This window comes from Neocloeon triangulifer, unplaced genomic scaffold, assembly GCF_031216515.1.
Source record: "Neocloeon triangulifer isolate White Clay Creek 2 clone unplaced genomic scaffold, ASM3121651v1 ptg000009l, whole genome shotgun sequence".
Classification (NCBI taxonomy): Eukaryota; Metazoa; Arthropoda; class Insecta; order Ephemeroptera; family Baetidae; genus Neocloeon; species Neocloeon triangulifer.
In genome coordinates, this window is record NW_026775551.1 from 4,213,846 (window position 1) to 4,457,157 (window position 243,312).

Consider the following 243,312-nt stretch of genomic DNA (forward strand, 5'->3'; position numbering starts at 1 on the left):
ACAGCTCGCGCCCGAGCGAGAAATCCTCTTAAACAAATTTCTATAGAGACACCTCGGCAGGGCTATTCATTCACGTGTGATTGATTAGTCTCGGTGTCACGCCGCGCCGCTAATAATAAATCATACGCAGCCTCCATTTGTCACAGCACGCGCAAGGAACAACACACGTACGCAGGACGTCGCGCTGCTCTGAATATGGCGGCGCCAATGGAATTTTTTTTATTTTATTATTTGATTAATTTGAGCCGTTTCAGATCCGACCGTTTTTCTCCTCTCGCGCTCGCAACAATAGCCATTTTCTGCTGATGAGATCCTTTTTCTCTCTCTTTCTTGCGAACGAAAAAAAGAGCTACGCGTCCACACACGTGCTCGTCGTCGTCGGCATTGTGCTCACGTAGAGGAGAACGAACGAGAGACGCCGTGATTAATTGCCCTGGTGTGCTGCGCCCGTTGCATTATCATAATCATGCAGTGTTGCGCGCCACTCTCGCTACGTTCTCCACTCGCGAAATTAATTGTACTCTTGTTTTGCTTCGTTCGCCACCTGATGATTTATTGCGCGGTTGAGGGATCCGAACACACCGACTTGTCTGATAAATAGATGTTTTGCGTCCAGATTTTCAAAATGATTCAATACCCATTAACGGAGAAGTGATTAAAATTTCATTTTTTTTTTATCACTGGTGCAATTTCAATATATTTGCGTTTAAATTTCAATTTAGTGTTTCATTTTTGTATGCTGAAATTTTTTTAATGAGTTATATTTAATATAGTTTTCTGCATTATAAGTGCGGAAATAAATTATTTATTTATTTTTATTGTTGTTCATATTTCCTATTGTTACAATCACATTGTTCACAGTCAGTTACTAAGAAACAACTTGTTAAGAGGAAGCCTAATTCAAATCAATGCATTGTTTTATTGTTTCCGATTGTCGTACTCTGGAGTCAAATGTGGTCTTTTACATGATTTAAATGGACCAAAAAACGTCCTACATGCCCCTCATTTCTCTTCGCCATATTTTTCCCCGCATTTTGTTAATGCAGAATGTCAAATTCTGAGCAAAATTGATCGGGCCATTATTTAGCAGTCGAACCTCCTTAAAAGAAAAGGAATGGTTTGACAAAACAGTACCATTTAAAAAAAAAACTCTTGCTTAAATAAAATCCCATTTTCCCCAGTAAGCCTAGATTTTACTGACATTTTAATCTTTGTAAAAATTCGCATTTAAAAAAATGTGTATAGAACTGGATTGCTCGGCTTTGAAGTTTTGCTTTCCAGTCACATAAGCACCGGCCGATAACTCCGTTTGGATTTGGCTGGACTTGTAACTTCTTTCAAATAAATATACTTTCATTTAAAAAAAAATTATACCTTGATTAAATTTCTCATTATTTAGTTGCAACTTGTGTTTATTGATTTGTTTATTAGTACTAAATTTATATATTTTTGCATCCTTTTTTTTCAAATTTATAAATTTTATAGTGAGCAAGTAATAAAAAAACTATTTAAGAAAAAACACTTACTCTTAATTATATAATAAAAAATAATAATAAATAAATTAAAATAATATTTTCCCTTTTTACTCATTTATGTTTACTTCTAATAAGATAATTAAATGAATTTATGATAAACAATCTTTTATTTTATATGCAAATTAAATTTAAAAAGTGGGAAACTGAGAATAATAAACTTCTCAAATAATTGTTTCTTCTATGCAGAAACACTCTCTTCTATAATAAAGAGACACTAAACTGAAGAGACGTATCAATTAAGTCGGCCGCTCGCATAATCCTGCAGCCTTTCTAATTTACTTTCACGGCGTCGACTTGAATTAAATTTGCTACTCCGTCCAGCAGGCGCTGATTGGCTGTGAAGGGCAGAAATGGTACTTCTCGTCCGTCCTTGATTTTAATTAAAAAGCTCTGGCCGGCTTTAAAGTGAGTGGCCGACGCTACCAGTTTGTGTGTGTGACTTGCGATGGCGAGCTGCATAAGAGGATCAGCTGTGTGCAGCTGCGGAAGGGTGACAGCAGGGGCTTTCGAGGGTGCTTCTCTGCACATTCCAGCGCGCCAGTAATGTTGTCTGCACGTCGCTGATAGTGGAAAAATGTCCCTTCATGAGTCTCGAGTGGTGCGAAAAAATGAACCAAAGCCGCCTTTGGCAAAATCTGGCCAAAATGTGCCATTTTTCGTCCGGAACTCTGCTCGGAAGAGGCCAATCGATAGTTCAATTTTCGCGGAAAAAGCGGCCGAGAGGCGAAAGGGTCCAGCGGCGCGCGATTTATTAGGTGCGCCACTGACCATGAACGGCATGAAGACCCACTGGACGTTGATCGAGTCGAGGAGCTGTGAAATCGCTTTTTAGTCAAATGGACAGGAAAAATTTTCATAGCGCGCAGCAATACATTGCTTATTGTTGCGAGAGTGCCGGACGCGGAGAGAGCAGGCGAGGGTGAAAGGCCGTTTTGTTGCCGTGGGTCGGACGTAGGCGGGAAAAAGCTCATAAATTCGCTCACCTTTGTGCTCTTTCCGTCCTTTTGTTCCGTTCACCACCTGTGTAATATTTAGAATTTAAATTAAATTTTTGCTATATTTTGTTGATCTATATTAAAATTTAAGAGCTAAATAAATACACAGCTTTAGGATTTATTTCAATGTATTAAACAATATTTTAAAAAAGTAATTTCAAAAAAAGAAGGAAATATATAAGTCGTAAACTTATTCAATAGTTTTTTTTACGCAATGTATGTTTAAAAACTTAATTAAACTAGTTTACAGCTGTTAATAATAATATGTTTATATTTATTTGCTTAGATAATTTAAAATATAATCTTTGAACTCAATTTAATTTATTTGTTTATTTTAAATTTATTTTATTTTGTTAAACAAATTTAAGAATTTATTTGAAAAAAAAAACAAGTATAGATGTGCGACGTTACTTATAATTTAGAATATTTATTTTATATTTCAATTCTTATATTTAAATTTTTCATTTTCTATACCAATTAATAATGGTAATCGAATATACTACTCAAGTCCATTTACTCAGCGTTGAAATTTGATTTGAATGATTTTATGTAAATTTAGGTCAATCATGACAATTATTAAATAGATGATCTGGAAGGATTATTATAGATCATGAAATGCTACTAGTTTACGTGTCTCTTGAATGATTCTGTAAACCAAATACAGATTAAAGATATTTTTTCCCTCTTGGAAAATTTGCAAAAATGTGAAGTTTTTGAATCTATGTTAATGAGGGTTTCATTATTGGACGAAATACAGAGAAAACCCTATGAATCCATGGAACTTGCTGCAACTCTAAAATTAAAAGAGATTTTAGAGATTTATAAAAGGAATAAAAATACAAATGTTTAAAAAAAGTCCTTTAAAATGAAATCCATCATATGAAAATTAGTTTTCCATTGAATGGCTCCATTCACTGGTCACCGTTGGCGAGATCAATTTTCAATCATGAATAAGGAAATAGCAAGCCAGAATAATAATGTCTCTCCCACTCGCATATATTTCCCGGCAGTGCCCATTTCACCAGGTTTCCCTCTTCCACACACAAATGGGCACACAAATGTTGGCGACAGAGAAGCACTGCCGGTGTGTGTGCATTTCGGGAAAAGTGTGTGTAGTGAGCTGGCGGCCGTGATATTTGACAAGGTGTTGACACGGCCCCGCTCTGTGTTATACAAGCAGGCTCTCGTGTTTCTCATCTGGAGAGCCATTGTATCAGATCGATTGTCCCACTGGCTATGCCTGTCTCTCTCTCTCGTTCTTTCTTCTTCTGATGCTGATTGCTCTTCTGCCAGTGTCACCACCCTTTCTCTCTCTCCCTCTCTCGTGCCTTTCTTTTTCTTCGACCCCGTCGCTTACAAAAACACGCTTCAACAATCACAGGCAGGCACAGCAAGACGAGGAAAAGAGAACGAGAGCAAAATAAAAAAAAAAATCTATTCTTTCTCCACCCTGGCCGCAGAACCATTAAATTCGAGCGTTTAAAAGAGCATTTTGCCTTGCCTCGTTTTCTGTGCTTGCTTTTTTTCTTTCGTTCGTTCCTTCTTTATTTCTGCCGCTACTGTTTCTGTGCCGACCAATGTTAAATGGAAATAAAAACAGCGGTTCAAGTATCCAGCAGGGCGAATGAATGGGACTCGGTGCCAACAATTTAACCTCCTCGGCTGCCCGCCTGATTGTGTTCTAGAATGCGCGCCTCGACTTTCACCACCCCTGATCAATATGCAACCCGGCCGGCTTGAATTGCCGAATACATTACAAGACACCGTCGTGATAAGGCAACGTTAAATACTTTTGAGATAAGTTTCGGCATTCCCGACCAAAAATTCCCCTTTTAAATTTCAAATTACGACCTCGGCGTACCAGCATGCATTAGGGTGGTAAAAAAATCCTGCTCTGAAAAGAAGTCGTGCATTTTTTCCTAAGGGTTGTCGCTCGAGCGATTTTATTCATTAAATTCACGGTGATCGTAACTCATAACGGACTTCTATTGAGAGGAAATAATATCGCAGTGGCATTTCCATATTTTATGCCATGTGTTTGTGAGAATATCACTCTTATCCGATCCATTGTTGCGATAGTCCGTCTCATCATTAATTCTTTAGAAGCTGCTTTATTAAAGAGTCTGCGATATTGCCAATAACTGGCGTGCAACTGCACGGAAAGGACGGATATGCCTTTATCACTATATTCGCTGAGAGGAAAATCATTATCTGCGTCTCACTGCATGACTTCAAGGGCTAATGAAGTTCTATTGAATCATATTTGATTTTAATGCTTCAATTCCTATAGTTAGTTCATATAAATTAATCTTTTTTTTTCGAGAAATTTTATGATAAAAAAAAATATGAAATTAAAAAATAAAAACGTTTGGCAGAGAAGAAGTAGCAAATACTTTTTGGTAAAAATAGATGCTGGCATTGAAATTCCATCCAGAAACATAGACAATTGATTGCAATCTATTTGATTTAGGGGAAAATTCTAAACAGAGCCCTCTTTATATCGATAGTAAATTTATTATTTACGAGAAAACTAATAAATTTCCAATATTCATGTGTGGAGAAAAAAAAGAAATGTTTTTACCATTTCTCTCTTTCGTTCTGCTGCGTTTTTCCTCAGATTTCTCTGAAACTGCGTCATGTCTTCATTTTTTTCTTTACCTAGCGAACCCTCTGCTCGCTATTTTCCATCGATACACACGCATTTCATTCCGCAACTTGATCTTGCATCTCCTGCTCAAGGGTGACTGAACTCACCTTTGTATGCATGAGCGTCGTTCAAACAAACAAAATACACTCGCCCGAGTCAATTTTGGGTGCAATATTGTTCTGGACTCGCACAGGGGGTCGGCGGTCAGTCTTGTCTGCCGGGCATAAATATATCCCCAAACTCCCAAATCCATAGATCTTTGTCTTAAGGCTGATGCATAGTTTGCGTCACAAACTCCGAATTCGGCCCCTTAAACATAATAGATGGTAGACCCTGCTGCTCGCTCGCTACACAAACACAAAACAAAACGCACACAAACATCCACCAACAAACAAACAACTGGCTTCGCTGCTGGCTTAAAAAGAAAGTTAACAATTTGTTAAGTTTGTAAAAACAATTATTATTAATTAAATTATCAAATAAAAAGTTTAAAATACAAGAATTATTGAAAAAAATATTTTATGAATTTTTAAGTTAAAATTAAGTCCGATAATGATTGATTTTTTTTTTCATATCTTTTATTCTTATGTTTATGTATTATATTATTTGTTTCCTTTTTTTTTATAAAATATTTACCGTGGGAACCAAATTGAAAATTGAAAATTTTTAGTTTTAAAAAAATGTTATTTTGAATTTTGATAATAAAACAGATTACAATATTATCAAAAAATTTTATATGCAACTTTATAATTAAAAAAAGACAAATAAACGGGATTAAATTATCAGCCAATACGCTCAAACTGTTGGAATTTTTTACAAATTTGTATAAGTTCTCTTGCACAGTGTTTGTATTTTTGTGTTTTATAAAAAAAAATAGATGAAATAGAACATTGGATACCAACATAGTTTACGGACAAGAGTTGAAGCGAGCCCATGGCATGAAAAAAAAAACGCCGCCGCATCGCCTTGTCGGAGCGAGAACAAAGGACCAAAAGCTTTGATGCTGTGCACTTGATCATTATTGCTGCTGACAAATAGAGGGCCTCCGATGCGCTGTAATTTTCTCGCTTCTTTTCCTTTCTTTCTCTTCCACCAGCGAACATCCAGCTGGACCAGTCCTTTTTGACAGTCTCCACTAAACCCTTTTTAATTCCATTCTGCTCTATGGGACGGGCAACCACAGGAATTATAAGAAGAGCCTTTAATTCTGTTCCAACCAACACTCTCCTTTTTTTCCCAATTTTTATTCGCTCTGTTTGTTCCATTCATCAGTTAAGTACACGTAAAAATTTAAGTATTGTAACTTTAATCTTGCCAAAAGACCGTCTTTTCTTCTCATTTTCATTACATTAGATTTAACGAGATCATTTTATTTGTACATCATTTTATAGATCGTTATTTGTATTGCAAGAGGGAGAGAAAATAGACTTTCATTGCGGATAATCCCGTCGTAAATCCAACTAACCGCGATAAGGAAAATTGTTTCTGTTTTAGTGTCGGATTGAATTGGGAGCACAAACGGAAAAGGACGGGCTGCGCGCAAATCTGCTGGCGGGCGGCGTAAGCTCGTTTTGAGACAACAATGCCACGCGAGAGCCGCTTTCGAATGGAGTGCCAGTGCTGGACTAAATTTGCTAAATTCCGAGTCTCTCTGCTCTCAGCTCTAATCCCTCATCGTGGTGCAGAATGCGGTAAAGCTAAAAGCGGCGCCGATCGATTCGCCATCGGCACACGCAGCTGACACGTTTTATCAAATTTCGGCCGGATCCGAATCCCGCACCTCTCGGTCCGTCGCATTTAAATCAGACAGCGGACACGAGAGTCTAGTCAAACGTGGAAATGAACGCGAGACTGGTAGACAGCGAGTAGGAAACTCAAACATGATGGCTGTGACAGTTGTGTGGCAGCAGCTCCACTGCAGCCATTTATTTGCCTCGCGAGCGCTAGACGTGCTGGCAAAAATTATTATTTCGACACTTCAATCTCTGGCAAGCGCACGGCCGCGGAGGATGAGCGACATTGTGCCTCTCTCACTTTTTCAATTGTGCAGCGCCTCAACCCTGGACGATAGGGAAAAAATTGGAAAATAACAAATATCAGGAATTTTCCGCAATTAATTTTATTAATATAATCATAAACATTATTTAATAAGCACCGAGCAAACGTCGCAGGAAGAGATTTGTTTAAACAAATAATTTTTTTTCATCAGTAAATTATTATTAATTCATAGTTCAATTATATTACATTTAATTTAACGTCAATATGCAAGTTAAAACAATAAAAAACCATTAAAAATAAATTAAAAAAAAAAATTCTATAAAAATAATAATAATAAAAAATAATGACAATATTTTTTTTTAAACAATAACTATGGAAAAATTAAACTAATAATCATTGTCGTATATGATTAACAACTTTTAGAAAAAAAAGCTTAACTAAAAGCTTTAAATTTTCTTATTTATTATTTTAACGCACTTTTATCTGGTCAGCAGCTCTGCACTCCATTATAATGAAGCGTTGCCGAAGGCAAAGCGCGTGACCACTCGCAGTGCCCCTCACTCAAGTCAATCTGGTCTTTTTGTTCAAAAACCATCTGGGTAAATGAAGTGGCAGTAAGTGTGTGCAGTTTATTCTTACATTCATGAAATGACCATCGCAAACAATTAAATAAATGCAGAAAAAAGGACCTTTGCCACTGCCAGTAAATTTTTAATATATAACACTAAAAACGGTAGTAAATATGAATATGTTTTGAAATTAAATTCTATTAAAATTATTTTCCTAGCGATTAAAATGCTATGAAAAAAAAATATATATAATTTTCGCAAATTTAAATGCTATTTTAAGACCGTTTAGTAATAATACGCCCAATATTACCAACAATATTAATTTAATTCCAACTTGAAAATTAGGTCATGCACATTAGCTTATACAGACTTTTTGACGCCTATAATCAATTAAACTAAAAAAATCATGCTTCGGCAATGATATATAAGATTAGTATATATAATTTTTGCAAATTTAAGCTATTTAGAAGACCGTTTAGTAATAATACGCCCAATATTACCAACAATATTAATTTAATTCGAACATGAAAATTAGGTCATGCACATTAGCTTATACAGACTTTTTGACGCCTATAATCAATTAAACTAAAAAAATCATGCTTCGGCAATGATATATAAGATTAGTATATATAATTTTTGCAAATTTAAGCTATTTAGAAGACCGTTTAGTAATAATACGCCCAATATTACCAACAATATTAATTTAATTCGAACTTGAAAATTAGGTCATGCACATTAGCTTATACAGCCTTGTTGACGCCTATAATCAATTAAACTAAAAAAATCATGCTTCGGCAATGATATATAAGAAAAGTATATATAATTTTTGCAAATTTAAGCTATTTAGAAGACCGTTTAGTAATAATACGCCCAATATTACCAACAATATTAATTTAATTCGAACATGAAAATTAGGTCATGCACATTAGCTTCAATAGCCTTCTTGAGGCCTTTATTCAAAAAAATTAAATAAATCATGCTTCGGCAATGATATATAAGAATAGTATATATAATTTTTGCAAATTTAAGCTATTTAGAAGACCGTTTAGTAATAATACGCCCAATAATACCAACAATATTAATTTTATTCCAACTTGAAAATTAGGTCATGCACATTAGCTTATACAGCCTTGTTGACGCCTATAATCAATTAAACTAAAAAAATCATGCTTCGGCAATGATATATAAGATTAGTATATATAATTTTTGCAAATTTAAGCTATTTAGAAGACCGTTTAGTAATAATACGCCCAATATTACCAACAATATTAATTTTATTCCAACTTGAAAATTAGGTCATGCACATTAGCTTCAATAGCCTTCTTGAGGCCTTTATTCAAAAAAATTAAATAAATCATGCTTCGGCAATGATATATAAGAATAATATATATAATTATCGCAAATTTATGCTATTTTGAAGACCGTTTAGTAATAATACGCCCAATATTACCAACAATATTAATTTAATTCGAACTTGAAAATTAGGTCATGCACATTAGCTTATACAGCCTTGTTGACGCCTATAATCAATTAAACTAAAAAAAATCATGCTTCGGCAATGATATATAAGATTAGTATATATAATTTTTGCAAATTTAAGCTATTTAGAAGACCGTTTAGTAATAATACGCCCAATATTACCAACAATATTAATTTAATTCGAACATGAAAATTAGGTCATGCACATTAGCTTCAATAGCCTTCTTGAGGCCTTTATTCAAAAAAATTAAATAAATCATGCTTCGGCAATGATATATAAGAATAGTATATATAATTTTTGCAAATTTAAGCTATTTAGAAGACCGTTTAGTAATAATACGCCCAATATTACCAACAATATTAATTTTATTCCAACTTGAAAATTAGGTCATGCACATTAGCTTCAATAGCCTTCTTGAGGCCTTTATTCAAAAAAATTAAATAAATCATGCTTCGGCAATGATATATAAGAATAATATATATAATTATCGCAAATTTATGCTATTTTGAAGACCGTTTAGTAATAATACGCCCAATATTACCAACAATATTAATTTAATTCGAACTTGAAAATTAGGTCATGCACATTAGCTTATACAGCCTTGTTGACGCCTATAATCAATTAAACAAAAAAAATCATGCTTCGGCAATGATATATAAGATTAGTATATATAATTTTTGCAAATTTAAGCTATTTAGAAGACCGTTTAGTAATAATACGCCCAATATTACCAACAATATTAATTTAATTCGAACTTGAAAATTAGGTCATGCACATTAGCTTATACAGCCTTGTTGACGCCTATAATCAATTAAACTAAAAAAATCATGCTTCGGCAATGATATATAAGATTAGTATATATAATTTTTGCAAATTTAAGCTATTTAGAAGACCGTTTAGTAATAATACGCCCAATATTACCAACAATAATAATTTTATTCCAACTTGAAAATTAGGTCATGCACATTAGCTTCAATAGCCTTCTTGAGGCCTTTATTCAAAAAAATTAAATAAATCATGCTTCGGCAATGATATATAAGAATAGTATATATAATTTTTGCAAATTTAAGCTATTTAGAAGACCGTTTAGTAATAATACGCCCAATATTACCAACAATATTAATTTAATTCGAACATGAAAATTAGGTCATGCACATTAGCTTCAATAGCCTTCTTGAGGCCTTTATTCAAAAAAATTAAATAAATCATGCTTCGGCAATGATATATAAGAATAGTATATATAATTTTTGCAAATTTAAGCTATTTAGAAGACCGTTTAGTAATAATACGCCCAATAATACCAACAATATTAATTTTATTCCAACTTGAAAATTAGGTCATGCACATTAGCTTATACAGCCTTGTTGACGCCTATAATCAATTAAACTAAAAAAATCATGCTTCGGCAATGATATATAAGATTAGTATATATAATTTTTGCAAATTTAAGCTATTTAGAAGACCGTTTAGTAATAATACGCCCAATATTACCAACAATATTAATTTTATTCCAACTTGAAAATTAGGTCATGCACATTAGCTTCAATAGCCTTCTTGAGGCCTTTATTCAAAAAAATTAAATAAATCATGCTTCGGCAATGATATAGAAGAATGGTATATATAATTTTTGCAAATTTAAGCTATTTAGAAGACCGTTTAGTAATAATACGCCCAATATTACCAACAATATTAATTTTATTCCAACTTGAAAATTAGGTCATGCACATTAGCTTCAATAGCCTTCTTGAGGCCTTTATTCAAAAAAATTAAATAAATCATGCTTCGGCAATGATATATAAGAATAATATATATAATTATCGCAAATTTCTGCTATTTTGAAGACCGTTTAGTAATAATACGCCCAATATTACCAACAATATTAATTTAATTCGAACTTGAAAATTAGGTCATGCACATTAGCTTATACAGCCTTGTTGACGCCTATAATCAATTAAACTAAAAAAATCATGCTTCGGCAATGATATATAAGAAAAGTATATATAATTTTTGCAAATTTAAGCTATTTAGAAGACCGTTTAGTAATAATACGCCCAATATTACCAACAATATTAATTTAATTCGAACATGAAAATTAGGTCATGCACATTAGCTTCAATAGCCTTCTTGAGGCCTTTATTCAAAAAAATTAAATAAATCATGCTTCGGCAATGATATATAAGAATAGTATATATAATTTTTGCAAATTTAAGCTATTTAGAAGACCGTTTAGTAATAATACGCCCAATAATACCAACAATATTAATTTAATTCGAACTTGAAAATTAGGTCATGCACATTAGCTTATACAGCCTTGTTGACGCCTATAATCAATTAAACTAAAAAAAATCATGCTTCGGCAATGATGTATAGGAAAAGTATATATAATTTTTGCAAATTTAAGCTATTTAGAAGACCGTTTAGTAAAAATACGCCCAATATTACCAACTATATTAATTTAATTCAAATTTGAAAATTAGGTCATGCACATTAGCTTCAATAGCCTTCTTGAGGCCTATATTCAAGTGAATTAAAAAAATCATGCTTCGGCAATGATATATAAGAATAGTATATATAATTTTTGCAAATTTAAGCTATTTAGAAGACCGTTTAGTAATAATACGCCCAATATTACCAACAATAATAATTTTATTCCAACTTGAAAATTAGGTCATGCACATTAGCTTCAATAGCCTTCTTGAGGCCTTTATTCAAAAAAATTAAATAAATCATGCTTCGGCAATGATATAGAAGAATGGTATATATAATTTTTGCAAATTTAAGCTATTTAGAAGACCGTTTAGTAATAATACGCCCAATATTACCAACAATATTAATTTTATTCCAACTTGAAAATTAGGTCATGCACATTAGCTTCAATAGCCTTCTTGAGGCCTTTATTCAAAAAAATTAAATAAATCATGCTTCGGCAATGATATATAAGAATAATATATATAATTATCGCAAATTTATGCTATTTTGAAGACCGTTTAGTAATAATACGCCCAATATTACCAACAATATTAATTTAATTCGAACTTGAAAATTAGGTCATGCACATTAGCTTATACAGCCTTGTTGACGCCTATAATCAATTAAACTAAAAAAATCATGCTTCGGCAATGATATATAAGAAAAGTATATATAATTTTTGCAAATTTAAGCTATTTAGAAGACCGTTTAGTAATAATACGCCCAATATTACCAACAATATTAATTTAATTCGAACATGAAAATTAGGTCATGCACATTAGCTTCAATAGCCTTCTTGAGGCCTTTATTCAAAAAAATTAAATAAATCATGCTTCGGCAATGATATATAAGAATAGTATATATAATTTTTGCAAATTTAAGCTATTTAGAAGACCGTTTAGTAATAATACGCCCAATATTACCAACAATATTAATTTTATTCCAACTTGAAAATTAGGTCATGCACATTAGCTTCAATAGCCTTCTTGAGGCCTTTATTCAAAAAAATTAAATAAATCATGCTTCGGCAATGATATATAAGAATAGTATATATAATTTTTGCAAATTTAAGCTATTTAGAAGACCGTTTAGTAATAATACGCCCAATATTACCAACAATATTAATTTTATTCCAACTTGAAAATTAGGTCATGCACATTAGCTTCAATAGCCTTCTTGAGGCCTTTATTCAAAAAAATTAAATAAATCATGCTTCGGCAATGATATATAAGAATAGTATATATAATTTTTGCAAATTTAAGCTATTTAGAAGACCGTTTAGTAATAATACGCCCAATAATACCAACAATATTAATTTTATTCCAACTTGAAAATTAGGTCATGCACATTAGCTTATACAGCCTTGTTGACGCCTATCATCAATTAAACTAAAAAAATCATGCTTCGGCAATGATATATAAGATTAGTATATATAATTTTTGCAAATTTAAGCTATTTAAAAGACCGTTTAGTAATAATACGCCCAATATTACCAACAATATTAATTTTATTCCAACTTGAAAATTAGGTTATGCACATTAGCTTCAATAGCCTTCTTGAGGCCTTTATTCAAAAAAATTAAATAAATCATGCTTCGGCAATGATATATAAGAATAATATATATAATTATCGCAAATTTATGCTATTTTGAAGACCGTTTAGTAATAATACGCCCAATATTACCAACAATATTAATTTAATTCGAACTTGAAAATTAGGTCATGCACATTAGCTTATACAGCCTTGTTGACGCCTATAATCAATTAAACTAAAAAAAATCATGCTTCGGCAATGATGTATAGGAAAAGTATATATAATTTTTGCAAATTTAAGCTATTTAGAAGACCGTTTAGTAAAAATACGCCCAATATTACCAACTATATTAATTTAATTCCAATTTGAAAATTAGGTCATGCACATTAGCTTCAATAGCCATCTTGAGGCCTATATTCAAGTGAATTAAAAAAATCATGCTTCGGCAATGATATATAAGATTAGTATATATAATTTTTGCAAATTTAAGCTATTTTGAAGACCGTTTAGTAATAATACGCCCAATATTACCAACAATATTAATTTAATTCGAACTTGAAAATTAGGTCATGCACATTAGCTTATACAGACTTTTTGACGCCTATAATCAATTAAACTAAAAAAATCATGCTTCGGCAATGATATATAAGATTAGTATATAAAATTTTTTCAAATTTAAGCTTTTTTGAAGACCGTTTAGTAATAATACGCCCAATATTACCAACAATATTAATTTTATTCCAACTTGAAAATTAGGTCATGCACATTAGCTTCAATAGCCTTCTTGAGGCGTATATTCAAGTGAATTAAAAAAATCATGCTTCGGCAATGATATATAAGATTAGTATATATAATTTTTGCAAATTTAAGCTATTTTGAAGACCGTTTAGTAATAATACGCCCAATATTACCAACAATATTAATTTTATTCCAACTTGAAAATTAGGTCATGCACATTAGCTTCAATAGCCTTCTTGAGGCCTATATTCAAGTGAATTAAAAAAATCATGCTTCGGCAATGATATATAAGATTAGTATATATAATTTTTGCAAAATTAAGCTATTTTGAAGACCGTTTAGTAATAATACGCCCAATATTACCAACAATATTAATTTTATTCCAACTTGAAAATTAGGTCATGCACATTAGCTTCAATAGCCTTCTTGAGGCCTTTATTCAAGTGAATTAAAAAAATCAAGCTTCGGCAATGATATATAAGATAAGTATATATAATTTTTGCAAATTTAAGCTATTTTGAAGACCGTTTAGTAATAATACGCCCAATATTACCAACAACATTAATTTTATTCCAACTTGAAAATTAGGTCATGCACATTAGCTTCAATAGCCTTCTTGAGGCCTTTATTCAAAAAAATTAAATAAATCATGCTTCGGCAATGATATATAAGAATAGTATATATAATTTTTGCAAATTTAAGCTATTTAGAAGACCGTTTAGTAATAATACGCCCAATATTACCAACAATATTAATTTTATTCCAACTTGAAAATTAGGTCATGCACATTAGCTTCAATAGCCTTCTTGAGGCCTTTATTCAAAAAAATTAAATAAATCATGCTTCGGCAATGATATATAAGAATAGTATATATAATTTTTGCAAATTTAAGCTATTTAGAAGACCGTTTAGTAATAATACGCCCAATAATACCAACAATATTAATTTTATTCCAACTTGAAAATTAGGTCATGCACATTAGCTTATACAGCCTTGTTGACGCCTATCATCAATTAAACTAAAAAAATCATGCTTCGGCAATGATATATAAGATTAGTATATATAATTTTTGCAAATTTAAGCTATTTAGAAGACCGTTTAGTAATAATACGCCCAATATTACCAACAATATTAATTTTATTCCAACTTGAAAATTAGGTTATGCACATTAGCTTCAATAGCCTTCTTGAGGCCTTTATTCAAAAAAATTAAATAAATCATGCTTCGGCAATGATATATAAGAATAATATATATAATTATCGCAAATTTATGCTATTTTGAAGACCGTTTAGTAATAATACGCCCAATATTACCAACAATATTAATTTAATTCGAACTTGAAAATTAGGTCATGCACATTAGCTTATACAGCCTTGTTGACGCCTATAATCAATTAAACTAAAAAAAATCATGCTTCGGCAATGATGTATAGGAAAAGTATATATAATTTTTGCAAATTTAAGCTATTTAGAAGACCGTTTAGTAAAAATACGCCCAATATTACCAACTATATTAATTTAATTCAAATTTGAAAATTAGGTCATGCACATTAGCTTCAATAGCCTTCTTGAGGCCTATATTCAAGTGAATTAAAAAAATCATGCTTCGGCAATGATATATAAGAATAGTATATATAATTTTTGCAAATTTAAGCTATTTAGAAGACCGTTTAGTAATAATACGCCCAATATTACCAACAATAATAATTTTATTCCAACTTGAAAATTAGGTCATGCACATTAGCTTCAATAGCCTTCTTGAGGCCTTTATTCAAAAAAATTAAATAAATCATGCTTCGGCAATGATATAGAAGAATGGTATATATAATTTTTGCAAATTTAAGCTATTTAGAAGACCGTTTAGTAATAATACGCCCAATATTACCAACAATATTAATTTTATTCCAACTTGAAAATTAGGTCATGCACATTAGCTTCAATAGCCTTCTTGAGGCCTTTATTCAAAAAAATTAAATAAATCATGCTTCGGCAATGATATATAAGAATAATATATATAATTATCGCAAATTTATGCTATTTTGAAGACCGTTTAGTAATAATACGCCCAATATTACCAACAATATTAATTTAATTCGAACTTGAAAATTAGGTCATGCACATTAGCTTATACAGCCTTGTTGACGCCTATAATCAATTAAACTAAAAAAATCATGCTTCGGCAATGATATATAAGAAAAGTATATATAATTTTTGCAAATTTAAGCTATTTAGAAGACCGTTTAGTAATAATACGCCCAATATTACCAACAATATTAATTTAATTCGAACATGAAAATTAGGTCATGCACATTAGCTTCAATAGCCTTCTTGAGGCCTTTATTCAAAAAAATTAAATAAATCATGCTTCGGCAATGATATATAAGAATAGTATATATAATTTTTGCAAATTTAAGCTATTTAGAAGACCGTTTAGTAATAATACGCCCAATATTACCAACAATATTAATTTTATTCCAACTTGAAAATTAGGTCATGCACATTAGCTTCAATAGCCTTCTTGAGGCCTTTATTCAAAAAAATTAAATAAATCATGCTTCGGCAATGATATATAAGAATAGTATATATAATTTTTGCAAATTTAAGCTATTTAGAAGACCGTTTAGTAATAATACGCCCAATATTACCAACAATATTAATTTTATTCCAACTTGAAAATTAGGTCATGCACATTAGCTTCAATAGCCTTCTTGAGGCCTTTATTCAAAAAAATTAAATAAATCATGCTTCGGCAATGATATATAAGAATAGTATATATAATTTTTGCAAATTTAAGCTATTTAGAAGACCGTTTAGTAATAATACGCCCAATAATACCAACAATATTAATTTTATTCCAACTTGAAAATTAGGTCATGCACATTAGCTTATACAGCCTTGTTGACGCCTATCATCAATTAAACTAAAAAAATCATGCTTCGGCAATGATATATAAGATTAGTATATATAATTTTTGCAAATTTAAGCTATTTAAAAGACCGTTTAGTAATAATACGCCCAATATTACCAACAATATTAATTTTATTCCAACTTGAAAATTAGGTTATGCACATTAGCTTCAATAGCCTTCTTGAGGCCTTTATTCAAAAAAATTAAATAAATCATGCTTCGGCAATGATATATAAGAATAATATATATAATTATCGCAAATTTATGCTATTTTGAAGACCGTTTAGTAATAATACGCCCAATATTACCAACAATATTAATTTAATTCGAACTTGAAAATTTGTTCATGCACATTAGCTTATACAGCCTTGTTGACGCCTATAATCAATTAAACTAAAAAAAATCATGCTTCGGCAATGATGTATAGGAAAAGTATATATAATTTTTGCAAATTTAAGCTATTTAGAAGACCGTTTAGTAAAAATACGCCCAATATTACCAACTATATTAATTTAATTCCAATTTGAAAATTAGGTCATGCACATTAGCTTCAATAGCCATCTTGAGGCCTATATTCAAGTGAATTAAAAAAATCATGCTTCGGCAATGATATATAAGATTAGTATATATAATTTTTGCAAATTTAAGCTATTTTGAAGACCGTTTAGTAATAATACGCCCAATATTACCAACAATATTAATTTAATTCGAACTTGAAAATTAGGTCATGCACATTAGCTTATACAGACTTTTTGACGCCTATAATCAATTAAACTAAAAAAATCATGCTTCGGCAATGATATATAAGATTAGTATATAAAATTTTTTCAAATTTAAGCTTTTTTGAAGACCGTTTAGTAATAATACGCCCAATATTACCAACAATATTAATTTTATTCCAACTTGAAAATTAGGTCATGCACATTAGCTTCAATAGCCTTCTTGAGGCGTATATTCAAGTGAATTAAAAAAATCATGCTTCGGCAATGATATATAAGATTAGTATATATAATTTTTGCAAATTTAAGCTATTTTGAAGACCGTTTAGTAATAATACGCCCAATATTACCAACAATATTAATTTTATTCCAACTTGAAAATTAGGTCATGCACATTAGCTTCAATAGCCTTCTTGAGGCCTATATTCAAGTGAATTAAAAAAATCATGCTTCGGCAATGATATATAAGATTAGTATATATAATTTTTGCAAAATTAAGCTATTTTGAAGACCGTTTAGTAATAATACGCCCAATATTACCAACAATATTAATTTTATTCCAACTTGAAAATTAGGTCATGCACATTAGCTTCAATAGCCTTCTTGAGGCCTTTATTCAAGTGAATTAAAAAAATCAAGCTTCGGCAATGATATATAAGATAAGTATATATAATTTTTGCAAATTTAAGCTATTTTGAAGACCGTTTAGTAATAATACGCCCAATATTACCAACAACATTAATTTTATTCCAACTTGAAAAAATAGGTCATGCACATTAGCTTCAATAGCTTTCTTGAGGCCTATATTCAAGTGAATTAAAAAAATCATGCTTCGGCAATGATATATAAGATTAGGATATATAATTTTTGCAAATTTAAGCTATTTTGAAGACCGTTTAGTAATAATGCGCCCAATATTACCAACAATATTAATTTTATTCCAACTTGAAAATTAGGTCATGCACATTAGCTTCAATAGCCTTCTTGAGGCCTATATTCAAGTGAATTAAAAAAATCATGCATCGGCAATGATATATAAGATTAGGATATATAATTTTTGCAAATTTAAGCTATTTTGAAGACCGTTTAGTAATAATACGCCCAATATTACCAACAACATTAATTTTATTCCAACTTGAAAAAATAGGTCATGCACATTAGCTTCAATAGCCTTCTTGAGGCCTATATTCAAGTGAATTAAAAAAATCATGCTTCGGCAATGATATATAAGATTAGGATATATAATTTTTGCAAATTTAAGCTATTTTGAAGACCGTTTAGTAATAATGCGCCCAATATTACCAACAATATTAATTTTATTCCAACTTGAAAATTAGGTCATGCACATTAGCTTATACAGCCTTGTTGATGCCTATAATCACTTAAACTAAAAAAATCATGCTTCGGCAATGATATATAAGATTAGTATATATAATTTTTGCAAATTTAAGCTATTTAGAAGACCGTTTAGTAATAATACGCCCAATATTACCAACAATATTAACTTTATTCCAACTTGAAAATTAGGTCATGCACATTAGCTTCAATAGCCTTCTTGAGGCCTTTATTCAAGTGAATTAAAAAAATCAAGCTTCGGCAATGATATATAAGATAAGTATATATAATTTTTGCAAATTTAAGCTATTTTGAAGACCGTTTAGTAATAATACGCCCAATATTACCAACAATATTAAATTTATTCCAACTTGAAAATTAGGTCATGCACATTAGCTTATACAGACTTTTTGACGCCTATAATCAATTAAACTAAAAAAATCATGCTTCGGAAATGATATATAAGATTAGTATATATAATTTTTGCAAATTTAAGCTATTTAGAAGACCGTTTAGTAATAATACGCCCAATATTACCAACAATATTAATTTAATTCCAACTTGAAAATTAGGTCATGCACATTAGCTTCAATAGCCTTCTTGAGGCCTTTATTCAAGTGAATTAAAAAAATCATGCTTCGGCAATGATATATAAGATTAGTATATATAATTTTTGCAAATTTAAGCTATTTAGAAGACCGTTTAGTAATAATACGCCCAATATTACCAACAATATTAATTTAATTCCAACATGAAAATTAGGTCATGCACATTAGCTTCAATAGCCTTCTTGAGGCCTTTATTCAAGTAAATTAAATAAATCATGCTTCGGCAATGATATATAAGAATAATATATGTAATTTTCGCAAATTTATGCTTTTTTGAAGACCGTTTAGTAATAATACGCCCAATATTACCAACAATATTAATTTAATTCCAACTTGAAAATTAGGTCATGCACATTAGCTTCAATAGCCTTCTTGAGGCCTTTATTCAAGTAAATTAAATAAATCATGCTTCGGCAATGATATATAAGAATAATATATATAATTTTTGCAAATTTAAGCTATTTAGAAGACCGTTTAGTAATAATACGCCCAATATTACCAACAATATTAATTTAATTCCAACTTGAAAATTAGGTCATGCACATTAGCTTCAATAGCCTTCTTGAGGCCTTTATTCAAGTGAATTAAAAAAATCATGCTTCGGCAATGATATATAAGATTAGTATATATAATTTTTGCAAATTTAAGCTATTTAGAAGACCGTTTAGTAAAAATACGCCCAATATTACCAACTATATTAATTTAATTCCAATTTGAAAATTAGGTCATGCACATTAGCTTCAATAGCCTTCTTGAGGCCTTTATTCAAGTAAATTAAAAAAATCATGCTTCGGCAATGATATATAAGAATAGTATATATAATTTTTGCAAATTTAAGCTATTTGGAAGACCGTTTAGTAAAAATACGCCCTATATTTCCAACAATATTAGTTTAATTCCAACTTAAAAAATAGGTCATGCACTTTAGCTTATACAGCCTTCTAGACGCCTATAATAAATTAAATATAAAAAATCATGCTTCGGCAATGATATATAAGAATAGTATATATAATTTTCGCAAATTTAAGCTATTTAGAATACCGTTTAGTAATAATACGCCCAATATTACCAATGATATTAATTTAATTCCAACTTGAAAATTAGGTCATGCACATTAGCTTATACAGCCTTGTTGACGCCTATAATCAATTAAACTAAAAAAATCATGCTTCGGCAATGATATATAAGATTAGTATATATAATTTTTGCAAATTTAAGCTTTTTAGAAGACCGTTTAGTAAAAATACGCCCAATATTACCAACTATATTAATTTAATTCCAATTTGAAAATTAGGTCATGCACATTAGCTTCAATAGCCTTCTTGAGGCCTTTATTCAAGTAAATTAAAAAAATCATGCTTCGGCAATGATATATAAGAATAGTATATATAATTTTCGCAAATTTAAGCTATTTAGAATACCGTTTAGTAATAATACGCCCAATATTACCAACAATATTAATTTTATTCCAACTTGAAAATTAGGTCATGCACATTAGCTTATACAGCCTTGTTGACGCCTATAATCAATTAAACTAAAAAAATCATGCTTCGGCAATGATATATAAGATTAGTATATATAATTTTTGCAAATTTAAGCTATTTAGAAGACCGTTTAGTAAAAATACGCCCAATATTACCAACTATATTAATTTAATTCCAATTTGAAAATTAGGTCATGCACATTAGCTTCAATAGCCTTCTTGAGGCCTTTATTCAAGTAAATTAAAAAAATCATGCTTCGGCAATGATATATAAGAATAGTATATATAATTTTCGCAAATTTAAGCTATTTAGAATACCGTTTAGTAATAATACGCCCAATATTACCAACAATATTAATTTTATTCCAACTTGAAAATTAGGTCATGCACATTAGCTTATACAGCCTTGTTGACGCCTATAATCAATTAAACTAAAAAAATCATGCTTCGGCAATGATATATAAGAATAGTATATATAATTTTTGCAAATTTAAGCTATTTAGAAGACCGTTTAGTAAAAATACGCCCTATATTTCCAACAATATTAGTTTAATTCCAACTTAAAAAATAGGTCATGCACATTAGCTTATACAGCCTTCTAGACGCCTATAATAAATTAAATATAAAAAATCATGCTTCGGCAATGATATATAAGAATAGTATATATAATTTTCGCAAATTTAAGCTATTTAGAATACCGTTTAGTAATAATACGCCCAATATTACCAATGATATTAATTTAATTCCAACTTGAAAATTAGGTCATGCACATTATTATATTTATATAGCCATTGAGAGTCATTTGTTTAAATATTTCAAAATGATAAAATGATATATAAGGTATAAATGCTATGATGATATTGTTATTTTATTCTTAAAAAAATTAGACACATTAATCTCTTCTTGATTTGGTGCATGAAATGTCAAGTTTTATTCGAAAATTATATTTTGCATAAAAAAAAAAATTTGAAATTACTAGAATTGTTTTTTTGCCGCTAAACTCTAGAAGCTCCTGTCTATCTGACTTTGTCGGTGCTGGTTGCAGATGCGGTTAAGTGCAGCTTTACCACTGGCAGTTTTCCTCGGCCCGTCAATACACATGCACAAATGTATAATGCGAATTTCACCCCCGTGCAAAGTGGTTGCTGCTGCGCTCGGCACAAGTGCTGTAAGCTCTCTCGCAAACCTTTTGTTGGCAGCAAATACGCCATTCCGTGCTTGCATAATGCGGAATAAGCTCTTAAAACTGCTCCCGTGGCACATATATTTCCATTTTATAAGGCCGCTTATTGAGAGTGAGCGCGCAACTTCTTCGATAAATAATATGCGCAAAGTATAAGCATAGTGTGGCCGTGAAATACTGCTGAATCGGATCCGCGGATCAGACAACAAGCACTATAACAGCTCCACAATAACTTACAGCTATAGTTTTGAGTGGCTATACTTTTTTCTTTTACTTTTTCCAACTATTATAATTGAAATATTTGGTGATGCATTTTTATATATCAGTGGAAAATTTATTAAAAATAATTTTGTTTTTATTAAATTTTCTTTACAGGAAAAAGATGGAGATTAATGGGATTTTTTTTCGTTATAAATCAAAGGGCAAAATATTCAAAATTATAATTAATTTTGTGACTACAATTTAGTACTTTACCTCTTTTTTTTAAAACAAAATTGTGTGTCTAAATCCAAATTATGAATAAAATATGTGAAAAAAAATTTGATTGCATATTGCATGCAATTTACATTTGAAACACCTAAAATGTTGAGTTTTAAAGATATGATTTTTAAATAAATATTAATTCTTTCAAGTTTTTTAATATTATTATTATTTATTCTTCTCGGTCAATAATTTCTTTTTCATAATACTTTTCTGTCTTTTTAATAATATGCGCTTTATGAGTTAAAATAAATATAATGGGAAAATATAAAAATGCGTTGTAAAAATTAGAACCAACTTGGCAAAATACTGTACTATGATGATAGTGCATTATTTGAATTGAGGGAGGTAAGCGGATAGCAATTAGAAGGCCGCTAACAATGGGTTCATGAGCTAAAATTTTCTTCCGTCGCACGCAGGTTGAAGCAATTAGTCACAAGAGTGTGTGCATGAAAGTGCGCTTTGCTTTGCAACTCAAACGTGCAGCATCCGCGAGCGAGCGAGCGAGCGCCGCTTGAATTCGCTCTTCCTGCGCGCGCGCTTAATTGCGTGCGTGCATCCGCTGTCGCAGGCCGGCCGTGCAAAGACAAAAGCGCCGACGGCCCCTCTCGATGGCGCACTTCGGCCCCGAAAGAGAAAAGAGAGGAGCACGTACATTCATGTAGAACACACGCGACACTTTTGCCTCTGTCAAGTGGCCTCTCCACGGATCATCCCTTGCTGTGTGTTTGAGGGAGCGGCACGTGAAAGGGAAAAGAACCACTCCAGCCGCGGGCTCAAATAATTATGATAGTAAAATTTTTAAAAATGATCTCGCTAATGAATTTTTTGATTAATTAAATCTTGATTTAAGTCTGAAAAATATAATATATGGTTTTATTGCAATATTGTGTCATAATATTTTTTGTTTTAACCAATTTCCATACCTCATCTTTACTTTACCTTTTTAGATCAGCCGGGCAGGCTGTGGGCTAGCTGGGCAGGCCGGGCTAGTCGGGCAGGCCAGGCAGGTCGGGCAGGTCGGGCTAGCCGGGCAGGCCGGGCTAGCCGGGCAGGTCGGGCTAGCCGGGCAGGTCGGGCTAGCCGGGCAGGCCGGGCTAGCCGGGCAGGTCGGGCTAGCCGGGCAGGTCGGGCTAGCCGGGCAAGCCGGGCAGGCCGGGCTAGTCGGGCAGGCTGGGCTAGCCGGGCAGGCCGGGCTAGTCGGGCTGGCCGGGCTAGCCGGGCAGGTCGGGCAGGCTGGGCTAGCCGGGCTAGTCGGGCAGGCCGGGCAGGTCGGGCTAGTCGGGCAGGCCGGGCTAGTCGGGCAGGCCGGGCTAGTCGGTCAGGCCGGGCATGTCGGGCAGGCCGGGAAGGTCGGGCAGGCCGGGCTAGTCGGGCAGGTCGGGCAGGCTGGGCTAGCCGGGCAGGTCGGGCAGGCCGGGCTAGTCGGGCAGGCCGGGCTAGTCAGGCAGGCCGGGCTAGTCGGGCAGGCCGGGCTAGTCGGTCAGGCCGGGCAGGCCGGGCAGGCCGGGCTAGTCGGGCTAGCCGGGCAGGCTGGGCTAGTCGGGCAGGTCGGGCTAGTCGGGCAGGCTGGGCTAGCCGGGCAGGTCGGGCAGGCCGGGCTAGCCGGGCAGGCCGGGCAGGCCAGGCAGGTCGGGCTAGCCTGGCAGGTTGGGCAGGCTGGGCTAGCCGGGCAGGTCGGTCAGGCCAGGCTCGCTGGGCAGGCCGGGCTAGTCGGGCTAGCCGGGCAGGCTGGGCAAGTCGGGAAGGCCGGGCAGGTTGGGCAGGCCGGGCTAGCTGGGCAGGTAAGGCTAGTCGGGCAGGCTGGGCTAGCCGGGCAGGTCGGGCAGGCCGGGCTAGCCGGGCAGGTCGGGCAGGCTGGGCTAGCCGGGCTAGTCGGGCAGGCCGGGCAGGTCGGGCTAGCCGGGCAGGTCGGGTAGGCCGGGCTAGCTGGGCAGGCCGGGCTAGTCGGGCTAGCTGGGCAGGCTGGGCTAGTCGGGCAGGCCGGGCAAGTTGGGCAGGCTGGGCTAGCTGGGCAGGCTGGGCTAGCCGGGCAGGCTGGGCTAGTCGGGCAGGTTGGGCAGTCCGGGCTAGCCGGGCAGGCCGGGCTAGCTAAGCATGCCGGGCTAGCCGGGCATGCCGGGCTAGCCGGGCAGGCTGGGCTAGCCGGGCAGGTCGGGCAGGCCGGGCTAGCTGGGCAGGCCGGGCTAGCTGGGCAGGCCGGGCTAGCCGAGCATGCCGGGCTAGCCGGGCATGCCGGGCACGCCGGGCTAGCCGGGCAGGCTGGGCAGACTGGGCTAGCCGGGCAGGACGGGCAGGCCGGGCTAGCCGGGCAGGTCGGGCAGGCCGGGCAGGTCGGGCAGGCTGGGCTAGCCGGGCAGGTCGGGCTAGCCGGGCAGGCCGGGCTAGTCGGGCTAGCTGGGCTAGCCGGGCAGGCCGGGCTAGTCGGGCTAGCTGGGCTAGTCGGGCAGGCCGGGCAGGTTGGGCAGGCCGGGCTAGCCGGGCAGGTCGGGCTAGTCGGGCAGGCTGGGCTAGCCTGGCAGGCTGGGCAAGCCGGGCAGGCTGGGCTAGCCGGGCAGGCTGGGCTAGCCGGGCAGGCTGGGCAGGCCGGGCTAGACGGGCAGGCTGGGCAGGCCGGGCAGGCCGGGCTAGCCGGGCAGGCCGGGCTAGCCGGGCAGGCCGGGCTAGCCGGGCAGGCCGGGCTAGCCGGGCAGGCCGGGCTAGCCGGGCAGGCCGGGCAGGCCGGGCCGGCCGGGCAGGTCGGGCAGGCCGGGCTAGCTGGGCAGGCCGGGCTAGTCAGGCTAGCCGGGCAGGCCGGGCTAGTCGGGCAGTCCGGGCTAGCCGGGCAGGCCGGGCTAGTCAGGCTAGCCGGGCAGGCTGGGCTAGTCGGGCAGGCCGGGCAGGTTGGGCAGGCCGGGCTAGCTGGGCAGGCTTGGCTAGTCGGGCAGGCTTGGCTAGTCGGGCAGGCTGGGCTAGCTGGGCAGGCCGGGCTAGTCGGGCAGGCCGGGCTAGCCGGGCAGGCTGGGCTAGTCGGGCAGGCCGGGCTAGCCGGGCAGGTCGGGCAGGCCTTCCCGGCTAGCCCAGCCTGCCCGGCTAACCTGCCAAATCAGGTTTACCCCGCTGATAAAAAAATAACAACTACAAATTGACGTTAATTTCACTAAACGCGCCTTAGTCGGGGTGAAAACTTTAAGAGTTTACCCTCTTCACATTTTTAAATATATCTGATCTAAGAATACCTAATTAGCCTTAATTGGATGATATTTTACAGAGCTAGACCATAGAAGAGGAAAGTTTGGCCCATAGAAGAGTACCAGAAGAAAAGACACCAGCAGCGTCCAATAATTTAAGCAGCCCGAATGCCTGTAAGTTTAAAAAAGACGAGTTTTTATAATCCATGCAGGCCGGGCAGGACGGGCAGGCCGGGCTAGCCGGGCAGGTCGGGCAGGCCGGGCAGGCTGGGCTAGCCGGGCAGGTCGGGCAGGCTGGGCTAGCCAGGCAGGTCGGGCAGGCCGGGCTAGCTGGGCAGGCCGGGCTAGCTGGGCAGGCCGGGCTAGTCGGGCTAGCCGGGCAGGCTGGGCTAGTCGGGCAGGCTGGGCAGGTTGGGCAGGCCGGGCTAGCTAGGCAGGCCGGGCTAGTCGGGCAGGCTGGGCTTGCCGGGCAGGCTGGGCTAGCCGGGCAGGTCGGGCTAGCCGGGCAGGTCGGGCAGGCTGGGCTAGCCGGGCAGGCTGGGCTAGCCGGGCAGGCCGGGCTAGTCGGGCAGGCCGGGCTAGCCGGGCAGGCCGGGCTAGTCGGGCAGGCCGGGCAAGCCGGGCAGGCCGGGCTAGCTGGGCAGGCCGGGCTAGTCAGGCTAGCCGGGCGGGCTGGGCTAGTCGGGCAGGCCGGGCTAGCCGGGCAGGCCGGGCTAGTTAGGCTAGCCGGGCAGGCTGGGCTAGTCGGGCAGGCCGGGCAGGTTGGGCAGGCCGGGCTAGCTGGGCAGGCTTGGCTAGTCGGGCAGGCTGGGCTAGCCGGGCTAGTCGGGCAGGCCGGGCTAGCCGGGCAGGTCGGGCAGGCCTTCCCGGCTAGCCCAGCCTGCCCGGCTAACCTGCCAAATCAGGTTTACCCCGCTGATAAAAAATAACAACTACAAATTGACATTAATTTCACTAAACGCGCCTTAGTCGGGGTGAAAACTTTAAGAGTTTACCCTCTTCACATTTTTAAATATCTGATCTAAGAATACCTAATTAGCCTTAATTGGATGATATTTTACAGAGCTAGACCATAGAAGAGGAAAGTTTGGCCCATAGAAGAGTACCAGAAGAAAAGACACCAGCAGCGTCCAATAATTTAAGCAGCCCGAATGCCTGTAAGTTTAACAAAGACGAATTTTTATAATTCATATCTTTTGGTAAATAGATTTTCTAAATCGGATTACAAAAATTACGCTTCAATCGTTGAATAAAATATGATAAATGATAATAAATGTTCCTAAAAATAACCTCTTTATTTTTTACTAACGCAAACCAATCTGCCTCTGCTTTTTAACTTTATATTATACCATAAAATGCAATAAAATATGAGTTAAATAATAATTTCATGGAATGTATGCGGAACTTCTCACTGTTCAATTCTGTTGAAAATCTTGGGTAAAGATTCGATTGCCGCGAAAGCTGTTGTGCCAATTGTTGCACCACCCCTCGACCAGAGTGCGAACTTTGACTACGGGGGTAGCCAAGGGTGGGTTTCAATCGAGGACGCCCTGCCCTCTCTCAGGCAACTCCAGAACTCGCCACCCTTGAGGTAGCTAGGAGGGAAAAATTCTAAACTCATATAAGCGTATCATTTTTTTTATTTCCTCTTCTTTTTTTTAAATAAAAAATGATTTCCCTTGCAAAATTATGACAACACTGACAACTATTTATAAATATTTTTTCAATGATAGTTTTATTTAAAATTTATTTAATTTTAATCAAAATATTAGAAAAATATGAAGCATTGGATAGCTGGTTGAACTTATATTAATGGCTTTTAGTTTTTACCAATTTATTAAAAATAACACACGGAATGAAAACTTTTCATTGTTTGCTTTATCTTTTTATTTTTATTTTTGTTAAAAAATCCTCTTTCCTCCAATTTATACAAACACAACGACTTGCATCTTTCAGCGTCGACAGCAATCATAATATAATACAAATATACTCTCAAGTCAATAATAATTAACATTCTTTAACCAACGTGTGCGTACATTTTTCTTTGTTTCATGTCCACTTTGTTTAACCAACTGACATTTTATTTGCGAAAATGTTTGGATGTAAACAAAAACCAAATTTTCCGTCAAAATTTATTTTCTATAATAAAATTTGTTTAAAAAGCCTGCGCAAGGCTCCTCTTTCCTCGGTGAAAATTCTCTGTTCTTGAGTTTTTTTGGGGTTGTTGATTTGCGTCGATGGTTGCGTATGTATCAGTTTTGTTTTGGCGCGGCTAAAATTTTTGAACACTATCTCACTTTCTCAGCACTAATTCACACTGCGCGCTCTGTCACTGGGTGCGAATTCAGCAAAATTCCTCTGCTCATTTTGGAGACGCCAAGAGTCAAAGTTCATGTTTCTGGAAATCGGCAATAGGTTTTTCCGTACAGGTCGTGCGCTGGAACTAGGTCTTCTGAAGGCTGGACGCCCGAGTCTCGCATCTCATTTCTCACCTGTAAAAAAAAATAGAATCAGTTATTACGAATCATACAAAACTCTATTTATTTCTGTTATTGATATATTGTAAAACAAAAAATGTTATGTTCGACATTTATTTCTATTAAAATTAAGGATGCAAGGATAAATTTAAAAAATTTGCTATTCAAATTGACCAACATTCGTACATTTTCAGAAAATCATCTTGAAAAATTTTGCATTTAAAAAATATAGGGGGACCAAAATTATTATTATTATTATTTTTTATCTGCTTATGGCACCTGTGAGCTTATAAGGCCAAAATTATAACAAAATTTTTTTCGTGGTTTGTCTTTTATTCAACAAAAATGGCAATGATCAACAAAATAGGCACCCATAGTCCATATTTTAGAAATACATAAACCACCTCTAATTTTAAGCATAATTTAATATACAAAACAATGCAATTGTCTTATGAATTAAAAATTTTCTATTTATTTATATTTCTATAATTTTATTAATTTCTACCTGCTCAACTTCTTTCATCACTCTGAGCAGGTTGAGCCCTGCTAATTTCTTAAGGTCATATTCAGTCCATCGCCTCGTGGCCAGCAGCTCAGCGAAAAGCCTAGGATACCCTGACACGTCCTCCAGACCTTGAGGAGTCCTAAAAGTTGAAAATTCAATTAATTTTTTTCAATATTCATTTTTAATAATCTGAAATTGTTGGAAGTAGCTTAATATAATGTTTAACTTTTCCAATGATCAAAAATATTATTATTTTTTTTTTGCAGGTCTTTGAAACAAGTAACGAATATGCTCAGTGGTGCGAAATCTTTTAGTTTCTCGCTGACGGACAGGAAAGCACGCTCAAAGTGGCGCTAAAGTTTGTGCAAACTCACAAGTTGATGCCATCATAGCCGGCGCCTATGCCCACATGGTCGGCTCCAGCCACGTCTCGAATATGATTGATGTGCGCTGCAAGAATAATTTCGCTTCAGTTTCACATGGCAGGAACAAGTTGTAAAAGTCAGACGTTTGCAGCAACAACAAAACAACGTCATTATTTTTCTATGGAGTTGGAGTGCAATAGTGTATGTAAAAAAAGAGAAAAACTCTTTGGAACAACAGAGCTAGGAGAATGCAAACGCACAAAACCATTTGTCTTTTACCCTCTCTATCAATTCATGCAATATTAACAATATTTTTGCCTTAATTCAGAACATTTTTTATTTCTTTACAAAAAAATTGTAGAACAGGTTTTTGATGATGATAATTATTATTATTTTTTTATTAATGGCATTGATTTTGCTCTTAAAGAGTCATGTTGAATTTTCGAGATTTCTCAACAAACTGCAAAAACAGCGCTTTAGATTTTAGGAGCACTAAGGCCGTTTAAAGAGGCGAACGTGAAATTTATGCCCGCCTCAAGTGCAACGCTTTGTCTCTCACGTGCATGCCATTAAGCGTATGCCCAGTAGGGAGATGAGACGCGAGCGAGATCATGCTCAAGGTGCGCGCCAAGAGAGTGAGGGGAGCACTTTCGCTCGCGTTTTGCTTTAGAGAGAATTTTTGCGACACTCGCGTCTTGAGATGTGAAAGGTGAACTTGTTTATAGACATTAAACCCTCTCAAAGCGGAAGAGAGCCTTTTACAACTATTAAAATTATTAATTTATTTATACATAATTATAAAATGTTTGTAATCGTCATTAAAACAAGCGCACAGCTCTTTCTGAGATTGTATTACCGAAGTATGAAAAATATTTGACAAATAAGCCTATAAAATTTAATGATTTAATTTATAGATGAAGTAAGAGTGTGTTTGTTTTTTTATAGTGCAAAACGATCAAAAAGATTAAAAGTGCTCTATTTTTAATTTCTTTTTTTGAGGTTTTTGCAAGTTGAATAAATCTGCAAGTACAAAAAAAATCGTTCTTTGACAATTTAATGCAAGAAAATATATATCTTCTAAAATTAAAATAAGTTTGTTTTAATTTTAAGCAATATTTATTATTCAATTAATTATAGCCATTTTTTTAAATTATTTTACTTAGCGTAAGCATTTTTATTATTTTTTTTAGGTGTGTGCATTTCCAGTGGCGGCTGAGTTTCTCTTGATGTTTGGGCTAAAACGCATACACATCTGCGAGCTATAATTACTTTCTTCTCTTTTTTTAAGTTTTTTAAATTATTATAACAATGGGGAAGTATAAGTTTGAAATAAATAATCTAATTCTTTCATGAATAACTTCTTGATAATAAAGATACCAGGTCTAAGTAAATTAAATGTGATGGCTGTAGGAAAAAGCTTTTGCCTACCAATTTCACGTAAATTATATAATTTTTATTTGCATAGGACCAGTCGACCAGTCCAGGTATTTGATTTGCAACATCAAACTGTCAAAATGTTCATTGATTCAAGTGTAGTAACTCATTCTTCTTATTCGTAGCATTAGTGCATCAGTCAATTCAGATCTGGCAATTCATCAGTCAGGAGAGATGAGCGCGCAAACCGCCAGAAAATTAACCGAGGGCTGCGAGGCCGTCAGTCAGTGCACTCGTTTCGCATGTCGTTCACTCACACACGACCGCATGTTTTCAATTCCGCAGCGAGTGAACGGATGAACGAAGCACAAACAAAGCCCATTGCAACCCCCAACCGTTTCACCCCTTTTTAATCGCCGTGCGGTCGGTTACGCAGCGTAAACCGCGTTTAATGAACGATTCGCTCTGTCTGAGTTATTGATAGCTTTAAACCAACAACCGTCAACTGGATAGCTTTTGGGTTTACTAGAAATATAATGAAGCTTACACAAACAAAATACACTTTAAGAAAAATAAACTTTATCGAATGTTCTCAATTTCTTAAAATATGAAAGTACCGCACATTTCTATATTTTTTACACATATTTTAATGGGAATGAAGAAAAGCGCTCATCAAATAGGTTGGTATTGAATTTGCTAGTTTTAAGATTCTAAGTTTTATGTTAAAATGTTTGGTGTGGTGTTTTTTCAATTTGCTGATTTTTTGTTTTTTTCTTTCTCGTGAAATAGGTGAAATAGACCATGACCGTCACTGCTTTGATTTTGAATAAAACAAATTTTTTACAACGAGGACAAGCCCGATTTCCTTCATTCCCATGATCATCTCCTCGAGTGTCAACTTCTTCAAACATATATTTTGTATATTTTTAATGATATCAAAAATTAGATGAATTTTTCATCCGCTGGTAACGTATTATCAATTTAAATATTTTTAAATTGATAATTCTCAACTGTTATACATTTGGAACAATTCATGAAATTTATTTTCGGTTTCTCTATGATTATTTCAAAGAAAAATAATTTGATGATTCATCAAAGAGTTCTCTTTTTAATAGCATAAGCAAATGTTTGTTTAAATGACCAATGGTGGGATCGGGGAAATTGGCGGTTTCCGTTGTTGATATTCAGAGCGCTTGACTAAATTGCGGTTTATTTTCTATTCTAGGAGGGGAAGAGACAAAGGTAGGTCTGTGCGTTTGCAAGGGCAATTTTGATAAAATTGCGGAGAAACCCCAACTTAAATTCCGAGGGACATTCACTGGGGAGCAGATTCAATTAGCGGCGAGCAGCACTCATTCACTTACCTACTACATCTCTAATTGTGGCAGTATCGTTACAGCTTACAAAGTAGGTATAAAAGGCCACCATTACTATCCCTCTATTTTGAGCCTGAAACAAAGAGACCAAAATTTGTACATGACACAGCTTCAAAGGAAAACCTGGAGGACGGAGCCCGAAATTTGCGGGCGCTTGTGATGTTAAAACATTATGCGGGAACGATATGAACAGATTTTGATGAAAGCAGGGGAAAGAGTGTATCGCTGTGAATAGCACGAAAATCGGCCCATGCAAATACTCAAAAGAGTTATTTTGAAATACATAATCTGCTCATTAACTTCATCGACTTTCAATTCAGGAACAATTAAGGCCGTTATCAAAGCTATTCAGACATTTAAAATATTCGCACAAAAAGCAGGGCAAGAAAAAAAAGCAATTTTTATTTTTATTCAAATTATCAGTTACTTTTAAACATTTTTTGTGTGTGTGGTTATTACAATTTTAAATTACATTAGAATAATATAACATGTCTACATATATTGGCAATAGATCTGAAATAACAAATGTTATATGGAATTTAAATTAATTTAATTTGGGCCTTATTTCAGCATTAAAATTTTCTTTATTCCCTGCGGAATAAATTGTTAGAACGCAATCTGCGTTACAAATTTAATTAATGAAGCTCAGAGTTAATTAGATTTTTGAGTAAATCTTTGCTCTGCAGGGTCCATTGACAAATACGGCACTGGAGCCTTGCAGTAAAATGGCAATAATGAACACTAAGCGACGAGCAAGCATCATTATCTTAAGTAGTCGCAATTAGGGGTGGTTGTAATAATGAAACGTCGCTATTAAGTTGGCGACGGCTTGTCTCTCTACCATATACGAATTTAGCCGTGTCACAACTTTTATGATGATAGATAATTTCACCGCGCCTTGTTCATCAAGGGACGGCTTATTATGCGAATGGATGTGTCTTTTAAGTTGCCACAAGAATTATTCTCAAATATTTTTTTTTTTTATCTTTATATCGCATTGCGCATTGTCAATTTGCAGCTCGAGTCTTTTCATTCTATGCTGCAAACTTTGCTGATTCGCATTCAGATTCAATTTTCCGCCACCAGAAGTGTATTTCTTTTGTTCGCCCATGCCACCTTGACACTAATATTGATTCAAAAAGTTTTATCTGGGACCATTTCAACTTTCTGCTTGCGGAATAATTTGATCGCGCCTCGGCACAACGGTTGCAATTTTGAGAGTTGGTGGGCACAAGTTTGATTATGTTTGGCCACATTTCGGAAAGTATTATAATAGAAACTTGGGTGTTATGCTGCGCTTTTATATGTAAAGAAACGCAATCTTTGTGTGGCAACATTAATTCCAAGGGCGCTGTTAGGTTTTATTTGAACGACCAGCTTATGAAAAGAGAATTTTGTAAACTTTGCAAAAGTTCGGAATTGCAAGTCGACTTAAATCAAAATAATTGCTTGACATTAAAAAATAAGCCAATAATTTTTTTTATACATAATGGTTTCTTTAAATCTATTTTTTTTTCAATTGATTCATTTTTAACTTACGACAAGTCGAAGGACGTGGTCAGGCACATTTCTCGAGCTGTTGCAAAGTGCGTGGGCCGCCGAGTGCGAGAAGATGACCGGCGCCTTAGTCACCTGCAGCACGTCCAGCATTGTGAGAATGGAAACGTGGGACAGATCGACCATCATGCCAAGACGGTTCATTTCCAGCACCACGGCCTGCGGGCAAAAAGAAACATGATAACAAAATCAACAATGATTAAAAGAAAATCAGCACAAATAAGAATTCGGCCAATAAAAAGGATCGTACATTTAAAAGCAACATTAAATCAAACTTCTAATGGCCAGCTGCTTTTACAGATAAAAACAGCGTCGGGCAAAAAAAATGCGATGTTTTTCAGGATCAAGCAGTTGAGTCGAGTCTAATTTGAGTTTGAGTGGCAAAAAGACAGAAAGAGAGAGTTTGTTTACTAGCAAAGGGTGCGTGGCTCAGGCGGGTGCTCACTTACGCTGGTTGCGAAGAACAAAAGTGCAAGTGAAAAAGGAGTCTGTTTTTGTCTAGACCGAGAGAAGAGGAATCTTTTCCAAAGATTTTTTTCCCCTTTTTGCGAGTAACGAACAACCAGCATTCTTTGATAGGGTTAAATGGCCCGTTTTTAGCTGTTGCTTCAGACCAACTTTTACGTTTAGGCATTCATAAATTTTACCTCTTCTTGAAAGGGCAGATATAAATTTTATGATAGGGCATAAAGTTGCATGCGTCTCTCTCTCTGTTTCTATTCAGAAAGGCAGACGTGATAAAAAGGAAAATTGCTCAATTGGGATTGATCATGCATGCCAGCAGCTTTTGTTTCTAGAAGGTTTTTTTGATCAATTTGGAACACTGTGGAAAATAGCATTCGTTCTTTGCAAAAGAAATACCCAAAAAAAAATTAATATATGAAAAAAAAGGTAATTTTATACATACCTTGCCAAAATCAGTAAGGCCGCCGTGGTCTGGAATCTGTCCCGGTGCATCGACATTGGAGCAGTCTGCCCTAACAGGGAGGAAGAAAGAGTTAGCTTTATTGTTCACAGGGTCGTAAAGCCGTCGTAAAGATGATAATCGCGGATGAACTCTCTGCTTATTATCAAGCCAACCAGTGGCACATCTGAGACGCATTACTTTCATTACCTGACTACAAGTGACACTACTTTGTCGCCTCGTAAGGAAAAAAAAGAGCTTATATTTCTAAGAAGCAGAGAGGTGTTTTAATTTTAAGCGGCTCTTATGTCGTGTTCTCACCAAGGAGTGCTACAGGTATGCGTGAGTGTGAGATATCGCGCCCCTAGCCGGTAGAGGACCCGCAGCACCGCAAGACTCGTGCCGATGGCGTGGCCACCTTCCACCCCGATGAGGCTGGCCACTTTGCGGGCACGGTGGGCCTCCACAACCTCTGCAAAATTAGCCAAGATAAGCATCATCAAACGCCAAAGTTAATAATGGACACGCATTCTTAACCCTAAAGGAGTTGGGGTTTTCAGTTTATCTAACCCTTCACTGATAATACTCAATTTAATTTATTAAAAATTAAAACAGATTTTGCATCACGTAAAAATATTCTCATATTGTTGACATGTTTAACGCCGAAAGAGACTTATTTAAGTATTTAAAATTCTTTTATATAGAAATTTATTAAACACAAAATGTGTACAACTTTTCAACGTACAATTAATTATTTATAATTCATTCTCGCAGCTTCAGACGAGCTTAAATTATTTTTACGGCATTCACTAAAATGATACAAGTTAATTTTACTCCCACATTTTTCACATTCGCAATCATTATTTACATTTGAATGGTAATTTTTATAATTTATATATTTAAAATTCTAGATGTTATTTTTCAAATTGAATTTAAAATGTATATAATGTGAATTCAAAATAGCGTCAAAAACGCTTTTGTTATTGTACTTCCCAAAGTTTATTTTCATTTTTAAAATAAAAATGTGCATATATTAAAAAAAAATCAAGGAAATGAAGAACTCGGGCATTTCCTCGTTATAAAAAATGTTTTTATTCACAAAAAAGACGGCTCTACCAGTTTCTCGGTTACAGTCTGCGACCCAATTTCATGAGCAATAAAAAATAAAACAAATAAGAGCAAATTGAAAGATTAAGATTTTTTTATTAAAATTCAATTTGCTCGGATTTTTTTTAATATTTTTCGTGATCATGAAATAGGGTCTTGTTTTTGATTAAAAACAATTTTTGCTTGGAGGAAAAATCCCCGATCTCTTCATTTCCATGATCATCTCTTCAAGTGTCAATTTCTTTAAAAAAAAAAAAAAAAAAAAAAACAGAATTCCAATTGTATATAGTAATTTGTCGATTATCATGCACCCTTCATCATCACACCCGCCCCAACCCAAACAATGTCCCTCGTGGGAGGAACAGAGGGCTCTGGAATGGGGAGTTACCGTCGGCCGTGGTGACAAACTGCATGTGCTGAGGGTATTGTGCTATCAGTCTCCTGATCACATCAATTTGCTCCAGGGTCAGCTGAACGGAATCCAGGTACTGCGAGCTGCACGGCGCGTAAGCTGACCAGAACTGAAACACAAAACCCCCTCGAGTAAACTTTTGCCGCAGGCCTTAATACAAAGAGGGTCGTCATAAATTTTTTAACCCTTTAATTTTGCACGAGTCAAGTTGCTCCGTTGTTGTTTAAAATAATTTCGGCGGCCACGCTGCGGTGATGATAATAATAATGTCACCGGCGCTCTCTCCACCTTGTGTTTCCCGCCGAAATTAATTTCTCTCCGGTAAACTTTTGCACCGAAAGTTCAAACACAAAACGCCGCAGGTACCGGAGATGTTGCGACAAAACTTGGCCGCGCACGTGCAATTAAAACATTCAGCAGCCCCGTGTATTAATAAAAAGCGCGCAAATTTCGCAAGGAGGAGTGTGTCGCAAATTTAATCGATGGCTGCCCAAGTTTGCCTCCTGCTTTGGAGGGAAAGTTTGCTCGCGATTGAATCGCAAGTTTGGCGGCGAGCAATTAAAAGGCGGACTTTGCGTGACAGCGGTGGCGGCGGTGATTAAATTTGGACACGGCTCGCCCGCAGATCAATGATATTACACTTTAAAAGGAAGAAGAAAATTATGTAAAGGAAGATGAAGCTGCTGAATTGAAGGCATCAAATTTTTACAAGAAATAATGTGATTTGCAAATGAAGCCGGAAAAGCTGATTGCCAAATTAAAATTTGAGCTGAAAACGCGAAAAGAAAGGAGGAAAATTTACTTTATTGAGCCGCTTACAAATTAAATGTCACGTGCAAAATTTTTTAATAAATTAGACAGTTTGTTAAATGGAAAATAATTATTAATTTTTTACATTTTATCTAAATATTATTTATAATATTGTAATTTTGCTGATTTTAATTACCTGAGCTCCGACCATGCCCTGTCGTAATCTAAAGAGGTCCGTGTGTGACCAGACACTCCTGGACCACGGCTCAGTCTGTCGTAAATCTTCCGAGAATTGGAAATCTTGGAGCTGGTTTCGAAGGTACTTGCGAATATTCCAGGGAAGGTCATTGTGCCTGGAAACAAAGTGAAATCTCAGTCGGGCAGAAATAAAACATTCTTTGGAAAAGGCATTCGCGATGTTTTCCTGCCCGGCAAATGTTGTGTTCGAGTATGCAGAGCAAATACCGTGCGGTGTGTTTTTCTTCAAGGAATTTATTTTTCAGGGGCGCGTCTATAAACAACGTTTTTTGAGAGGTGCGTGCGTTGGCTTGGGGATGGAAATAAGTGCGAGCGCGGGTAAGTTTGTACGCGCGCCCGAAATCAACATCCACCTAATGTGCGGGCGGCCTCGGAGAAAAAAATTGAAATATGGAGCCGGAGCTTTTTTGCTCGCCGAATAATTTATGGCTCTGAAAGTCGAATAATATATTTTTTTATATATTAAAGCCAGCCGGGAAAGATTAAAAACGCATGATAGGAAAACACACACTCACAGAAATGCGGCAAAGGTACAGCCATAAATATATTGATTGAATGCGAATGGCGTGCTCGGCAGCACTATGGCGAAATTAATTCGCGACATCGTAACTTTTATGGCTCGAGGAGGAGAGATAGGAACATAAATTGCCTTTATGGATCGGTGGCTGTTTGTGTCACTGGCAGATTGACATCTTTTTTTCGCGGAATTAGGTGCTCGCACGACTGGAAACATTTTGGACGGAGAAATGGCCGTTTTTTTTTAAGCTTCAATATGAAAATATCTAGAGATGATTTCTCTTTAATTTAATAAAAAATTTGGCATTTCTAAAAAATTATTTGACTGAAAATTGAAGCAAGTAAAAAATTTGGTTGGTTCCTGTCATTTATTGTATCCAGATCTAATGATTATAAATTTAAAGTTCTAAAAAAGTTTGATTCTATTTATTTTATTGTATGTCTCAAAAACCCATCCAAGAAAAAAGCCCAATTTAAATTAAAAGAGTAAAGTGTTTATTGAAATAGTGATTTGAATTTAAAATCGGCTTTTGCTCGATGGGTTTTGTGAGTTTTTATTGTTTAAGAAAAAGAAAAAAATCCTGCTCTTAAATTAAATTTTTCATGAAAGGGTGTATTTCCAATTATCATGTTTTATTTGTTTATTTAGCTATGATGTTGAACGGCAAATTTAGGCCAATTTAAATCATTTGCCACAACAAAGGAAAGGATCGATAAGGCATTTCTCTGTGTTTTAGCCAAATTAATTTTCAGTAATTAAATTCAACCGCACACGCTCCAGCGCAACATCAAAAACAGGCTTTTAAAACTTCAAGCGAAAATGTACGTCAGCTCAATGCGAAAATCAATTCAGCAATCGTAAATAATGCGAATCCAATAGCAGCTCGAGCTGCTGTCGCTGGAATTTGTATTAATAGAAAGGGCTGCGTTTGTCAGATTGGCTTGAATAATGTTTTCGGCGCATACTTGATGTAGAACCGCAGTGGAAAGAGAGAGAGAGAGAAAGACTCTCTCGCTCCAAATGTATGCAGAATTTTGATCTGCCGCATATTGATTTCATATTAAATTTTGTCCTCTTGCACGCCAAGGATAACAGAGAGATGAACAAAAAATAAAAAAAGGAAAAAAAGGAAAGAGATTGAATTGTCACCGCGACTACTCTGCAACTGATTTCTCTCCTCGTGCCTTTTTTTCTATTTGCTCTCATTTTTGCCAATTGAAAATGGCGCATGACGTAAGAGACTGACTTGTCACAGATTACGCAGTTGAGAGTTCGAGTTTCCAAGCGAAAACTTTCTTTAGAGAATTGATTTTCTTGTCCCTTTTTCAACAGAAGGTGAATATTTTTGAAATGTTTTCTTTCTTGACGCTTTGATAAAAAAAAGATGTTTTCAATCCATCTTATTTGCTGTAATTTTGAAACTCTGAATAAGAAAACTTTTCTGAAAATAAATTTCAAATAACGTAAAGAAAATATTCCTTGCCGCAAATCAGCAATCGAGGAATATAAATTAATTTATTAGCAGGAGGTACAAAATTAAGACAGTAAATAATTTAACCGTGAAGGTCTTATTACATTAAACTACTACACCCGAGTCAAGTTACTCCCTTCGCTGGCAAGCAGATTGTTTCGAGCCAGGTTTTATTTCTCGGGCAGATTTTGTTGCTCCGGGAAACAATTTGGATTAATTGAAATTGGATCCCATTCGCAACAGGAGGCTTTCCGCACGCCCTCGTCTCTATTTCTTGACTGATCTGGCCAAGGATAATTGAATGAAGATCCATTCGAACGGGAATCTCTCTTTGCGAGCAGCGAAAGCAGTTTGAAGGCGACGCATTAATTTATCAGGACGCACACTCACCCATCAATTAAGGGCACCTCCTCGAGCAGTCTTCGCACAACAGCCAGTCTGTCATGCGCCCTGTCGTCGCCTGCTCGGGTCACCACCCAGCTGCACAGGACCAGCACCACTGTTAAGGGCCCGAAACGGCCCTTCATACTGGTCTAGCCACCTGAAACAGAAATTTAGCAAAAATTCATTGAGTGTCTCTCGTAAGATAAAATTGGTGCAACAAAGCAATAGTTACGTTTTTGAAAATGTCAGGATAACGGAAAAAAAAGCTTTGCAAAATAATTTATCTATATTTTTACCCGCTCAAATGTTTGTAGTTTTGATTGCTCATAATTTTTGAATATTTGAATGATCTCTTTGTGGGCGGAGATTGCCTTGATGTGAACAAAGACACTTAAATTGCAACTAATTTTTTACCCAGCTTTTTTTAGAAAAAAAATTTAGCGAATCATCAAATTTATTGCAATAAAAAAAGGCACATTTAATCAGACCCAGCCACGCATGAGCAGGAGACGTGGTGGGGGAGAGCGAGTTTTGCTGGCGCTGCTGTTGCTTTCCCAGTGACGTAACTGGGGAAGGAAAAACCATGCCGCTCCCAGCTGCTCCCATCTAAATGCATTGTTTTGCACTCTTTGCCGCGTTTTTCGGTCAAATATTGTCGATTCAAGGCGGTTTTGAACATAATCTGCAGGTGTCAGACTAGTTCGGAACCTAGGGAAGCTTTGGCAACGAAGAAAAAGCATCTCAAATCAGCTGGAAGCACGAAAAGCCACGAAAATACGGCCAATATCTCCGTGGCGGCGAAGTTGCGGCTCAAAAAAGCAGCGGATAACTCGGATTTTTTACGTTTTGTGAGTCGATATGTGCTTCAGTGCCGGGATGTCAACAAATTAAGTCGTTTCTGATCATATTTGTGCATGTCCGATTGTTTTTTGTGAGAGAAAAGCGGAGACGAGTTTAGCAACCGGACAAGTTGTCCCACGGAATTAACCAATATCTCGCTCTGATTCAATGTTTTAGAATTTTGGCGATTGAAAAGTTTATATTTTTAGAATAATTAAAGCATGAGGAAAATCGCTGTGTTATTTATTTTTTAATCCGAGCAGCCGTTGTCTCGCTATGAGCATAATTACGCGGCGGCCACTGCTTTGTTGCTTCGCTCGGCTCTCTCTCGCTCGAGTCGCCCGACTGCTGCACTCGCGGGTGGAGAGCGGCGCGCTCGATTAATTAGACGTTTGCGCGAATTTTTTATTTTATTAGTAAGCGTTGAGATAAATCGTTCAAATTTTCAGCATTGGTAGCAAACTAACTGAATTAATTTTTTATTTTTTATTCTTAAAAAAATATTTATCTGGAGCAAAGTTATTAATGTTTCCGCGAGAATTTTGTTCTTTTAATTTTTAAATTAGACAAAAAATTTTAAAAGTACAAACCCTAACAGAAAATTGTAGCTAATTAAATTCTCTACAATTTACTTTGCATTCGTTTTGTTGTCAAAATTTTTTTAATTTACCAACGGGATGACCAAAGTCAAAACATTACTTTTTCTCATTGAAATAAATTTTTTAGATTTTTTCTGAGATAGCCAATCGATTGGAAATTTAATTTTGATTTAAGAACTAAAATTTCATCACAATATGTTGAGCCGTTTAGAAATCACAAAGTACTAACTGATGCCCCCTAAAACTGCCGTCGAGGCTGATTAGCAGGTTTTAGTTCAGACGCTCTTATTTCTAAACGGCTCAACATATTGTGATGAAATTTTAGTTCTTAAATCAAAATTAAATTTCCAATCGATTGGCTATCTCAGAAAAAATCTAAAAAATTTATTTCAATGAGAAAAAGTAATGTTTTGACTTTGGTCATCCCGTTGGTAAATTAAAAAAATTTTGACAACAAAACGAATGCAAAGTAAATTGTAGAGAATTTAATTAGCTACAATTTTCTGTTAGGGTTTGTACTTTTAAAATTTTTTGTCTAATTTAAAAATTAAAAGAACAAAATTCTCGCGGAAACATTAATAACTTTGCTCCAGATAAATATTTTTTTAAGAATAAAAAATAAAAAATTAATTCAGTTAGTTTGCTACCAATGCTGAAAATTTGAACGATTTATCTCAACGCTTACTAATAAAATAAAAAATTCGCGCAAACGTCTAATTAATCGAGCGCGCCGCTCTCCACCCGCGAGTGCAGCAGTCGGGCGACTCGAGCGAGAGAGAGCCGAGCGAAGCAACAAAGCAGTGGCCGCCGCGTAATTATGCTCATAGCGAGACAACGGCTGCTCGGATTAAAAAATAAATAACACAGCGATTTTCCTCATGCTTTAATTATTCTAAAAATATAAACTTTTCAATCGCCAAAATTCTAAAACATTGAATCAGAGCGAGATATTGGTTAATTCCGTGGGACAACTTGTCCGGTTGCTAAACTCGTCTCCGCTTTTCTCTCACAAAAAACAATCGGACATGCACAAATATGATCAGAAACGACTTAATTTGTTGACATCCCGGCACTGAAGCACATATCGACTCACAAAACGTAAAAAATCCGAGTTATCCGCTGCTTTTTTGAGCCGCAACTTCGCCGCCACGGAGATATTGGCCGTATTTTCGTGGCTTTTCGTGCTTCCAGCTGATTTGAGATGCTTTTTCTTCGTTGCCAAAGCTTCCCTAGGTTCCGAACTAGTCTGACACCTGCAGATTATGTTCAAAACCGCCTTGAATCGACAATATTTGACCGAAAAACGCGGCAAAGAGTGCAAAACAATGCATTTAGATGGGAGCAGCTGGGAGCGGCATGGTTTTTCCTTCCCCAGTTACGTCACTCGTGAAGCTTCGCGGCAGTGCCGCGCAAAGTCGCTCTGCGCGCCTACCACGAGGCCTTTGTGGCTGGGGCTGCATTTAATTAAAAATGTTATACTTTATTTAAAAATTATTTTATATCTTACTTTCATTTACAATTTAGCTTTTTTTAATTTAATTTTGATGAAAATACAATATTTAAAAATTACAAATATTTATTCTCTGTAAGCTTTTAATTACAACAGAACTAAAATTTCAGTGAAAACTAATGAAATTCCTCAGGACAGTAAGACTCAACCATTTAAGTAAAATTTATAAAACCATGAAACTTATTTTTGTTAATTACACTGATTGTGAGTTATTCTTGCTCCCCTTTCATAGCCTATTAAATACTTTTTTTTTGTCAAAATTTTACTTTATACATATACAAAGCCAATTCGTTAATTGCTGTTTGTGGGTTCCAAATTAATAACTCACGTCCTACTGAATTTTCCGGTCGAACACCTCCGTTCAAATAAAAACCGGAAAAACGCACGCCAGAGTCAACTGCTGTCAATTAAAAGTACACCAAGGGGGCACTTGTGCGGTGTTTTGTGAGTGGAACACGCCGGTTGCTGGCGGCTCACTTTGCGTGCAACTTTTTGGAAGTCGCATTTCACATAATCCACTGGAGGGTGTTTATTACACCAAGTCCGCAATTAAAGTGCTTTTGACATTGCCCCACGTGCCTTTCCGGAGACCAAAAAGCAGTCGGCGAAATGGTTGCCCGGCTGCGTGCAGTCAGTCAGCCACAGTCGTTCTAATTAAAAAAAAAAACAACAACAAGTGCGCAAACAATGCGCGGCAAGAGAAAGCCGGCGAGGAGAAATTAAAAAAAAAAAAATGCTGGTTTCAACTGCTCTTGCCCTCATCCAAATGCTTCCTGCTTCCTGAGACTGATGCAAGCATTATTTCGTTTTCCATTGGTGAAAAAATCTTAATTTCAGGGGTTTCTTCTACTGTAATCCTACAGTCATTACGTAGAGATCATTTAATCTAGTTGTAGCGAATCTCAAATCTTCCTTGCCCAAGAACGCAATTGTGAAGTAATTTAGGAATGGGAAAAATGGTTGATCATCTTTAACCTATTTGCTAAGAATTTTCAAAAATGCATTAATTGTAAGAATGACCAAAATACACATTTTTTAATTTAAAAAGGTATAATACATAATCAATATATTCGATGGAAAATTCACTGTTGCTCACTTTATTAGATTACATAAGGGTTTATTTTAACCTAAATAATAATCTATATATTTTTTTTAAAAGAATTTATTTCTAGTCAAATATTCAGCAACCCAGTTTATTATGTATAAAATAATAATTAAAAAAAAAATATTTTAATATTCAATAATTTTTTTTTCATATTTTCATTTTTAATGTTTATTTTAGAATTTAATTTATTTTAACATCAATTATTTTTAATACTTGAATATTTTTGGTAAATTTTCTTGTTAAAACACTGACCTGATCTATTTATTCTTTATAATTACTCTGAAGGTATTCGGTGTTTTATATTTATTTATTTTATCACTTATATTCCATTTTTAGTGTATATTTCAGCTGAAAATAATTCATATAAATTGCACAAACAAACAAACAAACGAACAAAATCAGTGAATTTTCCAATTAAACTTTTATATATTCTGGTTTTTATTTAATGTAGGTTTTGTTAGAAAGTTATATCGGGTCAATTTAATAGCTTTTTGCCGTCTCTTTTCATTCCATGATTTTATTGTTTAGCATTATCTGCGTGATCTAATAAAACAACGCTTTCGGCACAAGCAAAGGAAATTCCATTTTCTTGGGAAAACACGTGGAAAACGCTGCGTGTGCGTTATTGCGCACGTAACCTCGGCGGATGGAGCGCAGATAAGAGCGGTCGTGCTGTGTGTCTCGTCATAAAACAGCCAGTTGAGAGAAAACGATGGAAGCTGAGACGACACACATGCGAAAAAGCAACAACTGCTCGTCGTTGCCAACAAACGATGGTGAACAACAAACAGCGGCGCTGCACGGATGACGAAATTCAATTTGGCTCGCGAGAGAGAGAGTGAACCACCCGCCCGCGCCATACATTTTATTATTTTCTTTTCCAGCCGAGAGCGCTAGGCACATTGTGTCCCGGGAGGTAAATGCAAATAAAGAGGCGCTGCTCTAAAATTTATGGTTTTAAAAGCAGGGTGCGCCGCTCTTTCTCTCTCTCGCCGAATACAAAGCGTCTACGTGTGGAGAGAACTTTGCCTCGCGCCCTCACGTACTTTTCACCTGAGCGTTTCATTTTTGCCGAGGTTTGATCAAATTTTCATTCGCTCCTCTGCCGCTTATTTGAATTGCAGTGGTCGCGGGGCCTCTCTTTCCAGCAGCCAGACCGACACGCCGACCGCACTCTTCTCGCCGCTGCTTTTTCGCAAGCACGTCCTCTCAAGGGAGGAATTTCTAACGTGTTGCCCTTTTCAAACAAACGCTCTCTCGCCCTCGACAGACAGACAAATGAATTTTAATGCGGAATCACGACTTCCTAAATTGCTGTAGGTGACCTTTTGCAAATCTGTGAGATTTTCGAACACATTTACATTTAATGCGATATTTATTTAATAAACTTAATTTTCAGATTATTCATAGGCTCCTGCATTTTAGTCGGTTTTTAGGGGTCAAAAAGTCGGCTATTTTTAGTTGATTTAACATAAATTTAGTCGCCTTTTTAGCTGGTTTTTGCCAAAATAGTCGGTTTTAGTTGATTTTTTAAATCGGATTATTTGAGCCATAAAATACATGAAAATATTATTTTAATCGATTTTTTCGGGTTGCATTAAAAAATCTCCATTTTTGGAAGCATAAATAATATTTTATCACCCATTTTTAAATTTCTCAGCTATATAGCAATAATTATGCAGAACTTGAAACCGTTGAATTTTTGCAATATTGTGTTGAAATATATATTTTGAAGATATTTGCACAGGGTAATTTAATTATATGCATGTTTTGTTTGATATTTTGTGTACAAAATTTATATTTTGTTGTAAAATTATGATTTCTAAAAATGCTCCATTGTTGAAAATTATGAATTTTTCATCCATCCCATGTTTTATTTCTTTTTTGTGAAAAAGATTAAATAGCTACTTTCTGTCGCTTGATATAAAATCTGTATGATAAAATATTATCAAATAAATATATTTTTAGCTTTTCAAAATATTTTTCGGCAAAATGTTTTGGAAAATTTGTTTCAAAGTCTGGAAAAACCTAGTTTTTGCTTAAAAAGTTGAAAAAGTCTGTCATTATAGTCTGTTTTAGTCGCTTTAGTCGGAAATTGAAGAAAAAGTCGGTTTTAGTCGATTTTAAATAGGTGCCAATCGTAATAAAATTGATCACTTGATTCATATGCAGAATATGCATTTCCGTAACGTTCCGAGCGACGTGGAAAAAAAGTTTATCGACTAAAAAACACGAGCCTAATTCATTTAAAGTTTAATTATTTCTTTCCTCATAAGCCATCATTGGTTGGTTATGATTTTTGTTTTGCTAACATTTAAATTAATTAATTGTCGTATGGCTTTGAGAGGAAGCTGGTATTAAATGCAGGCTTTGACATCATTGATGCTTTAATTATATGGAATTTATGACATTTTTTGTGTCCATTAAATAATTAAATTATAATATAATGGGGGATATTCACAAACTAACAATAAGTAAGCACCAGCAAATCCCATTAAGCAAGTTAGCATGTGAATATCCCCCAAAAATTATTGAAAAACTTGATTTGCTTATTTTTTTCAACTTACTTTTTACTAAAGAATGATGCAAAATGTTTTCTATCTAAATTATTCCAAATAAAAATTATCTTTAAAGTTGTTTTATGGCATTTTTTATCATTGACAAATTGGCAATTAAATGTTCCTCAACAGATGCAAGAAAAAACTTAAATCACTATATAAGGAAGAAAATCTGGTTGGAAGAGTTCCTCGCAGAGAACATTTCGGAACAACTTCTTCTTTACTCTCAAAGTCTCTACACATTTAATATCCTTAATTGGCTCAGTAGAGTTCGAAAGAGAGACACACGGCTGGATCAGCGTAAAAGTAAACTTGAAAAGTGGCCAAATGTTAATAAAAGTAAAAGCTTTTCTTTCTAATGCGTTTTCGGCTTTCAAGTGTGTGCAGGGGATGAAGGAGCGACGTCCTCGGCCGTTTTATATGGGCGCCACGTGTGCTCAGGTGAGAGAGGATCATAAAGATGAGGAACACTGCGGAATAAGAGTCGGCGCAAGTAATGCCCGGGAAGAAGAAACATTAACTTCAAACCTGACTTGCGTCTCAGATATGTATGGAAACGCGGCGCACACCATTCTGAAAGGGTGATGTGTGACTTGCGAAAAATTTATACACCACATCACGCAGATGTTGCCGCGGGCAGTGAAACAATTTCTGCGCAGCGGAGCACAGAGAGTCTCAACTCCTTGCTTTTATTGTATAAATTATTTTCCTCGCTCGTTGTTATATTCAGAATTTTGCCGACGGCGCTGCGGAATTAAACAGCTGGAGCGATGGGAAATTGAATGTAATAAAAAAAATTCGGATTTCAGATTAATTGGACAGTTAACTACATTGGAGTGAACTAATAATTATTTGTATAAATGTATAAAATATAAATCTAAAGTTTATGATTCCTGTGTGTATCTATACATTTTTTTTTTTTAATGGTATTGATAATTTTTCAATAATTTTCTTTTAACCCATTAACATAAAACCAAAGTTATCTGTCTAATAGTATCTAAAAATAAAATAAAATAAATATATTTGATCCAAACAATAAATATGTAATAAATTTTTAAATTACATTTAAAAACAAAATGAAATGTTTTAAAAAATTGTATTATAATATTAATAAGTATTTCAGACTATTAAATTTGTTATAAAACTGTTACAAAAATTCTTAATTTTTTTTAGTTTTCTTATGTATTGTATGGCTTTTGAATGGATAATTACAAAATTGAATTAATTTTCCTACACTGGATGAAAAAAAATTGAAATATGTGTTTTCTGGCACGAATTTCCCACTGAAAATGTGTCACTTCCCTTGGTGAGAGTGAAATGAACTAGGGCACAACAGTTCATGCTCAGCTCGCTGGTTTCGTTTTCGTTCTATTTTGCTCACCGTGGAAACGTCACCGAGCAAGATTTATTTTGGGAAATAAAAATGTAGCCGACGTAAATGCTAAAATATTTCTCCCTAATGTATTTAAAACGCGGAGACGCACCGTGGCCGCCGCCGGCTCCTCGTAATTGTGTTTTGTGGTGTCTGGAGATGCGACGAGGCCTCGCGCCGAACACCGCAGCCAAATTCGATTTATGCAAATGTCCCGGTATAAATCCATCGCGGCTTTGTCGCCAACTTTTCGTGATATACCCCAAGTTATGAGGTCTACTTCTCGCCGGCAACGCCGAGATTGCATTTGTCTGCAGCACGTTCGTCTGACTTTGTGTGAGACCTGGATTTGCGAGTGGATTGGGAAATATCGCGAACCTGCACGAACCGTGTCTCCTGCCCTTTCTTCTGCGTAGGCAGTCCCTACGAAATGTAACAGAAGCAGGTTGCCCATAAGTTAGAAATAAACAGATTTAAATCATCAGCGACAAAATCAAATGATTTTCAAGGAAATCATTTAAAGGGAGAAAAATTATCTAGACTTTAGATTTTTTTGTTTGAAGAAGTTGACACTCGAGGAGATGACCATGGAAATGAAGCGATCGGGCTTTTCCTCGTTGCAGAAAATTGCTTTTATTCAAAAACAAATTTATTTAAATAGGGTCGCAGACCGTGACCGAAACTGGTAGAGCCATTTGTTTTTGAATAAAAACAATTTTCTGCAACGAGGAAAAGCCCGATCGCTTCATTTCCACTTTAGATTTTGTTTCGAAACTCGTAAAATACTCTAATACATAAAATTTTGAGCTTAATTCTCATGAAAAGCAATTAAAAGTTTTAAATTTCATCAACAATGATTTTTTAATATCATTTTTTCTTTTTTTTATAAAAATTCAGTTAAATCAAAATTAACCAAATCAAAAAAATACCAGTTTAAAGGTGGGAAATATTATGAAGAAGTGCAATTAAATAAATTTTCTGGTCTGGTGTCAAGTTTGCATTTAAAGTTTTGTTGAGATTTTATTATTATAATTTTTTTTAAAGCAAAGTAATAAATTTTTCAGTAAAAAATTTTCCTTGTCCTCAACATCTAATTTGTTTTAAAAACCAAACTAGCTGACGCCATGCGGGTATCACTTGGGTTGCAATTATTCAAATATGCACTTCATTAACGTTTCTAGGCCACAGCAGAATGCAGCCAGCATTACCGTGATGAAAAAGCTGTGCCGATCCGTGTTATCGTTCTGTGCTTTAAAAGATCCTGTGCTGAAATAAAGAGGTGCGCCCCCGGGGCAAAGAAAAGTCATCAGTATTCCGGAGCACCGAGGGCAAACGCGCTCTCTCTTTTGCCTCTCCCACGAGTCAAAGGGTTTTTTGACCTGCAAACCACCTCAGGCATTTTCGTTTCGGGAAAAAAGTAAACCGGCGAGTGCCACACCTAAGTGACACGAGAGACAGGGAAGAGGCCCGTGCATGCAAAATGAGACGTGTCAGTTGGCATGCGAAAATTAATAATTCACACTGATGCATTCGGAACTATAATAGTAGAGCCGCCGGACACGGACCAATTTGATAATCACGAAACGTAATTACATTAGCTCCGACGGGCATTTGTATTTTTCGCTCTGCTAGTTATAGGAACGAATTTGCATACGGTAATGACGCTTATTAGGGCTGTCGATGAACCAACACTGGCGGGTAATTATTTCAGAGTATAAAAAAAGCAAATTCTAGTTGGACCTGTTTTATAGCTGGCAATTAGGTGCGGAAAAATAGACGGACGTGCAGTCAGTTTCCCTCCGGTTCTCATTAGGCTGATTGCAATTAGCGCGCCGACTAGCGCAAAACATCCACCCCTAATGACCTGATGGATATTGTTTCCCTAGAGTTGTCTTCCAACGTTTGCCTTCCGACGCTCTCTGCGATCAAGACTTGCTCTGTCTCTCCGTGCCGAGAATAAATGCACACTCGCGGAATTAAAGACAAGAGAGTGTGTGTGAGTAGAATCATCACGAGCAATGCCTCGTTGTGCGGCGCAATTAAGCTTCACTTACAATTGTTTTACGTCTGGAGAATGGAAATCATGAAAAGTCGTTATTAATTGCAGTAGAAATTGTTTCCCTTTTCAATTAACCTATTGAAAACCTTCTTTGATAACATTGTGATCTAATTAATAATTTTTTTTAGTTATTTGCAATATTTTTCATATATTATGTATTATAATTAAGAGATAAGTAAAGAGACAATGATATATTTAAAATAATCGTTTCATTCACATTTACATTAAGTTTCATGTGATTTTTCGTAAAAAATTAAAACAATTAAATACGTTTGTATCATTTTTAAAGTTTTAACTTTGAAGTGATTTATATTAAAATATTGATTTTATTTAATATAAGTTTTTGATTTTAATTGTTTTCTTTTATGTTTTATATTTTTTTATTTTAGTTAAAGAAAATCCTAAAAAGTTACGTGGAAAGAAATTTTGCGCTCTTTTAAATAAATTATTTGAAAAATTCCATATATCCAATGTGTTATTACAATAGGGAAATTAACTTTAGTAATTTAAATTTGATCTTTATGGTTATAGTTTTAGAGAGACATGCGGTTTGTGGTTTTACAATATATTTTAATTAAATCTGTGTGTGATTAATGTGATCGTAAATGAAAAATTAATTAATGGACCGCTATTTAACAAAAACTAAATAATTTATTGCAACTGTTATAGTTGATTATGATTTAGACCTTCTTGGATTGCTCCTCATCTTTATAATCACACATTCTAAGATTTACTGTCAAATTTAAAGATGAAGTAATGGCCAATTCAATTTGAAGCTCAGCGAAATTCATCCTTGGCTTAATAAAATAAAGGATATTAAACGAATATTTACGGAGATCAAAAAGTTAAGCTGGCAGCGGCTCAAATATACGATCCCCCCTGAATGCCTCAGAGTTTTGGAAGGTGCATGGCATGGGAAATGTAAATCTCTCGTCGACGCAACTTGCCAAGCACGCATTCGCAGCAAATTAACGAACGCCCGAGGCATTAAATTAGGCAGAGCTGCGCGCATCTGATGTGTGCAATTACTAGATCAAAGCGAGCTGCGGCAACGCGCAACGAAGTCGCCTCAAAACTTACTCAATTTGTTGGTGAGGACAAGCGCGCGAGTGAAATATTCTGCGGCAGGGCAACGCTTATTTCAACTGATTAAAATTTAACGCACGCGCCCCAATCATTCCGGCTGTGAATAATTGAGGGCCGTGTCAAAGTAAGCAGCAAATTAGGCGCGCCGACCTCAATTAAGGTGCGACCCTCTGACTCTCTCGCCCATATTTTATTCAACCACTCAAACTGCCAGCAATCTTTCCGACAAAACCGACTTAAGATCTTGATGGGGGTTAAGAAAGGGTCCGGTGATCTGAATAGGCTGGAGACCTTTTTCATTCTTATTATTGATATTAAATTTTTTACGAATTTTACGTTCTAAAATATAAAACGTAGGTCAATAGTTCGTGTGTTTGTGAGAATTAAAATAGGGCGCTTTTGATTCCAATTTCCAGAATGGTGCCGCCGATTTTCCAGCGTCGTGATTCACAGAGGGTCTCTGCGGTGCGCCTAATCTAGATGCGAAAGCCTTGTTGCTCTCAGTTTGGCCACTTAATGCCGCGTGTTTTGGCCAAATTTGCCTCATGGTCTGACGTTCGCTTGAATTTGTAGATTCTCTGATGACGCCAACCGCACGGTCTCGCCAGACTGACGTTGATAAGAGAACTAACGAATTTGGTTGACTTATTGACGAGTAATATAAAATGGAGATAAATGTTCAAATTTCGATATTTTGTCTCGGTGAAGGTTGAAAGTTGAATTGCACTTAATTTTAATGATGTGTAATTTTTTTATGCCGACAAAAATCATATACTAATGGATTCAGTATTGACCGAGAAGAATAAATAATCAAAGCAAGATCGTCCATAAGACGCAAGTTTACATTTGCACATCGTGATTGCATTTACTTGATTTAGTAGGTTCCAAATGATGACAATTAGAAAAAAACAACTACTCTGGTCAATTTTTGAATTTCATGAAAATTAAAAAATGTTTTTCAAAGAAAATTGCAACAGAAAATTTAAGTAATTTTATGTATGGTATAAGGATCGAGGCATTATTTCAAAAGAATAATTATGCAACACTTTACAATTGGAATTTTATATTTTCGCAATAATACCAGGTACTGTATATTAATTCTCCATCAAAAACATTTTATTTTTCATCAATTAATCTACATTTTACACTTGAATAATTTTGATAAAACATTTAATTATTGGTTGCAGCTTCCGCGTTCGATTTTATAAACCTCAACTCTTTTTTATGGAAGTACTTATAATTTCGCATTATATTCAGTGTTTGGCTGGGAAAAAGCCGAATTTTTGGTTAAAAAAGCGGCACTCATTTTGCTGGCTCAGCATATTTGAATTCAGAGAGAGAGCGGCGTATAAAACTTTCCTACCATCCGTGACACCAAAACTAACGCACGCCGCCGTTGGGTATCAAAAGCGCGACGGCCAAAAAAGTGGCAATTTACGAAGAATAAAGTGCTGTGAAATTATTTTGCGCGTGACAAAAAGCGCCCAGCATTTCTGGCTCTTGCATGTATTTATTACAACGCGTCCGAGCGCACGCCTTTGTGCGGGAGCGGCAAATTGTAGAGCCCCCATATTAAATTACGGCAGCCAGAGCGAGTTTCATCACTTTTCGGCCGCCACTTCCACCGCAATTTTCAATTTATCTCGGCGCGTTTCATACGGCGCGCAAGGCACACGTGCAAAATCATCGGTTATGCGCCGCGCCAGCGTGTGATTAAAGCCAAACCGCGAATTTCGCTAGTGAAATTAGTTTGGATTTTTGTGTGCACCAGTGTGTGCCTAACGAGCCTCTTTTTAAAGCCGCTCGTAATTATTTAGCAGCACATATGGTGCGTGCGCGGGGATAAATCTCGTGGCCGTTCATTAGTTTGTGATTTGCTTTGATCTGCCGCCCAAAAACGATATCCGACGCCCACCGCACAGCTCCTGCTGATAAAACCTTTTCCCAACTGATACCCTCTATACTCGTCTTGTTTGTTTTTCCTTTTGTCCTTTTTGTTTTGAGACCGACTGAGAAACCCTTTGTGCACCGACTCGGAGCAGGAAATTAAAACGCTCGTCGCCCACATGTGCGTCTGTTTGGATTTGCAAAAGTTCAACAGTTTACGTTAGAAAATGAATCTAAATCATGCAAAAATTTCCAAATATATTTATTACATTTTTATATTTCTTTCACTATTTAGATTATCATACATGTTTTTATAATTAAATGAGATTTTAATTGAAAATAACATTTTCATCAATTTAATATGGCAAAATTTTCAAGAAAAAAGTCCCTAGAAATTTTGTAGATAATTTGGAAATAATATTAATCAAATAAATTTATCACAGGCTATTTCCATATTTATAATTCGCTTGTATCAGTGAAAAAAATGTATAATTAAATCATTAATAATTATAAATTTGTAAATAAATTTTAACATTTAATTTTTCTGTACTATTTATTTTCATTTAAATTGGACAAGAAAAATATTTTATTATTATTTTTATTATTATTATTAAATCTGTTTTATTGCCTGGTGTGATGCTACAGATTTAATTCCACTGGCGCAACTCATATATTTGCAACTGCGTCATAAAAATAAAATATATAATTCAAGTAATCATGTCAACAAATTAATTACAAAATCTAAAAATTTATAGTTGTACAGTGTCCCATCGTTAATGCTTTGTACAAAGAAGTCATTCAATTCAACGGGTTAAGCCTTCAATTAGCCGTTGGGCATCGTCTTCACCGATACCCAAAGATCGCTCCCGAATCTTTTTTTTTAACCATGCATATCCCTCCTCTTTAATATTGGGAAACTTGTGATCAAATTTATAAGAATCAAGGAAATAAATAGAAAACAGTGGCAACAAATCAAAACTGTTGAATAGTTGCCGCGCCCAGCAAACTGGGACCAATAACTCTCACTCATCGCACAAAAAAAAAGGAAAATTAAAAACAAAATATAAATAAAAAATTTTATAACATATTAATTTAGCTTAAAATATAAAATAATTATTAAATTATGCTTTTTCTGCATATTCCGTGTTATTTATATGACTACAGATATTATAATCACTAATTCAGTTGATTGATTTCATGTTAATTATGCCATGACATTTCACATTGAGCCCGTTGTTTACTTAGTTCGCACGATCACAACAGGCTCATGTATCAAATTTCCAATTACACGCAGAGACATTCAAGTTCGTGCATAATTCAAAATCATCTGCGAAATGAATTCAAACGCCGACATGCGAGGACGCGTGGCAAATTATTCGCGATTACATTTGGCTCTCTCTGCTCGTTGTAATGAAGTTAATATCGACAATGGCTCTTCAGCCGACGACCACCAACGCAACCGGTTCAGCTTTGGTGGTCGTGTTTTGGACGTCAAGAGCGCAGAAAAAAAAACAAGTCCGTCACATTTCAGCGGTGCCCGCTCAGCAACATTTGCCAATGCTTTATTCATGTATGTACACAACGTGTGTCCACACGCATTGACGAATCGTCCGAGCGGTGAACTTTTTGGCGTTAACGAATGTGTGTTGTTTAAAATTCAAGCAGCGCGGATTATCAAATGACGAATGTTGAATCAAACGACTGCTTTGAAGTGGCAGTTTTCAATTACAAAGTAGAGTTGAACAACATTATTATTTGTAGACCGAATTTACATAATTCAGTTTGTTTTGGCATCAAAGTTGCACAATAAATCTATAAAATTAAAAATGTATTTACAATAATATCAAAACTACCGTTAATACTATCTTTATTTCTCAATTTTCCCAATTTAATTCAAATTTAAATGTCAGATTAGATTGATATAATTTTGTTTTTTCTTTCAAGAAACACAAAAAAGAATTTATTTCATTGGCTTAAGAAATTTTATGAGCTAAAATTTTTATAAATTGACCATAATAATTAAAATCAATAGCAATTATCAACAAATTCAGCTTTATCGCACCTACAGGAAGGATAATTGATTTTCAATCTTGGGCCAAAATATCCAAGTTTTACTGTGGCTCAAAGTAAATTCAATTGAACAAATTTTCAATTTTCATTTCACAAAAGTAATCTGAAACACGAGTTTTACGTCCATGTCAGGGTCATAAAATTCAAATCAAATTTGCATATCTCTGCGCAGAAAATTGATAGCAGACCCGGTTTGCTTTTGTGTGAGGGAAGAAAATCCGATTTTTTGGGTCAAACACACACGCGGGCGCGTATATTTCACAAAACGATTTGGAAAAGGGGAGATTTGAGGGAAAAAAATAATGCCGTATCGCAGAATGGCAGGCTGGCCGTGCACGTGAATATGCAGGCCGATCACGCAAAGGCCAAATACTCACGATAGAAAGAGAGAGTAAATTTCACAGCTGCTTTTAATGATAGTGCGTGCTGGAACATTAGGCCCGGCGATAAATCGTGCGGGCAGCGCCGCTTTTTGCCGCATCTCGTGCATGTAAGAAAGGAAAGAAAAATCATTAGAGTGAGCAGTGATTGAGCGAGCAGCAGTTTAACTGCTGCTCGTGTGTCCCATTCACCCCTGCCGGGACGAAATTTTATCTGCGGGGGTGCGTGGGAACGAGTCGCCGCTTTGGCAGATGAAAATATTAAATCCATTAGTCTCATTGCGTCTGACGTTTGCACATTCATTTTCGACTTGGTCGCTTTTTCAGCACAAATCCCCGAGTTATATATTCTTTGCATAATACGGCGGCACCAAAACATCCGAGCGAAAACGTCAGCCGGCGTCTCTTGCTCGCCCGAGATAATTTGTCATGATGGCCAGATAGAAATGTTGCCAGTTAATAAATTGTTTTGCCCTCGCGATATTTACTCCTCCTTTTGCGCCGCACGAGTTAAAAGCTGGTATTTATCTCTTTCCACTAGCTTTCTCTTTTTTTTATCGCTCGAGTCATTTATTTTGCTGTGATGCGGAAAGTCAAGTTTTTATTATGAACTGCTTTTCCAAGTAAACAATACAACAAGCGCGTGTGGAGGAGTTAGTCAGACTGTGTAAACTAATTTTGCTTGGTAACGTGGGACGTGCGTTGATGTTTTGTAGCGCTGTAAAAAAAATTTAAATGTCACATGTGGGAAAAATTTAAATAATTCAGATAAAGTCAAAAATGAAGAGAAAAGCTTATTTGTGGCTTGTTATTTTCCTAACATGGTAATTTTTATGATTTAGTTCCATGTTTATTTTTCATTGTGCTTTTTCTTCATTAAAAATGCACACTAAAATTTTGATTCTTTGTAAAAAGAGGACTTAATTAATTAGACAGCAAATCTATTTCTCGCCAATCATTTTTCATAAGTACAGTCCAATTTTCAAACTTCAGATCAATTTAAAAAAAAAAAACCATCAAGCCGAATCTAAATTAAAACAACATTAACCAATCCTGGATTGTAACATTCACCTTTAATTATATTTTTAATTTAAACCTTGAATAAAGGAATATAGGAATGAACTAAATTTGTCCTTGTTGACCTCTCTAATGTTCCAGAGTCAGAAACAAAAATGCTTTTTGACGCTCGCAAATATTATGGAAATGAACAACCTGCGGACGCAACTTTTCATATCCATCACATGTGACATGTCATACTACATTTAGGAGATATTTATAAATTACGGTGACACTGATATCTGAAATCCTGCCAGACAATGACAATAATAATGAAATGAAAGCTTCTGCCTGCTGTTTGTATTTTTTTTTTTAATCCCCATATCAATCTGCAAATTTGCACCGCAACATGTTCCAATAAATAAAGTGGATGAACGAGAGCAAAAATTAAAGTGCTCTGTATGAATTGCTCAGTATCGGAAATTCGATTTGAGCATGGTCGACGTGCAAATTTTCATTATTCACCAGAACGTGGAGCGTGTGTGTGCGTTTGTGCCTAAATACGCTGGCGGGATGGAACGGTTTAGCCGATGCACAATGGGCTGCTTTGTAACAGTCACTCGGACCATTGATGAATGTTTGCTGGTGTGTTGCTCGAATTCTGTCCACTATTGCACCAACACAAACACCTGATTTCATGTAAATTTCGCACTCTATTGTTGTGAGCGTGACGGTTATTTTCGCGTTATCCGGCTTATCAAACAGTCCATTAATTCTGCATGCAGCTCGCTGATCCATTTCCAGATAAAATAGTAGCCAATTATCTATCTGCCGCTTTACTGATGGGATCGATGCAAAATTTATGCATATTTCATCAAAAGCCCTGTGTATTTTTTTGTGTGCTAACTTGACGATAACAGCTGCTTTTTCACGCCACTTTTACTGATTTGAATATGAGTGCATTCGCAAATTTATTATTACTTTGATTTTCGTTGATAACGACCAATTCAACTTTAAGGAAATAATGCTTCCCGCATATCATATGTGTCACGCAGGTTGCCTAACAGATTTAATAATTCTTTAATTCTACAAAAATAATTCATGATAATTTAACGGAAAGTTAGCCTGACCAAATTTATTACAAATAAGTGAAACAAGCAAAACAAATTACATACAAAATGTAATAAATTACGATTTTTGCCTTTTAAAATGCAAACTCGGAAAGTAGTGCATTGTTTTTAAAACAATTTATCAAATTAATTCTTTAATGTCTATTCCTCTTAGGAATAATAGAAATAGTTCCAGTGGAAATTGACATTTAAACCTCAGGATAATCCCCTTAATGCCGTTTATATAAATTTGAATATTAAAATAATAATTTTAATTTATTAAATAATAAAAATATAATGATCTATGTACCCTACTAAAATCTTTTTGGTTTTGATAGAGATTTCCAACTTCAAGAAAAATAAAATAAAAATAAAAAAGTTAAAAAAGAAATGTATTTAACTAGTATTATGGAATTATAAATAATTTATTCACAATATAATTAATTTAATTTGATAAAGGTTGCTATGAATTGTTAGCAATCTCTATATCACCGTTTAGTTAACTCCAGGGGCAGTTTTGCTGGGACTAACACGACAAAGAGTGGAACGACACGCGGCATTCCGCCTTATTAAATTTCGAAAGCCCCTTTGAGCTGGCAGAGAGAGTAAGAAATTAGAGCGGCGGCACAAAGCGACGAGATACCTCTAATGCATTCTGGCGCCGGCGTCCGCCCTGACAAAGAAAATCACGCGCGCGCGGCACCAGGCGCACCTCGCTGCACAACACCGTGATATTCGCCGGAGCAGCAGACTTCATAATTAAAATATTAAAATTCAGCCATCGTGCCTTTGAATGCATAAGAAGCACAAAAAAAGTAGCAAAAGGGGCTTTGAACCTTTATTATAACTAAAACACATATACGTACACACACAGGTGAAAGAGGAGGGACTCTTACACGAGAACGAACACAACTCCAGCTAGCTCTTTTGCTATTCTCTTTCATACTTGCAAATATAAATCTTAAAGGGAGATGCGCAGACACAAACAAAATCCTTATGAAAAGGAGCTTAAAATCTTAAATTCACTTGATATATTTATATAGATTCTAATTATTCAAGAAAACATATTTCAATCAACTTGTGATTTTAATTTCTTTAAATTTTAAATTCTCAAACCTTGGAATTATGAGAGTCTCAAACTAATTCTGGGAGAAAATTAATCTACTGAGGAATTTAAATTCCTCGGTAAAATCTGGTGTTATAATTGCAATTTTAATATTTTAAATCTCAGTGATTTTTCTGTCATGAGAGCTTTTCTCCCTTCAACGTTTCTGCCTATGCATGCACATACAGTTCCGTCATAAAAATATGAACGGCACGAAAGATGCGCCTGAGCCGCTCACGATTTTTCCCTTTTTACTTTTTTGTGTGCCATTGTTGGCACCCAGGGGGACACGGTGGAAGAAAAAGAAAGACGTGCACTGCACACGAGACAAATTACGCTCGCTTTTGAGCTTTTTTCTTCCATATCTGGGCGTTGGTATCTCCGTCGGCACGAGTCACTGCACATTTTTATTCATTCATTCTGGTCCCTTTCTTTACTCTTTTTCTCTCTCGCTCGCTGCCAAAGACATGCACCTAAGCAAGCTACTTGATGAATCTCTCTGGCCCGTGTTCATGCATGTCAGACAAGTGCATCTCTCTTATCACACTGTGCCATTATGTGACCTTTTATTCGCGCGACCGAGCGGATTTTTCAACGCTACGTTGGCTTAATCACAGGCGACGTTCGTCTTTGTGTGTTTCTCCGACGTACGTTTAATGAGAGAGTGCAGCTCTCCAGTTAATGGTCAGGTGATTATGAAGAATCGCTTTATGCCCAGCACCTCCATAGACAAAGAGAAGTCAGAGGAAGGAGTACAGAAGAGGCTACTCTTTTCATCTACTAATTAATAAGTCATAGCATTTCGCGTAATTAAAACGCAATAAACAACACAAACAATTCAAGAATACAATAAAAAATTTATTAAAAAAATAATTATCAACTTTATTTAATATTAATTAGAGTATAAAAAAGTAATTGAAATGGCAAAAAGTTTTTTAATATATAAAATTATTTAAACAAACATTGCATTGAATTTATTTTATAAAAAAATATTAATAATAATTGCGGGATATAGTTTGAATTTTCATATCTTTCCAGTTTTTAATTAAATAAATGACTTTCTTAAATAAAAACTACCTAATATGTTGTATTTTTTGTTTAGTATGCCTTCAAAAAAGTAAAAAAGGAATTAAATTTTACAGACTCTCTTGCATTCTCAGGCGCCAAAAGTTAGTGCTTTTAATAGTGTGAAAGGTTAACCAGTTAGGTCCGTGTTTAGAACTGCACGAATAACACTACTTTCGGAATGAGGTCCCACCCTCTGCAAGTTCCGAAACTTGAAAACTTATGTTCTTCCGAGTGGGTGCTCGGGCGATTTTTTTTTCGCCCCGTCGCCAGGCCCATGGACCGTGCATGCCAAATGAGGGCGACGATATCAGAGAGTGCCGATTTCATTTAAATATCTCGGGTGCGCACACGTTCCGCGAACATTGAAAAATGGCGCCCGACGAGCATGGACCCTATTTGCATTGCAAAGCCGCTGATTATTCAAATTTTTTAATTAAGCGACTTCCCGGCGTTAAAAAATTATTACACGCAGAGGCAATGAATTCAAATTCCGGCGCTACTTTTTTATATATTTTATCGCCACGAGCAGATTATTGAATTTTACGCACCATTCCACCAGATTTGGGTATGCGCCGGGATGGAAAAAAATTGGCTTGCTCATTAGTGACTTGTCAGCATTTTAAAAACCCCACTGTGAATTTCGACCTAAAAAAACACGGAAAAAGAGTCGTACTTTGGTACTTTATTTTTATATTTTTTAATTAGCCAGCTGCACATATGTGGACGTACGTGCGCGCAGTTTGCGATGCATGAAACGGTCCGGCGACTGAAAATTTCATGCAAAGTAGGGCACTCACTCAGTGGACGCTTGGTACGTTTTTATATATTTAATTCAGACGACGAGCGGCGGCAATTGGGAGCAGCTCCATAATTTATGCACCGCGCGAATTCGAATGCGGCGCCGTTTAATTATTTGCGCTGTAGATTTATAAATGGCGCATGCAGCGAATTAGTTCGGCCTGCACATTCAGCTATATATGCGAGAATTGTTTTATTGTCTTGTTCCGGCTTAAAACGATAATAAACAGCCCGGTGCTGCATTGACGAATTAATTAAATCTACATTATTTACTAGGTGTCGCGTTTGTTTGACCTGTGCTGGTGCAACTCGGTTAATAGAATGGCCTGTTTGTATGTGACGCCCATTGTGCTGGCTGATCATTAGCGTGTGCACGTTTGAACGGCTAATTTGTACGTATAATGAATGGAGTTGTGGAGAGCGTTACGCCACCATGGGGAAAATATTGCACCAATTTTAATTGGTTTTTGAAAGAGACGAGACAGGCGGAAAAAGCGGATCTGCTAAATGACTTTCTAATTGTTTTCTGATGTGAGTAATAAAACAATAGACTTTGAAGCTGAATGTACCCAATCTTTAGAAATGTTTGATTAATAAATCGTTTGCAATTATTTTTGTTAAAGGTTCTGATATCCAAAAAATAAATTTCCCATTATGTATAACTCATACAAAAGCATGAGTCAAATATAAATTATGTACTTTTTAATTTATTAAATATTAAATTATAATAATTTTATCATTGTTATTTTGTTTAATCTTTGTATTTTATTCTTTTTTTCCTTAATTTATTTTTGAATTAGTTTAATTAAATAAGAGTCGTAATTTGTATTTGTTGAATGCAATTTATATAATAATTCAATTAATCATTATTTTATACAGCAAATATTTATATAATTTTGTTCTACTTCTCTAACATTAGCTAAGCAAAATGCATAATGCACTTCATTGTTTTGGAGGTCCATTTGAAAAAATCATTATTTATCAATTAATGTATATTGATAACTTATCTATTAACTCTACATTTTTCACTCTTCACGTGTCATCACAATTTCATTTAATTGACAAACGGTTTTTGAAAGCTGTTTATAGAATACCCACTGAGGGACTGCCCATTTTTCAAAGTAATTAAACGTGAAAAAAACCCTTGTAAATTATACTCTACATTGATTATAAATTTACGATTTCAAGCTTGAGACCAAATAAGTTAACAAATTAAAAATCATTGTTATTCGTCAAAATAAACACTTCAATTAAATTTTTCTGAAATAAATAAATAAATAAAATAAATAAATACGGAAATAAGAATTCACAAAACTAGAATATGTTCGTATTAAGTTAAGCATTAATTTATCTATAGCATATTTTCATTTAAATATTTAAAAGGGCAGCCTACACTCAAGTTTATCATGATACGATGTCCGGAGTTGATTCTCTGCGGACCACGAATTATATGTTTAAACTACTACAGGGAGTTCTCAGTCAGATTATGATACTTGTGCGGCGCAACGGCCGAGATTCAAGAAGTGCCAACTTAATTATTCAAACAAAAAACCCCGAGCGCGATGAGAAAGTTTTTGCACAACGGCACTTCTTTGTGTCGCGCGCCGGCACTTCTTTTTTCCACTTTTTTGCTTACTTTGAAATTTTTATGCCCGCGCGGCTTCTCGGAAATGGCGCATTTCTTCACGAGACAAAAATCCACTGCAGTCCGCTCTCGCTGCACAAAGAATGAAATCCGAGGGCCGTAAAATAAGATTGCGTCCGACGTGTGGAGGGGGGAAAGAAATCTCGAGCCGGAATCCGCAAAACCGCGTAAAAAAGTTAATCTCGACTCATCACTTATTCAGCGCGGCATAAAATATTTACGAGAGAGATGCGCCCCAAGAGCTGCTTTACCCGCAACGTCTCTGCCCGATTCAAAATTTAACACGGTGCGTGTTTTCATTATAAATTCTCATCACCGGGTAAAGAGCGGACCGGGTCTATTTTCCGACTCCTTTTGGGAGCGAATTTTTCACGCGCGCACGTTACGGTGGGCGCGGGAGTGAGAAACTAGGCAATGTTAGGTACACGCGGCTTGCACCCTTGTCAGCTGCTGGGCCGGCGTTCGAAATAATGGCCTGTTGGAGAATGCATTAGGGCCCACATATCTCGCACCCCTGATTTATAACTAACGCGTTAGAGCCGGAAAAAATAGTTGAACATTATTAACGCAGGCTGGGAGAAAAATTGGTTATGTGCGCAGCCTGCTGTCTTCCTTCCCGGTTTGACAATTAATTCTAAAATTCGCAGTGTGAAAGAAAAATATTACTGCTTCATAAATTTTGAGGACCTAGAGGACCTAGAGCTAGTTAAATAGAAAAAAAATGATTGAAATTTGAATAATTTTTTGGAAAGAACTTAATTGAATCTACTTATTTTGTAGTTTTTATTATTTAATGCGTTAATAAATTGCAAAAAGAGAGAACATAATTAATGTTGTGGAGAAACAAAATTTCATCAAGCATTTAATCAATATTTAACCATTTTGCTATCATAATTATTTTGATCAAAGTCGTGTTCTAAAAAGTTCTTTCATCCAGATCCCTTACATTTTACCATAATTATCTTTTTCTTAAGGCCAGAAGCACAATCTTGATCAATCATTCGAAATTTTAAGGGTGTTATGGCTGAACAATGATTATTGTAAAAATGAAAAATCAAGTTCTGATAATCGTCAGGGGTTACGTCGCGAAAAATTGTGTTCACTGCGCGCGATGACGTCACGGCCTCCGAGCGCCGAAGTCAAGCAACCCTAGATTTTACAATTGTTCTTATTTTTCAATGCTATTTATCAGTCAAATAATAATGATATACACATCAATCGACGCGGAATTTAGCAAGGATTCAAAATATGTCCATTGTAAAAAGTTTTAAAACAAATATCTCTTATTTAAACTGAAAAAACTGATCTACCCCACTGTTTTTTCGGTTTTGAAGCGTAATATCTTCGCGGAAGAATTGTAAACACGTCACTTTTATCCAATCAAATCGCAGGTAGATAAATTCACAAAAGATCTGTCGAGAGAAAAATGTTGCCACCAGTATTCTGACCAAGCAGTGAAGGCTCAAACTTGAAAATCTAGTTTCATAAGTTGGCAGCCCTGCTTGACTCTTGAATCAGCAGATCAGCTGCGCCTCTTGCCGTCTGAATTGTGTTTATTCAATGAAAATCGTTTTTTTAACCTTTTTCTGGCGTGTTTTTCACAATTTTTTTAATTACTAGGGATGCCTAAGTGTAGATGTCAAAGGTTTATTAAAGATTTAAGTACGTAAACCCTAGCCACCCTTTCAACCCCTGCTTTAAAGGTCGCCTATTGCTAGTGAATCGTGTCGGAAGTCGGAGGAAATGGTATAAGACGCACGTTATTGTTGGTTTATTTTTATAAGTCACCCTTTTTATTGTGGTTTGATTTGTTAAATAGTTTTTAACATATCATATTTTCAGGTATGAAGCCCTCCTGGGGTCCCTAAACCCTGCAATTTTTTAGTCCGATCTCGGATTTTATCCACCCCTTTGTTCGGAAGAAACAACCTTTTTTAATTTTGAAAAATATTAATGGCCGGTGCAGCGATAACACAAGGATGATGATGATGTTTCTTCTCACACTAACTACCCCTTTGATGGCACAGTGTGTATTTACGTGAGTCTTTTCGACTGACTGCGTAGAGTCGAGAAGCTCGAGAATTGATAATATTTTTTTTCGAAAAGAGGTAATAATTCAAAATATATTTTGTGATTTTGATACTTATGTTGTCATAGCAATACACTTAAAAATGCACTACTTTAAGGGTTGAAGAATTTTGTTTAAAGATTTTAGTGAGTTAGGAGGCCAATCGATACAAGCAGCGTCGCTCGATTCATATTCTTATTGTGTTTTTTTTTTTTTTTTTAACTAACTCTCCTGCTTTAAAAGTTGCAAATTGTATCTGAGATTTATAAAATTATATAGGAAACATATATTTCAAGCACCCACCCTTCTTAATGGCTATCAATATAAAATCTTAAGCTTGCCTGCTGTAAAGTGCAAATTTAGATTTTGGATCTCAGATTTTTTATTTGTCGAATTTTTCCATCGATGGTTGAAAATTTATATATTTTATAGGTATGAGACAATCTCACTTGCGTTTTGACACAATCAAGTTAAAGGCCTATCAAAAAGGGAAAACGGACCAAAAAGTGTGAATCAGCTAAGCTAAAAAGATGCCTTTATCAATTTTCTTTTTTAAATTTCTTTAACAATTTTTTTTTTTTAATTTTAATATTTTGAGATCATGAATTTTGTTGACGTTTTGATGCAATTTGCCCTCTAAAAAGTATCATGAATATCTGTAAAATTTAATTAGCAAAATATTTGATAAATTTTCAAGGATCCAGCAGTTTCATGGAGTCCGCAAACTAAATAAGCTTTATCTTTTGAAAGCCGTATCGAAGGGTGATTGCATTTGTGGTTGATATATTTTTACACATTCTCATATCCATTCTGCAACTTTTAAAGCAAGAAAGTTTATTATAAAAGGGCAATAAGAATAAATAAAGTTATGCGGCTGTGGCTTGTGTTGATTTTAGCCTTCTAGTTGCAAATGAGATTCTTCTAACTCGATCACTAAAACATTCAATTTATTTGTCTTTGTTTTGTGGACTTTTAAGTGTATGTTAGATCCTAGTTGTAATGGAAATCTTAGCTGAAAAATTATAAAATACCTCTTTTTAACGGAAATTTTTGTCCAGTCCGGGGTCTCTCACTCGCAATCACTTGAGAGCATACACACTGATATCAGAGGGTAGTTAATGTGGAAGAATGTGGTAATAATATCATTTCAATCCTTGCTTAATTAACTGTATCATTCATGAGTCAAATTTTTTGAGATAAATTTCTTTTCTATGAAAAAGTGTATTGTGTGTAAAAACTGGAAAAGCCGAGAGCCGAGAAGAATATTGCAGGGTTTGGGAGCCCTGAGGAATGCTTCGTGCGTTGGTTCTTAAAATTAAAAAGAAGATGATCAACAAATTTAATCCCATAAAAAAATGTAAAAAAACAAAAAAATCGTTTCTGAGAAAAAGAACGGTAAAATCCGTCGAGTGATGACATTTTTTTTTCGTCTTCAAATAATTTCACTTGCAAAAGGTGACTTTTACGAGGGAGCTGAAGGGATGGCAAGATTCAGCATAGTAAAATCTATGCGAAAACCTTTTACCTTGACCCTGGGGCGCCCTGGGGTATCTTTTTTGATTCAAAATTTAGCAAGAATAAGTAACACTTCAATGATTTAGCTGAAAAAGCGGCCAAAAAAGATGCCTTGAATTCTAACTAATAATCACGATTTATGAAATAAATTTGGCTCAAATTATGGTTAAAAGATGATCCTAATCTTAACCTAATGGCCGGAATTTGTTTACAATAGTTTATTTGTGCTTAAAATTACCGAAAATTCCCAAATTGCAAGTGCTAAACAAGGAGAATCTTTTGTTATTGTCAAGCAGCTTCGCGCGCATGTTTAAAAAACGACGCGACGGTGCTGCCGCCTAGCGGAGAAACCACGTGCCATAACCACCTTAAAGAGAGACACTGGCAAGTTCTTTTATTTATAAATGTACGTGAATGAAGAAAAAAAGGATCGAATTTCATGATTCTCGAAATCATGGTCTAAAAATTTACACCTTAGAGCATTTTAACCTGAAGTTTCAAGTTTGTGATTGATTTTTCAATCAGAACTTAAATTTTCTTGACCATTATATGAATTTAATTTAAGGTGATTTGAATTTAAAATTCGGCTTTTCCTCTTTTGTTAAAATGTTTTCACAGCTCGTGAATTATGGCGCAAGAAACGTGTATTTGTTTTTTCTTAAGCAATAAAAATTCACAAAACTCATCGAACAACAGCCGACGAATTTTAAATTCAAATCACTATGAATAAACCCTCGATCGTGAACTTCTACTACAGAATTTAATTGAATTTCACCACAAAGGAGTGCTTGAGGGAAGCTTTGTAATTATTTCTGAATTCTTTATGTGGCACATAAACGGATGGGTACAAATATTTTTATCGTTATTTTGACGTTGTACATAAAATTTTTCTACATTACGGAAAAAAAATTTACCAGTTTCCATATTTAAATTAATTCAGCATTCAAATTGAAATAAAAATTGAGTATTTATCGTAATTCTTAACTGCAAACCCATGATATGGTTCAATTGAATTAAACAAAAGCCAATTTCACCTCCCGCTGAAAGCAATTTCCGGCTGCGAAATGTGAGCGGTGTTGTTTAATCATCAAAACTAAGAGCTGCGCATAACCCATCTTAAGCGCCAATATATTTCAGAATCAACCAAAGCCGCGCTGCTGACTAATCAAAACGGGGGCAATTTTCGAAACGATAAATTATTAGTCAGCGCCGCACGTTTTGTTGTTTCCTGCCGCAGGGGCTTCAGCCAATCCAATCATGATTTACTGCTAATTTAAACGCGCACAAAAGACACTCGAAATTAATGGCGAGGGCGCAAGATAAGGCCCCAACAGTCATAACTTGTAAATCAGCACGTCGCGATATATGTATGTGCTCTGCTGTAAATGAAACAAAGTGCTGACAGGTGTGGAATTAGTGGGGCGCTGCCTGCATAATGGCAGTGATTGGCATCGCCGGCGACACCGGACTGCCCATTGTGCAAACAATCGAGATATCCGTCGACTCATATTTGCACAGAACAATGGCCCAATTAATCTTGCGCACATTCCCACTCAGGCACTCTCCTCTCGGTGTGTCTCTTTGTAAATTACACACACACACACACGAACTGTATATTCTGCTCTCTCAGTGCGTAAATATGTTTCAGCTATGCATGCAGCAGGAGAACAATAATTATGCATCCGTCCGTTGCTTTGGTACGCACCGCAATTATTGTCGTCCAAGAGACAAAGAACTAATTTGAAAATAATTACAAAGCTCTCCTCGAGCACTTCAGAAATAAATTCAATTAACGCTTTTTGTTTCCATACTTCTTCTAAATCAACAAAATTCCAATCAATAAGAGACAATTTGCCCGTGGATGCAAAATGATATTGATGTTGTGTGTGGTGTTATTATTGCGTCGCTCTTCTCAAAATTCAGTTCATTAATTTAATTACTGTGCTATTAATTTATAGTGGCTAAATGATTATGTAAAAATGAAGAGCTCTCATCATAGTTTAAACTTGAGAGTTTATAGAGGCATGAAAAATTAATTTGCATTTTAAATTATCTTGATGTAATTTTAAGATGCTCTAAATATATATTTGTTTGATAAAAAATAAATTAATGAATAAAAGAGAAAATATAATATATGCAAATATATGAATAATGAAATAAATTAAGAAAAAATAAATCAAAATAAATAATATAAATAACTTTTTTTAATATTTAAATAAAATATTAAGTTTTAAAACACGTATTTATATTTGAGCTTTAGCATTAATACTTTTTTTAAGAACTTTTACAAGAGAACTACTTAAAAAATTGATAAACCCCATTGACGCCAACAGAGATTCTTACCAAACTATTTATATAGATTGAGATGCTTGTAAAAAAACACAGAATGTTCAGATAAAAAATAATAATTAAAAAAAAAATTATAAATAATAAAAAAACGGGAAGAATTTTATTGGAAATGAAGATTCGGGCTTTTCCTCGTTGCAAAAAAATTTTTTTTTTTTCAAAAACAAACGGCTCTACCAGTATTGTATTAGTCAGCGAGCAGCGCGTTTGCTCATGAAATAGGTTGATTTTTATGTTAAAATGTGGTTTTTTCAATTTTGCTGATTTTTTGTATTTTTCTTGCTCATGAAATAGGGTCGCAGACCGTGACCGAAACTGGTAGAGCCGTTTGTTTTTGAATAAAAACAAAATTTTTTGCAACGAGGAAAAGCCCGAATCTTCATTTCCATGTTCATCTCCTCGAGTGTCAACTTCTTCAAAGAATTTTATTCTTCTTTATTTTTCTCATGCAGCCTGTCCCTGAGAAATTATTTCCCGGAAGTGAAAAATCTCGGCGGACAAAGCCTGCTTTTCGTATATTTTTTGCCCGCTTACATTCTGCACAGCCCTTATACAAATGTGCACATGCAAATCGCATGGCGAATAAGAAGAAACTGCAGGGAGCAAGAAGTGCCTCCGGAGAGAGAGCGGCGGCGGTCTCTGGTGACAAACTACTTTTGCAGGAAGTCGTTTTTAATACTCTGCGACATAAATTCCGTTGGCTGAAAAGTCTCACTTTCCTGCCCGCTAAATTGCACCGGCACCAGCGCAGTATGACTGCGCATCACACGCACACATGAAGGTGTGAAATTTCAGCCTGAAATTTTCCTCTCGCACCGCTTGTTTTGCGCACCATTACATACTTCACGTGCATGGCTTACGGCAAAACTACTACCATTTCTTCTTTTTTGTTCGGAGGCACTTTAAAAGGCATTAGGCTTCTTCATGCACACAGAGAGATCCAGACCGCAGATAAAAACACCTAGAGAAAGAAGAAGCGAAGTAATGCGAGGCAAATTTATGCGGTGGATTATCATAAGCGCGAGTGTGTTGTTCCAGTGTAATGACAAAATACCTACGAGATTGTGTAAAATGGTTCTCGCGAGCGTCCCTAATCTGATTGGAGCAGTAATTAATTTAACACGCTGCCGCTTTTGCTGAGCACTCTTGCGGGCCATTTTAATGGAAACAATTCTGCTCTTGTTCGGCGGCAAATGGAGGCCTTTTCATGTAATAATTGTAATTACTATTCCATACGCCAAAGTTTTGCTGTTATGAATAATTGGTGTAATATAATGGCAGCGAGGAGATCATATCAAAAATGTTTCCGGGAAATTTTAGCGAGTACGTGTTGGAATTTGTTCTCGTTATTTTTCCAATTACGGCGGAGTAAATATTATTTTTCATGAACCCACTTAAAAAAAACGGAACATTGAATAAAATAATATCAAAATTCTCGCTCAGCTTAAATTAATTTTGAAAAATTAAAAAAAAGAACACTGGAATCTGAAATACACTATTTAACGCAAACACGACGCAACTCTACACTAAAAATCACAAAAAAACACTCACACTAACAAATTAACAATAACAAAGTTGTTGCAGGTTTATCGTGAATAAAGTTTTGTTATTGTTTATCTTTTATTTCGGTAAAAATGTACTAAAATTTTGAATTTGAATTAATACTTTATAAAACTCTATTATCAGAGCCATTCACTCACAGGTTGGACTTAAGAATTTTGTAAAACTTATCACGTAAGAGCACGAGATTTAAAAATAAAAATAATAAAAAATTGAAATTGAATTAAGCAAATTTCTGTCAAACACGACATGGAGTAATTTTCTCATTCATATAATTTCCAATTTTCCACTGACTGACATCTAGAGAAATGAATAGAAAATATTTTTTTAGCGATGGAGGCTTGAAAGAAATTTAATAAAAATTTGTAGACATTTATAAAATTGATTTATTACTAGAAATGCTGGGTAAACATTTTTTTCAATGGAAAAATCAAAAATATTATTTCTTGCCGTTCAGCATTCAAAATTAAAATATTTTCAACCCTGTATTCATTTTGATGTTGTCAATTTTAGGTGAAAAAGGGTATCTGTTGGTATAAAACTGGTGAAGCAGGAAAAAAGGCTTGCACAATCAAACACCAAAACACACTCCATTCGTAGCCTGTGTTTTTGGCCATCTTCTCGCGCGCGCGTGCTCTATTGATCTCCGTTTCTCTCGGCGGTGCCGCCGCGCGGTCTTGCCTACGCCGATTTTGTTCTACATTATGTATAACATTCACACAGAGCATTACGGCTGTATGTTCTCGGTCGGTCGGTGCACGAATTCGGGCCAATTCCGTGGGCGAATGCCATTAAGGCGCGCGTGCGGGATTTGAGCCGTCGGAGCGAGCGAGGGTTGTAATCGCCTTTGCAGCCTCCCAAATCGATCGCCGAAATTAATTGCTCCTTCATTGCTAAGTGATAAAAAATTCTCGCCGCCTGCCAGAACAGTCAAATGATTAAGACTGGCTGGAGCGCCAAAGTCAGAGCGCCCAGAGGCCTAATTTATTGGATTACGCTAAGCACAAGTTAATGCCCAACGGATTTGGGCGATGTAATCAAGGTGTTCTGATGGCGAGACCGGCGCTTGCTGATTGGCTGCGTTGATTAGCTGGTCCATCATCGATAAAAAAAAGGCTTGAATTTGACTCTAGATGTAGATGAAATAAAGAATTAAAATGTTCACATAATCAGAAATTTTGCTCACAATACAATAAATAGTGGCTTGAAACCTCTGAAAAGTCTTGGAGTCGAGGAAAACGAAGATAAGTCATTTATTCAATTTGGAGTAAAGTTTAATTTAAAATTATTATCTCTTACCATTATTCTTTGTATATATTCATAATTCAAGCATGTCAATCAGTTAACACCAAATGCAAGATTGTCTCAGAATTAGCAATAATTATATTGAATATTGTTGCACTATTGTCAATTTATAACAAAATATTATCACCATAGGCATTCTCTACGCGCAAATTAATCATCAACATACACAATATTACAAACTTTTACTGTTTTTGTATTTATTTTAAATAAATTTTAAATATTTAAAATGGGAATTATCAAAAATAGTCTTATAATAACTTAAATTTAAAATCTTTATTTTATTTATAATTATTGTTAAAAGTATGATTAACATGTAACGTTGGTGGTTAATGCTCACAATTTTTGGACGCTTTCACCACATTTGCCGCAGCTAAATTGCTTAGTCTTGCTCGTGATAAAATTTACAAAGGGACAGAAAGCGGTGTGTAATTATCCACGTTATAAGAACTTAATCTTTTATTTTGCTGGCGTATTGCGTGTAAAAGTGATTTCTCGAGCGCAGTCCTCTTTCCTCGTCGACCCCTTCGCCGCGTGCGCACCGCAAATATCGCATAAATGAATATAATTAGTTTGTAGTTAGCCGCTTGAATTATGTTGGGCGCGCACCGCCCCCTTCGCAAGAGACGAACCGAATTCATTTGAATTGGAAATTTAAACTGGCCGTCCGTCGCGTACGTCTCTTTATTACGGGGGAAATGTGGAACTTTTCGGCGGCCGTGTGCGCAATTTCGTCGATATTGAATAGATAATGCACGCGCACCGCCCTAACATCGCGTGCCGCCGACTCCAGGTACAGAGAACGTTATCTGATGCAAGGTCGAAATCCGCCGGCAGAAATTAATTTACTGCTACAGCAGAAATTTCCGCTTTCGCTGGAAACACTTTATTTTCCCTCTGGCCGAATAGCGGATTTGCCTCCAAGCATATAGATTACCAGATTAAGACTAACTGAGTGAGCTAATATTGATTTTTTTTCCCAGTAGGAAATATATTAACATCATTTTGTGGGTTCAAATATTAAATTTAATTATTAAAAGTACTTTTTGTAGGAACTGCACTTTTGATCAAATATTATAGAAAAATAAATAATCATAATTAATTAATCAAAATAATTTATTTTTAATGCAGAGTACGAAGATAAATTGTTGTATTCATCCATTAATATTTGAAGGAGTTCTTTGTGAGTAAAATACTTATAATTAGAAATCATTAATATGCACAAAAGATAAAATAATTAGACCTGCGAACTTCAATTGTGGACCGATTCCTTTTCAATTATTTAGGAAGAGCTCTTGAGAGTTTTCCTCTCATCATCCAGGCAAAACGAAAGGGAAATTATTCGGGTCTGAAGCATTAGAACAATCATTTGAATATCGCCGGCCATGAGAGAAGAGAAGAGCAGTTCGCCCTCTTTCTCTTTTTATTCCGCCCGGATTGAATCGGGGCTGCTCTAAATCAGAGGCGGCCTTATTGTGCTTTCGAGTGGTTCGTTCGCTTTGGCTCGATTGGGAAACTTGGTTTCTTTCATGTCGACGCACCACAAAGAAACGGAAAAATTAGGCCTGCTATCAATGAAAGATTTGGAGCAAAGCACACCAAGGGCAGATTAAAACTTACCTGCCGTTGCAAGATCTTATTTTATATATAATACCGAATCGAACAGGATTCTTGCAACTAACAAACATTGTTAAAAAAAAAACTTCAATAAAATGTGATCAAATTGTAAAAATAGATATAAATTTTGGTGAAATTTATTTGAGAATCAGCATATTATTTTTTGATTTTATTTAAATTAATTTGGTGAAAAAATAATATTAAAAATTTATATTTTTTTTCCTGATTGTGGCCTCTTTCAATTGAAGTTTAGACCCAACAACTTGGTCTAGAAATATTACAGACCGCCCGGAGAGAAATCAGAGGTAAAAGTTTCATCAGAGTTTGTATTTAACGAATATGAAATGGTTGCATAAACTTGCCTCTCTTTCGCCTTTGATTAAAATTTCAGCTGCCTTTCGCTTTCCACCTTTGAAAAAAACCGGCAAAGGTGGGTCTTGCCCGCTCGCTGCGGCGCTAATTACGGCGCACTCGCATTCATTCGCAGCCTCCAGACCGCACACGTCTTGCGGCGTCTCTTCCTCTCTCGTGCGCGCCTCGCCGGTTGCCAACTCGACTGGGGTGTTTTTTGCGCCCCGCCGCGCCATGAAAAACATCAGGACGACTTTACGACTTTGCTGCTGATTCGAGCGTCAATCATCGCAGCCGTCTTTGTTGAAGTAGCGCCTTCATTCCGAGGAAGAAATTTGCATCAGAATCGCTGCGTGACACACTGGCCTGAATTGTGAGCTTGATGAAATTTCTGAATTCAAACTTGGCGCAGGAGGACATTTTCTCACAATGGGAGAAAATTCATTAAATTTGCTCCAATAATCTTTCACAAATTTCTAATTTTATTTTTTTTTCTCAGTGTCAAAGTGCAATTTTGTGGAGGAAATCAAGTGAAAATATAATGCATGCCACATTTTTCTAAATAATTTTTTAATTGGTAAATTAATTTTTGATAAATAGCAAAATAAATGCGTAATTCCTTTAACTTTTCTTTAATTTTATAAGTAAAAAATAGTGTTATTTTTAATTTTCCATCAGAAATAGCATAAATGATTGGAAAACCAAAGTTTTTTCCTCCTAAATTTCAATTTGACTCCTCTGAGCTTTATCGAGATTTCCCTCCTGGTTATTATGAGAACCGAAAAACGCGTGCGCAAGAATTGTTTTCCGATATTGTTTTTGGCATACGTCCCAAATTGTAATCGTTATGACAATGAAGTCCCCAGCTATATTTTCAGAAGACATAAACATTCACGATTCATTTAAGATATTGGTGAAGACCAAAAATTACTAAAAAGACTTCACTCAATTATCGGAGATAAACGATCATGTATTTGCAACAATATTAATTTATTTTTTATTTTATCGTTGTTTATTTGTCTAGATTGAATTCTATTGTTGAAAATTATTTATTTAAAAATGGAATTGTTGGACAAAACGGCACCACCACTAGCAAGAATTTCGCTAAAACTTCAAAGATCAAATCCGCCGCAAATAATTTGTACTTCATAATTAAAACACTCTCATTATTACTTGCAATAATCAATTGAAGTAAAAAATTACATATTAAAATCGATGGAAGAAGGATCTAAATGTATAATTTATTGCCGCTTGTTGCTGGTACATTTGATTACTGCGGTACAGCATGCAGCAATATTGTAATGCAAAATGGGAGCGGTGGAACAACAGCATGCTCGCCATTACACCTTTACAAACGCGTTCTCGATAATATATTTCTAGCATAATGGAGCGAGGAAAATATTGTTTTTATCTCCGGGAACAAAGGCAAAAGTGTATTCATTTTTCCAGTGGAGAAAGTGGAAAAGTTGCAACAACAGAGGCAAAATCTAGTCGGCTTTTGTAGAAGAGTAAGGCTCTTATTATATTGTGGTGCCACTCTCGGCCTCGCTTTAACATCGCGCACGGAGCAATCTGATTATGAGGAAAATGCCCTGAGAAGTGTGTAGGCCCGAAAGCCATTTCGCCCCGCCAATTCCCAGGGCACGCCGGAGCAAATTTTCCATTCTTGCTTTCGTTTATCAAGCGCGCATCATCGTGCCGAGCCGCTCGGAATAATTTAAAACTTTCTTGACAGCTTTCAAAGAAAACCGCAATAGTTGGTTTCAGTCAGTTTTCTTCTCTGGCAAAGGACATTTCGAATGCGTGATTGTGACGCTTACATAATAAGATTCACCCCTTCAGCAATATTGAAATTTCAGACCAAGCACCTGACACGGATCTCGGGCCGGCCAACTAATTCGCGGCTCAAGTTGTAATGCACGTGTTCACAAGCGGAAGCCGACTGCAAAGTCCTAATTTGCATTTCTCGCTACTTCACGGGACGCCTTCCTTAATTTTGTATGCCGTGGAGGACGGCCTGCTGCTTTTCCACCCCATTTCGCTGATTTTCAACACAAGGGATGACACTTGTAAAAATATGCGCAGTTGCTTGTGCTGGATGCTCACAGTTCACCGGCTTGTTTATGGACACTTTTATGAAAGGAGCAAAAATTTTGAGAGATCCAAAGAAATTTTCTTCGGTGAATAATTGCAATTATTGTGTGCTACATAATTTACTAATTAAATATAAAATTACTCATCAAGGAATAAAATAATTAAGATTTTGTAATTAGCTACAAATGTGCAATTAAAAATACAGAAATTTGATTTGTAGTTTTTATATGATAAACAGAAGTCAAATCAGATTTTTTTATAATATGGCTGTACTGAAACGTTTTTTGTGCTTGAATTTAAATCTTATCGACAAAATTCCGTATTTTTTTTTTTTTTTTTCATATTCAACGATTCAACGTTCTTTTAGAAATGATGCCTTGATGGCGAAAGACCAAACCATGACATTGTAACTCTATAATTGACTTATTGTACTACAAATACCTTTTACCCAAGGTCCAGTGAAGGCAATTTGAAATCCCAGCGACAGAGAACTTTAATCTCTCTTTACTGACCTGAAACAAACAATGAATACGTGATTAAAATACAAGAAAATGTTGCCAGAATATATTAATAACTAAAACGTAATAGATTTTGAAATTTAAATTTTATAAATAAGCGGTTTTATATATTTATAAAAAAGAAGCATTTTATTTTAGGCATAAATAATTTTCTTCTCGACGCTCAGTTATTTATCATAACAATGTGTCAAAACTTTTGAAACTCTGCTCTAATAAAGCTAATTACAATTTGCCCGTGTCTAACCCTTTGTTCAGATTCTGCTTAGCGCTTTGACTTTTTAATGACTGCCCGCCGAGAAGACAAATTATGATGTCGCAATCGTGGCGGACGCCGTCGCAGCCCCATTTGCCAAATTAACCAACAACCCCTGCCGACCCGACGCAGCTGGAACGGACCCTTATTCTTTGCAAAGTGGCAACGCAAAAGAGGCCATTAATTTATTATGAATTCCGTAATGGCCCGCCGCGCGCTTTTCTTTCTGCGGTGTGCTGCGGATAAATTCTCTGCGTCCGTTCAGAAAGTTCGCCCGGGTAGGCCACGCACTTGGCTCGCGGCGTTGCGAGTGCGTGTGAGATGGGGATGAATAAAAAAAGGTGGCGCAGTGTACTCGTCACAACGGTCATTGTTTGCCTTTCACGCCGCGACAAGAAATGGAAAATAGAAAAATAAGAATCTTGATTCATGAGAAAGTTTATCAATCGTCAAAAATTTAATGATAAATATTCCTAGTTAAATTTACATTGCATTAAAAATATCGTTTTTTTTTCTATTTTAGATCTATATATTTTTTAATTTAAAATAATGTTTATTTTTAATTTATAAACAATTTCTTAGAACATTTAGAGCCAGAAGTAGTTTGACTATAGCTCTATAACTATATTTCATTACTGCATTAGGCAAGTGTAATTAATAATTATAGCAATAGCAATATATTAAATTAATTTGTCACACCTGATATGTAATCAAAATTAAAGAGCGTTAAAACCTTAATTTTCTTTTGTGTCACAAGTTTGATCATTTCTTGTTAGTTATTGGAATTATGGGATTTAATTTAAAAATATGTCATCAAATCTACAAAAATTATTTCAAATCGGAAAAAAATATTTATATTTTAGTTCTCTATAATTTGCAGAGCAAAAGATTAAAATTTCGTGAGAAGAAAAAGAGTTATTTATGGAAATATCATTTTCATCCAGGGTTCCCAGAATTAACCACCCGCAAAAAACCAGTGCCGGTTTTTTTGCGGTTTTTTGCACCCACAAAAACCAGCATTTTTGCACTTTTCTGGGTTTTTTTTTCTTATTTTTTGGTTGAAAATAGGCACCATAGCTTGATATACCTTCATGACTTTGAAAGTTACTTATGTTAAGTTGTTGTTTTATTGCGATTTATGTGAAAATAATGGACATTTTTAGTGCCTGCAAAAAACCGCAAATAAACGAAAAAAATCAGAAAAGTGCAGTGCACCGCATTTTTCTACAAAAACCCGGGTTTCTCCGAACCCTATCATCTCTTGCATGGTATAAATTTTATGGTTTTTGATGTACGAATAATGTGTTTCCACAGTAGAAATGCCTAACCTGACGAAATTATAACGTTGCAAAATTACTTTGCAACTTTATTCCTTTAATGAACAATGTTGTTTTTCCCTAGTTTAGATTTCTTTCTAATTTATTTGTTACTTATCCTCACCAACGTTGATACGTGGAGGATCAAGTTATTAATATTTGGTATACTCCAGAACACAAAACATAAAGATAAAGAATAATTCTAATGAATCTCTATAAATTACAAAAGCATCCTCCTGATGGGATCCATATATGATAGTTTCAATGGAAAAAAGCTAATTTTTATTATTTATCGTAGAAAATGGTCTCAATCCCTGTAAAAGGCTCATTACCTAACATGGCAATAAATCAACTGATCGCCTCATTAGACGGCCCACTTGCAATTTCCTTGCCGACCTCTACGTGTAAACATCGGAAACGGCGGGCGTGGCGGCTCAAAACACACACTCAGACGATTTTCTCATCAAAGTGCCAATAAAATCGATTAAGAATTAAGTGCGAGGCGACGACACGTATTGATGGGATCGCGCGCGTCTGTTTTCGCTACAATTCCTTCCATGCACGGGCGCGGATAAGATTTATCGAGCCAAAGGGCGCGGCGAGCAGGGTGGTTTGGCGCGGTTGCGGTTTTGCACCCCCTTCGCCGCGCCGCGCGTGCATCGGTCTCAAGACGCACGCGTTCCGGCGGTTTTCGCTGCGGTCCCTTAATTTTAAACCAATTCCAGCGCTGTGCGTTCTGTTATTAATGAAGTCAGCCAGACCTATTCATGCTTTGGCGAACGGCGACGGGTGCTGCATGAGCATTGTTCTTGTCGGCGGCGCCGTGCCTCGCCAATTTACACGGCAAATTGAATCCGTGTAAGAGCGATTAAGCAATTAATTATTTCGACAAAGAGTTTTAATTGAGCTCGGGGCACAATCGGGCCTTGCGGCTGGAAATTTGCACGAAACGATGAAAGCAGCAAAGTAATTTATTTGTATTAGCAAATTTTAACTCGAAAACAACGTCACAAAATGAAGCTTTAATGGTCGTTGGCACATTGTGAAGAATGGTTCGCATAAAATAATAGTCCTGTGATAATCACCCTGATATGTTAAGTAATATTATATTTTGATAAAAATTTAAACTCGACGAATCTCACATCTCACTGCAAAGAAAATGATGAAAAATTAATTGAAACCACCCAGTTAAGATATTTTATTTTTACATAAATTTTGATCAGTTCGTTATAGTTTGGAGACGCCAAAACCTTAGGTTTCTAAATTACCAATACCAAGTGTCTGCAGGTCACCTTTTTGGTTCAGATGTCCTTTTTTTTAATTTTCTTTGCGACCAGGTTTCAATTTTTTTTTATGAAATGCACGTGGAGTGTTAGCATCCAAGTTATTATTTTTAATTTAAATATATTCCATTTGCTAAAAGAAAAGAAAATTGAATTGGGTAGATAGTTTTATATTAATTTACTTGCAACCACCAATGCAAATTATGTTATCAAGTTCATGATTTTCTTAAATATAAAAAAGATGCTCGTTTTTTCCATTCCATTTATATATCGAGTGCTCTCCCTGAAAATAATAGAAATGATATTATTATATTAATAGTAATAATTTATTTTAAATTGTTACTTTATTATTATTAAATATTTTGGAATATATATGATATATACATACACATAATTTTAAATTATTATGTTTTTTTAAATAAATAAATATTTTGTTTTAATATTGAGAATGTGGTAGAAGCATATATTTAAACTCTATTTGTACATCAAGGCATGTAAGCGGTAATGCATATTAAAAAAGTATGTTTTATATATCTATAAGATGCACATCCATATAATATCACTAAATTCACTTTAAGAAAGACATTAGTTTTTCAGCTTAGCAGCCTAATTATTATTATTATTATTATTATTGATGATTATTGACTTTCGAAGCTTCACCTATTGCTACGCGCCTCATTTGCAATAAAGTACAAAACAAGTAAAAAACAACAAAAATATTACAATTCATCAATAAGTTAGTTAGTTTTTTATTTTTCCTTTTTTGCTCGTATATTTTTGTTGAAAATAAAATAAGCATGATGCATCTTTCAAGGAATTTTTTTATAAACATTAAATGCATAACATCATTTTGCCGTTGTTAAATTATGAGGATGGGATTATGAAACTCCTCATCATGCATGTTATATCAGGTTGGCGTTTTGTATTATGAAGTAAGGAATGTGCACTTTCAAAGATATTTCTTTCTATAAAAACAAATAGATTAACTTTCACATACATACAAGTTGCACAGTTCGCAGTTGGAATCCTTCTATTCATCGCAAACCACGGCGGAAGTAAAATTCTGCGGCGCTAAAAGAAAATCTAGTTACAAATTCCGTCAAAGCAAAACTTTAAAGCTGCAGATCCTTCTTCTTGGCATTTCCGCAGCAGCATCGGAATCACTGAGGGCGAAAGAAGGGCCGCCTTTTTTATTCCATACCGAGAGATAGAATTATGTGATGCACTTTTCCGTCCTTTCATTCAGTCCCCCGAGTTTTTATTGCTATATAAATATCTAGGTCTGCTTCTGCTAAGCGGTGTCTGATGGATGATAGAGAGAGATTCTCCTTGGCCCACATTTTCGTCGTGTGTTTCGCACCAAAAATATTTCTATACATTTTGGTGGGAAAATATTTTGGTGTGTTTTATGTCGAGATGGATGCGCAGTGCCGTCAGCATGTGTGTTTCTGGGGGACATCACGGGGGAGTTTGCTCGCCTGGCAAAACAATCTCATAAAACTGAGGAGAAAAACCCCCAGACCTGCCAGGAGTGGCAATTTTTCCGCTCCGAGAGGCGGTGATAAAATTTATACGGCGCAGATGTCGAGAAGCAGCGGATTCCGTTTTTATTTTATGCAAAAGCGACTAAACGCGCCGCTTTACGGTGTCTATCAGGGATTTATGAATATTCAAAAGCGTGCTGCTGCTGCTAGCTTTTTGTATGCGAGGTTTTAAAAGCGACAGGGTTTAAAGCTGTGCGGCTTGATTTATGCCCTCCGCCGCCGTAAAATTCGCCTCTGACATGCATTGTTTCAATTAAGTGCGAGACACTTTTGTGCAATCTGTGAAAAAAGATCAGTTTTAATTTGTTATGCATATTTTCTAGATCAGCTTATGGTACTTATTTTGAAGAGCTAATTATTGAAATTTTTAATACACATTTTGTCAGTTATACTTTGTTTTTTACTTAAAAATCTTAAAATTATTGTAAAGAAAAAATTGATACAAATATTACAACTAAAAACATGAATAATTAAATAAAGGTAAAAATTTTGAACATTCAATGGAAGGATAGCATTTAAATTATTATTAAATTGTAATAATTAAAGGTTAAATCGAACAACTTTGGTTAATTTGCAAGAAGCATAAAAATTACTATTGAAAGACAATTCTTCCTAAAACTATAAATCAAATAACCAAATTCCAAACAATACAAATATTCTATGTCCTGGAACAAAATGCTCTTTGCGATTTCCAAGGGCAGTATTTTTTTTTTTTTAACTAGATTGAAATGTAAATTTAACAACTATTTCAACTTGATATTTATATTTAGTCGGCGTTTCACAAGCATTAAGCATTTTTGATGACTTTTTTAGTCCTGCTCGGTTGTAATTACGCACAAAAACGTTGCTGGCAGTTATCCATGGCAATCAACTGACAGACGAGTCGTGACTCGTTTTCAACACGCCATGCCAACGCAAATGATCAATCACAGTGCGTCAATAAATAAATAAGCAAGTGCAAACAGCTGGCGCTGGAAGTGTATTTCGATTTTGCACGATCGTGTGTGTTTGGGAAACACACAGGACGGGAACACTTATTGCCTGCGCTGCAGGTTGCATGTCGCGCAAAGGGGAAAACATAGTAAACTCTCTTTACATGCATGTTGCCCGCGGCTAAACAGCTGGCGTAATTATTTTCTAAAACAAACTGTACTATATACGTGAGGTGGAGTAAAACTTGCATGCACCCGTCGTGTTCTGCTTTTAATAAAACTTAAAAATACACCAAGTGTCGGAATTTGTTTGCTGACTTGCGGTTTTTCAAGATTTTCTGCTAATAAATAAATGAATAATTAAATTTTCGTACAAAAATTTCAGTTTTTTTTTACTTATGTATTAAAATTAATCAAGCATAAATCTTCAATCTTTTCTTAACAAATTTTTTATACATTAAAATGAATAACTTTTTCAAAACGTTTTATAATAAATTAATTTCCCCCTTCATCTTACAATTAGAAACCGCTTATGAGACATCCTTTGATGCTCCCCGTTTTGTCGGATGAAAGAAATTGATAATAGAATATGAAAGTTTTACAATATTTTATAGCCGAAGCGTTGCAAAGTTCACGACCCAATTCTCCGCAGAATAAATTGGGGTTTGATTGAGCGAAAGGTGATCAGCGACGGCAACTTGCCCTTTAGCCTGTTCAAAGAAACGGCTGCGCCGCGCAATCATTTATCAAAGCGGCGGGCGGCAATCTTATTTTACCTGCATGGCATTTCGTTGTTCCGTGACTGCTGGGAAAAAACTAATAGTTCTTGTAAAATTCAGGCAATACGGCAGTTTGTTTCCCTGTAGCCATAAATCATTCAGCAATTTTCAAAGGCTATAGTATTGATTTTGCTGCCCCTTTGGCTTGCTAAGGGTTGTGTAGTTATGCGGCGAGTCGGATTTATGAGCACTTTCTCTCGTGGCAACTTTCGGCTTTGTGCGCAGCCGGGCTTGTAGTTTCTCCGACTTGCGCCCAAACTGCCTTTGTGCCGAGGTGAATAAATAAATATATCATCGTTACACGTGTAATCTGCGATTACAACGATTGTGATGAGAGAGGGTTGGGCGTGCGAACGGCACACTTCCAACTTTCTGAGAGCACCTCCAACTGGGGGGCGGCAATGATTGATTCGCCGCCAAAGTGAGAAGTTTCTCCAGCACCACGCGCACTGCATTATTCAGCATGACCTCGTGCCACTTGAAAAGCGGGACTTACTTTTCCTGCAGAGCCGTCATTTATTGTCAGCTGCAAAGTTCAATGGGCAATTTAAAGAAGAAAAAATGGAATTAATTGCAACAAAGTGAAAAAAAAATGTTTAGTTAAAATAGTGCTGCAATTTTTGTTTCTATTTAAGGCTCCAAAATGAGGAAAAAGTTACTAATTGGAAGAAAACCAATTTAACTATATGTATTTAAAAAAAAAGAACAATCATGTTAAATCTTACTACCAACTAATCACTTTTTTTAAACAAAAATTTATAATATATTAATATAAAAGTTTAAATATTTTTTTATTAATTTCTTAATTATTTTATTATTATATACGTTTTCTACTATTTTTTTTCTTATTGTTTTTATATTATATTGTTCTGTTCATATATTTACTTGCAAATTTTCTTTATTAATCTATTTATATGTATTCTATTATCTTTTTATATATCTTGTGTACAATTCTATTAGCTGCTGTGGTGTGCGTTTCAAGGAACATTCTTGAGTAATTTCAAAACTTTCAAAATGTTTTTCAAATTAATAATTATACCTTTACATAGATATTATTTCATTTGTATTTCAATGCAAGACATATTGTGTCGCTTCTCGCTTGGATCATAAATAAGATAACAATCAAGGAAGCGTTAATTTGAAGCGAGATTATCTTTTGCAATTCTATGAAACGTATCCATTTGCATCCATTTTTTTCTCAACCTTTCTACGCACGAGGGCTCAAGGAATTCCATCGGAGACAATCAAAAGACACTTAATTTGGGTTACTGCTCTTCACGGCTATCGATTCTTCGTGTGTACGTACGTAAGAGCGGCACTTGCTAGGACTCCATTTCCATTAAATATCGTTTGCGAGGCACCGAGCGAGCGAGATATACGGGAATTAATTCCGAGCTCTGGATTAGCAGACGCCACATTAGGGACGAGATAAAGGGGTTGGTTGTGAGCGAGTCTCCCAGACGATGAAAGTACATGACAGCGTGGTGCTTGCTATCTTTGCTGCTTACTCATGCATTAAGTTAAATTTACAATGATTGCCCTCTCTCCGCGCGCGCAGATAGGCGTTTGATGCGCCTAATTTTTATCCCCGCTGTCGTATCTCGACCCTCAAACACTACTTCATTTCGATGGCGAGCCACGATAAAAGATACGTAGGCGCCGCTCGCCCGTCGGTTATCGTTTTTGGCCACGCTTTTCTGCACAAAGGACTTCCCTTCCACCCACGCGTTTCCCCACGCAAATGGATTAAGTACGTTTCCTGCTCGGAGCGACACATTTGAAGGAGCAATTATTTCAAATCCTGTCTGCACAAAATTTAATTGCGGCAAAGACAACTGGATTTCTTAATTGCCATTTTACGGTTGAAACGCAGACAGGCACGATGAGATGGTTTATAGAGAAAGGAAGACATCAAAGTCACAACGGCAAATCGCATTTTCTCTCTTGCTTTTGACATTCTGGTTTGTATCAAATGTTGCGAGAAACGTCTGCTTTTCCTTGCACAGTAATTGGAGGACGAAATGCTGAGATGGAGAAATCTGTATACAAAACTAAGTCGTCTCATCTCTTTTGTTCAAGGGATATTAATTCTTGTTGTATGTTGACAAAATATGTATCAAGTATCATTGTTGTTTTTGGTGCGAGCTAATAATTGAAACTTATACCAGTCATGCTTGTTGGCAAAGCTTACGAAAGTGAAAAAAAATTGACTGACAGTTGATATTTAGTTAATCTTGAGAGTTGAAGAAAATCAATAGAAAAAAATGTTTAAAATTATCATCAAACTTCTGTTTTGCCCTCTAATTTAATAAAAATTCCTCAGGAAATTCCAGCTTTCAAAGTAATATAATTTTTCAAATTAATTTTTTCAACCGAAACGTTTTTCACAATAAGCACAATTCCTCGCCAGGCCATTTCCGACATGCAATCTCTCCCGCAGCGAGTTTTGCAGGAGCTCTGATTAGTCATGAAAACGCCGAGCGCATTTTCCTCAAACTATTTGGATGTAAATCTCAGCCATAAACATAATTTATCCTATAAATAAAATGAAATAAAAACTGGAAACGCAAACACGCCGCAACATTCGCGCAGCTCGTAAAGAGTAATAAAAGGGTTAGGACCTAAACACTTGAAAAATAAATTTCTACCTCTGGATTGTTTTCCTGCGTATCAGTCGTTGTAAATCAACTTTGCCGTATTATAATTCATTTACACGTGTGGTTGTAACAATTTATCATTTAACCCCGGCGGTGGCACTCGAAATGCCATTTACGACCGGAATGTTAAACAGAGAAAGCACGCGGAGTTTTATTTTTAATCGCAAAAGAAATAAAACGGGAAAATGAAATAAAAAAATCGGCGAACCGCAAAAACATGCAGAGGAGTTATTTCCCCAGCAATAAAACTTTAACTAACTGGCTTCTGGTGAAGAATGAAATACAGTTTGCCCGCAGATTTTTATTTTTTGCTGGAAAAAAGCGTTATTTTCAGAACTAGCATGGCGTGATGGAATACGAAGAGCAGAGCGGTGGTATTTTATCTTGCCGTTGTAAAATTATTTTAAAAACGAGCACACACATGTTATTATATGAAATTTGTTTCAGTCACGTACCCTCTTTTAGTCAGCTAATGAAACACGCCGGGCAAAAAAGAAACAAAAGCTATGCCGTTCCGACCGAGCGAGCAGAAGAGAAAAAAAAATCGAGACCGCATAGAGTACGGAGAGACCATTGTGTCTTTATTAAAATTGCTTTGGTTCGGTTCAAGAGAGAAGTGAAGAAAAAATTAAATTTAGTTGAGTGAAAAGCAAGCAGTAAAAACAATATAGAGAAACAAAGGTACTGCTCAGATTCAGCTAGGTTCGTTCTTTGGCCTTTTATTTATTTATTTAGCAGAGTATCATCAGGAAGTGTATTATCTTTTTTATCGGCAGGAATCTTTCTTTCCATCTCATTTGGCCTCTCTTTCTCTCTTTGTTTGGCTGAAAAAGCAGGGGAGAAGAAGGTGGGCTCATGCAATGATTGAACACTCCAAAATGGCTCCATTGTTGGTCGAACGAAAGCTCCATCGGCACTTATTCCTCTCGACCGAAATTGTTTGACTCCTTAGCTGCGAAAGAGCGTCGCGCATTAGCAGGAACGCCGCTCACGAACTCGCTTTATCGCGACCCTATTAGTTGAAGACGCCCCTCATTTTTTATTTTGCTACAGCAGGAAAACTTCCTGGGAAAGAACGCCCTTTTGATTATATCGCTGATCTGCTTTTGAGACGAGGGCGTCAAAGAAGTTATTTTGATAATAAATTGAAGAAATTTAATATTAATCTAACAATAAGTGATTATTAACTATATATTATAGTTAATAATGTTTAACTTAAATAGTTGTGTTTATTATCTTATTTTATTGTTTAATATTAATAAATTTACTCAATCCATTTCCTACCGGATACATAGAAATAACACATTTCCTAATTATATTAAAAGTTTAAAATACTGGATTCATTTTAATTGGTTAATTATTAATGCACGGATAATATTGTGCTTTTAGATTAATATTCAAAATGATACTAATAATGCTCTCAAATTATATTAATTATCTCTTATTATTATAATCTACAATAATAACAAAAATATCAACTTTAATAATAATTTTCAAAATTGAAATAGTAATTTTTTCATCCACATAATTAACTGTAAGATCTAGCAAAGCAGCCTTTTTATGAATCTATCCAATTTGTTCAGAATCATTTAAATCAAAGTTATGCAACGCGCACAGCAGTCGTGTCGAGCAAGCTGCGTGTCATGGCTTGGACCATTGACATTCGGTGCCCCTCTTCACTTGCCACGAAAAAAACAACAGCAACTTCTCATCCACGCACGATTTCGCCGGAGCGAACAGGGCTCGCGTCGACAGTTTAATCCGGGGCGGCGCGCAAGCAAAAAGAATTTGCAGTTGGAAAGTAAGGGGTATATAAGTTTTACTTGCTTTAGCAAAAGTCGGAGGGAGCAAGAGTCTCGGAGCGACGAGCAAACACTTGGAAACTGTGGCTGGTCAAGTGCCCGGAATACATATGTGCTGCTGGCCGGCGGCGCGGCCAGCAAAATAAATAAGCACGCATAAAAACGGCTCCATTGTGGGCCTCCGCTTTCGCTCTCTCCAGCAGAAATTTTCGGGAAAACATCTTTCGCAACTCCATCTCTCTTGTTTATTTTCTTTGAAAGGAAGGGTCGGTCGGGCCCAAGTTTGCTGCTGGAATTACGCCTTGACCGCAGAGCCAGTTGGTCTCCACGGGCCGTGGCAAAAAATTAATCTCCACCATAAGGTTTTCTCATGAAGATGCTGCGAGCGAGGAAGCTTATTTTATTAAATGGCCGCGAGGTTCTCGGCCATAATTATGTTCATGCCGGCGAATCATGCTTAAGGGAAACGCTCCCTCGCCGCCGCGGGTGCTTCCGACCGACAACGCGAGATGAGCTAAACAAGTCTGTTGTCACAAAACGACACATGGACGTGACGTGCAATTAAAACTTTGTCGTGGATTTCCGCTCAAGGATTTACACTTAATTTTCACAATTTCAATGTTAAGTAGTTATTTACTTAATTTAAATCTGTTAAAAATATTACAAGTAATCATGATTTGGTAACATGTATGAAAATATGAAGGGAAATAATTAATTTCCTTCTGATTACTATTTTTATATTAAACACGCGAATAACTCACAATGATGAGTAAATTAAATTAATCTATCAATCAGCTGATCTCCAAATCTGAGACTCCAATTTTTGTGGACTTGAATTGAGAAAAAATTGAAAAAGCTTTCAATATGACTGAGTAAAGATTTAAGTACTAAATGATTGAGCACTCTTCCTATTAAATTCTATTTTATGATTTCAGTTTATAATAAATTTGGAACTAGAATGAATTGAAGGACAATTTTAACTTATTCTTTAAGCAAAATATTATATTTTTCATTTTTTTCACTGTAGTTCAATTTATGTTCATTAATATATATCCGTATATTATCTACACGCACACATCAGCGACAGATATAATTATTTCAAATATCCGACCTGTCTGACTGCACTTACAATAATAAAAATATTTATTTTTTAACTTAATACTGCACACTTGAGCATTATTAGAACATAGATAAATATATAGTTATTTAAATTATTTTTTAAATTCACTTTCAAAATACAAATTAAAAATTTTACTTAGAAAATACAGTAAATAGTTAAATTATTGTAATTTAAATCAAATAATAATATTTAATAATACAAAAAAAAAATTTACATATAATATAGATGTATATAAAAAAATGATTTACTGTTCTTTAGAAATGAAGATTTATTTAAGTTTTATTTTATTTGCTTGAAATTGGTTTGCTGAAGATAAAGGGGAGAACAGAGCGTCCCTAAATGAGCAGCGCCGAGGAATTATTTTAGCATTGTTCGCGCGTCGATGGCTTTTTCATGCGTCTCTCGCCCTAATTCGGCTCCTTTGACAGATTTTTCGCAAAATAGCTGTGCGCGCTAATTTCCTCCTCTTTTCCTGCGCGTGCAAATTCTCTCAGCGAGCACTGCTGAGAATCGAAAGCAGCCGCGCGTGACACAAGGAGGCCTTTCTTCTCTCAATGCGATTGTTTCCGAGCTGCTCGCGTCGTCGGGTTAATTAGAGAGGCAAACTTGGGCCCCTTGGAAATATCTTTGGACTTAATAACTAACAACGTGCGCGCACCTACCGGATTCCGCCATAAATAATCGAGTTGCTTTTGCCGAGGGAAAGATTTCTGGCGGGCAGGAAGAAAGGCCGGCTCGGCTATCTCTTTGCAACTAATTGCCTCTGAATATTAATGCCGTGCGTTGTTGCGCGATGATACAAACTCGCCGTATTTATTCTGGCCCGAGGAAATGACTTTGGACTAAGAGGACGGACGGACGGACTGTCGCAAATTGAAACGTGCGCTAAGTTTCGAGGAGTGCAACCCCCAGAGGAAACGCACTTCTTGTTTGCTTTCGAGATTAGATTTGCCATTTTTAATGCTCTCCGCCTCACGGGAGCTGTAAATCTGACAAGCCGGAAATTTGAATTAATACTTCACGGCGCTCTCAGGGCTCACTCAAAGCTCGATCGGCTGGAAATCCGTAGATTGTTGCTTGAGAGCGCTGACAGAATGCAGAATAAATCGCTTGTTGGGAAAATCGTTTTTGAAGGGTGATGATATTGTAAGCTATAATTTATCCCAGACCGATAGTGAAAAATTTGTTAAGAGAAGTTATGTTCAATAATTTTCGCATGATAAAACCGAATAAAATTAAGGACTTAATAAATTTAAATGCAAGGTTTAATTAGGGAAAGAATGCACAATGACAAAAGTTATAATTCGTTTGATACAGCATAAGAAAATAATATCTTAATCATTCATCATCCAAAGAGAAAAATATTAAGTTTTTAAATTTCATTGATCATAAAAATTTTTCACGAAAAAAATATAAGTGACGATATTTTAGTTTTCATTTAACTTGTTTTAGCTTAAAATTTAAGTTTTTTATTAACAAAACAATTATAAAATATAAATAAAATAAAATATTTAATACGAAAAAACTTTAATATAAATAATAATAAAATTCATAAATTTTAAAACTGTAAAAACAATAACTAAACTAGCTAATTGCGGTGGGTGAGGTTTTCTTAATTCAGAAGTTTTAGCAAAATTCTTGCTGGTGGTGGTGCCGTTTTTTCCAACAATTCCTTCTTTTCAAATGAATTGTTTTCCATAATTCAACGTAAACAATGGGTCGTAATAATTTTGACAAATAAACAACATCAATAATGTTAATAATATTAATAATTAAATTACAAAATTGAGTTATTCAGTCAAATATTTTTTTGTCACCTCTTGGCAGAAAATTATTTAATATTTCAGTGGATTGATCTTGGGAGAGGGTGGTGCGAATTGTGGTTCAAACGATCGGTAAAAGTATTAAGTTTTCATATAACAATTTACTTGTTCAGTTGAAAACACATATGGATATTATTTTTTAAATATTTTTTATCCCATACTTTTTATTGTAAAGAAAATCGGCTGAGTAAAAAAAAAAATTGGTTTAACACGGTTCAATAAACAAACAAAAATGTAACCAACTTTTGATAATCCAAACCAGAAACCTGCTTAAGCCTCACGGAAAAAGCGACCAAATTTATTTGATTAATTTAGATACCATTGTGCTCGGTTGATGCAAAAAAACGAAGAAGCAGATTTATTTTTATTGTTAGAGAGCGTAAACAGCAGTTTAGAAGCTGCTGCTCAATATTAGCTCACAATATTGATTTTAAAAAGACAAAGAAAATTGCTCAAAATCAAATCGCATTTTCTTTGATAAATATCTTATATCTATTTCAATGTTGGCGTAGTCAAATAGGGCCCTGTAGGAAAATTGTGTTTTAGTTTTATTATTATTTTTTTTTTTAATTGACATAGTTGAAATGTATTTATTATTGGTGTTTGTTAAAATAATGTATACATAATTTTTGAAATTATTTCGATATTAAAAAAGTTTTAATTATGGGCATGTCCCCCTAACAATTTATTATGTACTTTTTTCATCACTTCCATCTTCTATCAAACGCTTTACAACGTACAAATAATAAACTAGGGCACAGTGTGAAAAAGTGTCACAATTCCCATGCAGCGAGATAATAAAAACCCACCTGCTAACGAGTATTTTTTTTTATTCCTCTGTATGCGGACAAATATTAATGAACATGCATGTGAGAACGGGAGCAGCAGACTCACTCATTACCGCAGACAACAAGGCCGCTTGGCAAATGACATGAGAGATGAGCATTTTTTTTCTGCCGTGGACAATAAGAGAGCCGAGCAAGGGCCAATTGAATGATAACAAACCGAGTTGCAAGAGCGGAGCAAAACAACAAGGCTCTCTTTGTTTTATTGCCTCGCTCGCTGCTGGAGACCTATCTGGCGCAGAGACCAACCCTTCTCTCGCACCCCCTCACACACACCATACATAGCTGCCCTTAGCATATCCTTATTAGCTCCTTCGTATGCCGCCTGCTTTATTGCGAAATGCGAGCCGAGCGCACAATGGAGGATATTCACTTTAATTAACACAATTACCAGGATGTGTGTCTGTATGTGACGACATGTGTTCTGCTCTACCTGCTGCTGTTTTAATGACCCCGTGTTTCTCCGAACTTTGAACCTGCGGTGCGAGAGAGATTGGTTGTTATGGCTGCGACACTCCATTCTAAAGCGATTTCGACTCTATTAGGGGTGCTCAAATACACGCAGTCTTTAATTAAGTTAATTAGGTTTCATCTCATATTATTATAGGGCTCTTTCTAAGCTCTCGATTTCAACAATACATATTTTTGAGCGTTATAAATTTATTTTTTTTTTTTTTTTTTTATATAAAATGTGCTCTCGTTTTGATATATAGGAAAGCAAAAAAAATCGATTTAATTTAATTAATCGATGCTGATTACTTCAATATAATTAACAGAGTTTAAATTTTTAAAAAAGTAGTTTGCTAAATCAAGAACATTTGTTAGTTCTCTTATGAAAATATATATAAATTAATTAACGACGACAAATGGAACGGATTTATTAACAATAAATCATAATTGAAATGGGCAAACTTTGCTGAACATTGGTGAACATTGACTTTGCACATAAGAATACGTTTAAATAATCATAAATAATTAATAATAAAATAAAAATTAAATAATTTAATAATTTAATAAATTTTATTTAAATTCGTTTTCAAAATATATAAAATAATATATATATATATATATATATATATATATATATATATGTATATATCATCATACATTATTGTGTAAACTTCGCTTACACCTTTACTAAACTTGGTAATTTATCTTTTAAATTTTAATACAATTGTCAACTATGCAGTAGAAAGGATTTTGGTGTCTCCTCTTAACCAAAGTGCATGTTTTACTTTGAATTATTCATCGATTTATCTCGATTTGCAACTAAAAATTTGTGATAGAGCGTCCGAACAAGCATTAAATTTCAATTTTATTAAATTATTATTTTTTTTGCCTCGGCTAAAGCGTGCATTAAAAGAGAGCAGCTTTGAGTATTATCCAGTTGGAAGTGGATAAAGTAATACCACGCGCCTAATTCACTCCGGGGCTCCACTTGCAAAATAATTTGGACTCAAGCTAGCATTTTGCAAGTGATGTGAGAGTAAATAGCCGTACTTAAGGACCACGCGCGCGCGAGCCTTCTTTTGCATGGGCCCGTTCGGCTCTTTAAAGAGGCCGCCGGTGCAATTTGGTGGAAATGACTCGGCAGTTAGCGACGGCGAAATTGCGCGTTGATGGTGTTTTCGCGGCTTAATCGACAGATTTATGAGTGCCTTCCGCCGGCGCTGCCCCTCGCTAAGATGGTACTTTGTATCAATTTTGGAGATTTTTGTGCTTAAGTGTCAGAGCCGGCGCAGCATTTGAGGCATGGGAACGCGTTCCATCTTTAAATTTTTATTCCATTAAGCAGGGAGTAAATTTATATTAAAAAAAGGCTTTTTTCTACTTCATTTAAGGAAGGAATGTTTTATTTTTATATTTGAACTCTGACAAGAAAACTATAAGGATAATAACAAAAATTATAGTTGCTGAAAATATTTTCCAAATAAAACAAATCATCAAAGGATTTCAAATATTTTCATTTAATATTGTTTGGATTACTGAAGCAATTAAAGTTCCATTTCACACCTCACCATAGTTTACGATGTTCATAACCAACAACCCCTCTACGAGCTGCGAAACTAATTTTCACTCAGAATGGTACTCAGAACGCGGCACCCCTATTCATGCGTTCCGGACGCTGAACCCTTCCGCTGGCAAGATGAGAAATAATCCGCTCTTGACCCCGTCCATAGGAGGTCCCGGCCAGGGTCGACGTTGAAAAAGTTGCAAGGGTGTGTGCGTGAAAGCTTTAGCCTGTTCGGCGAGCGAGCGTGTGTGGTCGGCGGGCGATATATTTAAAATAGGTATATCATGCCTAGGTCGCTTATTTGAATAATGTAAGGTGATTACAAGGGTAAAATTGGTCGCCCCAGCAGCCGCTTTTTCCCGGCAAAGAGATTGGATATCGCGCGCGCATGTCACGGTTGGACGCCGAAATATGCCAGTTATCGGACGGACTGAGGGAATGTTATTAATATGCAGCATCTGTGGCCGAGTACCAGAATTAAATTACCGATGAGCTACTTCTGAATTCCGCCGTAAATCACAAAACTCGCTCTGTGTATTTTAATTTTGTCCACATGCACACGTACATTCTGATTTTTATTCCAGTCTGTGCAGCGCGCCGCCGTTTTTCACGTTTTGACGGCAGCTGCTCTTATACAAATGTATTTATTCTGGTCGTGCATTTTTATTACCGCTGGTTGGCGTGCATTTATGAATTATAGACGCAGGTAAGGCAAATGTAATCAGCGATGTTTGCGAAATACATTAGCTGTTTGTTTTCCCGCCGTCTGCCGGCCACCCCGCTATCCATTATGCATTTTTTCTGCTCGGTGCCCGTTTGTTTTCATTTGGGCCAATCGGAGCTGCGAGGCACGGAGAAGGGAAAAAACGATGGTGACGCTTTTTTCGGAACTGTATATTTACGCAGGCTCGGCCGTGCACTGAAAGGAAACTTTTGCCGTTCTGTAAATTTTTATTTTGGTAGCTGGTGTACCAAAAAAAAGGAGACAAAATATTCGCCACACGCAACCCATGTTCGCACCACTAATAAAATGTTGATAATTCGAATAATGCACTTCTATATTATGGTAAATTATGTACTGAAATGATTTTTAGTGTAATGATTGAAAAATTTTAAATGATTTTTTGTTTTTAGTTTGCTGATGCTAGAAACACTAGAATGAAGTTATTGAATATTTTTTACACTTTTTGAAATTGCGTATTCATTGAATTTTGATGAGTTTTAAAATAGAAAATAGCAAAAACGGTAAAATTTTGTACATTAAATTATCATTATGTGTTGTATAGCGTAGCAGGTGCAAATCTCTTAATATTATACAATTATTTTAGATCAAAAGTTATCAATTTATATCGATTTATTTAATAATTGTTAATAATTGACTTATTATATTACTATTAATTAAAAAAATGCTACAAGGTAAAAAATAGACAACTTGTGTTCTGTTAATTAAATGCTAGGAGTATTTGCACTATTTGCAGTGGAGACGTTTCAACGGTTTCTCCATTTATGTCATCAAAATTAAGCAAGGGTGCCGTTACATAGAAGTTGAGCAGTGACAATTTCCTCAAAGGGAAATAATTTCACATTAGGTATAAGTAGGGAACAAAGCTCTACTGCCACATAGCGTAACAATTCACTAATAGGCTGCTTTATGATACTAACTACACAATAAATAGGGCGTGAAAGGAGAAAGTGCGAATAGAATGGAACGGCAAGCAATCATTTCAAGCTGATTCTGTGTGATAGGTAATTAATTTCTGTCATCGAGTAAAACATTTTCACCCCCTCAATCCCCCAAATAAGAGATAATAAATTTTCTTTTATCAAATTAAAAAATTTAGGATTCACGCATTTAGTTGTCTTTGAACTGTCTATTTGATTAACTGCGTGGGGGAAAAACTTTTTTCATTGCAATTCATTTTTTTACCTTGATCGAACAGGAAAAATGAATTTCTACTAATTATCATTATATGGAAGAATGTAATAATTGTTACATTCAATCAATTTATCTTATGCATTAATTATTAATTTGTAAATCAATATAAAATATTTGATGTTTTTGCAGAATATGATAGAGTTTTGAAATTCAAGCAGGAACATTAATTATTACACACTGGGAAACTCAAATTTAATCTCAAAACTAAAATTAATAGATTATTATTGTTGTTTACCCGCCACGTATACACGAGGTTCGCAGTCCACGGATTTCACCACTTCATTTGTAAAGACAAAACCTTCCATACGGCCCGAGAAGGATGCGTGTGCAAATTATGCGACAAAATCTGCGACCAATACCACCTCGAGAAATGTGAAAACCGAGTGCTTTCCATCAACGACTACGCCCGTATGGGAAAAGACAAAACATGACCTTATAATATGTTATTTAATTATAAATTGTTAAAAAAATATTAATTAAAAATAATTTTAATTTTTTAATTAATTAAAATTTTAATTTTTATCAAATTTCGCTTGTATAAATTTAAATATTGAAGAATTGTACTCTGATGAGGTATTTTCAATAAACTATATTATTGTTGTTTATTTGTCCAAATTGTTACATCTCTTTGTTTGCATTCAACAGTTAAATCAATTTATTTGAAAGGAATCATCTCAGTCTACATCACATTTTCAACACATATTTAAAGTCTCAGCTGGACCAAAAAACAGGAAATTTGTTTCCATAAAAATTGACTGAGAATTTCGCAGATATGTCATAATTTTATTTGCCCGCTGTCAAAAGCGTCATGGATCGGATGCCACCTCTTTTCGTTGAATGTGCACCTCCGAAATTAAATTTTGTCAACGTGCCTCCCTGACAAAGAACACCATTCGCCCTCAGCGCGGATTGATTTCCAATTCCAATAAATTCGCCAATTTGTTTGGCCATCGTGCGTGTGTGGGTTCGAGTGGCAGCATTTCCAAATAACGGTGCGTGAGTTTTATTTGACGGCGGCCGCCAACATAAAAGAGAGAGAGACGCTGACGGGCTGACTATTCAATGCGAACAGGATGTCTTACTCTCCAGCTTGTGTATTTAGCCCTGTCAAAAAATGCAAGGCAGGCATCGAGTAAGGAGGCCTGCGAAATGCGGATCACGTTTTGCTCCAAATTTTATTTTGTAAATATTTTGCTATTCCGATCTTGTGCCGGCACAAAGGCTTGTTATGGCTGCTGCTGGCTGCCAATCATTTATTTCAAAAGCCAGTCAGTCGCTCAACCCTTCTACTTTCAGAGCCGAATTTTATCAATAAGGCGTGCGGCTTCGAGGGCCCCTTTGATCTTCGCCAGCTTTTTTGTTCTGCAAGTTGGTAGAAAATGGCACCCGTCCGCCCCCGGCCTGTCTGTGATCGAATTTCTCGCTTTTTTCTGCTTGATCCAGTCGGAACGAGAAAATTGGACCTTCTCTGTTTTGTGTGAAATAAATTGGAATCTCCCGCCTCTGCCTGCCTAATATAAATATATAATTCGTTATAATGCGGTTCGCGCGCGATTTCCTTGGGGAAAAGGTCGCGCTTTTGTCGGCAGCTTTTTCGCATTAGCGCGCGGGCGAGGCCCGAATTTGTTTTTTCAAAACGCTCGCTTCAAATTTCAGGTCTGGAAACACTGGCGGGATTAAAAGAGTTTAAAATAAAGGAAAATCGATAAACGTGTTTGTTGTTTACACAGATTCCTCTAATTAGATTAAATGGTGTATTTTTCCACCTCGCTTTTCGCAGAATTTGTTTAAATATAGTTAAAAATTTGAAAAACGTTTGTAGACTCTCTTAAAAATAATGATTTGAAATTTTGAAGTCTTAATTGCTTGAAAATAACAATGATAAAAAAAACATAATCATTAAGAAACGTAAACAGCAAAAAAAAAAATACTTCACTTAATTTAGATTCCACAGTATAATTAACAAAATTCCCACCATGCAATTGATTTTTTCTTGAAACTTGATCATTTTAAAGGTGTTCAAACGCTTTTATGGAATGGTATGAGATATATTTTCCATTTTTATTAGTAATTTGTTTGGTTTTGTATGTTAATTTCATGTTCAAAATGATTTGAATCACTTTTGGCGGAGAGTTCTTATTGTCCTCGCAAAAAAGACATAATTTGTTTTACACATAAAATTTTATCAGACAAAAATGGCTACAAAAATTTTAAAATTGGTTATTAATTTATTTAACTGCTAATTTGCAAAAAAATTCTTATATAAATTACTCTAATAAATGGTGTAAGAAATGAATAATTAATACAAAATAATATTATTCTCAAAGCATTCAAGCGCTGCCGTTTTAATTTGTCGCAGGACGCTGGAGGTATCGATTATTTTGTATTTTTTTGGTTATTCCCAATCGATTCAGCCGTCGCTTTTGACGGCCTAAAAAAATGCTCCCCTGACACCCGTGTTTTTTAATTGCCAGGCATTTACGACGATTACTTGAAAAAAGTAACAAACGACGGCATAGCACACCTATCCGGCATAAAACACACAATAAAATGTGACGACCTTGGCGTGGACGTGTTAAAATTCATAAATTCCAGCGCGAGAGAGAGATCGAGTCAGCTGCTCCGAAAATAAAAGGACTGACCGCAACTCAACCAGCCGCGTGTGATATATAAAACACCACTACAAATGCATGTCGGTGCAGATAAATCGTAGTGAAATCCATTCATTATGAATTTTACATGTGGACCGGTCGCATGTGTCGAAACTATTAAAATGTTTCCACCACCGCAGCAGTCGAATAAATATAAACAAGTTTTCCGTGTCGCGGCCGAATAACACGTACGTTATTCCACCTGACCCGTCACATTTTTTTTCCACCGTGCATATATTTTGTACACCGATATTTTTCATTCAACCTGCCGCACGTGAAATATAATGTAGCAAACTGGCGAGAGCAAGTGCGGCTTTCGCTTCCAGTCATGCGGCACAACTCTCTGCCCCTTGCTTGCTGCAACCAACACTCGTAAAAACGCGCCGGTCAGAGTGTTCGCTCGTTTCGCCTGCTTCTTTCCTTCTTGTTTGTATATAAAAATTCCTCCAAACTAGGCGAATTATTACTCTTTCGGGCCGGTCGGTCCTTGTATAAACAGACGGGGCCAAAGTTTACACTTCTTTACTTTTTCCACAGAGGTGCTGTGCGGGCTTTTATCTTTGAATGTGTTGGGCACTGACTTTAATTTCCTGATTTAATGTTCTTTTTAAATTAAAAAAACCTACACTTACTTGTTATTCTCAATCACATCTCGAAAAATAAAATGAAATTTACATTAAAGACAATTTTATTATTAGATTTAGTTAACTTAAGTTTAAATGATTATATAATATTTTTAATTAAATAAAGTTATTGTAAAAATCACCACTAGCAGAAGTTTGCTAAAGCGCCAATATTAAAAAATTAAGTAATTTAAAATCTAAAATATAAATAAAAAAATAAATATATATATAAAATTCAATTAAGTCCAATTTATTCTTAGAATAAGTTTTTTTTTTAACTTTTTAAACCAATTATCTAAAATTAAAGAATTAAAAAATTTCTCATTTTGCAATTATTAATTTATCAGAAAAGACCAATTTGAGTCTTTATCTTTATACCGATATTTTAAAGTCAATAGAATGTTTAAACTCGGGAGCTATTTTTCTGGAGAATTTTGCTTCCCTTAATTTCTCTTTTAATTCTGAAAGAGCTGGTTCACATTATCTATTTTATTCAATTTTGTGAATTATATGGGGTTATATTTAATTTGATTTTCTTTAATTTTTATTTTGTAGTTTTAAATTACTTAATGTATTATGTATCAATGTATTTCACGCATATGAAGAGAGAGAGAGTTTAGCAGTAGCATAGCATTTTATGCGCCGAGAGAAAAAAAGCTGCGCGCGGGCTCTCCGTTCGAGCCGCGCCGTGTCCTTTGTTATATGTTGTTTTTTTGTTGTCGCGCGGGCGACGCGGGACAAATTTCTTTATGTTAAAAAATATAAGGATATTTTTAAGGCGCTCATTGGTCTATTTAGTTAGATAAGGAGGAGTTTATTTTCTCGTCAAACCGATCTGAGCCAAAAAGTAAAACGAAAGGTCAGACTTCACCTTCCGCAGGTCGAGAGTGCAGGACCATTTGACTCAAATTAGCTGAATCAAAAGTTGTGGCTGATCTTTTGACGAGAAAATACTCCAACCCGAAAGGCACTCATCCACGCCGCGCTCTGAGCCAGGAGCTAAGGTTAGAGTTATTTTACGCTAATTTGTGCCCATTTACTGTTGTACCGACGGCTTGTTTTTATTCGATTTTAATTTGGAAAGAAAAAGTTCATTCTCTTAGAGTTTAAGTTTCAGTTAAAGTTAATTGAAAAGACTGTCGCTCCAAAGCAGTCCGCAAGCCTTTACGATTTTAAGTTACGTTTTAAGGACAAAAATCTCTCTCTCGGTTGTATTACGATTTTAAGGAACCTTGGTTTAGTTCTGTTTCATTAAATACAGAATTGATTATTTTTAATTTACGAAAATTATAAAACTCAGTGGAACAAAATTATAATATTTAAATTTTGGTGTATCGTTTAATTTTTGATTACATAAAATAAAAATAATTATACTTTACTTCGTTCTCAAAAACTTAAAATATTTTGTTTAAATGAAAACAAATCTAACCTAGACATAATTTTAATAAATAATAGTAGACTATTCAAATAGAAGAAAATAGACTTTAATTAATAAATCAATCCAATAAGAGAATTAAGATTAATATAAATAAAAAGGTAAATATAAATAAATAAATAAATTCGCTCATTATGGCCAGGCCTGAAAGTGTGTTTCTATGAAGTACTTATTGGAGTAGGTGCGCATTCTGTACTAGGGTACCTTTATTGATACAAAGCGCCGAAATATTTATTTATAAATATTCTATCATATAATAGAGGCACCTGCCAGGGTGCGTACTCTCGGGAGTCGTAAAGATATACAGGCGCATTTTACTCCCCTCGCTCTTTCGGACGGGCACCGAATGAATGAAAAAGGTTGTCCATTCACTTTCCCTTTTACCTGCTCAGCTGAGATATACAGAAAATAGAAGTCCGTGAAAATAAATAATCGCTCCTATAAGTCTTTATAGATTCGCGCGCAAAGCGGTTTGGTTTTCGGGGTTTGCTTAAATTGAGAATTCCTATCCTGACATATTTTTAAATTCACATTTACGCTCTATCAAACCCAGAATAAAATAACAACTCAAACAACCCCATTCAAAATAATTAATATAATAATCAGTATTAAAGTATAAACCCCGTCCGCTTTCACATGGTGTCATTCGTTTTTCTCACGCGCCAAAATAATTTATATTAATAATTGCAGCTCATTAAATTAAAAATTTGTATCTTTTTTCTTTTTATTGGATTATTTTTCCACTCTTTTTGTTTTTATTAAATTTTTCTTTTTCTTTAATATTTTCCATAATAGGAAAAATATTCAAATAATTAAAAGTATTTTTCTTCATTTAAAATTATCAATTTTTTTTCCTCTTTTATCTATTTATTTACATAATTAAAAAGAAAATTATAAACATACAAAAAGTTCCACACATATTAAGAAAAGAATAAACCAAGTTTTAGGGATCTAAGATTTTCGGCATAATTTTAGTTTAAATTAAAGCCTCACAGAACTGTATTTTTCCAAAATGGCGAAAGCTAAATCAGTTGGAGCGGAATTAATCCATCTAATTCCTAGTTTTTCTGGAGAGAAAAATGCCACGCCGCTAATAACAGAATACGTTTCTATAATTGAGAGAACTGGAGATACGCTAGGTTGGGACGATGATTTAAAAATTCATGTGGCTATGACAAAACTAACAGGACGCGCACGTACTGTTGCGACTAGAGCTGGTTTAATAGAAAAGAAAAAATGGAGTGAATTCGCAAAGAATATAATTGCACTTTTTTTACCTTATGAAAGCCCCGCCGAAAAAATGGCAAAATTCTCCTTAGCACAGCAAAAAGAAGATGAACCAATTATTGATTTCGCTACTCGTATCCGATCAATTTATATGAATGCTAATCCGCCAGTGGCAGATGCTGATGGATCTCTCACTCTAAATATGAAAATTTTAGATTCAGCTTTGTTGTCTCAATTTATTCAAGGTTTGAGGGATGATGATATACGTCGCAGAGTAATCGAAAGACACTGTGACACTTTTGAAGATGTTTATAACGCAGCAATCGAAATTTCTAGCGACGACAGACACAATAAAATGTGTTCTAAAAATAGCGTTGTAATTAACGCTTTGCATTATATTAAGGAAGCACACAAATCAATTGATAATAAATTTCCTACTAAAGGGCCGAAATTGGATTTTTCTAAATTATCGCTGGAAAATAATTTGCCGGATTTTGATAAAAAATTAGAAACTCAGCAGTTGCCTAACGGGAATTTTTCTCAGGGCCAACCAAACATGGAATCTTTTTATAACGCGCAACAAAACAGATTTTCTGGGGCAAACGCACAAAACAATTCCTTTTTGCCTTCGCAGCAACAAACTTTTTATCCGAACATGCACGCACAAAATTCCTTCGTGCCTATTCATGAGCAGCAAAATTCTGCCGTTTTTTATCGGCAAGCTCAGAACCCTCCCGCCTTTCAACAACAAAATTTCCAACAAGCCGCTTTCCCTTCGGGACCATATAATGCGCAGGGTCAAATGCTTGCACATAATGCACCCAATTTTTTTCCTCAACAGCCAAATATGTACGGCCAAACAAATTTTTCACACAATTATCGCGGGCAAGGTTTCCCTCGGAGAGGAAAAAATAACAGAGGTCGCGGACGCGTTAACAATACACGGCAACAATTCACGCCTCATTCCTTATACCCACCAAACAATACTGGGCCTTTTCCAGGTCAAATACCTTCTACACAATCAAATTCAGGCAACGCGCAACAACAAACGGCTCCACAAAACGCGTGCTTTTATTGTGGAGGTCAGGATCATATTATGCGTCATTGTAAAATCTTTCAGCAAGACGCTTTGAATAAAGCACAGATGTCAAAAAATTAATGGCTTCTGTCAGTTGGCCCGATTCGACAGAAGCAGAACAAATTCAATTTTTTGAAGAGCAGGGCGAAATTTTTGATGACAATTTTTTTATTCCCGATGATACTCCTTGTTTAAATAAAGAGCAACAAGATTTAATAATTGATAAATTCATTAAAGCTTCGGCTAGAGATTTAATTGACATGTTTGCAAAATTAAACAGACCTTTTAAAATAAGTATTTCTCATTTAAATTCACTTTTTGATAATGGCAAAATTATTTCAGATTTGTATATTTTAAAGGTGCATATGCCATTAGCAAAAAATAAATTTATAAAAATGTTATTAGATTGTGGAGCAAGTGCTTCTTTAATTGTTAAAAAATCATTATGTATGTCTAAAATTGTACCAAAACAGTTTGATTTAAAATTAATTGGTGTTACGGGTAATCAATTAAAATCAGAAGGAGTAGCAAATTTAGAGTTCAGTTGTGAAGGAGTTGAATTTCAAAAAGATTTTATTTTAGTAACAGATGAATTAGCCACAGGTGTAGACGCAATTTTAGGAGTTGATTTTTTCAAATTAACGGGGGCTATTCCAGTTTTTACTGAAAATTATTTATTAGTTAAAAATAAAAAAGTCCCAATTTATCCGTTAAAATCCAGCTCAATTATAAACGGGGTGCATGTAAATATTGTAAATTCAAGGGCCCAAGATTTTGTACATTCTTCTGCCCCACCGTATTTCTGTGCGCGGTCTTCTTTACATGAAGATAAAGATAATACAGTTCTATTGCAAGGGGAAAATGTCCAAGCTGTCCCACAGAAATTTAGTAATAAGGAAATAATAAGGGAATCGTTGGACTTTTCTAACAAGGTAGTCTCGGACGCTCAGTCAAGGTCGACCACCGAAGAGGTCCAGCAGGAGGCTGTTCTGCGTGACCAACAGTCTAGCTGCTTAAATACTGATAAAAAGGACGGGATTTGTCAGAGTACGGGCCTAATTGCTGCACTATTTATACCGGATGAAATTAAGACCTCTTCGCTAGCGAATGAAAATGATACTGATATCACGCTAGAAAACAGTGAATTTGAAAAAAAATCTGACGTCACGTATAGTTATGTAGATGATGATTTAAAGATTAAAAATACTGATTCTAAAGACGTTTTCTTTAGTAAATTTAAATTTGATCATCTGGATGCTGATACACGAAAAGAATTAATGACTTTATTATGGATAAAACGCGACGCCTTTATTGATGAAACAAAACGAATATCTTACGTGCCACATTTTCGGGCAGATATCGATGTCGGAGACGTTCAACCCGTTTGTTCTAATTTTTATCCAGTTAGTATTAAATTGCGCGAGGTGTTAAAACAAAAGATTGATTTATTATTAAAACAAAATGTTATTTCTCAAGGCTCAAGTGAATGGAGCTCTCCAATTATTTTAGTTCCAAAAAAGAAAATTAGTAATCAACCTCAAGATTATCGTTGCGTTTTTGATTATAGAAAATTAAACCAATTTGTTAAAAATGATTTTTGGCCAATTTATCCAACTCAAAAAATGTTAAATGCACTTTCAAACAATAATTTTTATTCCAAACTCGATTTAAGTGACGCGTATCATTCAATTAAACTTTCAGAAAGAAGCCGCCGAATCTGTGCAATCGCAACTGAAATAGGACATTTTTTAATTAACAGATTGCCAATGGGAGTAAAAATTTCAGCCTTCATTTTTCAACGAGTAATTGACAGTATTTTTAATGACAAAAAATTTCTTAAACTTTTAATATATCTTGATGATTTACTTTGTTTCAACCCCACAAAAAAGCAACACTTTAAAAATTTAGCAGAGTGTTTAGACAGAATAATAGCAAATAATTTAAAAATTTCCCCAGAAAAATGTGAATTTTTTTGCACTAATATTGAATATTTAGGTTTTTTAATTACCCCATCAGGAATTAAACCTAATCCGGAAAAAATTAAGTTAGTTAAAAATCTCCCTTATCCAAAAAACATAAGCCAAATCAGACAGTGCTTAGCCTTATTTAATTATTACCGCTCTTCTATTCCGAATTTTTCACTATTTGCTAAAATCCTAACAGATTTGACAAAGAAAAATACTAAATTTGTTTTCACTCCTGAACATGAAAAGCATTTTGATATTTTAAGAGAAAGTTTAATTTCAGCCCCGACATTAGCTTTTCCGAACCATAAAAAACCATATTTATTATTTTGCGATGCAAGTAATTATCAAGTAGCAGGAATATTAAGTCAAGTAGGTGAAGATAATATGGAACACCCTATAGCTTTTTTCTCAAAAATGTTAAACAAACACCAAATTAATTACAGTAGCACGGAAAAAGAAACTCTCGCTGTTATTCTCGCAACCCGACATTTTCGTCAATACCTGCATTTAACTAAATTTTATTGTATTACGGACGCAATTGCATTAAAATATGTCCTTAGTATTAAAAATCCAGTGTCACGTTTGGCTCGATGGTCGTGTGAATTAAGAAATTTATTTATGGAAGTAATTTATAGAAATACATCAGCACATTCAAACGTTGACAGCATTTCCCGACTTGTCTCTATTAATCAACTTTCGGTTAATGAACCAACTATTATCTGGAGTAAAGACTTAATTTTTCACGAACAACGCAGAGATCCAACAATTAAAAAAATTATTCATGATTTAGAAAAAAAAACAGAAGGTTTATATTTTTCAGAATTCTTTTTAGACAATGCAAAAATATTATACCGTTCGCCTCAAAATTTACGCGGCCATGCAACAATAGTAGCACCTCCATCTATGATAAATGAAATTTTACATAAATTACATGATTCCCCTTTTGCAGGTCATTTATCCGCTGAAAAAACCCTTTTCAAAGTAAAATCTCAATTTTATTGGAATTCTATGGCAAAAGACGTAGAAAATTATTGTAAAAGTTGTGTAATTTGTAATAAAGTTAAATTAAATAAAAGATTGCAACACACGCCTTTAGTTGGTTATAAGAGAAATTATGGCGTTTTTGATACTCTTCATTTTGACATATTCGGAAAAATTAACCCCCCTAGTGAAGATTTTTCTTACATTCTTATTGTAATTGATTATTTTACAAAATATTTAGAATTAATTCCAATGAAAGATCAACAAGCATTTACAATAGCCGATGCTTTAGTGAAAAATGTATTTATGCGGCACGGAGTTTGTTCAAACTTAATTAGCGACCAAGGCGCAAATCTTATCGGAGAAGTTATTACGGAACTATGTAAAATGTTAGGAGTAAATAGAGGGATTTGCGCCGCATATCATCAAAGCGCGAATGGTTTGGTTGAAAGAGCAGGTCAATCCATTAAACAAATTCTAGCCACTCTATGTTTGGATAAACCAAAAGAGTGGGTCTCTTTCCTTCCCTTTGTTGCGTTCAGTTATTGTACGGCACAACACAGCAGTACCGGCGAAACTCCTTTTTTCGCTCTTTTTCACCGAGATCCAATTTTTCCATTTGATATCTTAACAGATCCAGCCAACTCAAGAGTTTTTTATAATTATGACACAAATTACAGAAATTTAATGGTTAAACAAGCACAATATTCTTTTAATTTAATAAAAAATCATTTAATTAAAAGCCAAAAATCACAGGAAAACCAATATAATAAACGAACAGCGCCTCGTCAATTACAAATAGGAGATATAGTTTATTTACGTAATTTAGTTCAAAAGCAAGGAACTTCAAAATCCCTTACCGAAAAATATAAAGGACCTTATAGAATTATAGAAAATAATTATCCAAATTTTACAATAAAAGAAATTTATGGAAAGGATAAACAAACAGTACATATTGATAGATTAAAAAAAGCTCCAGAAAGAATCAGTATTTTTGAATCTGAAGAGAATGAACTAAAAAATAGGTACTTACTAAATGGGCAAGAGCTAGTATCAAAACAAAAAGAACAGAGAGAGAGTAATCGGTCGAAAGAGGACTCGACTGATTTTGAAACAGGATATCCACTCAATTTACATCAAATTTTAAGAGATAATAATTTATATCAAAGAGTTTACCCTCATAATATGCAAAACCATAATGATGTAATAAATAATGATCAAGACAATTCTTTAATTGAAGATTTTATTCAAAATAATGATCAAGAAAATGGATTAAATCAAGTATATGGCGATGATTTAATTGATTTTAATGATCAAATTATGAAAAAAGTGGATAATCAAATTATTGATCAAAAAATTGATCAAAATCAAAATGACGGAAAAAATGAAAATATTCAAAAACAAAACAGAAAATTACAAACTGTTTCACCAGATTTTAAACCGCATAAAATTCAACAAATTTTTTCAAGCGACAGCGATGAGGACGATGTATTACCAAACGATCAACAACCTCAATTAGTTAATGATAATCAAATAGATGAAATTGTCAGGAATTTAGATCAAGTATTTAAACCAGAAAGGGGAGAAAATCAAAATTCAAATGCCCCGAGTAGTATTAATAAAAATCCAGAACATAAAGTTATGGATTGGCATAAAAGTCCGATTTTACATCAAAACGCACCCGCCGAAGTAGCACAAAAAAATATTCCCCCTCTTGCAAATGCAGCCCCGCGAGGCAGCGTACCAAATCAGCCGCCGACCCATACAGCACAAAGCAAAGCAGGTATAAGTAAATCTACAAAAAAATCATCAAAGGCAGGTACATCAGCCTCTACCTCAGGTAGTAATCAACAAGGTCAACAACCTAATGATGCAAGATATCCCATTAGAAGTCGTGGGCATCATATTAAAAAATTTAATTTATTCCAGGGCAGAATATAATTAATTTTCAAAAAAAATTTTTATAATAATAATTCATCTCACTTTTATTTTATCTTTTCACTTTTTAAATAAATTTAAATTAATTTGAAATAATTTTTCTTAAACATTTCTCCCTTTTGTGGAACAAATTAGCGTTTTTGGATATTATTAAATTTAATTACAAACTAATTAAAAAAGTTTAAATTTCAGCAGAAAAATGATTTTCATTTTTCTTCTCTTCATCTTTGGAGGCACATTAGCTGTTCAGCAGAATGAGCTACAGAAAGGTATTTATTTCTCTGAAAAAGGAGAAATTATGCTCTCCTCGGACATCTGGTACGTACATATAGATGTTAACTTGAATCACTATGCGGACACAATTTCAACATTTAATAGTTCAATCTCTAAATTTTTCTCCAGCATTAAAAAACCGTCACCACAATACTTACAAAATTGGCTTTTAAATGAAGAACAACATCTCTTACGTGGAATAACTTCTCTTACAAATTTGCTTGATGAAATTGCAATTTCTATTAATAACTTTTCCACCGGTCGAACGAAACGTTATCTTTTTGACGGAGTCGGTGAAGCTTTACGATTTCTTTTTGGCACTGCAACTACTAAAAATTTAAATAATTTGCATTTAAAAGTACAAGATTTGAAAAATAACGAAAAAAAAATTGGGCATTTGTTTAAAGACCAATTATCTGTTTATAATTTCACGATGTCTCAAATGAAAAAGGAAGATATTCAAATCAAGGAAATGCTGAGAGAAATTAATCATTTAGGAACAATGATTTCTTACTTAGAGGGCAAAATTGAAAGAACGGAAATAATGGTTTATGATCTTACAAAAGAATTTCTAAATTTCGCATACCTAAAGCAATTTCATAATTTTTATGATAACTTAAAAGAATACATTTTAAAACTCAAGCAAGCTTTTCTTTTTGCGTCAATTAATATTCTAGACCCTTACTTTTTACCACAGGAACAGCTCATTCAAATAATTCACGAAGTTCAAAATAAAATGACAAGTAGCAACAAAATTTTGTCATTCGCCCATCATGACAACTTGAATAAATTATATAATTTGGCAAAAATTAATGCATTCGAAATTAATGGCAAATTAATTTTATTCGTTCAGTTTCCCATTTTTGACAAAAATAAGATTTTTACTGTTTATCAGCCAAATTCTTTGCCGACAAAATTAAATAATTCTGACATTTTTTATCAAATCAAACCCTTTTCAGAATTAATTGCAATTTCTAAAGACTTTAATCATTATTTTACCATGTCACACATTGAGTATAATGAGTGCGATCAACACACAATAAAAATTTGTTTGCCTATCCAAACAGTTCGGAAAGGAACTGAGCCGAATTGCCTCTTTCAACTTCTCACTGGCAAAATAGAAAATATCCAATCTGTCTGCCCCATTATTGCAATGAAACATTTCAAGCCAGTTTTTTATCGCCCAACACCAGATTCAATTTATATTTTTTCAGTCGAAAAAACAATATTTTTGAATAAACTGTGTGACGACATGTCAGAAAAAACTTTAATTCCAGATTCAATTAGCGGTGTTGGTATTTTGCACGTTCCTCAGTCTTGCACGGTGCACAGCAACAACTTTGTTCTTTACGGTAGCGCTTCCATAGATGTAGGTAATTTTACTTTCCAATCTAAAATTGAATTCCCAAAAATAATTGATTTTCCAGTTGTCAGTCAAATTAATTCTAAATTGACAAATTTTTCCACAAGCAACATGAAAAAATTAAATGATTTATTTCCTAATGACTCAGGATTAAATTCTTACTACTCTTTCCGTATAGAAAATTTATTGCATGAAATAAATAAAATTCATAATTCAGAAAATGACTCTTGGTATGCTGATTATGTATCTCCCACTCAAACTATAGTTTGGATTGTTTTTCTTTTAATAACAACTGTCATTTCAATCATTCTAATCAAATCAAAGAAATTCAGACAAATCCTTTTTAATTCACGAGGACAAACTTTACAAAGATGTGTACTTTCTCCGGAAGCACCCGTTCTATTTAATAATTCTCACTCGACAGTCGAGATGGTGGCGGAGTTAAACCATTCTAGCGAAGCTTACGTTCCTCTTTGTCAAAACGTACACACTTTGTCCTCTTTTGATCCTTCACGAAAATCTTCGGCTAAGCGCAAGCGAAGTAATGAGCTTCGGCTTCTTTAAAATAAAAAATAATAATAATACCTTGTCAATTTTTTCAGTTTTTTTTTAGAAGAGATAATTAATATCCATAAAATAATTAAATATTTAATTAATTTTTAAACGCGCCGATGAAATTATTATTTTTATGAATATATTAACACAAACAATTTGTTTTTCCTAATCATTTTTATGGGATTAAATTTTATTTTGTTTTAATCAGTTTTTTTTCTCGCAAATTAAATATTTCATTATTTTTTAAAAAAAGACAAGGTTCATTTATAGTAAATTTAAATATAAAGAGAGTCCAATTATTTTTCCAAATTTTTTTTCTCTCTTATGGCACTATTTAATTGCGTATAAATTAAAATTTTCACTTTAATGAGTACAAAATTTTCCAATTTTATTTTTTATTTTTTGAGAAATAAAAGTTAAAAAACAAAAAAATTAATCCATCTGCTTTTTACTAATATTTCTATCTTTCAGGTATGAACTTCAATTTTTTTTTCTTGGGCACAATATTTTAATTTTTCGTTATTAGCGAATCAAGAATATTTTTAATCATAGACCAATGAGCATTAAACTTAATTTATATTTTATATTTGTTTGTAACTTTTTGCTTTTGTTAAAACTACAAAAATGTAAAAGAACAAAAAAAACACTTATTATCATTTCAACATTAAGTTTTTATTCTCTAAGGAGCCATGAGTACAGTGTGTTTTCCCACCCTCAGCTTCACTTAGTGCAACCCTTTTGTGTACCCACCCCAGCAGCCTTGCCGCAAGAACAAGAACAACCTTGTGTATTGACACCCAAACCCCCCATATACATTGGTATCATCGGAGCGGTATACATATACGGAGCCCACATTGGCCCATACGCGCCCCATGGAGGTGTCGGGAATCCGAAACCAGCAGGATGACCCTGGGCGCCCTGAAGTCCGCCAACGTCCTGTGGTGAGCAGTCAGCCTCTTCGCTGTCTTCGGACGTTTGCGAAGCGCAGTCCACCTTTTCCACCGAGCCGGACTGAGCGGCGTCTCGTTGTTCCACCTCAGGGACATCGGGAAATTTGAGTGTCAGCGTTTCTGCAACAAAACCAATAGGATATGTTAACTTCAAGTTTCCGTGAAAGTGGAAAATGGGAGCTCACCTTCGCCAATCGTGAACTGGCACCGGAAGGACTCCCGTTTCTTCGTCAGCAAACTGCACAGTTTGGAGACGAGGGCCAAGCAAGCAGACTGTAGGTCATCTCCGTTTTTCTGCGCCAAGTTCTGCAAGATCTGCTCCTGCAGCATCGGGGCAGGAATGGTGGGCACAACTAAAATAAGAAAAAAAAAATTTACATGTATTTTCAATTTTATTATATTTACAAAAAAAAAAATATTTAAGTTTTTTATAAAAATGGTTTATATGTTAATTTTTGGAAGGAAAAATAAAATTTTTGTTATTTTTATTATAATTAGGAAAAAAAATTAATTATTAATTGATATTCCAATTTGCATTATGTATGTAACTTACTCTCATGAAGATAACGCCAGCATCCAACCATCAGCTTAGCTGTCTCCATCGGTGACCGAGGGAAGAAGCCGGTGTCGTAACCTCCGAAGGACAAGTCAGCGGTGCTCCTGGGAAGATATGACTTAAACACGTCCATCATGGGCATGATTAAGTTGACGACGCCGCCTCGCTGGTGCGTTTTCCATTGGAGCGCCGCCGGCCGAACGAACGCACCACCGTCCCGCATCCACTTGGACAGCGCGGCGCGCCGACGACAAAATTCCATCTCGTGAAAAATACATTTTCCGCTTGTGACGTCGCTCGGCAACACCCGCCGATAGGCGACAGGTCGGCTCGCGGTGTACAACTGGACGAGTGCTGCAGTCACTCCGGTATCGCAATAAATTTGAGGGCGGCCGCGAGTGATCCAGAGGTCAGCAAAGATGTCGCTAAGCTCCCCGAAGAACGACTCCAGGGTGGCTTCGAAGTGATTCGACCCACCGTTCAGCTTCAACATGACCTTTCCTTCGTGCCGGCGAAACACCAACTTGGTCTTCAGGTCCGTTACGTGCTTTTGGTTTTCACCATGCAAATACCCGGCGCATTTCAAGTGGAACACGACAACGTCGGTGGTGTACCGAGAGGCTTCGATCCCCATAAAAACAATGACCCGGTCATCGGCGAGAGGTGCGATCTTGCTAGGAGACATTTCGAGTTGTGAAGTGCAAGAAATTCAACGAACGAATGACCTGAGCAGCCGAAATGGTCCACCACGAAAACTACCCTTCGCTCTGCATCCCCCCTTTTGCGAGTGCTCAGGCTCATAAAACACTAAAATATTGAGTTTCTCCTATTTCCCCTATTTTCCTCCAAATAGTTATATTATGTTCAAGGTTCTTATTATTAAATTTAGTTTTTCACATATTTTAAGTGCAGTGAAGTGCTACAATTATTAACTTTTTCATGAGTCGGAAAAAGAAGAAAATTTATATCACACGCTTTTTGTCGCCATTGTTTTAATACATAAAAATGTTGTATTTTTATGATTTTTTTCTGTTGGCAGGAAAAGAGTGAATTTTTATTGGTTATATTTAATTATATTTTCAATAATTTTTATTTTTCGAAAATTTCGTTGTTCACAAATGACCAACTCTATTTTAAGAAGAGGGATGTGAATTATATGGGGTTATATTTAATTTGATTTTCTTTAATTTTTATTTTGTAGTTTTAAATTACTTAATGTATTATGTATCAATGTATTTCACGCATATGAAGAGAGAGAGAGTTTAGCAGTAGCATAGCATTTTATGCGCCGAGAGAAAAAAAGCTGCGCGCGGGCTCTCCGTTCGAGCCGCGCCGTGTCCTTTGTTATATGTTGTTTTTTTGTTGTCGCGCGGGCGACGCGGGACAAATTTCTTTATGTTAAAAAATATAAGGATATTTTTAAGGCGCTCATTGGTCTATTTAGTTAGATAAGGAGGAGTTTATTTTCTCGTCAAACCGATCTGAGCCAAAAAGTAAAACGAAAGGTCAGACTTCACCTTCCGCAGGTCGAGAGTGCAGGACCATTTGACTCAAATTAGCTGAATCAAAAGTTGTGGCTGATCTTTTGACGAGAAAATACTCCAACCCGAAAGGCACTCATCCACGCCGCGCTCTGAGCCAGGAGCTAAGGTTAGAGTTATTTTACGCTAATTTGTGCCCATTTACTGTTGTACCGACGGCTTGTTTTTATTCGATTTTAATTTGGAAAGAAAAAGTTCATTCTCTTAGAGTTTAAGTTTCAGTTAAAGTTAATTGAAAAGACTGTCGCTCCAAAGCAGTCCGCAAGCCTTTACGATTTTAAGTTACGTTTTAAGGACAAAAATCTCTCTCTCGGTTGTATTACGATTTTAAGGAACCTTGGTTTAGTTCTGTTTCATTAAATACAGAATTGATTATTTTTAATTTACGAAAATTATAAAACTCAGTGGAACAAAATTATAATATTTAAATTTTGGTGTATCGTTTAATTTTTGATTACATAAAATAAAAATAATTATACTTTACTTCGTTCTCAAAAACTTAAAATATTTTGTTTAAATGAAAACAAATCTAACCTAGACATAATTTTAATAAATAATAGTAGACTATTCAAATAGAAGAAAATAGACTTTAATTAATAAATCAATCCAATAAGAGAATTAAGATTAATATAAATAAAAAGGTAAATATAAATAAATAAATAAATTCGCTCATTATGGCCAGGCCTGAAAGTGTGTTTCTATGAAGTACTTATTGGAGTAGGTGCGCATTCTGTACTAGGGTACCTTTATTGATACAAAGCGCCGAAATATTTATTTATAAATATTCTATCATATAATAGAGGCACCTGCCAGGGTGCGTACTCTCGGGAGTCGTAAAGATATACAGGCGCATTTTACTCCCCTCGCTCTTTCGGACGGGCACCGAATGAATGAAAAAGGTTGTCCATTCACTTTCCCTTTTACCTGCTCAGCTGAGATATACAGAAAATAGAAGTCCGTGAAAATAAATAATCGCTCCTATAAGTCTTTATAGATTCGCGCGCAAAGCGGTTTGGTTTTCGGGGTTTGCTTAAATTGAGAATTCCTATCCTGACATATTTTTAAATTCACATTTACGCTCTATCAAACCCAGAATAAAATAACAACTCAAACAACCCCATTCAAAATAATTAATATAATAATCAGTATTAAAGTATAAACCCCATCCGCTTTCACAATTTCTATAATTTATATTAAATTTCCACCCATGCATCTTCTTTTATATATTCGTTTCATTATTCACAAACGAGCAGAATCGAGAGAGGCTCTCGTTAAAAATGCAAAAAGCGCGAGTTTGGGACTTCTTGCACCTGCAAAGAGTGAGGTCGAGTTTGGCGCTCTTCATTTTGCGAGAGCTGTCACCGAGCGAGCAAGCGAGCGAGTGAGACTGACTGATCCCCGGCCTGGTGCTGCTGCATGATGCAAAAGGAGCAGGGTTTTGGCCCGCGGCACCACTTAGCAGAATTGCAAAAAGTCGGTGGCGCGGCGCATGAAATATGAATTAGCGCCAGTCTGATATTGAAATTTGGAGACGCTCCATCTTCGCTGTGCACGCGGCGGCAAAAACAGGCCTCGTCGCTGCTTTTTCTCAGCGGGGGAGATGGAGAGGGAGGGACCGTGACGACGATTTTTGCCTTTGATTTATGCTAGGTGAAAACCGAGCCCGCTTTTAAATCGGCCTCCTCTGTACACAACGGGCACAGAGTGCCTCTTGGGCATTACTCTGCGATTGTGTTTGTTCGCACGGCATGCAGCGCCAACAGCACGGGATGGATGGATTGGCGCTCCATAACTGCCAGTGGTTTTCGCCCAAAACTCATCACTGTGAAATGTGTGTGTGTATTTTGCTTTTAAAGCAGAGCTAACGACAAGATGTGATGAATTGGGTATGGGAAATTCCAATTTTGGTGAAAAGGTTTGAGCAATCATCAACGTAACAAGCCAGAAAATTTCTGATGAGATTGAATTTATAATTATCTCCCGAAGATCAACAAAAAGTAATTGATTGGATTTTGTTTAAGGAGCAGAAACTAAATTATAAATTTTAACAAGATATATAAAATGTTCCCAAATACAAATTTTTTTCAGTGTATTTATTTAATTTATTTTAGCTCACTCTTGAAATCAAACGTTATTTAACGAGTGATTAAGTTTAAAGGCAACTTGTGTGGCAAGAATGTCGTGCAGGTTGCATATTGGAACATAAATGACGGATCCTAAAAATCAAGTTAACATTTCAAAATATTTCTTATTATCTGTGATACATTTAAAATTGAAATTAAAAAAAAAAATTAATATCTAATTACAATTTACAGACTGAAATTGGAAACAAACAATAAAATAAGTGAAGGACTTTTTTCAAGTTTTATTTTTCCAATTGGAAATGAACAAGTTGGGCTTTTCCTCGTAGTAAAAATTGTTTTTATTCAAAAGCAACAAGGAAAAGCCTGACTTCTTCATTTCCATGATCGTCTCCTCGAGTGTCAACTTCTTCAAACAAATTATTCCAATTATTAATTTCGTCAAGGAAAATGTTTACAACCAATTTAATTTTTGAATAAATTCAACAATAGAACTAATTACTTTATATAATCGTCAATTTGACTGGATAATTTCTCTTAAACATAAAATTCATATCGCGCTCTACGTGAATCAGGAATAGTTTATCTAGCGATGGAACTACCAATCCATTTTACTTCATTTCAAAGAAAAAAGACTTGCTCCGTTTTCCCATCAATATCTGCGTAGCCGGCGGCAGATGGAAATTGCAAAGCGATAAAAATGAGCATTATAATGTCGTGCACATTGCGCGGCATCAAAAGAAAATCCGCTACAGCAACAATAAATAATGCTTCCCTTTTTTTTTCAGAAAATGCCGTGCTGCGATGCAATAATGGGCAAAGATTAGTGGATCAATGTTTGTTTGTTTGTGGCTGCGGCTCAGCAATATGGATTGGCAATATGCGCGATCTGTCTGTGTGGGCCCGCCGCTGCCGCCGCCGCAACAACAACAATAACAACACATAGCGACTCTGCGATAACATCGAAAATAGAGTGTGTTCTCGCGGCGATGTATCATGAATGCCGGCGGCGAATATATTTTCCCCCCTGATCTTGTTCTATTTATTGGCGACGGGTGAATATTCGGCTCTTTGTAATGCTAAACATTCGGCAAAGCCAATCTAGGGTGCAAATTTGCCACTCTTGTGTGGGTTGAAGTTGTTTTCTGTTTGGGTGAAGGAGCGAAGAACTACTTGTGATATTCGTTCTATATTTGGCACTCGGAAACTGCTCTGCTTTTCCGGCAACCACTTCCTTCTGGAGAATTAACTTTCTTCAATGGACCTCGTAGAGCTATAAAAATATCATTTCAGCTTATCTCGATTTTGATTTTTTTTTTAAACCTTTACATAAGACCTTTTTTTAAATCACGGTGTTTTGAAATACTTTAGCCCTTTGGATTTATTAATTACACTCCTTCTTTTTACAATCAATGTAAAACTAGAACAAAAGGGGATAAAGAGGAAAGCGTTTAAAAAATTAGATGATATGTTAAAAATTTATGAATTCAAAATTGAAAAGGGTTTTACTAAACCTATACAAAAATTATGAAAAATATAAAATCAGAAATTATTAAAACAATATCAGCCTGTTTTTTTCAGTATATTCTTTTTTTATTCATTTTTCCAATGCTCTTTTTTGGATGAGGTGGTCCTCAGAACTGGGGGTGCCTTAATGAATAGAGAGTAGTAATAATCGCCCTTGATTAAGAGCTTCGTTTCGCTCTTGATTAAAAAGCAAAGTCGTGTTTTTAATATTGAAAGCCTCGTGTGCCGCTTTTCAGCGTCCGCTTAATGATGTGGCAGCGCATTATCATTAACCGCAGCAGACGTTTTCACTGATTATATTTCTGCTAACTACCCGGAACTTCAAAGAGTCTCGGCCTCTCTGCCAGGCAGTGACGAGATTTCAAAAGATAAACAAAAGGTTTTGAGAGTTCACGGAAAAAGTCTGAATGACGCGCGCGTTTTCTGATCCTTGTTGCTTTTTTGCAACCTTTGTACCTTGTATGCGGATCGCTGTTCACTCAGCAGGAAATTGTTGTCTTGTTTGAAGGATGGAATGAAATTGTTTAAAAAAAAAAAAACAACAACAGGGTTTCTTTATTTTTAACTCTTTTAAAACTAAACGTTGAAAAGAAAATTTTAAAAACTTTAGGAACTTTTTTTTATCCAATTATAAGTCGAAGTTTCAAACATTCCCATGCAAAATTTATTTTAAGTTAGTTAACTATTAACGAATAACAAATTCAATTTAACGTACGTGAAGTTGGCGATATCGCCAGCCTTTGGACCAGATTTTTTAAAAGTTGTGAACCTGGCGATATCGCCAGCTTTCAATAGAGATATAAAACAACATTTCGGACAGTATAAACACAAAAACAAATGTCCAACGACATAAAACATGCGTCCGAACAATACAAGTGATGGTACAGCTACAAAGCGATTTCAGGTGTTCCTACAGCACGTTTCCAGTAGAAACTCCCTGTGCCGCGACGCCATGCACCATTTCGGACAGCTCGTGCACCCAGCTATCCGAATTGGTACATACTAAGGTGCTCCCACCCTGCAGGGTGAACGAAAAACCACCCCTTAGGTAAATTTGAGCTAAAATGTTCACTTTATATCGTTCGGACGCCTCTGGGACCATCCGGGACGCTTGTGCCGCGACGCCATGCACCACTTCGGACAGCTCGTACACCCAGCTGCACGAATTGGTACATACTAAGGTGCTCCCACCCTGCAGGATGCACGAAAAACCACCCTTAAGATAAATTTTTAGTAAAAAAGTAGCTTTAAATCGTTCGGACGCCCCTGGGACCATCCGGGACGCTTGTGCCGCGACGCCATGCACCATTTCGGACAGCTCGTACACCCAGCTGTCCGAATTGGTACATACTAAGGTGCTCCCACCCTGCAGGGTGCACGAAAAACCACCCCTAAGGTAAATTTTAGGTAAAATGTTCACTTTAAATCGTTCGGACGCCCCTGGGACCATCCGGGACGCTTGTGCCGCAACGCCATGCACCATTTCGGACAGCTCGTACACCCAGCTGTCCGAATTGGTACATACTAAGGTGCTCCCACCCTGCAGGGTGCACGAAAAACCACCCCTAAGGTAAATTTTAGGTAAAATGTTCACTTTAAATCGTTCGGACGCCCCTGGGACCATCCGGGACGCTTGTGCCGCAACGCCATGCACCATTTCGGACAGCTCGTACACCCAGCTGTCCGAATTGGTACATACTAAGGTGCTCCCACCCTGCAGGGTGTACGAAAAACCACCCGTAAGGTATATTTATGGTAAAAAACTAGCTTTAAATCGTTCGGATGTTCCTGCGGCCATGCGGAACACTTAAATAAATATATAAATATATAAATATTATATATTATTACGGTTCAAACTTATATTATTACGGTTCATACTATTATTTATGAATATTAATTGCGTATGTTTTTGACAAACATTTTTTGACTTAAAAAATTTAAATCTATATTAAATAATTTGCTAGTTATGTAAATTGCATTTTTATTTTTTAAATATTTGACCAGCATTTTATTTATAAAGTGATAAATTAATGACAAACTAAAGATTAAATGAACTTTAGTTTCAACTTAATTAAAACAAATGAAGTTTGCTAAATTATTATTATTATGTACAGTTTTGATTGTAAAATATTGTATTTCACACTTTCTTTTTTCATTTTTTTTTTTATTTTACTTGCCAATTAAAGAAAATTGAAAATTGTAGTTTTTTATTTATTTATTAAGAGTTAAAATGAAATTGTATTATATATGCTGTACCCAAGCATACATGCAGCCTTGGGATAGCTTAAATCATATATGCAGCATTCTCGTAAATAATGTCAATATATTCTTTTAGTTAATTTATTTCATCAATAAATTATATTTATTATTTATTTTATAAATGAATTATAACTTTTATTAAAAAATTCATGTGATCTAAAAATTTGAACAAATTCACTTCAATTAAAATAACAATAGCATTAATAATTAATTTGTCTTGTTTGTTATCAAAGCGCGGTCATTTCCGGGTGGAATTATAGTCATTGTAATTTGTTTGTCAAAAACATACGCAATTAAAATTTATAAATAATAGTATATTAAAAAATTTTATTGACAAAATTTTTTGAACCGTAATAATATATAATATTTATAATTGTACAAGTGTCCCGGATGGCCGCAGGGGCGTCCAAACGATTTAAAGCTAGCTTTTTACAATAAATTTACCTTACGGGTGGTTTTTCGTACACCCTGCAGGGTGGGAGCACCTTAGTATGTACCAATTCATGAAGCTGGGTGTACGAGCTGTCCGAAATGGTGCATGGCGTCGCGGCACAAGTGTCCCGGATGGTCCCAGAGGCGTCCGAACGATATAAAGTGAACATTTTAGCTCAAATTTACCTAAGGGGTGGTTTTTCGTTCACCCTGCAGGGTGGGAGCACCTTAGTATGTACCAATTCGGACAGCTGGGTGTACGAGCTGTCCGAAATGGTGCATAGCGTCGCGGCACAAGCGTCCCGGATGGTCCCAGAGGCGTCCGAACGATATAAAGTGAACATTTTAGCTCAAATTTACCTAAGGGGTGGTTTTTCGTTCACCCTGCAGGGTGGGAGCACCTTAGTATGTACCAATTCGTGCAGCTGGGTGTACGAGCTGTCCGAAATGGTGCATGGCGTCGCGGCACAAGCGTCCCGGATGGTCCCAGAGGCGTCCGAACGATATAAAGTGAACATTTTAGCTCAAATTTACCTAAGGGGTGGTTTTTCGTTCACCCTGCAGGGTGGGAGCCCCTTAGTATGTACCAATTCGGACAGCTGGGTGTACGAGCTGTCCGAAATGGTGCATGGCGTCGCGGCACAAGCGTCCCGGATGGTCCCAGGGGCGTCCGAACGATTTAAAGCTACTTTTTTACCAAAAATTTATCTTAAGGGTGGTTTTTCGTGCACCCTGCAGGGTGGGAGCACCTTAGTATGTACCAATTCGTGCAGCTGGGTGTACGAGCTGTCCGAAATGGTGCATGGCGTCGCGGCACAAGTGTCCCGGATGGTCCCAGAGGCGTCCGAACGATATAAAGTGAACATTTTAGCTAAAATTTACCTAAGGGGTGGTTTTTCGTTCACCCTGCAGGGTGGGAGCACCTTAGTATGTACCAATTCGGACAGCTGGGTGTACGAGCTGTCCGAAATGGTGCATGGCGTCGCGGCACAAGTGTCCCGGATGGTCCCAGGGGCGTCCGAACGATTTAAAGCTACTTTTTTACCAAAAATTTATCTTAAGGGTGGTTTTTCGTTCACCCTGCAGGGTGGGAGCACCTTAGTATGTACCAATTCGGACAGCTGGGTGTACGAGCTGTCCGAAGTGGTGCATGGCGTCGCGGCACAAGTGTCCCGGATGGCCACAAGGGCGTCCGAACGATTTAAAGTGAACATTTTAGCTCAAATTTACCTAAGGGGTGGTTTTTCGTTCACCCTGCAGGGTGGGAGCACCTTAGTATGTACCAATTCGGATAGCTGGGTGCACGAGCTGTCCGAAATGGTGCATGGCGTCGCGGCACAGGGAGTTTCTACTGGAAACGTGCTGTAGGAACACCTGAAATCGCTTTGTAGCTGTACCATCACTTGTATTGTTCGGACGCATGTTTTATGTCGTTGGACATTTGTTTTTGTGTTTATACTGTCCGAAATGTTGTTTTATATCTCTATTGAAAGCTGGCGATATCGCCAGGTTCACAACTTTTAAAAAATCTGGTCCAAAGGCTGGCGATATCGCCAACTTCACGTACGTTTCAATTTAATTGAGGCAAATTTTAGCATTACATTAAAAAATGATAAAATAATTGAATTTTTGTTTCAATATGTTTCTTATCCTTCTGTTTTCATTTTGAGATTATTTATTATTTAAGATGTTTTAAATCTGGACAAGGTAAAAATTTACAAAAATATAATAAGAAATCCTTTAATTCCTTCAATCCCTTTTCATTTCACCACTGATCACTGCCATAAAAGTTATAATTTTTAATTCATGTACAGTACATTATAATTTCAAAATTCTTGGACGAACTTTAAGCTCGTGAATTTTGTCAAAACTATTTTTTTATAGCTAAAACATTCATGCTTTAAGTTATTTGTTTTCAATGACAATATATTAATTGCTTTCTTATCTTATTTTTCTCCTCATTCCCATTGAAAATTGCATTTTTATTTTTTAAATATTTGACCAGCATTTTATTTATAAAGTGATAAATTAATGACAAACTTAAAATTAAATGAACTTTAGTTTCAACTTAATTAAAACAAATGAAGTTTGCTAAATTATTATTATTATGTACAGTTTTGATTGTAAAATATTGTATTTCACACTTTCTTTTTTCATTTTTTTTTTTATTTTACTTGCCAATTAAAGAAAATTGAAAATTGTAGTTTTTTATTTATTTATTAAGAGTTAAAATGAAATTGTATTATATATGCTGTACCCAAGCATACATGCAGCCTTGGGATAGCTTAAATCATATATGCAGCATTCTCGTAAATAATGTCAATATATTCTTTTAGTTAATTTATTTCATCAATAAATTATATTTATTATTTATTTTATAAATGAATTATAACTTTTATTAAAAAATTCATGTGATCTAAAAATTTGAACAAATTCACTTCAATTAAAATAACAATAGCATTAATAATTAATTTGTCTTGTTTGTTATCAAAGCGCGGTCATTTCCGGGTGGAATTATAGTCATTGTAATTTGTTTGTCAAAAACATACGCAATTAAAATTTATAAATAATAGTATATTAAAAAATTTTATTGACAAAATTTTTTGAACCGTAATAATATATAATATTTATAATTGTACAAGTGTCCCGGATGGCCGCAGGGGCGTCCAAACGATTTAAAGCTAGCTTTTTACAATAAATTTACCTTACGGGTGGTTTTTCGTACACCCTGCAGGGTGGGAGCACCTTAGTATGTACCAATTCATGAAGCTGGGTGTACGAGCTGTCCGAAATGGTGCATGGCGTCGCGGCACAAGTGTCCCGGATGGTCCCAGAGGCGTCCGAACGATATAAAGTGAACATTTTAGCTCAAATTTACCTAAGGGGTGGTTTTTCGTTCACCCTGCAGGGTGGGAGCACCTTAGTATGTACCAATTCGGACAGCTGGGTGTACGAGCTGTCCGAAATGGTGCATAGCGTCGCGGCACAAGCGTCCCGGATGGTCCCAGAGGCGTCCGAACGATATAAAGTGAACATTTTAGCTCAAATTTACCTAAGGGGTGGTTTTTCGTTCACCCTGCAGGGTGGGAGCACCTTAGTATGTACCAATTCGTGCAGCTGGGTGTACGAGCTGTCCGAAATGGTGCATGGCGTCGCGGCACAAGCGTCCCGGATGGTCCCAGAGGCGTCCGAACGATATAAAGTGAACATTTTAGCTCAAATTTACCTAAGGGGTGGTTTTTCGTTCACCCTGCAGGGTGGGAGCCCCTTAGTATGTACCAATTCGGACAGCTGGGTGTACGAGCTGTCCGAAATGGTGCATGGCGTCGCGGCACAAGCGTCCCGGATGGTCCCAGGGGCGTCCGAACGATTTAAAGCTACTTTTTTACCAAAAATTTATCTTAAGGGTGGTTTTTCGTGCACCCTGCAGGGTGGGAGCACCTTAGTATGTACCAATTCGTGCAGCTGGGTGTACGAGCTGTCCGAAATGGTGCATGGCGTCGCGGCACAAGTGTCCCGGATGGTCCCAGAGGCGTCCGAACGATATAAAGTGAACATTTTAGCTAAAATTTACCTAAGGGGTGGTTTTTCGTTCACCCTGCAGGGTGGGAGCACCTTAGTATGTACCAATTCGGACAGCTGGGTGTACGAGCTGTCCGAAATGGTGCATGGCGTCGCGGCACAAGTGTCCCGGATGGTCCCAGGGGCGTCCGAACGATTTAAAGCTACTTTTTTACCAAAAATTTATCTTAAGGGTGGTTTTTCGTTCACCCTGCAGGGTGGGAGCACCTTAGTATGTACCAATTCGGACAGCTGGGTGTACGAGCTGTCCGAAGTGGTGCATGGCGTCGCGGCACAAGTGTCCCGGATGGCCACAAGGGCGTCCGAACGATTTAAAGTGAACATTTTAGCTCAAATTTACCTAAGGGGTGGTTTTTCGTTCACCCTGCAGGGTGGGAGCACCTTAGTATGTACCAATTCGGATAGCTGGGTGCACGAGCTGTCCGAAATGGTGCATGGCGTCGCGGCACAGGGAGTTTCTACTGGAAACGTGCTGTAGGAACACCTGAAATCGCTTTGTAGCTGTACCATCACTTGTATTGTTCGGACGCATGTTTTATGTCGTTGGACATTTGTTTTTGTGTTTATACTGTCCGAAATGTTGTTTTATATCTCTATTGAAAGCTGGCGATATCGCCAGGTTCACAACTTTTAAAAAATCTGGTCCAAAGGCTGGCGATATCGCCAACTTCACGTACGTTTCAATTTAATTGAGGCAAATTTTAGCATTACATTAAAAAATGATAAAATAATTGAATTTTTGTTTCAATATGTTTCTTATCCTTCTGTTTTCATTTTGAGATTATTTATTATTTAAGATGTTTTAAATCTGGACAAGGTAAAAATTTACAAAAATATAATAAGAAATCCTTTAATTCCTTCAATCCCTTTTCATTTCACCACTGATCACTGCCATAAAAGTTATAATTTTTAATTCATGTACAGTACATTATAATTTCAAAATTCTTGGACGAACTTTAAGCTCGTGAATTTTGTCAAAACTATTTTTTTATAGCTAAAACATTCATGCTTTAAGTTATTTGTTTTCAATGACAATATATTAATTGCTTTCTTATCTTATTTTTCTCCTCATTCCCATTGAACATTGATTCCTATAAATGGAAACTCATCCTCAACAACTATTAGCTTACATAATCTGTATTAATCGTACTTTGGTCCTTCGGCCCAGATTTCTGACGCGCGCGTCTTTATCGACTCTATCAAAAATAACTCGAGTTGTTTTGGCGTTGTTTACAAACAGACTGCACCCGAGTTTAATTATCTGCTAAATATCAAGCACCACGGGTTCAAAGATCCAGAGATAATATCACTTTACCGACCCCTGCCCGTTCCGTTTATCAGTCTGTGAGTGCAGGCTGGTGCAGAACAAGACGATGGCACGCGGCGCAACACTTGAAATCTAAGCAAAATTAAAGATAAAATCGAACTGAAGTTGTGCAAAATTATGAACGACCTCGAGGAGAAAATTATCTCTGACATTTTTTATTAGGATGTATAAAACCGTTGTCCTTTCCACTCGAGTTGCGAGCGGTAGAAAAATTTCGCTGCCCCAATTAAAGAGCCGCCCGTCATTCTGCTGGTAAAGCAAACAACCTTTTTTTTACATCATTCAAGCTTCATTGCAGAGAAGTTCATCGTCGTTTTTATTCCCCCTCGCTGGTGGCAGAGCATCTTGCCCAATTAAAAGTACCAAAAACCGTTCTCAGATTTATTCCCATTTGCCACGAAAAAATAAATCACCATTCAACTTTTCGCTTTTTTAATCAACTCTTTCGTCATGGCGGAGTGAAAGTAAAAGGTCTAAAGAACAAAAAGTTGGATAATAAATGCACGCAACTTTCAGAGCCAACTTTTAATTGGCTTATTACTGTCGATGGAAATCGAGGTTTATTGAGGCGAGCAGGTGAATGAAATCGTTAAATCATATTCAATTTAGTCCTTAAAATAGAAGCCCTTTCGGAAAAAAAATCCCAAATACTATTGAAACCTCATTTCAAGAGTGTCAAAATCCCTTTTATCCCCGAACAAAACACAATATAAGTCCTATTATTTTATTTTGTTTCCATTCTTTGGATGGCCTTTTTATTTTTTTTATTTCAAAAGAAAAAGAGCTTACCTTTGTGGCTGAGCTTGAGGGGATGAAAACGTCCAAGGGACGGCGATTCATTTCCCAATCCAGCCGGCGAAGGGCTGGGAAAACGAGTAGCACTCACACCCCATCACAGACGGACAAGACGACAGGCGACTTTAATAAGCGAACAATCCAAGGAGAGAAGGAAGAGAGACTCGCTTTTGCCAGCAGGGAGGCCTCGGCGCGACTGGCAGGCGTGAGCAACACCGGCCGGGGCCAAAGTTGCGCATGCACCCCCTCACCACACCCTGGCAAGTGTAGCACCCCCGACTCTCGCAGCCGCACATTCTTGGTCCACTTTCCGGCCGGCCTCCCTCGCTCTGCTTGCTAATAAAATATTATATCCATCTTTGCCGTTCCGGCTGCTGCTGGCGATATCCTAAATAAACCGCCGATCCATCGATATGTATGTATTTTGCCCTGCCAAGAACCAAGGGTTTTGAAGAGAACATTCGCCTGTGGCCACTTTGTGTCTCGTTCTGCTCCAGAGTTGGCCAAGCTATGGATATCCCCAGTTCATTTAATTTTGAGGAACATCAAATTATTAAAAAAAAAAAAAAAAAAAAAAAAAAAAAAAGGCATGGTTCTAATAATTGTGTATTTTAAATTTACAAATTCAAATATTATTAGTATGTTCTACAAAATGTAAAACATTCAATTTACAGTTGCAATATTATTTTATTTTTGTTTTTTATTTGTCCAAATTGTTGCATCACATTGTTTACGTTCAATTGTTGAAAACAATTTATTTGAAAAAAAAAAAAATGAATTATTGGACAAAACGGCACCACCACTAGCAAGAGTTAAAGAATTTTGCTAAAATTCCGAGATCAAAAAGACCCCACCCGCCACAGTGAGCCGCAATTCACACATATACGTATTATATTATTTTTTTTTACTTGCAATCTACCGCTAATAAAAAAAAAAAGAAAAAAAGTAAACAATATCTATATTATCATTAAAAAGCTATTTTAAAAACGAATATTATTTTATTCATAATTAAAAAAATTTAGTGTTTTTTTCTATATTCTTAAGATTATAGATAACTAAAAATTGTTTCTCTAAAGCTAGATTGAGCTAGATCTAACTATTATTATCAAGATTTAAAAAGCAAAAATAAAAATGATTATTTTGCAAATATTGAAATAATTTTTATATGTCGTACGCCCTTCAATTAACTTTATTATTATTTTAAAATAAATTACTTTTCAAAGCATTTTTTAGTGTGCGTAATTAATTCGTTAATTGATAACTGAAATTTAAATTTGATGCTAGGCAAACTCATTTATTAAATACATGCAATCAATTAAACATTTCAGATGAGATTAAAAGTAACGCAAATAAATTAAATATTCACATGCTATTTGCAAACAAACACGTTTTGAAATTGTTTTGCAAACAGAAACACCAAAAACAAGCAAATGTGAAATCGTTTTGGAGCAGCAGCTGCCAAATTTGCATTTACACACGTAATTCTTCCTCTTCCACTTTTTACCCTTGCACGGTGTCGGCGGCCAAATTTAGTTTGCTCTCTTTCTTGGCCCTTTGCACTTTTTAAATCTCCCGACGGCGCGCAACACTCGAGGGCCATTTACTTTTTCACCCGCAAGCCATGCCAATGGTTGCGGCCAAGAAATGTTCGTTCCAAGAAGCAGCACCGTATAATGCAGCCCTATTTCACGGCGCAATTTACCCCCTGATCTTGGTCGAATAATCCACGGCTTGCAGCTAGGTGGACTCCTTTTTTTGTACTAATTTATGGCCGAGCATAAGAGACCATAAGAGACGTGTTATCCTCATATATGAATGTCTCGCCGACGAGTTCGCTGACCCAGTTGGGAAAATTCAATTTGAATGCGCAACATACAACAAACACACACACAGGCGGTGGTCAGTGCAGGTTCAGCCAACTTTCGCGCAAATCCTTTTGTCATCAAGCTGCCGACAGATGCAAAAAGCAAATGCAGCTCGATTTATTTCCCAACAAACTTTTCCAACTTTGTTCTCACAGCCAAAGTTTTTTGCAGGTCAAAACTTCCGTCTGTGCATTAGGGTGGTAGGTATAGCGATAGGGTAAAATAAACTTTCTTTATTTTAACACTTTTTCAACCCCGCTCTCATTCATATATGCGTCAAATGCAGTAAGTAGGCTTGCAATTTCAGTTAGTAAACAATTTTTTTCCTGAGGTTATTGGATCAGGTCTTTCACTAATGGAGACATTATTAAAGAATTGCATTTTTATTTTTTCTTCGGAGACTGAGTTTAATTAATTCATCAACGCAATATTGTCTTCGTATAAAAATTAATCAGTATCTTATTCTTCTCTTTGTCTCTTTGCAATTCGTAATGAAATCTTCGTTCAATTCCCAATCCATCATTAAATAATATTGTACATAATAAACCCAGCAGACTATGAATTACGCAAATTAAATTTCGTCGTCTGGAGATTTGCGCTGGAAATAATTCTTCCTCAGAGCTGATAAGTTTTTTTTTGCAATCTAGCGATTGCTGCCGGCTGTGCCAATTTATTTCCAGCCGGCCGATTAATTTGGTGTAGCGTCTCGAACGCACACGTTGGCGGCGCCTACAAGGCAATTATTTCATTTGCATTATTGAGTGCAGAGCGCTTTTTGTGCCCCGCCGAGCTAGGCTATCTGCATTGCTAAGCAGATTGATTTTTGTCTCGGTGCTGCAAGAGACAAGGCGCTGTGCGTATGTCCTTCGAATTAATATTTGGACTGCTCTTGGTGTTTAATGCTGCGTGCAAAATTGTTTGATTCAATTAGGCTTGCAGCGATGAGGGCTGTGATATGCGATTACGCCAACTTTTAAAAAATATATATTATTTCCGCGCACGCCCTACGACCGATAAACACCAGAGTGCTTCTTTCGAGCATCCTCAGTAGAATGAAATGTTTTTTGGCGAGGAAAAAGAGACTGATTTTTCAAAACAGGCATAAAACGCGATTTTAATGCTAAAATTACTGATTTTTCCTTGTCTATCAAGGAATAATTATATTAATATTGATTGCATGAAACGTTAAACACTCTGACTAAGCGGAATTTTATGGGTTTATATGAAAATTATAGATGATATTTTGCTTTTGAATATTAATAATTATTAAATGAGAATATTGTTTTATCATGATAAAATAAACTCTGCATTATATTGTCAAATAACAAATGCTAAAATTAGATCCGAAAAAATTTTAATTGCTGCTAAGTGCCTTTCCGTCGTTTCAGTTTTATCAAAAACATTTTAATGCAAACACTTTGTTTAACTAATCATGATTTAATTTTTATTTTCAGTTGCAAAGTTTCTTTATTGGTTATTCTGTAATAAAGGCCGCGCATCAGCTCTATTATGTTGGCCAAAAAAAAAGATGTCTTCCACCTTCCGCCCGAGCCATAAGGCCCCATGGCTCTGACGGCAGCCGTGTACCAACATAATTTTGGGATGCGCAGCCTTTGGTATGCAATTAAAAGTACATAATTATGTAAACTGTACACAAAATTATGATAACTATCTTAAACCAACTTTTTGGACGACGTTTTGAATTGTATTCACATTTAGTATTTTACTCTCTTAATTTTTTACTTGATTTGTCAAAAATAAAAATATGTAATTAATAAAACATATAATTTTAAAATAACGTTAATATAGATGTAATTAGAGGTTAAATTCCTGAAAATAAATACAATAAAAACAATTAAATTTTCATATCTTAATTAAAAAGTAAAGTGATTGAAACAATTTCAAAACAAATTATATCAAAAACGTTTTATTAAACCAAAGGACACCGCAAAGACAACAATAATTATTGATATTAATATTATATATATATTTAGGTCTATTGTTTACTCCGTATTCATTATCATTAGTTTCTGGATTTATTAATTAGCCAACTGCATAGAATTGTCGCAGATGAGCATTTCGCTCCCTTTGATTAATCAAGCGCCCGGGGAAGTTGAGAGAGGTAAAACTAAGTTTCCGCCGGACATTGATGAATGCCGAGGAGGTCGCGGAGCACAATTCTAATGAGAGAATAACTAAAGTGTATATGCACGGCCGCTAACGAAGCATTAGCTGCTGTCTGTGTTTTGTGTTTTAACTCTGGTAGAAGTCATTCATTACCAGCTGCGCTCGCTAGAAGCAGGACGAGACCCAAGATCCGTGGAAAATGCATGGACGGAAGACGTAATTATTGTGCAAGTTTGCTCTTAATGCAGCGCGCGCTATTTGCCTTTTCTATTAGACAAAACTGGATAGTTTATCCTGCTGTCGCGCGAACATAATCTGATGCTAATTCTTCCTCGGAAGATGCAACATTGAATAATCTGCAGCTGCTTGTGTGTGTGTTCTCTGAAAGCAAACTCGCGTTCTCGTCAGACTTTCTTGAAGGTACTGCTCGTGTCCTTAATTGCTGAGCGCTGTCGCCTGTTCTTGCTCGCGAATCTACAACACGGCGCCGGCCAACTTTGCATTTTGCAAGTGTCTCAGCAGCAGTTGAAACTTGTGCAAAGTGTTGATACATTTTCGGGACAGGAAGCGTCCTTTCGGAGACCGAGAGATTTACTTTGCCCCAAACTTTGCAATGCAACTTGCTAATCTGGTGAAACTGATTTTGCGAGTAACATCCCAAGTAAGATTGCAGAAATAATATTATTTATGTATTCTTTATTTCTTATACTAAAATTTCTTACGAACGAATTAATTTTATAATTTAAGCTAATATATTGTAATTTTATATTATTTCTTCAATATAAATGATAGTTGGAAATTATATATGATTTAAGACTTAAGACTGTTTATTCATTTTTCTTTTGTAAAGCTTTTACCATTTTTTTGTTTTTAAATATTATATTTAAATTTATTTAAAAATTTCAAATTCCTCCACGTAACGGCTTCAAATTTTATCCTGCATCGACCCTCAGATATTTTCTTTGCGTGATCATGATTGATCAATGCACTATAATAATTTTCTCTTGCGTTTAACCCTGTTGAAATTGTGACAAATTATCAAAGCACGCTTGCGACCGCTTATGTGTGAAATCAAAACGGCCTCAGGCCATAATTTTGTGTAATTGCTCCACATATAAGATAAGCGGCGGCGACCTCCCTCACGTCAGTGCACTTTTCACTTTATCGTCTCCAATCTAGATTCCGTCGATAGCTTTTATTTCCCCTCCGATATTTGGCATGAAATTGAGCCATGTTCGCGCGAAAATCACCCTTAATATTTTTTTCCCGAGGTCGATGGACCTGCTGGGGGAAACAATTCACCACGCCACCGTAAAATCCATTAAGCAGGTCGTAATGGAGCTGAAATAAAATAACCACAGTCTTTAAGGGAGAGAGTAATTACAGGAGAGCGAAAATTCCGGGCGTGAAAATGGCTTTTTAAGAGGCCTTGATAATTACAGACGCGAAAAAGCTTTCTATTTAGTTGGAAAATGTGCAAAACAAATTTCAGCCTGCACATTCCATTTGATCGCGAGTCAAATAAGTTTGGAGAAAATTAGATGACCAAACTTTGAGATTGGAGGAAACGCTCTGCTTCGCCTGCAAATCGCCTTGTTTGCTTTTCTTCGGCAAACATTCAAGCCACTGAATATATTCCGTGTTGATAACTCCGGCGAGTAGGTCTCGGGTTCAAAGTTCAAGCGCGGCTAATCCACCGAGCTGCGCAAATAAATGCAATTACGTCTGCCAAGTGATTTTTGCTCCGGCGAGCAGACGAACGGACAGCCCGGGAGTCGATAACAGTTCCAATTAATTTGGAGCAGAGCGGAAAGTAGGGAGAGCAGCCAAACCGCTGTGTACCCCACTTTTATTTATTTTCCACTCGCCGCGCTGGCAGGATATATGCTTGCAGCATCCCCAATTGTAACACTTTCCTTTTTATCAGACAAAATTTTTCAGAAAATTTATAAAGATTACTTAAAAAAAATTAAAGCCATTAAGACTGAAAGATTTTTTTGTTGAAATAAAATCCAGTTCCCACAGTAATGACAAGTAAATTCATTATTTCTGCTTGATACAGAAACACCTTTGGTGCGGAAACTTCCTTCATTTAATAAAAAATAACTCGCGTATCAAAATGTACCAAAGTTATTTCAACAACTACAATAACTTTTGACGAAAAACAATTAAGCGCTACAGCTGTGGCTTGTAACATGGTTAGGATAAATTGAAATGCTAAATTGTGTTGATGTCTTTATTTATATTTTAAATACTATATATAATTTATAATTAAAAAGTTATATATCTATCTTAAAAATACGAAGAACTAAATAAAAATAACTATTTAAAAAATAGATCTATAAATGAAATAAAAATAAAAATTTACACTGAAAATAATATAATAATTGTAAATTTGTAATACATCCAATTTATTATTATTATTAATAAACTTAACAACGTCTCTCTTTTAATTAAATGCATTCCTGAAATGAGAAAATATTAAATCCCTAAGAAATTGCATTACAAAATACAAAACCTACTTTTTCCATATTTAAAAATTTTTTATTATTAATTTTTTCTATTAATTTAAGAGGATTGACATAATGCACGCCGGATAAAGAAAAAATTTAATTGACTTGACTTTCCTATCGGATATTGGCAAGAAGAAGAAGTGCAAGTGGAGCAGGTGCCTGTCTGCTTGCCGTCGTATTTATAGAATATCAGAGAGTGCATCGCAGACTGCATCTCTCTCTCTCGTTCTCTCGCCTCGATGCATAATCAGCGAATGCAACCAGCACGCTTTCCTCAGGCCTTTTCCAATTCCCCGACGTGCAAAACTGCACAGGAACATAACCAATCAATGCAGTCACTATGGAGCCAGTCATGCACCTCCGCGCGAAACTTGCTCAACGTTCACATTATAATGCACATCTATAAATTTTACCGCCAATGTGTCTTCCAATATTTGCGCTCCAGCGTGATGCGGGGTGCGCTTATCAAAACTGTCAATGCGCTGGCGCTCAAAATGCGCTATTAATAACCCATGCTGTGTATTAATGGTTAATGAGGTGTACATCAGCACAGATTTAGGTTTGTCGGCTGCAGTTATGCATCGATTAAGTGATGAATGAAATGTTTTTTATCATATAATATGTTATTTGGGTTGCACGCGAAATTAGTAAATTAAATCCATTTATTTTTTAAATATCTTTAATGCTCTATGTTTGTATTGAAAATACAGTGAGTTTATAAAAAAAAATGTTACTTAAAATTTTTTCTAAAACTCTTGTTAATCAAAAGCCCCAATATTAATTTAATATTATATCTTCAATTTTAAATTTTTTTCAAATAATTATATAAACAATAAAAAAAAATTAATTTAAAAAAAAATCGTGAAAATGAAAACTACTGGTTGTATATTGTTATACAGAAATGAAATAAAACAATTGTGAGAATAAAATTAGATTGTTTAAAGCATAATTTTATTAGTATTGTCTTTCCCTTCCATAAAATTGCCAACTATTGAGAAATATCTTGCGATAGCCATATTTGCGATCATGTGCGTTCAAATGCATCAAATTTTCGGTGGTGCGCACAAATAAACACCTCTGCAAACGAACGGTTTGTGGTGCTGCACAGTACTCGCATAATTCAATATGGATCAGTTTGTTAATTACAAGGGGTCTGCTTCGTGTGAACGCAGCTGCGGTCACACAACTCTAGTTACTCTCTAAATTATTTTAGCACAGCCAACGCAAAACCAAGCCTGTTTAACAGCAGGATAAAAGTAATAAATTTTTTTAATTTTTTTCAATTATTAATAGAGGAAGCATTCAATTTTCCGAGGTAATTCTAAAGAGCTTTTTTCAAAGACAGAGTAACAAGTTCACTTACGGTATGTTATGTGCACTATTGGTGATTGTGCTACAAATAAACATCAAAATATGCATAAATAATTTATTTAGTTTAAGGCCCTTGAACAGAGAGTGGCTTATCATTCATCAATTGAACTAAATACAAATAATTAATAAATTCTTTAATTTTAAATTTAAACCTAGCTTAGTCCAGCAGGACTATTCTATTTTCAATAATATAAAGTGATTATCAGTTTGAAAAGTTGTTTGCATGAACATTTATCACTTTTCAGTGTGCAGCTACACTTTTTCATCAACGAAAAAAAGCTATAGCTTCCTGCGCGGCTTTTAGGGTTTTTGACAAAAACACGTCAACTCTTTAAGGCCACTAATAAGACATAAGTGCGGGTCATCTATTGGGTCTTTGATTTTCTTCAAATATCAAAATTTAAAAAAAAAAATATTAAAATATTTTATTATTAAACAATTTTGCTCATTTCATTATACGATTCATGCACCAGCATTAGCAGCTTCGGCTGTGTGGAGACGGAAGCAAAAATTCAGCCAGTATATTTAGTTTTGAACATTCATACCGACTGGGAGCATCATACATAAACATTAGCCTGCTGATTAGCCGGCGGGAAGAAGCGCGGCGGCAAACCGCACCCAAACAAAGGCCCGACCAAGACCTTGGCCACGACGCCGACAGGAAGGGAATCACCCGCAGCTCACGTGCAAAATAAAACACCTTGACGCAGAAGTCTAGTGAACCCAAAAAAATAAACTGGAGGTGGAACGAACGAGAACGTAAACAAAACTCCATATTTCAGATCGCAACGCACCAGCGACCTGTTTCGTTCACCTTGAACGAAACGACCGGACAAATGCCACCGGCAAAAATTCAGGAGAGAGTTTGAAAAAGCGGTTGGGAATCATAATTTTGAGGCGTAGTTTGGCCGGAGATGCGCATCGCGTGGTGCACAATTTGCGTCATACTTGGGGCGAAATCAATTTTTATGATTTCGCCGGTCGGCAACCAGTTGTAAAAACCAGTTCATACCTGATTTACCTGGACCTGTTATTATCTGGCTGCGTTCTTAGAAAGGTTCAAAATTTTTACAATTCAAATGTGATTAATTAGAATGCTAAAAGCAATTGATAGATTTAAAAAGAATTTTTCATGAAATTCTCACAACCAGGGAAATTTTTTCTGATTATTAGTTATTTCTGGTTTCAATTATTAGCACTATTAAGAAAAATATTCGAACAATAAATTTTACCTCTGGAAAATATTTGAAAAATTTGCATACACTGCAATAATAATTTGTACTAAAATTTTGAAGATAAAATAGTCATTTTAATGAAGCTGGAAATAAATGTGTGTTTATTTATTTTTAATGAGATGTTTATTTTGATAAAAAGTCTGACGGAAAACCATATCACAGAGAAAGTTAAAACAAAAGAACCGCACAGCGAGTACCAACTCTTATAAATCCGACGTGTACGGCTGAGCCTTTGTTTTTCTCTTTGGCGCACGGCGAGTGTTACAATAATGAGGCCGCAATACATTTATTTATACCAGGGGAGATAGCATAGACTCTTGCTAAGAGAGTCTCGCGTCGTGTCGGGATAAAATAATGTTTGTTACTGCTTGGTAATTACAGCTAGAACGGCTTGTCTTTCTCCCCATCTCGTGTCTGCTGCTTTGTCCTTCTGGGACTCGTATTCGAAAAGAGAGCCGCGCCTGATAACAACTCGCTCATATAAACACATCCGAGCTGCAATTATATCACACTTTGCGCGCGTTTCTGCAATTACTTCACACACGTATACACCAAAGAGATGCGCCCGAGGATGGCAAAGGGAAGAGAAAAGCGGGTAGGATTATAATCTCATCTTTTCACAATGTTGTGAGAGAAAGAGGATGTTCATCGGAGACATTTAAATTCATATCCATCCCCTTTTGTTTGCATAAAATGCAACTTGACAGCGTCATAAACACAAAGGGAAACATGCTAACAAATATGACTTTCAGAATAAAACACTACAAATTTAATGATTAATAAAAAATTTACAGATATTATTTTTCATGATCAAGTTTTATACATTATAAAATATGAATCGACGTAAATTTTTCTCTTGTGTCATTATTAATCTTAATTAATGCGTTTTGAACTGGATGCAAACTGATTCTTTTAAATTACTTATTTCCTAATTTTTCTAATTTGTTTAAAAAGTTAGCAAAAATATGGCAGTTGAACTATGAATCATAATCAACAGAGTAGAAATTAATTATCCACCATCTAATAAAATTTTGGCTTTTTCCTTTTAAGGCTATAATTTCAGTTTATTCCATTATCATTATTTTTTGTATATCTTTTAAATTGGCAGACCTGGAATGAAAAGTAATAAATTGAGAATAAAGATGAATAATTTAAGACATTAATAAATACAATGGGATAATTTCCTACTATTATTTTTAATTTGTTTAATGGTTTCTCTTTTATCCACGAGAAAAATATAATTTGGGTAGAAGATTTTGCTGAAATATGAGTGTTTATTATCTCAAAATACAGATAAATTCCACTTAAGATAATAAATTCAATTTTAAATTATGATCATGACACTTTCTAGCAAATTGGTTAAGAAAGTTTAATTTATAAACAAAAAATGAATTAGCTACAAATGCAATTTTTTTATGCTAAAAATAAGTTGCAATGTGCATGATTTATGGGACTGATGACAAGTACAATCGTAGCAAATGCACCGCTCTCATTTGCATCACTCCGCAGAAATTCACCGGCACTAAACGTGTCACAGGCAGCTCTCGTGTGTAAACCAGAAAGAAAAGTTGTATTTAATTCTCTGTTGTTGCACAGGACCAACCCAGCGCCAGCCAGCAATAATGCTAAGTGCACTTTTTATAGTCACAGAGAGCAGCCAGCCTACGTAGAGTTCTCTAGCATCAGCGTAAAAAGCATTCTCTTGTTTGAAATGCCACCAGCGAAAAAAAAAACAGAGAGTTTACATTTTTGCGTCCATTTTTCAGATTGGTTTCTCTGTAATATTTTTAACAACAAGATTTCTCATTTTTGCGACGTGCGTAAATAAATTCATAAGATTGTTCCACTCTGATAATTTGATTGGAACATCTCTTGGAAAATGATTTGCATTTTACCAAGAATTTAATTTCGCGATGAAGAGTGCGCGGGGGAGTTGACGATGAGATATTTAGTGTTCATTGATGCAAAAGGGAGGCGCACAGGTGGGCGGGAAACGCTTATGAATTGAAGAAAGATGGAAAGGGTCTTTCGCAAGAGAATTGTACCTTGACGACGTTCCCGGCGGAAATTATTCAACACCCGTCGGCGAAATTCTCTTTATGCATATTAACGAGACTTCATCAAATATGATTTTGTACTCGAAGCATATACACGAGTTGCGTTATTACGTGGAGAAGATGCAAGTTGGTAATTATTAACTATAGTAAACATGAACGCCGCCGCAATAAATGCATTTGCCTTGCTGGATTGAAACTTATCCTCCGCTGAACAAACACTGCTCGCTATATTAAAAGCTCGGCCAGCACATTCGAGGCAAGAGATTAAAGCTTTACCTGCAGAGCCAATCAGCTTAATAAATTATTATATTATATCGCGGCGGCGTAGAGTGCTCTCGGGGCTGTTTGCTATATCTGCGTGTTTTTGCATTCGGTTCTGAACGGCCACTCTGCTCATTACCATAAAATGCTTCGCAACGATGGGTGGAGAGAAAATGCATTTTCCGTCCGTCCTTTCCAGCGATAATCCCATTAGTGATACAGTCCGCTGTATGAAATAAAATTGTACATCAAATGCAAAGGAAACAAATTTAATATAATTAATCATTTTTACCTTTTATAACATAGAATTGTGATTTGAGAAGATTTAAAATCTGAAAATGTTGAAATTTTTAACCTAATGCAAGTTTTTGTTTATTTATATTGCTATAGTTCATTCATATCACAGAGAAGAAACTAATTTTAGTTATTTTAACTGCCATAAACATTAAATGTTTATGAAATTCCTAGTAAAATTAAAATCATTTCAAATAATATGCAATTATATAAAAATATATTTTCAAATAAATATTATTTAATAGAAAAACCAAGACTTGGTGCAATATGTGGCCGCCTGAATTTTTTTGTTACAGCTTGTGATTGTCACTGCAAATTTACTTGAAGTTAAAAGCGGGAGCTTTTTATGATACAAGTGGGGACAAAAACAATTTGTAAGCAAAGGAGTTTCGCTGAGGCTGAAACTCATCATACGATTCGCGCTTAACTCGATTCAACACGTACGGCTGCACTTTGGAGTGTGACGGCGGAATATAAACAACAAAAACACACGGGGCGAATGTTGCTCGTCGCAAAAGTCTTCTGCGCGCTCGGCTCGTAAAAGTAACTTGCTTTTCTCTCTCTAGCGTATTATATTCGCCGAGTTGAAAACACATCTGCATTGAAATATTAAAATTCACTCACGGTGCAGCGAATTAGCAAAGTGTGTTGGAAAAGCTGCTGTGAGGCAAGCACGAATTTTCCAGCTCGCGGTCGTAAATCCGCCGTTTTATTTCGCATTATTGATATAATCTTGCCGGCACATGAATTTCAGAGCAGAGGGAAGAAATGTAATAATGTGTGTGGCGCAAAATTTACAGCCAGACCGACTTTTCTCCCTTTGCAGTCGTGTAAAAATTATGTGCACCACTTTAAAGCTCTCAGGTGGAAATACTGATTTTGTTTTCCCTCAGCAAAATATTATTTCTCGGAAAATGGGAAATTCTAATTTCCAATCCAATTCAGGCAGATCAAGAGTTGAAAGGTTGGAACTCATTTCTATTCATAAGGGAAAGGGTCAAGCGAAATACGCCACTGGTGAAAAAAGTTTTCATCCATTAATGTATAGCAAAAATGTGTCACTCTGTGCCCAGCGAGCCAACATTTTTTTACATCCACCGAAATCTAAAAAAACCCATTAGGTTTTGAGCATATTAACAAATTCCATCATCGAAAATCGGAAAACTTTTGAGGAGAACCGAGGGTTGGTTAATTTTGTTTCGAATTTGTATTATTTAAACCGTGACCCATCCTTTGTACCCATTTTCATTCAATGTTATTTTTTGCCTGGAAATAGCATTAACGTGGCGCGCTTGGTGTTGCCGGCAAGAAAACAGAAACATTGCATGTGAAATGAAAATTAAACAAAAGTGTCTCGAACAATACTCAGCGGGAGTTGCCGGGATAAATAATAATAATATAGAGGCGGCGTGCAGTTGCATGTCAAAATGATATGGAAGGTAAACAGTTTTTTATTCCGACTCCGTTTGTATCTAATCTCCAATAATAAAATTAACCTCATAATGCAGCCGCTGAACTTTGAATTCGTGAGAGAGCATAATGGTTTAGTGCCCCCGAGTGTATAAATAAATATTCAAATATTTGTCCTGCCGTGATACAGACAAAGGACATAATTTGAATATTACGAGCAGAGAGAGAGAGACACCGTAAATAACAAAAGTGACAACCCAAAATGGAATATTTAATAACTTTTCACAGTCCTCCAAAAAGAATGACACGAGAAAATGACGCTTGCATGCAATTTTGGAGAATAAATATTGAATCAACAGCTTTTCATGTGCGCAAGGTAATGCAGCGCAGTTTTTTGCAACTGGTCTCGAGGTCGCTGACTCGCAACTTTCCAATGAACAGAGACGGCGAATGTAAATCGGAGATTCTCCAGACGATTCTCAGTCGCATAAAATTGTATGTGCGCATTGACCTTTTAATGGAAATCATTCACGGAACAAAGAAAAATTACATAATAAATTGAAAGATTATTTTATTTATTGCAAATGTTTAACTAATAAAGTCATTTGTATTTATTTTTGACCTAAATTGTCGAGAATGAGTGTTATTGTGTTGGAAAACTATTATTAAATATTTATTCAAATTGTTATGAGGCAGGCTCGAAGTAAATTTAGAATAAGTCATAACAGTCTTTCTAGATTAAAACGTCAGGTCAAAAGTCATTTGTGGCTCGTCTGCTAAAAAAGGACAGATTAAAAAAAAAAGAGAGGCGCGGTGAGAAAATAAAAAACCACCTAGTGACACACATTCATAAATCACATCACATCCGAACAAAGAAAGGCTAGCAAGAGGTATACGTGTATTCCCGCACACATTCACTGCAATTCATATAAAAAGTGAATGCACGCGGTGTGAACGTGAGCCGCGTCTCGTAGCCATTCTGGTTCATTCAGAACAGTCATCTTTGCGAGATGCAGTTCGTTGTCTGCTGAGCCACTGGATGATATAACAGAGAGTACGTCACGGCTGCTTAAAGTGTTGCAAGATGCAACGTTTAAAAATGATGAAATTTAGAATCATTAAATTTTTTTGAAAGTTTGAATAAATTTCATCATTTGTTTGATCATGTTAGCTACAACTATTGGATTTAAAAATGATTAAAAAATAAACATTTCGAGTCTTAATTGAAAAATTTGTAGGAAGTATTATAATTTGATTATAAATAGTACGATCGATTCTATACAATTCAAATCTCAACCTACAGATAATTATTTGAACTCTTTGTATTTTGTAACCCCAAAAACCAATTAATTCAATGGTTTTTGGGGTCAACAATTTATCTGTATAAATTTAACGTAATACGTAATAATGTTATAAAATAAATATGAAGCAATTTGGTTATTTAAAGCAACACAATTATTACACATTAAAAAGTCAGTCTGATAAAAAGAGACAGATATGTAGTATATTAAAAAATAATAATTTACCAATTTACCACGCATTAATTAATTATATTGGCAAAACTTTTTATTTTTTTTTTAATTTATTATTATATATTTATTGGGATTAAAAAAAAATATATTAATAAAAACAAAATAATTGTTTTTTCTTATCCTAATCACACTATTTTGCAGAGACTACAAATTAAAATAAGAACATTTTTTCAGAGATTTTAAATTATTATTGAGCCATTGCTGCTGAAATCATCAATGCCCCTCACTTAGAAAGCAAATCAAAGTCCACACAATCAAATATCTAATCATTCCTCTATCAGTCAATAGTCCAATATTTTGCGCAAATGAAAAACAAATCAATCCAGCGCCAGCTGGTTTGATAAAACATGCAGATAAATATCTCGGGCTTTGCATTCAACATACGCACTACTAGACCATCGAGTCCCACCACTGTTCGCGGCGGACCCCACTCTCGCTCAATCACTAACACGCGGTGTTCATTGTGAAGGACACATCGCCTATTACGCAGTTCGGAATCGGACACACAGCACGCCTGTTTGATTATAATAAGAAGAGACCGAGCCGGCGAGCTTCAGTTCGAATCGAAATGCATCGCTGGGTAGGCAAAGTTGCTCTCCTCACTGAGATGGCCGAGGGTGCTGGACCCTCACTGGCCAAACACCTCGTCAACAGAGGCGTCCGCGTCATTGGATTGGCGAAAAGGGTTGATAATTTGGGGGTGAGTAATTATTTTAATCATTATTTTTCTTTTTTCTGAAAATGTCCCATATTTCGACAATCATGTTTTCTTTTTACATAAAATTATATTTCGGTCGCCATTAAATTTTATAACTTTATTTTCCCAGTCTAAATGAATTCAATTGTTGTAATAAAATTCAATAATCAAAATTATAATAGAACCCAAAATAGAAAATTTTTGTGGGAAAAAAGGCTAATTTAACCACAAAGTTTCTCAGAAATCATTTTTTTTTTTCAAATTGGTTGCAAGCGCCAGTATGAGTAAAATTAGAACTTAGAAATTATTTAAATTAAAAGGAAAACTTATTAGTGTTTAAAGCATAGCAAATCAAATTTTGTTTCATTGACCTCCTTAATTTTTATGAAATTCTTTTCTTATTTGATATTAATTGCACTTTTTGTTTTAATTTAGTGAACCCTTTCTTATGAAGTTAAGAGTACTTTTTTTTCATTGTGAGCCTTGAAAAGGGGAAGAATAAAATATTTCGCTCGCAATTTTTTGCGTGTCTGAAACTGCCCAGCTCACAATTCATACGAATTAAAAGCAATTTCGTGTTATTATTGCCGAACAATAGGGTATTCAGAATCTGGGCGAGAAGAAGAGCATCTCTTGCTCGCATAAATCCAGAAGCTTTTCCGCCCGAACGTTTTTACGCACAAACACAAAAAGCAAGATTTAGATTTTCAAGTGTGGGGTGTGTATTTTTGCAGAGCTCCGGCCAGCACGGCCAAGTCCCGGGCGGCTCCGGCGGAACCCTTTACGCTCACAATTGCGACATCACAAAAGGCGAGGACATTATGCGCGTCCTGAGGTGGACCCGTGCCCGACTCGGGGGTGTGGACATTCTCATCAACAATGCACAGGCACATAAAGGTAAATCATAATGAATTTATGGCGGTTCTCTCCTGCTGCCTCTGCAAACCCGAAAAATAATAAAAAAAAAGTGTCGGAGAAAAGAGAGCCGGCGAGGTATAAATCACGCGCGCGCCCTCTGTTTTTCCAGCCGCCCCTAATAGAATAAACACACACCCCGCCGGGGGATGCCCAGTGGTAGATGGATCGGGCCTAATCTCACTTTTCTATTTGAACGCCGACGTGCCACAATCAAATATTTACCATACCGGCGAGATATCTCTGATCAAATAGTGAAATCTTGGCACCAAAGTTCAATTATTTTTTTGGCGCTTTTGTATAAAAGGTTTTTAAAGGAAATTATTATTGCATAATATTGTTTATGGCTTAAAGATATAGTGAAATTTGTTTCTCTACTGTATTTATATTTTATTTGTTGCTATATTAAAAATTTGGAATATTGAATTAGACCTTGCATTTACACTATTGTATTCTCTTTAAACAATTTCACTGAAAGTTGAATATTTATAACTGCAAATTTGTTCTTTTACTTGAAATGTTGTTTCTCAAATTTTTTTAAATTTTAATTTATTGATCACAAATTATTTCAAACAAATTAAATAAAATATATATGCAATATTCATTAAATAAAAATATAAAAAAAGTTTACATTAAAACATAATAAAAAATTATTTATAACTTAATAAAAGGCTTTAAAATAATGTTTTTTTTTTACAAAAGTGAACAAAAAATAGCGATCAGGCCCTTTTCAATGTCTAAATTTGCAGACACTACCTTTTTTGTTCTTAAACGTCCAATGTTTTTACAATTAGTGCGGATCTCGTTTAGACGATCTTCCTTTCCTCTTGCAAAGTCCTTTCTCGGAGGAGTTTTTAATTATCCGTGTCAATCAACGACCTGATCGGTGTTACTTGAAGGGCACCTATATATTGCTAATCCGCCTTAGCAACCGAGCAGACGGACTTCTTGCGCCATATAATCTCGACAAGCAGCAATTAATCTGCTCCTCTTCTTTCCTTTCTCAAAGAAGAAGTCCCGCACTTGAGGATATAAAAAACAAAGAGCGAGTTGATTTTATAAAGAACGAAAAAACCTATGTTTGCAGACACGGAGCTGATGAACCCGCGCACCATTTCGCCTTACTTGCACTGCGCCTTCATGACCGAGGTTTTGCGGGACATGCAGGACTCCAAGGACGAGGGCCACGTCGTCAATATCGGCAGGTAAAATTGCGGAAAATAAACATTGACTTTGCTCTTCTCGACCGGTGGCCATTAACGGTGAATTACTCGCGTTGCAGTGTGGCTGATAAGCTCTTCCCGTACTTTGGAATTTACGAGCACAGACACGCTGGAGACGGCGTCAGCCAGCATGAAATCCACCTCGAGGCCGGCAACAAAATCAAAGTCACAGTGAGTTTCGCAATTTTGTTTTCATTCACTTGGATTTTTGTAGGTCGAACGATGATTTTAAGACTTTGTTTGTCTTTTTTTCTGATGCAATCTTGCACGGGTGTTTACAATCCATAGAAAGTTACTAACTCATTTATTAAAATTTAAACTTGACCTTTTATTTTAATGATAAAAAAGCAAAAATATACTATAAAAAATTTTACACTGTCAAAAGAACAATTAAGTGTTTATTACTAAAAACAAAAACTTCTAACAAAAGAATTTGAATGTTAAACTTGAAAAGTCTTCTAATCTTACATAAAAGTCTCTTTGACAAAATTAAAATCAAACTTCAGAAGTAAACCCCTAAAAAATATGCTTTTATCATACTCGAGGCTGCAATAAAGCATAAAAGCCCAATATCATAAATTTGCATTAAACGTAGCGGAACGGTGACTCTAATATCCTTTTTATTCAATTTTTTTCCAGAACATTGTACCCGACGTTTTAGGAAGCAAGGATCTTGTTCACATTTTGGAGGAAGCTCTGCAGCGATTCCCCCACCAGGTAGCAAAAACATTTTATTATAGAACTGCATGATTCTCTTTTGAGTCGCAGCACCGGCGTCTACTTTGCCAAACCAAAGGCACTCATTAAAATTTATATTGCAGGAACAAGAGAAGGTCGCCTCGGTCGCTCTGTGAGCCAACACTGAAATGAACTGCTGCCTTTGAAGAAAGATACTCCGCACCTAAAATTTATATTTGTATAATGACTATGTAAATAATACTTGTAAGGAGAGAACAAACTTTGCTGGAATTTTGTATGTCGAGTCTGAGACGGTTTTTTTTAACAAAATATTATGCAAACTCGTAAATGAAAAAACCAAAAATACTTTCCTCTCGCTTTTCATACAATTCTTCTAGGAAAGAGAAAAAGACTTTACTGTTAACTTTTAGTTCATAATGACCCCCTAAAGTGTGTTAAGACTCTTCATTAATGCAGAGGATAATTTTAATAAACTCCAAAAAAATTAAACTGCTGAAAAAGGTATTTTTTTTCAACTAGGCATCTGATCTCGTCACTTTCGTTGAAAGTTTTTCTGTTTTTGCTCAACGAAAGAAAGTTTGGACAAACTTTAGGAAGCCGTTGATGCTCATCTTGTTAAATTTAAGAAGCAAACACAGAAGACGTTAGAAGAACAACTTGCTCTCTTTCGCCGTGCCAGTGTCAGGCGATTATTTAAGCAGGCAAAAAAGCAGCGCAGATTGTCTCTCGGGAGAGCGACTCGTAATTATCATATCTTGAACGAGCTTCATACAGCGAGGCGAGCTGCATTGCACGAGAATATTCATGAGCCCTGACATATTTTATTTATATATTTCATATACGGCATCATCAGAAATTCATTCCTCTGCGCTTTCTGCCGCGCTTCTTGCCAAATGAAAGAGCGGCCGCTGCTTGCGACAAATATGCAAATCCGGTTAAAAGGCATCACGATTGCAACATATTTCCGCTCAGCGTGCATGCGTACACTTGGTGGCGAAAGAGACTTTTGAAAGAAACTTCTTTAAAAAGAACAGCTGGTGCGAAACGTGAGCGTGTCTTTGAATGAAATTTGAATAGCGTCAGATTGCATGGAAAAAGATTCGTATGAATAAATTATACAGAGCAAATATAAAATGTATTAGAATTTAATTGCAGTATGGCATAAAATTATATTAGTAATAAATAATTGACAAAAGTCTAGAATTTTATACTGCATGTTATTTCACTCGTCTAAAAATAAAATTTATTTTTGAATAAAATGAAAATTAATCCGCAGCAGAAACAGGGATCTCCGTGGAAATATTATTTCAGCGTCGCATATTAGCAAAAATTTATAGTTTCCATATCTTGGCAGGTCAAACCATTTTTATTATTTTTTTTTTTTTTATTGGCAAATTTTTATATAGCAAATTTAATTTCAAATTTTTAATACCCATTGCTTAAGTTTCCCTTTTCGGATGAGAAAATTCAGCTCTCATGTTTGGGCAGAAGTCTGCATAAAAAAAATGGAGCCATCTTTCTTGGCCCTCTCTTCTTAAATTGTTATTCCCCTGCTGAGTCCAAAAATGCCTTAAGAGGAGATTTTCAACTCAAGGCCCTCGAGCACCGCCTTGTAATTACGGTAATGAAAGCAGCTGCTGCTTCTTTCGCTTTTTCGTCGCAAAGAATAATTAGCGAGAGGATCAGCTTTTTTTCCCTTTTTGCTTCCGAGGCACCACACATACATAGTCCCAAAAGCACCTCTCAAAGCAAACAACGCCACCTGAGGAACAAAAAGCGCTTCCCTCTCCCGGTTGTTAACGCAAAATTGCGTCCGCACGAAATAGTTTCCGAGTATAAGTGGCACCAATTAATTTGATTTAGCCTTCTGCGTGTTTCGGCAAAACAACTGGAGAAGTTTTCCTTTGCTTCTCTCCGCTTTTCAACGACAATTGATTTTAATGGTGCAATTAGCCAATGTACCCGTTTAATTGAGGCTGCCGAGTTCTCAACTGCACACACGCGTAATTGAAAGTCAAGGGCCGCAAATTGAATTGGGTCCGTGGAGTGAGTAGGTCAATTCGGACGAATCATAAAAGTAGCTTGCGCGTATAAGACGATGAGCCATTAATGGATGTGCCCTCCTAAAAGACCTCTTTTTTATTAATGAAGATTAATAATGAGTCAAGACCTTTCGCAATAGGTTTCATATAATTATGTACCCTTAATTTTATAAAACATAATTTTGGTAATTAAAATTTATTATATATTCTTCACTTTAAAACCAACCATTTTTTTTTTTTTTAATTTAATATTTCACCTCGCAAAATTCGAAAACAGCCCCAGGACACTCACAAAAGTAAAAACCTATAAATACGACAAATATGAATAAATTACAAAAAGATTAATTAATTTTTTTATGTTTCATCAAAAAAAAAATTAAAACTACTCTAATAATAAGCCATTTTCAACGATGGATGTGTAAATTTAGTTGAAAATTAAGCTCCTTGGTGTATCACAAGGCAATCACTGTCTATAACAAGATTCATCATCTAAATATTCCAAATTGATCTTCAATAAACCCAATAAAGAAATTTAATTTTAATTCACTTCAATTTTGTGTAGAAATAATGTAAATAAAGCGCCTATCAGCTCATTTCCTTTGACTCGTTAAAACATGTTAATATCATCCAAATTTATCAAGTTTATTAGATTCCCAAGCTGTTACCTTTAATCCAAGGTGCGGTTCCAAATTTATATCTCACTTTACTTCATCCCCGCCAAAGACAGTTGATTGCGTGTGAGCGAAGACTTTGATCCAGACAGTCAATTAGCGTCGTGACTCGCGGCGTAATTATTAATATCGCGGTGGCGGCGGCGGCGGCGCTTTTGCGTGAGTCGTTTCCATCAAAGAGTCGCGATGACGAGATGGCGGAGGCGGCGATGAGCTCTCGCTCGATTGAATTTCAATTTGCGCGTCGACAACCCCCGTGCAGCATAATTAGCAGACGGAAAAGCAACAGCTTCCTCTCTCTCTGCTTGTGCGAAATATCGAGTACAAGATGAAAAAGAAACTGTCACTGCAATATGGGCGCTTTGGCGCTTACGTGACTTTATCTTTAATTTTCCTCGCCCAGCGCAGCACGGAAAATGAAGCAGCCCCTTTAAAATATGAAGCCTCTCTAGAATTCATAATTCCGGACTCATTAAATTTTATTACGCTTTTTCTTCTGCGTCGTACTGCGAGCCTCGCCTGTCCTTTCAGCACCTGGGCTTCCGCATCCTCTACCCTTATGTATGAGAGCATAATTTTTTTTAGCCGTCACAATTTTCTCGGGTCGGGCTAGTTGACGAATCTGCAAAATTGAATTTCGCCAAAGATTCCAAAATTTTATCGCTTTCTTTTGTAGCCGATCATTTTGCTATGCCAATTGAATTTAAGCCTGTGTGAATTAATCAGATGAGCTATCATTGTTCACAGATCTCCTAGGAGATAATTTTGCATGTTTTTGGCCCATCCCTGATGATATTGCGACAAGGCATTTCACAATTTCATCTTATATTAGAGAGGCACGAGAGGAGAATGATTTATTTTGCTGGCCTTGTTCCTCGTATTATTTGAAAGACAACATAATTTTCTTCCAGTTCTCTTAAGAAACCATTAATTTAATTTATCATCAAAACTTTTACAATTATCTTGAAGATGCAATGTCATTAAATTCTAGTAGAGAAATGAAATTATAAAATCTTACCATCAAAGCTTTATTTAAAAATAAATTTTGTGTTTATATTGTACATATAAAAATCCATATTATAATATGTTTCAAATAGATAAATTAAATTTTTTTACTAAGAACATAAATAATAAACCTTTTAATTTAAAAAAAAAATGTGTTTAAATAAAAATAATGTAAATTAAGTCTTATAAATTAAATACATATTATATATTTTAACAAATTTAGATTAAGATGTAATTTTTTTTTCCTTAATTTAAATTAAAGGCTGAATGGTTTTAAAGCATTTGATTAAGCAGTCTGAATTTTGAATATCGCATTTGCTGAGGGATTGACAATTCGGCGCTCGTAACGGCTCAATCGGTAATTGAAAAATTCGGCGTTGTGCTTACGCCGAATGATTGCCCACTCAAATTTTGAACCAGAGAAACGCAGTCTCGGAATCCTCGGCCGGCAAGAGGGGCAAATCAAATAATAAAAGAGCCTGGCGCGTGTTTAATTTAGAAAAGCGATTTTCCCTACCTTGGGGGCCCGGCGATGGTCCCTGGTTCGGTTGGGGTCCTCGGCAGGTCGGCGAAGTCCTCTGTTGGCTCAAATTCGGCGAGAAACGGGCGAGACAGGCGAGAGGCGACTTTTGTTTTTACTGCAAAAATGCACACTTTCCCCTCCATCCTGGGCTGCTGCTGCTGGTTTTGGTGCTCCAAGACGAGCCAAGACAAGAACGAACAAGTCAGGACGGGGATGAGAGATGTACTTGTAGCTAGAGGCAGGAAGAAATACATAATAAAAATGACATTTTAATTAATTTTAAAATTAAAAATTTCACATAACATTAAAAACGCGATTAAAATTTAAAAAAATCCCTATTTTCAGCATTGATCGTGTGATGAAATGGCGCAATTTTATTTTATTATTTTTTTTTTAAACAAATCAATTGGAGCTGAGCAGTTATGAAGCGTTTGTGTGGAATTTTTTCCGAATGAATATTCGTTATCACGGTTATCAGGGAAAATTTTTGAAAATAAAAATTAACATTGAAAAATGTATCTTTCTTATTTGTTCCTGGTGATTTGAATTTAAATTAGGCTTTTCCTCAATGGGTTTTTGTGACTTTTTATTGTTTAAGAAAAAACAATATCCTTCTTACATGAGCTGTGAAAATATTTTGACTAAAATTTAGTACAAAAATGAATCTTTTTTCAAAAATTATTTTTTTTCTTAAATTGACAATTTTACTGAGAAAAATTATTGAGATCAACATTTCTACACAAACAAATTTTTAACACAAAATTTGACATATAATTCAAAATATTTTTAAAGAACAATTTTATTATAGGATAATATTGTTTTTTCTTAAATAATAAAAACTCACAAAAACTCATCGAGAAAAAGCCGAATTTAAATTCAAAGCACCATGAATCAAACCTCGATTGTGAAATTCAACTTCTTTTTTGTTTTAAGCCAATGTCGCTCGAATATTTTTTTTATTTTCCTTTAGAGGACTCGGACCCAAAATTAAAATATTTCCAAAAAATTATTTCGTCCATAATAAATAATTAGAATAATTCATTTGGAAAAAATTCCACACAATGCTTTATAACTCATATAAAAAATATCATGAATTATCTTTAAAAAAAAAAAAAAAAAAAAACATAACGACATTACCGCCATTTCATTACGCTATCAATGCTGCCAATATTTATATTATTTTTGAACGAGTTACATTACATTAATTAATTAAGGACTTCTTATTGACATAGTCAAATCAAGTCCTTACAACAATATAAACAGATTTTTGCGATTTTTGAAAGACAAATGGAAATTTTAATCACCATTGTTGTAAAGACTTGATTTTAATATGTCAATAAGGAATCCTTAATGACATTTTTTTAAATCAGCGCAATGTCATTTTTATTTTTCTTCCTGCCTCTCGCGACTCGCACGTCTCTCATCCCCGTCCTGACTTGTTCGCTCTTGTCTTGGCTCGTCTTGGAGCGCACCAAAAGCAGCAGCAGCCACAACCAGCAGGATGGAGGGGAAATTGTGCATTTTTGCATTTGCAGTGAAAACAAAAGTCGCCTCTCGCCAGTCTCGCCCGTTTCTCGCCGCATTTGAGCCGACTGAGGACTTCGCCGACCTGCCGAGGACCCCAACCGAACCAGGGACCATCGCCGTGACCCCAAGGTAGGGTAAAACCACGTTTCTAATTTTTTCAAAAACGCGCCAGTTAAAACCATAAAAATTTTACTTCAGGGGCCCATCAAAAGTTTTTAGAAAGAGTGCAAAACGTGAATGAGGGGAAATCATAAAAACTTGTCAGCCAATGGCCGATTTCAGAGCCACCCTGTTGGAAAGCTCTAAATAAATATAAATTGCCGTTTCATTAAAAATTCGGTAGTATTTGTGGCCGCATATATATTTATTTACATGCAATTTCACAAACCGAATGTTTTCCCACGCCAAATTGCTTTTCCAGGTCCGCGAGTCTGCTTTTTTTTATTATACATTTTTTTCCCATTCCAGAAGATAACTTTGCAGTTTTTTTTACCAATACACATTCGGCCATCCACTCCACTCGCAACCAAACAATACACAGAGAGTAAATAAAATTCCAAAATTTATTGCCCTCGGCCGTAAAATCCAAACAAGCATGAATATATTTACCTGTACATCGGCAACCGGCGCGTGCAGAACTGGGGCCTCCGACGATAAGACAACTCGGAAACAATTTCGATATGTTGTCAACCTACGAAATTATACAGCTCCCGAAATAAGTCATGAGATAAGCCAGGGAAATAAATTATTTCAGTCTCACATGGATTATTGTTTGACGGATCACGAGTTGATAGGGGAAACTTGTAATTTATGGCTTGTTAAGCAGGCTGGAAATGAGCTTAATAAAGCTCACGGTGACATATACGTAAATTTTTCAGCAGCACTGCGCTTTGTTGTCGGGAATATTTTATGGCAGTGCGGAAAATATAACAATAAAGAGTTTTTAATAATGCCCTTTGTGCTGCGGAAAAGCACATCGGGCATAAATTTTAGAGAATACACCATTAAAGCAGGTATATCAATATTGCCCGCTGGCAGTCTGTCAGTGCGCGAGTGATATAGACTTGCAGTTCTCGCGATTAGATGCACTTTTGCTACATAACCCTGCGTCATTTCTGCGCTACTCGAGTGCTCTTCGACGGTTTAATGGTGGAAATTTGCAGTCGTAAAATGCAAATATGGAAAATTGCATGCCCCATTTTCCCGCGGATTACAACGGTGATTATCCTTTCCTGACTGAAAACTCTGCATCTCCAACTGCGAAAGGGTGAAGTACCACTCATTTCTCCATTGTTAATGGTGCACGCTTGCAGCTTTTTGTTGATAGAGAGAGAGGGAGAAAAGTTTGTTTGTTGGGAAATTTCTGAATGTTGCAAAATGCAAAAGCGATGCAACTGCACACGAAATAATTTCCAACCAGATCAACTCCGGAACTAGAGGACTACAATAACTGTGGTGAAAAAAATAGTTATAACAAATGGATGCCTATATTTATATGTTCCATTGTTGTTAATTTATCACTTTTTTCTCATTTTGATAGTAATTTCAATATTGCCATTTTATTTTTTTGAAAAATTTTCACCCAAAGAGGAATAATTTCAAAAATCCTTTTTGCTCATTATTTTCGGCAACAATTTTATCTTTATTTTACACAATTCAAAAATAGAATGCCCAAAATATTCAGCAGTATAGATAGAACACGTTCATTTAATTAAAATCTGAACTCTGCCAATCGCACAGCCATTCATCGGTCGAGAGTAGAGCGTATTTCATGACCAATTTTTCAGTAATGTAAGGATTTTTTCATGAAAATTTGGTAATGTCTTGTATTGTTCTTGAGTTAAAAAATTTTCTCAGGTAATGTCTGTTTGTTCATGAAATTTTTGTAATGTATGGTAATGTTTCTTATTTTTTTTCTTGGTAATGTATGGTAATGTTTCTTGTTTTTCCAAAAACATTCAGTTTTAAATGCTTTTTCAAATTAAAATTTTAATCTGCGATGAAAATTTGAATATAGCGCCGCTCTGTTCTTTGCTCAACATGGACTTTTCGTTCAGAATTCAGAAATATTTAATATTAAATTGAGCAAAAATATAAGAAAAAAACAAATCAAGAAAAACATTATTCTTGTAATGAAATTTTTGGAACTGTATGGTAATGTTCTGGTGATGTTTTCACATTTTTAGTACTGAACCTGGTCTTGAAACGTTGGTAAGGTAATGGTATTGAAAATAATGTTCATGAAATACGCTCTAGTCGAGAGTTTACGTGTTCAGGTGAGAATTTGTTTTCGCAGCGCCTACGTCTGATTATCGCGCAGGCAGACGAGCACGGACAAAAACCGCAAACATCTACCTGCACGGTTGAGCATTGCTGTTCAGAGCAGATAAATGAAACGAGCAGCAAAGGATTTTGTCCAATTAGCTGTGGATGGGACGTGGGATCAGCAGGGGCTCCTGCTGGGCAATAATTGGCGTGAAGCAGATGTAAAATTTTGTCAATAACGGTAATTTAAAAAGCTAAAAGTATAATATATATAATTATATTTCGTATAATATATCCAAACGGCATTCAGCGTGAGAATAATAGGAGAACTTTGTTTACTATCTCGTGCTTATTATAGCGGTGAGATTTTGGTGATATTTGCAGTTACAAGTACAATTATGGAAATTTGTTTATTGTTGATGTTGATGTAAATTTTAGGCAAGCTCGAAATGTTTAAAAATTACATCTCTTCTTTATATTTCAATTTCAAAAGCCAAATTGTTTGCCAGATTCTTTGATTTACACTGAAAATATGATAATTGATTTAATATTTTTATATTAGGTACTGACAATAAGAATTATTTTTCCATTTGTGGTTGTTTTATTTATTTATTTTTTTTTTTAAACAAATCACTTAAATCACTTCAAATCAGTTAAAAAGAAAATAATATGAATTTTCATGTGAAATTTTTACAAAATATTTTACTGCAGTTTCAATTGTCAGCATCATAAATTTATATCCACAAGCGGCCTTAAAGACAAGTCTATATTGGCGAAACGTTGTTTGGCCTAATTATGGGACAAATTTAAATTATAAATTGGTCTTGTTTGGTTTCACATTACTGTTCATGCGTGAATCTACAACACCCCTGAAGGCTTCCTTAATAATATGTAATTTGATTATATTAACATTAAAGATAAATAAAGAGAGTCTACAAAAATAGTAAGCATTTACAGCTTTTGGATAATCATTGGGACATAATGACTCTAACTTGGGGGGCAACCAGGACCTCTTTTCCTGAAAATATTATTAATTACTTAAAACTTCATCCAAAAATAAAAAAATAATCATGAGTAACAGATAGAGTAACTTCCACAGCGTTACCAAGTTCCATTGTTTGATTTGGAGATTTCTGCATAGTACATAATACTTCATTAAGAATATATTTAAATTGTTCAGTTTTTTCATGCTTTGCATACTCGTGCTAAACACAGGCCATAATTATAATTGGGAAACAACTTTATACCGATATGAATTGGACCATATTGAACACAACCAAAGAGTGGCAGTATAAATGAAAATCAATTAATTTAGGTGACCAAATTAGAGCAAATGACATCGAGCTCAGGTCCAATTTTGCAACTCATTTGTCTGACAGCGCCGGCCGACTAATTTTCCTGCCGCTCAATCAAGCTGCAGGCGGGTCATTTACACAATGGAACAGGGCGGAATGGGCAGAAAAAGGCGGCTGCTCGCACGACGCGCGGTGATCAAGTTGCTTAATTTGCTCTGGCGTGAGGAAACGCATTCATTAAAAGGGCCGAATGGCCGGCAAACATGCAAAGCCGAGTTTAGCCCATGTAAGGGCGCTGTCAGCGTGTGCCACGGCCGCCGACAATAATATCACAGAGCACATGGTATAATGTTCTCTTTATTAATAATATGTACAAACCTCAGATATCACACGGCGCCAGCAAACGACGTTAGTTGCGACTGCAGAATTCCTTTTCATCGTCACAATGAATCATTGTCTGGATACTTATGCTAATAAGCACGCGCCCAAATGGGAACAAGTATTATTATGTTGACCGCCGCGTTTGTTTAATGCAGATGTCCCCAGAACATGCAACCGTCCGTTGACCACAACAGATATCAGTTTGATGCACACTTGGCAGTGGAAATTCTTGACTGGGACGCAAATATTCATCTCATCCAGGACATAAGTTAATTAAGCTTGGACGCAATTAAAAGCAAATTATTCTGATTTAATCTAGCTAACGAGGTTTGCAACGAAAATAGGTCGGCATGTGTACAATATTGTGGCAAAGTGATTATGATTGTTAGGAAGTTTCCTTATTTAAAACTTCAAATGCAAGGATTATTTATTGAAAAATTAGTGTGAACATTCCCTCACAAAGAAATAAATTTTAGGTGATAAAATTTAGACCTTTTTAAATATAATTGTTGTTTATTTATCATTATCATAATTGATACATCAAATTGATTATATTAAATTGTTGATAACGATCAATTTGAACAAAAAAAATGCATTGTTGGACAAAAAAGCACCACCACTAGCAATAATTTTTTTATTACCAACCTTAAACATAAGTTTTTTATAATAAAACTTAACAATATTGTAAAAACAATTTATTTATGCATATTTTTCCACTGAGACTAAAATTAAAACAATATGTAATTTTTAAACGAATAAGTAAAATAAACTGAACGAATAATTTCATTAAATTATATTTTTTATATCATATAGTAACAATGTATTGTGTAAATGAATTATGTATACAATTAAAAAATACAGGTATTGCAAAAATTTTTATTAAAGGCTCACTGCTGCGGATGGGGTCTTTTTGATCTCGGAAGATTTAGCAAAATTCTTTCTAAATTCTTGCCGTTTTTTGCTTCCAACAATAATTGCTTTATTTTTTAATAAATTGTCCTCAACAATTGAATGTAAACAATGTGATGTAGCAATTTGGGCAAATAAACAACAATAATAATATTGATAGTATTACATTTAAAGCGGTTAAAACGCCTGGCAAAAGGTAAATGTAGGCAACTGCACGGCTCATATGTTTTGCGGGAAATCTGCTAAGAAATCTTTCATTTGAAAAATAAATAGAAACTTTTATTGTTCGATTTACGCAACACATTATACCGGTGCCTACCATATTTTTATATTATCTGTTTGTTCATTTGGAAGAATTACTGAGTAATTAAATATGTTTAACGTTAAAAATAAATGAAATGTGTTGGTTGCCCTTCCCAGCCCCTGGGCTAGGGACAAAAGAGTAAAAAATGTATTTCTTAATTAAAATTATTTATTATTTACAATAATTTGTGCTGAGTGAACTATTAAATTGTAATATCACGTCACAAAACAATGAACGAGTTGCAACAGTAATAACTGATTTTGCAAGTACTGAAAATTTGTTATTCAAACTCGATTCTGGCTTGAAGAACTGCCAAGCAAATATTGCCTCAAACATTTTGCGCATTTCTCGTGCAAACGTATCCTTGAGAAGATTCTTCATTTTAATTTTGTACGTGCAAACAGCGTTGGGTCAAACCGCAGCTAATTGTCGGCGCCCAACATTGCCAGCTGGTTTTCAGTGAGTCTTGCAAACTCACTGACAAGAATAAACAAGCGAGCTTTCGAATTTAACATGCAAGTGCCTCCGCTAGTTCGGTGTATGTCAGCAGTTAGTTTTGTTGCAAACCCAAAGAGCAAACGACCTATAACTTTTCTAACTAACCATAAAGTTTCTGGCCGAGAGTGGTCTAATAATCCAGTCCGGTTTCTGCGAGGGATGTTGGTATAAATACACGGAAGAGCGGCAGCCACTCGGAGGGATGAGCCGGATTGCAAGCGAGCGAGCGCGTTTTGATTGAAGTTTACAGGCCGAGTGCTGCTGCTGCTGCTCTCGGCTTAATAAATGAAAACAACAAAGATGGGGAGAACTGAGCGGGGTAAAAAGTTTCAGGACATCAATTACACTTTCAAGGAGTTCTATTTTAGTTTTTCAAGAGCACTTTGCTTTATCGATTCATGCATCAGGTTTAACAAAATAAAAAATTGTAATATTTATATTTGAAGTAAAAAACATCAATGATTAAGTATGCACAAAAATATATATTTATATCTGATTCATTAAATATTTGAAATTCATAGACCTGTTTATATGAATATAATAAAAAATTTAATATTATTTATTAATTAAAACAGATTAAATTTTATTTTTAATAATTAATTATCAATAGAATTGTGCTTGTATTTACTTCTTTGAAATTACTTGTACATGAACTTTAGTTCTTTATCCAATGATTGATTATTTAGCTTCTACTGAAGAGAGCAACCGTAAGCACAGAATGAAAATTGCCTTGCTGCCAATGGAGGTCTGAGATTTAAAGGCAATTTGTAAATAAAGATAAGTTAGTATAGAAGGGTTTTCGTCTTGAGAGCAGGATTGGAGGATATTGGCATCGCGACTCGCCTGCAGATTTGCATTTAGACAGTGCCGCGCACTTGTTACCATTATTTGCAGCCCTCGCGATTTATCACCGGCTTTCTCGGCAAGCACTAAAACCCGCCACGTCTCTCTCGCTCACCGAATGCTGGCGGGCCCGATAAATATAAATTTCAGAGGGCAAAATGCAAAATCATCTCTGGCGCTCAAACAAAGACATAAATTAATCTAGGAGAGACAAAAATTTCACTGCCGGCGCGAGATTTATTTTATTAGCGATATTAGGGGCGTATATATAATTTATCGGCGAGTGTTTTTGGGATAGGGTGGATGATTTATTTGTTGAACTTGGCCATGTTTCACGGCCCTAATGCATTGTTCTAACAATAAGTGAGAGTGAGTCGCGCTCGCTGCAGTCCGTAATACAGCGACTGCAGCTTTTTATGGAGTTGTCAAAAATTTATTGCCCCTTTTGGCTGTTGCAGACAGGTTTTTTTCGCCACGAGACGTAGTACGCGTGTTCGCTCCGAAAATCATCAGTTGTACATTGGAACAGTCGTTTCCCATGTGTTCGCTGCCCTTCCATTTTTTTTTCTTGGATAGGGCCAAAGAAGACTAACATAAGAGAGAACTTCTTGTCTTGCTCTGTATTGGAGATAAAGTAATTTACTTTGGTACTATGATATATTTCTGGAGCTCACAGTAAGAAAACTGGCAAGAACGGGAAAGGAATCTACACTATTAATTTGTTGCCTTTATTTTTGAATTGATTTTCTTCACATTTGATCTAATTTACATCTTAACAATAATTTTTAAAATATTCAAAATATTTAGCGAAAAAAGATTCTCGAAAATATTTTTGACGGGAAAAACAAATCATAAAATAAATATATATAAATACAAACCTGGTAAATACAGTGGAGACTTTAAAAAAATTGTAGCCAGTGAAGATAATTTTGTGGTAGAATTTCACGATCGAGGGTTGATTAATGGTGATTTGAATTTAAAATCGGCTTTTCCTCGGTGGGTTTTTGTGAGTTGTTTATTGTTTCAGAAAAAACAATATCCTGCTCTACATGTTTCGGCTGCGGGCTGCAGCCATAATTCATGAGCTGCGAAAACATTTTGACAAAAATTAGTACAAAAATAAATCTTTTTTCAAAAATTATTTTTTCTTTCAAATTGACAATTTTCCGTGAAAAATTATTTACATTAACATTTCTTCACAAAATAATTTTTTAACACAAAATTTGACATTTAATGCTAAATATTTTTTAAAAAACATAAATTTTCTTATAGTAATTTTGATCAGAATATTTAAACGTGTGTTTTGAGCGTACCTTTCTCGGTGGTGGTCGAGAGAAGACTAAATTATTTTTCGGTTGGTTTTTCGGGTAAAAGATATGTTTTGGGATTGTATTGTATTCACTCGTCGCATATTTCTTTATTTTGTGCGCGGCCTAAGAAAATTGTCTAAATATTATCACGGCCCGACTCTGCAATGCCAGCAGAAATAATTAAGTGAAGGATTTCCAGTTCAGAGCTGCATCTTCCAACTGTCGGAAAAATTGATTTGGTGCTGCCTCTGGGGCATTTCACTCTTGTTACCCAATCCGCACAGCGGAAAGAAACCCTCGCTTGGAAGTATCAGTTCTCCCTTTTCCCAGAAGTGATTTCCCGAATTATGCTCGGCGCACACTAGCAGGAGAAACCGCATCGAGAGTTTTTGTGTGTGTTTACACGCCTTTTCCTACTTGGCTCTGGTTGGAGCGTGCGGCGGAAGCGGGAAAGGAATATTATTACCGTCGGGAGACAAGGAAAGCCTTTTTTCTTTATTGGAACTTTTATTGCACGCCGGCATAAGTTAAAATTTTCACGTAGAAAAGACGGTTCGCTTCTTTTCTCTCGCCACAAGAGTGCATTGAAACATTGATCCGTCAATCCACTTATCATTAAAGCGCAACAAATCATAGAAAGCGGTCATAAATAAGTGGATTACTTGCCAAGGGAGCCGCGTGCAGCTTTATGGACGTCGCACGGTCGTTCGCCCAAGCTGCTGGCCGAGCGCTCTCGACTTATCTTTTATCTGAAATGTCACTTTTGGTCCTGACAAAATATCCAGAGCATTAAATAAAGCGCACCTGTGAAGTGAAAAACAGGTTAAATCTTGAATGAATGAATAAATTATGGATTGGATTCATCACTATTTTTCATTTTTTATGATATAAAATATACATAATGTAAATAATAATGAGTAATAATTAAAAATTAAAATAAATATGTATGCTAAGGTTAAAAATTATATATTAAATTTATTTTTTAGAATTTATTTTTAAAATTGAAGAATAAATACAATATTTTTCGTTTTAAAAAATTAAAATTTAAAAAAGTATTATATTTAATTAAATACCATCTATGATTCTTTACCATTAATAAATTTAGTTTAAATAATAAATTATTGCTTTTTACATAAATTATTGTCCGTTGCTCATTCATCGCTAATCAATTAATAATCATATTAATCAATAATCCAGGAGCCCTCTGTTGTCCCTAAATTTATTTCCCTTAATGGATTTATACTGTATTACCCCTAAATTATTATCCCTAAAATCATTATTTCATATCTCCTAAACTTAAAAAAAAATTAGGGACAAAAAGGCGACTCCATAATCCATAGTCTGTATCTTGGTATAAAATACGCATTAGTTATTATAAAACGGACTTGCATAAACATTTGTAAAAACAATCACTTTTTAATTTCTATAGATTTGAGTTGGAACTAACCATGGCTACAACTTACTAATAACCCTAATATAATTTTGACTATTGCAAAATATTGATGGCGGTTATAGGAGCGTAATTTGTTTTAGTTTATTTTCAATTACGTTTGGCGCCGCTGAAAATAAAATCGATGGATTTAATTAATTAACTGTTTATCAAGGTTCCCGGTGGAACTTGCAAGACAAACCAGAGCAGGTCAGTTGCGGCTGCTCTCCCTTTTTGTTTCGATTAAATCTAGCGGTGACGGGGAGCGAATAATTGGAGTAGAAATGAAATGGCATGCGATGCGAGAGGGTGTCATTAATTTGCTGGAGAATTAGTAGCCGGCGTGGGTGCGTGAGAGGGTTGGGGAACGCGACGCCGTCGACAATATCACTTTCATAGATTAGTGTCATGACGGGGTGGCCCTGTTTTGTTCGGGGCTGACACTGCGACGAGTTACACATACTCTCACTCGCACAAAGATACATGGGTCCCTAGTTGCGTCGGCAGCTCCACCTTGTCTGCCAACGCTGCAAAAAGCGGCACCCCGACGCCCCTGAGCACCGAGCCGGGCCAACATTTTCAACTATACACCTAGCACTGCGTCTCCATATATATGTGGAATGCTGTGAGAGTTTGTAAATATTTGGTGCAAAATTAAATTGCAAATGTTAGCAAAAACCAAAAGTAATATCGAATAGATTTTACGTTATATCCTATTACGCATATATTAAGGATTCCTTATTGACTTAGTCAAATCAAGTCTTTACAACAATAGAAGCCATTTTTTTGTAATTATTGGAAATTTAAAAAAACCATTGTTGTAAAGACTTGATTTGACTATGTCAATAATGAGTTGTCAAGGCCTCCTTATTGACAAAGTCAAATCAAGTCTGTAGAACAATGGTGATTAAAATTTCCAATTGTCTTTCAAAAATCGTAAAAATCTGTTTATATTGTTGTAAGGACTTGATTTGACTGTGTCAATAAGAAGTCCTTAAGTTATACAAAAAATAAACTATGAATTAAATTTTTTCTTGATTTTGCAATGCTGGCTTATCATAAATTTAGTTGATTTTAATCTTGAAAGTTTCAAATAAATAAATAATAAAGTTCATTAAATATTTGCATATTGATAAATTTGTTTATTAACAAAGAACTATTTAACAATTTTCTTGCTGGTAAAATTGTTTCAATAACCATATATCGCATTGTGGTAAAATCATGTAAAGGGGTAAATTGAAATTTAAAACTAAACTGAATCTGAAATTTAACTCGCTTCCTTGTTGTTTTTTTATATCTGAAAATAATAAACTATGATATGAGACATACTTTCAGAATAAATAAATTTTATTTTTTAATGAATTAGAAAATTTTTTCCCCTTGATATGAAACAAATAATAAATCATAAGCAGGTAAAATTAAAATCTAAAAAAAAAAAATTATTGTGCACACTCATAGGCACTATAATGTTGTCTAGCTTAAAAAAAATTGTTTTAAATTGCTTTTCTTTGAAAGTTAATATAATTATTACTTACTTTAAAAAAAATTACATGATAACATTGATAACACACAACAACGAATAATTTACAAAAAATATAAAATTTTGCATTCTAGAGGCACGTTTAGCTGGCGAAACAATTTCATCAAAATTAACAAAAACCGGTGTTGCGTGTAGCATTCCAGGAATTTGACCCAAATTTGCAAAACAATGGAGACGCCGTGGGCGTGCGGAGCCGAGTTTAGAATTTTTCTCGCGCGCCCGCCTGTCATCTGCGGCCGGTCGGGTGTGCCATCGTGGAGGAGGACATTATTATCGCACGGGGCCCACAATGCACGGGGATGACGAGACGAGAGCGTGGCGTGCGCGGTTTATTAGATTACAAAAGTGGCAGTGCACGCGCCGAGAGCGACGCAAATTATGGCCTTTCGCGCGCGCGAGAACTCGTCTAATTAGTCACATCATGGAGAGATGTTTGCGCCGGAGCTGCCTATTTACATGCATAATATTCCATGCCAGCGCGTAATTAAAATATGGCTAGCTTAATTTAAGCAATTTTGGACCCCGAGTAAACTGGCGGAGGTTTGCAGGAGAAGAAAAGGAAACAAAGCCCGAGTGTTGCTCAGCCTCGGTAATTTCCACACCGAGCTGCCAACGCTTGCACATCTCCTGGAAATTAATTGTGTGCCGACACAAAAATATCCGGCCCCTGGGAGTTGCCCCTGAACCCTTTTATCTCGCTCATCGCCAAATTTTCGGCTTTGATGCATCAGGTGTGAAATCCAACCCTCATATTGCCGGTGGAAAATAAAATTTAGCCATAAAATTATTACAACTCATTACAAATTTCAGATTGCATAATTTTTTATCTATTCATGTGAAATATTTCACTCCTGACAGTTGAAAAGGAAAATTGTTTTTGGATAGTTGAATTATAAAACTGTGGGGAACATTAACAATAAAAGTGGAAACAAATTCAATCTCCTTTTTACTTTCTTTTCGTTATATAAAGATGCTCTACATTTTTATTTTTAAAATTCTTAAAACTCAATTTTACGTGAAATTTAATATTACTCCCTGAGAAAACCCATTTATTTGTGTATTTTTTGAAAATATATCGCGGACTCAAATTTCCAATTATATCTCTGATTCCAATAACGAAATCACATTGAGAAAATTACAGTTTTTGCTGCCGGGCAAAAATTGGTAGTTAAAATATCGAATATCATTCAAGAGTGCAGAGAGTGGGTTTTGCGTTTTGCGCTTCAGTAGAATTACAAACAAAGGAACATTGGCGAATGGACGAATGAATCTTCTTCCGTCGTCCCTCCATTCCTCTCCAGACCATTACCGGTTTGCTGGCTGCTGGTGATTCTTCTTCGTTTTTATACTTTTTTTTGTAGCAAAAATTCATTTCGTCTGTTATCTTTGGAGAGAGGGAAAAGTGAGAGAGAAGGCCGAAAGATAAAGTTTGATTGGACTCCTCTTTTATACCGCGTTGCGACGTGGAATTTCTATCTTGGCTTGTTTTGCGCCGTGCAAAAGTAACAAGTTCAAAGATGACTTTATACAATTTGCTTTCAGCTTCATTGATCGTCCTTCGCCCAAGAAGGGTACGAGGCAGGCGATGTTCTTTACCGTAAAAACGGATACATTTATTCCTTTGTTTCTCTCGTCTTCTAAAAATAAAAATAAAATATTTTATTATAAAGTATTTTTGATCAATATATTTTGTAATTTGCTCTCTGATGTAAATTTTAGTATCATAAAGAAAGTATTTTTTGAGTAGTTGATCAAATTTTATATAAAAAATTGTCAAATAAAACAAAATCTGCTTGTATGTTACTGTTACAAAAACCGCGAAAAAAAGTTAATTTTTTTTATCATATTAGCAAACAAATTGCTCAGCCAAAATGTCAAAGTTAAAAGCCACTGGACCGAATGATGGGACGAATCGAAAATTGAAATGAATTGGTAAAAACTGTGGCATCCGGTGTACGATCATAAACAGAGTCGTATATTTCGAAAATAAGTTGCTTTGACCTAAACTAATCACATTTAACACCGGCCCGACGGCGCTTTGGGTAAATTTATGTGTCATCAATTGCGAACAAAAACACGTCAATACAGCAAATTCGGTCCGTTAACGGAGAGGCGAAAAAACTTTATGAGCACAACAATGCATTTATCGCGATAAATTATCGACGCGCACCGTGGAAATGGCTTCATCAATTTTACACACTTCATTTGCAGATCGAATTTTTAGCCCCGTGTTTACTCGCACAGGCGCACTTTGGCCGTAAATATATTAGACAGCACTTTTTACGCGCCCCATTTGCCAGGCCATGCAAATATATACATGTAAAAAGAGAACAAAAAGGAAACACGGTTTTAACAACTCACGAGTGAATGTTCCTCGCTGTTGTTTGTTTTTCATTCTTCGCCGCGCGGCTTTTTGCTCAGTGGCCGCGACCAGAAGAGCAAGTTGTTGCCCTTTCTGATACAAAAGCTGCCGGCTCATTTTGTTTAATTCTGCTCCGGCAAAAAAAAATTACACGAGAAAACGGCACCTTTGTATTTCTCCGTCTCACATTGCAAACGGAGGCAGTAGTATTTCTCAATTAACGTCCGACGCCAACTTCCTTATAGCACCGTGGCGCTTTTCTGCTGCATTTGCACTGAAATGGCGCAAACACGATGTTTGTTTTGGTCGCGCCACTGCTTCTATTCACGCTAATTTACGACTTGTGTCGCCCTTTTACACATCTTGCACGGGGCTTAATTGGCACAAAGAATGATGCTCTGAACCTCAATTCCCATTCAATTTTATTAAAGAACTTTGCCTCAAAACTCGCACATTTTAAATTATTCAATTCCAGAATCAAAATACTGGGTTGAGAAACTATTTTGTAATAATTATTGCAAAATGTATGACTTGAAAGAAATTTCCATGATTGTATATTTTGGTTAATATTACGTCAAGTCAAAACAAACAGAAACGTTCAAATTTACCAAAACAAATTGACAATTTCATCAAGAGTAAACATCACTATCTGATTCGCCACGAGGGATTTGAAGATTTAATCACAAATTTTAGCAATTTGCAACTTTGTTTATTAAACAATTTAATAAAATGCCAGTTATTGGAAAACATGAGAATTGAGTGTTAGCTAAAATAAATTGATTTATTATTAAATTTTTTATATTAATAAAAAGTTAAAATTTTTCCCTTTGGCTTTCTTCATTTTTTAAGACTAAATTTTGTCCAACAATGATGTTATTTTTTTTTTTTTTTTACAAAATGCATCATCTTTTCTCGGGTGTGGGCAACGAATGTGTTCGGACCATTAACAAAATGGTCGTTTGATGCAGTGTGTGCGAGTGAGAGAGTCGCTTTTGTCGTCGGTGGGATCTGTCGAGAGGGTGAAAAGGCCGCAGAGCTTTTTGCTCGCTGATGTAGGGAAATTGTTCTCTCGTTTTTCTTGCGGTAGAGCTTGCTCTTGGCTGGCCACTGACCTCAGCCTAAACTAAATCACATGACGAGAAAAGTGGCTCTCCATTTAAGACTGCTTCATTGGGTCCTCGGGTCGTAAATTTGTTTCGCCTCCTTGGGCCCTTTTCCATTATCTTGCGTGCAAAAAGGAGGCCGGCATCAGCTGCCGGCTAAGTCTTTATCAAAGTCCTTTGTAAATATCGTCATAATAAGCCCTCCCAGTCCATTCCCTGGACCGCTCGTCTCATTACCATTTTGCTGATCCCTCTGGATTAAATTTTCCATCTAGCCTGCAGATAGTGTAGAGTCTAGAAGTGATACGGTAAGTGCACCAACGATTTAGTGCCATTTTTGATAGCGAAAAACAATAAGTTAGTCCCAAAAATTAATTGAAAAATACATACACTTGTTTTTAAATAAAATTTCATTATCAAGTCTGAATTATTAACTAGAAAAATTAAAGATAATTGGGGCTTAAGTATGTAAAATAAATATTAAATTTGTATGAAGAAATTGACACTCGAGGAGATGATCATGAAAACGAAGAAAATCGGACTTGTCCTCGTTGCAAAAATTGTTTTTATTCAAAATTTCTAAATTAAACACTTTGAAATTTAAGCGTAAAAAAACATCAGTTCAGATTTTTGGTACCATCCCTGTTAAAAGAGATACATTTTTTTTATAACAATTTGAAAATTCTAACGAAAAAAATTGAGAAAGCTTTAGCTGATTTATAACGTAATGAGAAAGTCTAGCCTAAGCCGGATTATAATCTGAAAATCGTTTGGAAGCACTTGCAGATTATTTTGGTATTGCCAGCCTAACCAGTATTTTCCTCCATAGGAATTTTTATCATTTTCAGATATAAAATAAAAAAAGGCAAAATTGAGTGGGCCTTCTGCGCCACTAAAAAGGGCAGAGGCTGACAAGACGTTGTCTTGGCCTGACCCTAAAAAAAAAGGATATTACTGTTGTTTTTTCGTCCACATTGCTACAAATACTTTGTTTACATTCAATTTTTGAAAACAATTATTTAGAAAGAGAGATTGTTGGAAAAAAGGCATCAACACTAGAAAATATGCTATTATTTATTTAAATAATAATAAATACACCTTTTCCATTACATTTTTTACACATTTAATGGGCCCTGTGAAACTTAGGGTATTTTCTATTGCTTTGAAAATTGTGCTACCGAGAGATGGCTTGGTGAGTTTTCATACGCTATGCATGATGCTTTGAATAAAAAGCAGCGCGGACTGGTTTTTCCGTCTGCGCTGAGCCGACTTTTGCGGTCGCGGGGCCACAGTTTTATGGGCGCCGAGCGCAGACAGACTGACTGACTTTCAATTGAATATTCATCTCGGGCGCGCGCTGCTTCGTAGTGGAAAACAATTTCGCTCAAGAGTCTGACCATTTTATGAGCTCTGGGCATATTTCTGCACCAGTCCCTTACACCCGCAATGTACAGAGAGATGAGCAACTTGCATCAAATCCATCTGTCCGTTAAGTTTTCCCAGCGCCGAGCTTCGTGCCTTTCGCAAAAAAACTGAAAATAGGGAAATGGCAAAGTGCTACAATCAATGCAATTTTGCAATACATTTCCAACTTGAATGAAGAAACCTATTATTCCATTATATCAAAAATTACAAGTGTAATTGTTGAACAAAGTAAAAATAAAACCATTTTTCATTCATTAATTTGATTTATCTATTAATCTCTTTATTATATTTTTTTATGTTTGTGTTATGAAAAATAATATTTTTTTTTTTATTAAGTTAAAGTGAATTAATTTGAACCTATCTATTCTTATCACAAAATTTCATTTAAAATTTAAAATTATTGAATCAATAAGGTGCAATATTTGACCGTTTAATGAATTAGATATAAACAATCTTTCACCATCATTTGTACTTCATTGACTAATTCAGAATTATGAGGTTAACTCAATCTAAAATAACTTAATTGCTTGTAGTGAAATGCAACCTGATCTAACTTTAGATTAAATGATATTTCAGTTTCAAACAGCTTCAAGTGAAAACGAAGCTGGAAATGGCTTTTCCTTAAAAATTTATTTCAATACATTATGCTAGGAAAGAAACAGTTTGAGAGCAAAATCATTTGAGCGTCGCCTTGAAGCACGGGAAAAATATAAAGCGCCGGTCAGAAGAGCAAAACTTGAGAGGCGGCGAAGTTTGCCAGTTTGGCGGGCAGAGCGAGTTTTGTTGATGCAAACAGAAACAAAAATATAGTCGACAAGGAGCAGAAAGTTTCGCTCACGCTCGGCCTCACATTAATTAAACTCCAAAGTGGAGGTGGCGGCCAAACGCGCGGATAAAAGTGCTCTCTTTGTCTCTCTTGCCAGGAATTCGGTTGGTGAAGAAAGAAAAGAGGAAAGGGTGGCGAAAAGAGGCTGCGAAAGAAAACACTATTAACACCCGCACTAGCAAAACATCATAATGGCCTCCACCGTTTGTAGCCGGCTGAAGCCGAAACACAATTTCGCGCCAGATGTATTCAAGTGCCTGCCCTGCACTGGAAAGGTAGCACCGTAAAAGTCAAGTGCTCTGATAGAAGTTTGAAAATTGAAAATTCGACGCAATATAAATGCGAAATGCGTGCGCGGCAGGTGAAAGGGTTGTTGACGCCGATTGAAGCTTTTACCGCCCGACAACTTTCTAATTAGTTTTTCCCACTTTCGCGAATTTTGGCACGAGTCCTGTGCAAACTGAGGGTCATTTGCTTTTTGACGGTGGAGAGTGGAAAAAATAATGCTCTTTTCCCTTGATTGTGAATTGTTCTGATCAAGTGGGTGCTCTCCAAATCACTTTGGTGCATGGTTTAATATTTGGATTTTTTGGAGGAAATTGGACGGATTTGTTTTATTATCGTTGTTTATTCATACAAAAAAAAAATTTGATTGGAATTAAAAAATTAATAGTAACTCTCTTTTAATATTTTCTAACAATTATAATGAACTTCAATTTTTTTTTATCGTTTCTCACCAATTGAAATTTAATATTTAATTTTCATAATTTACCCATTATTATAAAAGTTTAAAAAGTAGGTTGTAGGTTCTTAAACGAATTAACATTTTTTTTATACATCTCTTGATCTTATTATGTATAAATTACTTGTATTAAATAAAAAAATTTGGTTTTATTTTTATTTTATTCATAAAATTGATAAATTTTAATAATTGATTAAATTTTTTAATTTATTTATTTCAATTGTAAATAATATATAAAAATTGTGTTAAAATTTTTTATAATTACACAAAAATTACATACAACTCCAATGGTTCTACTATTGTGTGTGATTGTATAAATCTTAATCTTCGTTTAGCCCTTCTTGATAATTAGTAAAATTTCAATTGGATTCTCAATTGTGGTCAATGATGTTCAAGACTACAGATGAAGAAAATTAAACATTTCTGATTACGAATACAACTTTCATCCCTTGGCATGGAAACACAATTTGAGCAATCAATCAAAAACGTGATTTTTCTTCATCTTGAAATTATAATATGATTATCTTATGTTATGATTAAATTAATTAATTCAACTTTTATAATTTTTCTCCTAGTTTTTGTGTTTAGGGTGACAATCTTCCTTCCTGCTCCATTTAATAGACATCTTTTGGCCTTTAAAATTAATGGAAATTTTCACAAACAAATTTTCTCACGTGGCTTGGGAATTTTTTCCTAAACGTTTCAAATTTAGTAAAATGAAGTCAAAGTGACTGACAAGCAGACGACGGGTCCTATGCGACGTTTTCTCCATTCTGGTGATCGATTTTTCGAATTTTATTCTCGTCATGTCTGGACAGCTGAGACCGAAGCGTGTGTGCGTGTGTTCGCTGCTGCTGTTTTCCCTGCGGCACATGCTCATCAAACAGCCAAAGCTCTTTTCTCTGCTGCAAAATAAAAAAAGCAACCACGAGCAGAATCTTTCGAGATAACTTCGTCCAAATTTTTTGCTTTGCAAGAGTAAAAAAAATGCTCTTGAGAGAGAAAGTTGTTGCCTTCAGCGACAAATTGAAACTCTTGATGGAGGAAGCAGAGTGTGCGGCTAATTGTTCTCGTCATATTATTGTCACATTATCCGATTCGCCCATGCGTGAGTGTGCACTTTGCCGAGTGGAAGTAATTCCTTCCGGAGAAAATAAACAAGAGTGAGTGCGCAAAACTTGATAACGTAGAGACGCAGCGTGGAACAAAGTCTCAATTTTGATTCGCTTAGTAAGTAAGTTTTCGGCATGTGCGTAATTAGTGCTGCAAAAGTCTCACATATTTGCGTTGTTACATACTTTCCACTGTCGAGTCGTGCTTTATTTGGAACAGGAAATGTTGCGGTGAATGTATGCAAATATTGTTTGTGCACGAAAGCGGAGAACGTCAATTGCGAGGGCGAAAGACATGGAAGTTTGAAAGACAGCGGCAGGAAATTCCCCTGCCTTTTAATTTACTTTTTGGGTCGAAACATGCCTCATTTGTGCATGCGGGAAAAAAGCAATAAAAAGTTTTGGTTTGTTATTTTCATTCTAGGTCACATGCATGCATTGGATTATCATTTAATCATTTATTCATCTTAAAAATAAAAATTAATATCTAAAATAAAGAAAACAGATTTTAAATTAAAAATAATTAATTTTATTTTCTTACATATTTGCACGCCTGTGCGTTGAATCAATAAACTACTTAATAACTAAATAAGCTAGCTAGACTTTAATAATTCTGATTTTCATTTAAAACTTCACGGTCTTTGTATTTTTTTTTTATTACCGAGATTTATTTATTGCAAATCGTAGAGGTTAATCAAAATTAAAAAAAAGATATTAATTTAATAACTTCTTGCAATCACTGATTGTCAGGAATTGATTGTGCTTTCATTTACCAAACAAGTAAAAAATATATTGAAAGTTAATTTTAATTATATATTATTATATAAAGTTTATAACAAACATCAAATATTCCTTATATTCAATATAATAAGCGTTTTTATTTCTAATGCGTTTTTGCGGAAAATTAGATGAAGTTGTCAATTCATTTTTCATCCAGTCTTTTACTTCCGAGGTTAAAAAGAAAACTTCCAAAGAGGAAAAACATTTTCCTGTCCTCTATTTTCTTAAAAGCCAGTGCTTCCCATCCAATTGGCCCTGCGAAAGGTATATTTTTCGCCGGAGCTCTTTTGCACCGTCGTCAGCTTCAATTTCTCGAGCAGCATTTTTTGACGCGGCACCTTTTCATTGCTGCCCTCGGCAGTACGGTGTGTGTCTCACTCACATTTTCCCACCCACTCCCTCACCCCAAGAGAAGCGTGTGTTGAAACAGAAATATAAGACCGTGTTTATTTGCGAGGCGACAACGCCCGAATTTCATTTGGGGCCAAAACGCAGCTCGCCGTGTGAGACTTTTTGTGCGTTTTATCTCGAATCAGCCGACGGAGCTCGTTTGGCGAAAGCTCACAGTGTCGCACCGCAAATTTACTTATTCAAATTTCACGCGCAGCCAAAGTTTTAAATCAAAGAAATGAGACGTGCTCTGGCTCTCTTTGCACTACGGCGACACTGTTTGCGTTGAATGCGAGCCGCGAGCACAAAAGTGAAGCGTCGAATAAGCGAGTCAGAAGAAAAGAGGAAACGCGGATGCTGTGGGCCGATCCACCCACACACAGAAGCGATGCTTTCTTAGAAATGCAGAATTTTCCTGGTGAAATCTTTTTCGTCCAAAACTTTGTTATGTTTTCATTTTTCTTTTGAAAATTAACTAAAATAATTGCAAAAGATTGGCTGTTAAAAAAAACCTTCAGACAAATAATTTTTATAAAAATATATAAATAAATATTCATCTAGCTTAAATTAGTCTGAAGTTACTAATCAATAATTTCCTTTTTTAGCGGTTTCTTCGGGTTTTTAACTCTCAAAATTCACCTAGCTTTGCACCTAAAATCACCTTTATATCGCCTTCTGCTGAAATATCTCCATAGTCGCTTCTGTTTGCTCTATAAACCACCTTCTTTCGATCATAGTCAAATTAAACATTTTATTAAATTTTTTTAATTTTTGCTTTTCAAATTCTTAATTCTGAATTTTATATCAATTGTATCTTGAGAAATCCAAATGTGATCAAAAGAAATAAATTTTTCATTCGCTACATTTTCAGAAAAGACTTGTTAACAGGAATAAAATTTCCCAAAGAAATTAATAATCAATTCTTATAAAATAATCTCCGTGCAATGAGCCTAGAGCACAGACGTGTTCTTGGGGCCCATTAATTACAACCAATTGACAGATTAATTCGGAGGGATTATTGTATCAGTCTGCCTCAATAATGCAGAATTGAGCTTTCTCTGCGCAACTGTGTAGTAAATCATCTGGGAGAGAAGTGCTCTGCTCTCTCCAGCTCGAGAGTAGAGAGAGACTCTTTAATAAAATTACTAAATCAGCGTGTGCTATTGATGACGGCGAATTTAATTTCCCTCGTCTCGTCCCTCCCACCATCTCTGGCTGCTGTTATTAAATTTTCAAATCCAATTTCGAGCTTGCATTTAACACCGGCGTGTTGCGAGACGATATAAATTTGCATGACGCGGCCTTTAATAATGAACGCGTTTCACACCTGACTGACTGCGCGAACGGCAAAGAGCGCAAAACACAGACGCGCACCTTCGCAGAGTGGGATTCACTTTTGCCGATAATTTTATTTGGCCTTCCGTCGTAAATAATACACACGTTTATCGCCTTCTCGCCGCTACAAAAGTTTACGACTGCGAATAAATCAGGAGATAGGAATCGGCGGCGGCGGCGGCGGCCGAGGCGATCCAGATTTATTATGTAAATGCTCAGGGGGCTGCATTCCCTCTATCTTTTTCGCACTTGAGCCTGTCATAATATTGGCCCCCGTCGGCATACAAGCAGCGATAGCCACTTTTGGGGAAGGCCTCTGCCAAAAGTGCATGTTGCCTGGCAAGCATCCCGCCAGACCCACTTCCGATATAATAAATGGACCTATGCATGTGAGTGCCCTGCCCACAAGCGCAAAATTGCAAAAAACGTAAAAAAAAAAATATCTTAAAAATAAGCATAAAGTAATAAATAATTGTTTATTGTAAATAGATAACAAATTAATTTTTATTGTAATTATCAATTTTATGTAACAGTATATTTTTATTTTATTTTATTAAATATGTTTTAATTGATTTTTGTTTTATAGGTGTTTAGAAAATTTAATCTAACAGCTGCTGTAGAACATGTTGAATGATAATGATAACTAATAATAAATGTTATTAATTGATCTTTGCGTTGTCTGTATGTGTAAAGTATTATATAATTAATATACTGAAAAAGTCTTTTTTCCCTGGTTTAATTGCAAGAAACTATAATTTTGTATTTCAAAAAGAAAAAAATAATAAATAAAATTAAAAACTGTTCACAAAACTAGATGAATAAAATAAATTTGTAAACTAATAAAAATACTATAGTGGTGTGATTTCTGCACATCCAACAAATATTACATGCTGACCAGATTTTGTCATGGACTAATGCTAAAAACGGCTAAAAATAAATAAAACTTGTTTATGTAAGGAAGTTAAAATTTAATACATGGTAAACTATTTTATTCTCCATAATTTAATACGTTTAATATTACGTTAAAAAATTAGAAAAATAATTTAAATTTACCAAACTTTATTAATTGAAAACAATTGAAAAGCAAAGCTAAAACAATCCCCCACGCACCACTTTAAATCTTTAATGATGACTCTCATGACTAATGATAAAACTCTCCTTTAGTATTCAGTGATTATCAACTAGCTTACTTGTTTGCTTTTGAATAGCAGGTTCTCCACTCTGGCTTTCTTCATTAAAGATTTGTGCCTTATTTATATCTTTTATCTTTTTGTACAACTCCTCTCAATTTTTTGTATGAATTCAATTCATTTTATTTTTCGAGCATAATTAATAAGGAACTAAATGAATTAATCCATTTGTATTCAAGTATTTAATGTGTTCAAAAGATGGAGATTGCATGAATGGCTTGTTTTCAACAAATTTAAAAAGTGTTTCCGACTTGATTTTTTAATGGAGCAAAAACCGCATGCGAAAAGTTTCCGCCACTTCATTGATATCATTCTTTAATTATACTCGCCGTTGGAAAAAATCGCCTTTCAGCGCTAACTTTTCATTATCAAAAGATAAAAGGCAGCCAGGCAGTGCTTTCTGCTTTCCAACCAAGTGCATTACGACTGCCTAGTTCGCGTCGTGCTCGAGAATTTTTATCTTTATTCGCCAATAAAAGCGGCCTTTTTACACAGCAGCAGCAGTTCCAAGCTGGCTTATCCTCAGCAGCTGCAAAGCGTGAGTAATTTCACGATGAGATAAAAATTGAGTGTAACGCAATTTAATCTGGTCGGTGCCATGAAGGAGGGCCGTTGGGCAGCCAGAAACGCAGGGCAGTGACAGACGCAAGGGGAGATTTTACACCTCGATAGGCCGTGCATGAGTGCTCTGCGGGAAAACCGTTTGCTTTTCTATAATGGGAACAGCAAACGCTAAAATTATCTTTAAAATTGTATTTATAATACAAAATTTTTTGATACAATCATTACATTTTTTTTTAAATATGGAATAACAAACTAAAATAATAAAAAAATTAACATATTCAATATTATTAAATAAATTTGTGTTTTAATATAGACAAAAATTGACTGTCATTCCATTATTGTCGATTTTATTCAAATAATGGAAAAAATTTCAGGAAAAAAATACCAAAAAGGGTATCAGTATCACAAGCAGCAGTGATTTGTTGAAATATATCCAACATAACAAAATTAAGTCTTAAGATACGGCAAAAAATCCTTTGGGGTAAAAAAAAAACGTACAAGTAATATTATATTAAAATTTGTAGAATGTTTCTATCTTTAACTCCGAAGGAAAGAAAACATTTTACAATGAGTTATTTTAAATAAATAAAATAACGAATTTGTGAAAATTGGCTATATAAAAAGTATAAAAAAAGCTATCATCTCTGAAGAAAGTAAAAAAAACATTTTTTTCGGAACTTTTCCAATTCAAAGATGTTCATTTGCTCAGCCCATGCATTTGTTGGCTTGGCTGCGCGTGGTTTTCTGGTGGGTGCCCGGCCGACGATCACAAAGTGAGGCTGGCCGGCGATCGAAGTCTCGCTTTTCGATGCGACCTCCTGGCCAGCATGCAACCCGCGTGGCCGGTGTGCGCTGAAAGTTGCCGACGCCGGCTTCCCCCACACTGGCGAAGCGACCAGACGGAAACGGGTGCCGAGAGTGCTTTTTGCCAACGCTCTTTCTGGCGCTGCACCCACTATGCGGGAGTATTTCGTAATCTTTTCAGGCCCACACCCTTTTCCCTTTCATGTGGCGTAAACTTCTTTGAAAGAGAGAGAGAGCAAACAAATTTGCGATCTTTTAATACTGAAAGAAAGATGCACCCCCTCTCATCCCAAGTTGCAGTCAAAGTTTTCGACTCGCTATGCCCTCGGCCATTGGTGGAAGAATTTCGGTCCGGAGAATTTCGTCGGCGATGTGAAGCCTGGGGCGAGGATAGTCAATTTCGAATTTCTGATGAAAAGGACGAGCCCGGAAACATTGGAATCTTTTAATGTTTTGGGTGCACGCGAGATCAATAGTTTTGCTCGTTTCATTTTTCGTAAACTGGCTCGTAAATGTTTCTCTCCAGCACCAACAGAGAATGAAAATCTGAAATTTCCAATGTTGTGGAAAAACTTTCTCGCTCTCTCGTGATTTATTAATTTTGGCGCAGCCACTCTTGCTATATGGAAACAAACTGTCGTTCGGGACAACATTCAAAATTTAAAGCGGGTTGGTAAAATATGCTGGTCGGCTGCTATTTCGCCGTGGAAATGAGTCGCAGGTGTTGATTTCAGCCTGCGAAATAATAACGGCGGCGGCGGTTGCGTCGCCGTAAATTCCAACTCAACTTTGTCAGCCTGCAGAGCGACGGCGGTGGCGATATTTCGCTCGATTTGAAAAATGTGTACGGGTGCCTGGCACTGCTTTGCGATGCAGGTGAGAGCGCGAACACGTTCACGTCTGCTCTCGCCAGCTGCACCTGCAGCGCACGAAATTCGCCACGCCGCAAAACGGCTTGAATTATTATCGACTGGTGAAGGTTTGGTGCCAAATAATTGAAAATTTATGTGAACATTTTGTTTTTACAAAATAAAATTCAACAGCAATAAATGAATCAAAAACCTTTTTTTTCAAGTGTGTTAATGAGTTTGGAAACATTTAAATGTTAAACTTAATAAATATATTTAACAAATTGCCCAATGAGATGTGGGCAACTTAAAAGTTGCAATTTGCAATAAATGAAATGATGGTTAATTCATAATTTTGTTTTTTGTATTGTAAACAAAAAACTAGTATGAGTAAAAAGGCAAAGTTTATAGGCTCATGGATCGCTTTCATTGATTCATGATCAACAATAATAGAAAATCTTCAAATTAAACACGCGCTCTTCTAGGGGCAAATTTTTGCAAAGAGGGCTGCTAAAATGAGCTTGTACTTTTCACAATGCGTTTCTGTGCAGGCATTAAAAGCTGTGTGAATTCCGTCCTAACAGTAAGATCCTGTTGGGGAAAAAACGCATTCTTTATTACGCCGCAGGCAATTTCTTTAATGGCTATCGGACGTCGACAAAATAACGATGACAACAAAAATGACATGGCGAATTCCGTTTTACATTGTAGGATGCATGAGCAGTTTGATTAGTGAAAATAATAATTAGTATTTGTAAAATTACTTTATTATATTACTTTTAATGAAATATAACATTTTTAAAATACAAATACAATTTCTGTTATTAAATGTAATTTTTTTTTATGTTATAATTTTTTGTAAATGATACATAAAAAAAACAATTTATTTATTAAAACAAGATATTTTACGAGTTAATATTTTTTGGAGATTAAATTTTTTTAAATAGATACAGATAAATTAAATTAGTTATTCTCATAGAACCAAAGATGAAACTAAATGATCATTCAAATGAATTAAAAAAAACCTTATAAAATCCATAAAATTACACTATAATTATTGACTCATGTAATTTCAGATAGTAGAATTCTTTTCTGCGATATTTGCAATTACAATCAGCCAATTAAATGCGGAAGAAATATCGTTTTTCAATTGTATTGTTTTTTCTTTTAAATATAATTTCACGCAAAATAGGATGGCGCGAGTCTCTCGGCAAATGTAAGCAGCTTTCACACGACTATACGCATCAAGCATCATAAGTTAAAATTAAATCCCCTCCTTTCATAGCACAGACCCTGCCTAGTAAGATCCTTCTGGCGATTTAGAGAAGATATGCAAACAAGCCTTACAAGACCACGGAAGGAAGGAGCACTTGGTGAATTCCGCATTGTTTGGGCCTTGGAGCAATTATTTCGCAATTTGCTTGCAAACTTTCGGAATTCAGCTGTGAGCTGCGAGTCCGAAGTCATGAAGTGGGAGTCGCGCAGCTGGTGCAAAGTAAATCATCTGAAAGCAACAATGGACGAAAGTGGCCCAGGCGAGTTTCATCTGCGGCTGACGTTTTCGCCCTCTCTCTTTCTCTAATCCCCAGCGTTCTCAGCAAGCAATAAAAAACTAGGTACAGTTTCTATCAACGCTTTTCGCGGTGCTGGAGAGAGGATAAGATCATAAAAACAGAAGTCACCATTTGGACCGTGGCGGCTCCGCGACGAAGGAAAACACATTTTTGCTGTGAAGAGGAAGAAAAAAAATAGAAAAACGCGGGAGAGAACGAAAAATATATATGGGCCAAGTGAAATGGACGAAGCTGGTAGCAATCTAGCACTTTTTGTGCGTCTGACACTAGTTTATGTGTTCCGAAAGGAACGCTATTTCGGGAAATTAATTATGTCCCCGAAGAGCTGCTGATCGATCAAGAGCATCGTTTTGCCTCTTTTTTTGTCTGCCTGGGTCGTCTTTATTTTGGGTTCCTGTGGCAATTTGTTTGGATCAAGAGATGCATGCAACACTCCACTTTTTGCTTCCAGGAGGGTGGGTCCAGGAGAATCTGGAGAGCTTTTTATCGGCCCGCTTCATTTTATTGGCTATTGATTTCGTCGCGGCAAAGGTATTGCACGGCCCCTTTGGTGTGATGCAATGCTCGGAGCAAAAAACCTTATTGCAAATAAACTTCCAAGGAAGTTTTGGTTTTTGGAAGAAGAAGAAAAACATTGTTCACTCATTAAATGTTTATCAACAGACTGCAAGAATATGATATTATGAGTAAAAAAAATTTTTAGAGGATATATTAATTTATTTTATATTATATATACACATAATTTTTTGCATTAAAAGCAGTTGCATAAAAAAACCAACAAAAAAATAAAGTATATTTTTTAATATTTTGTATATTATTTTTATAAATATTTAAATTGACATTTAAGTTATTAAAAGAATATGTTTTAAACTTTTTATAAAATAAATATAATTTAGCTGGAAACGGGCTGGAAAACTAGGAGTGTTGTTTTTGCCAGTAATCGATATATTATGCCACTTTGTTTATTTAAAGTAAATTTATGGAATACATTGAAAGATTAATTTATTAAATTATAATTTAATTGTCTGTGAACGATGATTTTAATTACTCTCGCTCAAAAGAGATAAAATTTCAGGGACCAATTTTTTCTCTCTCATGCATTGTCACCATATGTTTGCTTCCAATTGATCCATCGAATTATCTTAAAAGCTGCGTCGCACCTGGCCAAAATGTCAAAGCGACAGATAATTGAGATCGAGCGTCACAATTCAAGACTCACGCGACGCGAAATCCGAATTAATTGGCCTATCCATTAGCGAGACGCAGGTAGGCAGCCGGTGCGCGGAACATTAACAGCCGCAATATCAAGCCGCAAGGTGAATAAACACAACTCGGCGCAGCAACCGAGTAATCTGTCATGTCCGCGTGCGTGTGCGACAAAGCAAAGCGAAAATAAGCGTTCACAACACACAATGGACCGAGCCGAGGGTCATCGGCGCGCAGCACTTGACAAATGAAGTGCCGCACCGAGAGAGGAGTAATGATAATAATAATGTTCCCCGGCGCGGGCACAGAAAACGATGTTTCTGCTTCAGAATTTGCGGACGAAAATAGCTTGTGGGCGTGCCAAGGAGATTCACCCTTTGTTTGTTCCGTCGCCAGAGGAGGCTTTTTCGCAGCAACATTGTTCCTTTCAAGCTCTTTTTTCTGCGCGCTGCGTCGCTGCCAGCCATTTGGGCTAAATGAGTCACGCAGCCTTTTAAAGAACGACCGGTCGCTCATGTAGATTTGCGCGTTTGTTGAAAGGAAAATTACAGGATGGGAACACAGTGTTTTTTCTCCTTTTTTTGTGATAAAAAAAACCGGGGACGCATGCAAGGAGCTTGTTTTAAAATATCCGAATTTTATCATTTGATGAACAAAGCAGAAACTTCATGGCATACACTCTGCGGGTCACATATTCTTTGAAGAACATAATTTTAAATTATGTTCTTCAAAGGTTTTAAGTTCAAAGTTTAAATAATTAAATATTTTTATTTTGTGTACAGAAATAATTTATCTTAAAAGGATAAAAGATGCTATTTGGCTTCATTTTATTTCAAACTTTCAATTATGCACAGGATAAATATATTTTAATTTTTTATTTTACTATTATTTAATTACTGAAATTGTATTTTTAAAATACTTAATTGATTTGTATACAGCAAGTTTGTTAAATTAATCTTATATTTTTTATTATTTTTAATTAAATTTATTTTGTCGATACAATTATTGTGTTCTTGAGCGCAATCTGTTTGCCGACGATTGAGTTGCACCTGCTCTATGCAAATTAAAGTGAGCAACCAGGGGTATTAAAGCTATTCAATTTTAAATGAGCCACCCGGGCGTTTTGTGTGCAAATTCTGGGAGAACAAAAGCACCTCCATCGACATCCACCCTCTTATTTCCCATCGGAGGGTGCAAATGCTTCTAGGCGCGCACGGTGGCGCTAATAAGAAGATTTAAAGGAGTCGCCTGAGACAAAGAATGCGCACTATTAGTTTCCTCTTTGTCCTTTTTCTTCTCTTCCTCTTGACCTGGTGCTCCGCTCTAAAGGGCGTTTTTTGTTTGCCAGGATCAGGCAAGGCAAGAACTGCCGTCATTTCTGAAATTGGGCTCGGTGCTTCCACTTGCAGAAAGTCCTGCTCAAATTCTTGTCATAGAAAAAACTTTAATTAGATCATTCGCTATAATTTGATATTAAATGTAGTTCAAAATTTTTTTTTAATAATTAACAGGATCAGTCTTTACTGCGATGCTTGAGTAGCCATGAGTAGCAAGAAAATCGAAATAACAAAAAAAAAATAGTAATTTTAACCTATTTGATTAAAATTATTAATTATTACATTTATTACACATCTAGAATTAAGAAGCGAATCACAAATTTACATAATTTCTATATAATTTACATTATTTAAACTTAAAATAAATTAATTTTTATTTTTCTTTTTTCAATTGTTAAAGGATTTTGTGACGGTACATAAATTTTATTGCGAACTTGAGTTTCTTGATTACTTACAGAATTTGTTAATACGTTTCGTTTGTTTCATCTAATTTCATCTAATCTTTCATTTGACCCGGTTGGAAATAAGTGGATTACGACGAAGTTTCTACATGTAATATCACATAATATGACACAATAAAAGAGAGGAATAGTACTAGAGAATTTTTTTTAATTGTTTCATAATTTTTTCAGCGATTTGTTTAAAAATTAATTTTAAATTAGAAGAGCTTCAATTATAAATTAAGAAAAAAAAATCAAACGATCAATTTATTAGTTTCACACCTTCCCTATCATTCATTATAATTATCAATTATTTTTGGTACAAATTTTTTTAAAAAATAAAAGAGAATAAAGAGATCATACGACTAGCCCGACATCGATAAAGACTCGGTCGCCGCGGCAAGCCCAGTAATTCAGCTGCAAATCTCTGATAACCTTGCAACTGCAATTATTTAAGAAAGCGAATTAGTTGCAGATGACAAATTGATAATTTGAGTTGGAGAAGTGATTTGCAGTGCTGCGTAATGTGGCAGATGCGCAATCCAGAGTCCGGTGTAAACAGACTGCTCGCCCGGATTCCCTCACGGCTCATTCTCTCAGAAAGTGATCAAAGCGGGAGAGGCGAAACTTTAATGGTGTCATGAGAAAATTTAGCAAATGTTTGCGTGTGCTATTTGCCAAGGGGAGCCGACGGACTGCTTGCTGACGCGGCTGCGACGGTCCCTCAAGTTTACGGCAGAAAATTAGCAAGTGAAACTATTCCCAAGTTGGCGTGCAAATTTCAAAGCAAAAAATCACCTAGAGTTTATAAAACGGTGATATTAGCTTGTTTTTTTTCACATTGAAGAAGACAAACAATAATTATTACTTATTGTGTTGTATATTTTTCATACATGTATTTTACATAAAATCTCATGTTATAAAAATTAATTTTAATCAAAACAAAACAAAAATTTAAGCTTGCTATTAATTTTAATTTGATTAAACACCTTGTAATACTTAAATATAAATTTAGTATTTTTACTAAATTTATTATAATAATGTTTGTTTTCTCTTAAAATAAAAATATTACCCTATTAAAAATCCTTTTTTGTTTAATAAACATGCAAACAAAATATTTCTAATATAACTAATCTGTATATAAAAACACCACGTGATTTCGTACATCGATTAAGTTATACATTTTACAAAAAAATTATATGGAGGTGATTTCTCTTTAAATTAACAAATTATCATATTTTTATCTCAGTCCTTTTATTTAATTACGCAGAGCTAATAGCAAACTATGTAATGTTCATTTATTAAAATTAAAATATTAATCATTATTATTAATTCACAACATTTTATATTTTTTATGTGCTTGACAAACATACGGTTAACAATTTAACAAATCTCTGCTTTTTCCAAAAGAAAAATGTTTTAATTTCCGTGAGTATCTGGTGACACGCAGAATGATTTCCATCCGTGCGTGTGCGTCTGCATGCCGGATCGCTTTTTCTCTCGCCCTCTAAATTTCACGAGCAGACGAGAGCCGTTTGTTTGCTCTGGAGCACACACAGGACGCGAGTCACCGCACCGGACGTGAAATGTGGAAAGTGCAGAGGCGAAAAATATCCACTCTGCCTAAATTCACCGCGTTTTGCGGCTCGGCGGCGACGGCGGCGGCGGCAAATCCCAATTTATGCACCGCCGCGCAATATCCAAAAGTACATGCGTTCTCCGCCCCATGTGTACAGATGAGGTCGGTCCAGCCGAGATTCAAACCCGGCGAGGTCTTTGTTGTCGCCACCGAGTGCGATATCGGCCCGGATTACGGGGCAAAGCAGGCCATTTATTAGGACGCGCGCCTCATAAAACACACTCTCGACTCGTGATTGCCATGCAGCCGGCGAGCCGAGAGCAAGTTGCTTGAAAAATCGCCTCGCAAGCTGCGTCTGAGTCAATATTGACCGAGAGGAATTAGCGCCGGAGCGAACGAGATGCAAAACTGGGACACTCAACAGTTGCTGCACTTTTCACAGAGTTCTCTTTTATGGGCTGAAAAACATTAACTGGGAAATGCACAGCGTGACGCTCTCTGAACTTTTTAAGTAGGCAATGCCGCATCTCAATCCAGTCCAACCGGTTGCATAATTTTGTATACTTTGCAAGTTTACAGCTGTTTGTGGAATGAACATTAATTTTTTGTTCAATAAATTAGTTCCTTTAGAAATAGGTGAATTATTTTAAATATGCATACGAGTTTAAAAATTTTCAGTTAAAGTAATAACAATAAGTTATTTTGAACCGTCTGATTTTTTTTATTAAGTTTAATATCTTTTATTAACAAAAGTTTTTTGCGTTTATTAATTTCTTTATTTGTTTGTTCTCCATTCAGATACAATAATATACACAACATTATAAGAGATAAATTTATCAAAAAAATTTAATCATTTTTTTTTTTAAATTTTAATCAATAATAATTTACATATTGGAGCCAAGGTAAAATCAATTGAAGTCAAACTTTTGGGTGATAATGAAAGTCATGCTTAGTTAGTGTGCTTTTCCAAAAGGATTTTTTATTTTAAATACTTGCTATTTTATAATAATATTAAGACATTTCAGTGTATTTCATGGTGTTTCAGTTCAATATTGCTTTTTTTATTATTCAGAAACGTCAATGGCAAAAATCAGAAAACCCATTGAGGGCAAGAAATAAGCCTAACATGCAAATTGATAAGTTGTGCTGGGCTAACCCTGGCTTTTGGATCATCGTCCTCATTATAAATGAAACTTTAAAAGAAAATTTAATTCAGAATTTACTAGTCTGACTGAGCAAATTTACTATCATCGTATTGAGTGAACAATGGCCCAGAAATTTGTAGTGCGCGCACTGCTTTAAATTGTTGAACGACTTAGGCAATGAGTTCAATTTGATTTCATTGAAAAGTTTTGCGAAAGTGGCACGATCTGTCCGGCCGCGAATTATAAATTGCCCTGATTAAGCACGAGCGGGCGCTCGTGGAATCCAGCGAGAGATTGCATTATTTGTCGGCCGTTAGCACATATTCAGCGTGTGCCGTTTGCAACAATAATTGTTCGCAAACAGCAGTAGAATGCGCGGGCGGAATTCCTGCGAACGGCCCTGGCATTTTCTCACTCCACTTTGTCTGCCCGATATAATGCAATCCTGGCGCGCGGAATTCTCAGCGGCAGCTGTTGCAATTGGATTTGAGCGCGCGCGCGTGGTCATTAAGGCCGGCATTCTTGGCATTCGCCCCCGTGCACTTAATCCTTCCGTTTGTCCGATAAGGATGCGAGCAGAAGATGCTCCTGCAAAGATGCCGCCGTGTATGCAATGCGACCGTCGACGCAATTTGATTAAACGCCAAGAAGAACAATTCACCATGAAGGTCATAAATGTCATGAGGCACCACACCATTAGGTCATTAAAATACTTTCCAGTTGATAACATTTTACTGATATGTACTGACCTGCATTAGTTTTTATTGAATTAAAAAACGCAGTCCAAAAACTTATTATGTTATTCATTAATCTTGATTTTTGTTTAAATTATTATTCTTTATTCATTTATTTAATAAAAAATAAATCATTAAATTTAATTATATTTAATAGTTTTAGCCGGTTTTAGCCTTCCTTGACCAAGGCTGACTTAAAATCAACCATGCAATTTGAATCAGACTTATTGTTAGTAGCAAAGTTCGGCTTTAGCGTATCACCCTGCTCATCATTTAATTTTCATATGTATACTTCATGCCTTCATGATAAATCAATTGATAAATTATTAATCAACATTCAAGAACAAAACGAATTAAAAATTTTAAGCAAGGAGAAATTTGATGTATATTTTTGTAATTTTCCACGGCGCGAAGCAATAAATCTCAACCTGTCTCGTGTATTGCTTTGCCCTTTGAAAGCGTGGAATCGACCCTGTTGAGCGCACTTTTCAATAAATATCGGCACGCAAATATTCACCCGCATCCATCACCCGAATGAGCGACTGATAGTGATAGCCTTCGTTCGCCTCCATTCATATCAGGCAGCCGAGGCAAAGAGACATTTAGAGTGGGTCACCGCTGATTTCTGTTTGATATTCATCCAGACCTGACACTCTAGAAAGTTCAATTACGGCTCAGAGTGACGGACAGCAACGAAAAGTTCAATCTTGTTTCACGTATTAAGAAGAAAATTATTTACTGCATAAAATATGAATTTAAATTAATTTTTCTTTTTAGTATCGTACCGTTTATGATTTGTTATTCGAATTTCTTTTTTTAATTGTTTTGAGTAAAAAGTATAAGTGCAGTCGTGAAGTTGAACATTAATAATTAACATCGCATAATATGTTGCTGTTATTATTTCTCATAAAAGATTTGATTTTACATGAATAATTAAGGGAATTATAACCCGTCATATTTATTTACAACATAATAAAATAAGAATCCTAAACGGAGGTTACATATTTCAGTTTCTTTCATTATAAATAATTAATTAATGACTTGGAGAAGTATTTATTTCTATTTCAAGTATAAAAATTTAAATAAGGCGTCACGCAGCGAGTAGCTACATCGTGACGACGTCTTATAAGTAAAAAAAAATATATATTAAAATAAATAAGAATCAAATTTATTTAATATTAAATAACAAAAAGAGTTATTTACGTTTAATTTAAAGTTGATTTATTTTATCAAACAATTTTATGATAAAACTAATATAGAAATTAAAAGAATTTGGATTTTGTTTCTAAATTTTAGGTAAAATGTTGTATATTTCAATCTATGATATTGATTTGAGAAAAAATAAATAAAAGATCATTTTAAACTTATTTTGTGGATCCCAGCAAGTCCCATCTGAGTGACGGGCTCGATATAATTCAATAAAAAGCGACAAATTAAGGTGGATTCGGCCGCTCACCGGCTCAAAACTCGTCCAGTCGTTGGATCGGATCAAGCCGGAAAAAGTTGAGAGTTGTGATTTCATCTCATAAAGCCAATATCGGCCTGGCAAAAAGCTGGCCTGGCTGTCAACGGCAGCGGGCGTTGCACATCAGGAAATTTCTTCATCGCCAACTTTTGCCCGCGCCCTGCTCCGACCCCGAACTACACATCCACGTGCCCCTGTCGTAAAAAAGCAGGCGTCTTTTCGCGGAAGAGAGACAAATTGAAACGACTGCAATAATATGGCCGATTTATCTCGATTGCGTCGCTCGCCGCGTTGATTGATAAAGTGGCCCTGCTTTATGGTGCTATCGGCTTTAAATGCCGAGTGCTCTGCCAGAGACTCATAAATGCGCGGCCCGCTCTCGCTGCTCCACTCACTCTCCACCTGCAAATAAACAATTACCAACGAGAGAGTGAGGTGCTTTTGTTGGGCACAACAACAAACTGAGCGCACAGTTTGAGCTGCTGGTAATTAGAGGGCTTTGTCGAATGAGTCGATTCGAAGGCACGAGTGGGATTTCGGCCCGAGCTCTAGATTTTCCATTAGAATCGCCAGAATAGTTGCAGGAAAATTCAATTATGAATCAATTTAGCGCGTCCTGTTTGGGTCTTCGTGCAGCTTTTGAAGTCATTATAAAATGGTTTATGACGTTGTCAATTATGTAAATTTTAGCAATTATTGAAATAATGTTAGATCTGGGAAGCCTAGGAAAGTACTGAATGTACCGCAGTCCTAGTTGACTGTGAAGTTTGGACTAATTGATGATAACAATTAATATTCGATATTGACAGAGTCATCTTGCAAGTGAAGTTTGCATTTACTAAAATTTTCCAATTTAAGGGTAAATGGATTTAGGGGCATTACATTTTTTAAGGCGAATGAAATAATTTATTTACATGAACTCGTGTTTAATTATGCAAGTTGCTATATGTATAATGATATATTTTGTAATTTAATGATAAAAATAATCAGTCGCCATTATTGCCCCGAAATTCATTTGTCCTAAAACCAATATCTTCATTTGCCCTAAAAACAAATGCCCTAAAATGAAATGTCCTTAATTTTTCACTCCAAATCCCCTAAAAAGTAGATGTCCTTATAGCATTTGCCCTTAAAGTAAAAAAATCTTAGACAGCCCATTCTGATCATTTCTAGTTAACTTATAATAAATTTTTGTCAACCTTCATCGATAGGGGAAGAGCAAAAGTGTATAAAAACTTACTATTTCATCTTTCATCGGAAAAATAGACTAAAAAGAAAAACTAATCACTATTTTGGCCAATTCAAACAAGCTTTAAAATATATATTTTTATTCTCTAAAATGCACAAGAGAAAATAATATAAAAAATAGAATTAGTGGTTTGCTCGCAGAAATTATACAGAACTGGATATTTTTAGTTGAAATGTTACAAAATTGATGAAACTTTGTTTATTTTGGTTTATTTATTTCAATTTGTCTTTAACATTACGGAATTAATTAATAAATTTAATGTAAAAGTGCTTCTATTCACCTAAATCTTAAAAAATAATTATATTAAAAAAAAATTCATAAGCATTTACTGAAAATAAAAATATAAATTTAATAAACTTGATAAAAAAAATTTAAATTTCCACAGTGGACTCACATTTCGAAACGCCACCACTGGCAAAGACAGCCATGATCATCTGCATTGTTTTTTTAAAGTCTGAATCAGTTTTATATAGATTTGTATAGTTCCTTCCTGAAAATCGCCTAAAATAATGAAGTACTTTTCAGGGAAATGATTTAGGACAAATGCATTTTATGGGAAATGAAAAAATAATTTAGGACAAATGTTTTAGGGAAAATATTTTAGGGCAAATAACTTTTGAAACATTTAGGAGGTTTGAAATTAGGGGCAACGCGGGTCTCCCATCAGGATGTATGCAACTGGTTATCAAGTTTTCAAACCAAAACTTTTTCACGTAATTTTCTTTTCCCTGAACGCGCTCCATTACCTTCTGTGTAATTGAAACCGTGAGCTTCACAAAAGGCTTTGATAGATCTGATGGCAGTGCTGTCTGCGGCCGTTCTTATTATTATTATAATATAGATTGAATTCCGTCAAAAGCAGCGTCGGCGGCAGTTCAATTTGCGTGAGGGAGCGCACTGATATTGCTCCTAGGCCGATATGAAAGAGAGGGGAACGGATCAAAGTACTTTAATTACAGCACCTCGTCACTTGCGTAATGTAGATTGGACTTGCGTAAACCTGAAACGAGCTTTACATGGGCCTTGCCTACTTGGGGGATTAAAACTTGCCAAAGTAGAGGCAGGCAGGTGCGGTTTCATAAAAGCAAAAAAAATGGGGCGCTGCTTGTCTTTGAAGTTGGATTATGCATTGAAGGATCGATTATTTGAAAATGTTTAATAAAGAAATTTTCACTCTGTGATGCTGCGTTGAAAGGATTTTGATCATTTTATATATGCTTTGAGAACTGACCGCAAAAACAATTGTAAATTAAATTTAAATTTGATAATTTTTTGATTTAATATATATTTATTAGTTCGAAAACTAGTACATGTACATTTAAAATTAATATGTCAAAAATTTGTCCATTGCACTCTTGATGACTAATTTAGTCCTGCACGAATTGTCACTTTTCAATCACTTGAACACAATAGTACAATATCTTGATTTTTCAAATAATTTTTTACAATCTTCAGTATGCACAATATACATTTTATTATCTTCTTCGGTTAATATATCACTTAAATAATGATTTTTGTTTATATTTTTTTATTTTTTGGTAACACCGACCTGGAAAACTGTAACATCATGTGCATGCGGCTTATTAAACAATATTCGTTATTGATTATTATTACATTTAATTGCCGCACAACCCACAAATAAACAAAAAATTAAACCGTAAAAAGCAGGGATATAATAATTTAATAATATTTTAAGATCAGTTTCAATATTAAAAATAAAAAGAAAAAAATGCTGTAAATAAGATGTAAGCTTACACTGAACCAGCACTGAACGTTGTTTTATTGTTTTGGGGCTTATTTTTTTTACTTTTATAAATCAATATGCAATTTTTAGAAGTCTGTGAATCCTAAGCTGATTTGTTTAGATTTGTTTGATAATTTTAAATATTTATCTAATTGAGAAACCATTTAGGGCATCCTAATTTGGCTTCCGCCGATTGTAAGCAAACACGGACGAATGTAATGCGCTCGTGGTAATCTAGCTGGCTTGTGTTGCTTCACATACGTTTACGCAGTGCTCGGCTAAACTCGTTTAATAACAGCGGGTGCGTACTTAGCTTATTTGTTTTGCATTAATTTCACGCAGGCAGATTATGAAACTCGTGGCAGCAGCCAGTCGGATAAACAAACACGCGAATTAATTTTCACATTATTTTCATCAAATATTGAATTCTGGTGTGCAAAGCCCGACTTTGTAGATTTTAGACAAATATATACACATAAATGTCGCAGGGCTTCAAATTTGCATGCAAAATGTATGCAAATATAACTTTTTACTGACGGCGCAGGTTGCTGGCGGCGTGTTTTTCCGATTTGCAAATCAGCGGATAGAGAGAGTGGAATATTTTGAATCAAAACGGAGTTCACAATATGTATTTTCCCCATTTTGATTCCACCGAATTTTTTTTTTTACCTTTTTTCCTCACTGCAATATATAAAAGCAGACACGACGAGAGAGTGAAATCAAACAAACCGGCTGCTTTTCACTCACTCGGCAGCCAAATTACAATTTCAGATTCGCTGCCACCCGTGCGTATACGTGTGTGCGTATAATGTATTTGCTATTGCTCTGAAAACGTTCACTCTCGAGAATTGAAGACGAGATCGTGTCGCACGTCAAGAGACCGAGCGAGCTGAAACTCCCACTCACTTCGATATTATTATATTAGTGCGAGCAGAGGTAATTTTATGCGGCTGCAGTGCAGCCCGACGGCAAAAAGCCTTTTAGGCTTTCGTGGCAACCTGAGCCGATTGGTGCTCGATCGTGCGAGTCGATTCCTCGAGACGTAGAATTAATTTGCTTCATATTATTCCAAAGAGTTGAGCTGCTTAACTTCTTGGTTCGATCAATCGCTAACACTAAAGTTCTCAACTTGTGGTTTTAATAGATCTGTTAGATATGAATGTGAAATTGAAAGAGGATCATTTTGCAGACTGTCTATCTACCTGAAGATGTTGGATGGTTTTCTAATTTACAGTAAATTCAGCAGCCTTTGCGATACATTTATAAACTCAATTTGTGTAACTTAATTCAACTTTTGTCGTAAATAGGAATGAGAAAATATACATGCCACCTTCTCTTTAACCCTTTTGTTGAAAATAAATTAATTTTCTTTTTCAAGATTAAAAACGTGTTTTAAGTAAATTGACGTTAAATAATAAATAATTTAAATATCTTTATTAAATATTTAATCCATAAAAATTCAATCAAAAATCATCAGTTTAGAAAAAAATAAATAATAACTATTTAAAACATGTTATTTTAAGTGATAAATAAGAGTTTCGTTATTATTTTATTAATAAATGCTCCTAAAAGCAGCTTTTAAACATAATTTTTATGGAAAGACATAGAGGCACCTAAAATTGCGTTTTTCACTTACATTTCGCCATTTGCTACCTAAATCAGTTGAATAATTCACCTAAAATTAGGCACGTTTTTGGTATTATAGAAATAAGAATAATAAAAATGACATATTGTAGCTTAAAATATCATTTTCAAGTTCCAGAATCTAAATTTTTTTTTACATTTTCAAAAGATTTCATTTAATTATTAATTACCCTTGCACAGAAACCAGTTTATTGAATTTTGTTGTTGTTATCTTCAAGCAATATCTTCATTCAAATTCATTTAATTTAAAACTTCATATTCTCTTAAAAAAAAATATTTTTCTGGGTCGATGAGAAATAATGGATCGTCCGTAATTCACAGTCGAGAGTCCAGACAAATCGCCCTTCACGGATTTCAATAAAGTCTGGTGCATGCGTCTTGAAAATTAGCATTGCGGCTGCGTTCGTCTATTTTTCACCGGCTGGCCAATATAGCGCACCACGAATCGCGCATTAATCAGCGAGTTGCGATTCGCTTGGCGAGAGGGAAATAGTGTGGGAAGAAAGAAAGAAAATCTAGGCAGGAAAGAGTATCAATAAAAGAGAGCTGCATGCGATGGCTGCGGCGGTGGCGGCGCAAATTTGATTTCATTCTGGCAATCCGGTATTTAAGTCACGTAAGAGTGCCTGCCGATTTGATTTGTGTTTGAGTTAGCGTAATAGTGGAGCAAGGAGATGCCATAACACACACTCGCTCGCTCGCTCTCTATAACACACAAAAACGCGTCACACGACGGCCCGCGGGAAATGCCGCGCGCTGCGAATTCTATGAGAGCGACACTCCTTTTTTTCCTCAACTCTTCGCGCCGCGACGAGCACCAGAGTGACTTTCCGACTGCGAATCTCGACAAACTTTTTGCTCGTTAGCCCACTTGATGTTTTAACGACGAGATACTCGATTGCGAGTGTGTATAAGCTTTTGCTTCCATTCCTTTCAAGGCAAAAACTCACTCTGCCGGATTTTTTGATTTCACTGGAAAAGGTGCGTGGGCGACTCTCGCATGCCCTGAAAATCCAAAAGCTTGCCCAAGTTTGATATTTTAATTAAGAGCTTTTCGTTGCACGTGTTCTTGAAGTTTTTTCTTTGCGGGTATTGAAATTCATTTTCCAATTCATATATTAATGTTGTTGACATGCAAAAGGACATTGCGCTGTCGACACTGTCCAAAATGATTATTTTTTTCTAAATTAATATCGTAATTTAAGAACTCATTTGAGATATTTTTAATTCAAAATATACAGCCAAAATCCGTTGTTTGCCTCTATTTTTAAAAACACTTTCGTGACTCTTTTAATTGTAAAGATTTTCGATTTCATTTAGAACAAATTGTAGAATGAAGATAAAAAAAAATATATTAAAGTTCAATTAAAAAAATATGATTGAAAATGGAAGACTTTTGACTCCCTCTTTCTAAAATCACAGAAATTGCACTTGTTGACCGAATTAAAATTTGTTCTTATGAATATCGAAATAACAAATACTTGGCTGTCGTTTAATTGCAATAAGTTTTAAATAAAAAATCTGCTATAATATATTAAATAAATTTGCCTTTGCACATAATGTTAAAGCAATATAGCAATGAAGATACAATTAATCACAAACCTTTTACTTTCATATTGGTTTTGAAAAACAGTTAAGACAAGATGCAGTTTTTCAGTTTGAAACTTATGCACATTTTGAAAATGTTTCTCCATCATCTTTAAAGAAAAACACAGACTGCAATGTTGTGTTGCCATTTTCTCCATTTTCTTTCGCTAACAAAGTCTGCCGATCATCTCGCCAGAGGCTGTCGAGATGACAATGGCGAGACAGCAGAAGCGGTGACCGGAAGTAAGTAGGAGGTGCGGCGATTTGTCTCTCAGGAAAAGTGTCAGGTGTGTCGGCGGCTGGTCGGGCAAGGGAACGAGTGCATTTGCAGGCGCCGGTCGCACTCGCGCGAAACTCGATCTTTCTTTCGCCAACTCAACTCGGCCGTAATAACCCAGGGTGGCACTTTTCATGCTACGTACCACGCAGTGTAAGGCTTGATAAATTCCACTCGCTGCTGGCTGGCGAAAGAAACTTCCTCGCTTTGTTTTTGTATCACAAGTTTTGCGCGCTCGCCGACCTTTCGCTGCCAATAGAGCTGCCCATAATTCTCCATTTCGCTCGCTCGCTCGGCTGCTGACCGCACTTTGCTGCAAAACTATTAGCTATTTGCGAGCGCGCCCTTCCTTTGTCTTTCGGCTTTTTCGGATCCAACTTGCTCCGAGAGGATGTGTGGAGGAAAAAGAGAAGAGCAGCAGCCCGTGTTGCAAAAAGTTCTTATTAAAAACTACTTTCATTTTGTACGTTCTACTGGAAAGATAGTACAATAATTACATTGTCCCTACGGGAAGCTGTAGGATTTTTTTGTTAAGTTTATATTTGAAAAGTTTGCCAAAGGTTGTAACACTTCCTCTATCTCATTAGAAAGAAAATCAAAAATGTATTGGATTTTTATTAAAATACTTAAATAAATGTTTTTGATGCTGCAAAAAAAAAACAAAGTTGTGTATATGTTTGAGTAGAGGGACTTACAAGTTCACTTTTTTTAGGAATTTAGAAGAGCTGACTATGTAATTTAGACTTTTAATTAATTTGAAATTTAATATTAGACAAATATATATTTTTTTTAACAAGTGATTTATTGAAATAATCCTATATCACAGATAAAAAACGAAAAAAAACTTGAATGACTTGAATGATTATATAAAATATAGCATAAAAATTAAAAAACAATATAATATAACATGAGCTGTATAAGAAAATAGTTTATTGCCATAGCTTTGAATTCATAAGAAGTTCAGTGTTTTTTTTATTGTTATTTAATGTTTCAACGAAAAATTTTAACCTGTTCTTAGCAACACTACTCAAGTTACTTATTTTTGCAACATTAAAAAAAAAATACTTATGAGTTTTAAAAATATAACTCAATTCATTATTCCACAATAACAATAAAGCTTGATACATGTCAAACCAACTGGATTCTTTGTTAATTGGCTTTTTCCTACACTTATGTAAGTAAATTAATTAAATTGGCTCGACGGCAGCCAGACGAGCAAAATTCGTTTTGATGTTTCGTCTTTCGGCGGTAAAAACCGCAGCTCCATCAAAACAGAATCGACAACACGTCACATGTACGTCGCAATTAAAACAATGCCGCTTGATTAATTACGGCATGTGCGTAAATCCATAATAGAAGACATAATGCGAAAGCTGATCGACGAGAGGACCCTGTTCGCAAGGGGTGCGCCCGACGCGTCAAAATGAGTGATGATGATCAGAATAATATACACGGCGCCGTCGGCCCTTTTATCGGCACGTGAAGATTAAACATCAAATCTGGGCCGTGATGAGAAGAACCTGCTGCTGCCGTAAGCCCACCCTCTCGACTCTGCTTTTTGTGCTCGCCACACCACTTATTATAATGCGTCGTCTGTTCGTTCTCGGAAAGCACCTCTGGCTGATTGCACGTCGCAAACTATGCGCGAATACCGACCAGCGTGCGATCAAAGCCCAGCCACGTAGCTTTCAGTGTTTAGAGTAAAGGAAGCTCATTCTGTCAGGCCGAGAATGCTCTCCAATCAGCCAACAAAGCTTTGTCTCCAACGCACTGCAATTACGGACAATCACAAAATGATCACAGAAAATTCAATTAATTTTTGTAAAGTGGTCTACATAACTGCCTAACATAATTAATTTTTAAACTTAAAATAATGCGCTCAGATTCAAAACATGAAATTATAAGATACTCTAATTGATAGATATGAAACATAAATTTTGCATGCTTGTCAAGTTTTTTATTTTTTTAATTTCATTATTTTAAGGGGGGGGGGGAATCCTTTTGCTTTAACAAATTTTCAGATGCGGTGAACTGAATTCAAAGTCGGCTTTTCCTCGATGGGTATTTTGAGTTGCTCATTCTTTATCACAAATCACATCGAGGTAAATCCGACTTTAAATTCAAAATTCAAATCACGATATATCAACCTTCGATCGTGAAATTCCTGAAATTCGACCACATAACATTCAGCAAAATATTAAAGTAAAAATTATTAAAACGATAATTTAATTTGAACATTTATTATTATTTTTTAATTGAATTTTAATATTTTATAATTCCTCATTCAGACAATTTATCAGCTAACTTTTTTCGCTTGCAACTTAGCTGCATTTTTTTTTTAAGATTTTTTATTAATAAGACGATGCTATCAAAAAGGCGATTTATCCAAGGGCTGAGATTTTCCAAATTTTCGGCAAAATAAAGCAATGTCGTTGTTTTTCTTTTTCTTCTTCGCACCAAAAGCCAATAAAAAAGAATTAAAATAACATATTTTTCACATATGAATGATGATTTTTAAAATCCCGCAAGAGTCTAAAAAAACGTTGAATAAAAGCCTCAAAATTGTGGGCGTTTTATTTCAAACAGTGAACTTGCAATTTTAAAGGGAAGAAGCAGGTTGAGTTATGATCAATGTTATTTTTTGTCGGCCCTCAACGGCCTCAACCATCATCATTATTTTTCTTGCCGACGCTGCCGAATGACAAGAGCAGCCTCACTTCGCACAACGTCCAGCAGCCCCTGCTTGTATTTGAAATTATACCCTCGAGCAGATAGATAGATGTGTACATTTTCCACCGTGGTCCAGATAGGCAGCAGGGCGGACCGTGGAAGGAAACGTATATCCATTTGCTGCCGAGAGAGGAGACAAGTTTTAAGATTGATTTCACGTCCAGTCCACGCGCACAAAGAGAGGAAAGGCCGCTCTCTTATTTGCCTCTCTTTTATTGCATCGCCGCGCACAAAACATATTGCAGTTCGCTTGTTTTGATTAATGGCGAAAATACCCGCGGAATGACTACTAAAGAAGACAAATTCCCCTTGACGTGATTTATACGTAGTGAAAAAAATTGCAGCACCGCGCATTTCTCAGTCCGGAGAAAAATTAGCCCGAGCACTATCAGACGCAGAGGCCGCGAGCAAAAAGCATTTTGCCTGTTTTTTTTTCTCCTTCATGGAAAGCGTTTTCCCTTAATAATAAATAAAGAAAATATGCCTGCTAGACGGAAAAGAGTGAAAAATTTGTAGATTTTTTAGCGCGAAATCTTTTAGTAAAAAGCAATTGCCTGGATGACAACAGCAGAGCGACTTGCAAATTCTATTAGCAAAAAAAAGCACGGTTGAAGTTTCTTTCTGGCTATATTGCCGAGTTTGATTTTGATTTAGAAGCTGGGGCATTTTCATCTTCCACTCTATAACGCGCAGGGTGAAAAAGTGTGGAAAAGAAATACAACAGAGTGACAGCTTTTTAGTTACAATTGTGTTTATTAATGTACCACCGGGCATTCTCTGCCCAAATACATCATCCATACATTCAATATTATAAATTGCATTGATTACAAGAGAGAGAAATTACATCAAAAAATACAAAGACAGAACATACAAAGTAAATAGCCCTGAAATTGATATTGTTTATTATAAATATTACTTTTTGTTTGTTTTGTTTTTTGCCATCATTACAGACCTGTTCATGTCGTCAGCACTTTGTCGCTATTTATTTTAAACTAGTCTTTTATCTTAGACATAGCCTAGCTTGTACTGTTTTTCTTTTACGACTCAGGAAAGGTGGCCTCCTTATTGAACTTATTCATTTTCATTTATAATTGTTAATTTCTCACAGTAATTATTTATATTTATTCAAGTAAGATTGCATCAAATTATTTTTGAAGACATTAATATTTTCATTCAGACACCAGTTCGCCTGCAACGCATTCCATAAATGATAGCTCTGCATTTTAAAAGAAAAATCACCACAGTCAAAAGGTGGCAGCAGAAAAAGTTTGTGTGATCTAGCAGCTCTCGAATAAAAATAATTCTTTTAAATAGGGTGGGCTATTTCCATGCAAAGTTTTATGTGTCATAAGAAGTATGTTAAGCTGCATTCGCTCCTCAACTCTGAGAATTCCTGCTTTCACATAGAAGGGTGTAATTCGATCACCAAACTTGACATCATAAACATATCTTAAACAATTATTTAATGCAACATCAAGTCGTTTCAGACGCTCCTTTCTCACATCACAGTAAACTATGCTGCAATAATCTAAATGTGGGAGAATTAAACTTTTTAGCAACTGTAGCCGTACCTTTTGAGGCGTAAAATTGCGAAATTTATTCAGGTTATTCAAAGTGCTGTAAATTTTCTGACAAACAGTTGAAATCTGCTTATCCCATCGAAATTCTTTATCAAAATGAACTCCTAAATTTTTAAACGTGTCTACAAATTCAATATTAGAATTGTTAATTGCCAGCGGAGGAAGAACATTAAAGTTTATTAATTTATTCATTTGAGGAGAGGAAATTATCATAGCTTTAGTTTTTGCTGCATTCAATTTTAATCCATGCCTTTCGGACCATTTTGCCACATCCTGCAAAATTAAATTCATAATTCCTATTGCATCAGCTAGTTCTTTCACTCCACATTCAATATACAGCTGAACATCGTCCGCATACACATGATATTTACACCTGCTCTTAAAAATTCTGTTTATATCAATCATATAAAGTGAAAAAAGAAGTGGACCAAGCACTGAACCCTGGGGCACTCCACAATTTAATTCAGCCCATTTGGAATATTTTCCATCGCTGCCTTTTACTGCTTGCTTTCTGTCAGAAAGATAATTATTAAACCATTGCAAAACAGGCGGTGAAAAATTTAGCTGGGAAAGTTTTCTCAGTAAGAGTTTATGATCAACGGTATCAAAAGCCTTAGAATAGTCAAGAAAAACCATTAAAACAACTTTTTTGCGAAAAAGCGCTGCCCTTATATCCTCGGCTATTTTCAGCAAAGCGGAAGTCGTGCTATACAATTTTCTGTAGGCAGATTGAAACTCGTCTAAATAATTATTATTTTTTAAGAATTCCTGAATTTGTTTGAACACAATTTTTTCAACGACCTTCGATATTGTGCTTAAGAGACTTATTGGACGAAATTCACTTGCTTTGGAAGGGATGCGCACCTTTGGGATTGGACTTAGAATTACTTTTTTCCACGCACTTGGAAATACAGCCATCTGTAGAGATGAATTAATAATATTAGTGAGCGTTGGCATCAGAACACAGCAAATTTTCTTTATCATGCTAATACAAATTTTGTCATGCCCCTCAGCTGCCGAAGTAATGCTGAAAATTGCTTTTTTAATATCCACAGGGTTTGCATAAGAAAAGTGAAATGGTTCGTTATTCTTTATACCTGGAATTACATAATTATTATCAATTTTAGCAAGCTGGCTTTGGTCGCGCACTACCGTCAGCTCTTCTACCATAATATCTAGACTAACAGGGAGACTTGCATGATTATGTTTTGATTTTATCAAGCCCATATTTCTAAGTTTACTCCAAATTTGGCCTGAATTATTGAGGGAACTTAACTGATCAAAAACTCGGCTTCTATAAAAGGTTAAAATCAACTGCTTCACTCTGTTTTTAACAGCCCTATAAACATCAAACAGATATCGATTGTTTTTAATACGACGAGCAAGGCTCAGCAGACGATCACGGTGGGATATTTCGGACCTGATTTGCAAGGGAAGTTTTGGTTTAAAATTTTTAGGCACACATCGCCTCTGCAGTGGCACAAATTCATTATAAAAATCAATGAGCATTTTATTAAATTTTTCAACTTTGCCATCAATCGTTAGTTCAGCTCCACATAAAAACCATTCAACATTTAACGCCTTCTCTTGTAGAAAATTATTATCTGCTGCAGAAAAATTCCTATACATTGCAAATTCACTCTCAGCCTCAATTATTTTTGAGTCAAAAATCGCAAATAATATTTCATGACTAGATAAAGGATTAAGCAATTTTCCGAAATTAGTGCAATTTAACATGTCCGAAACAAAAATAGCATCAATTGTTGTAACTGCATTATATGATATGTGAGTGTCTTTAATAGGCAACCGATTAAGACTTAGATCCTGCAATTCTGTTTCCAGTTCTTTACCTTCACGTGATCCATCTGCAAAATTGTAGTTAAAATCTCCTAAAACAATCACATTTGCATATTTAGCACTCATTTCATTCAATTTATTCAAAAAATTAGTTAATTTTGTTAGTCTGCTAGGGCGCCTGTAAATTACTGCTACTAAAATATTTCCATTCACCTGCTCCACTTCACACAAGATATATTCTGTAAGTTGCAAATTATTATTTTGCGGAGATGCCGCTAGTTTCTTATATTTTAAACCTTTCTTTAAATAGATCGCTACTCCACCTCCTCGTGCACCTTCCCTATCATTGCGTAAAATATTATAACCAATCACATCAACTAGGTTATCTGCGTGCTTATCTTTGAGCCAAGTTTCTGAAACTCCTATAATATCAATTACTTTTTCAGCTAGCAAGTGACGAAAAAGCACAATGTGGTTTACATCAGCAAGGGATTGCGCATTAAGAAAAATTACTTTGAGAAATTGGTTTTGAGAAACATAATCATTAATGCTAATATAATCATTTTTATATATAAAAGAAAATTTTGATTTTAATTTTGCTTCACTCGCTTGTCTCTGCTGCTGCTCCGGGTCGCGTCTCCCGCATTCTTTATCCTTCTGCTGCCTGTACTGTCGCTGCGGGGTTTGTGAAAACCCGCGCTCGCAGTTTCTGTTTCAATGGACTCTAAGTCTGCACCTAAATCAGTCGGTGAGTGCGCTCGCTTTTCCGGCCGCGCCTGCAAATTATTATCAATTCCTGATATTTCTGTAAAATTCTGTAGCCAGTTTGGGTCAACTAACACCTCAGGATTAACAAATTTATTTCCAATGATCAGTCCATTTCGCCGAATTTTGCTAACTACACCTTTTTCTTTAGCAGCTTTCGAAGCAGCAACAATTGTACGTCTCACCGCCTGCTCCTCTGGTGTTAAATCGTCCCCTATAGTGACGCCTGTTCCTTTTAGAGAAGCTACTTTAGACATAATTATGCGCTTATCAGATTGAGTTTTAAACTTGACCAAAATAGGCCGCTTAGCCGCATCAGATTTTCCTATTCTATACATTGCTTCAATTTGTGGCAACTCAGTTAATTTAAGCAAGACTTTAGTGACATGACTAAAAGCAGTGTTAATTTCAGTAGCAGTCTTAATTCCAAACACAAGAATATTATTTGCACGAGCCGCTCTCTCCAATTGCGCCAATCTTTTCCTCAACTCTTTATTATCTTCCTGTAAATTTTCCATTATTTTCTGCCGCTCCAAATTATGCTCCTTTATCTCTGAAATGTCTGACGTTATTTGATTAATTTTGGGTCCAAATAAATCCATAAATTTCTGCATTCGTTCATCAACGACTTCTCCAAATGCCTGCAAATCCTCTTTTGAGAGGGGTCCAGGATTTAGTTCCACATCCGAACCACAAAGCAAAATTATAAGCAAATACGCGCCACTTCCTAAAACCGTTCTGAAAGTAGTTTTTAATACATCAGTTGCAAATAGATGTCGCCTATCTATCAAGATAAGCAAAGGTGAGTGACCGGAGCGAACACTGTGTGGCAGCAGCAGGTGAAAAGATGGGGGGTCAACGACCCACCCACCAGCACCAACGCCATGACCTCTCCTCCTTTGCTGCTTCCTCAAGGCCGCTCTGTTTACTATTTTTCCTAAATTACCGTAACAAAACCAAATGGTCCAGAGTGGAAATCTCAGCGGCCTTACATCCGAGGCGGCCGAATCGCAATGCGAATTGAACACTTGGCATTCACGTACCTTATTTGCACAAATTCTGCTAGATTGGAGCTCAAATGATGCAAAAATCGTCAGAAAAAGTAGCAGCAGGAGTGAATGGGACCTACGGAGGAGATTAATAAGGCATGGAAAGAGGGCAACGATCACATATTTCGATCATCTGAAGCTTCTGATTGTGAGGGGAAGGGGAGATGGCACTTCTTTGATTGATACCTTGGCTAATTTTGAACCGAAATTGTTGTTATCAAGTAGATTAACATGTTATGTAAACATGTAAAAGTTGTATGATAAAATGATAATAAAGCTGATCTGCTCCAATTTCTAACTAATAATAAGAAGATCAAAATGGCAAATGGCTAAAAGTCGTAAAAATAAACAAGGCATATTAAAATCAAATTTGATTCTATAAATATAAATTTAATTGTTAGCTTACTTTATAATTCACATTTTGATCAAAGTTTTTTTAGCTATTCAGTTTTGTAAACTTTTTTACATAATTCATAAAACGTTTTCTATTATTTTTTTCAATTTAAACATATTTTCAATTTAAAATTTTTTATAATTTACTGATAATTTACATTAAAGGAAGAAAAAAGTTATTAAAGATGTATTTGTTTTATTAGTTTTATTTATTAAAGATTATAATGCTGGTCCATCTGGAATGAACTTTAATATTGAAATTGACAACAACAAAAAACTCACGACTATTAAAGAAAATGAAAACTTCGATAAAAAGCGCAAATAAATATCTTTGGAGGTAAAATTCTAGTACCACAACTAATTGTTGAAATATCGCCTATTTCAGTTAGCGGAGAAAGCAATATGCAAGGACAGAGCAAGTTCATGTATGCAAAATAAATGATGGCAAAAAAATATCTAAGTTCGTTCACTTTCAGGAAATGACAAATGAGTTCTCATTAGGCCCTAAACAAAAGCATTGGGTGCGGTAGAAAGTGGGTCTCGCGCGCCGCGCACTCTCTTCTTTCGGCGCACGCATTTGTGCGGGAAACTTTGCTTTTAGCTTCATGTGTCGGTGGCATCTTCAAGCACTTTTTAATTTATGGCGTATATTTCAGCGTGTAAGACTCGAGAATTAATGGACGCATTCAGGCCGCGCGCGAATTCGTCCGAAGATGAAAAAGTTTTGGCCCCTCTGCTTTTTCATCAGATGCACTACTTTTCTATTACCATTACACGCGGCATTATTTTTCGGCAGGTAATCAATCGCGCAAGCGAGCGGGGTTGTGCAGCAGGAAGAGGGATGACGTCAAGGAGCAGGTTCCTGTAAGCGCCATAAATTCGCCTGTCCCCACCGCTCCAGCCAGGGACATTCATTTTTTGCGCGCCCAGCCTAACAATGAGATCGGCCAAGACTAGATGGGCCTATTATTCCTCACCGCGCACGCACTCGCCGAATGCAAAACACGCAGCAGCAGATATATATTAATGTCTATTTTTATGTAATTTAAATTCAGGAAATATTGATATTGTTCTTTTATAATTTTTTTCTTAATTACTTTAAATAATAAAAAATGCTTTGAACACATCTTGAGGGAAATAACCACTCGATAACTAGGCAACAATTTGGTTAAAAAGTGAAAGAAAAAATTGTAATTTCCACTTTTACGAGCAAACTTGATCACTTCTCGCATATCAAAAGCAGCAGAGAGGAAATCTCAAGCGCGCGTGGTCCATAGCAGCACTGAAGATAAAGCAAACTCTGATTGTAATGTATACAAAAAAAATATATATATCGAGCCCCTGATCATTTCTCCGCGCTCTTATTCTTCTCGCCGTGGCCTCCGGGCATATATCTACGCACACCTTTCGCCACCGCCGTTGCAGCTGATGATGATGGGCCCTTTCCGCACGTCGAGAATGAAAATAGATCCTCATTTGTGCAAGAAAAATCTGCTCCATTGTGATTTCGCAGGATCGTTGGAAAAATGGGACGTTGAATATTGGAAACCGAAAAAGGGAATTTTTCATCTTCTGAAAATACCAGTTCAAATTTTGATTTTATATTGTCAAGATCACACTCGCCCATCCAATCACATTATTTGCCTTAGCCTGAATCCAGTTGAGTGCTCATGAATCATTAATATCTTATTATTTTATTTGTAAAACAGTTTTTAAATGGAAATTGTATGATTTGTAATTGTTGCACCATGATGATGTATTTAGTAAATATTTGCTAATTATTTTTTCAATTATTTTAGTTCATTTTCTCGTCTATTTCAATCTTTTAAAATTGAGGGTATAATGCAATATTTAGAAATGCAAATGCAAAATTTTATTTCAAGCATTTCAAAAATTAGCATCCGATATCTAATTAAGGAATAAGACGAATTGATTATTTTAATGGGCTTCATTGGTATCTAGTTCAAAATTATTTGTTAGCTGTTTTTACTCGAAAATCATATCAGCTCATTTCCAGCACGGAAATAAAAATGCTGAAATTTGATTGCTGAATTAGTCCAAAAAATAGCTAAACAATAGTAAATAATAAGCAAAAAATAACGTTTTTTCATCATCGAGAATCATTTTTATATGTTATCACGAAACTTCATCTTGCAAACATTTGCCGCACAGTAATTTTGGAATAATAGGGAATTTTTTTGCACTTTTGAACAAGTATGTATGCATTACCGTGTCAAATTCTTGTTAAATGAGAGACACGAAAACTCCATCTGTTGCAATTACCAGGCGCACGCCAATTGAGTAATTCGAGCTTGACAGGCGAAGTAATTGCCAAACAGGGATAATGATTCGGGGCTCAGGCGCGCAAGTGATTGAATTAATGCTCACGCACTGTAGCTTTGCCATTTGAGCGAAGTATTAAACAATATCCAATAAGCAATAACACATTTTGTACAGCCTTCCGTATATATCGTCGCTGCGTGCACAATTTGGAATTTGAACACCTGCCAAACGGGGACAGGTTTGATTGTAATGCCATGTTTGTGCGATTATAATGCGTCGTGTTCCACCTTCGTTGATTCAAACACAGACATACACACTCTCGCGCTCGATCCGCCGACGATAATGGCGAGATTAGAATTAGGGTGGGGTGCGTGCGTAATGGAAGAGCATTATTTTGATAGCTGCCGGCAATAATTGCTTTCAGGGCAAATGCTGTGCAACCCATGTTGCTACCGTTTAATGATCACACAACAAGCAATCTTAATTACATACATTCATTGTGGTCAATGGTAAATAAACCAATTTACAAGGTAGGTGGAAAAATTCAATAATATTAAAATAGTAAACTTAAGAGCATATCTTTTAAATAAGATTTTTATCTTTTACAACAAATATTTATTTATTTTGTAATTAATTTAATATATTATACAAATTTTAATGTTAAATTAATAATTTTTTGTATAGTTTTATATACATAATATACTTAATTTTTTATCCATACAATATTAAATTTTATTTATATAGATTTGTACAAAAATTAAAATAAATTTTATTGTGATATTTAATTCAAATTATTGTAGAAGTATCAAAATAAAACCAAGATCAAATCAGCTCGCATAATATGTCATCCATTTTTAATTTTTAATTATAATATAAATATCAGCACAAGTCCTGCTATTTGCTTTTAATTTTGAATGTAGATCCCACGTGACGAAAAATGTTCAAAATTGAACTGACTTTTAAACAAATTATCCTATATAAATTATCAATTTTCAGAACTTGCAGTTAAACTTTACAAGAAGCTATTTGAATTTCATCAATGTCAATTATTCATTGAAACCATTTTTACACAAAAGTCTTGTGTCAACCGAATCGTGTTCGTTCTTCATTCCCTTTCTCGCTTTCAGCTCGGTAGGGACTAAATTATTCACTTTCATGAGAATCACGATCGCATGCAGAGCATCTCGTTCTCCAATATTTGCTGGCAAATAAATCACATTCGCTCTCTCTCTTTCTCGTCTGGCGCGGTGTCAAATATTTGCACAAAAGAGCAAAAGACATCGCCGCGATTTGCAATTCAATTCCCGAGCGGCTGCTCAAAGGGTGGGGCCGCAAAATATGCAGAGTTGGTCGGTCGGCGGCGCAAGGCAAATCCCATTAAATGTTTGCACCGGCGCTGGCCGCGCACAATTGGCGGTAAATCCGAGAAAGTTATTAAATTCCACTTGAATAATGCAGAGTTATGGGTTCATTGATGCGGAGGCTCGTTTCGAGTAATATCAGCCGGCGGATAACTTGCGGCTCCGAGGAGCATCGCCGGCTCTCTCGGAATTTCTCTCCAGGGTCCAATAAGAATGTCCAGCTCCGACCGAACGCCGCCGCCGCCGCAAACTTTAGTTGCGCGTAATTATTGTCGCCCGATCGTAAATACAATATTAATGCGTCTAATTAATAGATGACGCCAACTTTGCTCCAGAGAGCGCCCTCGGCTCCGGCAAATTCCTATCTACCAACTTCTGATCTTTAAATCAAACCCTTCAGAAGCAAGATCGTAATCGAGAGCCAGGTGCATTTGGGAAATGCGATCCTATTCAAGTAGAAAGGGGTATCACAATTACAATTAAATTTTATTTGGTGAGTTTGCAGCTTAATAATCTTATGCGAAATTATTTGACGTTCGGGAATAATTAACTAAAAAATTTAGTCCAACATGAAAAATAAAAGCGAATCGATGGCTAAGAAAAAATATGTATTTAAATTTAACATTAGAGATTACAATTCTCATGGTTTTCTTTCTTTATATCGTATTTTTTACTGTCCTGCTCTTGAAACAAAAATTAAGCCAGAAATTTTTAAAGCTAATTTATTATAATACTTCATGCTTTTAATAATATTTTATTATAATTTATAAATTTTACCACAGACTTCGTTTTAAATGTTTTCTGGCATTTCGACAAACGCTGCAGGAAGATAATTTTTTATAACTAAATAAATTAAGAAAATTGATTCCATGGAAATGAAGAAATCGGGCTTTTCCTCGTTGCAAAAAATTGTTTTAATTCAAAAACAAACGGCTTTGTTAGTTTTAAGATTTTTATTTGTATGTTAAAATGTGGTTTTTTCAATTTTGCTGATTTTTTGTATTTTTCTTGCTCATGAAATAGGGTCGCAGACCGTGATCGAAACTGGTAAAAAGAGCCGTTTGTTTTTTAATAAAAACAATTTTTAGCAACGCGGAAAAGCCCGATTTCTTCATTTCCATGATCATCTCCTCGAGTGTCAACTTCAAACAAATTTATTCCAGTCAAAAATAACAATAGAAAATTTTCAGGTTTCTTTCCTAACTCAATCTCATCTTCTCTTCGGTTTTATTCAAAGAATATTGCGATTTTTGGCTGGTGCCGGTTGGTTGCAGTGCTGAAAAAAGGAGCATCAGCTGCGCAGCCCCCTTTGTCACGTCGGTCGCATGAATGACAATGGGCAGCAGCAGCAGCCCTAGCAGAGCAGAAAGGGTCCGCTTGTTGCGCTGCTTGGCATTCTGTCGGCGATGCCAGCCAAACAACACCCATCAATAAATAGTGAATGAGAGCGTCGGTCTGAGCAAGCAAGGGTAGTGGCGCAGTGGTAGGAAGAGCCGACGAATTCCGCTTTACCTGCAGGAATGCACGCGTCGGCTGACAATCGTGCCGCTGATTGCGGAATTCATTTGATTACAGCTCTCGACGTCGGCGCTCTGCATTCACGCCCCAATTAGGACCCTTTCGCGGCAGGTGTCCGTTCAAGAGATTCTCTGGATTGGCGATTTTTCAGCCGCCGGCGATCGCCGATCTCGGCCACTTTGCCCGTCAAAAGAGCCTAATAGCGGCGGTCGGGGCTAATTCTTCGCCCGCTTTGTTTGAGCGCCGCATGCGTCCCATCAAAAGCGGAAAGGCAACTGAAGCGGACATGCCTTTGAGGCCATTTTGATGTTTGGTCTGGTCCACCTTTGCGTGCGTGGAATTTAAATACACGATGAACTGTTTAAAACGATGGAGCATGCACTAAATTAGTTATCATTTTGTGACACTGTCTGTAATAATTTTTATATTTTGCAAAATGGATACAAATTTAAATTATTGGGGCAATGCAATTTCCGAAATTAAAAAAAAAAACTTCTACATTGGATAAGATTAGCAAATAATTGCGTGAACAAAGTTGAAAAATTTATTGTATGTATTATATATTTTAGACGATTTTAATTTTAGAATAACGAAAGTTGTATGGCAAAAAGTTTTTTAGGTCATTTAAGAGAATAAATAAATTTATCAAAGAAAATTAAAAAAGAAGATTAATAACAATGTCGATTTTAGCAAAAATACAAAACATTTCTAGGAAGTGAATCAATTTTGTTCTCATATAATAAACACACTTCAACTAATCCATCAACGATGCGTATTCAGAATTCAAAAGTTCCCCAACCGATGACATGTTAACTTCGGCCGACTTTTATGGAGTGACTGGCGGAAAGTGATATATGCAAATCTCAAGACGCAATCGCCGGTGGCACGTCTATATTGATTTATGCAACTCGCTGGGCGTTTATGCCACACCGGTTGCATACGTCACTTTCTAGCATAGCTCCTTTTTTTAGATCAAGACGTGCTTAGAGATTTGGAAATAGTTTATTATTTATTAATAACCGCAAGCGACGGATTCCGTCGGCTTTGTAATAGCGATGAGAGGAACAAAATATACTTCGCATCTCATTCACAGCGCTCGTAATTAATTAACCCTCAAAATTTTGAGTCAAGGGCCACCTTGTAATAACTTTTGCTTGTTGATGAGAACGCACTGGGAATTCGGCACGTCTGCAAAGTTTGACAGCGAAATTGCCAAATCAAATGGGTGCGAAGCGAGGAAGGAATTTGCACGGAGCGTTAACGAGTCGAGTTTGCTGGGAAAAGCCCTTGAAATTGAAGTGGGGAAATGAAGTCTAGCAAGAAAGTTATCCGCATATCTGCTGTGAATTTTCATCGAAACACGCAACTTTTTTTCAGCTGATGTTTCAATTCGTCTGCAAATCGATGCCATCGGGCCAAAATCCATCACGGAGAAAGCGACGGAAAAAAATGAGTCATGTTCACCAAAGGGTGAATGAAATTTTCGCGCAAACTCTCAGGAGGTGCGGCAAGATAAACAATATTCGGTTCGCTACCAGCAACAAAAGGCAAACTCGTTAGATATCTCGGGTAAGGAATTTTTATACGTCTTCTCTATTGGGAGCGATATTTGGTCGGAAATTGCTGCGGCTTCCAAGCTGCATTCTTTATTTCTTTCTACCAGAGAGAATTTTCATTTTCTTTTCCAAGGCGCAAACAAACAACAGCAGCACAGCAAGTTCGATAAAGAGGAGGAATGGAGTCGTTGTTGGTCCGTATTAAATCGGCGATTAAATTTGAATCAGGCAGGCAATAAAAGTAGACAAATTGCCTTTTTTTTCTCTCTCGTTCTACATTGTGAAATCCAACACACGCCGACCGGCACTCGATTTGGCTTGTCTACTCACGACTCTATAATCGAGTATGACTTCCATGCACACGAACCCGTTGGTCTTCAGGGACTGAGACGCGATTCAAACACCACCTGGGTCCTTTGCCTCCAGCCAGAAAGAGAAAAGAAATAAAGAAGTGCAGGAAATAAAACAAAATTGCTTTTGGAAAAAGCAAATCTAGGTTTTTTTGATAATTCAAATCAATTATATGAACTGGAAAGAATTTATTAATTACTAAAACTCTTGTAAAAGTATTAATAAACAAGTTAAGCTATTTAAATAATCAAATATTTCTACGCATTTCAAACTTCAATGTAAATTTTAGTATATTTTATTATTTTTAAAAAATATTTTGTTTATATTTTATTTTTTATTAATTTTTTTATAATTATTTTAGTTTTAAATAAATTTATATTTTTTTTAATATGTTTTTATTAAATAAATATAATTCAGTTCACAACGGTTTGTACAGTATGTTCAGTTTTTGAGTAAATTTGGCAAAGACTGCGACTGCGACTGCGTCTGCTCGATGTTTGATGTTTGTTTGTTATAAAATTTTAATGAAAATATAGTCAATAAAATTTTAAACTGTTTTTATTCGCTCCTATGCAAATGACCATTATAAAAATGTTCAGTCATTCTAATTTATGTTGATTTTTAAAAATCTATATTCTTCTTTATTGAATCATTCATTGCATCAACTTAAAATACCACAGTCCAATGCCTCCTTTTCCAAATCATATAAAACACAGCACGAGCCCAGCGGCTTTGCCTTTCCCAAATTAAAGCCTAATTCAACAAAGTAGAAAATTGAGTTAAATAAATAACAAATGAGCGCAGCTAGAGAGAGCAGGCGAGCGCCGAGGTTGAATCATTGCCATCATTTGAGTGCCTTTCTTCCTTCGCTGGCAAAACCGCGAGCTCAGAGAACAATAAGATTATTTCCGACCTGCTCGGGAAATGTATCTTTTTCTCTTGTTGCGCGCACAATTCTCAAAGGAACTTGCAACAAAAGTTTTCTTTGTTCCTGGAACACGGCGGAGAGATAAAACTGATATTTTCCTCGAAACTTTGTGCCTTCCGCAAGATTGATTAGCTTTAAAGCGATATAAATACAAAATTATACATTGCTGATTTACTATGAAGCCATTTATATTCATGCTTCAATTAAACACATGCAAATGACGCGTGTCAATTTAAAACAGAGAAAAAATCTTGCTTAAAAATGAGTGGAAAGAAATTTATATTTGCGAAAATATTTCGATGCGGGATTTTCTTGAGGCCTCCCGCCAGCAACTGTTTCCTAATATTTTGATGCTCAGTTCAAGATTTACTAGAAATAATTAAAGATTTATAAAAATAACTGGCATCATTAAATATCGATGTAAATTTAAATCACTTAATTAGGCATATAATCTTCAAAGACAGACATCTCCATGCCTTTTTTCTTTTGATCGTAAACTAGCCTTTTCATGTAAGATGATCCCTACGTACTTTCTATAAGAGCCAAAGTAAACCTCACTTGAATCTTTCCGATGAGTATCACTCGGGCCAAGTTTGCGCGTAAAGCAGGCTGAGAGGCAATCGAATTAATGCTCCAGCGCGAGAAGGGCGCACGACGCTTATCAGATCATCTCGTCTCACCCCGAATGCACGTGTGCGAGTGTAATTGAAGATGAATTATGGTCAGCTGAGCAAAAACGCCGGTACCAACGAGTGTGTTTTGTTATCGGCGCTGATCTGCCTCAGCCTCTCCCGCCGGTGAGCCAGACGACCGATCGATCAATGAAAAAGTGATTTACCGCTCATGGTCCGACTGGCTCATTGGAACGTTAACCGAAAATATTTGCTCGGACCGCTGGCTTTGCGGTGGTTTGCGTTCCGGCTGAAGCCCATCAGGTGGACAAAGTCATCGGCAGAGAATCAATCAGACCACCAACGCAGCAGGGACCTTTGATGTCAAGAACAAATTTGCAAAGGCGTGGTGAAAATTTGTTTTGTTATTCCAATCAACGAACGCGAAGAGATTTAATCCTTATAAAACGATAATGAGTGAATACTAAGTGCGTACTTTTTTTAACACATGAGCAATATGTGTAATTCAAAGGGCAAAAGAGCCTGATTTGAATTTATTATCTAAAAAAAATAAACGTGAATTAATGGAGTGGAAAACAGATCAAAATCTAAAGAATGTAAAAATAAATTTTTGCTTTTTATTTAAATAGTCTGTAGACTGTATGTCTTAATTGTTTCTTCATTTCTATTGGCAGAAATCTTTAAGTAGAAATTGACAGTGCTTAAAAAGAGATTTTAGATATTTATTTTTAATTTTTTAGAAAGAATAACAATTAGAATCTAAGTATTGACTTTGTCAACTTGTCTTGGGGGGGGGGGGGGGGGGGATCAAATGAATTGAAAAATACCTTTGTAAAAATATTAACATAAATAAATTTGTTGTAGATGCGATTTGTATTTCACTAGACATCCTTGACATCAATATAAGGAGGATTAGTAGCAAATTATAAAAAAAAAAAAACAGATACAGAAAAATGTGTAAATTGAAACATATTTTTAACGTTATGTAATAAAATAACCATTTTAATTAATTGAAGTGAAGAACTCGGACTTTCTCCTCGTTGAAAAAATTGTTTTTATTCAAAATCAAGACTTCCCTATCAATATCAATCTGTCTCATTCTTGTATTGGTCAGCAAGCGGCGCGTTTGCTCATGAAATAGGATAGAACTTTTTTTTAATTTGATAGTGAAGTTTTTTTTGTTTTTTTTTTTTTAAATATGGTTTTTCAATTTTCTGATTTTATTTTTTTGCTTGCTAATGAAATAGGAAAACAGACCTTGACGGAGATTAGACGGAGCCGTCTTGATTTTTTAAAAATGAAAGTAATTTTTACAACCAGAACAAAGCCTGAGTTCTTCACTTCCATGATCATCTCCTCGAGAGTCAATTTCTTCAAACAAATTTTTAATTAATGTAAATAGTTTTCCATTAAAAATCACAACATTTTCAATTGAAGTTAATATTTTGGTTACTCCAAGCGTCATGTGTAGCGCGAAGCAATTTTCTGAAAATGTCATGGGTTTTCGAGACCACTCTATTTTTGCGCTGTCATCTTTTTAAAAACATCGCGTCAAAAAAGATTTCCGCGAAAAGGTGCGCTGACATTTGAGCTCTCGCTCCGTCTTAATTCTTCTTTTGCTTTCGCGTGTCGTGAACCCCCACGCACGGAAAAGGCGGAAAATGTAAGAAAAGAAATAACTTGTCAAACGGAACTGCCGCTGACGACAACAATAACGCGTTTCGCGCCACGTAATCTGCGGCTTAAAAGCGGCACATTTGCATGGAGTCGTTCTGGAGGGAAGTGATAGTGGAGAGAGATCCTCGCTGCCAGCGCAAATAGCAACACACAGCTGCTCTACTAATTTTATGAGACGAATAAATCTGAATTATGTATTAGCCGCAGGCAAATATAGCCGAGCGCCATTATTAAATCTAGGGCCGCTTATGAGCGTAAACAAGCTGCGGCGTGAGCGATTCGAATAATTATTACCGGCGAACCTTGTTTGCACAGCACCAGGCTACGGATATGAGAAACGTGCACGACCGTCGTGTGATTGCGTAAATACCTGCCTCCAAACGCATTTGCTCATTATACATACTGTTCAGAGTAAATTAATTTCCATGAATGCCCGTCAAAGTACTTGCCAAGAGCTGTTTGGAAAGGAATTTATTGCACGCATTTAATTAAATTTCTGTAAAGGATTGAAAGTGATTCTTTATCATTGGTTTTAGTGCAAATTAAACTGCAAAGATAAAAAAGTTAAAAAGCAATATTCAATCAAGCTAGGGATAATATTAAAAAAATTCAATGCTATTTTCAAGTCAAAGAAAGTGAATTTTAAAAATTAATTAAATTTTAAATAGCTTGAAATTGCATGTTTAGTATTGCGCGGAAATAATGCATGAAATATTTTCATAAAATATAATGGATATAATTTAAGTATTTGCCATCCGTCTGTTTCGATTATGTTCGAGCATCTATTTTTAATTTAAACCATATGCTTAGTTTTAATTTTCAATTGTTCATTTTTAAATTTTAACTCACTCTAAATTATTTAACCGTCAACAAAAATGGATACTTAAGAGAAGCGCCTTCTTTGTTCGTAAATAAAATGTGAGACAAGAGTTTTATCGTGATTTGAATTTAAAATCGGCTTTTCCTCAGCCATAATTCATGAACTGCGAAAACATTTTGACAAAAATTAGTACAAAAATAAATCTTTTTTCAAAAATTATTTTTCTTTCAAATTGACAATTGAAAAATTATTTAAATTAACATTTCTTCACAAAATAATTTTTAACACAAAATTTGACATATAATTCAAAATATTTTTTAAAAATCCAAAACATATCTTTTACTCGAAAAACCAACCGAAAAATAATTTAGTCTTCTCTCGACCACCGCCGAGAAAGGTACGCTCAAAACACACGTTTAAATATTCTGACCAAAATTACTATAAGAAAATTTGTTTTTTAAAAAATATTTTGAATTAAATGTCAAATTTTGTGTTAAAAATTATTTTGTGAAGAAATGTTAATTTAAATAATTTTTCACGGGAAATTGTCAATTTGAAAGAAAAATAATTTTTGAAAAAAAAAATTATTTTTGTACTAATTTTTGTCAAAATGTTTTCGCAGCTCATGAATTATGGCTGCAGCCCGCAGCCGAAACATGTAGAGCAGAATATTGTTTTTTCTGAAACAATAAACAACTCACAAAAACCCATCGAGGAAAAGCCGATTTTAAATTCAAATCACCATGAATCAACCCTCGATCATGAAATTCTACCACAAAAAAAAAAAAAAGAGTTCTATCCTTTATCTTAACTTTTCATTGATTATTCAATTGAAAATTGTCCAAAATCCCTTTTTCTTCCACAGATAAAATACATGCATGAGCCAAACGTAAAAAAAATGGTTATGATATTTCTCATTATTCTTTGTGTCCAAAATTGCCGGGTGAAAATTCCCTCTCTGGCATAAACTCCGCAGGAGCGTAAAACATGATTTAGTTTCATAAATTTTAGATTTGAAACGGCGCTCTGTTGGTGGTGGTGATTCGTGGTGTGAGCCGATGTTGATGTTTGGGCGCTTTTAAGGGCGCCCGAGAGTGTTGTGGAGCAACACGAGATGACTGCGAGTCGGCGGATGCATAATCCCGGCGGCTCACTGCCCGTGAAGGGAAAATCCCTGGTGAGCCAGACTGTAGTAAAGTGTTTTCTTTATCCGCAAGGAAAGTGAGTGGCCGAAACCCAACCAACACACGCAAAAGCTGAAAGAGAGCCTCGGCCAGCCGAGCACCTATGCCGAGAACAAACACAGCTGGTCAGAACAAAGCTTTATTGTGTACGCGTGCAATGAACATTTGCCGGAAATGTTCGTGTCTCCTTTGCTGGAAAGTGGAGTAAAATATATTAAGTTGTATAGATTTCTTGTTTAAAGACAGAATAAATTAGATTTATTTCCAATGAAAAATAATATTTCTTGTAAATAACTTTTTAATTCACTTTTAAATAATATAATTTACATCTTAAAACGTACAATTTTATTTGATTTTAAATATTTATAAATTTTTTGTTATAATTTTTAAATGCAAATTATTATTTATGTTTAAATTAAATGATTTTTTTAATATTATGAATATATATTGACAAATAATTATGACAACACACGTAAATGGTTAAGGTTCTTGTAATACAAACTACAAATATTGTCATATTAATTCAAATAAATTAAAATATTAAGACACCTTATAAAATTCATGTATATTATGAAATTTAAGATTAATTCAGAGTATTCAGAGGATTCTACACAAATTTGAAAATAAATTACTAGGTTCATAATGAATTTATAAGTAAAATAGATTGTTTATAAATTCTTATTCCGCACGTGCAGAGTTTATTTTGTTTATTAATTAATTAATTAACATGAGACACGATGCCGGCAGCCATAAAGACAGAGAATTTGCGTAGAAACGAGACAGAGTCGCAGGATTTTATCAGAATGGTGACAAAAGTGAGCACAGCCAGCAGAAGCAACGTGTGCCAGAAACAGCGTTTGCCACTTTTTCCTTGCAACATCAGCAATAGTGGCGGCGGCAGCATTTTCATTGAAAAGGCAAATCCTATCTTTTGGCCCAACAAAGACCCTGCTGGCAACACAAAAGGATTTTACGCACGCCGCCGCTACTATGAAACTCAAATTAAGATTTATTTCATTTTGGCTGCGACGTGACATTTATCAGGCTATAAGTTTGCAGGCTCACTTCTTCATTGAGCATATATTGTATATTTTATTTTTGACGGCACCAACAAACGTGCCATAACAAATATTATCGACACCTATTTTATCCAGAAAATTTAGCAAAGAAGAAGAAGAAGTTGTTCATTTGTAATAACAACTAAACCACTCTTTAAATTTAAAGAAACAACATCTCAAAAGAGTTTTGCTTTGATACAATTTCAAATAAAAGATTTAATTTTATTTAACTGTTTTTTTTCTCTCCAAAAGAAAGTTGTTTTTTAGTTAATTAGTTTTGTTTTTGATCGAAAATAAATATTCTGACACTTTTCGTTAGCCGCAGAATAAAAATGTCGCAAGACGACAAACCACGGCGCCCATATCATCAATAATTCACGATCTTCAAAGCAGCAGCTTTCCCGTCGACCGCACACAACAACACACGCCTTTCGCACACATTGTACTAATATAATTTTGCTTTTCGAAGTCAGCAGATGTGCGACTTAGCAAAACTTTGCTAATCATTTCGTTTGAATTTTCTTTATTTGCAATGATGATAATTGTGGGCTGCGCTTGCAGATAGTTGCGCTCGCTCCCACTCTCTTAAAATTTTGCTTCTATCTAGTTTCAAGAATTGTTTATTGGGCTCGAATGAGGGCAACTATGCCCCATACATGCCAAAGATAATTGAATTATCTTCAGCACAACCAAAAAAGGCACACATCGACAAGACTTATTGACTTATGATAATTGTCAGACTCTAAAAAAATATTCAGTCCGTTTAAGAATGGTTAATCTATCAATATGCTTAATTTATTCCAAAAAATTTTAAACTAGAACTAAATTTACAGCAATTTTCCATGAATGTAATCAAACAAAGAGATTCGTTGAGTTTTTGAAGCTTAATTTATTTTCAGACTGAAGCATTTGCCCATGTCTTTTTTTTCTAAAACAAATAGGAATTTTTTGGTTTAAAAAAGGTTTTTTCAACATAGACAGAGCCCGTTTTCCATGATCGTCTCCTCGATTCTACCAATTTTTTCAATTTAATTTTTTATTTCTAGTTTGCATTTACTTGATTTGGGTTGATTTTAAATATAATAGTAGTCAATCTCAAACTAGTTTAATAATTTTTCATTTATTGCTCATTTTGTGAAAATATTTCTCATGTTTTAATCATTTTATTTCAGAGTCTAAATAAATGGAGAACAAAAGGAAAGCTTCATGCACAACGTTGTGCATTTTCTTTCACAGCCAAACAAAGAGCATCGGCGCGTGAAAGATTTGATCAGGTTCAAATCATCACATCAATGTTTGACGTCGAGCATTTCCACTACTTTAGGCGAGAACAAAGAATCTCTTTTCTGCCGTGTTCCCAAGACATTTTTCGCCCGTTCTTCGGCCGAAAATCAAAGCAAATATATGCACAGTGCGCGCCGAGCAGAATGGAAAAATTACATTTTTGGAGCCACGCTAGCGTGAAATGAAACAAACGCTCCCTGGGAAAAGACGAGACACAGTCGTGCAGCCGCTCTTTCTCTCTGCTGCTGATCGCACACCTCGCCGAATTCCAGACAACGACAAATTTTATTCCTCGCCAGCGAACTCATGCGTCCCCTGAAATAATTGCATTACGCAAGATTCTTGCTCTTTTTAGCTCACCAACTTTTCCGCCACACTTTTTTACAATTTTATTTTCAAAAATAAATTTTCCTCCACCGGAATAATTATTACGTTTTCAATATGAATTACTCGAATTCCAATTATTTTTATTGAATTGCTTTAACTTTCGAGCAGATTTATAAAAATAAAATTAATTGTTATTTTGTAAAATTTTTTTGATATAAAATTATAATTTATCGCTTCAGTTTTCCTTGGCATTATTTTTCCACAACTTGTCAATCTGCAAAATCTCCAAGGGACGAATTCAGCAAAGTGCGCGCGAGTGTGAGTTTTGCAGGAGGAGGCCATTAGACGCTGAGAGAAGTGGAAAGGAGTGAGAGCGATAGAAATTTCCATTGCAAAGTTGCGCCCGAGAAATATGGAAAATGTATGCAGACCAGCATACATATTATGTGCTGAGGGAGAAGTTTACTTCCAGCGAAAAGGTCCACTGGGACTCGTAAATATACGCAAACTCCGATCTGCTCGAGTGAAATAAAGAAATCAAAAAGAGAACTTGTGAAAAAAAAAACTCGAGATATAAATGTTTTTGTTCTTAGTTAGAATTTAGAGCAAATGGACATTTCCATTGCTATGGAATATTTAAAGATTTTAAAGTACAATTTAAAAGACGCATTTAATATGATTTTTTTTTAGGGAGTTTAAGATGCAAAAAATTAATGAAAAACAACGAATAATTTTTTTTTAAATTGTTGCAGAAACAAAATATAACAACATGCAAATTTTTCTAATTAAAAATGTAAAAAAAGTTTTGCCAAGCATCTCACATTGCTAAAAAAAAAAAATGCATTTTCTTGTATATGCGTGCCCTGGGTGGCATGCAAATGCAAACTTTTGCAATTACACACGGTGGCGGTCTTTCTCACTCCATCCGCCTAGCTCGCTTTGCGAAAATCTCGTCCCATGCCTGCGACTCTGAATGCGAAGGAAATGGCGAATTGCACGCATAGCGACCGCCCTGTACATTTGCACAGAAGAACGTAAAATGGGACAAGTGTAATTCCGTCGTATGAGCATCAAGTGTCATGTTTGTGTGTAGCTTTCACGGCATTTCGCAGATTCCTTCCTTGCAACTGGAGCTCATCCCGTGCCCCCGTAAAAGGGCCGCCGCCAAAGGGCGCATAATTTGTCGATTTTTCATTACGGACGGGGCGGAAGTGCGCGGTTCGTCAAGGGCCGCAGGTGGTAATAAATCACACGAGTTTTGCCAGATTATCACTTTCCCGGCTGCTCCCCCAAAGTAGGGAACGTGAAAATTGCGGTGTTTAACAGGCCAATTTCCATTTTTTTCCTCCCCGAGCTTCATACTGACAATTTACACACATCAATTTAGGTGGATCTCATCTAAATTTTTTATAAAATAAATAAAATCACGTCAAGTTTTAAAGTGACCAGATTTGGAATATGTCGAAAAATCTTGGGGAAATATTTTACAATTTATACAAGTGAAAAAGTAATATTAATATGGTTTTGAAACAATAAATAATATTTATATTTATATAATTTCCTCTTTTTCCAACCCATTATTTAGACCGACTTTGACAGAGGCTGTGGCGCCGCCACTGCCATCGTAGAGCTTTTGTTTTTTCTTCTCGATTTCAAATTCAATAACTAAATTTCTCAATTAATTAACCAAGGGCAACTTTTGAACTTTTTAAGTGATGGTTTTTAATTACCGGCAACTTTTATTAACTAATTACTTACAGGGTTAAAATCAAATTTAATATGTTTCTTTTTAAATATACGTAATCTATTTATATAATTCAAAGGGAATTTCTGGTGGATTCATGGGATTTATTTCCAACTCAATGGAATTTATTTGTGAATAACTCACTCACTCAATCTCTTGGTTTTCGCAGCTTGGTTTTCGCAAGTAAATTTTAGTCTACAGATGCGCCTATATTCAAATCAGAGGTGCTGCCAATTCTTCACATTTTTTCAGACTTGGCATCGCTCCCTCGCTCTCGCTCCGCTCCTGCGCTCCGCTCCGCTCTTTGGAGCGGAGCGAGACAAAATAAAATTGCTGGGAGCGGAGCGAGAGCGGAGCGAAAAGGTACGGGAGCGGAGCGAAAATTCCGCTCTTTTCTCGCTCTTTGAAGATGGCGCTGGCATCGCTTCATCCAGGTCACGTGATCAGACCAGATGGACTTTTTTGAGACTTTTTCCGCTTTCTGCTGTAGTTCGGTTCACAAATTGAGTGTTGCTTGTAGATTTTTTCTATTTTATATTTGAATTTATTTAATCTTGTGCGATATGATCTCAACTTTTCCATGTTATTTCAACGTGATTGTGAATAGCTAGCAAGTCTTACGTTGCATTTGTGTTTTTTTCTTTAAATTTTAATTTCAGTCCGTCATAATGAAGGTAGTTTTCAAGATTGAAAAATTCGAATTATGTAATTAATTGGCACAAAAAATGATTTTTTTTCCCTTCATTTCATGTAAGACTAATTTGTGAACAATAAAAAAAAAATAATTAAACCGCAAAGTTAAAAAAAAAGTTTAAGCAATATTCAATCATGAAAATCATATTAGATGAATTTCAAGCTAGGGATAATATTAAAAAAATTAAATGCTATTTTCAAGTCAAAGAAAGTGAATTTTAAAAATTAATTCTAAATTATAAATAGCTTGAAATTGCGTGTAGAGTATTACGCGGAAATAATGCATGAAAATTTCACTCACTCACTCAGTTGTTGCGGCTGCGGCGCGCAAGTAAATTTTAGTCAACGGATGCGCCTATATTCAAATCAGAGTTACTTCATAACAATAAATATTTTGAATTAAAGGGAGGAATAATGATAAATACGTAATCTATATCGAGTTTGAGTACTATTAAAGAAGCACAAAATTAGGATATATTAAAACCAGTACGTTTTTACTGATATATTGTTGCATTTTTATATTAAAATAGTTTTCAATCAGTAGACTGAAAATGAATTTGAAGCTTGGGGCTGGAGAAAGCCCGCCTGCCGCTTTGCATCAGCGATAAGCACAATACTGCACGAAGCAACAACATTTATAAATATGAAATAGGGTGTGAGAAAACAAATGTTTTTCTCTCGGCAAATAATGTTGTAGCCTCGTGGCGCGGCAGCAGAAAACATAACGACACAAGGCAGCGTGCATAGAACTACAGCAGCCCCAACTTTTATTGCTTTCGTTGCATGCACGCAATCTCTTTATTTCGCAATATAACGATATTTGTTCTCAAACTTCTGACAGAAGAATGTGAAATTTATACGACACTCACTGGCACACACGTACAATGGAGGAGGAGAACGACTGAAAACACAAGGCGCGCGCGTGTGCTTTTAGATTTTAATTTATACTGTTCCGATGCAGGCGAGAGAGAGCGCAAAAAACTTCCACTGCCCTACAAACGCTATTCTGAATGCGCCTCTTAAGAAACTTTTCAGTTTAATATTATCTTTATGTGTTTTGTTTGGACTAAATTGACAAACTCTAAAAACGTTTTGTAAATCAACAAAGTTTCGGTTTCTTTACTTGTTTTTTCTCCCATAAAAATAATAAAATGTTCAAAAAACGTTTCTTGTAACTAACTGCTCTATAAGTCTAATTCATCTTGCAATGATGAACCAACCAACAGTCTTTTGAGAAAATTATACGGTGCATCTAGAGCTGGATTTATAAATATCTAATTTGCTTTCATTTCAGTAATTAGTGAACAACAAACAACGATAGTTTTTTTTATGAATAATTAAGAAATAATTAAATACGCGCATGTATTTTCAGGTTAGTTTATTTAGTATAATTTTAAGATTTTAATAATTTAATAAAAAAATTTAAAAATTTTAAAGATGCTGTTAAATTAAAAAAATGTATTTTTTAATTATTTAATATAATATTTATTTTATAATTTGTTTATGTATGTATTTTGCTATTAAAATATTTTTATTATTTTTTATTGCATCTTTTAATTTTAACTAATTCTTTTTATTAATTTTTTAATTAATCAACAAAAATTTAATCGTTATGCCCATAAATGATACCTTTGTAATATTACACCATGATTTACAACATAAGTGAGGCAATAATAATAATTAAAACCAGCAATAAAAAAATTTATCATAATATAAACTCATTGATTATCATAAATACATCATGTTCAGATTGAAGCTCTCTGGGAAGAAAACAAAGGACTTGAGCACTTTCCATACTTGGCTCATTCGAGCAGGCTTGTGGCAAAAATATTTATGTGTGCTCCCCACTTCGGATACTTTTCTAATAAGAGCGCTCGCCCCCGGAGGCCGTAAATTTGCCCATTCGGAGGCCGGCTGCGTGAAAGAGGAGAAAAGAAAGGTCACCAGTGGCACCGATGCCGCGGCCTGGCCGCCGTAATGCGGCTTGCTCTTTCCTGCTCTTTGGAAATCGGCCAAAACGTGACGTCAGCGCATCCCTCACGACACGACTCGGTGAAAAAGTGGCGGCCGCAGCAAAAGGTGATTAGCGGTGCAAAAACAATTCCAAATATTTGACAAGGGAGGCTCCAGCACCGCAGAGGCGGAAAAGTTTGTCAATTTCATCTTCCACAAAAACTGCATAATTTCCGGTATTGCATTTTGAAATCTGCGTGCCTTCGGAACCTTTGGTTTCTCGCCACACGCTTAATTTAATGCACTTATCTGGCGAGAGCAGGGCATAGTAATCCTCTAAGTTGTGGTAATTATTTCAAGTATTTAAAAATAGCTCTCGACCCTCGCACCAGAAGACAATGCACTTTATTGTGCACTAGCCGGTGCGGTTTTAATGCTTAATCCCTTTTAGCAAATTGAATTAAGAGGGTGCATTATGCAAATTTACGAGCTAGACACACCGCATGCCATACCCATAGAGCCAAAAGCCACTGCTAAAGTCGGACTTGTGAGCTTGCAAAAAGTGTTTTGTTGTTTTATGCTGCAATAATAATTTCCATTTAAAAAAAGTGAAGTGGCAAAAAATTCAATTTTCTTCTTCGAAATGCGTGAATGAATTTCATTTTTCAATCTCTTTTTTAAGAACAGTAATTTTCGATTTGTGAACATTCAAAGGTAAAAAAACGTCAACGTAATCAAATTAGCACCTTTTTCAGCGACCCAGCGAGACTTTTGAAACAATTTTGTGTTTTTCCAAAAGATATCTCAAAAGAGCGCGCCGTGATAGGCACAAAAGGTTTGCGTGTAAAAGCAAATAACATAAAACTGTGCGCTATCTTTGTTCCGCACAGCTCTTGCTTCTATTTGCTTTGCACACGGTTTCACCCTCAGTGTGCAAGTTATCAAGTGGAGCGAAAACGAAAGCACACTGCTGTTATTTCGCGAATTATATGCTCCCCAAAAGCTGAATTTCAAATAAAAGCCAGCATTCATATAAGTGGAGCGTATCAAACCCCCCGTTTGATATGATAAACCTTTTGTTGTTTAAAGATCTCCGTATTTTCCAAGATTATTATTTACGTATTTAAATGCAAATAACTTTTTCAGAAAAATAGATAAAATTTGTGGTCCCCAAAGAGCTGCTTGCTATAATTTATTTATCCCACCGTAAATTGCGAGAATGTCCTGTACTTGAGCAAAAACAAGCGGTTGTGAAACACTCGGTGCATTTTATTATCAAGCTGCTCTGCACGTTTTGAAATAGATCCGTGAATAATGCAGCGAGCGAGTCAATTGAGAGGCCTTACGACCGTTGGTGTGCCTTGCACTTTATGACTCTCTCGACTTTTGCCCCTCTGCCCATATGGCGAGGCAAAAAATGACAATAAATGGGTTGGAAATATTTCAATTTATGTAATGTCGCTCTTTTTAGTCTTTTACAAAATTATAAGAAAATGTCAGACACATAATAGTATCAATATTTAAAAAAAATTAATAACAAGTAACGAAGTAACAAGAATTTCCATTGCAACATGTTTTAAATTCTTCTTTGTCCCAGTAATTCTCAAAATTGCTCAAAACCACTTTACTTTATTCTCCACAAGCCATATTTTAGTTGTTTCCCATTTATTTCACTTTAATCCTTAATTAACTCTAATAATTTTATGGTTTTCCTTGTTTTTTAAATAATCGAGTCCCCGAATCCTAATGAACAATTTTTAAATGGTCCTCGCATCGCGATAAAAAAAAAGAGACTCTAACTCGCTTCATTTACCGATGTCGTTGTTGGCGAATTTGCGGTTTAGACTTTACGAGGAATTTACATTGGGCGTAAATAAATTGCTTGCGTGCGGACACTTTAACGATGGCGGCGAATCGACAGCCACGCCATTGATAAATAAACGAAATTCAATTTCGAAATTCCAATTTCCTTGCTAATGCAACCGTTCGACTGGCTAACAGGGCGAACTGTGCGCGAAACCACAAAGGACCTGCACGGCTGAAACAACGCGGGTCGACGAATCGCCAATTACTCCCAGATGCATGAAAATCAAACCGGCAGGGCGGTAAATTGTGGATTGGTACACTAACGGAACAACAACAGCTTCAAAAAATTTACTGCGCTACCTATAAATTTTACGGAATTTGCATTTTTATAGAATCGTCGTGTTTACAATTGAAAAAATTTATTGACACTGAAAAATGCTAGGCAATTTTACCATCCCATTAATAAATATAAAAAATGCAATTTTTTGCGCTAATTTATTTTGCGAGTTAAATAAAATTTGCAGTTTAAAATTTTTTATTATGTGGAAATCGTCTCGTAATATGAAACATAATTAATTAATTGCAAGTTTCAGGTTAATTGTAGTCATAAAAAATAAAATTAGGTATTTACCTCCTTTAAGAATAAGGACAACTGAAAGTAACAAGAGACTTGTCAGAGTCAGCTAGTAAGTCATTTTTATTTTTTTCAACAGAATGAGTCCTAGTTTATGAATATACTAAAAACTGTTGTTTTTTTTATTAATTTTAATAAAATTTAATTTAAAAAAATAACAATAACAGACATTAAACTATTTTAATTAAGTTATTCTATTCATTTCCTTTTTATTTAATTTAATTAATTTTTAATTTTGTATACTTTTTCTCATTTTATTTATAATCATTTTGTTAAATGTTAATTTCATTAAAAAGAAATAAACATTTATATATAAAAAACTATTAAAATGCATCGATTGTGTTTGTCACGTTCAGATGATTTCGCACAGACGTAGTTCGTGCATGAAAACTTCGGTGTTTGTGCTTACAGGATTTATGAATTATTTCAACAAAGATATCGTGCAGTTCGATGATCTGCGATCCATTGAGGTCACGTCGTGTTTAATTTGTTTTGTTTCCTTTTGAAAGGAAAACAGCATGTCATGAAATTGCGCACTATCTCTCCTATTTACCGTGATACATGCTGCTGATGCGTTTATTTTTCACGGCGGTAAAAAAAGAATTTGTATTGATTGGACTGCGATGCATTTCATCATCTCGTATAACAAATACAAACCATGAATATGAATGCAAGCGTGTCAACAGAAAAATTACATTAAATTTGATGGATTGAAACACTTCAGGCGCGGATGAATAGTACATGCAGGTTAACGATAATTTATTTCTATTCAATTAAAGCGAAAATAATAAATTTATTAAACGTTTTTCTAGAAAAAAATATATAATTAATGATATTCATTATTGTTCAAGCAAACAGACTGAATTCCAATAATACTGTTTTTTAGCTAAAATAAAATACATGTTTCTAAATTTATTATAATATAACCATTTATTTGTATTTTTAAAATGAAAAGTATGAATCATTTCAATCGATTTTTGACCTAAACAAGATCTTTTCTGGTTTCATCATTGTTCAATTTCCTTCGGACTATTTTCATCTCATATCGGTCCGAGCCACTCTCGCAGATCAATTTTTCCCCTGCAATTTCACTCCTCCTTTGAGAACAACAACCTTTTTCCATCCCACGGCATGTATTTCTCATGCAAATTCAATCCTCTCGCCGCAAATTCTTTCTCGCGCGCGGGACACAAAAGGCGAGCAGTGCCGGTGATTGGATTTTTCCCGAACAGGTCATTATTCGAGTGGAAAAGACGACGTAATAGAGAGTGTGTCGCCGATCGAGCGAGGCTGTCCAATATCCCAGCTTGTCACGTCCAAGTGCGCGGCTTAGGCAAAGCCGATAAACTCACACAAGGTGTCAGCTGATCTTGTGCGGCACCAAAAAATTTCCCAACACCGGCCTTCATATCTCGCGGAACATGACAAATGGTTTTTCCTCCTGGGAACTATGCCGAGGTGGTGCAAAAAGTTGCTCTCGTCCGTTGCGATAAAATATAAATGCATTACAATGACGACACGAAATAGCAGACAACAACAAAGACCATTATTTCCTGATGGATGAGTCCTTTCAATATGGTTGGGTATTTTTTTTTAACTGCGTCCTTATTGAAAGAGTGTTTTGCAAGTCTTTTCAGTATTTTGATAATTCGTTTTGGTTAATCGAATACTTTTCTTAATAAGGTAGAAAATTAAGCCCGGTGTCTCAGTGGTTGTTTAGAATGCTTGCATTCTAATCAGTGGGTTCCTTGGCCGTCATGGGATCAATGCTCAGCCTGGGGCTGTTTGTGGAAACAAATAGTCTCTGGTATGCGAATCATTGATAAAATTTCGGCCGACACGTCGGGAATTTGGGAGGAATGGCGCAAGCTGTACCGACTCGCAATCGGAGGTTTGCAACGTTTCCTCCGAGCCACAAGCTGGAAGAACTCAGCTTGTGTGGCAAATGCCTGTGTTTCATTCCAAGTCCTTGGCAAGGCCGGGTCAAGGGGTAAGGTCTGAAGGAGGTTGGGGCCCATGCGAACACCACCAAATCTGCTAGAAAGCACCCGAACAAGGGTCAGGTTGGTTGGGAAGCACAATTGTGCCAAGGGTGCCCGACTACGGCAAGAGACCGACCCATTAACCTAATAAGCTAATGGGTACAATAAGCAAATAAAAAAATTAAATGTTTTTAATAATTGCTAGATAAAATTTCAACCGTTGTAAAGAAAGTTGAAAAAATGAAGGACAATCGTCCATAACTAGTGAACCCTGAACTCGTAAGCCCTGAACTCGTATCCTGAACTCGTGATCCCTGAACTCGTGATCCCTGAAATCGTGATCCCTGAACTCGTGATCCCTGAACTCGTGATCACTGAACTCGTGATCCCTGAACTCGTGATCCCTGAACTCGTGATCCCTGAACTCGTGATCCCTGAACTCGTGATCCCTGAACTCGTGATCCCTGAGCTCGTGAGCACTGAACTCGTGAGCCCTGGACTCGTAAGCCCTTAACTCGTGATCACTGAACTCGTGATCCCTGAGCTCGTGAGCACTGAACTCGTGAGCCCTGGACTCGTAAGCCCTTAACTCGTGATCACTGAACTTGTAAGCCCTGGACTCGTGATCCCTTAACTCGTGATCCCTGAACTCGTGATCCCTGAGCTCGTGAGCACTGAACTCGTGAGCCCTGGACTCGTAAGCCCTTAACTCGTGTGCCCTGAACTCGTAAGCCCTGAACTCGTTATCCCTGAGCTCGTAAGCACTGAACTCGTGAGCCCTTAACTCGTGATCACTGAACTCGTTAGCCCTGAACTCGTAAGCCCTGGACTCGTAAGCCCTTAACTCGTGATCACTGAACTCGTTAGCCCTGAACACGTAAGCCCTGAACTCGTGAGCCCTAAACTCATAAGCCCTGAACTCGTGAGCCCTGAACTCGTAAGCCCTTAACTCGTGATCACTGAACTCGTGATCCCTGAACTCGTGATCCCTGAACTCGTGATCCCTGAACTCGTGATCCCTGAACTCGTGATCCCTGAAATCGTGATCCCTGAAATCATGAACCCTGAACTCGTGATCCCTGAGCTCGTGAGCACTGAACTCGTAAGCCCTTAACTCGTGATCACTGAACTCGTTAGCCCTGAACTCGTATCCTGAACTAGTTTGCCCTTAATTCGTGATCCCTGAACTCGTAAGGCCTTAACTCGTGTGCCCTGAACTCGTATCCTGAACTCGTGATCCCTGAACTCGTGATCCCTGAAATCGTGATCCCTGAACTCGTGATCCCTGAACTCGTGATCACTGAACTCGTGATCCCTGAACTCGTGATCCCTGAACTCGTGATCCCTGAACTCGTGATCCCTGAACTCGTGATCCCTGAACTCGTCATCCCTGAGCTCGTGAGCACTGAACTCGTGAGCCCTGGACTCGTAAGCCCTTAACTCGTGATCACTGAACTCGTAAGCCCTGGACTCGTGATCCCTTAACTCGTGATCCCTGAACTCGTGATCCCTGAGCTCGTGAGCACTGAACTCGTGAGCCCTGGACTCGTAAGCCCTTAACTCGTGTGCCCTGAACTCGTAAGCCCTGAACTCGTTATCCCTGAGCTCGTGAGCACTGAACTCGTGAGCCCTTAACTCATGATCACTGAACTCGTTAGCCCTGAACTCGTAAGCCCTGGACTCGTAAGCCCTTAACTCGTGATCACTGAACTCGTTAGCCCTGAACACGTAAGCCCTGAACTCGTGAGCCCTAAACTCATAAGCCCTGAACTCGTGAGCCCTGAACTCGTAAGCCCTTAACTCGTGATCACTGAACTCGTTAGCCCTGAACACGTAAGCCCTGAACTCGTGAGCCCTAAACTCATAAGCCCTGAACTCGTGAGCCCTGAACTCGTAAGCCCTTAACTCGTGATCACTGAACTCGTGATCCCTGAACTCGTGATCCCTGAACTCGTGATCCCTGAACTCGTGATCCCTGAAATCGTGATCCCTGAAATCATGAACCCTGAACTCGTGATCCCTGAGCTCGTGAGCACTGAACTCGTAAGCCCTTAACTCGTGATCACTGAACTCGTTAGCCCTGAACTCGTATCCTGAACTAGTTTGACCTTAATTCGTGATCCCTGAACTCGTAAGGCCTTAACTCGTGTGCCCTGAACTCGTGATCCCTGAAATCGTGATCCCTGAACTCGTGATCCCTGAACTCGTGATCCCTGAACTCGTGATCCCTGAACTCGTGATCCCTGAACTCGTCATCCCTGAGCTCGTGAGCACTGAACTCGTGAGCCCTGGACTCGTAAGCCCTTAACTCGTGATCACTGAACTCGTAAGCCCTGGACTCGTGATCCCTTAACTCGTGATCCCTGAACTCGTGATCCCTGAGCTCGTGAGCACTGAACTCGTGAGCCCTGGACTCGTAAGCCCTTAACTCGTGTGCCCTGAACTCGTAAGCCCTGAACTCGTTATCCCTGAGCTCGTGAGCACTGAACTCGTGAGCCCTTAACTCATGATCACTGAACTCGTTAGCCCTGAACTCGTAAGCCCTGGACTCGTAAGCCCTTAACTCGTGATCACTGAACTCGTTAGCCCTGAACACGTAAGCCCTGAACTCGTGAGCCCTAAACTCATAAGCCCTGAACTCGTGAGCCCTGAACTCGTAAGCCCTTAACTCGTGATCACTGAACTCGTGATCCCTGAACTCGTGATCCCTGAACTCGTGATCCCTGAACTCGTGATCCCTGAAATCGTGATCCCTGAAATCATGAACCCTGAACTCGTGATCCCTGAGCTCGTGAGCACTGAACTCGTAAGCCCTTAACTCGTGATCACTGAACTCGTTAGCCCTGAACTCGTATCCTGAACTAGTTTGACCTTAATTCGTGATCCCTGAACTCGTAAGGCCTTAACTCGTGTGCCCTGAACTCGTGATCCCTGAAATCGTGATCCCTGAACTCGTGATCCCTGAACTCGTGATCCCTGAACTCGTGATCCCTGAACTCGTGATCCCTGAACTCGTGATCCCTGAGCTCGTGAGCACTGAACTCGTGAGCCCTGGACTCGTAAGCCCTTAACTCGTGATCACTGAACTCGTAAGCCCTGGACTCGTGATCCCTTAACTCGTGATCCGTAAACTCGTGATCCCTGAGCTCGTGAGCACTGAACTCGTGAGCCCTGGACTCGTAAGCCCTTAACTCGTGTGCCCTGAACTCGTAAGCCCTGAACTCGTTATCCCTGAGCTCGTGAGCACTGAACTCGTGAGCCCTTAACTCGTGATCACTGAACTCGTTAGCCCTGAACTCGTAAGCCCTGGACTCGTAAGCCCTTAACTCGTGATCACTGAACTCGTTAGCCCTGAACACGTAAGCCCTGAACTCGTGAGCCCTAAACTCATAAGCCCTGAACTCGTGAGCCCTGAACTCGTAAGCCCTAACTCGTGATCACTGAACTCGTGATCCCTGAACTCGTGATCCCTGAACTCGTGATCCCTGAACTCGTGATCCCTGAACTCGTGATCCCTGAACTCGTGATCCCTGAAATCGTGATCCCTGAAATCATGAACCCTGAACTCGTGATCCCTGAGCTCGTGAGCACTGAACTCGTAAGCCCTTAACTCGTGATCACTGAACTCGTTAGCCCTGAACTCGTATCCTGAACTAGTTTGCCCTTAATTCGTGATCCCTGAACTCGTAAGGCCTAACTCGTGATCACTGAACTCGTGATCCCTGAACTCGTGATCCCTGAAATCGTGATCCCTGAACTCGTGATCCCTGAACTCGTGATCCCTGAACTCGTGATCCCTGAACTCGTGATCCCTGAACTCGTGATCCCTGAACTCGGTATCCCTGAACTCGTGATCCCTGAGCTCGTGAGCACTGAACTCGTGAGCCCTGGACTCGTTAGCCCTAAACTCGTAAGCCCTGAACTTGTGAGCCCTAAACTCAAAAGCCCTGAACTCGTAAGCCCTGAACTCGTAAGCCCTTAACTTGTGAGCCCTGAACTCGTAAGCCCGTAACTCGTGATCACTGAACTCGTTAGCCCTGAACTCGTGATCCCTGAACTCGTGATCCCTGAACTCGTGATCCCTTAACTCGTGATCCCTGAACTCGTGATCCCTGAACTCGTGATCCCTTAACTCGTGATCACTGAACTCGTTAGCCCTGAACTCGTAAGCCCTGAACTCGTGAGTCCTTAACTCGTGAGCCCTGAACTCGTAAGGCCTTAACTCGTGTGCCTTGAACTCGTAAGCCCTGAACTCTTAGGCCCTGAACTCGTATCCTGAACTAGTTGGCCCTTAATTCGTGTTCCCTGAACTCGTGATCCCTGAACTCGTTATCCCTGAACTCGTGATCCCTGAACTCGTGATCACTGAACTCGTTAGCCCTGAACTCTTAAGCCCTGGACTCGTAAGCCCTTAACTCGTGATCACTGAACTCGTTAGCCCTGAACACGTAAGCCCTGAACTCGTGAGCCCTAAACTCATAAGCCCTGAACTCGTGAGCCCTGAACTCGTAAGCCCTTAACTCGTGATCACTGAACTCGTGATCCCTGAACTCGTGATCCCTGAACTCGTGATCCCTGAACTCGTGATCCCTGAACTCGTGATCCCTGAAATCGTGATCCCTGAAATCATGAACCCTGAACTCGTGATCCCTGAGCTCGTGAGCACTGAACTCGTAAGCCCTTAACTCGTGATCACTGAACTCGTTAGCCCTGAACTCGTATCCTGAACTAGTTTGCCCTTAATTCGTGATCCCTGAACTCGTAAGGCCTTAACTCGTGTGCCCTGAACTCGTATCCTGAACTCGTGATCCCTGAACTCGTGATCCCTGAAATCGTGATCCCTGAACTCGTGATCCCTGAACTCGTGATCACTGAACTCGTGATCCCTGAACTCGTGATCCCTGAACTCGTGATCCCTGAACTCGTGATCCCTGAACTCGTGATCCCTGAACTCGTCATCCCTGAGCTCGTGAGCACTGAACTCGTGAGCCCTGGACTCGTAAGCCCTTAACTCGTGATCACTGAACTCGTAAGCCCTGGACTCGTGATCCCTTAACTCGTGATCCCTGAACTCGTGATCCCTGAGCTCGTGAGCACTGAACTCGTGAGCCCTGGACTCGTAAGCCCTTAACTCGTGTGCCCTGAACTCGTAAGCCCTGAACTCGTTATCCCTGAGCTCGTGAGCACTGAACTCGTGAGCCCTTAACTCATGATCACTGAACTCGTTAGCCCTGAACTCGTAAGCCCTGGACTCGTAAGCCCTTAACTCGTGATCACTGAACTCGTTAGCCCTGAACACGTAAGCCCTGAACTCGTGAGCCCTAAACTCATAAGCCCTGAACTCGTGAGCCCTGAACTCGTAAGCCCTTAACTCGTGATCACTGAACTCGTGATCCCTGAACTCGTGATCCCTGAACTCGTGATCCCTGAACTCGTGATCCCTGAAATCGTGATCCCTGAAATCATGAACCCTGAACTCGTGATCCCTGAGCTCGTGAGCACTGAACTCGTAAGCCCTTAACTCGTGATCACTGAACTCGTTAGCCCTGAACTCGTATCCTGAACTAGTTTGACCTTAATTCGTGATCCCTGAACTCGTAAGGCCTTAACTCGTGTGCCCTGAACTCGTGATCCCTGAAATCGTGATCCCTGAACTCGTGATCCCTGAACTCGTGATCCCTGAACTCGTGATCCCTGAACTCGTGATCCCTGAACTCGTGATCCCTGAGCTCGTGAGCACTGAACTCGTGAGCCCTGGACTCGTAAGCCCTTAACTCGTGATCACTGAACTCGTAAGCCCTGGACTCGTGATCCCTTAACTCGTGATCCGTAAACTCGTGATCCCTGAGCTCGTGAGCACTGAACTCGTGAGCCCTGGACTCGTAAGCCCTTAACTCGTGTGCCCTGAACTCGTAAGCCCTGAACTCGTTATCCCTGAGCTCGTGAGCACTGAACTCGTGAGCCCTTAACTCGTGATCACTGAACTCGTTAGCCCTGAACTCGTAAGCCCTGGACTCGTAAGCCCTTAACTCGTGATCACTGAACTCGTTAGCCCTGAACACGTAAGCCCTGAACTCGTGAGCCCTAAACTCATAAGCCCTGAACTCGTGAGCCCTGAACTCGTAAGCCCTAACTCGTGATCACTGAACTCGTGATCCCTGAACTCGTGATCCCTGAACTCGTGATCCCTGAACTCGTGATCCCTGAACTCGTGATCCCTGAACTCGTGATCCCTGAAATCGTGATCCCTGAAATCATGAACCCTGAACTCGTGATCCCTGAGCTCGTGAGCACTGAACTCGTAAGCCCTTAACTCGTGATCACTGAACTCGTTAGCCCTGAACTCGTATCCTGAACTAGTTTGCCCTTAATTCGTGATCCCTGAACTCGTAAGGCCTAACTCGTGATCACTGAACTCGTGATCCCTGAACTCGTGATCCCTGAAATCGTGATCCCTGAACTCGTGATCCCTGAACTCGTGATCCCTGAACTCGTGATCCCTGAACTCGTGATCCCTGAACTCGTGATCCCTGAACTCGGTATCCCTGAACTCGTGATCCCTGAGCTCGTGAGCACTGAACTCGTGAGCCCTGGACTCGTTAGCCCTAAACTCGTAAGCCCTGAACTTGTGAGCCCTAAACTCAAAAGCCCTGAACTCGTAAGCCCTGAACTCGTAAGCCCTTAACTTGTGAGCCCTGAACTCGTAAGCCCGTAACTCGTGATCACTGAACTCGTTAGCCCTGAACTCGTGATCCCTGAACTCGTGATCCCTGAACTCGTGATCCCTTAACTCGTGATCCCTGAACTCGTGATCCCTGAACTCGTGATCCCTTAACTCGTGATCACTGAACTCGTTAGCCCTGAACTCGTAAGCCCTGAACTCGTGAGTCCTTAACTCGTGAGCCCTGAACTCGTAAGGCCTTAACTCGTGTGCCTTGAACTCGTAAGCCCTGAACTCTTAGGCCCTGAACTCGTATCCTGAACTAGTTGGCCCTTAATTCGTGTTCCCTGAACTCGTGATCCCTGAACTCGTTATCCCTGAACTCGTGATCCCTGAACTCGTGATCACTGAACTCGTTAGCCCTGAACTCTTAAGCCCTGGACTCGTAAGCCCTTAACTCGTGATCACTGAACTCGTTAGCCCTGAACACGTAAGCCCTGAACTCGTGAGCCCTAAACTCATAAGCCCTGAACTCGTGAGCCCTGAACTCGTAAGCCCTTAACTCGTGATCACTGAACTCGTGATCCCTGAACTCGTGATCCCTGAACTCGTGATCCCTGAACTCGTGATCCCTGAACTCGTGATCCCTGAAATCGTGATCCCTGAAATCATGAACCCTGAACTCGTGATCCCTGAGCTCGTGAGCACTGAACTCGTAAGCCCTTAACTCGTGATCACTGAACTCGTTAGCCCTGAACTCGTATCCTGAACTAGTTTGCCCTTAATTCGTGATCCCTGAACTCGTAAGGCCTTAACTCGTGTGCCCTGAACTCGTGATCCCTGAAATCGTGATCCCTGAACTCGTGATCCCTGAACTCGTGATCCCTGAACTCGTGATCCCTGAACTCGTGATCCCTGAACTCGTGATCCCTGAACTCGGTATCCCTGAACTCGTGATCCCTGAGCTCGTGAGCACTGAACTCGTGAGCCCTGGACTCGTTAGCCCTAAACTCGTAAGCCCTGAACTTGTGAGCCCTAAACTCAAAAGCCCTGAACTCGTAAGCCCTGAACTCGTAAGCCCTTAACTTGTGAGCCCTGAACTCGTAAGCCCTTAACTCGTGATCACTGAACTCGTTAGCCCTGAACTCGTGATCCCTGAACTCGTGATCCCTGAACTCGTGATCCCTTAACTCGTGATCCCTGAACTCGTGATCCCTGAACTCGTGATCCCTTAACTCGTGATCACTGAACTCGTTAGCCCTGAACTCGTAAGCCCTGAACTCGTGAGTCCTTAACTCGTGAGCCCTGAACTCGTAAGGCCTTAACTCGTGTGCCTTGAACTCGTAAGCCCTGAACTCTTAGGCCCTGAACTCGTATCCTGAACTAGTTGGCCCTTAATTCGTGATCCCTGAACTCGTGATCCCTGAACTCGTGATCCCTGGACTCGTAAGCCCTAAACTCGTGATCACTGAACTCGTTATTCCTGAATTCGTTAGCCCTGAGCTCGTGAGCCGTAAACTCATATGCCCTGAACTCGTATGCCCTGAACTCGTAAGGCCTTAACTCGTGTGCCTTGAACTCGCAAGCCCTGAACTCTTAGGCCCTGAACTCGTATCCTGAACTAGTTGGCCCTTAATTCGTGATCCCTGAACTCGTGATCCCTGAACTCGTGATCCCTGAACTCGTGAGCACTGAACTCGTAAACCCTGGACTCGTAAGCCCTAAACTCGTGATCACTGAACTCGTTATTCCTGAACTCGTATGCCCTGAACTCGTAAGCCCTGAACTTGTGAGCCCTGAACTCGTAAGCCCTGAACTCGTGATCCCTGAACTCGTGATCCCTGAACTCGTGAGCCCTGGACTCGTAAGCCCTTAACTCGTGATCACTGAACTCGTTAGCCCTGAACACGGAAGCCCTGAACTCGTGAGCCCAAAACTCATAAGCCCTGAACTCGTAAGCCCTTAACTTGTGAGCCCTGAACTCGTAAGCCCTTAACTCGTGATCACTGAACTCGTTAGCCCTGAACTCGTGATCCCTGAACTCGTGATCCCTGAACTCGTGATCCCTGAACTCGTGATCCCTGAACTCGTGATCCCTGAACTCGTGATCCCTGGACTCGTAAGCCCTTAACTCGTGATCACTGAACTCGTTAGCCCTGAACTCGTAAGCCCTGAACTCGTGAGCCCTAAACTCATAAGCCCTGAACTCGTAAGCCCTGATTTTGTGAGCCCTGAACTCGTAAGCCCTTAACTCGTGATCACTGAACTCGTTAGCCCTGAACTCGTAAGCCCTGAACTCGTGAGTCCTAAACTAATGAGCCCTGAACTCGTATGGCCTTAACTCGTTTGCCCTGAACTCGTGATCCCTGAAATCGTGATCCCTGAACTCGAGATCCCTGAACTCGTCATCCCTGAACTCGTGATCCCTGAACTCGTGATCCCTGAACTCGTGATCCCTGAGCTCGTGAGCACTGAACTCGTGAGCCCTGGACTCGTAAGCCCTTAACTCGTGATCACTGAACTCGTAAGCCCTGGACTCGTGATCCCTTAACTCGTGATCCCTGAACTCGTGATCCCTGAGCTCGTGAGCACTGAACTCGTGAGCCCTGGACTCGTAAGCCCTTAACTCGTGTGCCCTGAACTCGTAAGCCCTGAACTCGTTATCCCTGAGCTCATGAGCACTGAACTCGTGAGCCCTTAACTCGTGATCACTGAACTCGTTAGCCCTGAACTCGTAAGCCCTGGACTCGTAAGCCCTTAACTCGTGATCACTGAACTCGTTAGCCCTGAACACGTAGGCCCTGAACTCGTGAGCCCTAAACTCATAAGCCCTGAACTCGTGAGCCCTGAACTCGTAAGCCCTTAACTCGTGATCACTGAACTCGTGATCCCTGAACTCGTGATCCCTGAACTCGTGATCCCTGAACTCGTGATCCCTGAACTCGTGATCCCTGAGCTCGTGAGCACTGAACTCGTAAGCTCTTAACTCGTGATCACTGAACTCGTTAGCCCTGAACTCGTATCCTGAACTAGTTTGCCCTTAATTCGTGATCCCTGAACTCGTAAGGCCTTAACTCGTGTGCCCTGAACTCGTGATCCCTGAAATCGTGATCCCTGAACTCGTGATCCCTGAACTCGTGATCCCTGAACTCGTGATCCCTGAACTCGTGATCCCTGAACTCGTGATCCCTGAACTCGGTATCCCTGAACTCGTGATCCCTGAGCTCGTGAGCACTGAACTCGTGAGCCCTGGACTCGTTAGCCCTAAACTCGTAAGCCCTGAACTTGTGAGCCCTAAACTCAAAAGCCCTGAACTCGTAAGCCCTGAACTCGTAAGCCCTTAACTTGTGAGCCCTGAACTCGTAAGCCCGTAACTCGTGATCACTGAACTCGTTAGCCCTGAACTCGTGATCCCTGAACTCGTGATCCCTGAACTCGTGATCCCTTAACTCGTGATCCCTGAACTCGTGATCCCTGAACTCGTGATCCCTTAACTCGTGATCACTGAACTCGTTAGCCCTGAACTCGTAAGCCCTGAACTCGTGAGTCCTTAACTCGTGAGCCCTGAACTCGTAAGGCCTTAACTCGTGTGCCTTGAACTCGTAAGCCCTGAACTCTTAGGCCCTGAACTCGTATCCTGAACTAGTTGGCCCTTAATTCGTGATCCCTGAACTCGTGATCCCTGAACTCGTGATCACTGAACTCGTTAGCCCTGAACTCGTAAGCCCTGGACTCGTAAGCCCTTAACTCGTGATCACTGAACTCGTTAGCCCTGAACACGTAAGCCCTGAACTCGTGAGCCCTAAAATCATAAGCCCTGAACTCGTGAGCCCTGAACTCGTAAGCCCTTAACTCGTGATCACTGAACTCGTGATCCCTGAACTCGTGATCCCTGAACTCGTGATCCCTGAACTCGTGATCCCTGAACTCGTGATCCCTGAAATCGTGATCCCTGAAATCATGAACCCTGAACTCGTGATCCCTGAGCTCGTGAGCACTGAACTCGTAAGCCCTTAACTCGTGATCACTGAACTCGTTAGCCCAGAACTCGTATCCTGAACTAGTTTGCCCTTAATTCGTGATCCCTGAACTCGTAAGGCCTTAACTCGTGTGCCCTGAACTCGTGATCCCTGAAGTCGTGATCCCTGAACTCGTGATCCCTGAACTCGTGATCCCTGAACTCGTGATCCCTGAACTCGGTATCCCTGAACTCGTGATCCCTGAGCTCGTGAGCACTGAACTCGTGAGCCCTGGACTCGTTAGCCCTAAACTCGTAAGCCCTGAACTTGTGAGCCCTAAACTCAAAAGCCCTGAACTCGTAAGCCCTGAACTCGTAAGCCCTTAACTTGTGAGCCCTGAACTCGTAAGCGCGTAACTCGTGATCACTGAACTCGTTAGCCCTGAACTCGTGATCCCTGAACTCGTGATCCCTGAACTCGTGATCCCTTAACTCGTGATCCCTGAACTCGTGATCCCTGAACTCGTGATCCCTTAACTCGTGATCACTGAACTCGTTAGCCCTGAACTCGTAAGCCCTGAACTCGTGAGTCCTTAACTCGTGAGCCCTGAACTCGTAAGGCCTTAACTCGTGTGCCTTGAACTCGTAAGCCCTGAACTCTTAGGCCCTGAACTCTTATCCTGAACTAGTTGGCGTTTAATTCGTGATCCCTGAACTCGTGATCCCTGAACTCGTGATCCCTGAACTCGTGATCCCTGAACTCGTGATCACTGAACTCGTTAGCCCTGAACTCGTAAGCCCTGGACTCGTAAGCCCTTAACTCGTGATCACTGAACTCGTTAGCCCTGAACACGTAAGCCCTGAACTCGTGAGCCCTAAACTCATAAGCCCTAAACTCGTGATCACTGAACTCGTTATTCCTGAATTCGTAAGCCCTGAGCTCGTGAGCCGTAAACTCATATGCCCTGAACTCGTATGCCCTGAACTCGTAAGGCCTTAACTCGTGTGCCTTGAACTCGCAAGCCCTGAACTCTTAGGCCCTGAACTCGTATCCTGAACTAGTTGGCCCTTAATTCGTGATCCCTGAACTCGTGATCCCTGAACTCGTGATCCCTGAACTCGTGAGCACTGAACTCGTAAACCCTGGACTCGTAAGCCCTAAACTCGTGATCACTGAACTCGTTATTCCTGAACTCGTATGCCCTGAACTCGTAAGCCCTGAACTTGTGAGCCCTGAACTCGTAAGCCCTGAACTCGTGATCCCTGAACTCGTGATCCCTGAACTCGTGAGCCCTGGACTCGTAAGCCCTTAACTCGTGATCACTGAACTCGTTAGCCCTGAACTCGTGATCCCTGATCTCGTGATCCCTGAACTCGTGATCCCTGAACTCGTGATCCCTGAAATCGTGATCCCTGAACTCGTGATCCCTGAACTCGTGATCCCTGATCTCGTGATCCCTGAACTCGTGATCCCTGAACTCGTGATCCCTGAACTCGGTATCCCTGAACTCGTGATCCCTGAGCTCGTGAGCACTGAACTCGTGAGCCCTGGACTCGTTAGCCCTAAACTCGTAAGCCCTGAACTTGTGAGCCCTAAACTCAAAAGCCCTGAACTCGTAAGCCCTGAACTCGTAAGCCCTTAACTTGTGAGCCCTGAACTCGTAAGCCCGTAACTCGTGATCACTGAACTCGTTAGCCCTGAACTCGTGATCCCTGAACTCGTGATCCCTGAACTCGTGATCCCTTAACTCGTGATCCCTGAACTCGTGATCCCTGAACTCGTGATCCCTTAACTCGTGATCACTGAACTCGTTAGCCCTGAGATCGTAAGCCCTGAACTCGTGAGTCCTTAACTCGTGAGCCCTGAACTCGTAAGGCCTTAACTCGTGTGCCTTGAACTCGTAAGCCCTGAACTCTTAGGCCCTGAACTCGTATCCTGAACTAGTTGGCCCTTAATTCGTGATCCCTGAACTCGTGATCCCTGAACTCGTGATCCCTGAACTCGTGATCACTGAACTCGTTAGCCCTGAACTCGTAAGCCCTGGACTCGTAAGCCCTTAACTCGTGATCACTGAACTCGTTAGCCCTGAAACCGTAAGCCCTGAACTCGTGAGCCCTAAACTCATAAGCCCTGAACTCGTGAGCCCTGAACTCGTAAGCCCTTAACTCGTGATCACTGAACTCGTGATCCCTGAACTCGTGATCCCTGAACTCGTGATCCCTGAACTCGTGATCCCTGAAATCGTGATCCCTGAAATCATGAACCCTGAACTCGTGATCCCTGAGCTCTTGAGCACTGAACTCGTAAGCCCTTAACTCGTGATCACTGAACTCGTTAGCCCTGAACTCGTATCCTGAACTAGTTTGCCCTTAATTCGTTATCCCTGAACTCGTAAGGCCTTAACTCGTGTGCCCTGAACTCGTGATCCCTGAAATCGTGATCCCTGAACTCGTGATCCCTGAACTCGTGATCCCTGAACTCGTGATCCCTGAACTCGTGATCCCTGAACTCGTGATCCCTGAACTCGTGATCCCTGAACTCGGTATCCCTGAACTCGTGATCCCTGAGCTCGTGAGCACTGAACTCGTGAGCCCTGGACTCGTTAGCCCTAAACTCGTAAGCCCTGAACTTGTGAGCCCTAAACTCAAAAGCCCTGAACTCGTAAGCCCTGAACTCGTAAGCCCTTAACTTGTGAGCCCTGAACTCGTAAGCCCGTAACTCGTGATCACTGAACTCGTTAGCCCTGAACTCGTGATCCCTGAACTCGTGATCCCTGAACTCGTGATCCCTTAACTCGTGATCCCTGAACTCGTGATCCCTGAACTCGTGATCCCTTAACTCGTGATCACTGAACTCGTTAGCCCTGAACTCGTAAGCCCTGAACTCGTGAGTCCTTAACTCGTGAGCCCTGAACTCGTAAGGCCTTAACTCGTGTGCCTTGAACTCGTAAGCCCTGAACTCTTAGGCCCTGAACTCTTATCCTGAACTAGTTGGCCCTTAATTCGTGATCCCTGAACTCGTGATCCCTGAACTCGTGATCCCTGAACTCGTGATCACTGAACTCGTTAGCCCTGAACTCGTAAGCCCTGGACTCGTAAGCCCTTAACTCGTGATCACTGAACTCGTTAGCCCTGAACACGTAAGCCCTGAACTCGTGAGCCCTAAACTCATAAGCCCTGAACTCGTGAGCCCTGAACTCGTAAGCCCTTAACTCGTGATCACTGAACTCGTGATCCCTGAACTCGTGATCCCTGAACTCGTGATCCCTGAACTCGTGATCCCTGAACTCGTGATCCCTGAATTCGTGATCCCTGAAATCATGAACCCTGAACTCGTGATCCCTGAGCTCGTGAGCACTGAACTCGTAAGCCCTTAACTCGTGATCACTGAACTCGTTAGCCCTGAACTCGTATCCTGAACTAGTTTGCCCTTAATTCGTGATCCCTGAACTCGTAAGGCCTTAACTCGTGTGCCCTGAACTCGTGTTCCCTGAAATCGTGATCCCTGAACTCGTGATCCCTGAACTCGTGATCCCTGAACTCGTGATCCCTGAACTCGTGATCCCTGAACTCGTGATCCCTGAACTCGGTATCCCTGAACTCGTGATCCCTGAGCTCGTGAGCACTGAACTCGTGAGCCCTGGACTCGTTAGCCCTAAACTCGTAAGCCCTGAACTTGTGAGCCCTAAACTCAAAAGCCCTGAACTCGTAAGCCCTGAACTCGTAAGCCCTTAACTTGTGAGCCCTGAACTCGTAAGCCCGTAACTCGTGATCACTGAACTCGTTAGCCCTGAACTCGTGATCCCTGAACTCGTGATCCCTGAACTCGTGATCCCTTAACTCGTGATCCCTGAACTCGTGATCCCTGAACTCGTGATCCCTTAACTCGTGATCACTGAACTCGTTAGCCCTGAACTCGTAAGCCCTGAACTCGTGAGTCCTTAACTCGTGAGCCCTGAACTCGTAAGGCCTTAACTCGTGTGCCTTGAACTCGTAAGCCCTGAACTCTTAGGCCCTGAACTCGTATCCTGAACTAGTTGGCCCTTAATTCGTGATCCCTGAACTCGTGATCCCTGAACTCGTGATCACTGAACTCGTTAGCCCTGAACTCGTAAGCCCTGGACTCGTAAGCCCTTAACTCGTGATCACTGAACTCGTTAGCCCTGAACACGTAAGCCCTGAACTCGTGAGCCCTAAAATCATAAGCCCTGAACTCGTGAGCCCTGAACTCGTAAGCCCTTAACTCGTGATCACTGAACTCGTGATCCCTGAACTCGTGATCCCTGAACTCGTGATCCCTGAACTCGTGATCCCTGAACTCGTGATCCCTGAAATCGTGATCCCTGAAATCATGAACCCTGAACTCGTGATCCCTGAGCTCGTGAGCACTGAACTCGTAAGCCCTTAACTCGTGATCACTGAACTCGTTAGCCCAGAACTCGTATCCTGAACTAGTTTGCCCTTAATTCGTGATCCCTGAACTCGTAAGGCCTTAACTCGTGTGCCCTGAACTCGTGATCCCTGAAGTCGTGATCCCTGAACTCGTGATCCCTGAACTCGTGATCCCTGAACTCGTGATCCCTGAACTCGGTATCCCTGAACTCGTGATCCCTGAGCTCGTGAGCACTGAACTCGTGAGCCCTGGACTCGTTAGCCCTAAACTCGTAAGCCCTGAACTTGTGAGCCCTAAACTCAAAAGCCCTGAACTCGTAAGCCCTGAACTCGTAAGCCCTTAACTTGTGAGCCCTGAACTCGTAAGCGCGTAACTCGTGATCACTGAACTCGTTAGCCCTGAACTCGTGATCCCTGAACTCGTGATCCCTGAACTCGTGATCCCTTAACTCGTGATCCCTGAACTCGTGATCCCTGAACTCGTGATCCCTTAACTCGTGATCACTGAACTCGTTAGCCCTGAACTCGTAAGCCCTGAACTCGTGAGTCCTTAACTCGTGAGCCCTGAACTCGTAAGGCCTTAACTCGTGTGCCTTGAACTCGTAAGCCCTGAACTCTTAGGCCCTGAACTCTTATCCTGAACTAGTTGGCGTTTAATTCGTGATCCCTGAACTCGTGATCCCTGAACTCGTGATCCCTGAACTCGTGATCCCTGAACTCGTGATCACTGAACTCGTTAGCCCTGAACTCGTAAGCCCTGGACTCGTAAGCCCTTAACTCGTGATCACTGAACTCGTTAGCCCTGAACACGTAAGCCCTGAACTCGTGAGCCCTAAACTCATAAGCCCTAAACTCGTGATCACTGAACTCGTTATTCCTGAATTCGTAAGCCCTGAGCTCGTGAGCCGTAAACTCATATGCCCTGAACTCGTATGCCCTGAACTCGTAAGGCCTTAACTCGTGTGCCTTGAACTCGCAAGCCCTGAACTCTTAGGCCCTGAACTCGTATCCTGAACTAGTTGGCCCTTAATTCGTGATCCCTGAACTCGTGATCACTGAACTCGTTAGCCCTGAACTCGTATCCTGAACTAGTTTGCCCTTAATTCGTGATCCCTGAACTCGTAAGGCCTTAACTCGTGTGCCCTGAACTCGTGATCCCTGAAATCGTGATCCCTGAACTCGTGATCCCTGAACTCGTGATCCCTGAACTCGTGATCCCTGAACTCGTGATCCCTGAACTCGTGATCCCTGAACTCGGTATCCCTGAACTCGTGATCCCTGAGCTCGTGAGCACTGAACTCGTGAGCCCTGGACTCGTTAGCCCTAAACTCGTAAGCCCTGAACTTGTGAGCCCTAAACTCAAAAGCCCTGAACTCGTAAGCCCTGAACTCGTAAGCCCTTAACTTGTGAGCCCTGAACTCGTAAGCCCGTAACTCGTGATCACTGAACTCGTTAGCCCTGAACTCGTGATCCCTGAACTCGTGATCCCTGAACTCGTGATCCCTTAACTCGTGATCCCTGAACTCGTGATCCCTGAACTCGTGATCCCTTAACTCGTGATCACTGAACTCGTTAGCCCTGAACTCGTAAGCCCTGAACTCGTGAGTCCTTAACTCGTGAGCCCTGAACTCGTAAGGCCTTAACTCGTGTGCCTTGAACTCGTAAGCCCTGAACTCTTAGGCCCTGAACTCGTATCCTGAACTAGTTGGCCCTTAATTCGTGATCCCTGAACTCGTGATCCCTGAACTCGTGATCACTGAACTCGTTAGCCCTGAACTCGTAAGCCCTGGACTCGTAAGCCCTTAACTCGTGATCACTGAACTCGTTAGCCCTGAACACGTAAGCCCTGAACTCGTGAGCCCTAAAATCATAAGCCCTGAACTCGTGAGCCCTGAACTCGTAAGCCCTTAACTCGTGATCACTGAACTCGTGATCCCTGAACTCGTGATCCCTGAACTCGTGATCCCTGAACTCGTGATCCCTGAACTCGTGATCCCTGAAATCGTGATCCCTGAAATCATGAACCCTGAACTCGTGATCCCTGAGCTCGTGAGCACTGAACTCGTAAGCCCTTAACTCGTGATCACTGAACTCGTTAGCCCAGAACTCGTATCCTGAACTAGTTTGCCCTTAATTCGTGATCCCTGAACTCGTAAGGCCTTAACTCGTGTGCCCTGAACTCGTGATCCCTGAAATCGTGATCCCGGAATCGTGATCCCTGAACTCGTGATCCCTGAACTCGTGATCCCTGAACTCGGTATCCCTGAACTCGTGATCCCTGAGCTCGTGAGCACTGAACTCGTGAGCCCTGGACTCGTTAGCCCTAAACTCGTAAGCCCTGAACTTGTGAGCCCTAAACTCAAAAGCCCTGAACTCGTAAGCCCTGAACTCGTAAGCCCTTAACTTGTGAGCCCTGAACTCGTAAGCGCGTAACTCGTGATCACTGAACTCGTTAGCCCTGAACTCGTGATCCCTGAACTCGTGATCCCTGAACTCGTGATCCCTTAACTCGTGATCCCTGAACTCGTGATCCCTGAACTCGTGATCCCTTAACTCGTGATCACTGAACTCGTTAGCCCTGAACTCGTAAGCCCTGAACTCGTGAGTCCTTAACTCGTGAGCCCTGAACTCGTAAGGCCTTAACTCGTGTGCCTTGAACTCGTAAGCCCTGAACTCTTAGGCCCTGAACTCTTATCCTGAACTAGTTGGCGTTTAATTCGTGATCCCTGAACTCGTGATCCCTGAACTCGTGATCCCTGAACTCGTGATCCCTGAACTCGTGATCACTGAACTCGTTAGCCCTGAACTCGTAAGCCCTGGACTCGTAAGCCCTTAACTCGTGATCACTGAACTCGTTAGCCCTGAACACGTAAGCCCTGAACTCGTGAGCCCTAAACTCATAAGCCCTAAACTCGTGATCACTGAACTCGTTATTCCTGAATTCGTAAGCCCTGAGCTCGTGAGCCGTAAACTCATATGCCCTGAACTCGTATGCCCTGAACTCGTAAGGCCTTAACTCGTGTGCCTTGAACTCGCAAGCCCTGAACTCTTAGGCCCTGAACTCGTATCCTGAACTAGTTGGCCCTTAATTCGTGATCCCTGAACTCGTGATCCCTGAACTCGTGATCCCTGAACTCGTGAGCACTGAACTCGTAAACCCTGGACTCGTAAGCCCTAAACTCGTGATCACTGAACTCGTTATTCCTGAACTCGTATGCCCTGAACTCGTAAGCCCTGAACTTGTGAGCCCTGAACTCGTAAGCCCTGAACTCGTGATCCCTGAACTCGTGATCCCTGAACTCGTGAGCCCTGGACTCGTAAGCCCTTAACTCGTGATCACTGAACTCGTTAGCCCTGAACTCGTGATCCCTGATCTCGTGATCCCTGAACTCGTGATCCCTGAACTCGTGATCCCTGAAATCGTGATCCCTGAACTCGTGATCCCTGAACTCGTGATCCCTGATCTCGTGATCCCTGAACTCGTGATCCCTGAACTCGTGATCCCTGAACTCGGTATCCCTGAACTCGTGATCCCTGAGCTCGTGAGCACTGAACTCGTGAGCCCTGGACTCGTTAGCCCTAAACTCGTAAGCCCTGAACTTGTGAGCCCTAAACTCAAAAGCCCTGAACTCGTAAGCCCTGAACTCGTAAGCCCTTAATTTGTGAGCCCTGAACTCGTAAGCCCGTAACTCGTGATCACTGAACTCGTTAGCCCTGAACTCGTGATCCCTGAACTCGTGATCCCTGAACTCGTGATCCCTTAACTCGTGATCCCTGAACTCGTGATCCCTGAACTCGTGATCCCTTAACTCGTGATCACTGAACTCGTTAGCCCTGAGATCGTAAGCCCTGAACTCGTGAGTCCTTAACTCGTGAGCCCTGAACTCGTAAGGCCTTAACTCGTGTGCCTTGAACTCGTAAGCCCTGAACTCTTAGGCCCTGAACTCGTATCCTGAACTAGTTGGCCCTTAATTCGTGATCCCTGAACTCGTGATCCCTGAACTCGTGATCCCTGAACTCGTGATCACTGAACTCGTTAGCCCTGAACTCGTAAGCCCTGGACTCGTAAGCCCTTAACTCGTGATCACTGAACTCGTTAGCCCTGAAACCGTAAGCCCTGAACTCGTGAGCCCTAAACTCATAAGCCCTGAACTCGTGAGCCCTGAACTCGTAAGCCCTTAACTCGTGATCACTGAACTCGTGATCCCTGAACTCGTGATCCCTGAACTCGTGATCCCTGAACTCGTGATCCCTGAAATCGTGATCCCTGAAATCATGAACCCTGAACTCGTGATCCCTGAGCTCTTGAGCACTGAACTCGTAAGCCCTTAACTCGTGATCACTGAACTCGTTAGCCCTGAACTCGTATCCTGAACTAGTTTGCCCTTAATTCGTGATCCCTGAACTCGTAAGGCCTTAACTCGTGTGCCCTGAACTCGTGATCCCTGAAATCGTGATCCCTGAACTCGTGATCCCTGAACTCGTGATCCCTGAACTCGTGATCCCTGAACTCGTGATCCCTGAACTCGTGATCCCTGAACTCGTGATCCCTGAACTCGGTATCCCTGAACTCGTGATCCCTGAGCTCGTGAGCACTGAACTCGTGAGCCCTGGACTCGTTAGCCCTAAACTCGTAAGCCCTGAACTTGTGAGCCCTAAACTCAAAAGCCCTGAACTCGTAAGCCCTGAACTCGTAAGCCCTTAACTTGTGAGCCCTGAACTCGTAAGCCCGTAACTCGTGATCACTGAACTCGTTAGCCCTGAACTCGTGATCCCTGAACTCGTGATCCCTGAACTCGTGATCCCTTAACTCGTGATCCCTGAACTCGTGATCCCTGAACTCGTGATCCCTTAACTCGTGATCACTGAACTCGTTAGCCCTGAACTCGTAAGCCCTGAACTCGTGAGTCCTTAACTCGTGAGCCCTGAACTCGTAAGGCCTTAACTCGTGTGCCTTGAACTCGTAAGCCCTGAACTCTTAGGCCCTGAACTCTTATCCTGAACTAGTTGGCCCTTAATTCGTGATCCCTGAACTCGTGATCCCTGAACTCGTGATCCCTGAACTCGTGATCACTGAACTCGTTAGCCCTGAACTCGTAAGCCCTGGACTCGTAAGCCCTTAACTCGTGATCACTGAACTCGTTAGCCCTGAACACGTAAGCCCTGAACTCGTGAGCCCTAAACTCATAAGCCCTGAACTCGTGAGCCCTGAACTCGTAAGCCCTTAACTCGTGATCACTGAACTCGTGATCCCTGAACTCGTGATCCCTGAACTCGTGATCCCTGAACTCGTGATCCCTGAACTCGTGATCCCTGAATTCGTGATCCCTGAAATCATGAACCCTGAACTCGTGATCCCTGAGCTCGTGAGCACTGAACTCGTAAGCCCTTAACTCGTGATCACTGAACTCGTTAGCCCTGAACTCGTATCCTGAACTAGTTTGCCCTTAATTCGTGATCCCTGAACTCGTAAGGCCTTAACTCGTGTGCCCTGAACTCGTGTTCCCTGAAATCGTGATCCCTGAACTCGTGATCCCTGAACTCGTGATCCCTGAACTCGTGATCCCTGAACTCGTGATCCCTGAACTCGTGATCCCTGAACTCGGTATCCCTGAACTCGTGATCCCTGAGCTCGTGAGCACTGAACTCGTGAGCCCTGGACTCGTTAGCCCTAAACTCGTAAGCCCTGAACTTGTGAGCCCTAAACTCAAAAGCCCTGAACTCGTAAGCCCTGAACTCGTAAGCCCTTAACTTGTGAGCCCTGAACTCGTAAGCCCGTAACTCGTGATCACTGAACTCGTTAGCCCTGAACTCGTGATCCCTGAACTCGTGATCCCTGAACTCGTGATCCCTTAACTCGTGATCCCTGAACTCGTGATCCCTGAACTCGTGATCCCTTAACTCGTGATCACTGAACTCGTTAGCCCTGAACTCGTAAGCCCTGAACTCGTGAGTCCTTAACTCGTGAGCCCTGAACTCGTAAGGCCTTAACTCGTGTGCCTTGAACTCGTAAGCCCTGAACTCTTAGGCCCTGAACTCGTATCCTGAACTAGTTGGCCCTTAATTCGTGATCCCTGAACTCGTGATCCCTGAACTCGTGATCCCTGAACTCGTGATCCCTGGACTCGTAAGCCCTAAACTCGTGATCACTGAACTCGTTATTCCTGAATTCGTAAGCCCTGAGCTCGTGAGCCGTAAACTCATATGCCCTGAACTCGTATGCCCTGAACTCGTAAGGCCTTAACTCGTGTGCCTTGAACTCGCAAGCCCTGAACTCTTAGGCCCTGAACTCGTATCCTGAACTAGTTGGCCCTTAATTCGTGATCCCTGAACTCGTGATCCCTGAACTCGTGATCCCTGAACTCGTGAGCACTGAACTCGTAAACCCTGGACTCGTAAGCCCTACACTCGTGATCACTGAACTCGTTATTCCTGAACTCGTATGCCCTGAACTCGTAAGCCCTGAACTTGTGAGCCCTGAACTCGTAAGCCCTGAACTCATGATCCCTGAACTCGTGATCCCTGAACTCGTGAGCCCTGGACTCGTAAGCCCTTAACTCGTGATCACTGAACTCGTTAGACCTGAACACGGAAGCCCTGAACTCGTGAGCCCAAAACTCATAAGCCCTGAACTCGTAAGCCCTGAACTTGTGAGCCCTGAACTCGTAAGCCCTTAACTCGTGATCACTGAACTCGTTAGCCCTGAACTCGTGATCCCTGAACTCGTGATCCCTGAACTCGTGATCCCTGAACTCGTGATCCCTGAACTCTTGATCCCTGAACTCGTGATCCCTGGACTCGTAAGCCCTTAACTCGTGATCACTGAACTCGTTAGCCCTGAACTCGTAAGCCCTGAACTCGTGAGCCCTAAACTCATAAGCCCTGAACTCGTAAGCCCTGATTTTGTGAGCCCTGAACTCGTAAGCCCTTAACTCGTGATCACTGAACTCGTTAGCCCTGAACTCGTAAGCCCTGAACTCGTGAGTCCTTAACTAATGAGCCCTGAACTCGTAAGGCCTTAACTCGTGTGCCTTGAACTCGTAAGCCCTGAACTGTTAGGCCCTGAACTCGTATCCTGAACTAGTTGGCCCTTAATACGTTATCCCTGAACTCGTGATCCCTGAACTCGTGATCCCTGAATTCGTGATCCCTGAACTCGTGAGCCCTGAACTCGTGAGTCCTTAACTCGTGAGCCCAGAACTAGTGATCTCTGAACTAGTGATCCCTGAACTCGTGAGCCCTGAACTCGTTAGCCCTGAACTCGTGAGTCCTTAACTCGTGAGCCCTGAACTCGTAAGGCCTTAACTCGTGAGCCCTGAACTCGTTTGCCCTGAACTCGTAAGCCCTGAACCTGTGAGCCCTGAACTCGTAAGCCCTTAACTCGTGATCACTGAGCTCGTTAGCCCTGAACTCGATATCCCTGAACTCGTGATCCCTGAACTCGTGATCCCTGAACTCGTGATCCTTGAACTCATGATCCCTGAACTCGTGATCCCTGAACTCGTGATCCCTGAGCTCGTGAGCACTGAACTCGTGAGCCCTGGACTCGTAAGCCCTGAACTCGTGAGCCCTAAACTCATAAGCCCTGAACTCGTAAGCCCTGAACTCGTAAGCCCTGAACTTGTGAGCCCTGAACTCGTAAGCCCTTAATTCGTGATCCCGGAACTCATGATCCCTGAACTCGTGATCCCTGAACTCGTGATCCCTGAACTCGTGATACCTGAACTCGTGATCCCTGAACTCGGGATCTCTGAACTCGTGATCCCTGAACTCGTGATCCCTGAGCTCGTGAGCACTGAACTCGTGAGCCCTGGACTCGTAAGCCCTGAACTCGTGAGCCCTAAACTCATAAGCCCTGAACTTATAAGCCCTGAACTCGTAAGCCCTGAACTTGTGAGCCCTGAACTCGTAAGCCCTTAACTCGTGATCACCGAACTCGTTAGCCCTGAACTCGTAAGCCCTGAACTCGTGAGTCCTTAACTTGTGAGCCCTGAACTCGTAAGGCCTTAACTCGTGTGCCTTGAACTCGTAAGCCCTGAACTCTTAGGCCCTGAACTCGTATCCCGAACTAGTTGGCCCTTAATTCGTGATCCCTGAACTCGTGATCCCTGAACTCGTGATCCCTGAACTCGTGATCCCTGAACTCGTGATACCTGAACTCGTGATCCCTGAACTTGGGATCCCTGAACTCGTGATCCCTGTACTCGTGATCCCTGAGCTCGTGATCCCTGAACTCGTGAGCCCTTAACCTGTAAGCCCTGAACTCGTAAGCCCTGATTTCATAAGCCCTGAACTAGTGATCTCTGAACAAGTGATCCCTGAACTCGTGAGCCCTGAACTCGTTAGCCCTGAACTCGTGAGTCCTTAACTCGTGAGCCCTGAACTCGTAAGGCCTTAACTCGTGAGCCCTGAACTCGTTTGCCCTGAACTCATGATCCCTGAACTCGTGATCCCTGAACTCGTGATCCCTGAACTCGTGATCCCTGAACTCGTGATACCTGAACTCGTGATCCCTGAACTCGTGATCCCTGAACTCGTGATCTCTGAGCTCGTGAGCACTGAACTCGTGAGCCCTGGACTCGTAAGCCCTAAACTCGTGATCACTAAACTCGTTATTCCTGAACTCGTAAGCCCTGAGCTCGTGAGCCGTAAACTCATATGCCCTGAACTCTTAAGCCCTGAACTCGTAAGCCCTGAACTTGTGAGCCCTGAACTCGTGAGTCCTTAACTCGTTAGCCCTGAACTCGTAAGGCCTTAGCTCTTAATTTGTGATCCCTGAACTCGTGATCCCTGAGCTCGTGATACCTGAGCTCGTGAGCACTGAACTCGTGAGCCCTGAACTCGTTAGCCCTGAACTCGTAAGCCCTGAACTCGTGAGCCCTAAACTCATAAGCCCTGAACTCGTAAGCCCTGAACTTGTGAGCCCTGAACTCGTAAGCCCTTAACTCGTAAGCCCTGAACTCGTGAGTCCTTAACTCGTGAGCCCTGAACTCGTAAGGCCTTAACTCGTGTGCCCTGAACTTGTGAGCACTGAACTCGTGAGCCCTGGACTCGTAAGCCCTTAACTCGTGATCACTGAACTCGTTAGCCCTGAACTCATAAGCCCTGAACTCGTAAGCCCTGAACTCGTAAGCCCTGAACTTGTGAGCCCTGAACTCGTAAGGCCTTAACTCGTGAGCCCTGAACTCGTTTGCCCTGAACTCTTAAGCCCTGAACTCGTTTCCTGAACTAGTTGGCCCTTAATTTGTGATCCCTGAACTCGTGATCCCTGAACTCGTGATACCTGAGCTCGTGAGCACTGAACTCGTTAGCCCTGAACTCGTGAGCCCTAAACTCATAAGCCCTGAATTCGTAAGCCCTGAACTCGTAAGCCCTGAATTTGTGAGCCCTGAACTCGTAAGCCCTGAACTCGTGAGTCCTTAACTCGTGTGCCCTGAACTCGTAAGCCCTGAACTCGTGATCCCTGAGCTCGTGAGCACTGAACTCGTGAGCCCTGGACTCGTAAGCCCTGAACTCGTATGCCCTGAACTCGTGATACCTGATCTCGTGGTGTACTTAAGAAGAGTACACTTAAGAAAATTACACTAAAGTAGAGTACAATTGAGTAGACTACACTTAACAATAGTACACTTAAGCAGAGTACACTCAAGAAGAGGAAGAAGAAGATCCTGATTCCTAAGGTTCT

General features: G+C 37.2%; 3 protein-coding genes across 7 annotated transcripts; 1 reads left to right on the plus strand and 2 right to left on the minus strand.

Annotated features, from left to right (window-relative positions):
* Positions 1-27,657: 27,657 nt before the first annotated feature.
* Positions 27,658-144,871, minus strand: LOC132195432 (dipeptidase 1-like). Of its 5 annotated transcripts, XM_059617417.1 has the most exons (12): positions 39,794-40,243; positions 39,602-39,676; positions 39,312-39,462; positions 36,872-37,028; positions 35,902-36,034; positions 34,728-34,878; positions 34,410-34,479; positions 33,485-33,661; positions 31,934-32,018; positions 29,205-29,280; positions 28,831-28,969; positions 27,658-28,340 (listed from the first exon to the last, which is right to left on the minus strand). In XM_059617417.1, exons 3-12 carry the CDS (start codon positions 39,446-39,448, stop codon positions 28,239-28,241), a joined length of 1,227 nt encoding a protein of 408 aa, XP_059473400.1. In that variant the 5' UTR covers positions 39,449-39,462; positions 39,602-39,676; positions 39,794-40,243; the 3' UTR covers positions 27,658-28,238. The 5 variants fall into 5 exon arrangements, with proteins under 5 accessions (XP_059473400.1, XP_059473397.1, XP_059473396.1 ...); XM_059617414.1 differs by lacking the exons at positions 39,602-39,676; positions 39,794-40,243 and adding an exon at positions 144,743-144,871; XM_059617413.1 differs by lacking the exons at positions 39,602-39,676; positions 39,794-40,243 and adding an exon at positions 122,303-122,548.
* On the minus strand, positions 107,951-108,964 carry LOC132195265 (uncharacterized). Its single transcript, XM_059617144.1, has 3 exons — positions 108,762-108,964; positions 108,394-108,561; positions 107,951-108,328 (listed from the first exon to the last, which is right to left on the minus strand). Exons 1-3 carry the CDS (start codon positions 108,904-108,906, stop codon positions 107,979-107,981), a joined length of 663 nt encoding a protein of 220 aa, XP_059473127.1. The 5' UTR covers positions 108,907-108,964; the 3' UTR covers positions 107,951-107,978.
* Positions 137,414-141,014, plus strand: LOC132195198 (farnesol dehydrogenase-like). The gene is made up of 6 exons (XM_059617028.1): positions 137,414-137,673; positions 138,405-138,567; positions 139,673-139,790; positions 139,868-139,979; positions 140,448-140,525; positions 140,630-141,014. The coding sequence occupies exons 1-6, from the start codon at positions 137,542-137,544 to the stop codon at positions 140,660-140,662; spliced, it is 636 nt and encodes a 211-aa protein (XP_059473011.1). The 5' UTR covers positions 137,414-137,541; the 3' UTR covers positions 140,663-141,014.
* Positions 144,872-243,312: the final 98,441 nt, after the last annotated feature.

Coding starts and splice junctions, on each gene's coding strand:
- LOC132195198 (XM_059617028.1), top strand. CDS start 137,542: ATGCATCGCTGGGTAGGCAAAGTTGCTCTCCTCACTGAGATGGCCGAG. Junction 138,568..139,672: donor CAATGCACAGGCACATAAAG/GTAAATCATAAT, acceptor CTATGTTTGCAG/ACACGGAGCTGATGAACCCG. Junction 140,526..140,629: donor TGCAGCGATTCCCCCACCAG/GTAGCAAAAACA, acceptor TTTATATTGCAG/GAACAAGAGAAGGTCGCCTC.
- LOC132195432 (XM_059617414.1), bottom strand. CDS start 39,448: ATGAAGGGCCGTTTCGGGCCCTTAACAGTGGTGCTGGTCCTGTGCAGC. Junction 34,879..35,901: donor GTTTGTCACCACGGCCGACG/GTAACTCCCCAT, acceptor CTAATTTTGCAG/AGGTTGTGGAGGCCCACCGT. Junction 32,019..33,484: donor ACCACGTCCTTCGACTTGTC/GTAAGTTAAAAA, acceptor TCTTTGTTTCAG/GCTCAAAATAGAGGGATAGT.
- LOC132195265 (XM_059617144.1), bottom strand. CDS start 108,906: ATGCCCATGATGGACGTGTTTAAGTCATATCTTCCCAGGAGCACCGCT. Junction 108,562..108,761: donor CTGGCGTTATCTTCATGAGA/GTAAGTTACATA, acceptor TTCTTATTTTAG/TTGTGCCCACCATTCCTGCC. Junction 108,329..108,393: donor CCAGTTCACGATTGGCGAAG/GTGAGCTCCCAT, acceptor GTTTTGTTGCAG/AAACGCTGACACTCAAATTT.